This window comes from Prunus mume, linkage group LG8, assembly GCF_029339155.1.
Source record: "Prunus mume cultivar Tortuosa linkage group LG8, ASM2933915v1, whole genome shotgun sequence".
Taxonomy (NCBI): Eukaryota; Viridiplantae; Streptophyta; class Magnoliopsida; order Rosales; family Rosaceae; genus Prunus; species Prunus mume.
The window spans coordinates 8,283,537-8,515,826 of NC_142705.1; the positions used below are offsets into that span (position 1 = coordinate 8,283,537).

At 36.9% G+C, this 232,290-nt stretch overlaps 37 protein-coding genes, 2 long non-coding RNA genes, 1 other non-coding gene and 4 pseudogenes across 53 annotated transcripts; 33 read left to right on the top strand and 11 right to left on the bottom strand.

Moving 5' to 3' along the window:
• The first annotated feature begins 720 nt into the window (after positions 1–720).
• Positions 721–2,427, top strand: LOC103339985 (methyl jasmonate esterase 1-like). Its single transcript, XM_008243346.3, has 3 exons — positions 721–1,160; positions 1,321–1,449; positions 1,911–2,427. The coding sequence occupies exons 1-3, from the start codon at positions 774–776 to the stop codon at positions 2,178–2,180; spliced, it is 786 nt and encodes a 261-aa protein (XP_008241568.1). The 5' UTR covers positions 721–773; the 3' UTR covers positions 2,181–2,427.
• Positions 2,428–3,822: 1,395 nt separating this feature from the next.
• LOC103339983 (methyl jasmonate esterase 1-like) lies at positions 3,823–5,726 on the top strand. Its single transcript, XM_089042210.1, has 3 exons — positions 3,823–4,474; positions 5,065–5,193; positions 5,306–5,726. The coding sequence occupies exons 1-3, from the start codon at positions 3,980–3,982 to the stop codon at positions 5,567–5,569; spliced, it is 888 nt and encodes a 295-aa protein (XP_088898336.1). The 5' UTR covers positions 3,823–3,979; the 3' UTR covers positions 5,570–5,726.
• Positions 5,727–10,342: 4,616 nt separating this feature from the next.
• Positions 10,343–12,362, top strand: LOC103340238 (methyl jasmonate esterase 1-like). The gene is made up of 3 exons (XM_008243634.3): positions 10,343–10,857; positions 10,948–11,076; positions 11,934–12,362. Exons 1-3 carry the CDS (start codon positions 10,366–10,368, stop codon positions 12,204–12,206), a joined length of 894 nt encoding a protein of 297 aa, XP_008241856.3. The 5' UTR covers positions 10,343–10,365; the 3' UTR covers positions 12,207–12,362.
• A 5,461-nt stretch (positions 12,363–17,823) lies between these two features.
• LOC103340237 (uncharacterized) lies at positions 17,824–28,388 on the bottom strand. Its single transcript, XM_016796059.2, is given in 9 exon segments — positions 17,824–18,101; positions 26,863–26,950; positions 27,082–27,095; positions 27,098–27,194; positions 27,344–27,467; positions 27,586–27,701; positions 27,788–27,883; positions 27,972–28,091; positions 28,341–28,388. Coding segments are annotated over 9 exon segments (981 nt in total).
• Positions 28,389–28,396: 8 nt separating this feature from the next.
• Positions 28,397–29,028, top strand: LOC148914648 (uncharacterized; annotated as a pseudogene).
• A 3,407-nt stretch (positions 29,029–32,435) lies between these two features.
• On the top strand, positions 32,436–34,670 carry LOC103339982 (methyl jasmonate esterase 1-like). The gene is made up of 3 exons (XM_089043130.1): positions 32,436–33,010; positions 33,101–33,229; positions 34,190–34,670. The coding sequence occupies exons 1-3, from the start codon at positions 32,555–32,557 to the stop codon at positions 34,436–34,438; spliced, it is 834 nt and encodes a 277-aa protein (XP_088899256.1). The 5' UTR covers positions 32,436–32,554; the 3' UTR covers positions 34,439–34,670.
• Positions 34,671–34,949: 279 nt separating this feature from the next.
• On the top strand, positions 34,950–38,405 carry LOC103340236 (methyl jasmonate esterase 1-like). Its single transcript, XM_089043129.1, has 3 exons — positions 34,950–36,794; positions 37,564–37,692; positions 37,805–38,405. Exons 1-3 carry the CDS (start codon positions 36,300–36,302, stop codon positions 38,066–38,068), a joined length of 888 nt encoding a protein of 295 aa, XP_088899255.1. The 5' UTR covers positions 34,950–36,299; the 3' UTR covers positions 38,069–38,405.
• A 1,283-nt stretch (positions 38,406–39,688) lies between these two features.
• LOC148914649 (uncharacterized) lies at positions 39,689–41,003 on the top strand (annotated as a pseudogene).
• A 12,157-nt stretch (positions 41,004–53,160) lies between these two features.
• LOC103339981 (methyl jasmonate esterase 1-like) lies at positions 53,161–55,324 on the top strand. The gene is made up of 3 exons (XM_008243343.3): positions 53,161–53,726; positions 54,646–54,774; positions 54,890–55,324. Exons 1-3 carry the CDS (start codon positions 53,232–53,234, stop codon positions 55,151–55,153), a joined length of 888 nt encoding a protein of 295 aa, XP_008241565.2. The 5' UTR covers positions 53,161–53,231; the 3' UTR covers positions 55,154–55,324.
• Positions 54,577–58,842, bottom strand: LOC148914650 (uncharacterized). Its single transcript, XR_016122869.1, has 2 exons — positions 58,583–58,842; positions 54,577–55,169 (listed from the first exon to the last, which is right to left on the bottom strand). It is a non-coding gene; the product is annotated as an uncharacterized LOC148914650 (long non-coding RNA).
• Positions 58,843–61,057: 2,215 nt separating this feature from the next.
• On the top strand, positions 61,058–62,434 carry LOC103339979 (methyl jasmonate esterase 1-like). Its single transcript, XM_008243342.3, has 3 exons — positions 61,058–61,564; positions 61,656–61,784; positions 61,973–62,434. The coding sequence occupies exons 1-3, from the start codon at positions 61,073–61,075 to the stop codon at positions 62,243–62,245; spliced, it is 894 nt and encodes a 297-aa protein (XP_008241564.3). The 5' UTR covers positions 61,058–61,072; the 3' UTR covers positions 62,246–62,434.
• Positions 62,435–64,748: 2,314 nt separating this feature from the next.
• Positions 64,749–66,584, top strand: LOC103339978 (methyl jasmonate esterase 1-like). Its single transcript, XM_008243341.3, has 3 exons — positions 64,749–65,783; positions 65,939–66,067; positions 66,203–66,584. Exons 1-3 carry the CDS (start codon positions 65,301–65,303, stop codon positions 66,473–66,475), a joined length of 885 nt encoding a protein of 294 aa, XP_008241563.2. The 5' UTR covers positions 64,749–65,300; the 3' UTR covers positions 66,476–66,584.
• A 731-nt stretch (positions 66,585–67,315) lies between these two features.
• LOC103339977 (methylesterase 10-like) lies at positions 67,316–68,442 on the bottom strand. Of its 2 annotated transcripts, none has more exons than XM_089043457.1 (3): positions 68,092–68,442; positions 67,766–67,903; positions 67,316–67,666 (listed from the first exon to the last, which is right to left on the bottom strand). In XM_089043457.1, exons 1-3 carry the CDS (start codon positions 68,380–68,382, stop codon positions 67,382–67,384), a joined length of 714 nt encoding a protein of 237 aa, XP_088899583.1. In that variant the 5' UTR covers positions 68,383–68,442; the 3' UTR covers positions 67,316–67,381. The 2 variants fall into 2 exon arrangements, with proteins under 2 accessions (XP_088899583.1, XP_008241562.1); XM_008243340.3 differs by having other exon boundaries at positions 68,020–68,442.
• A 2,161-nt stretch (positions 68,443–70,603) lies between these two features.
• LOC103339976 (meiotically up-regulated protein) lies at positions 70,604–73,975 on the bottom strand. Its single transcript, XM_008243339.2, has 7 exons — positions 73,788–73,975; positions 73,655–73,691; positions 72,787–72,872; positions 72,266–72,361; positions 71,877–72,042; positions 71,610–71,775; positions 70,604–70,879 (listed from the first exon to the last, which is right to left on the bottom strand). The coding sequence occupies exons 1-7, from the start codon at positions 73,818–73,820 to the stop codon at positions 70,804–70,806; spliced, it is 660 nt and encodes a 219-aa protein (XP_008241561.1). The 5' UTR covers positions 73,821–73,975; the 3' UTR covers positions 70,604–70,803.
• A 7,925-nt stretch (positions 73,976–81,900) lies between these two features.
• Positions 81,901–83,505, top strand: LOC103339975 (uncharacterized). The gene is made up of 2 exons (XM_089043510.1): positions 81,901–82,010; positions 82,208–83,505. Exon 2 carries the CDS (start codon positions 82,237–82,239, stop codon positions 83,251–83,253), a length of 1,017 nt encoding a protein of 338 aa, XP_088899636.1. The 5' UTR covers positions 81,901–82,010; positions 82,208–82,236; the 3' UTR covers positions 83,254–83,505.
• Positions 83,506–85,295: 1,790 nt separating this feature from the next.
• Positions 85,296–88,397, bottom strand: LOC103339974 (L-ascorbate oxidase homolog). The gene is made up of 9 exons (XM_008243336.2): positions 88,237–88,397; positions 87,934–88,121; positions 87,735–87,844; positions 87,362–87,632; positions 87,026–87,125; positions 86,589–86,934; positions 86,078–86,443; positions 85,886–85,964; positions 85,296–85,770 (listed from the first exon to the last, which is right to left on the bottom strand). The coding sequence occupies exons 2-9, from the start codon at positions 88,078–88,080 to the stop codon at positions 85,576–85,578; spliced, it is 1,614 nt and encodes a 537-aa protein (XP_008241558.1). The 5' UTR covers positions 88,081–88,121; positions 88,237–88,397; the 3' UTR covers positions 85,296–85,575.
• Positions 88,398–91,825: 3,428 nt separating this feature from the next.
• LOC103339973 (protein SKU5 SIMILAR 14) lies at positions 91,826–95,264 on the bottom strand. Its single transcript, XM_008243335.2, has 8 exons — positions 94,931–95,264; positions 94,732–94,841; positions 93,747–94,017; positions 93,460–93,556; positions 92,997–93,342; positions 92,530–92,895; positions 92,367–92,445; positions 91,826–92,258 (listed from the first exon to the last, which is right to left on the bottom strand). The coding sequence occupies exons 1-8, from the start codon at positions 95,075–95,077 to the stop codon at positions 92,055–92,057; spliced, it is 1,620 nt and encodes a 539-aa protein (XP_008241557.1). The 5' UTR covers positions 95,078–95,264; the 3' UTR covers positions 91,826–92,054.
• Positions 95,265–100,083: 4,819 nt separating this feature from the next.
• LOC103339971 (uncharacterized) lies at positions 100,084–101,391 on the top strand. The gene is made up of 2 exons (XM_008243334.3): positions 100,084–100,207; positions 100,311–101,391. The coding sequence occupies exon 2, from the start codon at positions 100,350–100,352 to the stop codon at positions 101,196–101,198; it is 849 nt and encodes a 282-aa protein (XP_008241556.2). The 5' UTR covers positions 100,084–100,207; positions 100,311–100,349; the 3' UTR covers positions 101,199–101,391.
• Positions 101,392–103,926: 2,535 nt separating this feature from the next.
• On the top strand, positions 103,927–104,924 carry LOC148914651 (uncharacterized). The gene is made up of 2 exons (XM_089043563.1): positions 103,927–104,396; positions 104,507–104,924. The coding sequence occupies exons 1-2, from the start codon at positions 103,927–103,929 to the stop codon at positions 104,820–104,822; spliced, it is 786 nt and encodes a 261-aa protein (XP_088899689.1). The 3' UTR covers positions 104,823–104,924.
• A 2,035-nt stretch (positions 104,925–106,959) lies between these two features.
• Positions 106,960–109,254, top strand: RTNLB13 (Reticulan like protein B13). The gene is made up of 3 exons (XM_008243333.2): positions 106,960–107,204; positions 107,311–107,522; positions 108,862–109,254. Exons 1-3 carry the CDS (start codon positions 107,011–107,013, stop codon positions 109,041–109,043), a joined length of 588 nt encoding a protein of 195 aa, XP_008241555.2. The 5' UTR covers positions 106,960–107,010; the 3' UTR covers positions 109,044–109,254.
• Positions 109,255–111,670: 2,416 nt separating this feature from the next.
• LOC148914652 (uncharacterized) lies at positions 111,671–112,570 on the top strand. Its single transcript, XM_089043266.1, has 2 exons — positions 111,671–112,143; positions 112,231–112,570. The coding sequence occupies exons 1-2, from the start codon at positions 111,671–111,673 to the stop codon at positions 112,568–112,570; spliced, it is 813 nt and encodes a 270-aa protein (XP_088899392.1).
• A 2,297-nt stretch (positions 112,571–114,867) lies between these two features.
• On the top strand, positions 114,868–115,455 carry LOC148914653 (RPW8-like protein 1). Its single transcript, XM_089043267.1, has one exon. It carries the CDS (start codon positions 114,868–114,870, stop codon positions 115,453–115,455), a length of 588 nt encoding a protein of 195 aa, XP_088899393.1.
• Positions 115,456–116,314: 859 nt separating this feature from the next.
• On the bottom strand, positions 116,315–117,562 carry LOC103339969 (2-alkenal reductase (NADP(+)-dependent)-like). The gene has a single exon (XM_008243332.3). It carries the CDS (start codon positions 117,536–117,538, stop codon positions 116,459–116,461), a length of 1,080 nt encoding a protein of 359 aa, XP_008241554.3. The 5' UTR covers positions 117,539–117,562; the 3' UTR covers positions 116,315–116,458.
• Positions 117,563–120,760: 3,198 nt separating this feature from the next.
• LOC103339966 (Pentatricopeptide repeat (PPR) superfamily protein) lies at positions 120,761–123,073 on the bottom strand. Its single transcript, XM_008243331.3, has one exon. The coding sequence runs from the start codon at positions 122,888–122,890 to the stop codon at positions 120,815–120,817; it is 2,076 nt and encodes a 691-aa protein (XP_008241553.3). The 5' UTR covers positions 122,891–123,073; the 3' UTR covers positions 120,761–120,814.
• Positions 123,074–123,723: 650 nt separating this feature from the next.
• Positions 123,724–127,218, top strand: LOC103339965 (putative disease resistance protein At5g66900). Its single transcript, XM_008243330.3, has 5 exons — positions 123,724–124,505; positions 124,640–124,983; positions 125,317–125,675; positions 125,815–126,029; positions 126,198–127,218. The coding sequence occupies exons 1-5, from the start codon at positions 123,869–123,871 to the stop codon at positions 127,025–127,027; spliced, it is 2,385 nt and encodes a 794-aa protein (XP_008241552.3). The 5' UTR covers positions 123,724–123,868; the 3' UTR covers positions 127,028–127,218.
• Positions 127,219–127,519: 301 nt separating this feature from the next.
• LOC103339963 (putative disease resistance protein At5g66900) lies at positions 127,520–131,177 on the top strand. Its single transcript, XM_008243329.3, has 5 exons — positions 127,520–128,491; positions 128,651–128,991; positions 129,303–129,655; positions 129,800–130,071; positions 130,168–131,177. The coding sequence occupies exons 1-5, from the start codon at positions 127,822–127,824 to the stop codon at positions 130,998–131,000; spliced, it is 2,469 nt and encodes an 822-aa protein (XP_008241551.2). The 5' UTR covers positions 127,520–127,821; the 3' UTR covers positions 131,001–131,177.
• Positions 131,178–133,951: 2,774 nt separating this feature from the next.
• LOC148914654 (putative disease resistance protein At5g66900) lies at positions 133,952–137,559 on the top strand. Its single transcript, XM_008243328.3, has 5 exons — positions 133,952–134,910; positions 135,127–135,530; positions 135,658–136,019; positions 136,165–136,376; positions 136,491–137,559. Exons 1-5 carry the CDS (start codon positions 134,268–134,270, stop codon positions 137,330–137,332), a joined length of 2,463 nt encoding a protein of 820 aa, XP_008241550.2. The 5' UTR covers positions 133,952–134,267; the 3' UTR covers positions 137,333–137,559.
• A 2,572-nt stretch (positions 137,560–140,131) lies between these two features.
• Positions 140,132–143,800, top strand: LOC103340234 (putative disease resistance protein At5g66900). The gene is made up of 6 exons (XM_089043551.1): positions 140,132–140,268; positions 140,387–141,060; positions 141,210–141,613; positions 142,017–142,378; positions 142,524–142,732; positions 142,873–143,800. The coding sequence occupies exons 2-6, from the start codon at positions 140,439–140,441 to the stop codon at positions 143,712–143,714; spliced, it is 2,439 nt and encodes an 812-aa protein (XP_088899677.1). The 5' UTR covers positions 140,132–140,268; positions 140,387–140,438; the 3' UTR covers positions 143,715–143,800.
• Positions 143,801–147,793: 3,993 nt separating this feature from the next.
• On the top strand, positions 147,794–151,435 carry LOC103339962 (putative disease resistance protein At5g66900). Of its 2 annotated transcripts, XM_089043550.1 has the most exons (6): positions 147,794–147,950; positions 148,068–148,677; positions 148,842–149,245; positions 149,657–150,018; positions 150,163–150,371; positions 150,499–151,435. In XM_089043550.1, the coding sequence occupies exons 2-6, from the start codon at positions 148,245–148,247 to the stop codon at positions 151,338–151,340; spliced, it is 2,250 nt and encodes a 749-aa protein (XP_088899676.1). In that variant the 5' UTR covers positions 147,794–147,950; positions 148,068–148,244; the 3' UTR covers positions 151,341–151,435. The 2 variants fall into 2 exon arrangements, with proteins under 2 accessions (XP_088899676.1, XP_088899675.1); XM_089043549.1 differs by having other exon boundaries at positions 147,925–148,677.
• Positions 151,436–151,625: 190 nt separating this feature from the next.
• Positions 151,626–156,240, top strand: LOC103339961 (putative disease resistance protein At5g66900). 2 transcript variants are annotated; one of them, XM_089043552.1, is made up of 6 exons: positions 151,646–152,381; positions 152,514–152,914; positions 153,257–153,618; positions 153,751–153,950; positions 154,074–154,792; positions 156,102–156,240. In XM_089043552.1, exons 1-6 carry the CDS (start codon positions 151,772–151,774, stop codon positions 156,234–156,236), a joined length of 2,427 nt encoding a protein of 808 aa, XP_088899678.1. In that variant the 5' UTR covers positions 151,646–151,771; the 3' UTR covers positions 156,237–156,240. The 2 variants fall into 2 exon arrangements, with proteins under 2 accessions (XP_008241547.2, XP_088899678.1); XM_008243325.3 differs by lacking the exon at positions 156,102–156,240 and having other exon boundaries at positions 151,626–152,381; positions 154,074–155,052.
• Positions 156,241–156,804: 564 nt separating this feature from the next.
• On the top strand, positions 156,805–160,226 carry LOC103339960 (putative disease resistance protein At5g66900). Its single transcript, XM_008243324.2, has 5 exons — positions 156,805–157,553; positions 157,738–158,138; positions 158,452–158,810; positions 158,915–159,126; positions 159,234–160,226. The coding sequence occupies exons 1-5, from the start codon at positions 156,929–156,931 to the stop codon at positions 160,073–160,075; spliced, it is 2,439 nt and encodes an 812-aa protein (XP_008241546.2). The 5' UTR covers positions 156,805–156,928; the 3' UTR covers positions 160,076–160,226.
• Positions 160,227–161,238: 1,012 nt separating this feature from the next.
• LOC103339958 (putative disease resistance protein At5g66910) lies at positions 161,239–165,614 on the top strand. Its single transcript, XM_016796406.2, has 5 exons — positions 161,239–162,260; positions 162,950–163,353; positions 163,719–164,080; positions 164,223–164,431; positions 164,565–165,614. The coding sequence occupies exons 1-5, from the start codon at positions 161,636–161,638 to the stop codon at positions 165,404–165,406; spliced, it is 2,442 nt and encodes an 813-aa protein (XP_016651892.2). The 5' UTR covers positions 161,239–161,635; the 3' UTR covers positions 165,407–165,614.
• Positions 165,615–166,590: 976 nt separating this feature from the next.
• LOC103340233 (putative disease resistance protein At5g66900) lies at positions 166,591–169,187 on the top strand. 2 transcript variants are annotated; one of them, XM_089043559.1, is made up of 5 exons: positions 166,591–167,367; positions 167,550–167,950; positions 168,246–168,604; positions 168,709–168,918; positions 169,049–169,187. In XM_089043559.1, coding segments are annotated over exons 1-5 (1,617 nt in total). In that variant the 5' UTR covers positions 166,591–166,721; the 3' UTR covers positions 169,050–169,187. The 2 variants fall into 2 exon arrangements, with proteins under 2 accessions (XP_088899685.1, XP_088899684.1); XM_089043558.1 differs by lacking the exon at positions 169,049–169,187 and having other exon boundaries at positions 168,709–169,039.
• On the top strand, positions 169,078–170,499 carry LOC148914655 (Leucine-rich repeat (LRR) family protein). Of its 2 annotated transcripts, none has more exons than XM_089043548.1 (2): positions 169,078–169,930; positions 170,358–170,499. In XM_089043548.1, exon 1 carries the CDS (start codon positions 169,078–169,080, stop codon positions 169,885–169,887), a length of 810 nt encoding a protein of 269 aa, XP_088899674.1. In that variant the 3' UTR covers positions 169,888–169,930; positions 170,358–170,499. The 2 variants fall into 2 exon arrangements, with proteins under 2 accessions (XP_088899674.1, XP_088899673.1); XM_089043547.1 differs by having other exon boundaries at positions 169,078–169,909; positions 170,358–170,494.
• A 2,737-nt stretch (positions 170,500–173,236) lies between these two features.
• Positions 173,237–176,856, top strand: LOC103339957 (putative disease resistance protein At5g66900). The gene is made up of 5 exons (XM_008243323.3): positions 173,237–174,200; positions 174,329–174,732; positions 175,013–175,371; positions 175,519–175,718; positions 175,853–176,856. Exons 1-5 carry the CDS (start codon positions 173,591–173,593, stop codon positions 176,689–176,691), a joined length of 2,412 nt encoding a protein of 803 aa, XP_008241545.2. The 5' UTR covers positions 173,237–173,590; the 3' UTR covers positions 176,692–176,856.
• Positions 176,857–179,316: 2,460 nt separating this feature from the next.
• On the top strand, positions 179,317–182,776 carry LOC103339956 (putative disease resistance protein At5g66900). Its single transcript, XM_016796161.2, has 5 exons — positions 179,317–180,088; positions 180,287–180,687; positions 180,995–181,353; positions 181,445–181,656; positions 181,756–182,776. Exons 1-5 carry the CDS (start codon positions 179,443–179,445, stop codon positions 182,592–182,594), a joined length of 2,457 nt encoding a protein of 818 aa, XP_016651647.2. The 5' UTR covers positions 179,317–179,442; the 3' UTR covers positions 182,595–182,776.
• Positions 182,777–183,899: 1,123 nt separating this feature from the next.
• On the top strand, positions 183,900–189,108 carry LOC103339955 (uncharacterized; annotated as a pseudogene). Its single transcript, XR_016122971.1, has 7 exons — positions 183,900–184,877; positions 185,843–186,457; positions 186,805–187,178; positions 187,670–187,804; positions 187,909–188,051; positions 188,174–188,297; positions 188,598–189,108. The product of XR_016122971.1 is annotated as an uncharacterized LOC103339955 (transcript).
• Positions 189,109–189,154: 46 nt separating this feature from the next.
• Positions 189,155–190,697, top strand: LOC148914656 (putative disease resistance protein At5g66900; annotated as a pseudogene).
• A 5,837-nt stretch (positions 190,698–196,534) lies between these two features.
• Positions 196,535–197,162, bottom strand: LOC148914657 (uncharacterized). Its single transcript, XR_016122973.1, has 3 exons — positions 197,052–197,162; positions 196,877–196,971; positions 196,535–196,646 (listed from the first exon to the last, which is right to left on the bottom strand). It is a non-coding gene; the product is annotated as an uncharacterized LOC148914657 (long non-coding RNA).
• A 1,792-nt stretch (positions 197,163–198,954) lies between these two features.
• SNRK2.3 (sucrose nonfermenting 1(SNF1)-related protein kinase 2.3) lies at positions 198,955–203,840 on the bottom strand. 2 transcript variants are annotated; one of them, XM_008243320.3, is made up of 9 exons: positions 203,184–203,840; positions 202,637–202,711; positions 202,456–202,557; positions 202,311–202,364; positions 202,117–202,209; positions 201,701–201,793; positions 200,639–200,743; positions 200,456–200,554; positions 198,955–199,524 (listed from the first exon to the last, which is right to left on the bottom strand). In XM_008243320.3, the coding sequence occupies exons 1-9, from the start codon at positions 203,358–203,360 to the stop codon at positions 199,234–199,236; spliced, it is 1,089 nt and encodes a 362-aa protein (XP_008241542.1). In that variant the 5' UTR covers positions 203,361–203,840; the 3' UTR covers positions 198,955–199,233. The 2 variants fall into 2 exon arrangements, with proteins under 2 accessions (XP_008241542.1, XP_088899687.1); XM_089043561.1 differs by lacking the exon at positions 198,955–199,524 and adding an exon at positions 199,560–199,798 and having other exon boundaries at positions 203,184–203,839.
• A 3,875-nt stretch (positions 203,841–207,715) lies between these two features.
• On the top strand, positions 207,716–207,788 carry TRNAK-UUU (transfer RNA lysine (anticodon UUU)). The gene has a single exon. It is a non-coding gene; the product is annotated as a tRNA-Lys (tRNA).
• Positions 207,789–213,606: 5,818 nt separating this feature from the next.
• Positions 213,607–215,877, top strand: LOC103339953 (Homeodomain-like superfamily protein). Its single transcript, XM_008243319.2, has 5 exons — positions 213,607–213,883; positions 213,988–214,214; positions 214,336–214,735; positions 215,139–215,215; positions 215,311–215,877. The coding sequence occupies exons 1-5, from the start codon at positions 213,685–213,687 to the stop codon at positions 215,584–215,586; spliced, it is 1,179 nt and encodes a 392-aa protein (XP_008241541.2). The 5' UTR covers positions 213,607–213,684; the 3' UTR covers positions 215,587–215,877.
• A 2,364-nt stretch (positions 215,878–218,241) lies between these two features.
• Positions 218,242–222,941, top strand: LOC103339952 (plasma membrane, autoregulation-binding site, misato segment II, myosin-like, tubulin/FtsZ protein). 4 transcript variants are annotated; one of them, XM_089043555.1, is made up of 10 exons: positions 218,242–218,405; positions 218,505–218,606; positions 218,703–218,748; positions 218,835–218,910; positions 219,013–219,379; positions 219,866–220,115; positions 220,474–220,716; positions 220,797–220,916; positions 221,701–222,156; positions 222,435–222,941. In XM_089043555.1, the coding sequence occupies exons 1-9, from the start codon at positions 218,334–218,336 to the stop codon at positions 222,147–222,149; spliced, it is 1,725 nt and encodes a 574-aa protein (XP_088899681.1). In that variant the 5' UTR covers positions 218,242–218,333; the 3' UTR covers positions 222,150–222,156; positions 222,435–222,941. The 4 variants fall into 4 exon arrangements, with proteins under 4 accessions (XP_088899681.1, XP_088899680.1, XP_088899682.1 ...); XM_089043554.1 differs by having other exon boundaries at positions 218,246–218,405; positions 221,698–222,156; XM_089043556.1 differs by having other exon boundaries at positions 218,259–218,405; positions 218,505–218,592; positions 221,698–222,156.
• Positions 222,942–225,642: 2,701 nt separating this feature from the next.
• Positions 225,643–229,240, bottom strand: ASL1 (ASYMMETRIC LEAVES 2-like 1). Of its 4 annotated transcripts, none has more exons than XM_089043562.1 (4): positions 229,101–229,240; positions 228,885–228,975; positions 226,945–227,962; positions 225,643–225,949 (listed from the first exon to the last, which is right to left on the bottom strand). In XM_089043562.1, exon 3 carries the CDS (start codon positions 227,943–227,945, stop codon positions 227,007–227,009), a length of 939 nt encoding a protein of 312 aa, XP_088899688.1. In that variant the 5' UTR covers positions 227,946–227,962; positions 228,885–228,975; positions 229,101–229,240; the 3' UTR covers positions 225,643–225,949; positions 226,945–227,006. The 4 variants fall into 4 exon arrangements, with proteins under 4 accessions (XP_088899688.1, XP_008241537.2, XP_008241538.2 ...); XM_008243315.3 differs by having other exon boundaries at positions 225,794–225,952; XM_008243316.3 differs by having other exon boundaries at positions 225,794–225,949; positions 228,871–228,975.
• Between the last annotated feature and the right edge of the window lie 3,050 nt (positions 229,241–232,290).

The window sequence follows — 232,290 nt, forward strand, 5'->3', positions numbered from 1 at the left end:
GTACTTAAATACTATTACCAATCAAATACGTAATATGAAGTTGATTGGATAGTCAAATAAGTAACAAAATATTGTAAATTAAAGTTGATTGGAAAGATAATGGGCCCCCACATACTGTTAAGAGTCAATTTTCATAATGTCACGAATATTGTTATATCGGTGACAATAGCCTTTAGTAACGACTTTATATATAATAAAGTTCATAATTATAATTACATGGTGACTATTGCTTTTACTCATCAAAGAAAGTGACTAAAGATGTCAACAGTCACCAATAAAATGGTAACCATTGTTGACTTTTTTTGTAGTGTCAGTTCATGATGCAAAGGACTCAAATGATATGGATGAACCTAAGCATATTCCTTTCTTGCATAAACCAAATACAAGAAAAGCCTAACTGCAATTTAAAGACTGAAAAGTCAAAGTATTCTTTGTTGCTGCTATCTTGTCCATTTCCTCTGTTATGGAAACTTCAACACACATGCCTGACTCAAAGAATATTATACACAAAAAGAGTGACACATCACCGCATTTTGTATGGATAGCGTTTATCTTGAGCAAGCTCATTCATAAATTAATCTCTAAACTTTTGTGAAAGATAAAATCAATCAAAATCAAAGAATTTGTCCTTTTGTTTTCAGAGAAGATTCAAAATGGACTTGGAGAATTATGACTTTGCCACTCAGGGAGGAATAACTACTGCATATATATAGGCCAAGAAAAGAGGTCAAAAATTAACCTTAGAATTTTTAGTCTCTCTTTGCTCACTAAGAATGTGTTCTCGATCTCCAAACCCAGAAGCCCAAAAGAAGCATTTTGTGCTGGTTCATGGAGCTGGCCATGGAGCATGGTGTTGGTACAAATTGTCAGCTCTGCTGACCTCTGCAGGTCACCAGGTTACAGCTCTAGACCTAGCAGCATCTGGAGACAACCCAAAACAGATAAATCAAGTCCATTGCTTCGCGGACTATGTTGAGCCGTTGATTGAATTCATGGAGTCTCTTCCATCAGATGAGAGGGTTTTCTTGGTGGGCCATAGCATGGGCGGAGCCAGCATATCTATTGCCATGGAGCGGTTCCCTGAGAAAATTTCTGCGGCTGTATTTGCCACCGCTTTGATGCCTGGCCCCACTATCAGTTACTTGACCATATTTAAAGAGGTATAGTTATGTATAAAACAATATTCTATCGTAATTTAATCTAAATTATCATGAGGGAGATTCGAACTCAGATACAAAATTGGAACCAACTTTGTTGATTATTTTTTCTATATACGTATCCTTGAAAATATATGGATTTACTAATTATAATATGTAACAGGCTAGTAGTAGATCGGAATTTATGGACTCTCAATATAGATTTGATAAAGGAATCAACAACCCTCCAACATCGGCAATTTCTGGTCCCCAACGTCTGACTTCAGTGGCGTACCAGCTGTCGCCACCAGAGGTAAATCTTGAGGAAAAAATGCGAGAAATTGTTTGAGATATATCTATACTATTATATAAACTTGGAATATGTCAATTATTCACATTTTAAGTAATTAAAATAAATATAAATCTAAATTTTGAAATGAGTTATTTACTGCAATGGTTCCTAAATTTATATCCGAATTTCATTTTGGTATTCCAACTCAGTTTTTAATTTTTGTCGTCCTCCCTCTATCCCATGTGTTCCAATTTTATCATTTAGTCAAATTTCATAAATTTTTTCGTCTATTAGAGAATCAAAATGAAACTCATGTATAAATTTAGAAATCATTAAGGATGCTACAGTAATTATGCCCATTTTTTGCATGTGGAGGAGTCTAGTCTATATACATCTAGGTTCAATTTTCCAATTGGTTAAGCTTCTACGTTTCCTCTTTTTTCTTTCATTTGTTTATTTATTTTTGATTTGGATGTCAACAGGACTTAGCACTGGCGTTGTCATCGCTGAGATATTTCCCTCTCTTTGACGAGGAAATAAAACTCACCAAGGAGAAATATGGGTTGGTTCGTAGAGTATATATCGTGTGCGACCAAGACCTTGCCATAGGGGAGGATGTGCAACGGTGGATGATCAAGGAAAATCCTCCACATGAAGTCAAAGTGATCAATGGTTCTGATCATATGCCCATGTTCTCCAAACCGCAGGAATTCTTCTCCGCCCTCCAAGAGATTTCTGAAAAATATTCCTAAACATCGTAAGCACCCACCTGATAAACTATAGCTAGGAGCTTGTCATCATTGTATAGATCGATGCAGTCCAACCAAAGTCGTCTCCTACAACATATGTTTTCTGCGAAGCTTTTAGTGTACGCAGTGACAGATCTATTAAGGCATAACACCTCCTCTCGTCGGAAAAATCATTGTAGGTGCTTTAAATTGTCTCTTTGCTCAACTGGTATACAGATTACTTTATTTTTATTTTAAACATTTAAGTAAATGTCTTTGTCTTTGTCCTTTTACTTTATATTACTTCATTTACTTAAGTTTACAATGTAAATAAAGAAGTACCCCACATTTGGATTCAAATAAAAATACTAGAAAATCAGATTCCCACCAAATCAAACTATGAAAAATCAGTTTTAATGCAAAATACGATTTATGCTAAAAATGATGGCTCATTAAGTCAATATATACTTCATACTAAAATCCCATAAAATCAAGTTTTCTTATTTGATGTGAAGTTCATTTTAGGGAACAGTGAAGTTCATTTTAGGGAAATATGTACATGTATGTATCAAATGCCTTGTCAAAATTTATGCATGACTGTATAATCCAACTTTCCGGCAGCCATGTGGGTCGCCTAACTCCTCTTGTCTCTCTGTATCAGCCACTGATAGGTTGGAAAGAATACGCGACAACCATTTATAATGAAGTCAAATTGTACCTAGTTACACACAAAAAATATAGCTAACATATTTTAAATTTAAAAAACAAAACTTTGGCCTTTGGAATCGTTAACCAGCTAGCAGTCTGGAATATATGCCTGCAGGGTACTTGGAAGTCAACTTTATAATTCTATTCCAGTAAAATAAAAAAAACCTTCCAAATCCAATGAGAAGTATGGATCAGTTCGTAGAGTATTCGTCGGGTGCGATCAAGACCGTACATTAAACAAGGATTTGAGACAATGGATGATCAATCAAAATCCGCCAGATGAAGTCAAAGTGATCCATGGTTGTGATCACATGGTAATGTTCTCTAAATCGCTGGAGCTGTTCTACTACCTGCAGAAGGTTGCTGAATGCTGAGAGTTGTTAAATATTCATAAAATTAAAAACAATAAAATTAAAAAAATTAAAAATAAAGTGAGCACCTGGCAACTAGCTAGGAGCTTTATCATCATTGTACAATGATTTATGATGCAACCACATATGAATAATAATATATAACCTCTTTCTCTGATTCCTTAACTTATTTGTAATTTGGAATTTCCAAACCAATCTTTTTATACATCTTCATCTCTAATTCTAAATGTTTGGTATTAGCTTGTCACATCTTCAATCTGATCGATCCATGAATCCCTAACCTCGAAAAATATATTGGAAATTAGCTTAACATCAAACAAATATATATTATTAAATGTAACCGAAAGCCACATAATATCAAAATGAAAATATGTTCAACAACAGAATTAATATTATATATGAGCACAAGGTCATCTAAATCTTTAGATTTGAAATCAAACTAATATTTCGTAAAAAAATGAAAATAAAATTTTTAAATAATTGAAACTAGTTTGTCAGCAGCCTCACCGCATTTTGTATAGATAGCGTTTATCTTGGGCAATATCATAATGAATTTTTGCTTTTGTTTTTAAAGAAGATTGCTAGCAACATAGACTTGGAGATTATGACTTTGCCTCTGAGGGAGGATTAATTAATTAATTATTTGTACAATAATTCACTGACTTTTCAGATTGCCAACATCATCAGAATTTTTTTTATCCAGATTAAGCAGATTCATGATATATAAAAGTAACACTAGACCAAATGCATTATAGTACAGGCCAAGAAAAGAGAGCGAGGTTTGTACGAAACATGGAGAATATGAGAGTGAAGCATTTGGTGTCTTTCCTTTTATTTCTTAGCTTCACCAGAATCTGCACCCCATATCCAAACCCAGATGCAACCCAGAAGCATTTTGTGCTGGTTCATGGAGCTGGTCATGGGGCATGGTGCTGGTACAAGGTCTCAACTCTACTCACCTCAATTGGTCATAATGTTACAGCCCTAGACCTAGCAGCATCTGGGGTCAACCCAAAGCAAGTTCAACAACTTCATTCTCTCTCGGATTACGTTGAGCCATTGATGAGATTCATGAAGTCTCTCCCGCCAAAGGAGAGGGTCATCCTTGTGGGCCACAGCATGGGTGGGGCCGCCCTATCCATTGCCATGGAGAAATTCCCTAAGAAGATTTATATTGCAGTATTTGCCACCGCTGTAATGCCTGGTCCTGCTCTCGACTACTTAAATTTGTCATCTCAGGTAATGAGTTCGACAGACTCACAGATCACAACATCGCATACTTTGTCCAAAATATGTTAATTTAAAATGTTTTTTAATGTTAGATTTTAAGTGTCCTCTGTAAATTATTTTACCCACCAAAAAAAATTATCGGAGCCTCACCACTTGTCGGTGGTAAATTTTGACAATACATTTTGCTAGTACCGTTCAAAAAAGATTACTAGTCTATTAATCCTTAAATAAACATATCGTTACTTTTTATATCTTTAAAAACAATATATATATATATATATATATATATATATGAACGATAGTTAAGGGGATTTTGTTATGTGTAATGTATAAATGCTAGGTTTGATTTTCTAAAGGGAATTTGGTTTTAAATTTCGAGTTCTCATTGTACAATTAATTAAACCCATCAGATTAGGGATGACTAGCTAGTAACCAACAATAACACGAAATGACATGACATGATGATACAAACACAATATATATAACCCTTTAATATTAAAGTCCAAATGTATCGACCAATCTTCTGACTTTGATATAAAAGAATTTCTGTATATATATATGATGAATATTAATAACTACGCGTTTAAAAATTTATACAGATTTTGAACAGTCTGGATCTGATGGACAGTCAGTTTAGATATGATCGGGGACCCAACAATCCTCCTACCGCCGCACTTCTTGGGCCAAAGTTAATGTCATCGTCAATGTACCAACTCTCACCACCAGAGGTATGTCTTTACAAAGAAAGAACAGTAAAAATTGATTTTATGCACGTGTCCTTTTAGCTAATATTGTTCATCTTTCTCTTTTCTTTCTTGGTTGGTGATGATCAACGAACAGGATTTAACACTAGCATTGTCCTTGGTGAGATTCACTCCTCTCTTTAGTGATGATATAAAACTCACTAATGAGAAATATGGATCGGTTCGTCGAGTATTCATCGGGTGCGACCAAGACCATATAATAACTGAGAAATGGCGGATGTTGATGATCAATAAGAATCCGCCGAATGAAGTCAAATTGATCAATGGTTCTGATCACATGGTGATGTTCTCTAGACCGCTTGAGCTGTTCTCCTACCTCAAGCAGGTTGCTGAGAGTTAGACTTTCATAAAAAATGCAACCATATATGAATAAACTTTTGGAAAATAAAATGTAATCTATATGTCAAATTTAATTCCGTAGATCATAAGACTCAACGGATCTCTAAGTGTGATGTTTTAAATAAAAAAATTTGATGTCATTAATAGCGGATCACCTACTTTTTGATGTAGATTAATTTGTTACTTATTCAATCTGAGTCCATAATCACTTCCACATCCATACTTGTATCGAGCCACAAGAGTATAGTAGGACTTCTGGTATATACAAGAGCATGTAATGCCCCAAACAACTCCAACGTTGTTTTGTCTTCCATTATTTATTTATTTTGGTGAATTAGCTTAGTCTGGACTGATGGGAGTGGTCTATGTCATATGTTAAAACTTTATTTTGTCCTTCTTGTTATGCTCTATTTTATTTTCAGTTTTTCATTTTCATTTCTGATTTTGGAAGTTTATATTTTGTGAGAGTTGGGTTATGTTTAGTTTATATTTAGTGAATTTGCATATTGGTTTTGCTTGGTTCAGAACTTTTGAATCTGTTCGGGTTTCTACGAGTTAGGTGGAATACAGTGAAAATAAATATTTCAACAAAGAAAATAAATAGAAAAATAAAGAGTTCATAAAGCACAATATTAAGGTACCCAACTCATACATTAAAAAAAATAAGGAAAATAAAAAATTCACAAAGCTTAAAACAAGAGAGGAAGAGGAGGAAGAAAAAGGTTAAAACTTTAGGAGTTTTTAGTGCAAATGTTTTAAACTAACCTAGAAGATTTAAGGGAGACGAGTAGAAGAGAAATCAAGAAAATTTATGGTTAATTTGTAGACTAAAAGAACCTAATATATTATTTTATTTTAGGATAAATATCCTTAAACTAATCTAAAATATTATAATATTATATATCATATATAATATACAAATAGAACAAGTAAAAATAGAGTGGGGACCTACGACCACACTGGTCTCATGCTGGCTCCGCCCCTCTCTGCCACCAAAGGAGAAGAGCTCACAGCTTGAGTGGGGTTGTCCTATCTATTTTCCTGGAGAAGTTTCCTCAGAAAATTGCTGTTAAATTTGAATTGGTTTTCTAAAATGTACAGGTTAATAAAAGATAATGGGACCGAAATGCTCCAACGTCCTTTCTTTTTGGGCCCAAGGCCTTGGCAATAAAGTCATACAAGCTCTCACAACCAGCGGTGATGAGTCTCAATCCAGCATAGGGTTTGCTTTGCTACTGCTTTTTTTAATTTTTTATTTTATTTTTTATTTATAACTTTTTGTTTGATGATGTTTTAATGGACATGATTTAACACTAGGGTCCTCGTTGGCAAGATTTTCTCCTATCTATAATTTAACTTTTTATATCATGTCTTTTTAACATGACATAGTACTCCATGTAAATCTTGTATTTCATTTTTTAACGAGAAAAAGTAATAAGTTATATGATTGTGAAATTCCTCAATTTTGAGAAATTATTATATGGTATTGTAATATTGTTATGTGGTGCAATTAATTTAAATGTTATAATATAAATGGAGTGTAACACCATGTGATCATGTGACGGTGTAAAAATCAATCCTTAATTTCTTGTGTTTGACCAGAAATTTTTTTGGATAAAGGACGAACATCTATGGTTTATCAAATTAATGAAATCTTTCTTCAGAAAAGAAAAAAATGTTCGTGTTGGAGAAAAATATTAGTGCAATTAGAACGCTCTAATCACGAGAAATAAATAAATATAATTATATAAAAGATATGACACATAATTATATAGAATTGAAAATTAAAAAAAGCCGACTAGAAAAAGAAAGGGAGATGGCATGCATTACCTTAACTACCAGCATCCTGCCCCGATTTTCGGTGGGTTAATTAGCTATTACTTTTCCTCTGCTCTTTTCCTTTTTTGCTTTTAAATATAAAATAAAAGTGTTGTCATGGGTCAAATTTCACCCTCTCTTTCGTGATGAAATAAAAAGAGTGCTGCTAAACGAACCCTAATATTAACTAAGTACACCCTATTATCAAATTATTTATAGAATTACTAATTTACTCTAATATAAAATGACCAAAAAGATATATTGAATTGTGAGACGCCGTCGATGACTCCTCCACCGAACATAGCAACGCCTCCTTCATAATATCGTTTCCTCCACCGCCACACTAACACCGTCGTCATACCATCCACTTCTCCACCGTTACAGTAACGCCACCGTTGTACCATTATACTGGCGCTGTGGTCATCTAGTATTGGTAAATCTCATTTTGATTTTGTTATCAAATGGGTTATACTGTCACGATTTGTTCTTCACGGGCTAAAATGTTTAGCAACCTTCCTCTATAAATTGGTTTTAATTTGTTCTTCAAAGGGAGAAGTTTATGGGTTGTTTAATATTGATTATCTGAAGAGATCCATGAGCATGTAGGTATGTTGTAGTCTTGCTGCAAACATCGGAAATGCCTTCATAGCTTTTTTGGTTTAGATTCAAATAATATGTTAAGGGCCCATGAAAATCCAGTCATATAACTTGTGAAACCAAATAATAAGTTGAATGTTTGTGTCTGTAGTTTAATTCAATACATTTATAAATATGAAAAGAGGGCACGAATTCATGTAAAAAGAGAAACTTGGTTTGGGATTGGTATTAGAGTGTTGTGTGGTAGTGTATTAGGGTGTAATATGGGTATTTTTGATAGTTAAATAGGGTGTACTTAGTTAATTTTATATTTTAATTAAAATATTATGGTGTACTTAGATCATAGGGTATACTCAATTAATTTTAGGGTTCGTTTAGCAGCACTCAATAAAAATCCGCTAGGATTTGCAAAGACACATGATCAATCAAAATCCGCCAGATGAAGTGAAAGTGATCAATGGTTGTGATCACCTGGTAATGTTCTCCAAATCGCTGGAGCTGTTTTACTACCTCTAGATACAAGGTTGCTAACTGCTGAGAGTTGTTAAATATTCGTAAAATAAAATAAAAATGAGCACTTGGCAACCATGGTCTAAAATATCGATGATACCGGAAGTCCAAAAATATGAAAATTTTGATGGAAATATCGGGATATTATCGATATCGATAAAAATTGAATAAAAACCACAAAATTGTAAGAAAAACTTGGCAATTTTCATTGAAACTTTGGAGAATGTTTATTTAGTCAATTATTTATTAGTTTATCCAAAAATAGAAAAAAGGAAATGCATTACATGATGGATTTAATTGATTTAAGTTGATTATACAGTGAGCTGGCAAAAACTGTGAGTGTAGAAAATATGTAGTAATTAATAAATAAAAAAAGATTAAACACACCATAATCATTTATATATAATGATTTACTACAATATTTTACACTTTATACATTGCATGATAAGATACATGAGTGACTTAGTATCACATAGAGTTTCTATGAGGTTCAAATTTTTCACTATCTTCATCATCTCTATGTGTATAGTATTCATCAAATGATAAATCCCCAAAATAGTTTTGCATGTAATTGTTAACATGCAACCCATATAAATATAAATATTTTAGCATATTATCACTAAAACATAAGTGATATATGGCAGTTAAGGTGTTGGAGGAGTAAAATGAGAGAAGTTCAAATCCCCCTTTGTGTTGTTTTTTCCTCCCTTTTTTCCCTTTTTTTTTTCTTCTTTTTCCCTTTTTTTTCCTTTACCTCGATATTTTCAATATTTCAGCGATATTACACGGATATTTTGACAAAATATTGCTGAAGTGTGAGCGAAATTATCGACATCGATATTTTCCGATATTATTGTCGATATTTATACGATATGTACATGGATATGTTCCAAAATATCCATGATTCGAAAAAACCGCATATTATCGATATTTTAGACTATGCTCGCAACCACATATGAGTAAATTCCTTTTCTTTCTTTTTTTTTAGGGAATAAATTTATCAATTTACATAGCTTGATTGAGTTTGATTGCACTGAGCTATGATAAGGTTGATCTCAATTGATGTAATCATTTTAAGTGAAGACTTTAGACTAACCTTAATTCTTTAAACTTGTTTGAATATTACATATAAAATTACAAATTTGTCAACAACAAAAAAAAACCAAAAAATAATTAACTAAGTACAACCGAACATCCACCAAATCTAATATTCAATTAAGTTAAAAGCTCATAAAAGTCATTGACTTCCGTAGAATTTATTAGATGATGGAGTTTTGTGGATTTGAGAGGACTTTTGAGTGTAAACCAAAGTCATGATTACTCTGGCGCTGGCCTCTCCTCCGTATTTGGAAGGATTTCATACAAAGGTTTAAAATATATTATTTATGGTTATGAATAAAGAAAATATAGCGGCTAGCCTCTCAATGACATTTTGAAAGGCCATGGCCGCAACTACTAGAAAGAAATAATTTTCCAAGATATGTATGTTGTGTACGAAACAAATTCTGTACAAAAAGTCCAGGCAATGAGCACGTTGAATAATTTTTTTATTATTATTATGCAGATTGGAAATTTATAGAGAAAGGTACGAAAAGATTTTGCAGATTTGGCATAATGTTTACTCCTTGACCAAAAATGTCCAGGCAAAGACCTTGCTTGCAATAACGTGGAAGTTTATTAATTAGTTTATTAGTCGTTTTCAAATGCGGAATTGCTTGCATAATGTCTACTCCTTGACCAAAAATGTAGATAGAAATAAAGACTTCGCTTGCAACGTGCAAGGAGATGTTAGCTGATTAGTCTATACCCCAATTCTTCAAATGCCGAATTGGGTGAAGGATATTTCCTATAAATACAAACCCAGGGAAGGAGATGTTAATGAGATTGAAAATGGAGCACATGAAAAACAAGTCTTTTCTCTTTTGTCTCTTACTTATTTGCTTGGCAAAAATTTGTACCTCATCGCCATCTAATTACCCGCAAAACCAAACCCAAACTAGCCCAAGTGGGAAGAAGCATTTTGTGTTGATTCATGGAGCTGGTGTTGGAGCATGGTCTTGGTATAAGGTGGCAACTTTACTCAATGATTCAGGCCACAATGTCACAGCCCTAGACTTGGGAGCATCTGGGATCAACCCAATTCAGATACAACAACTTCGTTCGATCTCGCAATATGTCGAGCCATTGACGAAGCTCATGGTCTCTCTTCCACCAAAGGAGAGGATCATCCTCGTAGGTCACAGCATGGGTGGGGCAGTCATATCTACTTTCATGGAGAGATTTCCTGAGAAAATTGCTGCTGCAGTATACGTCACGGCTTTCATGTCTGGTCCTACTCTCAATTACTCGACTATATTGACAGAGGTAATGAGTTCACAAGCACACACCAAAGTTGCAGCACCAAAATCCATTGTGTATATTTATTAACAAATTATATTTTCGAAAAATGTACAGGTTAATAAAAGATTGGACTATTTGGACACTCAATATAGATACGATAATGGGACCAACAACCCTCCAACCTCCTTTCTTATTGGGCCTAAGGCCTTGGCGTTGAAGTTTTGCCAGCTCTCCCCAGCACAGGTGAGTTGTCTAAAAAATAATTCAAAAATTATACTTTTTTTTTAATATTAGCGATAGTCCAACCTACAAGGAGAATATGGTTTATTAAACACAATACTAAGGTATTATGGGGATTCGAACCTGAGATCACGTTGCTGCTATTTTTTATTATTTAATTTTGTTGAGAAATTCTATAATTGCATTCATAATTCAGCCAAAAAAGGCACTAGTCACAAAATTCCAATATAAAAACTAGGCACAAAATGGCCATTGCAATAACAGAGCGGTCTAACATCAAAATTAAGATAATCTAGTGCACATCCGCTAACTATTACGCAAGATCGAAGAAACTCTGGCATAGGCATCCCAACTAAGATTGCAAATTTAGAATAATCAAAAAGAGATAAAGCTTGAAAAAACTAATCCATAACAATACAAATAAAACTCTCACAAAAGAGGAGAGGTGAAAACTATATAGAGAATCCAAAGAGTCTCTGTAATTTATTCAAAACATAAAGAAATCGCAAAAAGGATGGTGATGGAGATCGAATGCTGAGACGCAGTAGCCTGTGATGGTTGGATGAAAATCATAACAAAATGATCACAAATAGGGAAAATCATTTGTCTTTGAAAATGGGGGAAGAGGTGAAGGGTGGAAGAGGAAAGGAGGAGGGGGGAGGATGGAGAGGGGAGGATGAATATTGGCTTCCTCCTCCCTCAAAGTGAAAACGACTCTAGGAGTGTTTTTTGGGGAAAATGGGCCTAAGCAGGCCAGGGGCAGGTTTCTTTCCACGTTGCTGCTGCTTTAATTTCTTTTTCCCTTTATTTTTTTCTCTTGTTGTTTTTGACATTTTGTTTGGTGACATATTAATGGACAGGATAAAACGCTTGTGTCCTCCTTGATAAGATTTTCTCCTCTCTTCAATTATGATGTAATAAAGCTCACCAAGGAGAAATATGGATCGGTTCGTAGAGTATTCATTGTGTCTGGGCAAGACCAGGCAATAGTGTTGGATGTGCAGAATTACATTATCAGGAACAATCCACCAGATGAAGTGAAAGTGATTAGCGATTCTGATCACGTGGTCATGATCTCTAGACCATTGAATCTCTTCTACCACCTCCAAAACATTGCTGAGAAATATTCTTAGAAATTATTTAGGACATGTTACTACTATTATGTGTCAATAGACACCGTCATTAAAAATTGTATTACAAATAAACATTTGCCATCACTTTTTTCTAGCGTCAACTTTGACGGTGAGCAACTTGATGTCAAATTTATCATGAATTTACATAGTTTGGTTGAAGTTGCAAATTGCAATAAAAAAAGAAGGATGGAAGGTCCACCATGGATTTAACTTCTCGATTGAAGATCCTTTTAACTGTAGTTGCGTCATGTCTTGTTAACGTGACATAAAGTACTACATGTAAATCTTGTTTCCAATCTTTCACATATGCTTATTGATGGTTGGTGATTATAATTTGGTTTTTATGCGTATGAGAGGTGACTTGGTGAAATTGGGAATTATTTGAGGAATTACGTGTAACATTCTGTCCTAAAATGTCGTTTCATTTAATTTATGTTTTCTAAAATTATAATTTTGCCTATGGACATAGGGGGATTTAGAGCACTTTTTGTTTGGAAATAGTTTTGGGAACTCCCACGCAAATTATTCCCTCATCTTCCCAAAGAATTCTCTCCCAACTAATCACAGTATTCCAAACCCGTCAGATCTTTTCATACGTCTTAAACTTTATTCTTATGGACCAGAAATTTTTCAAAGGGTGGGGCTAAAGTTATTAGCTTTAAAATTTAGTGATTTTTTTTTATACTTACAATTTCTATAGTCTTTCTAGAAATAAAAGTAAACATTAAATCATATAAACCAAGCTAGTTCATAGCTCCATGACTAATTTTCAATAAGTTTTAACATAAACCAAATAGGGTTTAACACCATAGTGGATTGAACATCTAAGATTTTTTTACCTAGATTGATCTTAGGTTCTTTCATGCATTCATATTATATATGAAAAGTTATTTTATGTAAAAATATTGACTAAGTATGAAAATTCGAAATAATCATTTTCTTAAGATAATTTTGTCTTTATTCCTTACACATCAAATAAGAAAACTTGATTTTATGGGATTTTAGTATGGAGTATATATTGACTTAATGAGCCATTATTTTTAGCCTAAATCATATTTTGCACTAAAACCGATTTTTCATATTTTGATTTAGTGAATTTGATTTTCTAGTATTTTTATTTGAATCCAATGGGGGGTACTTATTTACATTGTAAACTTAAGTAAATAGAGTAATATAAAATAAATAAAAGTAAAATGACAAAGACATTTACTTAAATGTTGAAAATGGAAATAAGATAATTTTCTAATACTGAAAATAAGTTAAATATATATATATATATAAGTTTTATATTTTTCTTCTTAAACTTTATTGCTTCATGGCTCCAATCGAAATATTTGCTTCTTCAATGTTGTTCATCTGGTTGTCTACTAGAACATATCCGAAAAATAGCCCAATCAAAGAAATAGAAACACCTAAAAATGTGATTGCCCATGAGTCTTTACTTATTGATATAGATAGAAATGTGAACTGTAAAGTTAAGATGGGTACTGGTGATTTAGTACAATCAATAGGCAAAGGTACTTTCGCTATATATGTGCCAGGTGTTACTAGGTACATTAAAGAAGTTATGATTGTACCTGGTTTGGATGAGAATCTGTTGAGTGTAGGACAGATGATAGAACATGGGCATTGGTTGGCGTTTGGCAATAATGAGGTTGACATTTATGAAGATAAGCAGATGAAAGAGCTGATTGCAAGAGTTCAAATGAAAGGGAGCAGATGTTTTCCCTTAGACCTCAAATATGTCAATCCCCCCATGGCAAATAGAGCAACTTTGGAAGAATCATTCTGGTTGTGGCACAGAAGATATGGACACCTAAACTACACTAGCTTAATGCTACTACAAGAGAAGTACATGGTGTAGGGCTTACCTAAACTACAAGAATCTGAGAAAGTTTGTGCTGGTTGTGCTATAGGCAAAAGTCACAGGAGCTCATTTGATAAAGAAAAGACATGGAGAGCTACTCAACCACTTGAATTGATTCACTCAGATATTTGTGGTCCAATGCAGGCTACTACTCTTAGAGGGAACATATATTTTCTCACCTTTATTGATGATCACACGAGAATGTGTTGGGTGTTTTTCTTACAGCACAAGTCTCAAGCATTCAACATTTTCAAAAAGTTCAAAAGCATGGATGAGTTGCAGAGTGGTTATCAAATTAAAAAGCTAAGAAGTGATAGGGGTGGAGAATATACCTCACTGGAATTTTCAAAGTTCTGTGAAAATTTGGGTTTAGAAAGACAATTGACTGTAGCTTACTCTCTACAACAGAATGGTGTTGCAGAGAGGAAGAATTGTACAGTGGTAGAGATGGCAAGAACCATGATGCATGAGAAGAAGATTCCTTTGAAGTTTTGGGCAGAAGTTGTGAACACAGCTATGTATCTACAAAATTGAAGCCCAACAAGTGCTTTGGACAACACAACACCATTCGAGAAGTTGAGTGGGAGAAAACCAAGTGTCAAACACTTGAGAATATTTGGCTCATTGTGCTACATTCATATTCCTTCTCAGAAAAGACACAAGCTAGAGGAAACTGGAATGAAGAGAGTATTTCTTGGATATGGGATTTGCGAAAAAGGGTATGGAGTTTTTAACTTAGAAACTAAAAAGATTGAACTCTCAAGGAGTGTTATCTTTGATGAGAAAGCAATGTGGAATTGGGAGTTGAATGAAGCAGTACATGTAACTATTCCATAGAATGATGAAGAAAGTCTGAGAATATCAAAAATTGGCTCATGTTCTAATGAATCACTTCAGTCTGTTCAATCTCCACAGAGATCACAAGTGGTTAATGACTTGCAAACCACTATGGAGTCAGCTACACATGATTCATCAGTTTCAATCTCTGAAACTTTTGATCATACTCCACAAAAATGGAAGAACTTAAGTGAGGTCTATGCTTAATGCAAAATGAGCATTATTGAACCTAAAAGTTACAATGAAGCAGCCAAAGATGCAGCTTGGAACAAGGCTATGATTGAAGAGATATCAATGATAGAGAAGAATTCCACTTGGGAATTGGTTGACATACCAAGCAGCAAACCAATTATGGGAGTGAAGTGGATATTCAAAACTAAGCTCAATCTTGATGGCTCCATTCAAAAACACAAAGCAAGGCTTGTTGCCAAGGGTTACACACCAAAAACTAGGGATTGGTTTCAATGAAACCTTTGCTCCAGTAGCAAGGTTAGACACTATTAGAACTCTCATTACACTAGTTGCACAGAAAGGCTGAAAACTGTTGCAATTGGATGTGAAATCAGCCTTCTTAAATGGTGTCCTTGAAGAGGAAGTCTATGTGGATCAACCTGAAGCTTTTGTGATTAAAGGAGTTGAGGATAAGGTTTATAGATTAAGAAAAGCTCTCTATGGACTAAATCAGGCTCCAAGGCCCTGGTATAGTGAAATCGACACTTACTTATATCAGTGTGGCTTTCAGAGAAGTCCAAGTGAAGCAACTCTCTATGTGAGAACCAAGGAAGGTGTGGGAACATTAATTGTGTCAATTTATGTAGATGACATAGTGTATATTGGAAGTAGTGATGAAATGGTAAAAGAATTCAAGGCTGAGATGATGTGCAAGTATGAAATGTCTGACTTGGGTTTACTCCACCATTTTCTTGGTATGGGAGTAACACAAACTGAAGGGAGCACCTTCATTCATCAAAAGAAGTATGCTCTCACTCTCTTGGATAAGTTTGGACTCAAAGACTGCAAGTTAGTGAGCACTCCGTTAGTTGCCACTGATAAATTACAAAGAGAGGATGGAAGTGGAGCAGCAGATGAAAGTTTGTACAAAAAAATTGTAGGAAGCTTGCTATATCTAATTGCAACTAGACCAGATATCATGTTTTCAGCTAGTCTGCTTGCAAGATTCATGCACAATCCTTCTAAGATGCACTATGGGGCAGCCAAAAGAGTTCTACGGTACATACAAGGCACAATTGATTATGGAATTGAGTATGTGACTAGAAAATCTGCACTCTTAATAGGATATTGTGACAGTGACTGGAGTGGATCTGAGGAAGATATGAAAAGCACTTCTGGATATGCAGTTTCATTTGGAAGTGGTGCATTTTTGTGGGCATCAGTCAAATAACATAGTGTGGCCCTTTCAACAGCAGAAGCATAGTATGTGAGTGCAGCAAAAGCTGCATCACAAGCCATTTGGCTCCGGTTTGTTCTTGAAGATTTTGGGGAAGAACAGACTACTGCAACAACTGTGTTTTGTGACAACACTTCAGCCATAGCAATGGCTAAAAATCCAGTATTTCATCAAAGGAGCAAGCACATTAAAAGGAAGTTCCATTTTATTAGAGATGCAATCCAAGAAGGAGTGATTGAACTGCTCTACTGCAAAGGAGAAGAGCAAATTGCTGACATTTTCACCAAGGCACTTCCCAAAGACAGGTTCAGCTATTTGAGGAGTATGCTTGGAGTGAAATTAGCTAGCACTTTAGAAGGGAGTGTTAAAATGTAAACTGCCTAGCTAATTTCTGATTAGTTAGTAATCACTTAGTCAGTTTATATTTAGTCTATTTAAGTCGTTTGTCAGCTAAGCATCTTGAGCTCATATGCCAAGTGTAAGGCTTAGGATAGTCTCTCCTTTTCCAGTGGTTCTAAAGCTTTGTAATGCCATGTGTCATATTCACATTGGCTGAACCTTCACAACCGTTAGATTGAAATTGCTGATGTAAGAACACATTTTGGTTATGAATGAATATCCTCTGCTGCAACGGTTTTGCAGAGGTGTAGTTGTCATTACCATCTTTCTTCTTGCTCAAGCTCTCTCGCTCAATTTTTGGTTCTTGAGCTCCCTTGACAATCCAAATCTCAACACTTTATAGGAATCTCCAATTAATCTGTTTACTAAATTTTGCATATGCACATAAATATTTCGTTAGAAAAATGTGGTTCAAAATAAGCTCACATAGGAATATTAACATTCGGTGAACAAATTTGGGGACCGTTTAGTAGTACTGGATAAAATATATTCAACAATTGATATTTCGAATTGCATAAGATAATAGTTTCTCCCTTTTGATAAAATATATTCTTAATAATTTTTTAAAACACTGGACAAGCACCATGTACTTGCCAGTAGGGTTTCTCCCTTTTGATAAAATATTATCAAGGAAAATCCTCCGCATGAAGAGAAAGTGAAAATGGTTCTGAATATGCTCATGTTCTCCAAAACGATGGAGCTCTTCTCCCACCTCCACAAGGTTATTGAGAAATACGCTCATGATGGTGCTGTTGAAATGCAAATTGACTAGCTAATTTCTTGTTAGTTAGTAATTTACTTAGTCTGTTTACTCTTAGCTTCATTAAGCATTATGTTAGTTAAGTGACTTGAGTCCTTTATCAAATCTATATTGAGAGTCCATAAATTCCGATCTACTACTAACCTGTTACATATTATAATTCGTAAATCCATATATTTTCAAGGATACGTATATAGAAAAAATAATCAACAAAGTTTCTCCCTATTTTGTATCCGAGTTCGAATCTCCCTCTCCGTAATAGAATATCTCCCCACTTTGCACCGAGTTCGAATCTCCCTCCCAATAATTTAGATTAAATTACAATAGAATAACGTTTTATACATAACTATACCTCTTCAAATATGGTCAAGTAACTGATAGTAGGGCCAGGCATCAACGCGGTGGCAAATACAGCCGCATAAATTTTCCCAGGGAACCGCTCCATGGCAACAGATATGCCGGCCCCGCCCATGCTATGGCCCACCAAGATAACCCTCTCATCTGGTGGAAGAGACTCTATGAATTCAATCAATGGTTCAACATAGTCCGCGAAGCAATGGACTTGATTTATCTGTTTTGGGTTGTCTCCAGATGCTGCTAGGTCTGCAGCTGTAACATTGTAACCTGCAGAGGTCAGCAGAGCTGACAACTTGTACCAACACCATGCTCCATGGCCAGCTCCATGAACCAGAACAAAATGCTTCTTTTGGGCTTCTGGGTTTGGAGATCAAGAACACATTCTTAGTGAGCAAAGAGAATAAAAGGAAATGCACAAAATGCTTAACGTAGTGAAGGTTATATATCATTTTTAATCTATCACATCATCATAAGTACTTTTAAGACTTGGTTTAGTGAGATAAAAGCCATCGATATCTACAAAATGCCGTGAGCAGCTGTGTCGTTGGTTTGTCATGTTGGAGTGGAACTCTATGTCCCTGTTTTGTTTTAAACGTTTATAGCCGCATAACATCCTTTCTTTTCCTGAAGCCGGCCTTGAGGTATTCTCTTCTATAAAGAATATTATAGGAATTTGGTTTCTTTTCTTTCAACTCCATACTGTTGAATTATGTTGAGCTTGAATGGATGGAATTAACTGATTTTATTTGATAGAACTTTATCCAAATTATATATATTGCATCACAATCTGTACAATGATGAGAATTAGCTCTTAGCTGCTTATCAGGTGCACCTGTTAAGATGTGGAGTTTGGATTATCAAGGGAGCTCAAGATCTGGAGAGTGAGAGAGGTAGCTAGGAGAAAACAGAATTTGTAAATGTTCTCTGGTGCAATCTACAAAACCGTTGCAGAGATCACACCTTTTGTATTCATTCTCATTCTCTCATTACATCAGCCAATTAGTACCATTCTATTACAAGGGCCAATGTGAATGTGACACATGGCAGTACAAGGCCTAAGAGCCGTTGGATACTAGCTGACTGCTTTACACTTTACACTTGGCATATGAGCTCAAGTCACTTAACTAACATAATGCTTAATGAAGCTAAGAGTAAACAGACTAAGTAAAATAACGCTCTGTATGAGGTTATGATCCACATATTCTAATTAATTCATTGTAAAAGAGATGTTTGTCCCATAAGTGACAACATCAGCCTCTGAAGAGGCATTGGTACCCCGAAGCAATGAGATGCTTATAAATTATGCATGCGCATGCACTTGAGAATTGTGGGATCATGAATTGATGATACATTTGGTTTATTAGTAGCTACTACAATCATCAAGGGCTATGATTATATTAAATCGCCTTATGAATGTTGACAAGTTAAGTAATTGGCCAAAATGGAAATAGGCAATTCCATTTATCACTAAATATGAAGTGTGGGATATTGAACCTATAGCTCAAACACCGAATTACAAATGTTAAGTATGAAGGTTACGAATTGGTGTTTGTGAAGTGAAATAAGATCACTAATATGACATAAGATTTCATGGTAGAGACATGGCTTTAGACTCCCATCTCATCGTAGATGCATCCACATTTCTATAAGTGCAGTTGTTATTTTAACGCGAAACTTAGGCCCAGTTTGGGATTGCTGTCACTTTTAAAAAAAGTTGCTTCTGCTGTGCTTTGAAAATAATTAGCTGTAAAGTAAAGCAGCTCCGTGTTTGGTAAACAATATTTTTAAAGTGCTGTTAGTACAAAAAGCAGTGTCAAAACTGTTTGGTAAGTTTTAATATAAAATTGTTGTAACTGTGAATAATGACTAAAATAGACATTATAGCATGTGTTAAATGCATATTTATTAAAACTATATGGTACATGGAAATCCTCAAAGCTCATGAAATATTTGAGATATATCGGATGAAGCAACCTCTTGAAGGATATAAAGTACAACAATATTCTTAATTAAGAGTTTGTTGAGGCCCAAAAAATCCACGGATCGGGCCCAAGCAACTATCAGCCCAATACAATATTTCCACGAGGGAAAAGGAAAAAAGGATCTATCGCATGCGAGTTATAATCCACATGCCACGCTAAACAAACAAATTATCATGCTATGATTCGCGATAAAATATGATTAACTCATGCTAAGATTAAAACAATTCTTCCCAAGGGCGATAAATTAAAATATGCCAAGCAACATGCCATGCCATTATCTCGCATCCAACCACGCTACAAGCCTAGGTGGGCCCAAGCCACTCAAAAAACCCGGGGCTTGCTTGAGTGGGTTGTGGCATGGATGGTGATAAATCAACATGAGGCCCATTGATGGACCAAGAAATGGAAAGTCTCGGGTTGCTTGGGAGTCTCGAGACTCAAGCCCATTTCTTAGGCCCAAACATGTGGGTAAGCACAAGAGAGAGAAAATAGCTCAAAAGCCCAAGCAAAATAACCTAGCCAAGAGATAACCCAACCAAAAAAATAATAAGCCCAAATCAAGAAGCCCAACAAAGCCCATTTGCTTAGAAAGCCATCTTGGCCCTTAGAAAAAACCAAAATAGCCCACCAGAGCTTCATTTTTTGAAAACAGAGAACACGTGAAGGAGTAGATGGCAGGCTCCTTAAGCAGAGCTGCTGGAAACTAGTCCCAAGCCAAAGACATCCAAAGAACCGATGAATACCATCCCGCATGCTGTCAGAAGCATCCCTTGGACCAGCATACATTTGCATCTCTTTTCCTTCATCAGATTCAGCCAAGGAAGAGGAAAGAAAAGAAGAAAAACAGCAAACCAAGATTGGAAGCCCTCATTGCACAGCCGCGGGAAAGGGGGATGTTGAGCCCCCAAATCCCCTGAATTCATGAAGATAGACAGAAGCAATCTTTGCCAAGAAAGGGAAGTCAGAGAAGGGGAGGAGAAAGGGAGAAAAGCTCAGCCAAAGTAAGTAGAAGCCATTAGGGTTTCTTGAAAAATGGTGATTTCCGGCAGCTATAAATTGAGCCTTCCCCTACCCAACAAACTCAACCCACAACCTGCAGAGAGCAAGCTTTACTCTCTACCTTGCAAAACTCAGATTCGTGCACTGTTCACCTCCTTCTCCGATTTGTTTTTCTTTTTTCTGGCAGTTGCTGGAAGAACCCTGCCTTTCCTTTTCCTTTTTTTCTCTAGTCAAAATCCCTCACAAAACACCTCATCCCTTACTTAGACCCTTTCATTTCTCACAAACCAAACCTAATTTCTCTCTTAGTGCTAAACCCATGTTGGTTTTGCTCTCCATGCCTCATGCCACTCATGCTGGGCTGAAAGACCATCTGTAAGCATGCCAGAACTACCTGCAAGTCATCATTATTCTCGTTGGTGAAGATTATCCAAAATATCTCCTAAGGTTTTGCTGCCCTTTCGAGGTATTTTGGGGCTTGATTTTCGAACCTAAACAAAAAGGGGCAATCTCCTCAGTCTGCCTTTTGCAACAAGCCCAGCCCATCTGCTGCTGGAAGGAAAAAGCCCCTACAGAGTTAACACTAAGAGTTTGAGTATTTTGAATTCAAATTTGATATTGTTGTAACATATTCTAACTATTAAATTAGTTGTTGATGCTCCTAAATATTTCAATCATTTAAAAAGTGAAAAGCATGTCGAATAGTGTGATAGACAATGTATGAGGACAATGTTACTTGTATTGCTCAAATAAGAGAAGGGGAGATATTAATCATGGGGAGATATCAATCCAAGGGAGCATCCCAATTCTACTATATACATGACATATGCGCGTTGTACTCTTTTTCCCTTCGACTAGGTTTTTGTCCCACTGGGTTTTTCATAGCAAGGTTTTAACGAGGCAACATAAACGCATCCAACACCATATTAATGATCCAAAAGAAAGTTTCACTCTTTTTCCCTTCGCTTCAGCTTTGTCCCATTGTGTTTTCCAAGCAAGGTTTTTAATGAGGGAACTATGTCATTGTATGGTGGACATCCAAGGGGGAGTGTTGTAAATGCATGAGTTGGTGGATGACCACCATACCTCTTAGTATTCAACCGTTGGATTTTATGTAACCTATGCACTAAGTATTTGTAATTAGTGCTTGTAACTTATAGGTATATTGTAAATGATGGTATTCAATCTCCTATCTTGTAAGCCTATAAATAGGTGGTTCTACGGAAGAATAAACATGGTGAAACTTTATCTTTAGCATATCACTTCTCTCTACATTTTCTCCCTTTAGTTTTATAACATCTATACTATTTTATAAACTTGGAAAATGTCAATTATTCACATTTTAAGTAATTAAAATAAATCTAAATCTAAATTTTAAAATGAGTTATTTACTCCAATGGTTCCTAAATTTTTATCCGAATTTCATTTTGGTATTCCAACTCGGTTTTGAGTTTCTGTCGTCCTCCCTCTATCCCACGCTTTCCAATAATTTAGTCATTTAGTCAAATTTCATAAATTTTTTCTTCTATTCGAGAATCAAAGTGAAACCCAAGTATAAATTTAGAAATCATTGACAGTTAAAAACAACCCTATTAAAATTAAGGGTGCTATAGTAATTATGCCTATTTTATGCATGTGGAGGAGTCTAGTCTACATCCATCTAGGTTCAATTTTCCAATTGGCTAAGCTTCTACGTAACGTTTCCTCTTTTTTCTTTCATTTGTTTATTTATTTTTGATTTGGATGTCAACAGGACTTAGCACTGGCGTTGTCGTCGCTGAGATTTTTCCCTCTCTTTGATGAGGAAATAAAACTCACCAAGGAGAAATATGGGTCGGTTCCTAGAGTATATATCGTGTGCGACCAAGACCTTACCATTGGGGAGGATGTGCAACGGTGGACGATCAAGGAAAATCCTCCACATGAAGTCAAAATGATAAACGGCTCTGATCATATGCTCATGTTCTCCAAACCGTAGGAATTCTTCTCCACCCTCCAAGAGATTTCTGATCAATATTCCTAAACATTGTTAGCATCTGATAAATTATAGCTAGGAGCTTGTCATCATTGTAGATGATGCAGTTATGCTAGCTAGTCTTTCTGACCCACTAAAATTGTGAAAAATAAGATCGCCAATTAGTTGGTGTAATAAATTTCAATATATATACATTCTCCAATAAGTATTTAAGTTAAGGATTAGTTACATATTTCTAATTTCGGTCGGATTGTATCTAAGAGACTACCAGCACATTTAATGAATGCAATCCAATGACCAAAATTAGAAGTATGCTGAAATTGTTACTTAGGTGACGAGGGATAAATTTAAATGTTATTCAAACAGACATAGCAATATTCACACACTTTAAAAACTTGACCAAAGAACACACACACAGAGCATACCAATCTGTACCTGCAAGCCTAGAAGATTACTAGTGACAACCTAGGCACTCAGAAGGACCCGTCAATCTAGGCATTCCCTGCGCTAGCAACAACTATGGTGAAAGTGTGTGAAAGCATCATAATCAAGTAAACAACAAACAGCAGATAATGATGACTAGTCAACCTCCAGAACAGAAACCCAGAAATACATGAACATCATGCGATGACTAGTCAACTATCAAGAACACAAACTCAGAAAATTGTGAACAACAAAAACCAGAAAATTGTTCACCCAGAAACCCACCACTGGGAAAAACTGGGGGTTATCATCCGACCAGACAATCCACTAAGCAAAGAAGATTCTTACAGAGAATACACAAGCAAGCTAAAGAAATCCTAGATCTATTTAGGAAACAAGCTATACCTCCTATGTGCAATCTTCTTCTCCAACTTAGTTAAGCTAGTAGCTAGTCCGTCATGTAAGTGGCAGCTAGTCCATCAGCTCCTTCACTCCATGGCACCGGCGACTCAGCTCCAGATCGAACAAACATAATGAAATATAGATTCTGACATGAAAAGGTCAATTCCTTCAAGAAACCATACTCTTGAAGAAATCAACCAAGAATTTGCTCTGGACTAGGAACGATGACTAGTCATAATGAACCCAGATGACTAGTCATAATGAACCCAGATGTAGACAAAGAAGATGACTAGTCATAACTGAACCCAGATGCAGATTTTAAAAATCATTTTCAAAATCTCACAATGAAAAACCTTAGAGAATGCAGAGTATAAGTTTTACTCTCAAAATTTCTCAATGGGTGAAGTAGATTTCGAAAGTAAAAGCATATTTCAAAAGCTATTTGAAAACCTTATTTGAAAACTCAAACCATACCCAGCTGCAAATGCAGAGAAGAAGAAGAAGACCACTCTCTCTCTCTCTCAAAGATGCAGACCTCATTCTCAGAGAGAAGATGCAGAGCAAAATCAAAACTCTCAAAACCTTTCTCTCTGAAAATGACAGAGAAAAAAAATGCCTCTCAAAAATCAAAACCCATACCTAGTCTCTCACTGGAGCTCCCTCTCTCTCTCTCTCTAGAAATTATATCAGAAATTGTAAATGAGAGAGATCGTGAGTCCAGACCAGCCCCAACCTTTTTGGTAGGTCAGAAGTACACTTGGTAGCCAATGATTGGACTTACAATAAGCAAAATCATGTGCTGGAAATATTGGCCCATATGACTAGTCATCTCGACAAACCTATATGACTAGTCATCTCGACAAGGTAGCAAATGCTGATTTGGCCTATATGACTAGTCATCTCGACAAAGTATATGGATGCAAACGCTGATTTTCCTATTGATGCTCATTATAAATGAATGCACAAATTACCTTGGTTTTGTAGCCTCATAAGCTCTTCAATGTACTTCAACTTTGTAGCAAATACCCAATGCCTAATTTCTAAAGATGAGCTAAGAGGAATTACATGAAAGAGTACATTTGGCAAGGAAAGCCAATTCTAACAATCTTAAAACTAACATATGTAACCAATTCTTAACAAAAAATACTTATTGGAGAATCTCCCATATCATATATATATATATATATATATAGCAGTGTGCTATTAATCTCATGTAATCTTTTCTTTTTGGGGAATAATGCTATTTTTTGTTGTTGAGATTGTATGATATCATAGACGAGCCTTTATTTGAGGGAAAAATTAAAAATGAAATAGTTTGCAGAAATTTCCTCCTAATGATGCACATTTGTAGTTTACCAAACAAATAGAAGTAAAATATTTTGCACAACTCTTTTCCTTGAATCTCTAGCCAACAGCCAACGGGGCTAGCCGAATACTGGTCATCAATGTCTTCTTAATTTTGCTAACTCAACAGCCAATGGGTCTAACCGAATGGAAAAAGACCTTAACTTGCAGAGCATAAGCTATATATCCATCTCCATGCTATGTTGCCAGAAAGACGGAGAGAGACAGAGACATAGAGAGAGGAGGGGGCGGAGTGCATCCGGCTGGGGCTGGGCTTGGCTGTGTCGGGGAGAAGTAGTTGTTCCCCACTGGATCAGAATCTTGACAATGGAGAATCCGGATATGAACTGAGGCTGCCTCCGCCCCTCTCTCTGTCTATGTCTCTCTCCGTCTCTCTATGTGTCTCTCTCTCCCACCCCGACGCGCCTCCATCCCGATATGCCCCAAATTTGGAACTCAATTGAAAAGGTAAATTGAGTTGGATTTTAACTTGAAATCCAAATTTAACAGGTAGGGTACCCAAAGAAATATGTAACTTAACAATGCTGAAGGAGATATTCCTCGACTCCAACCATTTCAATGGTATATTTGTTGCATTGCCTTAATGCATAAACAACCTAAGTATATTTGTGTATGTGAGCCTCCGTGCGTTTGTATGTGATTCGCCTCGCTTATCTTTTTGTCATGCGAGCCTCGCCATTTTGTTGCAGTCCATGCTCTTAATTATATATGCATAAATAATAAGTTTAATTAACACACACACACACACACATATATATAGTCGATTTTTCAGAACTTGCAAACAAGATCGGGAATTTAGACAAGCTGGATATGTTGAAAGGGCCTATTCCTGTGGCTGTTTTCAACATGTCTTCCTTGACTACTTTGGCTCTACGTGGAAACAAGTCTTCCAGACATTATATGCCAGCATCTTCCTAATCTTGATGTTAATGTGCATCCACGGTGCAGATAAGTTTCACCAGCTCAAGGGGATATCATTGGAGAACAGTTCAAGATTGCGGTATTATTTTTTGTTTTTGGTTTTTGTTCAACGTTTTCTTTTTCAGCTTTATACATATGACTCAAATTTTGCTGGAAATAGCTTGTTTTGTCAAGCTGAAAGAGTACTGGTTAAATCCAACAGCGAAGGATTTGACTGAGACTAGAAAACTTTGGAAAAACAGTGGAAAGTCCATGGTAAATACTCTGATCTGCTTGCTAAAGACTACTTCAATTTACCATTCAAGTTTTATGGAGACGTTAATGTGACAAGGATGTTTGAGGATGCTGGGAGTTTCAGTTGGGATGGATTTTTATCATAGCTTGATCATTCAAGTGATAAGACAAAAGGCTAAAAAATTCGCAAGTATAAAGTGTTATAATGGAACGTTGTGGGAAGTTCAAATCTGCTTCGAAAAAGATGGAGTGTTTCGGGACTGTAATGTGACGCCTGAGGATATGTTTTGGGACATAAACGGACAATAAATGAATATCACAAAATTTCACTTCTTGAGATGTCATCTACAATAAAGGCAGAGGTAATAACAAATTGTTCTTTCTGAGTTCTATGCTGTAATCACACATTTATAAATTGCCTATGTGATTGTAGAAATGTTATGGTAGAGATGAGGATGGTGGTGGTAAGACTCCTGATTAGCCCAAGCAGTGAGCACTAAAGTCTGGTGGTGGTGATGAGTAAGTTAATTAAAGTTATAATTAACGATCTTTTTTCTATTCTTTCATTTTTTTCATGATGGTTTTTATGTGTGTATTATGTTGATGTTTGGGCTACAGACCAGTGCCTTTAGTAGTAAACTAGCTCTCATCGTTTAGTCCGTTTGTTCTATATTAAGTCTATTTTAGAGGTATTTACAATGTTAATTGAATTGTAGCCACCGAGTACTTGCTACAATGTTACTATTTGGAAATGCATAGGGGCTTTCCAATGCAGCAACACAAATCTGAGCAACCTCCTCTCTTGATATCTTACCCTGCATATATATAAATACTATAAATCATAACATTTAGATATTATTACTATTATAAGGGAAAGAAAGAGCAATACATGTCATCACAGGCATACACCAAAGAGAGAATAGTGATCTTCTATTTGATTATATACTGTTACATTGTCTCTTGGTAAAAGATGAGATCTGCTCCGGCAGGCTCCTCAGTTAATGCACAAGGCCTCACAATTGTATATGGTATTCCACTTTCCCGTATTAAATCCTCCCCCTGCTCCAAAACTTATCAATGTACAAAATCGAAAGAGCTAAATCTGACCTAGAAAAAGAAAAAGAACAGAAAAGAGCTAAGAAGTGGTATTTTGATACACTGATTATATATAAAAATATCAAACAGCTTGCACTGAATTAGTATGAAACCTTCAACTTGAATGTCAGGATAAAATCCAATTCCTTGTTTAAGCGAACAGCAGGAGGTTGTTTACTTAGATCAAGTCCAGGCCTGTCAGGTCGGGTAACTCCTGTAGAACCTAAGTGTACAAACATACACGGACACAAGCAAAGAGATTCTTTAAAGACTAAAACAGAAAGTGCACCTAGCAGATCAATTATGTTTAGTCATAAGAAGATAATCCAACAATATGAAAAGAATATTGTGAAACCTGGGAGTAATAGGCTATTTTAGATATGCTCGTATGCTTGATAATGGGAGCTTAAATGCCCCTTCCACAAAAGTAGGATTCAGTTTCCCATTAAATTCAAATTTGCTAAATATGAGCTGCCATAATTTTGAATCCCATCAATAAACATAGAAGAAAATGAAGTGAAAGAATAGACTAAAAGAAAGTGGCTACAGAAATGTGCCTGCAATGACACAATATTGCTGGGGTCAAAAGGTGGTGCATTTGATACAGTTCTTGCTCGAAATAGCGGCTTCAAAGAAGAAAATGGCACACATACCTGGAAAAAAATGTGACAGATTACTAATGGAGTTTGAGATATGTAACTACAATTTTAATGTCAATCAAGGAGCTAGTGTGTTACTTACTGTCTGCCACTGGTCCCCAACAGTGTCAAAGCCTGCTCTGTAACCAACAGTATCCCAATCAAGACTTGTGCGAACAATTAGCAAAGATAGATGCAAAGATTGATGAAGTTTGAAAAATCGCTAGGCGGTAGGCTAAAAGAACCAATGTTTTAAAAGGCGAGGCATAGAAGCGATGCATTTTTAGTCCGCTATGCGAGGTATAAGCCTTTCAAACATTAATTTATTTTAATAAAAAAAATTACAAATAATAATACAGATAAATTGTACTACTAATTCTTAATGAACCAGAATATTCTATAAAAAAAATATAAGTACTAAATGTTATTCAAGCATAATAATCAATCTCAAAACATAAAATACTTATTCAACATCAAAAGTAAAACTCAATTCATGCTCCCACTCATTATCACGAAACATAAAATGCTATGATTTTTGGCATTTGTGTGGACTTGAGTGTTATTTTTAGTTTGTTATTGTGTTGTTTGGAAAAAAAAAACATATATATATTTATTTATTAAATGTGGATAGTATCTGGGTAACAAATGAGAAGGTGAAGATGATAAAAGAGAAGTTAAAAACTGCACAAGACCGACAGAAGAGTTATGCAGATAACAGGTCCAAGGATCTTGAGTTTGCAGTTGGGGATTGGGTGTTCATGAAGTTATCTCCTTGGAAGGGTGTGATGAGATTTGGGAAACGTGGGAAGTTAAGCCCTCGTTACATTGGACCCTAAGAGATTACAGAGCGAATTGGACCTGTCACTTATAGACTTGCCTTACCCCCAGAACTATCTCGAGTTCATGATGTATTCCATGTATCCATGCTCCGGAAATACATGCCAGATCCTTCTCATGTATTAGAATATCAACTTGTGGAGTTATAAGAAGATTTGTCGTATGAGGAACAACCAGTACAGATCTTGGATAGGAAAGAACAAAGGTTGCGTTCTAGATCCATCCCGGTAGTGAAAGTTTTGTGGAGAAGCCAAACTGTTGAAGAAGCTACTTGGGAACCCGAAGAGCAGATGTGGGCCAAGTACCCTTATCTCTTCCATTGACAGGTATGTGAATTTCGGGGACGAAATTTTTATAAGGAGGGTAGAATGTAACACCCCGACTCCAATTATTTCCTATTTTAATTAAATTAAGAGAAAATATTAATTTACTCTTGGGTTAAAGGTAATTTTGGTCAATTTCTTATCTGGGAAGATTTTGGGACCACGAGTGGTTTGGTTGCGTAGGTGGTACTGAGACGAAACCATAGACAGGTGGTAGGCTTGAATCGGAGATTTAACGAAGTTTTGGCGATCAAAACAAGTTCGGTGGCGGAACCGTAATTATTTCGAAGGGTTTAGTAAAAATCAGAATTTTCATTTTTACCTCTCTCTCTCTCTCTCCCGCGACGCTCTCTCTCTCTTCCGTTTCTCTCTCCCGACTCTCTTTTCTCTCTCGATTCTCTCAGCCGCAACGGGAAGGGCGCACCGGTCCCATTTGATTCGTCTCGAAGCCCGATCACAACCCACCCCATTTCCCCTTGGAAAACCCGATTCCAAACGGGTTCGATTGACCGGTTTTCTCCGGTTTTCACCGCGACGGCGCAGCGATTCCGGCCAGTTTTTCCGTCGAGTTTGGTATGTTTTCGAACCCTCTCAGTATGCTCTAGCTGATTTTGGGGTAGGTTTGGATCGATTTTGAAGTTTGGAAGTTGATTTTGAAACCTAGGTTTTGGCCGGTTTTCAATGTGAAATTCCGGCCACTTGCCGTCCGAATTGGACTTGGCCGTAGTTGAAAAAGATGCTCCATTCGTCGAGTAATATCTAGGATTGGAAGGGTGGCTCGTGATTTGGAGATTTTCCATCGCCGGAAATTTCTCTACACACCCACGCGCTGCCGGCGCGTGGCGGCGCGTGGGCAAGGCTGGTGAAGTTGCTTTTTATCTTGATGAGATCCTTGGGTTGCCACGAGTGCGTAGGATTTTTCGGATCTCAATTTGGATGTCGTTTGACTATCGAACGGATTTCGCATATTGTGCGTTATCCGGGTTCGATAAGTTCTAACCGTTGGATCGTTTCCAAACTGAAGTATGTCGATCTAGGTACTCTTAGAAACCTATAGGAATTCGCGGATCGTGAATCGGAGCCCTGAATGTTTCGATTCAATAATTTGAAGTTTGGGGAATCGCGATAACCGTACGATTGGAAGCGATTCCCAAACCAGTAACCGGACCTTAGGATATTCCTTTGGACTTAAGCGCACCGGGAACTTGGGGATTTAAATATTTCCTTTTGTGAATTTCCGTTTTGAAGTGCGTTATATTAATCAAGGGTTCGTATCTCAAATAGGTACTTCGGTTGACCATTTGCAGCAGGAGACCCTCTCGGGGCCGGGCAGCTTGGGATTATTTGTGAGTGGACTTTGTTTTAAGCATATGCATGGTTTTATTGATAAAAGACTTGTGCATATATTTTAAATGGTGATTTTGATTTAATAATTATTGGGTTGATGGATTTGAATATTCTTATGCGTATTGGCAATATATTTTGAGTATGGATATGTATTTGAGTATGATGAATATGTTGATATGGATTTTGGGATTGACTATCTATATTGTCTATGTATAGAGTATGAGAGGTTGTTGTGGTGAGATTGTGGAAAGATATGAGTTAGAGGGATGGTTGTGAGATGTATGAGTATGTTAGGTGAGTACCATTCCCTAGTTACTAGGCTTCCCACACATGTCGTTGGCAGTGCCGGTGGGGTGGGAAGGCCATGAGATTGCGAGTCTCACACATGTCGTTGGCAGTGCCGGTGTGTGAGACACTTTCCATACGTGTCGTTGGCAGTGCCGGCGTATGGGAATAGTATGTATATTGCTTAAGTATCATCACACACGTCGTTGGCGGTCTTGGTGGGGTCATGATACCTTTGTCTCGCGCGCGTAGGACTTGATATGAGATTTGTGAGCTACACGTGTCGTTGGCGGTGCCGGCGTGTGAGCTATGGAGTTCCGTCCCCCGATTGGACTACTCATCCACGGACGCCAGTTAGTGTTCGGAAATCCGATACCACTAACAATCCCTGGATTGTTTCCCCAGTACATTAGTATGGAGAGAAGTATATATTATATTATAGTTATAGTTATATATATATATATATTTATATGCGTATGTGGTTACGGGTTGATGAGAGTTGCATATTTTTGGGAAATGAGTTGTGGATTTGAGATGTGGAGATGTATTGGACTTTGGGATAATGTGTTTTGAGTTTTGGTTTCTGAATTGTGAAACTGCATGCTAGAGCATTATTTTTACATGGTGGGGTTATTATGTTGATTTAAAGTGCAAACTTTATTTTTGTCCACTCACATATTTCTGTTTTGCGCCCCCCAGGCAGTAGTTGCTTTGAAGAAGCGTTGCCGAGCAGTTCAGAGCTCAAATTTTCATCGATTGTTAGGGTCAGTGTAAATTCCTTCTACTCAACGCTTGTTGTAAACAAAATCTGTAGATGCTCTGTTATCGCCCATGATAGGTTGCTACTTGAGGCCGGAGGCCATTTTATGTTGGATTGTTGTATGTTAAAAGCATGTTGGCAGTTGGGATATATCTATTATGTAAATTATGCAAGTTGAATATTGTTGGGTATGAGCATTTTACATGATACTCGCCAAAATTTTGATAGGATGTCTTGGATTTTTAGTAGTGGGCCCGCATCGGTGTGAAGTCGGCACTAAGACGGGTCCGCCCGGTTTTAGAAATTTTATGGTCCTGTCATCCAACCCTATATGCCTTTATGAAGCATTATAGTTCATGGAGCTAGCCATGGAGATGGAGCATGGTGTTGGTATAAGTTGTCAACTCATCAAATAACTAAACGATCTCCAATTTGATTGAGTTTTTGCACATATGATCTTTAAATTGTGATTTAAAAAATGAATGGTTTAGATGATGACACGTATATTGTCACTTAATCACACTACACTCAAACCTCTCAAGACACTCAAGGGACCCAAAACCTTACAAAAGGTCAGTTCATGATGCAAAGGACTCAAATGATATGGATGCATATTCCTTTCTTGCATTCTTTGATACAATTGTAGAGACGTCTTGTATAGAACTTTATATACTCTGAAATGTATAAACCAAATGCAAGAAAAGCCTAGCTGCAATTTAAATGCTGAAAAGTCAAAGTATTCTTTGTTGCTGCTATCTTGTCCATTTCCTCTGTTATGGAAACTTCAACAAAGATTATACACAAAAAGAGTGACACATGCATGCATAGCATGGGTGTGGACAATCTGGCAGCCACATCACCGCATTTTGTATGGCTAGCGTTTATCTTGAGCAAGCTCATTCATAAATTAATCTCTAAACTTTTGTGAAAGATAAAATCAATCAAAATCAAAGAATTTGTCCTTTTGTTTTCAGAGAAGATTCAAAATGGACTTGAAGAATTATGACTTTGCCACTCAGGGAGGAATAACTACTGCACACCCACGCGCATACCTCTAGATATATTTTGACAATTATTCACTGACTCCTCAGATTGCCAACAACCTTAGAATTTTCATCTAGATTAAGCATATGCATGATATATATAGGCCAAGAAAAGGGGCCAAAAACCTTAGAATTTTTAGTCTCTCTTTGCTCACTAAGAATGTGTTCTCGATCTCCAAACCCAGAAGCCCAAAAGAAGCATTTTGTGCTGGTTCATGGAGCTGGCCATGGGGCATGGTGTTGGTACAAGTTGTCAGCTCTGCTCATCTCTGCAGGTCACCATGTTACAGCTCTAGACCTAGCAGCATCTGGAGACAACCCAAAACAGATCAATCAAGTCCATTGCTTCGCGGACTATGTTGAGCCGTTGATTGAATTCATGGAGTCTCTCCCACCAGAGGAAAGGGTTATCTTGGTGGGCCATAGCATGGGTGGGACCTCCATATCTATTGCCATGGAGAGGTTCCCTAAGAAAATTTCTGTTGCTGTATTTGCTACCGCTGTGATGCCTGGCCTTACTTTGAGTTACCTGACCATAGTTAAAGAGGTATATTTATGAGTTCCACACATATACCTTTTGTTTAATTTTTTTCCATATACCCTTGAAAATATATTTACTAAAAATAATATGTTACAGGTTGGTAGTAGATTGGAAATAAAGGATTCTGAATATAGATATGATAAAGGACCCAACAACCCTCCTACATCGGCAATTTTTGGTCCCGAACGTATAACTTCAGTGTTGTACCAGCTCTCACCCCCAGAGGTAAATTTTGAGGGAAAACGGCGAGAAATTGTTTGAGATATATCTATACTATTATATAAACTTGGAAAACGTCAAATTATATTCCCATTTTAAGTAAAACAAATCTAAATCTAGAATTTAAAATGGGTTATTTACTGTAATGGTTCTTGAATTTATACGCGACTTTCATTTTGGTATACCAACTCATTTTTTAGTTTATGTCGCCCTCCCTCTATCTCACGCATTCTAATTTCATCATTCAGTCAAATTTCGTAAATTTTTCCATCTATTGGTGAAACTAGGGTATAAATTTAGAAACTATGACAGTTATAAAAAATAAAAAAAAATTAATGGTGTGGACCCAGAAATATTTGTAGGGGTAGGCTAAATTTTTTTTCAATATATTTTCTTCATCATATTTAGAACTTTTTGTTTATTATACAACATTTGAAACAGAAAAATATTGGAATTATTGATAATATTATTGAAAGATTTAGAAGAGATTAAAGGGAAACAAAGAAAGAAAGAAAAAATTTGTCCATGTCGGGCTGATTTATTTCTTTGATTGGTCTAGATTGAGCCGTACACAATATGCCTAATCTCAAAGTGAGCACATGCTAGTCTATTCGTGGATCCGCCCTTAAAAGAAAACCCCTATTAAAATTAAGGGTGCCATAGTAATTATGCCCATTTTATGCATGTGGAGGAGTCTAGTCTACATCCATCTAGGTTCAATTTTCCAATTGGTTAAGCTTCTACGTTTCCTCTTTTTTCTTTCATTTGTTTATTTATTTTTGATTTGGATGTCAACATCTGCCTTTTGTTTGATAAAATAAATTAAATATACATATATCATAATATTTTAACTAAAAACAAATAAATATATATACAATTTCCAATAGACATAGTAAGAGGTCTTCCACATTTGTATTTGTGTCAGGACTTAGCACATAGAAAATGTGGTTTATTAAAATTTCTAAGTTCGTGTTGTCATCGCTGAGATATTTCCCTCTCTTTGACGAGGAAATAAAACTCACCAAGGAGAAATATGGGTTGGTTCGTAGAGTATATATCGTGTGCGACCAAGACCTTGCCATAGGGGAGGATGTGCAACGGTGGATGATCAAGGAAAATCCTCCACATGAAGTCAAAGTGATCAATGGTTCTGATCATATGCCCATGTTCTCCAAACCGCAGGAATTCTTTTCCACCCTCCAAGAGATTTTCTGAAAAATATTCCTAAACATCGTAGGCACCCACCTGATAAACTATAGCTATAGATCGATGCAGTCCAACCAAAGTCGTCTCCTACAACATATGTTTTCTGCGAAGCTTCTAGTGTACGCAGCAATATTGCTGTTGTTGCCACCCTTACCAAAAGAACGGTGAAGTTCAAATGCCTTGTCAAAATTTATACATGACTGTATAAGCCAACTTTCCGGCAGCCATGTGGGTCGCCTAACTCCTCTTGTCTCTCTGTATCAGCCACTGATAGGTTGGAAAGAATACGCAATAACCATTTATAATGAAGTCAAATTGTAGTAGTTACACACAAAAAATCTAGCTAACATATTTTAAATTTTAAAAACATAACTTTGTCCTTTAGAATCGTTAACCAGCTAGCAGTCTGGAATATATGCCTGTAGGGTACTCGGAAGTCAACTTTATAATTCTATTCCAGTAAAATAAAAAAAACCTTCCAAATCCAATGAGAAGTATGGATCAGTTCGTAGAGTATTCGTCGGGTGCGATCAAGACCGTACATTAAACAAGGATTTGCGACAATGGATGATCAATCAAAATCCGCCAGATGAAGTCAAAGTGATCTATGGTTGTCAGTGGCGGATTCAGGATTTGAAATCCAACTAGGCGAAACTCACATTAAAAACTCGATGTTATAAGTGAATCTCATTAATAAACATAAAAATATACACTTAGTATGAGGACATAATGAGTCTTACCCTCAAATGCATCTCTATATATAAATAAAAGTATAGCGAAAAAAAAAAAACTATTCTTTTTCTTAAAAAAAAAATTCCAACAAATACTTTATTTTCTTGGGATTCGAATTGTGATCTGACATAATAAAAGATAACATATTTAATCCAACATCCCAACAAAAAATCAAATAAATTATCATAATAACATCAATGCCTTTAATCAAACATTAACATACCAACAACAAATCAAAACATCTCAACAATACCAATATCAAATCAAACATCTCAACAAAATTCCAAAAATCAAAGAGGAGATAATTAAAGAGGAGAAATTTTAGGTTATGCATACATAACATATGGCTTACTTTTTGGGTGGGCATTGGTTTGTATGTTTCATATGGGTATTTTTTATTTTTGAACATTTTGGGGTAGGCAATAGCCTACCTTGCCTTAGGTATAGGACCGCCCCTGATGGTTGTGATCACATGGTAATGTTCTCTAAATCGCTGGAGCTGTTCTACTACCTGCAGAAGGTTGCTGAATGCTGAGGGTTGTTAAATATTCATAAAATTAAAAACAATAAAAGAAAAAAATTAAAAATAAAGTGAGCACCTGGCAACTAGCTAGGAGCTTTATCATCATTGTACAATGATTTATGATGCAACCACATATGAATAATAATATATAACCTCTTTCTCTGATTCCTTAACTTATTTGTAATTTGGAATTTCCAAACCAATCTTTTTATACATCTTCATCTCTAATTCTAAATGTTTGGTACTATTAGCTTGTCACATCTTCAATCTGATCGATCCATGAATCCCTAACCTCGAAAAATATATTGGAAATTAGCTTAACATCAAACAAATATATATTATTAAATGTAACCAAAAGCCACATAATATCAAAATGAAAATATGTTCAACAATAGAATTAATAGTATATATGAGCACAAGGTCATCTAAATCTTTAGATTTGAATTTTTGCTTTTGTTTTTAAAGAAGATTGCTAGCAGCATAGACTTGGAGATTATGACTTTGCCTCTGGGGGAGGATTAATTAATTAATTATTTGTACAATAATTCACTGACTTTTCAGATTGCCAACATCATCTGAATTTTTTTATATCACCGGTTTGTAACACTAGACCAAATGCATTATAGTACAGGCCAAGAAAAGAGAGCGAGGTTTGTACGAAACATGGTGAATATGAGAGTGAAGCATTTGGTGTCTTTCCTTTTGTTTCTTAGCTTCACCAGAATCTGCACCCCATCTCCAAACCCAGATGCAAACCAGAAGCATTTTGTGCTGGTTCATGGAGCTGGTCATGGGGCATGGTGCTGGTACAAGGTCTCAACTCTACTCACCTCAATTGGTCATAATGTTACAGCTCTAGACCTAGCAGCATCTGGGGTCAACCCAAAGCAAGTTCAACAACTTCATTCTCTCTCGGATTACGTTGAGCCATTGATGAGATTCATGAAGTCTCTCCCGCCAAAGGAGAGGGTCATCCTTGTGGGCCACAGCATGGGTGGGGCCGGCCTATCCATTGCCATGGAGAAATTCCCTAAGAAGATTTATATTGCAGTATTTGCCACCGCTGTAATGCCTGGTCCTGCTCTCGACTACTTAAATTTGTCATCTCAGGTAATGAATTCGACAAACTCACAGATCACAACATCGCATAATTTGTCCAAAATATGTTAATTTAAAATGTTTTTTAATGTTAGATTTTAAGTGTCCTCTGTAAATTATTTTACCCACCAAAAAAAATTATCGGAGCCTCACCACTTGTCGGTGGTAAATTTTGACAATACATTTTGCTAGTACTGTTCAAAAAAGATTACTAGTCTATTAATCCTTAAATAAACATATCGTTACTTTTTATATCTTTAAAAACAATATATATATGAACGATAGTTAAGGGGATTTTGTTATGTGTAATGTATAGTTAAGGGAATTTGGTTTTAAATTACGAGTTCTCATTGTACAATTAATTAAACCCATCAGATTAGGGATGACTAGCTAGTAACCAACAATAACACGAAATGACATGACATGATGATACAAACACAATATATATAATCCTTTAATATTAAAGTCCAAATGTAATCCTCACGGGTTGGCCCAGTGGTAAGGGCGTTTCCCAGACTCTATGTAAACGGGAGATCCTCGGGTTCGATTCCTGCCGTTGGTGAATCAAGCGATGAGGGCCAGGGACGGGGTGAAATTCCCTATAGCCTCTCCGGGTCCCGGAAGTGGTGGATGGCCGTGGCTTGCCACCAGCTGTCCCCCTTTTGAAAAAAAAAAAAAAAAAGTCCAAATGTATCGACCAATCTTCTGACTTTGATATAAAAGAATTTCTGTATATATATATGATGAATATTAATAACTACCCGTTTAAAAAATTATACAGATTTTGAACAGTCGAGATTTGATGGACAATCAGTTTAGATATGATCGGGGACCCAACAATCCTCCTACCGCCGCACTTCTTGGGCCAAAGTTAATGTCATCGTCAATGTACCAACTCTCACCACCAGAGGTATGTCTTTACAAAGAAAGAACAGTAAAAATTAATTTTATGCACGTGTCCTTTTAGCTAATATTGTTCATCTTTCTCTTTTCTTTCATGATTGGTGATGATCAACGAACAGGATTTAACACTAGCATTGTCCTTGGTGAGATTCACTCCTCTCTTTAGTGATGATATAAAACTCACTAATGAGAAATATGGATCGGTTCGTAGAGTGTTCATCGGGTGCGACCAAGACCATATAGTAACTGACAAATGGCGAATGTTGATGATCAATAAGAATCCGCCGAATGAAGTCAAATTGATCAATGGTTCTGATCACATGGTGATGTTCTCTAGACCGCTTGAGCTGTTCTCCTACCTCAAGGAGGTTGCTGAGAGTTAGACTTTCATAAAAAATGCAACCATATATGAATGAACTTCTGGAAAATAAAATGTAATCTGTATGACAAATTTAATTTCGTAGATCATAAGGCTCAACGGATCTCTAAGTGTGATGTTTAAAATAAAAAAATTTGATGTCATTAATAACGGATCACCTACTTTTATGATGTAGATTAACTTGGTACTTATTCGATGTGAGTCCAGTAGGACTTCTGGTATATACAAGGGTAGAGCCACTAAGGGACCAATGTGGCTCCGGCCCACACCACCCCCTAACCCCCAACTCCACAATTTTAATTTATATTAAAAAAAATATTATATATTAATATCTTTTATGATACTTCTAATATTTCTAGGGTTTTCTCTTCAAGTTTACATTTTTTTTCTTCATGTTTTAGATCAATTTTCTAAAAATTTAGTATGCGTATTATTATTTTTTACACAAGGCCTTCAAATCTAAGAGTCATTTTCACCAATTTCTCTAGATTTGTGACTACTTATTCTCTTATCAAGTTTCAATTGGGTTGACTCACTTAATTAAGATTGTTAATCTTTCTCTTATTTTTTATTGTTTTCAAACCTTAAGACCGCTGTTGTTTGAAAGTCAGCTCTACTACTAATTAGGTGAATTGTTGGAGCAAACTTATGACATCCGATATAGTCCATGTTACCCACCGTCCAATACCAAAAATACCATACCGTGATTAAATTATATCTCAAATAGTTCTTAAGCTAGTGATATATCGTCTCCAAATTCAAATTCCCTCTAATAAAATATGAATTTTTTTTTTTAATTCGGTTAGTAAACTTTACATTTATATATTAGGAGTACTATATTAGGTTGTCTCAAAATCGTCTCTTACGTCACAAGAAAGGTTGAATGGATTGGCAATCTTTTGCATTGAAAAGAATATGTTGGAAAAGCTTGATTTTGAAGATGTTATTTGTGTATTTGATAAAGAGAAAGCATTGGATATTTGCACATTGTAATGGGATGGATCTCTTATTGGCTGCCTGTATGGGATGGATCTCTTATTGGCTGCCTGTTTGCTGCAACCATTTCATATGTTGTTTTCAAAGCTGCTTTTGTGATCCAGATTATACACAGACAATGACTTTGCTGTTAAAAGACTTAGACTTTGCTTTATAATTGACCAGGTAGGATTATGCTCTATATGTATGTTGTTACTTATTGTAGTTTCTTTGTCCAATTGTGCTACCATTTGTTACTTTTCTTATGTTGTATGATTCTTTCTGCATACCACAAGGAGGATTTTGCTAAACTCATGTGATGAAGCCTGAAGCCATAAACCAATCTTAAGGGAAAAGGTTTAGTATTTTGAACAAATACTTAGTCTTAATGTATCTTGACATGTTCCCATTATTAGTTGCTGGAATGTTGGTTTGTAAATTTGTAATTTCCTTCATGATATTAAATATCTAATATGAATTTTTTTTTTACGGAGATATGTCCTATTATAACATGCTACCTTTTTTATTCACGCTCTATGCTCTACATAAAATCATTTTATTTGTTGTTTTTTTGCAATTGTATACCAAGGGAAGGGGGCTCATTTAGTTTATCGCCTAGGGCCACCCAAAAGTCAGGGCTGACCCTGCCATGACAGAAGCACAAAACAACATCAGCACAGACCAGTCTGCTCTTCTTGCTCTCAAATCTCATATCACCACTGACCCTCAAAACATCTTGGTCAACTGGTCAACCACCACCTCCGTTTGCAACTGGGTTGGCGTTACTTGTGGCGCTCACCACCTTAGAGTTGCAGTCTTGAACCTTTCTTACATGGGACTCACCAGCACCATTCCTCCGCACCTCGGCAACCTCTCATTTCTTGTTGAGCTGCGCTTGAGAAACAATACCTTTCGTGGCACCTTGCCCCAAGAATTGTCTTATTTACACCGGCTGAAGTTGATTAGCTTCGGATACAACAACTTTATGGGAACCAATCCATCGTGATTTGGCTCCTTCCCCAAACTTGAAACCTTCAACTTGTATGGCAATCAATTTTCAGGTTCCATACCCACTTATATCTTCAACTTATCTTCACTTCAAGTAACCAATCTCAACAATAACCAACTATCAGGTACGTACCTTTTAACATATTACCAATATAAACTTTGTTTTTTTTCGTGCCTTTTTTATATCTTGCCAAATGCACATATTGAACATGTACATGTTACGTATTTGACAGGTAGCATACCGAGAGAAATCGCAAACTTAACCATGTTGAAGGAGATAAACCTTGACTATAACAAATTCGAAGGTGCAGACTGACTTAAGTTCCCAACTTCTGATATTATTTGCTGATGTTTTATGTGCTTTCCATCTAGTAATTTTGCTAGAAATCAAAGCTGACATGCAACTGCAGGGTGTTTTTGTAAAAAATGGTATTTGATATATTTTGTATATTCACAACGTTGAATATATACAAGGATTTATATAGCAGTGCCTAGTACAAGCACCCTACGTTTTGATCCTACAATTTAGTAATTAACCTGGAATCCTAACTTGCAGCCAACGAATATACAAGCGAGGAAAGAATATATTTACAATGATTTCATATCTTAATACTTTTAAGGTTTCGTTATAATAATTTCGAACATTGCACCAAAACATATAAGATAATCCTCCATTTATAGCCAAATAGGTGTGAGATACATTAATTTGTTTTTCCTGTGCATTATGTTGGGCCTGTTTGCTATGAGTATAATACGTATGTGTTGAATTTTCAGAAATTCCAAACGAGATCAGCAGTATAGAGCTGCAGTTCTTGTGGATGCAATTCAATGCCCCAAAAGGTCATGTTACTAATGTTGTCTTCAACATGTCTTCTTTGAAAAATCTGGCTCTATCAGGAAACAGTTTGAATGGTAGTCTTCCAGACAACATATGTCAACATCTTTCTGTTATTTGAGGGTTGTATTTGCCTTACAAGTAGAGGTCTCAGGTTTGAACTCTCTATGATATCTTAGTTGTGTGTATGTTAAAAACACCACACATTCCATGTATAGTTTAGACAATCACTTGTACTAAAAAAAATTTGCTACCTCAACAACTTAAATACCCTTAGGGCACTTACTTAGTACTATAAAATTATACAGAATTGCATGGATGTTGTGAAGTCCGGTTTAAAAAAATATATATATATATATATATTTTGAAATCAAATGTTTTGCTTATAAGTTAAAATTTCGTTTAGATTGATTATATATGTACATGGGTTATAGTTATATATATCTATATATATATAATAATAATAATAATAATCTGACCACATAGTTATTACTTTCATGACAAATTATCAAGAATAGTACTATTGTAAAAGAATACTTACTTGGTTGATTTAAGTGATGCCACGTACCAAGATATTTACATAAGAAAAACTTACCACTCTAGTTTCTTCACAGGTGTAAACTTAGATGACTAAGCTCTTACCTAGATGACTAAGATTTTGGTTAAAGCATGAGCTGTTGGCCTTAGGAGAAGTGGGATAATCTAGGAAATCAAGTATATCACCAAACCTACACTCCACCAATCACAAACCATCAAGTTACCGCCTTTTACTACTATAAATAGGAAACCAATTCTCTTAACTTGTTGTAAACAGCATGCATGGTAATGCATGATAGGAAGCAATAGAATGAGGAAAGAAAAGGAGAAATATTAGAAAGTGTAGAACAAGAAGTTTGTTGAAGGAATACGAGGTGTTTGAACTTACAACTAGGAATTATACAATAGCTTTGGATTTGAGGTAGGGGTTTTTCTTGGGGAGGTTTTGCATACATTGATTTAATTAAATATTGTAAATGCTATATTATGCTTGGTAATATTATTTGATTATTATTGTAAATACTATATTATGATGGGTTATTTCATTTGATTGTTATCCTTGAGATTGGGTGTATATGTATTGTCAATTATCATTATAATTTGAAGAATACTGACATTTTCATATGTTGTCAGTGGTGGTTGGAATTTTTGGGTTGATAAAGAAATTATGGAAAAGAAGATAATTGGAAGAATCTTTTTGTGTAGTTGAGTCTAAACATTATAGGGACCAAGTTCAGGCGAGCCCGTATGCACAGTAGATTAGGAAATCGGCAGTATAATTGTCGATTGAGTGATTTGGGCTTAGAGATCAATGGTGTAGACAAGATGACTAGCAAAAGGGGAATTATGGGATAACTGAGATGGGTGTTAGTTTATATAATGGGGCATTCAGAATTACAATGGTAAAATGCATGGTATGGGACATGCAGATTTGCTTGTCCTATTATATCAATTTTACAAATTTATAAATAAACTCAATCCTAGACATGTATTTATAAAAAAACTCAAGCACTATTTAAACATAGAAACACACCCAAAATCAACCCCAAAGTCAACTTTTTGGGTGTGTTTATAAATGGGTTTTGAGTGTGTATAATGATGGGTTTTGGGTGTGTTTATAAAGTGTTTTGGGTGTTGGGTTTTTTTATAATTTCAACCTCCATTTTGGGTGTTTTAGTGAAACTCCCTATAAATTAACGGGTTGGGTAGAAATGAAGTTCATTCATGCATTGCATAAATTGTACATTATAAATCTCACTAATCACATAAGACATAGGACCCCTACTGAGCGTGTGATGCTCACCCCTTATTGAATCTATTGCAGGCTTTGAATCTGAAGTTTAGTTTTTGCTGAGGAAACAAGAAGAACGGATTATGGATAGTTTTGAGTGCTTTGTTGAAAGTTTGTTACTTTCTTGTTAGTTTGCTTGTTAGTACAATGTAAATTACTTTGACTTAAATAAAAGTTTATGTTCAATTTTCATGTTTCTTGATATTTAAATTTTTAGTTTTAATTTTTCTTCTACCTCACATTCCCAAAAAAAAAAAAATTGGGGTGTGACAGATGTTCTTGAATTTTTCAAAATAAATAAAGGTCGTAATTCCTATCATTCTTAAAAAGAGAAAAATAAATTCCTTGACGTGGTATTAAGACAAACTCAAGGCACTTGCCACTCCTAGGCAGCTTTAGGCGTTTAAAACAATAACAAAAGGGGACGCTAGAGATACACACTCCAACATATGACAATAAAACTAAGACTATACCAAATGCCAAGCAAAGATTGTGAAATTGGTACTTAGGTGACAAATGGTAGATTTAATTACACAACCAAGACAAAACAACTCAGCAATCTTCACACACTTTAAACCTTGACCAAATACACGTATGACTAGTCAACTGCTAGTCATGAACAATCACAATCAAGAGAACACACAGATCATGCCACAATGTACCTGCAACCTTAGAAGATTACTAGTGACAACCTAGGCACTCAGAAGGACCCATCAATCTAGGCATCCCCTGTGCTAGCAACAACTATGTGAAAGTGTGTGAAATCATCAAAATCATGCAAACATCAAACAGCAGATAAAGATGACTAGTCAACCACCAAGAACACAAACCCAGAAAAATTACAGATATGCAAAACAGATTTTGTTCACCCAGAAACCCACCATTGGGAAAAACTGGGAGTCATCAACCGACCAGGCAATCCACTAAGTAGAAAAAGATTCTTACAAAGGAAATACAACCAAGCTCAAGATTCACCTAGGTCTATTTAGGAATATGAGCAATACCTTTGTGCAATCTTCTTCTCCAACTTAGCAAAACTTGAAGCTCAGTTCTTCATGGCAATGGCAGCTCCTTCTCCAAATTCTCATCCCATGGCACAAGCTTGCAAGTTCCAACACGGACCAAAAACAATATTTGGATTCAAAGGAGAATGACCAATTTCTTCAAGAAACCATACTCTTGAAGAAATCAGTCGTGAATCTGACCTAGATATAAATGAGAGATGATTTGAATAGCTAGATGCAGATTCAGAGTTTTCAAAAGCAGTTTTTCAAAAAGAAATCAATTGGAAAAACTCATAGATGAAAAATATATGGTTCTCTCTTGAGGAAGAAGAGAAAGAAAGCAAAACAATCTTTCCCAAAATTCCACGCAAAAGAGACAGCCGCCAAATGACCAAAATCGTGACCTTTACAGAGCCAAAAATTCGTTAGGTCAGAAAACCACAGATGGCAGCAGAGAGAGAGAAAGAGGAATAGGACAAAACAGTTTGTTATCCAGCTGGAAGCAAGGATGACTAGTCATATGAGAAACGGATGACTAGTCATCATTTTATGAAGACTGTTTAATGTAATGATATGCAATGCACAATACCTTTGTTAACTTGCATGAGCTACCATAGAGCAAAGATTATAGAAGAGCACCAATAAAAGTTTTCCCTAATCTAGACTTGAGCTTGATAAATTACATTACACATCCTATTACAAAGTGTCAAGGGAAGCCAAAAGAAAATAGTAAAAACCATACATTAACAATCTCCCCCTTTTTGGCTTTCCTTGACAACACACTCTCTAAGAACACTCAACCCAAAACCGAGACTAATGAGATGATGAAGTGAGAGTTCCTGCAAGAACAACCAATCTTCCCGGCACAAAAACAAGCATATTATCACAGAAATTTTTAAAACAATATGCAATGTGGGGTTGAGAGTGTTCTCCCCCTTGTTGATAAGGAAAGTGCAAAAAGGCAGAGAGAGAGAAACAGCATATAAAAGGGATTAACCACAAAGTGATAGGCATATAGGAACAAGGTTAACAGCACATATTCATATATGGATGACTAGTCAAACAACAGTTGGTTAAAAACAATACAGAACATAGATTTATGACTAGTCAAATACTAGTTGTTCAAAACAGGACAGAACAACTCCCCCTATCACAATGCATAGACTACCCACAATGTGTTAACAAAAACAATCCCCCCTAGCAAAATGCACAGACTACCCATAAGGAGATTACAAAACAACTTCCCCTATCAAAATGCACAACCTATCCGAATTAATCTTCCTAACAAGGACACAGCCAAGAGCAACACCAAGCTAAAACACCAAAGAGCCACCAGAATCCACAGAGTCATCCGAGTCCTCACAGTGGCGGGGATCAGTGAGTATCAGCAGCAGCAGCAGCAGCAGGAGTCGAAGTGGATGGAATGCGGCTCAAAAGATCTGAATATACTCCTCCTTGGCGCCAGCTGATCTCGAGAGAGGCATTCTCGGAGGAAGACGACACATGAATGAGAAAGGTTCTAGAAACTTTCTGGCTAAGGGCAGCAGAGGCCTTGCCATAAGGAGCAATGGGAGGATGCCATTGATCGGAATCATGAAATACCACCCCATTTTGCTCACAAAGGCACTGAATCAGACAAGGGAAGACAAGAGTCCCCTTGTGCTTGGTACCATGACCAATGGTCTTTCCAAGAATGGCATTATAAAGGATATCACCAAGGGGAATTTTATCATGATTCACCATGGAAATCATGAGTTGACAGGCAGCAAGAGTGGGATTAGAATTGTTCCCAGTGGGGAGAACATTATGACGGATAAAGTCCCACAAAAATTTATAAAACGGTGACAGGTAAGACTTGATAGGCAGACCTTTAGAAGTCAAAGGCATGGATTGATCAGTGTATGCCATAGATTTAAAAAGATCAATGGAGTAATCAGCAGAAGCAAGAGCAAATTTCGAATAATCAAAACCAGGGCACGATCGAAAACCTAAGACCCGATTGATAACAGATGGTCTCAGAGTAATGGGGACTGACCTAACAATTATCTGAAATTTTGACTCCTTAGGATCAGCAGGAAAGTTAGAGTAAAATTCTTGAATTACAGAGGCATTAAACTTACCAGAGAGAGAGTTTAGGGCATGAAGGTGGTAGTGCTCCAAAATTTGATTTGCAAACTCCTGAGCAGCCAAAGGAATAGCATCAAACTGGTAAGACCTCTCAGAACAAATTTCCTTTTGGAGACAACTTCTTCAAAGAAGGAGGCAGCCTCAGAAGACACAAATGGAGAGGAATCTCCGACAGGAACAGAGGAAGAGGGACGGGTTCTAGAAGCCCTAGGAATTGAGGGAATGAAATCCACACTTTCAGTGGATTTGGATTTGGAACGACGGTGGTAAGTGAGGATAGGCTTTGAGGAAGACATGGCTAGCAGCGGGAATGAATTTCGAAGAGAGAAAAAATGAAATGGAGAAGAAGACGAAACTGTCGAGAACAGAGAGAGAGAGAATAGGGAAAAGAAAACGAGGAAGAAGAAGAAAAGAATTGACCTAAAAAGGAACAAGACGCAAACGACACGACCCAAAAAAGAAAAAACCGCTCGGAACCAAAAATGAAAAAATAACCGCCAAACGAAAAAGAAAAAGACGATCGGTTAAGAGAGAGCGGATGACTAGTCAACTACAAGCAAGATGACTAGTCAACCCAGGCAGAATTGGCACAGGCAGAACCGGATGACTAGTCAACCACAAATATGATGACTAGTCAACTAATGCAAACCAGAGCGAGTATCAAATGCAAAACACCCAGATGACTAGTCAACCATAAGCAGAGATGACTAGTCAACCAAAACAGCAGTATGACAAACACCAAATAATATCGATCCTGTGAAAGACAAGGTTTTGATTTCTAAAAACACAAGCATGAACTAGCACATATATCGAGTGATCAAAATTGCATTAGCACAATAGCCTAGACCAAGTCTTCAACACATGAAGGAAAGGGAATGAAAAAGAAGAAAAGATTAAAACCATATGCAGTGTACATAGACAATCAACTCTGAGAGATAGGCAATGAGATGCAATTCATGCTCAGAGACAAGGCATATTTAGGAGAGAAGGAGGTTTAGAGTCAAGGGACACAAGAGATGATATCTTATCTCTCTTGGAGAAACAAGTATACAAAGCATTCTTAAGACATGATCATAGTATGGGCTCACAGCAAAAAATCATCACTCTCTAATGGCAAAATATTTGATAATTTATTTTGAGTTACTTGCACATCCCGAACATAAGTGCTTTGAATGGCCCAATTTTACGGCTCTTTGCTCTAGATTCTTCAATCAAAACACCTTATACCGTCCTAGAGCCGTGACTACATTGGTCACACTTCCTTTTTTTTTTTTTTTTTTTTTAAATTTTAAATAGATTGGCTAAGAGAGTGAGACCAGCTAAGAGATAATAACAAGAGCAGTCCAAAATGAAGCAAAGATACGTGGTTCACCAAGAGGACAAGATAGCACGATTTAAGTCTCATCTAATAGCATCTTAAACAAGAAAAGGGATTATGCACAAGTCAGACAAAGCACAAAAACATTCAATCATTCACACCATCAGAAATGAGAGATATGAACAGTGACATATCAACATCAAAACAAAACACAAAAGTTTGGACTTGACTAGTCAACTACAAGCAAGATGACTAGTCAACTGTTTTGAAATGTGCTGAAGACAAAGAACAGACCAGCTAATCAATCAATTGAGCAAAGGCCAATGGACTGCCGAAGTGTAACATGTTTCTGAAAATCCAAGGCCTTGGTGAGTATATCTGCTAGCTGTTTTTCAGAGGGAACAAATTCCAAAGATAAAATGTTGTCTTCCACAAGATCTCTAATAAAATGGTGCCTAATGTCTATATGCTTAGTCCTAGAGTGTTGAACAGGATTTTTTGAAATATCTATGGCACTCATGTTGTCACAATAGATTAGAAAGGATGATTGAGCAAGACCATAGTCTTCCAACATTTGTCTCATCCAAAGGAGTTGAGTACAACAACTCCCAGCTGCAACATACTCTGCTTCAGCAGTGGATAAGGAGACAGAATTCTGTTTTTTGCTATGCCAAGCAACAAGATTGTTGCCTACATAGAAGACCCCGGAAGTGCTTTTCCTATCATCACTACAACCTGCCCAATCGGCATCACTATACCCAACAAGATTGACACAAGTGTCATAGGTATACCATAACCCAAACTCAATAGTCCCACTCACATATTTAATGATTCTCTTAACAGCAAACACGTGAGACTCTTTTGGATCACTTTGAAACCGAGCACACACACCAACACTAAAAGAAATGTCAGGTCTACTAGCAGTCAAGTAGAGAAGACTCCCTATCATGCTTCTATAGAGAGTTTGATCCACACTTTTGCCATGCAAGTCTCTATGAATCTTAGCACTAGTGCTCATTGGAGTTCTTGCAGATTTTGCCCCCTCCAAACCAAATTTTGTCACAAGATTTTTTGCATATTTAGATTGAGATACAAAGATCCCATCATGGCTTTGTTTAATTTGAAGACCTAAGAAATAGTTAAGCTCACCTACAAGACTCATTTCAAATTCACTAGTCATGACATGAATAAAATCTTGAACATGCAAATAAGAGGTAGAACCAACCACAATATCATCAACATACACTTGAGCAATCAAGACATCCTTTTTAAACCGTTTCACAAACAAAGTTTTATCAATGCACTCTAACATACCCATTTCCTAGAAGATGAGAGGATAACCTCTCATACCATGCTCTAGGAGCTTGTTTCAAACCATAGAGAGCCTTTTTTAACCGAAACACATCATTTGGATGATGTGGATCTTCAAAACCCTTTGGTTGCTCAACATAGACCTCTTCATTTAGGACACCATTCAAGAAGGCAGTTTTGACATCCATTTGATAAAGTTTGAATTTCAAATGACAAGCAATGGCAAGAAGCAATCTAACTGATTCTAATCTTGCAACAGGGGCAAAAGTTTCATCAAAGTCAATGCCTTCCATTTGAGTGTATCCTTGAGCAACCAATCTAACCTTGTTTCTTACCACATTACCTTGCTCATCGGTTTTATTTTTGAAAATCCACTTAGTGCCTATGACATTTGTGTTGACTGGTCTAGGAACAAGGTACCAAACATCATTTCTCACAAATTGATTTAATTCTTCCTGCATTGCAAGAAACCATTCACCATGGTGTAGGGCTTCTTTCACATTTCTAGGCTCTTCCTTGGAGACATAACACACATGGCTAATTTCTTGAGCAAGTTGCTTCCTAGTTCTCACTCCCTGATTAAGAGGGCCAATAATGACACTCTCAGTTTGAGTGAGAGGACTAAGATCGGTATGAGAGCTGGCAGCCTGGACAGATGAGATGGAACTAGAAGTTGAAAAGGTTGACAGTCAACCGGGACAGAATTTCCAACGTTGTGAGGTCAACCACAAGATCCAGACTGGAGATTCTTCCTCAAGAGGAGGAGGAGGTAAAAATCATCCTCATCCAATGCCATCTCTGTAGATGCAGCAAAATCATCAATAGTGACATTTATGGATTCAATGATGGTTCTGGACCTACAGTTGTACACTCTATAGGCACGGCTTGAGGTGGAATACCCTAGAAATATTCCCTTATCACACTTAGAATCAAACTTAGCAAGATGCTCCCTATCTCTCAAAATATAGCATGTGCTACCAAAGACCCTAAAATATGACACATTAGGCTTCTTTCCTTTCCAAATCTCATAGGGAGTTTGTTTGGTACCAGACTCACAAATACCCTGTTTGAGATGTAACAAGCTGTATTGACAGCTTCAGCCCAAAAGTGTTTAGCAAGATTTTTGCTATTTAGCATCACCCTTGCCATTTCTACAAGCACCCTATTCTTTCTCTCCACAACACCATTTTGCTGAGGTGTAATAGGTGCAAAGAACTCATGTTTAATTCCCATTTCTTCACAAAATTTCAGAAACTGAGAATTCTCAAATTCAGTGCCATGATCTATTCTAATTCTAACAAGAGGTAGATGACTAGTCATCTTCTCTTTTTGCAAAAGGTGACAAACAGACTTAAACCTTTGGAAGGTTTCAGATTTCTCACGTAAGAATGAGACCCAAGTGAACCTAGAGAAATCATCAACCGTGACAAGAATATATTTCTTTCCACCAAGGGACATGGTTTGGATAGAACCAACAAGATCCATGTGAACAAGTTCTAGACTAACATTAGTTTGAATGTGTTTAACCTTTTTGTGTGACACTCTAACTTGTTTGCCTAATTGACATCCTTCACAAACATGCAGATCAGATTTTTCAAGCTTTGGTAGACCACGTTACTAACTCTCTCTTGGACAATTTATGCAAGTCTCTAAAATTCACATGTCCAAGCCTTTGATGCCACAAAACACTTGTTTCATTTACAACCTTGTTGCAAACTACTTCTTTTGCATTATTGACACCATCAATACAGTAGCAATTGTCCCTAGACCTTGCCACGCTAACAATCTCATTGTCACCTTTTCCAATGATTTTGCAGCCATGCTTGGAGAATCTAACCTCTACTATTCCATCATCACACAGCTGACTCACACTAATGAGATTGGATGAGACCCTCAACAAATCTAACATTCTTAAGCTCGGGCAGACCAGTGGATACAAACAGACTTTTCCAACAACTTGAGACCTATGACCTCCACCAAAAGTCACAGTGCCTCCATCAAAGGGGGTGAGGGATGAGAAAACATTTTTATCCCCAGACATATGTTTGGAACAACCACTATCAAAATACCAAGAGTTGGTGTTTGAAGCAGCAAAGACATTTAGCACAACAAGAGATTTGGTATGACCTCTTGCAATCCAAGAAGACTTAGGCACAATGGGAGAACTCATTTTGAGGGAGACAAGTTTGGCTATCTTAGTAACTTCATTCATCAAATGATCAACTTGATCTTGCAAAGATCTGGGATTCCCTTTAGATTTTGAAGACAATTTTCTGGTCTTATCTTTGATAAACATATGACAGACTGGTCGAATATGACCAGTCAACCCACACCTGTGACAAGTTGGAACAAACTTAGGTTTCTTGACAACCTGCTGAACATCAAGAGGTACAGTGACTGGAGTTTCTGATTTGACAAAATTAGTGGTAAAGCTAGACGAACTAGAACCAAAGTGATTAAATCCAAGGCCACCTTTGTCCCCATGAACTTTTCCCATATTCAACATTTTGTCAATTTTTGAAGCACCAATGGTCATAGATATAATCTTCCTATTTGCTTCATTCAATTCACCTAGGAGCTGTTTGTTTGAGTTCTGGAAACCAATGATACTTTCCATGAGCACATTAACTTGATTCTCAAGGTTACTCCTAATTGACAAAAGAGCATCACTTTCTTTTTCTAGAGACTCAAATTTGTCACTTAACTCCTTTTTGGTTTCTTTTAGGATGAGAATTTCATGTTGAAGATCTTGGTTATTAACCTCAAGTTTGAGGCTCTCTTCTTTCAAACACAAGGTCTCTTTAAACAAACAATCATATTTTCTGTGAAATCATCAAAATCATGCAAACATCAAACAGCATATAAAGATGACTAGTCAACCACCAAGAACACAAACCCAGAAAAATTACAGATATGCAAAACAGATTTTGTTCACCCAGAAACCCACCATTGGGAAAAACTGGGAGTCATCAAGCGACCAGGCAATCCACTAAGTAGAAAAAGATTCTTACAAAGGAAATACAACCAAGCTCAAGATTCACCTAGGTCTATTTAGGAATATGAGCAATACCTCCTTTGTGCAATCTTCTTCTCCAACTTAGCAAAACTTGAAGCTCAGTTCTTCATGGCAATGACAGCTCCTTCTCCAGCTCGTTCATCCCATGGCACAAGCTTGCAAGTTCCAACACGGACCAAAAACAATATTTGGATTCAAAGGAGAATGACCAATTTCTTCAAGAAACCATACTCTTGAAGAAATCATCGTGAATCTGACCTAGATATAAATGAGAGATGATTTGAATAGCTAGATGCAGATTCGGGTTTTCAAAAGCAGTTTTTCAAAAAGAAATCAATTGGAAAACTCATAGATGAAAAATATATGGTTCTCTCTTGAGGAAGAAGATAAAGAAAGCAAAACAATCTTTCCCAAAATTCCACGCAAAAGAGACAGCCGCCAAATGACCAAAATCGTGACCTTTACACCAAAAATTCGTTAGGTGAAAACCACAGATGGGCGTGAGAGAGAGAAAGAGGAATATGACAAACAGTTTGTTATCCAGAAGCTGGAAGCAAGGATGACTAGTCATATGAGCGGATGACTAGTCATCATTTTATGAAGACTGTTTAATGTAATGATATGCAATGCACAATACCTTTGTTAACTTGCATGAGCTACCATAGAGCAAAGATTATAGAAGAGCACCAATAAAAGTTTTCCCTAATCTAGACTTGAGCTTGATAAATTACATTACACATCCTATTACAAAGTGTCAAGGGAAGCCAAAAGAAAATAGTAAAAACCATACATTAACAGATTGGAGCATATGTGATCAGCTGAGCATTTTGAGTATTTCGTTTTATTTGTTTGCTTGAAAAGAATGTGCACCTCATCTCCAACCCTAGATGCCTTTATGAAGCATTTTGTGCTAGTTCATGGAGCTAGCCATGGAGATGGAGCATGGTGTTGGTATAAGTTCAACTCATCAAATAACTAAACAATCTCCAATTTGATTGAGTTTTTGCACATATGATCTTTAAATTGTGATTTAAAAAATTAACGGTTTAGATGATGACACGTGTATTGTGAAGATTACTTAATCACACCACACTCAAACCTCTCAAGACACCCAAGGCACCCAAAACCTTACAAAATGTCAGTTTATGATGCAAAGGACTCAAATGATATGGATGAACCTAAGCCTATTCCTTTCTTGTGTTCTTTGATACAATTGTAGACACGTCTTGTATAGAACTTTATATCCTCTCAAATGTATTAACCAAATGCAAGAAAAGCCTAGCTGCAATTTACATGCCGAAAAGTCAAAGTATTCTTCGTTGCTGCTATCTTGTCCATTTCCTCTGTTACGGAAACTTCAACACACATGCCTGACTAAAAATAGATTATACACAAAAAGAGTGACACATGCAAGCATAGTACGGGTGTGGACAATCTGGCAGCCTCATCACCTCATTTTGTATGGATAGCGTTTATCTTGAGCAAGCTCATTCATAAATTAATCTCTAAACTTTTGTGAAAGATAAAATCAATCAAAATCAAAGAATTTGTCCTTTTGTTTTCAGAGAAGATTCAAAATGGACTTGGAGACTTATGACTCTGCCTCTGAGGGAGGAATAACTACGGCACGCTCACGCGCATATATTTTGACAATTATTCACTGACTTTTCAGATTGCCAACATCGTCTGAATTTTTTTGTCTAGATTAAGCAGATTCATGATATATAAAAGTAACACTAGACCAAATGCATTATAGTACAGGCCAAGAAAAGAGAGCGGGGTTTGTACGAAACATGGAGAATATGAGAGTGAAGCACTTGGTGTCTTTCCTTTTATTTCTTTGCATGACCAGACTCTGCAGCCCATCTGCAAACCCAGATGCAAACCAGAAGCATTTTGTGCTGGTTCATGGAGCTGGTCATGGGGCATGGTGCTGGTACAAGGTCTCAACTCTACTCACCTCAATTGGTCATAATGTTACAGCTCTAGACCTAGCAGCATCTGGGGTCAACCCAAAGCAAGTTCAACAACTTCATTCTCTCTCGGATTACGTTGAGCCATTGATGAGATTCTTGAAGTCTCTCCCGCCAAAGGAGAGGGTCATCCTTGTGGGCCACAGCCTGGGTGGGGCCGCCCTATCCATTGCCATGGAGAAATTCCCTGAGAAGATTTATATTGCAGTATTTGCCACCGCTTTAATGCCTGGTCCTGCTCTCGACTACTTAAATCTGATATCTCAGGTAATGAGTTCGACAGACTCACAGATCACAACATCACATACTTTGTCCAAAATATGTTAATTTAAAATGTTTTTTAATGTTAGATTTTAAGAGTCCTCTGCAAATTATTTTACTCCAAAAAAATATATATATCGGAGCCTCACCATTTGTCAGTGGTAAATTTTGACATCGAAAAAGATTACTAGTCTACTAATCCTTAAATAAACATATCATTACCTTTTATGTTTTTAAAAACAATATATATATATATATATATATATATATGAATGAGAGTTACAACTATAATTTGGGTTCCCATATTGGCGGTATTTAGTTATATTTGAGATATTTAGTCATATACCCATTCTTAGCCCGAAAATTATAAATACACCATACACCATTTAATTTCTATAAACAAAAAAACAAAAAAAAAAAAACTCAAAAAATGACAACTGGCCCTGTTGAATTCAATTTTGATTATTAAATTATTTTAATGCCCTATTGAGTGCTTTGGGCTTTTTTTTATGAGGTTTTGGGATTGAGTTTGTTTTAAGAAATCAATGGCAATTATGTAATTTAAAAGAAGTTAAAAGTTTTTTTGTTATGTTGTAAATGAACTTTGAATGTGTTTCTAAAGTCCATTTCATGTATGTTTTTTAATAATTTGGGCTTCTATATTTGGTATAATAGTGAAGCTCCCTTCTGAAGGGAATTTAGTTATCCATCAAATTAATTAGACCCATCGGATTAGGGATGACTAGCTAATAACATGAAATGACATGACATGATGACACAAACACGATATAATCCTTTAATATTAAAGTCCAAATGTATAGACTAATTGATATATGTATATATATAATCTTCCGACTTTGACATAAAAGAATTTCTGTGTATATATGATAAATATTAATAAATACGTCTTTAAAAAATTATACAGATTTTGAACAGTGCGGATTGGATGGACAGTCAGTTTAGATATGATCGGGGACCCAACAATCCTCCTACGGCCGCACTTATTGGGCCAAAGTTATTGTCGTCGTCATTGTACCAACTCTCACCACCAGAGGTATGTCTTTACGAAAGAAGGAAAAGTAAAATTTGATTTTATGCACTCGGTACTTTTAACTAATATTGTTAATCTTTCTCTTTTCTTTCTTGGTTGGTGATGTACCAACGAACAGGATTTAACACTAGCATTGTCCTTGTTGAGATTCTCTCCTCGCTTTAGTGATGATATAAAACTCACTAAAGAGAAATATGGATCGGTTCGTAGAGTATTCATCGGGTGCGGCCAAGACCATATAATAACTGTGAAATGGCAAATGTTGATGATCAATAAGAATCCGCCGAATGAAGTCAAATGGATCAATGGTTCTGATCACATGGTGATGTTCTCTAGACCGCTTGAGCTGTTCTCCTACCTCAAGGAGGTTGCTGAGAGTTAGACTTTCATAAAAAATGCTGCCATATATGAATAAACTTTTAGAAAATAAAATGTAATCTATATGACAAATTTAATTCCGTAGATCGTATGGCTCAACGGATCTCTAAGTGTGATGTTTTAAATAAAAACAATTTGATGTCATTAATAACAGATCACTTACTTTTAAGATGTATATTAATTTGGTACTTATTCGATTTGAGTCCATAGTCACTTCCACATCCATACTTGTATCGAGCCACATACAACTCCAACAAAAATTCTTATGACTAGTGTCGTAGGACTTTTGGTATATACAGGGGCGGAGCTACTAAGGGACCATCCGGGCAGCCTCTAGAAATTATAAAAAAACCCAACACCCAAAACACTTTATAAACACACCAAAACCCATCATTATCGACAGGACCTCGCCAATTTTTCACAAAATCGAGAGCGAATCCTGCGGAGACCCCAAAGATCACACCCATGCTGGTTTCACTCCTTAAACAGGTAACCTCCTTCTTTAAGAGGAGTAAGGGCATGAGACTTTCTGCCGAAAATTCGAATCTCCCCTGTAATTTGAACATTTCCCAAAATTTCCACCTGCATAAAACGCATTTAATAACCACAACTGGCAGCACGCACAATGTAGTAACATGCAATTCATCTAATTGGCCTCCGGCCTTCAAATATTCCCAAAAAGATCTGCCAACAAAGTCTTTAGATAAAAATTTCCTTAAACATGGCAAGAACAAGCTCAAACACACTTATAATTGCCGAAAGCAAAACTCACCACTAACTTTCCCCAATCCAACAAACGAGGTTTTAACATGCATCAAATATCATCTATAAATTATCACCATTTATTCCAGGGCCTCAGCCCATTATATTACACACTTTATTCAATAGTACACCTACACAACCCTCCCTTAGCCAACCGGGAGTATGAACAAAAATCTAAACATACCTCGATTTCAAACGAGTTTCAGGGCCAACAACAAGGTCCGCATCACACTCAACGAAACACATAATTAGAGTTTAGCCCGTGGCTAGCGCTTCCCTAGTTACTTCGCCTACGTACCCTTACGAGGGATCAAGCCACACGTAGTTCTTTCATATCAACGGTCACATCTCCGATAATATACAATTAATTAAAGCAGAACCAACAAATACATTTCAAATTTATCACCAATCAATTTCCCACTAAACACAATGAACACATTCTCAAACTCTTCCTTTACATCAAATCAACCTGCAACCATACCCTATCCAAGGCGTATGTTGCCGAACAACATCTCCCAAACCGGGGCGTAAACATTTATACATGTACAAGGTCCTCTCAAAGGACAATCTCACGATTTCAATCCCGAATCAAAAACCACATATACACATATATGTATATATATAATAACACACACCTCTCACCATCATCATGTACCAGAGGAAACAATCCAACAGGGGATCGTTTGACTAGTCCACATGGCAGAGCAATCCCTCAATTCACCATGCGTCTAGGGAACGAGCCGTCCAACTGGGGACTAACTCTCAGCCCAGACGTGGACGAAGAATCAAGACACGCCACACAGTCATACACGCATGCACTACCCGGTCAAGGGTCTATAACACCCGTTAAGGTATGCCCGGGTATCAACACATTCACAGATCCATATCCATTTCCATGTATCAGTATCCAAAGGGAGGTACATGTGATGCTGCACATCATGTACTGGGGGAAACAATCCAACGGATTGTTGACTAGCTCACAATTATCCGCCCTCAAACGGCCATGTGGCTAGGAACGAGCCGTCCAAGGGGACTAACTCTTAGCCAAGACGCCGATAAAATCAAAGCTAATGTACGTCTCAAAACCAATCCTACACGCGCAGACTACCACCCCTCAGGGTCCACGGCAACATCTCGTCAAGGATGCCCCGTATTTCAACATATCCAAACCATATCATAATATTCCCGGCATCCCACAATTCCAGGATCCGTAACCAAGAAAGCCCACATGCCCGAAACACGGCACGTGTGTGAATAGTAACCAGGGAAGGTACGTATGATGGTGGAGTTCGTAACCCTTATCACAACATTATAAAATGATATTTTCTTCCTTAATTCAATTGTGCCAAACCTCTATATCTTTCGGATATATCATAATTCTAAATCAGATAAAAACACATTGAAATATTAACACTTCCTTTCCAAAGCATCGTATTAAGAAGACATCCGAAGGGCCTTGGCAAACTCCGACGGGCCTGGGCAAAATAAATCAATCTCCGACGGGCCTGGGCAAAATAAATCAATCTCCGACAAGCAAAATAAATCTCAAACATAAAACCCATAACCGAAGAGGTATTCAAGATAGTGCGTATAGCACTTCAAACTGACAATCTATACTCTTTTCATACCTTTATAAATACATACAAAAAATATATATATATATATATATTAATTTCTAATATTGTAAGCACCTCAACGACAATTCACAAGGTGGCACTTATAGTGCCCTCAAGCATCTTTATAAAATAATAATATATATTTAAATATAATCCACTATTGCATCAACCTCAACCCCAAAATATAACATCCAATAAACCCCCAATTTATCACCATAAATTGATATCCTAATCCCACATAATCAATATCACTCAACAACTCTCAAGACCTGTCACTAGGGTCATTATAATCTTCCTAGGAAGGTAACACTACCCAGGAAGTCTCACGGTCAACCCAGGGTCAAACTACCCAGTCTCGGTTAAACGGGCCTCCGGGTCCACGACCTTCAATTTCCGATCCAACAGTTCCTATAGGTCCTACAAGGTCTAGGACACATGTTCTCCAAGTTTAATTCGGATCGGACGGTCAGATCGCTCACGATCGGACGATCGAACGGCTACTAAAACCCTAACCCTAGGGTTGGCTTATCCGGAGTATCCGGGACTCCGTTTTACGATCCGTTGAATCCTATACGATCCTAATACTGCCTAGATCAACATATTATAATCTCAGGACCATCCAACGGTCCAAACCTAACAAACCCGGAAAATACGCAATATGCGATATCCGTTCGGAACCCTAACGATATCCAAATTGAAATCCGAGCACACCTACGCGCTCGTGACATCGAGAGGATCGCAGTGGGACAAAAATTCCCCTCAGCTACAATGCCCACGCGCCGCCACACGCGCTGGCAGCGCGTGGGTGTCCAAAGCGATATCGCATTGCCGAAAAATCTTAGAATCTCGTGCCAAGACTCCTACCCTAGGTAATACACCTAATTTGGAGTCACTTTTGTTCTTGGACATACCCCAAATTATCAACGGAAGTGGCCGGAAATTCAACTTGAAAACCGGCCGAAACTTAATTCCAAAATTGAACTACAAACTCTCAAAATTTCTGGAATCCTATCCAACAGGCAGCTAGATCATGAAAAATAGTCGAGAATTCATACCTCATTCGTCCGTTTTGGTGGAGAAATGAGAGAGAACGAAGACTTGGAAAATCTGTCAAAATCTATCCGGAAACAGCTCGGATTTCTTCAATTTCCGGCCAGTACCGGCGATTCCAGCGGCTGAAATTGGTCGGGATGAGAAGAAGGAGACAGCCCAGTTCTTTTGGGTCTGATCTCGAGGCCAGCCGTGGCCTGTAACGGCAGTGGTGGCTCCTTGGAGCCACCGGCTGTGTAAAAAAAAAATAGGAGGGGGCGGGCTGCTCACGACCAGCAGAGAGAAAGAGAGAGGGTTTTCAGATTTTATTAAAACCCATTTCGAAATATTTACAATTATGCCACTGAAGGTATTTTGATCGTATCTCTCTCGTCACAACTCCGATTCGAGCGCACTACGTGTCTACGAACTCATCTCGCCGTGCTCTACGCAACGGTACTGTTGAAATTTCCAAATTCCATCCCGATCAAAAAGTCAACTCTAAACCTCACAAAATAATCTAAGGGCAAAATGGTCCTTTTATCTGAATAAATTAATATGCACCAATTTATTTAGGACCGAGTCCTTACAATTACACACACTCAAAACTCAGTTCTTCATGGCAATGGCAGCTCGTTCTCCAGCTCGTTCATCCTATGGCACTAGCTTGCAAGCTTCAACTCAAACATAAACCAAAATTTGGATTCAAATGAGAAAGACCAATTTCCTCAAGAAACCATACTCTTGAAGAAATCAGTCTTGAATCCGACCTATATATAAATGAGAGAGTGTTTCAAGTAGCTAGATGCAGATTCGTATTTTCAAATTTAGTTTTTCAAAAAGAAATCACTTGGGAAAAACTCATAGATGAAATATATTGTTCTCTCTTGAGGAAGAAGAAGAGAAAGATATCAAGCCAATCTTTCCAAAACTTCCATACAAAAGAGACGACCACCAAAAGCGGAATTTCTTAGCCTTTACAGACAAAAATTCCCCTAGGTCAGAATCACACATGGCAACAGAGAGAGAAAGGAGAATAGGACAAAAAAGTTGGTTATCTAGCTGAAAATCCTACAGAGTAAGGATGACTAGTCATACAAGAAACATATGATTAGTCATCATTTTATAAAAACAGTTTAATGCAATGATATGCAATGCACACTTTACCTTTGTCAAATTGATTGAACCTCCATTAGGATAGTTGATAGTTAAGAACACTTAGAGAAGTTATTCTTAATCTAAGCTTGAGCTTGATAAACACAATAAAAATCCTATTACAAAATTGTCAAGGGAAGCCAAAAGAAAAAACTCAAAATGCATACATTAACTAATAACGGATCACCTACTTTTAAGATGTAGATTAATTTGGTACTTATTTGATGTGAGTCCATAGTCACTTTCACATTCATACTTGTATCGAACCACGTACAACTCCAACAAAAATTCTTATGACTAGTCTCTTCAAGTTTACATTTTTTTTTCCCATGTTTTAGATCAATTTTCTCAAAATTTAGTATACATATTATTATTTTTTACACAAGGCCTTCAAATTTAAGAGTCATTTTCACCAATTTCTCTAGATTTTACTTATTCTCTTATTCTCTATATAATATATTATCAAGTTTCACTTAGGTTGACTCATTTAATTAAGATTGTTAATCTTTCTCTTATTCTTTATTGTTTTCAAACCTTGAGACCGCTGTTGTTTGAAAGTCAGCTCTACTACTAATTAGGTGAATTGTTGGAGCAAACTTATGACATCCGATATGGTCCATGTTACCCACCGTCCAATACCAAAAATACCTTACCGTGATTAAATTATATCTCAAATAGTTCTTAAGCTAGTGATATATCGTCTCCAAATTCAAATTCCCTCTAATAAAATATGAATTTTCTTTAATTCGGTTAGTAGACTTTACATTTATATATTAGGAGTACTATATTGGGTTGTCTCAAAATCGTTTCTTACGTGAATCAAATAGTCTCCTACGTGAATCAAATCAGAGTGCACTTAGGGGAGAGGGAGAATTTGGCCCACTTTTTCACTATAGTGCCACCACATGTGCATATTAAAAAATTTACTTCGACTAGTTGACTTTACATTCTCACGCAAACCAACCACTAGAAAGAAAGAATTTTCCAAGATATATATGTTGTGTACGAAACAAATTCTGTACAAAAAGTCCCGGCCATGAGCACGTTGAATAATTTTTATTATTATGCAGATTGGAAATTTATAAGATAAAGGTACCCAAAAGATTTTGCAGATTTGACATATAAGTTAAAGAAACCAATTAATGAATGCCTAGTGTTACAAACCATTGGTGAATACATATGCCACGTCCTCGGCATTTGCATGAGTGGTTCTGTTTACTCCTTGACCAATAATGTAGATAGAAATAAAGACTTCGCTTGCAACGTGGAAGGAGATGTCGGTTTATTAGTCTATACCTCAAATCTTCAAATGCCGAATTGGGTGAAGGATAGTTCCTATAAATGCAAACCCAAGGAAGTAGATGTTAATGGGAAGGAAAATGGAGCACATGAAAAACAAGTCTTTTCTCTTTTGTCTCTTACTTATTTGCTTGACAAAAATTTGTACCTCATCGCCATCTAATTACCCTCAAAACCAAACCCAAACTAGCCCAAGTGGGAAGAAGCATTTTGTGTTGATTCATGGAGCTGGTCTTGGAGCATGGTCTTGGTATAAGGTGGCAACTTTACTCAAAGATTCAGGCCACAATGTCACAGCCCTAGACTTGGGAGCATCTGGGATCAACCCAATTCAAATACAGCAACTTCGTTCGATCTCGCAATATGTCGAGCCATTGACAAAGCTCATGGTGTCTCTTCCACCAGAGGAGAGGATCATCCTCGTTGGTCACAGCATGAATGGGGCAGTCATATCTATTTTCATGGAGAGATTTCCTGAGAAAATTGCTGCTGCAGTATACGTCACGGCTTTCATGTCTGGTCCTACTCTCAATTACTCGACTATATTGACAGAGGTAATGAGTTCACAAGCACACACCAAAAGTTGCAGCACCAAAATCCGTTGTGTATATTTATTAACAAAATATATTTTCGTAAAATGTACAGGTTAATAAAAGATTGGACTATTTGGACACTCAATATAGATACGATAATGGGACCAACAACTCTCCAACCTCCTTTCTTCTTGGGCCTAAGGCCTTGGCATTGAAGTTTTTCCAGCTCTCCCCAGCACAGGTTACTTGTCTCAAAAATAATTCAAAAATACTATTTCTTTTTTAATACAAGCAATATTCTAACTTACAATTACTAAGGTATCATGGGGATTCAAACCTGCGATCACGTTGCTGCTACTTTAATTTATTTCCCCCTTTTTTTTCTCTTGTTGTTTTTGACATTTTGTTTGGTAACATATTAATGGACAGGACAAAACGCTAGGGTCCTCTTTGATAAGATTTTCTCCTCTCTTCAATTATGATGTAATAAAGCTCACCAAGGAGAAATATGGATCGGTTCGTAGAGTATTCATTGTGTCTGGGCAAGACCAGGCAATAGTGTTGGATGTGCAGAATTACATTATCAGGAACAATCCACCAGATGAAGTGAAAGTGATTAGCGATTCTGATCACGTGGTCATGATCTCTAGACCATTGAAGCTCTTCTACCACCTCCAAAACATTGCTGAGAAATATTCTTAGAAATGATTTAGGACATGTTACTACTATTATGTGTCACTGGACACTGTCATTAAAGAAGGTATTACAAATAAACATTTGCCATCACTTTTTTCTAGCGTCAGCTTTGACGCTGAGAAACTTGATGTCAAATTTATCATGAATTTAAATAGTTTGGTTGAAGTTATAAATTGCAATAAATAAATAAAAGAAGCGCTGGAAGGTCCACCATGGATTTAACTTCTTGATTGAATATCCTTTTAGGAAAATCTTTAGGGAGACCAACTTTAGATATGCAAACGTGTACCAACTCTCTAATAAAGCATGAGACCCATTGTATTGATGGGCTCCACTTCTATTAGAGAGTTGAAGTACACAATATCTAAAGTTGGTATCCCTAGCATGACTCATCCTTTTAACTATGGTCGTATCATGTCTTGTTAACGTGACATAAAGCACTACATGTAAATCTTGTTTCTAATTAATTTTCACATATGCTTATTGATGATTGGTGATTATAATTTGGTTTATATGCCGATGAGAGGTGACTAGTGAAATTGGGAATTATTTGAGGAATTACGCGTAACATTCCATCCTAAAATGTCGTTTCATTTAATTTACTTTTTCTAAAATTATAATTTTGCCCATGGAGATATTGGGATTTAGAGCACTTTTTGTGTAGAAATAGTTTTGGGAACTCCCACACAAATTATTCCCGCATCTTCCCAAAGAATTCTCTCCCGACTAATCACAGTATTCCAAACCCGTCAGATATTTTCATATGTCTTAAACTTTATTCTTCATGGCTCCAATCGAAATATTTGCTTCTCCATTGTTGTTCATCTGGTTGTCTACTAGAACATATCCGAAAATTAGCCCAATTGAAGAAATATAAACATCTAAAAACTCAGTTTGAGTACGAACAGCTCAATATCTCTACCCGGGACTCTGTGTTATGCACATATTTGGCTTTGTATGCGAGTTTTCATTACTCTTTTCACCTATGTTCCTTCACACAAGTTGTTCCTAAGGTCAAGTGCTACAACTTATCCCGAAGGTAGGACCATTGGGTTTCTCTAACCATCTGAAATCGTGTTCAAGGTGAGATTAGTCTTCTCTTTCTTTTTGTTTACTGGTTTCACACTAGTGTGAACATATTCACTCTCATGTAGTCGTCTCCTGATCTAATGGCTTCGTTTCTTTCATGAACATTGTTTAGCTATGTCTTGGTCATGATCTTTCAAAATTTTAGCTTCATCCAAGAAGTATAACCATCCCAAAATTCTGTAGGAGTGTAACAAGTTCATCATTGTCTGATGTGTTGATGTATCGGATTCTGTCTTCCATATCGATTTCTCTTGCTCAGATGAGAAAGATTCTTTGATGAAAGTTGTTGAGACTTCTGTTCTCTACAGCATATCCAAAATTTATGATCATCCAACAAGTTTATCCTTCTAGGAAGTGGTACAAACTGAAACAAGCTTCTTGTTTCCAAGTGTTGTTTTGGTGGTTGTTCTTCTTGGGAGGTAAATTGAGGATCTCATACCAATTCAGAGGATTGAGGTAAATATTTAAGATATTTGATTTCCAGAAATCTGTTTTAGAGGTTATACTCTTAAGGTTTTGTGGATTGTTGAGTTTGATACAAAGTTAAGGGGAATTTGTGAACTTTATTGAGGAATACATGAGTTAGGTTTTTTAAATTGATTTTGAGATTGACTTTGGAAGATGAAATTCAGTATTTTTGTGACAGATTTAGTTTTTCGATATTAGAGGACAGTTATGTTGTGAATTAATCCCTTTAAGGATTGATATTGTTTGCCTTTGAGGAATCTAAGTTCTAACTAGGCTTATATTGTCTTCGAGGTAATTCTTGAAGGTGGCCTAAGTGAGTTGGTGATTGTGGAGATATAAACGTGATGTGGACTATGGTCAATCCAAGTAAGCATCGAATCGAGATAGGGGGTCAAATCGATGCTTTTATTATTATTTACTACCAGGGAATTTCATTTCAATGACAAATCAATTGCTTGTTTCTTGTTTGCGATTAAAAAAATTACATTTAAGTTTTTTTTTTTTTTTTTTTTTAAAGAAATGGACAGAAATACTCATGATGCCGGGAAAGAAATTGACGGAATTCGTGACTTGTCCTTGAATTGTTACAATTATGAAACTACAGGGGCACAATTGACTAAATTAAAACTGTAGTGACGAAAAGTGAAAAAGAGGTAAACTACAAGGACCAAAAGTGAATTCTTGACTTAAGACTAGATGTCTCAAGTTAGAACCCCATGACATCTTAGTTGTGTGTGAGAGAGAAATCCTCCTCCCATGTAGTTTAGACTATCTCTTGTGCTAAAAATAAATTAAATATTATAGGGTGTATTGAATATAGACTTTCAAAGACTTTTATGTAATTACAAAATCTAGGTCTTTTTTTTCAAAGGAAGGATGGTGGGAACTCACACACGAGTACTATGGAGACTTAAAGCCATGACCACTTGAGAGCACCCCATTAATACAAAATTTAGGTGTATTCATCAGGGTAGAAGAGTCTAAAGTGTTGAGGTGTTCAATTAGGACTTTCCACAAAAAGCTAATGATATTCAATTAGGACTTTTAGTATTCAAAAAGTTAAATAATTTTGTGTATTTTGGAAGCTATTGAGTGTAGTCAAGAATTTTTCGGCCGCCGCCCTCCGTATTTGAAAGGAGTTCAGATAAAGGCAAGAAATTGTGGCTATAAAGAAGAAAATAGAGTATTTTCTTCCTCCGTTCTCTGATTTGCTGGCCGCCTTGCTTGTTTTGTCGTCCCAAAAAAAAAAAGGGTGCTGGAATGCCAGTTTCTCACGGCGCTAGCTAGTGGTACTGTTTGCTCCTTGACAAAAGTGGAGTTAGAAATTAGAATTTTGCTAGCAACTTCGAAGGAAATATCAAATCTTTTGAACCCTATTGTTGCAGATACAGAGCTCTCTAGTCGTTTTCAAATGCCAAGTTGTCTGAGGAGACCAATTAGCGAATAAGAATAATTTATATACAAGTAAGAGACGAGAGCAAATGCAAACCAAAGGAAGGAGAAGATGTTAATGATAAGGAAAATGGAGCACATCAAAGAAAAAGAGAAAAAGTCTTTTCTATTTTTTCTTTTATTGCTTTTTTTCTTGGCTAGGGTTTGTTCTTCATCGCCATCCCCACCCAACCCGAGTGGGAAGAAGCATTTTGTGTTGATTCATGGAGCTGGTCACGGAGCATGGTCTTGGTATAAGGTGGCAACTTTGTTGAAACATTCAGGCCATAATGTCACAGCCCTAGACTTGGGAGCATCTGGGATCAACCCAATTCAGGTGGAACAACTCCATTCGATGTCGCAATATGTTGAGCCGTTGACGAAGCTCATGGTGTCTTTGCCACCAAAGGAGAGGGTCATTCTTGTGGCTCACAGCATCACTGGGGCTGTTATATCTATTTTCATGGAGAGGTTCCCTGAGAAAATTGTTGCTGGGGTATATGCCACGGCTTTCATGTCTGGTCTTAGTTTGAGTTATTCAACTATATTTGCAGAGGTAATGAATTCACAAGCACACACCTACAATAAATATGGTATGAATAATATTCTTCTCTCTCTCAAGTCGCAGCACCATATATATCCATTGTTGTTCAATTCTTTCTGTGATTCCTGGCGAGTAATTAACGAACGATATGCTCAAAAAATGTACAGATTAACAAAAGATTGGACTATATGGACACTCAATATACATATGACAACGGACCCAAAAATCCTGCAACCTCCTTTCGCTTTGGGCCCAAGGTCATGGCGTCAAACTTTTATCAGCTCTCGCCACCAGAGGTGAGTTTTTTTTTTTTTTTTATATAATAAATATTTGTTTTTGTTTTTTATTATTTTTAAATTGGGTGGCAGTTTTTATTTTATTTTATTTTTTGTTGTTTTTAACTTTTTGTTTCGTGATTTATTAATGGACAGGATTTAACACTAGGTTACTCGTTGGTAAGATTTTCTCCCGTCTTTGATTTTGATCAAATAAAGCTCACCAAGGAGAATTATGGATCGGTTCCTAGAGTATTCATTGTGGCCGAGCAAGACCATGCAATAGTGTTGGATGTGCAAAATTTTATGATCAAGAACAATCCGCCAGATGAAGTCAAAGTGATTAAGGGTTCTGATCACATGGTCATGCTCTCTAGACCAGTGGAGCTCTTCTCCGAACTCCAAGACATTGCTGAGAAATATTCTTGAAAATGATTCAGGGCATACTAGCTAGTAGTAGTCTGTCTCTGTGTGATTAGACTATATATGAAGAAATTTCAAGAAAGTAATACAACCTAATTGGTGTAAGTTGGTACAACTCATATGTTTGTGCAGGTGGGATATACTCACCAACCTAATGACGGCCAAACAGACACTTGCGGGAATCATACAAAACGAAAATAGAAAGGACCTCACTGGGATGCTTCGAATTGACCATATAAGAACTCAGAATGAGACTTGTAACAACCCCAAATGGAATCTTAAAGACTTGCCTATCTTCTTTTTCTCACATAACGTACGTACGCGTTTCAATATGACTCTTCATACCCACGCACGTCAGCAGCATGCAACTTCAGACAAACCAATGAAAAAAAATGAAAGAGATCGCAGAGGTAGACAAGTTCCATTGAATTTGTTTTTCTTGCAACGTATGTGCACTCCTAGCGTTAGGGGGAGGATATGGACCGGGCTAAAGCCCAACTAAACATCCTCGTCCTAAGTAAGAAGATGGGAAACAGAAGAGAGGGGGCAGGCATTAGCATTATTAGACATAGACAACACAACATGGCTAATATAATATGTCCACCACACAGTTCTTTCACGATAAGGTTTTCAATCACTTCATCATTCTTCTTCCGGGTGGTGGCTCCCGCCTCTGCTAGTACCACTTGTATCAAAACAACTAAAGCAGATGCAATCCCCATTTTAACTTTTCTTACCGACTTCCATAACCCTTAAATGGAAAATTTTAAGTTACTTGCCAGCTGGGTGGCGGAACCCACTTATAAGTTATATGCATAGCTTGACACTACTCGCCAAAAAACAAAGTTGTAAAGTAGTCTCTGGCCACAAAGCCAACAGATTTTGGATTTATTGAAAGGTTTAAAACAAGCATTACGATATTTTCTCAGCCACTTCACATAAGCATCCACAAAGTTGCTCGGGCTTTGAGAGCATGACCATATGACCGGCTTCTCTAATCAGTATCACTTGTGCAGTCGGACCATTCTCAATCATCCACCGTTGAAATTCTTCTTTGACAACTTCATCTCCTTCGCACACTACAAAAACCCTAGTTACTGACCCGAACTTCGGTTCTGTTAGCTGGCATTCTTTGGTCATGAAGTCTTCCAAGAACAACCCAGATGGCCTTACCAAAATTTTAGCTAATTCCAGATCCTGCATGCAAATACACATAAATTCAATACTAAAATACAACTTTGTTGTTAATTATATAGTCATTTCATCATTATAAATTAATCAGCATAAGAAACTAGCCTCTGGTTTGCACTGCTGGAACAATTTTTCTGCCATGTATTGTGGACCAAAGACAACTGAGGTTAGTGGATTTCCCTGGTTTTGGCCAAACTTAAGCTCACAATCCAATAATGATTCAACTGGAGTCCCTTTGAAGTACTTTGTTTTCCATCACATGAAAAAAAAAACAAAGAGATTGAAATGAGCATAGCAGATTCACAATAGATAAAATAAGAAGTTGGTAAGAATGTAAGAAGTTTTTTTTTTTTTTTTACTTCTTGTATGAGAACTCCAGGGGAAGAATTGTAATGAGGCATATAGGCTGTGACAAAAACAGCAGCCAAAACCTTCTGAGGGAAGCTTTCCATGGCCAGAGATATAGGAAGGCCGCCATAACTATGGCCAACCAATATGACCCTCTCCTCGTGCGAAATAGAAGCCATGAACTCCATCAATGGCTGGACATAGTCCCAAACGGAAGTGATCTCATGTAGCTGCTTGGAGTTGATCCCAGAAGCACCAAGGTCCAAGGCAGTGACACGGTGACTGGCGTCCCGGAGGAGAGTGACAAGCTTGTACCAGCACCATGCTCCATGGCAAATTCCATGAACCAAAACAAAGTGTTTCGGATTCTCCATTTACCCCTCTCTCTCTCTCTCTCTCTCTCTCTCTGCCTTTCTTGTTCGGCAGCTTATAATAAGTAGGTATATAAGAACACTTCCACCCATTTGTCATGGCAAAAGAGAAGGGGAGACAAGGTCCATTACTGTTCACGCGAATAGTATCTGCCCTAGCAATATTTTGTTGCTTTTTTACCCATTGCTATGGCAACCAAAGGACAATTACTATTCACATATGATTAATTTTATTTATATATATGATATTAATAATATTAAAAAATTGCTAGGTATGTATAAGAAAAATTATTCTGAATTATTTGGTAATTTTTCAGTAATTTTTCAGTTTTTTAAATTTCTTTTCGTTTCTAAAGTTAGCACTAACGTCATAGCCAGCTCGAGCTGTTTTTGCCTTCGGGGCTGCTAGAGCTTGTTAGAGCCCACGCCTCATCTGGACTGTTATGTACTTGTTGGAGCTGCATTTCTTGGCCTTTTGCTAGGGCAGAGCTTGCTCTAAAGCAAGAGGACAATCGAGACAAAGACATGAAGTATGGGCTGGCTTTATTTTTCCAAATTTGCCAATTGCATTGTCAACTTTTTCTGACATAGGGGTGTATCCAATTCTAACTTTTATAGATTTTTTTTAAGTGAATAACTTTCTTAGAGGACTTTTACGTACTTTATAAAGTTAAGTCACAAACTTTCATATACTTTTGTCATAGAGTTTTATAGACTTTTAAATACTTATTTTTATATTTATTTTACAAATAGCATTTATCTTTAATATGTTGAATTAACTAGTGGACATACATGGAACAAAAAATTAGAAAGAAAAAAAAAACAATTGGATACAATTACGTAAAAACAAAGAATAATTCTCCTTAACATTAGAAAATGAAAAAAATGACAATTATAAAATGAAAAAGTACATGTACCATGATTGGCGTTCAGCTAGCCATGATTCAGTTTTTAAAATTATAAAAAAAAAAAAAAAAAGGCTTAGCCATGATTCATTTTTTTTAAGTGAGCTTAGCCATGATTCATTTCAACGAAGGTGAATAAACCATAATACAAGATGGGATACCAAAGTAGACTCCTAACCATGAAGAAAAAAGATCTTTCTGCTTGCTGCTTGATATAATGAGGGAAAAAAGAATCGGAGACGTTTTGTTTCTATCTTCCCAATACTTTCATAAGGTCTGGTGTAAATTAGCAAGACTTTTGGTAGTAAGAATTAGCTTTAAAAGTATTGAAAAGTCATTTATTGAACAAAGCTTTTAAAAGTCATTGACATTTGAGATACCTCAAAACTTTTAAATACTCTTTAAAACTCACAATTGAATACAACTAAACTTTTAAGGAAAATGCTAAGGAGCCAATTTTGAACCAACTTATGTATATCTCTAATAGACGTGTGACCCATTATATTAGTAGCTCTACTCTATTAGATAGTACACAAGTTGGTATGTAAAATTAATCTCCCTAACATGACCCAACTTTTGAAGACTATTTAAAAGTAACAATTAAATATATTAAGACATTTAAACTCATTAAAATTTATTAAAAATTAAAATTGGATACACCCTTTAGAGTTTACGTGCGACCGGTGAAATTCAATTATTAATGGAGACGTGTCCTTTCGTTTCTCTCTGATTTGTCGATTTGTTCTGATTTGTCGAATTCAGTGCAACCAGACGAAATTGAAATTCTGCCACATATGCAGTAGAAGAAAAAAGTGGTTATTAATTCGAGATAATGAATCCCAATTACCTTATCCGTTTTCTCCTTGTCCTCTTCCTCTCCAACTTTCTTCTTTAACGCTCCCACTACTATCAGGCTTTTCATTGTGATTCAACTCCACCCACCTCCTTCTTTGCTTTTTAATTACCTCATTATCAAGCTTTTAACTCCACTTCTGATTCATATTGGCAGCTTTTATTATGAGTCTGCTGGTTCAATATCTTGGTTGGCCTGCTTGGATCTTTCTTTGGTTTTTCCGAATTACAAATTATATGTATTGGCTCGTGTGTATAGGGAGATCTTTTTTTGTTTCTTCTTTTTTTTTTTTTTAAATTTAAAAAAGCCACTATCTCTCAAGATTTAAACACCAAAAATAGATCACGTGCCAATATTATGGTTGAGGACAACTTGTGCACCATCAGTGAAGGAGCAAACCCAACCATAAAATATGTACAAGTCGCAATGGACGTGCCAGAAAGGATAAAGATAAATGGAAACAGAATTGGAAGGGAAGAACATTTACATAAAGAAAGGGCAATCTACCCACTTAGAATTCACTTCTTTACATACAAACAAACCTTGCTTGAAAAAGGTTACCGACTAGACACATTCATGTGCGTTTCAAGTCACCGTGAACATGAGAATCAACTTACTTTCAGAAGCAGATCAGCAAAGCGGCGCGTAAGTAGCTCACGAAACTAATCAGCTAAGCATGGTTGGATGGCCAGTCTGCAGCATCCTTTTGATCATGTCCATTCCAAATGCAGAATCCGAGGAACTGAACAGGGCATCGCAATATTAACTCAGCAGTCTAATCATATGAGATTTGGAGAAATTTTCTAAACAGTCATAACATTGACAACAACAACAACAACAACTACTACTACTACTTGTTAAGAAAACAAGAGCAAGATGTTAGGTGCAGTCAGCCATATTCGTCAGTTTGCAAAGAACAAGGACTCATCTGTCTGTTAATGAGACATTTGCACTCCAACCTAATGTTACAACAGCGTGCTGCTTTTGGTAGATGGAGCAGGTGTAAACTGCTATGACCAAGTCACATTATGATACGTAAGTCGTAATAAAGTAGACCTACATCAGGCTTGAAGATTCAGAACTTACAATTTGGTGACTAATCTATTACTCATTACTAAGTAACCAGTCCACAATTTTGTATTAACCTTTTAAACAAAATACTTTGCCAAATTTTGTATTAATTAATTGTCAGTACTCAGTACCTACAATATAGTAACTTAAAATTCTATTTTCACAGAGTATCTTTTTTGGCAGTAAGGCATTTCATAGTAAAATTACTGCATTTCAATTGATCGCATCAGAGAACTACCAACCCCATTCTGCCTTAACAAATGTCTGCAAAGACAATTACATAAATTAAGGTGAAAAAATATTCTTAGTGTCAAACTGCGATTGTTTTTCCTCACTCAAAGAGAAGATGTAAGCTATGCGTGCCATGTTTGAAAACATATATGAACAAAAGGAGAACCAACCTTGGGATAGTAATCTCATGGGGAAACCAGACTACACCCTCAAGATTCGGTATAGGGGGAACATGATCTTTCTTCTCATTCACAAATTTTATGATTTGGAACAAAACCTCATGAAGAGATGCTTCAAGCACGGCTCTGCGAGCCATTCTCTCTTCCAATGCACTCTCTGCACTCATACATCAAACAAATGTAAAGGTGAGGGTCAGCATGGCTTCCTGAAAGTGAAGCATTAGAAACTATAAATTCAGTTCACAATAGTAACTGTACCTCCTGGATCAACTACAACTTTAGAATTATGAGATTTGCCAGAATGTGCTTTGGGGTGTTGGGCCACATTCAAATTTATATACCACTGTTCCCACTGTAGCCTTTCTGTTTTATGAGTGAACCAACTTGGCTGTTTGTTTTTTACTTCAAAGAAAGACAAGATGATCTGCATCACAAATGATGGCAGTTTATTAGGAGTTCTTGCAGAAAAATACTTTGATACTGATGAAAAGCTTTAATGGAACAATGGGAGGATATAACTGGATAAAGTTTTGGATGAGAAATCAAAGAAGTGATCCAAAAATCTTGGTTGAAGAATTCCGTCTCCTAGCATAAATAAATTCTAACTGCAATAGTATGATTAGTTAAAGCAAATGAGAAGCACAAACCTGACTTTTCTTGTTTGGGTGTTTTTCTACCCAACTAATGAATTGCTCAATCTTCTCATCTATTTTCTTCTCAAGTTCCATATCACCACATTGAACCTATACCCAAAAATAATAATAATAATAAAAAGGGTGCATGTATAATAACCATGCATATCAAGGGCTAAAGATCAGAGTGTAGCCTTTAGCTCAATCCCACATTGAGGATTATTTAGAATGTGGAACCATTACAATCATGAAGATTCATCTCAGAAAAGTAACACACAAGTAAAGAAATCTGATGCCAAAATTACTAGGCAAACATAAAAAACATGATGAAGGAACTTCATTTCCTGTTGAGGTGTCATTAAGATTGCAACAGAATTTGCAGTTGGAAAATTCATTCAAAGTTTATTTATGTTAACTAACATGCACCTGCGAAAATGTTATACTGAATGGAAAAAAACAAACATTCAGACTTGAACTTTGTTAACTGACATGCATGATGCACCAAAGAACCAATATTTGGAGCATAAAAAACTTACATATGTAATTTCAAAAAGTTCCAAATCAACGTCTTTGGGCCGTACAAGACCTAAAGCCCGATGAAACACTATCGTGTGAAGTATGCCTGCACTCAAATTTATACTGCTGTAAGCTCACATGAAAACAAATAAAATCATAGCGCAGTGAGTGCAGGATTATGTGTTCTACATAATTAAAGGCAAACCAGAGATAAATAATACATTTGCTTACAAACCAGCACAAGAGTTCATAGACCAGACCCAAAAAAATTCCCTTTGTTCTGTTGATCATACTACGGTTTACCACGTATCAGGAAATGACCAACAAAAATTTTCACATTTGCAAGCTCAATTCTTCGAAACATTATTTTTCACTTCTCAATCCCCACCTTTGATTATAGTTTGGTGCGGAAGTCAGTAAAGTATGTAAAAAACAAAATTTAGTGTCCTTTAGTGCCATTATAAACACAAATTCTTGCAGTATAGAATTCATTGTTCAAAATCACTGTTGCATTGCATCATAAAATGCTGACTTTTGGCTAACGGCCACTGCAAATCCAAAACAAACTGAAGGAACGCCCACGCTCCCCGTCTTAAACAAAGCTTATTCTACATAAAGACACTTCCTCGTCCCACGAAACAGATATACCTAAACACGTATCTTTGTTGAATTGCTCAAACAAGTTCTACACTCTACAACTTTTAATCTGCAGAGTTAACCATTGGCAAAACTGATTTGCATAACCATACTAATTATACACAACACATGCGCACATATAAAATACACAGATAAAGTAGGAAAGCACGTAAATTGAGTAATTTGAAATCAAATGTACAAAAAAAGAACCTGATACAGAAAAGAAAAGGACAAATTCAATTGGAAACTTACAGCGCAGAACTTCCCGTATCTCAAAGTGCTCAACTTCCTGAAGCACCAGAAAAATTTCAATGTTCAAATATAAATTAATTTCTCAAATTTCACAAATATAGTAAGAGAGAGAGATGGAAAGAGAGAAGCATACCAATTCTTTGAGCTGGCAAACTTCACAGTTCATGGTGCGTTTGGCGATGAAAGTGAATTGGAGTTCAGAGTGATTACGAAACCCTAGCTTTCTGCGAGAAATTACAGTGGGCGTTTCGTGGTGTTGAGGAGAGCGATTGGGACTTTTGATCGGAGTGTGTGTTTGTTTAACTTCAAGTGATCGAAGTCTTCAACTGGAAGTCTAATCCTAATTGGCTTTTAACTTGGCGATGATGAAAGAAAGAAGGTTCTAATTTAAATTTGGGCCTCTTTGGGCCTTTTTCGAAAACATAATGGGCTTCGGCCCATGAGACTGGCCTCATGATAAAGCGGTTTAGCCCAATGTTCTTTCTCATAGATTCCATGTGAACCCACAAATTTATCCAAACTGTTTTCAATTATTTTTCTTAACCCATTTTACCCATTAAGAAAACTTGTAAAACAAAAGTAAATAAATACAAAATATTGACCATTTTTAGAAAATATTGGACCAGAAAAAAGACTAGTGGTAAAACACGTGATTGTTACAATATATTACAAGAGTTCGACTCCCATCTTCTTCCTTTTTCTGGAGGTTGGATCTTTTGACTTGAAGACCTCATACAATGGGCTGAATACCACATGACTAAAAGTGTTATTTGATGTTGATATTTGGATTCATATTGCCTTAACGTTACTACACTAAATATTTTTTTCAATTCTTTTTCTTACCCCATTTTACCCATTAAGAAAACTTGTAAAACAAAAGTAAATAAATACAAAAATTTTACCAATTTTAGAAAATATTCGATCAAAGAAAAGACCAGTGGTAAAACACGTGATTGTTACAATCTATTACAAGAGTTCAACTCTCGTCTTCCTCTTTTTTCTAGACGTTGGATCTTTTGACTTGAAGACCTCACACAATGGGCTAAATACCACATGACTAAAAGTGTTATTTGATGTTGATATTTGGATTCATATTGCCTTAACCTGACTACACTAATTTTTTTTTTCAATGCATGGCTAATGTTGGATTTAAAGGTACGTACAAACCTAGAAAGAAAAAATTCCCATTAGACTAAGAAAAGTCGTGTGATATAAATCATATACAGGTGAAACGCATGTTGAGAGACTAATATTTATTTATTGAAAATATGCCAAACCGGTTGGTTCTTATCTTTGTCGTTGACAAGAGAGAATTTTAAAAAGTAATGTCAGCATCATAATATAAAGTTAGAAAACAATTATAATAAAAAGACAGAAGTAGAGGAAGAAAACCAACCATATATTTGTATGCGTGCTTCAAATTCATGATTGTAATTAGTTGAAAGTGATATATAAATCCCCAATTTTGAATTGTTAACCCAATATTGCCTGCCTCCTTCTTGGTAAGGAGATAAGGAGATACTCATCTTTTTAGCAAACACAATATATCACATTGTTATTAGCAAGCATGAATGTACGTAAGAGTTCCTACTTACATGATAATGAGAGAAATAGTTTCGTTGTTAATCCGTAAAGTCTTCCAAGAGTGAAATATATGATAGAATAAAGAAATTAATTAATTTATTCCAGTGGAAAAGAGAGATGTAGCAATATTGCAGACAACTACTTGCACCTTATAATTAATCAGACAAATAGACTTTGGAATCTTTAAAAATAATTGTATGAAGAAGCTAGGGCGGCTTGCCTAGCTAGATTTTGACAGTCTTGACCTGATCTACAGTGGCTGGCTGGCTGCCGACTTGTTTATTTACCCACACAGAAACGTACGGGGCAGTTGAAGATATTGCAATCTACGGTAACTATATGGTGTTGGGCAGTTGGGGGTATTCTCAAACGACGTACGATCTTGTCCTGATTAGATAATACATTTATTTATTTATTTATGCATTAATTAATAAATATATTATATTGAATAAATATATTTATTTATATGTATAGATAATATCAGTGGTGGTGTCTGCCGGCGTGATTTGGACCTACCTAAAACCTATTACTTTTATTTTGCCACAGGTCTTAGTCTTGCATTAGGTGAGTATAAATTAGTATTGATTGAGAATGATAGTGATTATATTTTATGCTTTTCGCAACGATGTGAAACAAACCGAAAACATATACTAGTGTAATTAATTTAATGACAGGAGTGTCACCCCAGAAGGATAAGAATGTTGATAATATGGATTTCTAAATACAATTATCCGCACCGAAGAACGATAACAGTAAAAGTTTTAAAATAAAAAATACTTGGTTCCTTACATGTTATCGGTCATTTTCTTTACGAACAAATCACAGTCGATATGTGTAGAATTTTTTATTTTTATTTTTGTAATTTTAATAAGTTATTTTTATAAATGTGTATTAGTACCTTATCAATTGTGGTATCCAACAACTTGAGGCTCAAGTTTCAAGGTGGGTGGTGCTAGCTTTCTTTTATCAGTATATCATACCAAATGTTATCTGAGTAGCAACAGAGTTGCATATATGCTACGATTGCTTTATTTTCTCAAAGTGGTTTTGGAATATTATTTGAGAGCTTCGAGATGTATATCTTCTCGCTAGGGTGGGAGCTGTTGGGGTGTATTCATCAATTATAAGTTAATCACGCAATCACAGTTTTAGGGTTTTGTATTTATTTGTGGTGTGATTGGAAATCAGTCCAATTTATGGGATTCAGCCAATCTGGAGTTCCATAAAAAATGAACTGTGGGGTCCATCTGTCAATTTCAGTAGAGAATAATTCAAGCCCTACCCCCATATGGTCCATACCACGCCACTTCTCAGTAACATAACATAACATTTGGCACTAATCATTTTCAAACTAAGAAATCTGCGTCCTAATAATTCAAGACTCTCGTTGAAACTTACATATCATGGTTGAACCTTGTCGGTATTATGCATCGCTATCTATTTTCATTGTTCAACTCTTATATCAATTCGAAAGTAATTGCTATTGAACTTGACAACATGAAAAACCGAATATGTAGGTTTTTAAAAAAATTTGTTTTATTATTCTCGATCATTGAAAGTAATCTTCCTTGGCACAAGGATCTCCTCACAACAACATTATGTGTACACTTTATTCATATTATAATATATATAATTATCATGTCACGTGATGTTACGATTTATAATTTAGAGGGGGGATAAAACAGATGAGAAGAGAGATTACGTACTAGAGAGTTTGCCTGCCTACCTATCTGCTCCGATCACAAACTCCTGTACACAGAAAACCAATCCGAGCCTTGGTAAGAGAAAGAATAAGGATTTGGGACCCTGGTCGAGGACCTGGCGGTATGCAATGAAGTATGCATCTATAGGGATCCAATTATCCTATAGGGCTGTATCTCACTGTCAGTGACAAATTCTCTCCGTTTGTCTACCTCTAAGCTAATTATCACTCATACTGTTATAAGTTCCTCTGCTAACTAGCTATATCCAATGAGCACCAGGCCACATGCATGCAAAAGCTTTGCCAAGCGACATGATCTATGCAACTTCTGCACCAAGGATTTTGTCCATTCTAGCTTTTGTCAGATTTGAAACCCTAGCTACCTACTTTGCTAGCCTCCCTCGGGTTTTGCTGAGCATACATATATGACCTATATATTTCATTTCATTTTGGTTGCATTTCAATGGTGGTGGAGCCCATAGGGGAATGTTAGGATTAAGAACCATCCATTTTTCTCCTTTCAATGAATTTCGTGTCAACCTTTTCTCAGTAGGAGTAGGCCTAAGCTAGAATTCTATGATATGAGTATCCTTGCGAATTGCAAAATGTTGTTTGGATTCAACAGCATGGAAAGAGAGAGATGTGTGAGGATCCCAAGAGAGTTTGCAAAGGGACAACCCTAATGACAAGCTATTCTTTAAGTGACGTTGTGTTAGATTGTGAATAATCCAAAGAGAAATATTTCTGTGTGTTGTACGAATTTGGGCCATCAATGGCCCTAGGGTATACATAGGAAGAGGTTGAATTATAAAGTCGAGTGCAATCCAGTTGCAATGCATCGGGCCCCTCTATATGACCAAAGAATATTTGAAGTTTCTGTTTGTAAGAATAATGTATAAGTTGTTAAAATATGTGATATGATAGTCAAAATGATCAATAATTTATATTTATGTTCATACGATATTCAACATGATCAATAGTTCAGATTTATAGTCAAACTTATATCATCGCTTAAGTTGATAAGAAATGAGGTTTCTCCTAAATAAATTACATGACTAAGAATCCAAGTATTTCGTTGGCAAACATCGATCATTAACTTGGACTTATTTGGGTTGGATTTTACTCTTTTTTTTCTTTCTATGTGTTGCATAACAAACATCAATAACTTATTAAGTACTGTATACCTATATCCTTTATATTATGGTTTTATGAACGCAAAGGAAATGAGAGAGAGAGAGAGAGAGAGAGAGAGAGAGAGAGAGAGAGAATTATTGACCACTTTAATGAAAAGAAAAGTGGAGGAAAGGTGAGGAGCCCTAGAAAAGCTGTATTGCCGCATAAGGAGAGGACACAGTAGTCTATTTAGAATGTGGAATTTTATCACATCCCATATTCCCATCTCCCCATATGCATATTCTCATGTCGTATCCACTCCCTACACTACACTACTCACAAATTCTCATAATTGTCCGGACACTAATACAACATAATTAGGTTCTGTACTATTCTTGAAATATATGAAAGCATGTGATTTCATCTTTGATGAAGAAATTTAAATTCATAACATTACATTGTATCGTATATTTATTATTGACAATTATAATTATTTAGTATAAAGTCGAGTAATTATATTAATCATCGATACTCGTATTTGACCTATCAAATAATATAACTTAAAAGTGAATCATCATAACTTAAATTTAGAATTCTCAATTTCATATTCATCTCTTAAAATGTCAAATTCATCACTTATCATAAAATACATACATATTTGATGATTTCATCATGCTTGTTTGTTGGTTGTCTAAATTTTACATGGATATGGTCCATATAATTTATTATAATTGTAATAATAATGATAATCATATTAATAATTAAACATGGGTTTAGATTTAAGAAAATTAGAGAAAACACAGAGAGAGAGAGAGAGAGAGAGCAATAGAGTGCCCGAGGATCGAGGAAGGACTGCCCCCCCACTCAAGCCACAGCCAGCATTGACGGCGACCTTGATTACCTGCCCCTTCTGCCCGCGCTGCCCACCCATGTGTATCAAAATCCTATAATCTCCTGTCGTTTTCTGCTGCCCGACCCTTCACAGATAAAAGCATGTCGGTCTGGTCTCGTCTCAAGTCTCGCGCTCCGGACGGCACGCGCGGTCAGGTACGTACGTACACAGTACTACAACATCACCATCCATTCACCAATAATTTCCATGATTTGTTTTCTTTTTCTTTTTTACTTCCCAAAAAAAATTTAAAACTCAAAATAAAAAACGAAAGAAAAAGGAGGCAAGGAGGAGCTGTCTATTTTCATGTTGATCAACCCACTACTGGCAAAACCCAGCATGATTCATGGGACCCTTTTTTTCTTTTTTTTGCTTTCCTTTTTCATTCACATTTCCTTTTTATATGTATACATGTATTCATGAATTAAGAACCAAAATAAGCTCCTTTTGATTCAACCCAGCAAGCAAGCCCTAGATCATTTGGGTTTTCAGTGAGTGCCTTGGTCAAAGTTGAAAGCTGAGCAGGTTCTGGCTCTGATGTGCATTTCACTTTACTTTCCTATGCACACCCTCCCCTTTGCTAACTCCATCTTCAATTTATTTGGCACTACAGTCATTAATAGGGACTTATGGGTTTCCCAATATTTGTACATCTTTTTCTTCACCTGAGAGAATGTGAAGTGAAATGCGTTTTATATTTGAAAGTTAGAAAACCTTGTGTTAATTGTAAGGAATTGTACTATTTCTCCTATTGTCAGTTGATTATAGGAGGGAACCTCAATTTTCATTTGCGCTACAGTCTTGAATTAGCTGTAATGTTGTTTTTTCTTTATTGAATTTTTCTCTTTTTTTAAGGCCAAGTTTTAAAGAAACCATATTTGTGGCTCCTCCTTTGTTTTTTTTTGGTAATTAAGTTGTTGACGAAGAACTTTATGTCATACAAATGAAATTATAGTTTAAAATGAACCTAGTATGGGGTTGTATTAGTTTAATCTGTGGTGGGAATGGGCCTACCCTCTAACTAATCCATTTCAATTGCTTTATGGAGTCAATTACAATTGATTTAGTGTAGATTTGTAAATAATTATTTATTTAAGAGTGGGAATTTCCAAGATATCCGTAATTACACATTAGCCTCTCTAATATATTATATCTTAAGCGATAAGATTAGTCTTCATAATCAACAATCTTCAAGTCAAGATGGTGATTGACAAATGGTTCCGATAATTTGAGACATGTAGACCCCCACCCAACCCCATTTTAATTCACATCTTATATTCCTTCCAGATTTTCAAGCAATCTGCAAACATGGATCAAAAAGTAATTTGCATTCAAACCACAAGTTCTTAGAAGGTAGCTCTCGTTCACACAATCATGTAATTTACTGTGGGTCGTTGCCACGCAGAGTTAGAGCATGATTGGTCCAAATAAACTTGATTAGCAGTGATTGAATGGGCAGCTAACCGATAAGGGTTCCATCAACTTTGATTAATTATTTCCAATTTGTCTTATGCAGCATGTAATTAGGTAGCACAGTTTTTAAATTCACGCCCAAGCATACATGACCAAGGTCAAAGCTCTACTTTTTAAGCTTTTGGGACATTTCATACTTATTTTCCTAACCATTTATAATGTGAACCAGTTGATTATCTGATTAAGTATTTGGTCAAGAATTAATCTCTAAAAATTCCATGAGTATGTTTCAAGATCATAGGTGAGCTATTTGTGATAGCGATTCACAGATACGTATTGATGTAAATCTCACAACGAGCTGCACATAAATCCATGATTCAGAACCGTCGACTCACGCATAAACAGTATAAGTTTGTCAAACTAATACCAACAAAACTCATGTGATCGAGTATGAACTGACTGCATTGATGGAAAGGAACAATGATGAATGTTTCAAACGCAGATGATGAAATGTGCTCATGTGGATGCGGTACTTGATATCAGACAACAAACCACACGTTTGAATAATTAGTTTAATTAGGTTTAAAATTACTCAATGTGTACTGTGTTGAACTTGAACACAATGGCATTGGCTAGGCCAGCTCTTTGGTGTGGTGGTGGTGTGCGTGGCCATGGGTGGTGGTGGTGTGGGGAAGGCAAAATTGAAGCCATAAGTTTCGGGCAGTGGCTTTATAGTTGGTGTAGGGCCATTGGCTTTACACGTAGTTCCATGTGATTAGCCCACTCCATGAACTTGTAATGATGGTTCTCGAACAGCATCTTCAGGAAGAAAACACAAAAGACCCCCCCACACAACAAAGATTATTCTTTTAGAAAACTTGATTGCTGTTATCATTATATATTCTCTTCTGCACTCCCCACTTCCATTAATATAATAAAATTTGGTCTCATTTTATAATCCCAATAGCCAAGCAAATCGCTTCTAATTGATACAATCCAAAAGCTCTTGCACTAAGCCCCCTCCCCCACATCCTCGAAAAGATTGAGAAAAAAACACATATTAGCTAGTGTGAATAATTAATTGTTCCTTATAAATTTGGCTGGGAAAGAGCTGCATGGAGAATACACAAGAAGGTGATTTTAAGCTGACTGTTATTGGAATCATTAGGGAAATAATGCAGTCTTGTCAAAATTATATTTTCTCATAGAACAAAAACTCGGTTGATCAGGTTTCCAGTGGAAAAGAGCATTGACTTGCAAATCAGAGGTTTTAAGTTCGAATTCTATAGCATCATATAATTGTGTGTGTGTGTGTGTGAAATCTTCCTCCCCTGTAATTTATAGTTTGTACTAAAAAAAAGACTTTGGTAATCAAAGGAGGTAGGATGGACAGGGAATTTGAGAAAATATCATTTACTTCCCTCCAAAAACCACCCACAACTGAATTCCAAATCCACAAAAATACAGCTTTATTGGAATCATTGTGTTGTTTAATTAGCTATATATACTAAAGTTGTGATATATACTTTCTTCCACATGCATTAGACCTATATATATATTAAAGCTCCCACTACCAATCCCCCTCCATTCTTTAACACCCCAAGAATATTTGGCCAACAAAGTCCCCTACAACTTAAGTCTTAAGTCACAAGGCAAGCCTTTTATTTGAATATCAAAGTTCCAACTCAATATATATCCTCTTACATAAATAGTAGCTAGATCACACATACACTTAAATACACAACAAAAACCACTTTCTCACATCTCTTTTGCTTTCTCTCCACTAACTACTCCTCAAAAAAGATTTCATCTTTATTTGCTTTTTCTCTTTGTTTTTGGATTGTTGTAGATCTACAAAGAAGAGATCAGAAATTTAAGATGATCCAAGAACTGTTTGGCGGTGCAGGCCTTAGTAACATAGCAGGAGGAGGAGAAAGGAAATTAATCTCCATTCATGGTGGTACAACTTCTTCTCCTTCTCTTTCTCCTTCACAATCTCCTTCTTCTTCCACAACTACTACCACCACCGCGACCGCCACGACGACGACGACTACAGGTGAGAACTTGAGATGCCCGAGATGCGATTCTTCCAACACCAAATTCTGCTACTACAACAACTACAACCTTACTCAGCCCCGTCACTTCTGCAAGACCTGCCGCCGCTACTGGACAAAAGGAGGAGCCCTCCGGAATGTCCCAATTGGCGGTGGCTGCAGAAAAAACAAGAGTGCCACCGTGTCAACGACTCCCATAGGCAAGGCCGCCTCGGGGAAGTTGAAAATGGTGGCATCGGAAATTGGAAGGTCAGGATTCAGCGGGGGGTTCGAAAACGATGTCCAAGCAAGCCCAATACTATGGGGCTCCCCTCAGAATTCTCATTTACTAGCCCTACTAAGAGCCAGTCATCAAAATCAAAACCCTAACCCTAACCCTAATCCTATATGCAATTCTGTAAATGTGAAGGAAGAGGGGGCTATGAATATGATTGGATCCCACATGATGACCACTGAGCCAGCAATGAGCACTGCTCGAACTCTGGGGTTGGATCCAGTGTGCCAGGCTCCTTCACTTGGTCTGTGCAGCTCTTTCTGGAGAAACAACAACCAAAATCAACAACCTCCACACCACAACCAACAAAACGGCTTCCCAGTTGGTCATGAGGTGCAAAGCAATATTGGAATTCAAGAACTGTTTCAGAGGCTAAGATCATCGTCGTCGTCATCAGGAGGTTATTATTCTGATCATTTAAATAATGTGGTGATGTCATCTTCTTCTTCTACATCCTCCATTTTGGATTCAACTCCGGCTGTTGGTGGCGGCGAAATGGGCTACTGGAACCCGGCATTTACCACCTGGTCATCAGATCTTCCCACAACCAACGGTGCATATCATTAAGCCTTTTGTTAAGGGGATTTTTAACTTTGTGTTAGCTAGCTAGGTTTTTTTTTTTTTTTTTCTTTTTTTTTTTTTTTTTTTCTTTTTTAAATTTTGGTTATGTTTGTGTGGGTTGTGATATTATGATAGCTTTAGCATCAGTAGCTAATAGCTATCCTTCTCTTTCTTCTCTATCTGCATGTGTGTTTTAAGGTGTAAAGGATATGAGGGTGTACCAATTAAGGACCAAGAAATTAAATTAAACGTTTGTTATTTGTTAGTGTTAATTTCTTGATGTTATCACATTATTATTTGGCATAAAATAAGAGGGGTTATGCTTAGATCCCTTAGAAAAGTGTAATTCAGCAGTTTAATTATCTTAGTCAAGGGTAATGTAACAAATTTTGGGTTCCCCCTATATAGCTAGCTACAATTAATTATATTTCCTAAAGATCTAAATAAATTTATCTATGCAAGAAAATATCTGGAATAGTTGATTGGATCAATTGAGAGAGAGAGAGAGAGAGAGAGAGAGAGAGAGAGAGAATTAAACACATACAGCTTCTTGGTTGACTAAACAAGTTTAGTTAATTGAGAGTCTATTTGGATTATATTAATTGATTAAGTGAAGTGAAGGTGAGGGTGGTAGTGTACAATACTGTTGGGGTGGTGGAAGGCACATGAAGATTCAGGGGTTGTGTTTGGTTACGAGAAAGTGAAGAATGAAGTGTAAAAAAAGCAGCCTTTGGAAAGAGTTTCCCTTTTATGCAGCGATTTGATTCTTATTACAGTCGGCCGTCAGAGGATTCCTTCTATACTTGCAGCCTTTGTAAAATCTGGTGTCTGCTCTCTGCTCTAATTGCCTGCTTCTCTGGAACTTGCTCATACTAAACTTATTTATGCCCTTTGGGTGCTCAAACATCAAAAGGGCACCATCTCTCTCTCTCTCTCTCTCTGGTATGTTCATAATTCTTTTTGTGTGAGCATGCATCTTTTTGAAGCTTAAAGTTTGCATGTATCAGAACTCTTAAGGAAATAGAGGGGGAAAAAGAAAGAAAAGTAAGAAGAGCAAAATTTGGATAATATTCTGGCTAGGCCTATGGGGCATGTTTTTAGTATTTATCCAATATATATAGAACTTCAATTGAGGAAAAATAAACTATAAGAACTCGAGTTTTGACCCATAAGGATATATCATATGGTTAGCTACTTGATGAGTCAAGGCGCTTGACAAGACCATGATTGTATGATTGTATTGTGGCTGCACAATGCACATGCTGTGTGCGCTACCAGACTATGCTGGTTATGCTCCTATGGTCCCTGATTGGGACCCTAATCAGGATGGGCCTGCTTGCTTTCTAGAGTTGTTAAACCTGGACCTTCATTGCCCTCTTATAGAAAGGCATATAACTAAGTCTTTGTAAAGCCAAGTTGGGGTCCAGGTTTATCAAGAACAAGGACAGAGAGAGAGAGAGGGAAAGAGAGAAACTGCAATTTCGTGATAGAAAAAGTTCACGAATATGAGTAACTAAGAGATACCAATTGTCAAAAAAGGTTTGCAGCTCAAGTGGTTAAGAACATTCGAATTTCTCCCCTATTGTCGCTTGTATCCAAAAACGAAAAATGAAAAGAGGGTACCATTTGTCTGCCCAAATTTCAATTTTGTTACCGTAATTTTCTTGGTAGTTTGAATTCTCTGTATTTTGAATTCAAACAACTGTGGAGGGAAATGTGGAGCTCTGCTCACTGGGCACCATTAGGCCGCTCTTAGAGGGGAATCTGCTCTTTTTGCTGATGTTAATTAATTAGATGGTTCTCTTTTCGCTTGATAATTTCCCACTTGATTGCTTATTTCACAATGAAAAATCTTGAAGACATTTCTGACTGAGCAACTAAAAAGGAACATAAGATGAGTTTTTGGGTCAATGCAGCTTGAGCTTGTGGTAGAACTCTAAAATGAGTTTTTGGGTCAAAATCATGTCGGCATGTTCAAAGTCCTAAATGTGTGACAAACTTTCTAATGAGACTAATTGAAGCCAATCTTCTGAGCAGCATTGTTGGACTTATTGTATAGAAATGAACGTGTCCCATGGGAAGCACAACATATGATATTAGACATGAACATGTAAGAGAAATTAATCCTTTTTGGGACTGTGGCAGTAAGAAATCTAACACAATGACACTTTAAAACATCTTATTTCCCTCACCCTTAACTTGTTTCCCCATTCTTTTTTCGACAGTCACACCCTCGTAACTGAAACTTAAGAACTACCCAATTTTAAGAAAGAAAAAAAATGAAAGAACATACAGAGTTACATGATTAAAGAGTAAATAATTTGTCTATCAGTGCTTGGCCTTGCCGCAAAGCAACGCGTTCAGAGGCATATCGGTCTCAGTGAAAAGGCTGTGTTCGTTGTTCCAAACTCTGACATACAATTGCTGTCCCAAATACCTCCTAGACCAGATTGCAGACCTCAAATTCCACATACCCTTGTTGTCCAAAGACACTAATACAGCACTCCATCCAGTTGGATATACCTGTCAATTTTGCACACCATGTAACATTTCAGTAATGATTAACGCAGGATTAAATCTCCGAAACTCTGCATAAATCGGATGATTATATCAGTACAAGTTGCTAAGTTTCAATTACCTGAACTGTGTGTCTTGATACAGCATCTACCAAATTGTAGCGTCTCCTCATATCTGGTGTCCAGTTACCAGAGCCATATCTGAATATTTGAAGTCCAACAAAAAGTATAAGGCAAATTATCAAAACAAGATAAGGTTTGAGCAATATTATGTCGTCGTTGTACACATTATAATGGTACATAGAGAGGCCTACCCAACAACATAGAAACTGTATCCATCAAGATGCCAAGATTGGAGAGTGGGCTCGGTGTTCTGGAAGACAATTTCCACGAAGTCATGAAGGGTGGTTCCTACAACAGAGGCGCCAAATACTGCAGGGCCTGGAGTAGGTGTGTCCTTGATTGTGCCCAAGTTGAAGACACCGGGGATGTTAAGCCAATCGGCGAGTTTTAATGGGGTTTCTGGATCAACATAGGAGATCTTATTTACAGCATATCGAAGCTTGCCACCGATCTTAGCAGCAGTGTTGGCCAAAACTAGTCTCCTGACAATTGGAATAGTTCCATAATGGAATGACCCCTGTGGGTTAGGCCGGGCTGCATTTGCTGTCAGATTCAATCTTCACGCACAAGAAAATAAAAACAGTTAGTTAGATGACTAGCAAATCATTAATCAAATACTGCTAGACAATGTCACATCATTTGGTATGTATGTATGCTTCTGAAAAAGGGCAACCGAAAAGATCCCAAGAAAATTATAGCTACCTGATTGTCCTGGCTTGCTTCATAGACCAGTGAATGTGATAGGTTGGACCAATTGGCAATGGTCCTGAAGCAGGGGTGTTAGAACCAGCATAACGGAGATATCCAGTGGTTGCGAGGATTGGCTTTGTGAATCGGGAAGAGGCAATGATGAAATAGTCCTTGAGTGAACCGTGCAAGGTGACCAAAACAGCTACAGATTGGCCTGGATGAACGTCAAGTGATTCATAGACCTCTTGCAAGGTATGAGCTCCTTCAACTTCAACAAGTGTCATTGTATGGCCCTGAATTCTAAAGTTAATTGAAGTTGCTATGCCAACATTTGAAACCCTGAACTTGTAGGTCTTTCCTGAAAGAATCCAACAAAACTTTGATTACAAAATCTTCAAATCTAATATTTATGGCATACAAACACTTTTGAGGAGGGCTAATATGGTTACCTTTTTCGCCAGTGAAGATGGCGGATTTATGATGCCCATTGATAAGAAGACCATCAGGAAGAGGAAGAGTCTTGCCAGAGTCCAAGGTTTGCTGCAATACCTGAAAACATAAGAGCATCCATCAGTAATCAGATCATTCTTCTTGATATAAACTTCTTCCTATTGTTCCATTTATGAACAACATGTTATGTTAATAGCCTGTAAATCTAGACCACTCCAACAACATAACATGTCATACTGTATAGTTCCTTGCTTCTTACAACATCCAAGCTCAAAAACAAAAAAAATTGAAGTAAAAGAAAATGTGAAATGATCCATGATCTAAGAGTTACATACCTTGTGGCTGTTCTTGTACCAATCACTAACAAGCAGGGTAAATTCTCCAGCGGGAATTGGATATGGGACTGCTATCACAGACCTCTGTGCAATATTGAAACCCCCAAAACCACCAACAGCCCTGTGCAGTTTGGTTGAAGGGAAGTAGTTGAAGGTTCCAATCTGATCTTTGGCTTGAAACTTGTATGTCCAGTTTGTGTTTGGAGGAATTGGGCAATTTGTTCCCAGCACTCCATCTTGCCAGGTGGTCTTTCGCTGTTTGATCCCGTTCCTGATTTTCACACAGAGCAGAAAATTAGTCCCATGAGGAGGAGCAAGCATCACAGAAGTTTTAAAATTTACAACCATAACAACTACCAGCAAAAATTATCACCATGTAATGAGGAAAGGCTCATCCAACTTGTTAATGACATTAACGATTATGTTGTCATTGGTCACGGCTTCTATTGTTGGGCCAGGAAATTGACCATTGATAAGGATACCCTGCATAAATTAACCAGAACTTTTAAATTAATTAAGCACAAGAATACATAACAGAATTGGATGATAAATAAAAGGGTCAAAAGCCAAACCTTTTGAGGGATGCCCAATGGAGAAACAAGTCCATATGTAACTGTCCATGTATAATACAAATATGGGTCTTCTGCATTAATGATGCAGAAAGCACTCAAGCTAACCAATATTCCCACCAAAAAATGCAAGAAAATGGTTGGCCTCATTGTATCAGCTTCTATATATTAATCCTTCAAGTTTCAGATTTCTGCACAAATTAAAGAACATGTCCGCACAAAAACTAATTAGTACCGAATACTGATTGGCGAAAGCAAGACAATCATAGTTGCGAAGTACATAGTTAGAAAGATGAACGTGCATACGTATTGAATTGTTGCCAATCTCCCCAAAGAGCAGAGGAAGATTGAAGTGCAAGTGTGTAGCCGTATGGTTGAGCTGTGCAAGTTAAACAGATGGAGGGGCTTATATAAATGGGCAAGGAAAGGAAGCAGCCATGAAGAGCTTCGGGGGGCAATGCCAGCGTGGATATTCGGATGTGCGCGAAGACCGATGGGAAAAATCGAAGCTCATTTGCGGCGCACTTCATGCTCAAGCAGTCAGGTACCTGCATATGCTACTCATTCACAACTCATGATATTGGCTCACACATTATTGATGATTAATTATTATTTTTTCACACATTTGTATGTACACATAGTGTATAGAGTGCTTATACGCCTATGCTGCTATGCATGTTAGAGCTAATTAAGTGGAGTGGCTTATTAATTAGATTTAGTTTCTTGATGTTGCAAAAACCGACCAATGAATGAATGCTATTTTCTTTGTTTTAATATTTTTTAGTGATGGAAATGTATTGTGTACGTGAGGCTTGGTGTTGGTGGGTGGACTTTGGACGTCGGTGGCCGCGGTGGCGGGAAGGAGAGAAGAGATCAAAGAGGCAGAAAGCAAGCGGGAGCTGCGCAGCTTAGAACGGATCTATATTCATTGCAATTAATATATGATAAAGTTTTTTTTTTTTTGGTATTAATTAATTTTAATCTTCAAATTTCTTGACTGGTCTTTGAGGAGTTGAATTAAATGGGGGTTTTAGATCTCTCGCAACCTCACATGACGAAAACAAGCAGAAAAGCGAAGACAATGGAAGGGCAGAGTGGTCAATTTCCAGCATGTCCTCTGTTTCTTCATCGTGTTTCAAGTCCCTGGCCTCTTCTTTCCCGCCCTGTTGGGCGTTTGAGTATTGACAGTTGAAGGGTGCAAGTTGGGCTTCTTCAGTCTCAACAAGCCAACACACTTTGCTAGCTAGCTACTTGCAACTTTAGACCCTTTTCTTTTCATTTTAATGGGGAGTGATTCACGTTCATGATCTATACTAATGGTGTATCACATCACTAAAGAGTAACTATGAGTACCAACTACAATTTTAACTTTTTAATACTGATACATACACATGATAATTGCTTATTGATGTAAATAAATAAAACATATCGTGAGTTTATACATAAGCAAAATGAGATATTACCATATCAGTTAGGATTTAAAAATTTAGGATATGAGTTTATAATTAGAGAGTATAAGGATGTCGTTATTTTCCTTACATTAAGGACAGTCTATTTATAGGTTCTAAACCAATACTCGAACCTGTTCAACTTTAATGTTCTCTTTCAAGGATTATTCATGCAAAAGATCAGTTAAATTGGAAATTGTTTAGCTATCCAAGTATTCATATTTTTGTTTCACTTTTATCTAGCAAACTACATTTTTTGCGTATTTTAGATGACCAAACAAGTTTTAATATGGATGGTTTTGTGTGTGTAGAAATAAAACTTGAATTGATGACCTAAAACATAGACAATTGCAATTGTTGAAATACGTTGTTGTGTAGCCCTTAGAAGGATGTGTGGATATTTCGTACAAATAAATGCACCTTAACATAACCGTATAACTTAGTGTCCTAAAGTTATTATAACTAGAAGTGAAGTGAACTAACCTAACATGTGTGAGTTCATAGATGCATAGTCAATTTAAGGGAGAAGGGTGCAGAATATAGAGACTACTGGTCCGAGTGAACCTACATCTTACCCTATGAGACATGGTATAGACTAGTGTATTGATCAAAATTATGTTTCAAACGTACAACAATAGAAGTCAATGGAAGAAAATATGTTACATTGATAATTTAGGACATTGAGAAGTCAATTTTTATGACATTATTGGTTGTATTTTAAGTCAATTTTTATGACATACTTGGTAGATTTAGAATGCTACACTAAACAATTAAACATCTATTTTTGACAATTAGACTGTGTTTATAAATTATACTTTTAAATATCCTGCAACCAATTGAACAGATTATTAATGTTAGTATGAACACCCTCCTAGTACATGAAGTGTAAAGTCAATGAAAAGCTTTTTTGATGGGCAAGTCAACTTTTAGAATAGAATTGGCAATCGATCCCAAGAACAGATCTCATGGGGAAAACAAGAACAAGATCCATCTTCTAGCTTTTGTTAAATAATATGATTTGGGGGCATATCCAGGTGTTAACTTACACATGGCACGTACGTGGAATTCAATTCCAACACACGTGACATTCAATTCTCATCATGTGCCAATCATGGGATTTTTAAGCCTCCCTTCAACGTTCATACCAATTGGCATTACTATAAGACGACACAGAGACTTGCAATTTGCGCCAACCAATTACTCGACTGCTCTCTCTCTCTCTCTCTCTCTCTCTCTCTCTCTACTGGTTAACTTAGGGCCATGCAGAAAGAGCACAAGGTTAGTATACAGTTCCCTCCAATGTGACAATTATAGTTTCATATTCTCATAAGTGCACCAAATAATTTGAAGTTCAATTCAATCATTATAAACATAGGTCAAAAGTTCTTGTAGGTTTATTACTTATATTGGGTCGTCTAATTCCGAATTTGAGGAAAACAAGTGTTCTCAAAGCTTTGAGCAGTGGCAGAACAATTCACCTCATTTTTGTTATTTTTTCCTCTTTTTACTAAATTCTACCAAACTTAAGCTTTGGGCTTGATCAAGCCCGAGCTGCATGCACAAGGATTCTAGAAAACTATCTCATTTTGGTTATGTTTTTTTATATTTAAAATAAGCGATAATTGTATTCATAATTTAGGTATCAAGATTATCCGCCACAAAGGCATAGACTACCAAAAAAAGGTTAATACAAATGTGAAAGCACAATAGTCATGCATGATTATTCCAGATACAGAGACATATACCACAAGGTATATCTCCAGTAATAATGATATAAAGCCAAATAATTTTAAAGCCGCAAGAATGAACAAATCAAACATTGACTGCAAGCCTCATTTTGGTTCAGCTGATTGTGTTGCTAAGCTTTGAATATTTGACCAAAAAAAGGCTTTGAATATGCTTTTGAATTCAAGTAAAATGCTTTGGGGAAAACAAAAATCTTCACCATGAAGTTTTCTTTTGTTTAGTGGGTTACTTTCGGCCAATCAATTGGGTTATGCTATGAGCCAACAGTTTAGCCCTCAATAGCTGCATTTCGAAACATCGTCCAGCCCATGTGCAGCCCGGATTCAAGAGCAACTCTTTCGTTTTGTCCCACAGGATCTGCGAAAAGCAAGCCCGTCCTTGGATGACCTACTAGGCTCATGGGACAGGACCCAAGCAATTTTTTTTTTTTTTTTAGTACTCATATTGGGTAATCAATTAGAGTGCAATTGTGTTTATCGCCATCTTTAATCATGACCATCTCATGTGCAATGTGATAATAAGTTAATAACTACAGTTAAACTTTCACAATGGTGATGGGTGATTAGTGGACACCATAATTACTAGTGGAGTAGTAAATGGTGAATCATAATTAAAAATGGTGGGCAAATATAAACTCGTACATTTTTTATCGATCATTTTAAAATGAAACATAAATAATAATAAAATAGCGAAAAACAAAGTTTATACCTTAAAAATATATATAATTAGAGATTATATAACCATAGCATACAATATTTTCCCGCACAAAGGCAAAGGAAAATTCATCTAAATTTAGAATTATACAACTAAATATGAAAAAGAAAACATTAAATAAGAATCTTCTCTTTTACTTTCCTTTCTGAAACATGTCTTCACTTCAGTCAAACTTTCATGACTCAAGAATTAGGCGCCGAAGAATTGAAGGTCATTCTATGGGTGCCGGCCAAGAGCTTTGCCACACAGAAGAGTATTTGAAGGAATGTTATATTCATTAGCAAGGCTACGGACAGGATTCCAAACCCTGAGATAAAACTGTTGACCAAGATACTGCCTTTCCCATATAGCAGACCTCAAGTTCCACATACCTTGGTTGTCTAGGGACACCAATATTGTGGTCCAGGAGTTTGGATACACCTTCAAAAACAAAACAAAAAAGATTACATTTTAGTTAACCAAAATTTGAAGTTAATTTGGAAGGTCCTACAAGTAAGCATATGCTGTAATTTCCAGGCTCTCTTTTACCTGAGCAGTATGTCTGGTAAGAGCATCAACTAGATTGTATGTTCTTCTCTTGGCTGCTGTCCACTGTCCAAAACCATAGCTGCATTTGTTCAAACAATAAAGATTTTAGTCTACCCGTTGATCTCACAAAAGCTTAAAATGCAAGAAAGCACATTTGACATACCCAACAACCCAGAAATCATAGCCATCTAGATGCATAGATTGGAGGGTATTTTCATTGTTTTGGAAAACAATTTCGAGGAAGTCATGGAGTGAGGCTGGCACTACAGGGGTAGCTATGAATGCGGAGCCACTGGAGGGAACGGTTTGGATGGAATCAGAGCTGTAGACACCAGGGATGTTAAAATAATCAGCAAGCTTTAGAGGGGTATCGGGGTTCACGTAGGAGACTCTGTTGAATGCGTAACGCTGCTTTTCATTTATCAAAGGTGCTGAATTGGCTAATATAATTGTCTTTGTTGTGGTGACTTTGCCATAATGGTATGAGCCCTGAGGATTAGGCCTGGCTGCATTTGCTGTCAAATTCCACCTGCAAGAAAAAACCAAGTTCAAATTACCAAACTAAATCATTATAGTCTAAAGTCCAACAAATCTAAGGCTCCTTTTGTTTGAATAATCTTTAAAAAATACCTGAAAGTTCTGGCTTGCTGCACAGACCAATGTATTTGGTAAGTAGGACCTGCGGGAACGGGTCCAGAAACTGGGGTGTGAGAGTTTGTGTAGTGTAGCACTGAAGTAGCTGTAAGAACTAGCTTAGTAAATCGTGTGGATGCAACAATGTAGTAATCCTTTGGAGGTTGATTTAGGGTTACAAGGACAGCCACTGATTGGCCAACATGTACGTCAAGAGAGTCATATGTGTTCTGAATTGTGTGAGATCCTTCAACTTCAACTAACTTCAGCGAATGGCCCTGAATCCTGAAGTTTAATGAGGTTGACAAGCCTACATTTGAGATCCTGAACATATATGTTTTGCCTGAAATCATAACAAGGAAAAAACACAATTGAACATTTTTCATCAGAATGAAGGTTAAAATATTTCCCAGAGAACTAAGAATGGCTCAAGTGATTGAGGATCAAGATTGAGCATTACCTTGATCACCAGTGAAGGTGTTACTTGTCTGCCCATTTATAAGAACGCCAGCAGGAAAAGGAAGAGACTTTCCTGAGTCCAAAGTTTGCTGCAACGCCTGCAAACATCAAAACAGGATAACTTTAAGTAAATTAGACCGCAAAAATGTTTATCAACACTTTCAAAGCAGTAAGATTGGACAGTACCAGCAGAAAAATATTCTTAACAATATCATCTGCGTAACATATTTCAACAATTTAACAAAAACACATGTAGAATGGCGTTTATCATGCTCATATTTGTCTTACCTTATGACTGGTGTTGTACCAATCACCGACAAGTAAAGTGAAATCTCCATCAGGGTTTGGAAAAGGGATTGGGATCCGAGGTCTCTCGTAGATATTGATCGCTCCAAACGCTCCAGCAGCTCTGTGCAATTGCGTTGATGGGAAATATGTGTAGGAACCTATCTGATCCTTGGTCTGAAACTTGTAGGTGTAGTTTGAGTTTGGAGGGATGGCGCAATTAGTTCCCAATACCCCATCTTGCCATGAGTTCTTCCTCTGTTTAATCCCATTCCTGGTTGTGGCCAAGAAAATTTGTTGTTATGCATATGTCACTATGCTGAATGCCACAATCAAATATTCAGACATTGAATACAAGAACAGAAATGAAGATTTGTGAGATATATAACAATATGATTCTTTTCATCATTTCTATAACTTTTTAACCATCCCAGACATGTAAGCCAGTGCAATCCATGCTTCAACTATGCAAATCCTAAATGAAGAGGTACCTAATTGTTTCGTCGGTGGCACAGAAATGTTGGGGAAAAATATATGAAACAAAACTCAGTTAAGACTTTCAAGCTCAAATTTCCCATCAATTAAAATCTAGGAACAATATCCTCCACACGAGTAAGCCTAATGCAGTCTTTTGGCTTAAATTTCTTTCCAATTTTCATCCTAAAATTTCATAGCAGATTAACTTAAATTTAAGGGAAAATATTCCCCTTAGGGCCGCTACCAATCCTTTCTTTCTTTATGTCGGATACCAAACCAGGATTGTGGCTGTTCTGAGTTAAAGCCCTGAACTAGAAAAGCATGGAACTTTTCAATGCCTCAGTAAATAAAAGTTCTTTAATGTAAATAAAAAAGGGAAAACAAAACAAAAAGAAAAAGACCAAGGCATTTGAGCTAACAGACTGGGAAATAGAACCCTGAGCCAAGAACTACCACATCAAAAAAACCAAAAACAGAAAAGCATTAGAAGTAGATGGAAGGCTGAACTCACCATGTTAGGAGAAAAGGTTGGTCCAGCTTGTTAATAAGGTTGAGGATGATGTTGTCATTGGTGACCACATCAAGTCTAGGGCCAGGAAATTGACCATTGATAAGGATTACCTTCAAAACACCAAAAGACCCATTTTTTCAGAAAAATCCAAGATATCCAAAAGAGAACTGACAGTGCAGAAATGGCAAAGACCACCAACCTGTTGAGGAACGCCAAGAGGAGAACGAGTCCCATAAGTCACAGTCCAAGTGTAGAACTTATATGGGTCTTCTGCTTTCACCACAGCAACACTGAAAACAGCCAAAACCCCACAAACCAAGTGGAGCAAGACTGCTTTTTTCTCCATTGTCGTCCCTGCAAAATGCAAATTCTCAAAACCAGGTATTTGGGTTTTGGGTTTAATTTAATCCCTTTTTCTTCTGGTCACATTGGATGATGTGGGTGCAGTAAGTGACAGCCCTTTTATAGCAGCAGCGCGGGAAAAAGTGCTTCACCAAATGTGTCCTACTTCTGCTTTTTTGAAAATAAAATCTGTTTTTAATTTTATCCAGCCATCAATGTTCTCGTATTGGGTGCATAAACGCGTTTTCGCGTGATGATAATTCCCCATTGCTTAGATTCGAAGCCAATTTGAACCCATCATTCCTGAGCTAAAGTGAAACTGCGTGTCACACTTTGTCCATAAACCGCCTCTAATTGCGCCAGTGATGTTGCAATTATATAACTTCTCCTCCTTTCGGTCTGTTTTAGTGTTTTTCTCTTATAATTTTTTTTTACTCTTCCTTTCATTGAACGGTGGGTTCTCTCATAAATATATTGGATAATGAAACTCATCATAGGTAGTTCTATTTGTGATCCCAACACATGCCTACAGTTAATGTGAAAGCACAACGCTTGTTCAACAAATTAAATGCAACCCCACTTGTTTTTGTTTTGTTTGGTTCTGAGGCTTTTGCAGTTTGTTTGTTCGGTTTTTTTCTTCTTACGGAAATTAGCTTATGTAGTTCTGTTAAGAAGAAAACGAAACTAATCGGTGTCACATGCAGATCATATTGTTTCTGCCATTTTTCATTTCCCACAATTCTGCAACTTTGGAAATAGCTGTAGCATGTTAAGGCTGTAACGCAGAAATATATATAATTTCCGGACCAAAATTGCCCTTTTGGGCTATCCACCGGCCACAAGGACAGAGAACCTCTTTGTTTTCTTTTTTGGGAATAATGCGGCAGCTGAATCCCAATGAGTAATCTACATTAAAGATTGTATTTTGTGATCAGTTATTCATGTTAATACGTGGTACTGATTAACTTTTAGTTAATGCTATTTGTCTTCATTTGGTTAGAGAATATTTCAAGTTCGACTCAAATCGATGGTGATGAATTTAATAGCTAGTTAGTTATGACTATCATGTAAATATTCAACTTTTTGTGAAAATAAATCATAAAAATCTACGTTCATGTGATATAAATTAAACACTTAATTACAATAATTCATATAGAATTAACAAATACATTAACAACTAATGTAAGCATTTTGTCTCAGTGGAAGACACAATTTCGGTAGACAAGACAATTTACATATCTGAGGCAGCAGCTAGATACTTGCCCTCCCGATACCATTCAAGGTTTTCATGGGACTCGTCCTCTTCCTTCCTTTGCACTTTCCAATATGATATTATTAGGGTGGGGCCTGTGCATGACATAGTTGAATGCTGAGCCCAATCCAGCTCATATATAACTATGTTTTATAAGGTACAACGTGGTTCAGTTTAAATGGTGAATTGACTGTTGACTAAAGCCATGCATGGACGAATCAAATACAAGATTAGACCCACTGATGCTTAGTTTATGAATCATGGCCTGACCTGCCCAGGTTGCAGCCTAATGATAATGCAGTGTAGGGTAGAACTTATGTGCATGTGCTGCATAGGATTCATATCCCACTTGCTCTCTTCCATCTCTCAAAAGCTTTGTTAGACTCAGAATTTGGCTAGGTCAACTGATCCCCTGTAGGAAAGCAACTTGTTGGGGGGAGGGGGGAAGAGTAGATAGGAGAAATATTCAATGATGGTACATCCAGCCTCATATTTTTAATCACAGTAGAGTTCAAATCTTTCATATACAATTGTTGATGACAGACATATAATTTGTTTCTATCATTTAGCTAGTTTAAGGCAATTTTATTCTCACTCTTTGTTTGTTATCTTGCATTGTTACGTGAGCATTTTAGAATAGTAAAATATTAATGTTAAATTTTTGGATATGAGCCCGAAAATGGCTACTGCCAAATTTTATACACGAGGGCAGAACCATATTTAGGCATGATGTGCCCCCAAATTTGTTCACACACCTTTAATGTTACAATCATGTTATGCTATTAAGAGGGTGTGGTTTTTAAGCTCATGGCCCCAAGAAATTGGAAGTGGTTCTTACCTCTCTTTTGTTCTTTCTATCATTAAATTGGTGTATACTAATTATAAAACATTGTCTTGTTACGTGTGTTTTGGACGTTCAAAGTAATTTTAATTCTGTCACTTTTTATATATACGGTAAATTTATTGATAAGAAAATTATTAAGTAGGAGTATAGAATCTTGACAATGTTATGATAAAATAACAATTACTCATACATCTGGTATGCTACTTTTTTTAATCCAATTCCAGTCACGTAGTATGCTTTGATTATCTGTCCTTCAAATAAACTTTGCGTGAAAAGACTTAGAAATAGTGTGTGGGGGGGCCTCTAATCATGTCACCCATGTGGATATTCAGTAATTGCATGCCCTGGATGTTTGACCTTATACAATCCAAGTCGGTAGAAGGAACCAACTACCACAAGGTCCACACGCAAGAGCCCGGGAACTGTATGATCTCATCGCCATAATCTTGCAAGTGAAAGTCGAGGTGCAACTGTTCATGTTCTTATTTATATGCTTTAAGCTTAGGATGGATGGGGTTGGATTATCATATCGGAGGAATTTGTTTGGTGCGTTATGAGTTAGGGTGGACATCAATCCGAGCAAACCGTGACTAAATTGGTCTGTAATATGTGGTTATTATTTTGTGCTACTAAAGATTATTGTCTAATTTGATATCGTTTTTTGTAAGTTACCACATATGTTAGAGGTTGTTGCTTATGAACCTTTCCATTTATATGCAATTTCCGATCGAAGGGATAAAAGGAGAAGTAACAAATTCAGCATCTTGCGTAAAAAAACCATAAAAGCATGAAGAATTGGTTGAGGCAATAAGTGAGACATCGTACATTTTCATCGTGATGGAATCAAAGTGTTGGAACTGTTGGGAACATCATTGACCCAAAAATAATTATGGAGCATAATCAGTAGCGCTGGTAATAAAAGATAAAATAAATGTACAAGAGGATGGAAGAGGAAGCTAACTCGCTTTTGGGCCTAACAAATCCTGAAAAGCCCGAATCCTATTCTGGCCTAACAAAGGGACAACCCCTGAAGAATTGTACAGTTCTTCTTCCATTCGAATGTTCGAATGTTATTACTATGTGAATGTCATTGTAAACATGGAGGAAAGTAGAGAGGGGTAATAGCAAATACACGGCAGTCCGTATAGTAATAACATCCGAACGTTCACAAAGGAGATATTACAGAAGTATATCCTCTTAAAAAAAGTTACTGAAGTATAAAGATATCTCTCGAACTCTCTCTTCTCTCTCAACCTAGAAAACCTCACAGCCATCGCCTACGATTGTCTCCGGTACTAGAGGTTTCCAATGGGTAATAGGGAGATATAAATTTGGCTTGTTTCTAGGGAGTAATAGGAAGACGTCGAAAATTATATCTCATTTGCGTACCCATATGGAAGAATTCCAAGTAATGGGCTTGGACTTTTTGGTGATACCAAGCAACTCAAAGTCTTCATTATCCAGGAGCTTCCATGGCCCTTGAGAACCTTCATAATGTTCCACACTACAACCCTACATTTAACCCCTACGAACAACCACATGACTTGAGTTCATGTGAGATTGGTAGGTGATTTGGCGTAAGAAAAATGTATTAACATTGCATTGAGTTATTTTGGCATGTGCATGGAATGTTTGGGCCTGTGTTGCAGTGACTTTGCCTTTTGTGACGGTGAAGCATTCTTGATGGTGACCAAGCTTAGTGAGATATTGGATTTAAAGGAAGGGAAAGGAATAGGCTTGGCATGCATGTTATTGCTTGACATGGTATGGATATTATTAGAATTTGTATAAAAGTTCATGTATATATTTATTTTGTTGAGTTAAATCCCAAAATATAATTGGAATTAGCACATGACTAATTTATCCATTTATTTTGTAAGTTATATTGGGCTTTAAATGCCCTTGGGTTTCTCGTGACTTTTTGGGTCTCAACAGATGCCTATGGGGTGTACAGTAAGATTGGATTGAAATGCCCTTCATATTAGAGTACTATGACATAAATTGGGGATTATCCTTGAATTGCATGGAATTCAAACTTTAGTGATAAAATTGATCAAATTGAAAGTACAAGCACGTTAGTGATAAAAATAGTAAGCTATAGGGACCAAAAATGATTTTTTTTTCCTTGATAAAAAAACAAAAAAGTGGAGGATGAAGAAAAGAAGAAAGGGAAGTGATTATTATGTCACCGACGTTTGGGCTGTCAACTACATATACAAAAGCCCATTAGAAATGAGAATTCACTGGGTTGGGCTCAATTAAATCCAATTTGGGCCTAACAAAAAGACAATCCTTTTCCTCTTTTGGTAAAAACAGAGGCCCAGGCTACACGAAATACGTGACTTGGAGTGGAGGCAAGTATGGTTTCCCCATTCTGGTTCTTTTGACAGCAACAACGACAACACGGGTTAACGCTGGAAGTGGAAGTGGAAGTGGAAGTGGAAGTATATCAGTTTCCTGACTGTAATTTCATACGTGGCCATGTTTATTGTTGCTTCATTGTTCGTTTCGGCCAACAACATGTGCCTAGGCTGCTGGCAAGTAAGATCCCATGTTTTTTTAATCCCCCTGTTCTTGTCCTTTTTACTGTATTTAATTGTAATTAATCTGATTAGTTTTAATCATTAATTTAATTAGAACTATTTTACGCGGAGACAGAGAGAGATGAAGTCAACACTGTATGTATGTACGAGGACTTGTTCAATTAAATGAGTCTCAGATCTCTCACATGATCGTCATTATAGATCTATTCTATTAAGACTATATTATAAAGAAGAAGGAAAAAAAAACGTATCTTATAGACTCGTAGTATGAACACTCTCCTATCCTAGTCCACCCCATATGTTAGGTGTGCGCATGATTTTGTCGTAATATTTTTTCCTCTTGATATATGAAACATTGAAGTCAAGAAATCAATGAAAGTAGAAAACCATCAGATGGCTCTTCACGGATGAAACCCCGCAACGGGCTCCTTGGCACCGGCGACCCGCACGAGTAAACCGCCCTGCCTTTCGTTGGTCGACATTGTTTCTGCTGCGGTAATAATCTTTCTATGAACTCTCAGATCTAGTTTTTTGTTGAATTTACAAATAAAAAACTTGGACAATGTCGAACTAACATAAGTTAATTGTGATAAATCAGATTTTGGTGCGTGTTGGGTTGTGTTGTGGAGAATCGAGAATGGCGGATCTTATTGGAGGGGCGGCCGTAGGACTAATATTTTCAGAGCTGTATAAGGCCGTTGAGAATCTGATAGAAAAGACTAAGAAGTTCAGCCCCCACCTTAAAGCAATCACGGCCACCCTAGACTCTTTGAAACCAGTGATCGACCAGATAGAGAAGCAAAACAAGGAACTGAATCTCTCAAACGAGGAGACAGAAAAGTTGAAAAAGATAATCTCCGACGGCATAAAACTGGTCGGCGACTGCTCGAAGAATCCAAAGTGGTACAGAAAGGCAAGCTATACAGATAAGCTCACCGACTTGGACGAGGCTCTCAAAAGGCAGTTGGAAATACTCAAGGCGCAGGGGCTGAGGGATGGGAAGGAGACGCTGATTAGGGTTACGGAAATAAAGAAGCTGATCAACCAACTGCAAGCCTCGTTATTACAAGCTTCGTGGTTGTTATTGCTGCTCTTAATTTTTGTTGTTTTGGTAAGTAAGGTCATGTTTAGTGTTCCTGGAGGAGTGAGAGAGCAGCAACTTGCAACATCATCGGCGTCAGTGCCTGGCGGGGGTATAATATTGTCCCGTCCGGCGCGGTTGCAGTTAGGTTATTTTGTGGTCTGGTTATTTGGAAAACTTCTTGTGTATGCCGTCTATGGGGTCTTCGTTTGTATGGCCATTGGGATCGTCGGAGGTTGCGTCAAAGCTATTCAAGATCAGTATCGACTGGGTTTCTCCGGCCTGAAGCTCCCGGAATGGGATGAGCTTCGGGAATTGCCTATGATGATTGTCGGGCTGTGTATGTTCCTCTATCTTCTTAAGGGTCTTTTGGGGTTGACCAACTGGATTAATCGACAACTGTGATTTCATGAGATTTGAATTGAGTTGAGGAGTTTGTAAAACATTTTGGCATGTTTCCTAAAACCCTATCTTTGGGCTTTTATTTGCCCTCTTTTGGTTATTTTCATTAGACTTTAGTTGTTTTCGCCTGGCCCTGGCCTTTTGGATTTGGGACTCATTATTAATTTAATAGCGCCATTTTTTTAAATTGATGAAAGAGAATCCAACTCCATATTTTCACTCTTTAATTGATTTTTGTTTTAATCTAAATTTCTTCATTGGCTAAATAATAATAAAAACTGGCTATTGAATGCATGATCCTCTTTTAAGTGTATATTAGGAAGCCATTACACAATAAAACTAGGATGATCAAAACTGTCATTCATTAAGAGCTCAATTTCAGTTGCTGCTTTATTTGCAAGTGTTGCTTGGGAAGCGAGTGTATATATAATAATTTCTGAAGTATTCTTGACTCTTGACCTTGGGAAGTGTATAAAATACGTATTTTTGAAGAAGCACTTTCCAAATAGCTTCCAATTGGTGGCTACGAAAAAGTCCATTAGGAATATGAATGCAATGGGTTGGGCTTGATGAAATCCTCTTTGGGTTAACAATCAAACAAGAGGTAAGCCTTTTCCTGTCCTGGAACCGTATGCGCAGTGACCACATATGGAGAAGGCTCGCATGGTTTTGGAGATGGGCAATACCGTTCGAGCATGGGTTGAAGAGGGAATTCGCGATGGATGTTTCGGGTTGCTGCAGAGAGAGAGTGGTTTGTATTTGTTGGAACTGTCTCTGGTTTGTGGCTACTCTCCCGTGTTGCTAGCAGAACAAGTTGAAGAATACTAAAAGTTGAAGCGCAACAACTATGCAAGCCTTCCATATAGGATCATTGGAAACGTGGAAACCGTGCAAGCCTTCTTCATATAGAGTCACTTATTGCGTGTAAGCCTTGGCATATATATATAGGGGTTCAAGAGATTTGTGATCACTCACCGTTGGATGTAAATTCAATGGTTCACTCACTCTTGCACTCCTTTTAAGAAACTTTTTTGAATTATTAGATTAATATCCAACGGTGAGTGACCACAATCTCTTGGACTCATGTGGTCCAAGAGATCGGGACTGTATATATGTATGTATTTATTTAGTATTGGCTCTCAAGTGTATTTATTCAAAGATTTTTTTTTTTGGTAACAAAAAGTTTAGGGGAGGAGAGGCTACCCCATCCCAAAGGCAGGACATACTAATGCTCTTTGAGGACTTACAAAGTGGGTGTTAGTCCCTTTTTAGGTTTTTACAGATTTCCCACAAAGAGGGATTGTGGCATCATGACTCAAACTCAGGCCTTGATAGTGAAGAGAACGATCTTTAGCAACTCAACCAACTCTCGTTGGCATTTATTCAAAGATTTTGATTCTTGAGAGCTGCAACTTCATGGAAAAGGGTAAAGGTGACGTAGATATCCAATCCTAGATTCCATGTTAAATTAATATATCAAAACGAGGCAATTGCTGCCTTAATGTTCAAGTGAACATTAGTATTTTGGACTGACGATACAAGGAAAAATTGTAGGGATGTTTTTTTGGGGTTCATCACGTCTCGAAACCAAGTTAGGATTGGGTTCAACGCAACTGCATCCATTATGATATGCCTTTCTGATCGGTTGAAGGTGGTTAAGAGAAATTTCCTCTTGTTTTGCAAGTCTACACCTGCGATATAGTACTTTCAATTTGGACCCTGTCAATGGTGTTGTTGTCTGCACCTTAAACTGATCACATTTTATTAAGGCTAAATTACATTCTTTATAGTGATATCGGAGGAATCTCAAGCCATCGGCAGGAAGCTTCTTTAGACAAGGGGGGAAAGTAATTGGTATGGAGAGTATCTGTGTATGCAAGGAAACTCCCTTGGAAATTCCTTTCGAAAATTCAATATTTCAGGGATTTTTGTTTTTTAATTTCTTTGACTAATCTTTCATCGCTTATTGACTCTGCTCACAAATATATATACATATTTCCACTGGCCATAAATATAAGCTATATACATTGCATATTCTGCAGCATTTTTTAAGTCTTGCAAGTAGCATAATCCAATATTCATTTCCGCGTCCGATCACAACACTTTCCCAGAATGTCATAACAAAAATAAAGGCAATTGGGGAATTTGGGATAGCATTATCTTTTATTTTATTTTTAAAAGGGGACTAGCAAGTGGCGAACCATGGCAATCCACCATCTCCGGGGGATGGCATTATCTAGTAAATAGTTGTGAAACTTGTGGTGATATCTAGCTTGCTCCTTGTCTCTTGTCTATGAAGATACATACATTGATCAATGCCCACGATCACTTTTAACAATAAGTTTAGGTTCTATAATTTACTAAGCACGTCTCGAACAGTTAGGACCAAAATGATTCCAATGAAAGTTGAAAAACGCTAAATTTTTTGTATTGATCCACTTGCCGTACGACTTCTATAAAGTCAAAATGGAGATGTTTTATGAAGCTCAAGTTGAATAAATCAATGTATATATAAGATATGCCTTTTGTAAAAGCTGTTGAAGTAGTGATTTTGGGGGTTTGCCCCCCTAGACCTAGTTCATCAATAAAAAATAAAATAAAAAATGCTGTTGAAGTACCTAACATGCAAAATTTTCTAATTTGGACCAGGCAATGGCGTTGTTCTCTTGCCTTATATAATTGATTTTCCTGTTAGGCTGAAATCATTACTAATCTCTTTGGAGAATCTAAAATGGCAGGAGTAGAGACTATTCTTGGTGCTGCAATTTCGGAGCTGGTTGGTCTCCTTAAAACAACAATCCAGAAACTTAAAGATTGTCCAGCCTTGCTTAAAAATCTGGATGCTACCCTAGTGTCTTTGTATCCATTGATACAAGAGATGGAGAACCTAAACAGGTACTTGGGTCGCCCAAAGGAGGAAATAGAGAGTCTGAAAACACAAGTCGATGCCGGTATAAAGTGCGTTCTCGTAATCTCCAAGTCGAAGAAGGGCAAGTACATATTGAACATGTCTCATCAACGCCAACTTTCTAAATTGGATGAGTCTCTCAAAGGACTCTATGAGAAACTGGCGGCGCAGACAGCAAGGAATGGGATGGAGACCTTGCTTTGCACAAGGATGATTTTTGGTTTGGTGGTGGTCATTGCTCTTGTTGCTTTGTTGTTGCTTTGGAGCAACGGGCTTATTAGGCTTCACACAAAGTAAGCATTTCATTTAAAGGATACCAAGCTAATTTTTTGATTTAGGTTTTTAATTAATTTCTTGTGCAACGAAACGAATTGAACTGAGTAGAGATGTTTCTTGTTTACAGGGAGTCTCCAGGTTTGAAAATCACAGAGAAGTCACTTGTGAATATGGACAAAGCCAGCACCATTCGAGTGAACCATGCAGAAAGAAACTGGTTGGCATCTGTCTTTGCTGGTGGGTCATGGTTACTCTACAAACTCTTCCGAGGCGGACTTTCTACTTTCCTAAACTTGCTTGGGGCGTTTTTCTGGTTATGTATTTTTTTTGGTCTGGCCATCTTAGCACATTATATATGCATGAGCATAAAGTCGAGTTGGGGGTGGGTTAAGGACTCTATCTCTATGAATATTGGATTGGATTGGATAGCACATCAAATTTGAGGTATATATTGAAGGAGGAAATGAAGGCATATGTGAATGATATTTTATTTTGGGGGGAAATAAGGATAAGTTATAAGGTGTATCCTACAGTTTTGTAGGGATTGGATAATAAGATAAGTTTTCTTCTTAAGTAATTTATCTTCTATCTTCAAATTGGACAAAGTTTCTTCATTTCTTCTTGCAATTTGCCTTCAATTTAGTAAGTTATCCAATTGAATCTAATCCTAAGCATAACGAGCTCATTAAGGCATTGTCCAAGGTTTGATAGTCAGAGATGGGTGTAAAGAATTCCACTTTAGGATACCTAACCATTGTGTTACAATAAGGACTTGAGCGATTAATTGTTCGGATACACCATTTTTGTGATTACACAGTTTTCAGCCAAGTCCATAGTCTGTCAAATTGTTGTGCCCTAACTTTTGTACATGCTGTCTTGGAGGTGGATCTGGCATTTATAAGTGAAATTTTAAAAAGCATAATAAAAAGAGCCATAATATTGATAAGAATAAGCATATGCATATACACATGACGTTAAGATAAAAATTTCTTCATTGGCTAAATAATAAAAAAAATTTGTGGATATTTCTATGGACAGCATGAGAGCCTTTCCTCTTTTATATGATTAATTGGTATTTTTATCCATGTATGCATGATCCTCTTTTAAGTGTTTATTAGGAAGCTATTACACAATAAAACTAGCTATTGAATAACGATGATCAAAACTGTCGGGCTTGTTTGGTACATCGACTGTACTGATTAATTTTTGTCGGATAGTATTAATATGTTTCGGAGAGTACTGATTGTTTATCTATAATATTATTAGGCGTTTAGTGTTGTTCTGGATAAATAGTTTGACTAAGTTATACTGTGTTTGGTGCTGTTCCGGATAATATCAGATGACTATTTAAAAAAAATATTCTTTGATAATTTAATGAAAATTTAAATTCATAGGGAAATGGAGTAATTTAGTGGGAATTTAAAAGTTTTAATTTACCTGTTGCTTCTTGCCATTAATCCCATATATGATATATCCATCCATCATCGTGAATTTGCCTAAATAAGTTTTAGTTAACTAAAATTTAATTTCCAGCATTCACCAAATTAAATCTAACTATCTACTCATCCACTAAACTGAAGCTTGAATTTTGGAAAACTGAATTATAAACCAAACTCATCCAAACTCATCCACTGCCCAGCAACCAAACCCAAGCTTTTTGGTTGCTCTCTGAAATATTGAGTTTCAATTCAATGCAAAACATAGACAAATAAATAATTCCACGATGCAATTACATTCCTAACCTAATTTCCACAAAAATAAAAATTGTAACATAATTTCCACAAAATTTAATAAAAGAGGAAATATATAAAGAAAGAGAAGATGAAGACATGATAAGTGAGAAGAAGCATAATAGAATTTTTCACGTGAACGTGTGTGTTTTTTTGTCCTTAACCATATAATTAAGAGTGTATTATCTAAACGGGGTTGTGTGAGTTGTATTATTTAGTCAGCTAAAGAGAGTATTAAAAGCTCAACCCGTTTAAAATAGTCAAGTAATTAAATAATACAAGTTGACACCAAACAATTGTCATAGACTATTTACTCAAATCTAGAGAGTCTAATACGATGTACCAAACAAGCCCTAAAAGTTTAATTTCAATAGCTCCTTTATTTGCAAGTGTTGCTTGGGAAGTGATATACAATAATTTCTGAAGTATTCTTGACTCTTGAGCTCATCGCATAGCGTTGTTACAAATTGTTAAAAGTGCTTATGAGTTATAAAAATATGTATTTTTGAAGAAGCACTTTCCAAATAGCTTCCAATTGGGGGGCTATAAAAAAGTCCACTAGGAATATGAATGTAATGGGTTGGGCTTGATGAAATCCTCCTTGGGTTAACAATCAAACAAGAGGTAAGCCTTTTCCTCTCCTGGAACCGTATGCGCTGTTGTGTGCTCCAACAGTCCAAGGCTCCACGCAAGAAGTGACCACAAATGGAGAAGGCTTGCATGGTTTCCACGTTTCCAATACTCGGATCCATACGTGTAAGCCCAAAAACCAATCACCCTTTAAGCATATCTCAACTAACCGCTTCAAAATCAATCTTTCAAAATTAGCGTGTCCTGCTCCTCATCTTCATCTTCATCTTCAGCTTGAGCTTTGCTCCAATCATCAACATCTATCACCAACATGTCTGATACTTTGAGTGATATAATCCTGTGGAGGAAGAAGAGGCAGAGTTTGCTGACTCTTTTGACAGCAACAACAACATGGGTTTTACTCCAAGTCTACCAATTCAACTTCCTCACTCTGATTTCATACCTGGCCATGTTTATTGTTGCTTCGTTGTTCCTTTCAGGCAACTTGCTCAGGCTTCTTGGCAAGTAAGTGAGCTAAGCTCCCCTGCTTTCTAAGATCCCCTGTTCTTGTTCTTTTTATAATACTTGTGTTGTGTAACGAGTTTTGCATTTTAATTTGCCTTATTTTCAGAGGGCCTCCAGACTTGTCAAGAGTGGGAATTTCGGAGAAGTCAGCTTCGGAGATGGGCAATACCATTCAAGTATGGGTTGAAGAGGGAATTCGATGGATGTTTTGGGTTGCTGCAGAGAGAGAATGGTTTGTATTTGTTGGAACTGTGTCTGGTTTGTTGCTAGTCTCCCGTGTAGCGACATCCGTCGATCTTCTTACCCTTCTATATATAGGTAATGACTAATAAAAAGGAAACTCCTTGACTTGCCAAACTAATTTCATGTCTGGTCCGATTAGTGTCACAAAATTTGTTCCATTGTATGTTAACAAACACGTCAATTGATTTAATTTGGGTTAAATGCTCTAATTAACGTAATTTTCATGTTATCTGAGTTAGTGTTAAACTTAAGTGTATGTTGTTGTGTTGGTCGCATGGGTTCGAAGTCGTTCACATGTTACTGTTAGGTTATCCATATTAATAATTACTCACATTTCCCTTCACACAATGATGTATAACCTAAAACGTGGATTGCACAAATATATTTAATTCAATATTTCTCTATGGAATTCTGTGGATTGCCTCTTTTAAGTGAATAATTAGCCAATGGTTAATCAACAAATTTGGACTAAGGACGTTCAGTGGTTACACAACTAATTTGGTTTCTTCTTTGTTTCTTTGCTTACTGTTTTACATGTAAACGAAGAAGAAATTGCTTCAGAAGTATATATCTTAGTATACAATAAAGCTTAATACGAAAGGAATTTTTTTGTGTGGTTAATTTATTCTTTTTGGTTTAAACATAATAATTTTATTCTAACAAAGTAAAAGTACATGAATCATAAATATATATATATATATATTCAGGTCCATACATAGTCATATAGCTTCTAACATTCAACAAAACAACCTACTCTTTGGCAATAGTTCTCAAGTAGCTTTTTTAGGGCCGAAAGGTGCTCATTAAACCAATAAAGAGAATCAACAAACCACCTAACAAAAGATAGAGGCCAAGCCCCAACAACAATGTGAGAAAGGAAAAGCGACAGCAAAACTCAATAGAGACTGGAAGATAGGTTTAGGGTGGGAAAAAAAGTTTGCTGGATAGGAAAAAATAGTAAGAAAAATTCATGAATCTGATTACATTTTCAAATTCTCATGCTTCTCTCTTCTTGGTCACCATCAATCTGAAAGACAAAGATCGAAATAGAGTGGTTTGTATTTGTTGGAACTATCTCTGGTTTGTGGCTACTCTCCTGTGTAGTAAGATCCGTTGATCTTCTTTTCCTTCTATTGTAATGACTAATAAAAAGGAAACTCACTTACCTAACTAATTTCATGTGTAGTTTGAATTCACAGTTTGATAAGATAAGTTAAAAGACACAATAATATCAGTTAGTGTCACAAAATTTGTTCCTTTGTATGTTAACAAACATGTTAGTACATGCTTTATTTGTAACAAATAATGAAATCATGATAGACTTTGGATTTTGAATAAACGGTACACAGAAAATGCGAAAATTTGACAACCCTAGCAATACTAGTTTGTATAATTTGGGTGGTTTTGCATGTAGGTATTGTCACGGGCATGACAGTTCCAGCAATGTATGTCAAGTACCAGGACAAGATAAAGAGGGGTGAGGAGAAGTTAAAGGCACAATTGAAAAGGTATTACGACACGGTTGATGAGAAGGTAGTGAAGAAGTTACAGAACAAGGTGACAGTCAGGGAAGAGAAGGAGAAGAAGGTCGAGTAGCTGCCTATAATTTGCATGCCTTGCTTGGAAATTAATTACATGTAAAATTTCTGGAGTATGTATCTTGACCTTGTGAGCAAGCTTAGTTGTAAATTGTGGATCACTCATTGATCAAGCCCATGCCTTGATCTTGTGTATTCTATATATGGTATACCCGTGTAGTTATATTTCACGAAAAATAAATCAAACAAATAATGCTTCCTGTTTCCCATATGCCTCACTCCTCACACTTGTTTACCTTCTCTCATTCATAACCTCTGTGTAAATTGTAATTTCCAAATTTCCCCGTTACCCATTATTTCGATTTCTTGCACTACACTCTAGTTGGGAAGTGAAGGAGAAGGAGGAGGTTCAGTTGCTTGGAAAGTTTCATGCATTAACCATTTTCCTTTTCTCTTGAAGTCTTGACCTTGTCAGCAATTTAGTTGTATACATGTAGTCAAAATTTTTCTAGGTCAAGTCCTGGTTTTGATCTTGTCTGTTAGTATGAAAATTGTATTGTCATTTCCTAGACTCTAGCATAGGTGGGAAATTAGTGTGTGAATATCTTTTATTGGAAGTTTTGACTCAACACATATATATTAAATATAAAATAGAGTTTGAAATGAATTAATGTAGTGAAAGCCATGCAATAAGATTTATTTGATAAGGTAAGATATACTAGTTGATACAAATATCACGTGACTTGCCATGCAAAATAAAGAAATATATACTTTTGAATTTCATTGTTGATGTTTGATTGGCCATATGAAGACACCAGTCAAATTCCAGCCAAATTAATAAAGTTCCAACAAAAAAGGAAGAAACAAAAATATTATAGGAATTTGTCAAGTGTGAAAACCGCATTGATTTGTCTAGTGTCAAATTATATGCACGTAAATTTTCCGCAACATTCTTGTGGAAAGGAGAGGAATCTCAAGCCATCGCCAGGAAGCTTCTTCAGATATTTGGTATGGAGTTTCTCTTTCTGTGTATGCAAGGCAACTACCTCTCGGAAATTCCTTTCGAAAATTCAATATTGGCAATTTGGTGTTCACGTAAAATTTTTGGCGGACTTTTATTTTTTTGGTATTTTTTTACTAAAAAATATTTCAGAGCTATTATTTCCCTTTACACAAATACATATATTTCCCCGAAACATAAGCTATATTTTGCACATTGTGCAGGTAGTTTTGCAAGTATTATTTAGCGAAATTTAGAAAATGTCATAACCAAAATAAAGTCACCGACTGTATCGCAACACTTTCCCAGAACAAAGTATGTAAAGATATGAAGACGACAGGAAGTTTGGTTTCAGCAAAACAACAAATTTCTCAAACAAAACAATCAATTTAAAGTAGGCCTCTCCGCACGCGCTTTCGCATTTCGAAAAGGCTTTTTAAAAAAATATTTACGTTTATTTTAGAATTAAAAAAGATAATGGGTAGTTGTGTTTCACAAAAATAGGATCAATTATCTGATTTTTCTATTAATTTTAATTTTTTTAATAATGAAAATTTATCCTATTATCCTCATTTAATTAATAATTTCAATTTTTAATGTTTGCATTAACTAATGACATTTTCTGGTATTTTGAATGTTTTACCATTCTCTACCTTTTGCTTTATATATATAGATTATCGTTTGTATAAAGTAAAAATAAAAATTAAATTCTTATTGTAGGCAAAATTACGCTTTGATCCGTAAGTTTGAGGGTTTTTCACATGGCTAGACTTTATGTTTAAAAATTATAGTAATGATACTTGTTACCTTTTTTACTAGCTATTAGCCGAAGTTGTTAACTCCCGTCTGTAATCTCCAAGAAAAAAAAAATCTGTAGTGGCTATGACACGAATTGATCACATGTTGCCAAGTCAGAGCCATTTCAGATTTGTCTTTAAATTAGCGGATGGAATGGCAATTTGGGCTTAATTAAGATTGAAAAAGTTGACAAACTGCAAAAATTAATATTAATCAAGGCAACAATATTAGGGTTTGGATGTCCCATAATTGAGCCAAAAAAGCTACTAGTCATAAAGGACCATTATAATGATGGAGCAATTTAATATAAAATTTAAAACAATATGATGTGTTTCTAGTAACGATCACGCTTGATTGAAGAAATTCTGATCATTTTTAACATGTATATATAATTAAGTTTAGATTTTACTAATAATTTACCAAACACGTGTCTCGAAATGATTCCCATGAAAGTTGAAAGATGAAAATATAATTTTAATGTTAATCCATTCGCCCAACAATTTAAAAAGCAAAATGAAGTTATTTTAAATTAAGACACAAGGCCATAGTGTAGCATGACAGTACAGTCATGTGGTATAATTTGTCCACGTTTTATAATATAAGTAGATATTTATTGATACTATTGTCTAAAAGAGTAAATATCAACTCTATTGTCCACCCATATTCTAAGTACAAGTTATACCACGTGACCATATCTAATTCTACTTTATAATTTCTTCTCGAACTGGGTGGGAGGCTGTCCAAGTGGAGAGAAATTGCCTCTTCGTTTCAAAAGTCGCATGCAGAAGTTTCCAATTTGGACCAGAAAAATAGAGGCAATGGTTCGACCTTATAATTAAGTGTTCGAGTTAGACTGAAATAATTACTACCCCTTTGGAGGATCGAAAATGGCAGGAGTAGGAGAGGTTTTTCTAGGTGCTGCAGTTTCGGAGCTGGTCGGTTTCGTTAAAAAGGCGATCAAGAAACATAAAGATTGTCCAGCCTTGCTCAGAAAGCTGGATGCTACCCTAGGGTCTTTACAGCCATTGATACAAGAGATGGAGAAGCTAAACAGGTACTTGGGTCGCCCGAAGGAAGAAATAGAGAGTCTGGAAAGACAAGTTCACGAGGGTATAACGTGCGTTCGCAACATCTACAAGTCGAAGAGGGGCAAGTACATATGGAGCGTGCCTCATCAACACAAACTTTCTGAATTAGATGCGTCTCTCAAAGGACTCTATGAAAAACTGGGGGCGCAGACAGCAAGGAATGGGATGGAAACCTTGCTTTGCACAAGGATGATCTTTGTTTTGTTGCTGGTCATAGCTCTTGGTGCTTTATTGTTGCTTTGGAGCAACGGGCTCATTAGGCTTCGTTCAAAGTAAGGATTGTTTTTGTGTTTTTGTTTTAAAATTAATTTATTGTGCAAGGTAATTGAACTGAGTAGAGAGAAGTTTCTTGTTTACAGGAAGTCTCCAAAGTTGCTAGGTTTGAAAATCACAGAGAAGTTACCCCTTGCCGCTATGAAGATGGACAAAGCGATAACCAGTCCAGTGCGCAATGCAGAGCGAAAATGGTTTGTATCTGCGGTTGCCGGTGGTTTATGGTTCCTCTACAAATTCTGCCAGGAGGGACTTTTATGTTTGCTAAACTTGCTTGGAGCGTTGTTGTGGGCATGTGGTTTTTTCGGCCTAGCACTTTTAGCAATTAATCTGATTCTCCATATATGTCTGAACATAAAGTCGAGTTGGGAGTGGGTGAAGGCACAATCCAAGAGGCATATTAAGGCATTGTCCAAGGATTGGTAGTCGGTTTTGAGTGTATAGAATCCCATGTTAGGATACTTAATCATTGTGTTCAAGTAACAACTTGAGTCGATCCATTCATTGTCAATTGATTTAATTTGGGTTAAATGCTCTAATTAGCGTAATATGTTATTGGAGTTAGCGTTTAACTTAGTGTTGTTGTGTTGGTCGCATGTGTTCTAAGTCGTTCACATGTTACTGTTACGTTATTCATGTTAATAATTACTCGCATTTCCCTTCACATAATGATGTATAACCTTAAACGTGGATTGCACAAATATATTTAATTCAATATTTCTCTCTGGAACTGTGGATTGCAAGTATTTTTTATGACTAATATTATGCTCTTTTAAGTGAATAATTAGCTAATGGTTAATACGTCTGAACCAAAGGTTAATCGACTAATTTGGACTAAGGACGTTCAGTAGTTACATAGCATGCGTTACTAGGAAACTGGTTTTGTACAATATTTTCTTGAGCATTGTTGACCTGCTGGAATAGCTTGAGTCGGTGAATGGTCTTTTTCTTCTTTTTGTTTCTTTGTTTTTCCTTCCATCCACGCGGTGTGTCTATTGTTTTCTTTTTGTTTCTTCTTTGTTTCTACTGTTTTACATGTAAACGAAGAAGAAATTGCTTCAGAAGTATTAGATCATTAAGTCGATACCTTATGATATTATCTTTCTGAGGGCCGCCCTGAGTTTAGGCGATAAATTAATTGAGGCCCCTTTCTAAGTATACAATAAAGATTAATACGAAAGGAATTTTTTTGGGGTTAATTTATTCTTTTTCGTTTAAACATAATAATTTCATTCTAATAAAGCAAAAGTACATGAATCATAAAAAACATAAATCATATATTTAGGTCCATACTTTGTCATATAGCTTCTAACATTCAACAAAAACAACCTATTCTTTGACAATAGTTCTCAAGTAGATTTTTTGGGCCGAAAGGTTCTCATTAAACCAATATAGAGAATTAACAAACCACCTAACAAAAGATAAGAGGCCAAACCCAACAACAATGTGAGCAAGGAAAAGCAAGAGCAAAACTCAATAGAGACTTGCTGGATAGGAAAAAATAGTTAGAAAAATTCATAAATCTAATTACATTTTCAAATTCTCAAGCTTCTCTCTCTCTTCTTGGTCACCATCAATATGAAAGACAGGGATCAAAAGAGAGTGGTTTGTATTTGTTGGAACTATCTCTGGTTTGTGGCTACCCTTCCGTGTAGCAAGATCCATCGATCTTCTTACCCTTCAATATATAGGTAATGACTAATAAAAAGGAAACTCACTTATCTAATTAATTTCATGTTCTGAATTCACAATCTGATAAGATAAGTTAAAAGACACAATATAATATAAGTTAGTGTCACAAAATTTGTTCCTTTGTATGTTAACAAACATTTTAGTACGTGCTTTATTCGTAATAAATAATGAAATCATGATAGACTTGGAATAAATGGTACACAGAGAATGCGAAAATTTGATGTAGGTATTGTCACGGGCATGACAGTTCCAGCAATGTATGTCAAGTACCAGGACAAGATAGAGAGAGGCGAGGAGAAATTAAAGGCACAATTGAAAAGGTATTACGACATGTTTGGTGAGAAGGTAGTGAAGAAGATACAGAACAAGGTGACAGTCGGGGAAGAGAATGAGAAGAAGGTCGAGTAGCTGCTTATAATTTGCATGCCTTGCTTGCAAATTAATTGCATGTAAAATTTCTCGATTAGGTATCTTGACCTTGTGAGCAAGCTTAGTTGTAAATTGTGGACTACTCATTGATCAAGCCCATGCCTTGATCTTGTGATAGTATACCCGTGTAGTTTCACCAAAAATAAATCAAACAAATATTGCTTCCTGTTTCCTCTGTATAAATTGTAATTTCCCAATTCCCCGTTACCCATTATATTCGATTTCTTGCACTACACTCAAGTTGAGGGAAGTGAAGGAGAAGGTTCAGTAGCTAGCTACTTAATTTGATGCGTTGCTTGGAAAGTTTCATGCATTTTACAATTTTCCATTTCTCTTTTGGAGTCTTGACCATGTCAGCAATTTAGTTGTATACGTAGCATGTAGTCAAATTTCTTCTGGGTGAAGTCCTGGCTTTGATCTTGTCTTTTCCGTGCGGTATTAGACCAAGTCCATGCCAGCTTGATCTTGTCTTTCCAATAGTTATATGTGTAAGTAATATATATAGCCTACCAAAAACACTCCTATAAATGACACAAGCATTGCTCCCTCATTTCTCATACTCATTAATGCTGGTTCTTCTTTAAAAAAAAAAGGTACTAACTATGGAAAAAATCCTTATAGAGGCTACTATAGGACGCGCATTAGAGGCGCTACTAGGAGCTGTTTCACAAGCAAGGGAGAGAGCACACATGTATGAGTCTATTCTTGCACAACTAGAATTCACAATTCAAACCATCACTCCAAAAATTAGTGAAATTGATCGTCTTTCTGAAGAAGATTTCCCAGACGATGTCATTTACCGAATACGTCTACAGCTGATTCAAGGCAGGGAACTAGTCGATAAGTGCTCGAATGCGGGTTGCTGCAACTTATGGAAGAGCCAAATGTACTATAAGAAGCTCCAAGAGTTGGATGACTCTCTTCGGAGGCTGATTACTATTGATTTGCAAGTTAAGGTGGCACTGGATGTTATAAGGATTTCAACTGAGATGAAGGAATTGTGTAGGAGATGGGATCAAAAGAATCAAATGGATGTGCATGGGGATGGCAGGGGATGGATTTTTAACATAAGTGGAAGTAAGGTTTTGGGTAAGTTTTCTGGATTGAAGAGGCTTGTGCAGACTGTGCAGTCAGCAGCACCAAAGCGAATCCTTATGAATTTGGTGACATGTGGGGCTATCACAGAATAAATCTATATAGCAGCTTCTGTCCCAAAAACTATGGATTGAATATTGTGTAAAGTTAGTGTTCTGGATGCTTGATGTTGGTGTTAACTGATGCAAATCAAATCCCTTCAATGCAATTGGAGGGAACCAAAAGTCAAGGGGACCTTCGAAATTCCCTTTTTTTTTTTTAATAGCCAACATGCTGTACTTTAACTATTGGAACAACCCTATTAAAAAAGACAATTTGAATGTTATGTACTAGATCCATCTTAACTGAGTAACTAATCTAAACTGAGTAACTTTTCAAGATGACAGTCACACTGTTACGTAGTGTTATCAATTCATTCATATTGTAACACGTGTATTTATTTATTAATAATATATCATTTTCCTATGAAATATGAACCATGCTGTCTATCCATATTTTAACACCACATGACTATTTGACTGTAACTCTCTAGATTTTCTGTGTCTACTGAATTTTAAGTCTATCAACATTTGGTATTTCGGGTTCAGATACATTTACTGGTTAGAATATAGGTATCCAATACCTTATTTTCTTCTATCTTACTCGTTAGCAAATAAAATGAAAACTTGAATCTATGATTTTGACACATATATATGTCACGAAAACTTAACTGGATGTTAAAAGGATTTTGGCTGAGATGAAGGCCCTGTGTAGGAGATGGGATCAACTGAACTTTCATCAATGGGGAAGTAAAGTTCTAAGTAAGGTTTCTGGATTGAAGAGTGCTTGTGCAGACTGTCCAGTCAGCACCAAAGTGAGTTCTCTGATGATTCTGAATTTGGTTACATGTGGTTCTTTGACAGATTAAACAGCAGCTGTTGTCCAAACTCAAAGACATTGGATTGAAAAATAACATAATATTCTATAATTACGAAATTACTATTTAGTTTATTATTATTATTTTATTTGCACTCCAGCACAGGATTGATTGTGTAAACTAGTAGTAAGACAAGGTTCCTTATTCACTTAATATGTATTATTAATATTGCCAGAAGTGTCTTACTCCTTAGCAATACAAACGACCTGCTTACCAACATTGCGGCCATAGAAAATTCCAACAAGAGCAGATGGAGCATTCTCCAGCCCCTGAGCAATATCTTCAACATAGACCAGTTTCCCTTCCTGCAAGTATTTGATACATAACTCGACCAACTCTGGATACACATGCCCGAAATCGTTTTCAACAAACCCTTTCATCTCGATCTGCTTCGTGATCAGGCTAAACATATTGCGTACACCCTCTGGTTTCTCAATATTGTATTGAGAAATCATGCCACAGAGTGCAATCCGGCCATGAACTTTCATGTGCAAGATAACTTCATCAAGCATGTGACCGCCCACATTGTCAAAGTAAATGTCAATGCCTTGCGGGAAGTACCTTCTTAATGCCGAACCCAAATCATGCTCCTCTTTGTAGTTAAATGCTTCATCAAATCCCATCTTGTGCTTTAAGAGATCAACCTTCTCTTTAGTGCTGGCACTTCCAACAACATAGCAACCCATAAGTTTGGCAAATTGACCAACAAGTTGACCAACTCCTCCTGATGCAGAAGAAACATACACACAATCCCCTTCTTTGGGATAGCATATTTTGTGAAATCCAGCATAAGCAGCAATTCCTGGCATGCCCAGAATGCCTGCATAGTATGAGAGGGGTACGTCGGTAAAATTGATCTTGTTTAGGCTATCAGGGGTAGTGATCAAAGTGTACTCTTCCCATCCAATCATGCCCCAAACAAAGTCACCTTCTTTGAAGCTTGGATGTGTGGACTCTATGACTTTGGACACGCCATATCCCACAACGACAGAGCCAGAGGTGAAGGACTGGACAATAGTCCCAGAATGGGAGATATGATCGGACATGCGGTGGCGCATGTAAGGATCACAGGAAAGGTATAGGTTCTTTAGAAGAACAGCAGATGATGTGGAACCATGGGAAAGGGTGCAACTGGTTGTAGAGGATCGCAATCCAAAGTCACTCTCTTTTGGGTACCCAGTTACATAGTGACTCAGGACAATCTGTTTGTTGGGAATGAGCTTCTTCATCATTGTCTTCTTCTCTTCCTCTCCCTTGTTCATCTTTATTGTTTCTAGCTTCCTAATTTCCTCCCAGGATATGAAGGTATGCATGTGGGTGGGTAAAGCAAGTAAAGAGTGCGTTAGGTGTAGCAAGAGGGTGGGTGAAGTGAAAGAATTAATGATAGAGTGTAAGAGCACTTCCACCGCAAGGGTTTAGCCCAGGCAGGCAGGAGGGGCCTAAGGAAGCTCCAGCTCGGGCAAGGCGTGGGACCCATGAGTCCAGTCAAGCCCATGGGGAGATCTGGCCCGTCCGCCTTCGGGCAGCTGGCGTCAGCTCAAGATATTTAATTTTTTTTTATCAGCATTGTTAGAAACCAAAGGCTACAAGCTAGGGGTGCAGACGGTATTGAGCATTATCGATACCGGAAATTGAATCAGTGCAGACGGTATTATGGTGCATCGTACAATCGTATCGGTACCATTTCGGTACCAAAATGATACAACTAAAAAAATGAACTAATTCAATATTCAACACCAAAATAAGTTATGCTTAAGTTACAAATTCAAATATTCAACATATTCAATATCCATCAACATTTTCAACATTCAATATCCATTAACATATTCAATATCCAAATCCTAATCAACATATTCAATATCCATCAACATATTCAATATCCAAATCAACCAAATCAATATTTATCCGTCAACATATTCATCAAATCCAAATGGTTCATGCATTATGGCTTACAAACCAAAAGAGTTAAACTTATGCCTTATGGCTTACAAAAATACAAACACAATCCAAACATAAATGACAAAAGCGTTTGAGAAATTGAAAGGCAAGCGAGAGAATGAAAAAAAAAAATTATATTTCAATAGAGTACTATTCGGTACGGTACGGTATTGACCGGTATCAAAATCTTGATACCGCTACCTTACCATACTCGATTGGTACGGACGAATATCCGGTACCAAATAAAACGGTATGAAATCGTGCACGGTGCGGTTAGGGTACGGTTTCGGTATTTCGGTTTAAGATGCCCACCCCTACTACAAGCCATGTGACTTCTTTTGGAGGCTTTGATATGAAAATCTGCTCAATCCAACGGCTGCTCATTTTTTGGCTAAAAAAATTTGAAAAAAAAAAATCGAACAAATTTGAAAAAAATATCAAAAAATTCTGGAAATTTTTTCTATAAATACCTACCAATATTATTCACTTTTCACACTAAATCTTCATACAAATTCTTCTCCTTCCAATAGTTTTCACTTTCCACACCAAAATTCCTACTACTAAATTTCATTTGTGTAAAAATACAAATAGGCTCTTGCATCGAAGCTGGAGGGTCGTGGACAAATGTTCGAAGCGGTCAAAATCTTGGCGACTAGGTAAAAAAAATAATTGCCGTTTTATTCAATTTAATGTCATTTTTGTTGTTGATATTTTCTTGGATTTCCAATTTCATTTTTTAAATAGTTTATTCAAGGCAAAACAAAAAAAAGGAAAACCATTATACGTGGTTCCTCAAGTGAACAATGCCAATAGTCAGTTCCTGTGGTGCGTTTCGTGTCCGAAATAATGACACTATTACGTCATCTGAAGGAAAATATTTCCCCACGTAGTGATCCGGTGGAACCATCTCCGCCAATGATTGAGTCGTTCTTGTACTCGATTGTGTCGGACTATGGGGACCGGAAGTATTTCAATTGTATAATAAATAGTGACACGTGGCAACCAAAAATCTTATCAAAATTAATTGCTTAAGTATTAAAAAAATAGAAAACAAATTAAAGTGAATAATAATTGCATTTATCTTTGTCCATAGAGATGGAAACAAAATTGTAGAGGCTGCTATTATTTACGTGAATAATGACAATCATTGTATAGTCTTTGTCCACATGGATGGAAGTGCTCTAAGAAAGCATGGTATGTCCTTTTTGAGAACTTCTATGTAAAGTCAAGTCATGAGCATTTTCCTTCTGTGTTGTTTTTTGTTTTTGTTGAAAAACTAATGCTTATTTGTTCTACAAAGTTCTAGAAAAGTCAAGAGCTCACAATAAAGAAGTTGCATGGCGGCAAGCAAAATGAATATGGTAGAATATTCTAGAAAAAGTGACAAGTGAATGGAGAGCATGACTACAAACATGTTGTTGGGAGAAAGTGCCCAAGTCGGTGGACCGACGCTAAGTCGCAAACAATCATGTATATAAAATATTCCAACCTACAATGAAATATGGAGAAAACCAATAAACTCCCAACCTATGTGGGAGCTACAAGCTACCCGACCCAAACTAAGTCCTGCATGTGGGGGAGTCAACTAATAGAACTCCCAATCTATGTGGGAGCAAACAAGCTGCCCAAATCTAAGCTAACCACCACAACTCCCGATCCAGAAGGGAACTACATGTGAGCTACCCAGCCTATGGAAGAAGATTGAAGACGAGCTCAAGCTAGGGCCAAATAGCCCAAACTAATCTAAGTCAAATGTGGTGGCCAATAAGCCAATAAGCTATGAAGAAGACCAATTAGCCTAACCTTATGTACATTAAGCTATGTACTATTTTCCTCCAATGTAATAAAATCACTTTATTTCAACTATAGTCCTATCGTCCTAAACCCCTTTATCACATCACATAAATCAACAATGGTATCAGAGCATCACAAACACTCGTCACACACCTCCTAAAATTCCAACAATTTTTCATTTGTTCCGTGAATACGAATTGTTCTAGAGTCCTTAAGAAAACTGTATTTTTTCATACGTATTCAGTTCTTTCCTCAAAGTATTAGACCAGGCAAGAGGGCTAAGTACTTTTGCATTACAAGATTGGTAGTATTGTAGTTTCAATAAATAACCATGTGAGTGGCCACAAATAACTTTAAATAAAGGGTAGTATAATGTACCGAGTCTCATAAACTGTAAAGATATGCTTTGAATTTCATTGGTGATGTTTGATTGGCCATATGAGGACGCTTGATGTTGAAAGATGTAGCTGCAAACAGTTCGCAAGTCTGAATGGGTGTTGGTTCCATTCTTCTCATACGATCAAACAATGAAGCCTAATTGATGTTAATACGGCGATTTACCATTGTGGTCTCAAGCAGTTCCCGGCTATTTCCAAGACCTCGTATCGTAGCACACGGATATAGTTCTTTTATTTGAAAAAAATTGGGCCTGGCCCAGGCTAAGAAAAGAAAGGCCAATAATGTAACGAATCCCAAAAGAAAAGAAAAGATATCCAATACAAAAATGTCGATTAGGACCCAATCAGCACCCGAGGAAAATTCCAGATCGCATTCTGTGGTAGGACTCAAAACAATGGTGATTCAAATCACCAATAGTCACGACATGAGCAGTTCCCATCCTCAAAACAATGGAACCGATTTGAATCCCGCACTATTATTTTTCTGTTAGCAATCTTAGAAATAAATTTAATCGCAGTATGACAATCTACACATGTTCTTAAATTCTTAAAAACCTTGATTGGTGTTCCTGGAGGAGTAGAAATGATGCCAAACGCAACTGCAAGCTTCTCACTGTGGTAGGAGAGGTTCTGCTCTTTCTGCTCCTCCTCAACATCATGCAGCACAAAATTTGTGTCAGGGACATACCCTTCTTCCTTCATCCTCTTTGAAAGCTCATGCAAAAAGAAATGTATTTCATCATATCTCAGGTGGGACTTGTCTCCTACTAAGAAAACATGCACCTCCCTCTTGATCTCAATCCAACTCAAACCTGGTTTCTTTATTACCCCTCTTTCATCCATTGTTTTTCTGACCTTTGTTACTTCATCCCACATGCCACCAGTAGCATAAATGTTGGCTAGAGTAATATAAGTAGCAGGATTCTCAGGTTCTATCTCAAACAATGCTTCTGCAGCTCGCTTTGCCAGCTTGAGGTTTCCATGAATTCGACAACCACCAATTAAGGAAGCCCACAAGAACTTATCCGGCTTCATTGGCATTTCATTGATAAAATTCTCAGCCTCTTCAAATCGGCCAGCTCGAGCCAATAAATCAACTACACAGGCATAGTGATCCGCAGTATGTGCTAAACCATGTTTTGCCTTAATTGAATGGAAATATTCAAGTCCTTTTTCAACTAAGCCAGCATGAGTACAAGCGGAAAGAACACCTACAAAAGTAATGTGATCAGGCTTAGTACCTGATTTAAGTAACAATTCAAACAACTGAAGAGCCTCATAAGGTTGACCATTCTGAGCATATCCGACGATCAGGGAAGTCCATGAAACCACATCTGGATGGGGCATCCCTTTAAACACCTTATTTGCATTCACTGTGTTTCCACACTTTGAATACATATGAACAAGGGCACTTGATGCAAACGACAAGGGGTCAAATCCTATCCGTGTCATGTACCCATGAACCTGCTTGCCCAGGTTCTCAGCGGCATGATGAGCGCAGGCATTCAAAACCCCTGCAAAGGTGAACTCATTCGGCCTAATGCCCGACTTCGTCAAGTCCGAGAACAAAGCAAATCCCTCTTCCCTCTTCCCATCCTCAAAATATCTATCAATCATGGCTGTCCACGAAACAACATCTCGATTCACCATCTTATCAAAAATGCGCTTAGCTTCGTCTATACTCCCACATTTTCCATACATATCTGACAAGGCACTCCAAACCACCTCATCCGAGTCCAACCCAGTTCGCATTATATAACCATGAATCTCCTTCCCCAATCTTAAACTCTGGATGGCTGCTGAAGCAGCTAGAGCACTAGACACTGTGAACTTATTAGACTTTGAATTATCGTGCCTTTGCATCGTCCTATACAACTGCAAAGCCTCTTTAGGCCTTTCATGGCGAACATACCCTGATATCATTGCGGTCCAAGAAAAATTATCTTTCTCAGGCATTTCATCAAACAGTTTCCTAGCTTCACCAAGCTGCCCTACTTTGGCATACCCAAAAATCATAGTATTCCAAGAACACAAATCTCTCTCAGACATTTCATCAAAAACCTTCTGGGCATCCACAAGACTCCCACATTTCGCATACAAGTCAATTAAACGATTACAAATGAACAGCCCGGGCATGAACCCAGACACTTTTGTGTGGGCATGGATCAATTTGCCCTGCACAAGAGCTCGTTGTTGAAGACAAAGCTGCAACAGGGTCGAGTATATAGAAGCAGAGGGCCTATCTATTCGGTTGAGCAACTGAACCGCTTCTGCCAAGCGCTTTTGCTCGCAAAGAATGTCTATGGCTTCTTTGAATTTTCCGTCCTTGCACAAGCGGCTTATGAGGCCGTCTTTGGTGTTGGACTTGAAGAAAGTTTTCTCAATTAGAGGTTTGTTTAGTTGGGTTCGGGAAGATGATGAATGGGTTCTGTTAAAGCAAATCAGAGAAAAGGACCTGGAAATTTTGAGAGTCAAGGATTTCATGGTGGCCGTGGTGGAAAGCAAAGTTTGATTCTTTGAAGATACAAGACGACTTCAATTTTTTCGCGCCAAGGGAAAAGCTTTTATGGGCCAAAGTTAATAACATGGTCCAACTTTCGCTAATTGGGTCTCAGAAATTTTTGGGGCAGAGTTGATGAAATGGGCTAAAGTCTTCTTTTGGTTGCAGTAGGTAGGTAAGAAAGAAACCGAACATGAATATATTGGGTTGAGGTAACATCACTGTCTTCAAAAAACAAAAACAAAGCATGTGTTTCTTCATTCTTCCTCTTCCGTGTGTTTTGATTGAAGACTTGGAAGTGAGTCGTCTGTCTGAAGGACAAGGAATGGAGACTGGGTTTAAGGCAGGAAGGTTCTTTGCCGAAAGAGAGAAGAAACCGCGCATTAGTTCATAGCTACTGTTTTTGGTCAATGGAGTTTAAAAACATAGATGCAGGATGGTGGTGGTGGTGGTGGTGGTGGTGGTGGTTCCATCCAATTTCTAGGTGTCATCTCATCAGGTCAAGGGATTCAACGTGCATGTTACTATATTAATATTAAGACATAAATTATATTATACCATGCTGATTAGTTCGGATATTTTGTTTAATATTTGACTAATCAATGCGCTGTAGTTGTTAAAACTTTTGTCCCCAGCTTTCAATGGGATATCAATATTTTTTAGAAGCAGTAGGGTAGGATGCCGCGGAAGTTTTCTTCAAAGCTAAGCATCATGTGCTTGGTCAGTCAACGGGTGGGGTGAGGGGAGGGGGCTAACTCTGAAATTCTGAGCTTCCACTTGTCGGAAGAATCAATTCTCCCTTATCTTGGGTATTTAATTTATCACCAATTACAAATCAAGAGAACATTGAGTTTTTCATACCACTCTGTTCTCTTGTCTTCAACTTCAGATTGAAATTATACGATTTCAAGTTAGTTTTTGGGTTTTGGTGGCGTGGTGGGTTTTGTTGTAAAGAGTCGAGAATGGATCTTTTTGCTGGGGGTGCTGTAGGAACATTGTTTACTGTGCTGTATGAAGTTGTTAAGGATGTGAAGGACAAGACCATGATGTTTAAATCCCTCCTTGGAGATCTCAAATCCACGCTAGATTCTTTGAAACCGCTGATCGAAGACATAGAAAAGTACAACAATTTGATGGATCGTCCAAAGGAGGAACTAGAAAATTTCAAAGAAAAAATGAAGAATGGTGCTGTGCTTGTTCCCAAGTGCTCCACCGTTGGCCGGTGGAATACCTACAAAAAGTATAAATATACCAAAAAGCTTCTTGATTTGGACCAATGTCTGAATAGACTGTTAACCATACTGAACGTTGGGGGAGTAAGGGATGGGAAGGAGACCTTGTATAGGGTAATGAACATTGAAGAGAAAATTGATAAATTGCAAATAAAAGAAGAGGTTGTGTTGCCAAAAAAATTGGACATTAAAGCTTGGTGTGCAGTACCTGAACTTCCACCTGTTACAGTCGGATTGGACGAGCCTTTGAGGGATTTGAAGAAGAAGCTTCTTGAGGACGATGTGTCAAAGCTTGTGCTGACTGCTCAAGGAGGATCCGGGAAAACCACATTGGCAACAAAGTTCTGTCATGATAAGGAAGTCAAAGGTATGATTGCATTTTCTGTTTTATTTGTTCCCTCTATTGGTAAACAGTAACTATTAATACTTGTATTGTATGTTTCTTTGTTTGCACAATGGTACAGATTTATATGACAGATTTCTTATATTGTCTTTTGATAGATAAATTCAACAACAATATCTTCTTTGTCATTGTTTCAAAAAAGCCCAACTTAGACTTTGTTGAAGAAGTAAATCAAAGCATGAATTCAGAGGATGCAAGACAAAATCCTCTGTTGTTGGTCCTGGATGATGTTTGGTTAGGATCCGTATCTCTTCTTCAGAAATTTGATGGACTGAAAAGGCCAAATGACAAGATTTTGGTGACATCAAGATATGAGTTTCCAGGATTTGGTACTCCATATTTTCTAGAATCATTGAATGATAAAGATTCAATGACTCTTTTTCATCATTCAGCATCTCTGGGAAACAGGAGCTCTAGTATTCCAGAAGATCTTCTGAGAAAGGTCATTTCTTACCCTGCAATCTACACCATATATGCTTATTTATGCCTCAAATATTAAAGGGGGAACAAAGTGGGGAAATAATTTTTCATCTTTTGTGCGAAGTACCCATACACACAAATGAATATCCATTTTACCATATCAACCTCCAAATGATCAGTTATGCCTATTTTGCTTGTGAACTAAAACTAAAATAAGAATGAAGAAAAGTAGAAACTAGATAGTCATTTAACCATTTTCTCATCTTCATGAAACCAATGAGTTGTTTTAAGAAACTTGAACATTCGGTCTGCAAGTCAGATAGTAATTCACTTCATTGGAACAATTGAACTGCAGATAGTAGAGCGCTGTAATGGATTTCCACTGGCCATTACAGTGACCGGAAACTCACTTCGAGGACGAGCTACAGAGTTCTGGCGTAAAAGACTGAGAGACTGGTCTAAAAGTTCTATTCTTGATATTGAGACTGAGTTGCTGCTTCGCCTTCAAAGTAGCATAGATGCCTTGGATGAAGAAGATGCTATCATCAAAGAATGTTTCATGGACCTTGGTTCATTTCCTGAAGACCAAAGAATCCCTGCTTCTGCTGTCATTGATATGTGGGCAGAGTTATATGAGCTAGATGAAGACTTTCTGTCCATTACAAACCTCCTCGAGCTCACCACTAGAAGTCTGGCAAATCTTGTGATCACCAGGTATGCAGGGTTCTATATCTCATATGTATAGTATTCTTATTCAAATTTCCATATTCACGAACAATTGCTAACCTTAATTTATAATTGCAATCTGTATGCTGAAGAAATATCTTTTAAGCGACTAATCTTTTATTACCAGGAAGGAGAATATGGAGATGGTGGATGACTACTACATTGAACACTTCGTTACCCAGCATGATATCCTTAGACAGCTGGCTGTCTATAACGCGAAACAAGACCCAATAGAACAGAGAAAAAAACTAATTGTAGACATAAGTGAAGACAATGAACCCAAGTGGTTGACAGAACAGAAGTCTCAACCCATCAAGGCTCGCCTCTTATCTATCTCCTCTGGTTGTTCCATCTCTCTCGCTCTCTTTATTTTTAGAAAATTCAGATGTATGAAATCATGCACACATGCACATGTACCCGAACTCATGACAAGCACACACACTAGGATATGAGGAGAACTTTCATTTCATTTCCCTCCACAGCTCATATCTTGTAGCATATTGTTTGCAGATGGAGTGTTTTCAACAAAATGGCAGAGCATTCAACTACCAGAGGTTGAGGTCCTAGTTTTGAATATTCAGACAAAGAACTATGCCTTGCCTCAATTTGTGGAGAAAATTGACAAATTGAAGGTTCTAATAGTCACAAATTACGGTTCATATCCTGCTGAATTGAGTAATTTTGAGCTACTGGGTTCATCATCAAATCTGAAGAGAATCAGATTAGAGCGCATTTCGATTCCTTCCATAACCAAGAACCCCATACAATTTCTGAGTCTAAAGAAAATTTCTTTATTCATGTGTAACATCGGTCAAGCTTTGAGCAATTGTTCAGTCAAAATTTCAGATGCATTCCCAAATTTAGAGGAAATGAATATTGACTATTGCCATGATTTGGTGGAATTGCCAACCGAGGTCTGTGATCTTATTCATTTAAAGAAGCTCAGCATCACCAACTGCCATAATCTATACGCCTTGCCTGAACGGATTGGGAAGCTGGCCAATTTACAAGTGTTGAGGCTAAGGTCCTGTACAGACTTGGTAAAACTTCCAGGCTCGATGAAGGACCTAAAAAAGTTAAACTTTCTTGACATATCTGATTGCTTCAGCATTAGGGAGTTGCCTGAAGACATTGGTGAAATAAGCAATTTAAGAAATATCAACATGAGACAGTGCTCAAGATTGCAAGAGTTGCCTCTATCAGTTTTTGATCTCGAGCAGTTAGAGGAAGTCATATGTGACGAAGAGACAGGAAGTCTGTGGGAGCCCTTCTTGAACTGTCTCAGAAGCACACGCATAATGGTGGCCAAAGAAAACATCAACCTGAATTGGCTCCACTAGCTTCAATTTTGAGACCTGTCTTTTTCTTACTGAATGTTGGAGCAACTTCTTAATTTTCCTCTCGTGGTTGGAATTTTCTTGTTTGTTTTCTTGATGTTCTTTCAGAACAAGATGAAAATGTGTCTACTGCAAATTGTATTTGAAAGGTCTTCTGTTTTGTGAAATGAAATGAGTGTCTGAGAATTTGTATTTACCAGTTTTTGCTTGTGAATTATTGCATCTTTCGTTTGGTTGCTTCACACAGTTTGTCTTTATCGTTTTTCTTTAGACTTGTCACATTCATTAATGAGAAACAATCTGCAGAAATACAATTTTTTGGGTTGGCCAATACCTGCAGTGTGGTGGGAGAAAAAGTTTCCTGGAAGTGGGGGTGCCAAAGTAAGCATTCTGCGTCAGTATTCCCGGCCAATTAACTCCTGACAGCTGTCAACTACTTTTGACACATCGTATGGAGGGTTATTTTTCAGACCATTCAGACCATGGAATTTTCCTAGAAACGTTGGTGCAATTTCCCGGTTAAGTTGTAATTAAGTCTCCTAATAGAGTCAATCATCTTTGAAATCCTCTTTTATCTTATCTTGCAAGATTGCCAACAAAGAACGAGAAAAATTTGTATTGCCAGCTTTCGAGTCTCTTGTTTACTGTGTTTCTTGGCTTCCAAATTTAAGAGTGTCTCACTTTTCCTTATTTCCCAATCTACCAAGATGCTGTTTTGTGCTCCTGTCTTAAAGTTGAGATGAAACTCAAACAAGTTTTCTGATTTTGGTGTTGAGTTTTGTTGCTAAGGATCAAGAATGGGAGGAGCAGGGGAGCTTATTGGAGGGGCTGTTCTAGGAACACTATTTAGTGAGCTGTATGAACGCCTTGAGAAGCTGATCATCAAGAATTTCAAATATAAAAAGATCCTCAACTACTTCAAGTCAAGTTTAGACTCTTTAAAGCCAGTGATCGACCAGATAGAAGAATACAACAGGGAATTGGATCACCCAGAGCAGGAACTGAAAGACCTAAAAGAAGTGATGGAGAAGGGCATAGAGCTCGTCGGCAAGTGCTTTGAGGTTCGTAAGTGGCAGTTCTACGAAAAGAACAAATATGCCAACAAACTTGTTGAGTTGGACAAATCTCTCCAAGCACTTCTACGGAGGCTGCATGTGCAGAGCATAAGGGATGTGAAGGAGAACTCGGTTTCGGCGAGGAGCATGAAGAAGGATCTCAGCCGAATTGAACCAATGCTCAGCCGAATTGAATCAAGTTTGGTGTTACAAAATCAAGCTAAGACTGAAGCTTGGTGTGCAGCGCCTGAACTTCCGCTGCTTGTAGTTGGGTTGGATTTTCCTTTGAAGGAATTGAAGAGGAAGCTTCTTAATCTTAAAGATGGGGTGTCAATGCTTGTTCTGACTGCACCTGGAGGATGTGGCAAGACCACTTTGGCAACAACATTTTGTCAAGATCAGGAAGTCAAAGGTATCTTTAATTCCTTTTCAATTGTGAACTTTGATCAAGAGTTGGTTTTATAGAAACATTTCTTGCTCTTTCTTCGCATATATACTAGGGCTGCAATTGTGAAGGTTTCATCTTTGTAAATGGCAGCATTCTTATATTATATATGTTTTCTTTGGATAGATATATTCAGGGACAATATCTTCTTTGTCACTGTTTCGAAAAACCCCAACTTGGAATATATTGTAAAGTGGCTGCACCATTTTCTGAAGGAACAAGGACAAAATCCTTTACTGTTGGTCCTGGATGATGTTTGGTCTGGATCAGAATCCCTTCTGGAGAAGTTTGATGAATTTAAAATGCCAAATTACAAGCTTTTGGTGACATCGAGGTCTGAATTTCGGAGATTTGGCTCTTCATATCGTTTGCAGTCATTGGATTATGACAATGCAATGAAACTTTTTCATCATTATGCATCTTTGGGAGATAAGAGCTCTCATATTCCAGAAGATCTTTCAAGACAGGTACTTTTTAGTTGCAATGCACTATATATATGCTTATTCATGCCTTACAAGAGGAGGAAAATAAATTATGTTCGCTTTTTACACAAAGCATCCATACAGACGAGTGAGCACATCCATTTCACCATATCAGGTTGAGTAATCATGCATTTAAGCATACTTGTGATGTACAACTAAAATTAAAATAAAGAAGCTTAGATAGTTTTTAACCATTTTCTCATCTTCAAGAAACCATTGAGATGATTTTCAGAGACTTGAATTTGGGTATGCGAATCAAAAGGTAATTGATTTGATTCTTGAAAATTGAACTGCAGATAGTAGAGCATTGTAAGGGATTTCCACTTGCCATTAAAGTGCATGGGGGATCACTTTGCGGACAGCCTCTAGAGATCTGGACGCAGAGATTAATTGAATGGTCTAGAGGTTCTACTGTTCATGATTCAGGTGATGAGCTGCTTCTTTGTCTCCAAAGCAGCTTCGAAGCATTGGATAAAGAAATTAAGAAATGTTTCTTAGACCTGGGTTTGTTTCCCGAAGACCAAAGAATCGCTGCTGCTGCCCTCATTGATATATGGACAGAGTATTATGATCTAGATGAAGATGCAGAGTGCATTGCAAACCTCTACAGGCTCTCCGACCGAAGTCTCGCTAATCTTGTAGTCATAAGGTGTTCATGCTTCTGTCTTTCTCTTGTATGATATTTTCGCCCTATAATTTTCTATTCATGTACTAGTTGCTGCTGATAACTTGTTATTGCAATATGTTTTCTGAAGAAATCTCTTGTAAGTAACTTAGTTTTGATCATCACCAGGAAGGAAAAGGTGGAGAAGGTGGAGAAGGTGGAGAAGGAGGAGAAGAAGGAGAAGGTGGAGAAGAAGGAGGGGAATCAGTACTACAGTGAACACTTTGTTACCCAACATGATATTCTTAGAGAGCTGGCTATCTACTACTCGAAACAAGAACCAGTAGAACAGAGAACAAGGCTGATTTTCGACATACGTGGTAACAACAAACTTCCCAGTTGGTGGAGAGAACAGAAGCATCAAGTGATGAAGGCCCGCCTATTATCTATCTCAACAACTGGTTGTCCCATCTGTCTCTCTAGCAACTACACATATACATGCTTCCATATTAGTTTCACCTCACACTCACATCAATTAGCATGTTGTTACTTTGCAGACAGACTGTTTCCAAAAGAACTGCACAACATGCAAGTACCAGACGTTGAGGTTCTAGTCTTGAATTTCCAGACAAACAACTATGCCTTACCCGAATCTGTGGAGAACATGGATAAATTGAAGGCTTTAATAGTCACGAATTCTGGTTTCTTACCTGCTGAGTTAAGCAACTTTCAACTTCTGAGTTCGTTATCGAATTTAAAGAGAATCAGATTAGAACGCATCTCAATTCTTTCCATAACCAAGAACCCCATAGAATTGAAGAGTCTGCAGAAGATATCCTTGTTCATGTGTAATATCGGTCAAGCTTTCAGCAACTGCTCCATCCCAATCTCATCAGCATTCCCGAATCTAGAGGAAATCAACATTGACTATTGCGATGATCTGGTGGAATTGCCTGCCGACCTCTGTGATCTTATTCAACTAAAGAAGCTCAGCGTCACTAACTGTCATAAGCTATCTGCCTTGCCTGAAGAGATTGGGAAACTGGTCAACTTAGAAGTATTGAGGCTAAGGTGCTGCACAGACTTGGTAAAACTTCCAGGCTCCATTGAGTACCTCACTAGGTTACACTTTCTTGACATATATAAATGTTTCAGCATTAAGGAATTGCCTGAAAAGATTGGTGAATTGAGTGGTTTAGAAACAATCAACATGGGACAATGCTCAAGATTGCAAGAGTTGCCTGTATCAGTTTTGAATCTTGGGAAGTTACAAGAAGTGATATGCGATGAAGAGACAGAAATATTATGGGGGGAAATGTTCAAATCCCGTCTCACAAGGATATCGGTGGTAAAAGAAGACTTCAACCTGCATTGGCTCCACAAATTTTGAGAGCTGACTGTCCTTAATAAACGTATGTTGGGGCAATGCCTGTGTGATTTGTGTATCAATTTTTCATTTTCCTAGTTTTCTTTTCTTTTGTGGTGTTTATTTTTCATTTGCCTTTGTATGAGATATTTTTGCATGGTAAAAACAGTTTGAATGAGAGGATTTGGAATTACCAATTTAGTAGAGATTTAATTTCTTATGAGGAAGGACAGAGGAGGGCAGGGGCTACCCTTCCTTGTGCGAAAGAAGTATACAGTAAAGAAGACAATAGTCTACCATTCTTCTTGGAAAAATTTAAAAGCTGTAAACTCCAATTTAGTCGCAATGCTAAAATATTAGCTTTACTCAAGTAATTGAATCCACCTAATATGTGCTTCAAATTGCTAAGTTTGTTTCGTTTATGGTTTTGGCTTCATGGACAGGAGAAAGAAAGGAAAAAAAATTAATAATTGATTCGTTTGTTTCAACCAAGGTCTTAAATATCGATAGTTTCGAAAATATCGGTGGTTCAAAAACACGGAAATATCGATGGAAATATCGAGAAAATATCGATATCGATAAAAATTGGATAAAAACCACGGAAATTGTGATAAATACATGAAAATTTTTAATGAAACTTTAGAAGAAGTTTATTTAGTCAATCATCTATTATTTTGACACAAAAAATTGGAAGGAAATGCATTGCATAGTGGGTTTGAGTGATTTCAGTTTATTATATTGCGAGTTGACAAACTCTGTGACTTAGAAAATATGGAGTAATTAATGAAGAGAATTAAACACCCCATAGTAATTTATTTATCATTTTTTAGTACAATATTTTATACTTTATAAATTGCATGGTAAGATACATGTGTAACCTTATTTCACATTATTCATTGGACATGGTACACGTTCTTATATTTATTATTTATCAAAAATTGAAAAATAATTAAACCAACTTGACTTTTCATGAAAATTAGGCACTTTACTATACTTAAAAAATAATAGTGAAGATTGAAAATTAACTAAGAACATAAATAAATTTATCAAAGAAAGAATTAAGTATTAAACAAAGAAAATAAATATTATAGAGATTTAAGTAATTAAGCAACAATTTGAAGGGGAATTTAGTAATGTAAGCACTTATAATGAATAATAAAATAATCAATAATATTAAATGGATTAAATAGAAAAGAAATAAATTATATTAAGTAATTAAGTAACTGATCAACAATATAAAACAATAAGTAATTATGTTAATTTCTATTTTGAGAAACAGCTTGCATATATTATAAATACATATTCCATAGCTTGTTATCACAAAATGATGATTGGCGTGGTGGTTAAGTGGCTCCAAAAATTTGGAGTTGGTTGGGGTTTGAACCCCACTTAAATTGTTTAATTTTTGAAAGTTCAAGTCGGGATATTATATATACTAGATTCCGTAGTTTATAATCATGAAGTCATCAGCAGTGTGGTGGTTAAGTGGCTGCAAACATTCGAGTTGGGAGAGGTTCGAACCCCATCATGCGCGGAGCTTAAATGAAAGGGGCTGCCCAAATGTTTGTTAAAAAAATATTACCTACACTATATATGTTCCAACCCACTTAAATTAAACCTATACAAACCTTTTTTTTTTCTTTTCCTTCTCTCCTCTCTCTTTTTTTTCGATCCTTTCCTTCTCCCTTCTCTCCCTCTTCTTTTTTTTTCTTCTTTCTTTTCCTTCTCTCATCTCCCCTCTTTTTTTCTTTTTTCTTTTTTCGTTCTTTTCCTTCTCTCTTATCTCCTCTCTCTCTTTTTGTCTTTCTTTTCTAATTAAATTAAAATTATTTTTTTTTTGTCTCGCACAAACCCCAAGCCTTGCCAATAATTTTTTTTTGTCTTGCACAAAGATAGTTGTTTCAAAAATTACGGAACATGATTGATAGGGTTGTGGAGCTCAATGAGGAAAGCCAGAAACGGGTGTCATAATGGACCTCTATAAAAAGAAACAAAAGGAGAAAAGAGGTCACAAATTTATAAATATTGAAATAAAATAAAACCCTAGCTCCGTCAATTTTCTTCCTTCTCATTTCTCTCGATATAAATATTTTTTTTTATGTTTATTATTAAATTCACTCGTGCCGTTGAGTTTAGTATATAAGTTTTGCCCAGTCGGTTCACCACAATACCCCACCACTCTTCATATTAAGTTTTAGAAAAACACAAACTCCTCTACACTATATTGCCACATTACTCTTCTCTTTCAATCCTATTATACTCTCATCTTCTCTTCACATACCCTAAATATGGTATGCAAATAGTGGCTTGTGGATCGTCAATAACCCTGCGAGAAAAATCATTAAAACCCAGTAACTTTAACAGCAGAATTACTCAAATATCTTCATTAAAACCCTAAATCCATAATAATAAAATAATACTGCTGCACATTTGACAACAATGTTTTTATCTCTTTTAAGTAACGTGAGGTTGATGTGAACTTAGAGTTGTGAGGAGTAAGATAGAGGGGTGTGGGGTGTGAGGTGTGAGGTTGATGAATTTTTTGTTATTATTTTTTTATGTTGAGTGTGTATTTAAAGGTAGTTGATGAAAATAGTGAGGTGTTCTTAGAAATTATGATAATTTGAATTAAAAGTTGGGATGAACAAAGAGAAGTGTGAGGTTTAAATATAAAAACTCTAAAATTATTGTGTTATCATTTCACAATTAGATTTGGAAAGTGTGTAAATACAAATTTTTGGAAATGAAAATTGACCTAAACCATTATAAATATATAAAAAAAAGGTTTGAGTTTAGGCATAAAGTAACCGCACCACTTCATGATTGATGATTGGTTAGTTTGAGCGTGGCCTATTGTGTAAATTTCTGCATCTGGTTATATGTGTGTTTGATTACTTTACCGTTTGTCTTTATGTCTTTGTCGTCTTTCTTTAAACTTATCCTCACAAAAGTACAATTTCTGGTTGACCACTACCTGCAATTTCTGGGAGGTTAGTTTTCTCCCCATGAATGTTTCCTAGAAACGTTGATGCAATTGCCCGTTTAACTCAACCAGTCAATAGAAATTTCCACCGAGCTTCGCAGATCAGTAACATCATTTCTGAAATTCTTCTTTATCTTATCGTGCATATAAGCCAATAAAGAAAGAGAAAGCTGAGCTTTGTATTTCCTGCTTTTGAGTCTCTGGTTTACTCTGTTTCTTTGGTTCTGAACTTATTGGCTTCCAAGTTTAGAGGTAACTTGAACAAGTTGTCTGATTTTGGTGTTGGGTTTTGTTGCTAAGGATCAAGAATGGGAGGACCAGATTTTGGAGGGGCTGGTATAGGAGCACTGTTTAATGTGTTGTATGATGGCCTCAAGGAGCTGATCGGCAAGAATGTCATATATAAAAGCCTCTTCAAAGCCATCATATCAAGGTTAGACAGTTTACACCCATTGATCAAAGAAATAGAAAAATACAACAAGGATTTGGATCTCCCAGATAAGGAACTAGAAAATCTGAAAGTAGGGATGGAGAAGGGCATAGAGCTGGTCCACAAGTGCTCAAAGATTCGTGCGTGGAACATCTATAAAAAGTACAAATATGCCAACAAACTTCTTGATTGGAACGAATCTCTTCTAGGGCTTTTAGATATGCTGAATGTGCAGGGCATAAGGGATGTGAAGGGGAGCTCGGTTTCGGTGAGGAACATAGAGAAGGTGGTCAGCCGAATTGAATCAAGTTTGGTGTTACAATATCAAGATGAGACTGAAGTTTGGGGTGCAGCACCTGAACTTCCGGCGCTTGTAGTTGGGTTGGATTTTCCTTTGAAGGAGTTGAAGAGGAAGCTTCTTAATCTTAAAGATGGGGTGTCAATGCTTGTTCTGACCGCTCCTGGAGGATGTGGCAAGACCACTTTGGCAACAGCATTTTGTCGAGATCAGGAAGTCAAAGGTATATTTTATTCCTTTTCAGTTGTGAGCTTTGATCAAGAGCTGGCCTTATATACACATATTTGCTAGGAACATGTTTTCTTGAGAAAATTGCCACACACATTTCTTACTCTTTGGATATACTAGGACTGCAATTATATATGTTTAATCTTTGTACAACCGTAGACAGATTTGAAAGAGACCTTAATGACAGCATTCCTATATTTTCTTTGGATAGATACATTCCGGGACAATATCTTCTTTGTCACTGTTTCAAGCAACCCCAACTTGGAACGTATTGTTCAAGAACTTCATCGATGCAGGGGTTCCAAAGTACCTACTCTCGGAAATGAAGTAAATGCAGTTAAGTGGCTGCACCATTTTCTCAAGGAACAAGGACAAAATCCTTTACTGTTGGTCCTGGATGATGTTTGGTCTGGATCAGAATCCCTTCTGGAGAAGTTTGATCAATTTAAAATGCCAAATTACAAGCTTTTGGTGACATCAAGGTCTGAGTTTCGGGGATTTGGCTCTCCATATTCTTTACAGTCATTGGATTATCACAATGCAATGAAACTTTTTCATCATTCAGCATCCTTGGGAGATAAGAGCTCTCTTATTCCACAAGATCTTTCAAGACAGGTACTTTTTACTTGCAATGCACATTTTTAGCTATTTACAAATTTTCCCATCTTCATAAAATCATTGAGATGATTTTCAGAGACCTGAATTTTGGTATGTGACTTCATTTTCAAAAATTGAACTGCAGATGGTAGAGCGTTGTAAGGGATTTCCACTAGCCATTAAAGTGCTTGGGAGATCACTTTGCGGGCAGCCTATAGAGATCTGGAAAAAGAGAGTAATTGAATGGTCTAGAGGTTCTACTGTTCATGATTCAGAGGCTGAATTGCTTCTTTGTCTCCAAAGCAGCTTAGAAGCATTGGATAAAGAAATGGCTATCATAAAGGAATGTTTCTTAGACCTGGGTTCATTTCCTGAAGACCAAAGAATCCCTGCTGCTGCCCTCATTGATATATGGGGAGAGTTATATGATCTAGATGAAGACACAGAGTGCATTGCAAACCTCTACGAGCTCACCAAGCGAAGTCTCGCTAATCTTGTAGTCACAAGGTGTGCCTGCTTCTATTTTTCTCTTATATGATATCTTCACTCTATTTTTCCTACTCAGCACTTGTTGCTGCTGCTAATATCTTGTTATTGCAATATGTTATCTGAAGAAATCTCTTTTAAGTAACTTAGTTTTGATCATCACTAGGAAGGAAAATATGGAGGGGGATGAGTACTACAATGAACACTTTGTTACCCAACATGATATTCTTAGAGAGCTAGCTATCTACTACTCAAAACTAGAACCAGCCGAACAGAGAACAAGACTGATTATAGACATACGAGGAAACAAACCTCCCAAGTGGTGGAGAGAACAGAAGCATCAATTGATGAAAGCTCGCCTGTTATCTATCTCAACAGGTTGTCCCATCTCTCTCTTTCGCAATTACGCATACATGCAGACATTAACTTTTTAGTAGTTTCGTATTAATTTCATCCCACACTCACATCAATTAGCATGTTGGTACTTTGCAGACGGTGTATTTTCAGGAAAATGGCACAACATGCAAGTACCAGAAGTTGAGGTTCTAGTCTTGAATTTCCAGACAGAGAACCATGCCTTACCTGAATCTGTGGAGAACATGGATAAATTGAAGGCTTTAATAGTCACAAATTATGGTTTCTTACCAGCTGAGTTAAGTAACTTTCAACTTCTGAGCTCGTTATCAAATTTGAAGAGAATCAGATTAGAACGCATCTCAATTCTTTCCATAACCAAGAACCCCATAGAATTGAAGAGTCTGCAGAAGATATCCTTGTTCATGTGCAATATCGGTCAAGCTTTCAGCAACTGCTCCATCCCAATCTCATCAGCATTCCCGAATATAGAGGAAATGAACATTGACTATTGCCATGATTTGGTGGAATTGCCTGCCGAGCTCTGTGGTCTTAGTCAACTAAAGAAGCTCAGTGTCACCAATTGTCATAAGCTATCTGCCTTGCCTGAAGAGATTGGAAAGTTGACCAAGTTAGAAGTGTTGAGGCTAAAATCCTGTACAGACCTAGTAAAACTTCCAGGCTCGATGAAGAACCTCAAAAAGTTAGACTTTCTTGACATATCTGATTGCTTCAGCATTAGGGAGTTGCCTGAAGACATTGGTGACATAAGCAATTTAAGAAAGATCAACATGAGACAGTGCTTAAGGTTGGAAGAGCTACCTCTATCTGTTTTGGATCTTGAGCAGTTAAAGGAAGTGATCTGTGATGAAGAGACAAAATATTTATGGGAATCTTTCTCATCTCACCTAAACAACGTAAGCATAAATGTGGCCAAAGAAAATATCAATCTTAATTGGCTTCACCACACCAAAATCTGAAACATGTAGTTTCTCAATGATTGTCTGTAACCTGTGTGATTTGTTTTTCATTGTTTTCCTATTTTCCCTGTATTTTTATTTTTTCAATGTTTTCCTTCTGTTTTTGTAAATAGAATGAGATAAGAATATTGCAGATAAAATCAATGTAATAAACCAACTGTGCAATACTTTGACACTTTACTTTTTTCATCCTAATTTCAGATGCATTGCCAAATTTGGGGATTGAATATTGAGCACTGCGATGAATTGGTCTCAAACTATGTTCTTCATCAAATAGAGTTTGATTTGTCACGTTCAAAATTATCCCTAAAATAATCTTCTTCTAGATATATACTTGATCAACTTAGAATTGAACTTTTCTTGTTCAAGCACGTTATAGTTGAAACAAGAAAGAACATAATCAAATAACTTTTCTTGCTCTAAAAATGATATAATTTCTTGTGTGAACCAATGAAGTTATGTAACCCAAACCTTTGAATTTGAAAACTCACAAAGAGAAATTGTACTTGTAATACAAAAGAAATTTATTAAACCACGTTGATGTTTTCGTGCTTCTTCTAAGAAAACAAAAGGAAACTATATTGTGTCCTGCCCGCACATAGTTCTTAGCTCAATTCAATTTCGAATGAAATTCTTCGGTTTAATATATGATACACGTAAACAAGATAATCCACACACGACAAAGTCTGAATGTTGCATTCAGATGAGTCGATTTTTGAACATCTAGCTAAATAAAGAGGACTATTATTAGATTAAAGAAAACAAAAGGAAACTATATTGTGTCATGCTGACACGTAATTCTTAGCTCAATCACAATTCACAATAATAAAGTTAATGCAATTTCGCATGAAATTCTTCGTTCGACGTATGATACACGCAAACAAGATAATCCACACACAACAAAGTCTGAATGTTGTATTCATATGAGTCGGTCTTTGAACGTGTAGCTAAATAAAGAAGACTATTATTAGATTAAAGAAAACAAAATTAGGAAACTATATTGTGCCTTCCCAACACGTAATTCTTAGTGCAATCACTATAATAAAGTTGGAGCAATTTCGCATGAAATTCTTTGTTCAACATGTGATACACGCAAACAAGATAATCCACTCACGACAAAGTTTGAAGGTTGCATTCATATTAGTTGTTCTTTGAACGTCTAGCTCAATATTATTAGATTAAGGGAAACAATAGGACACTATATCGTGTCCTCTCCGCACGTAATTCTTAGCTCAATCACAATAGTAAAGTTTGAGCAATTTCGCATGAAATTCTTCGGTTGGATGTATTATACTAGTAAACAAGATATTCCACCCACCACAAAGTCCGAATGTTGCATTCTTATGAATTGGTCTTTAAATGTCTAGCTAAACAAAGATTACTATCATTAGATTAAAAACTAGTTATGTAAGAGTGCTCGTTGCGTCTAGCTATTTAAGAAATAAAAGAAATTTTCTGAATGATCCTTTTGCTTTTTCTTTATCATTTTTTGGAAAGACAAAGGTTTGTTGTCATGAGTTATACCAAAACGAGGAATAACTTACCCTTTTTTTTTTGTTTTTAAAGAAATAGCATCTTTTTTTTATAAAGATTTCTTGAATAAAAAATAAGTAAAGAGCATATGGCTATGCGCTTCATCAACCGAAGGGTCGTAGCATCCACGTATTTTGATATTATTGAAATAATAAAAAATAATAAAAAGTCTTTTTGGCAACTTTCGTTGACGGCTCCCGGTATTTGCTTGGTTAGATAGCGTCACAGTGTCACTAACGTAATTGGCCCCGTCAAGGGTGGGTCAAGGGTCGTTCAACAGAGAATTCCAAACAAATAACTTTTATTTTGTTCTCCGGAAACAATTTTACCTCAGGAAAATGCAGTAAACCAACTGTGCAACACTTTGACACTTTCCTTAAGAAATTTTCCAAACTTGTGTATTTTCAAGGGAAATTTAACATCTGAGCACTAGGGTTGAATGATTTCAGATATCAACGTTCTACAGAAGATATATCTCTGCCACTCAAGCTTTCAGCAATTGTTCAATGATTTCATCCTAATTTCCGACGCATTGTCAAATTTAGAGAAATTGAATATTGAACACTGCGATGAATTGGTCTCAAACTATTTTCTATGTTCATCAAATAAAGTTTGATTTGTCATGTTCAAAATTATCCTCGAATTGGTCTCAAGTAAATTTGGAGCAATTTCGCATGAAATTCTTCGGTTGGACGTATGATGCACGTAAACAAGATGATCCACCCACGACAAAATCTGAATGTTGCATTCATATGAGTCAGTAGTCTTTGAACGTTTAAATAAATAAAAATAACTATTATTAGATTAAAGACTAGTTATGTTAGAGTGCTCATTACGCCTAGCTATTTAAGAAATAATAGAAATTTCCTGAATTATCATCATTTATTCGAAAGACAAAAGTATGTCAGAGTGCTCATTGTGCCAAGCTAATCAACCTTTTGCTTTTTCCTTATCATTTCTTGGAAAGACAAAAGTATGTTCTTCACTTATAAGAAAAGTCAAGTTGTTGGTTAGTTACTTCATCATTTACTCCACCGCGTGTACCTTTGTTCTTCTAAAGGATTTTATACGTTTTACTGGTGAGGTGACGCAGAGTTTTACCAAAACGAGGAATAACTTACTCTTTTTTTTGTTTTTAAAGAAATAGCATCTTTTTATAACGATTTCTTGAATGAAAAAAAAATAGCATTTGGTATTTGCAACTTTCCTTGACGGGTCGTGGTATTTGCTGGGCTAGTTCATTTGACAATCGGCATCAACTCGGTACTTTATTAATACGCTGAACTGAAACGAAGAAATTGCAAACAACATAACTTATTTTGTTCTCCAGGAACAGTTTTATCTCGAGAAACAGTTTTTCATATTTCTGTTATTTCTTGCACCATTGGCGTCACTAACAACAAGTAAGATAAGATTGAGTTTTGCATTGTTGGGTTTTTGCGCTAATGTTAATTTATTTATTTCTTTGATCCCAAGTTACGTCAACTTATTGCTTTTTTTTTTCTTTTCTTCTCATCTTAGGCTTTGGATTGAAACCTAATAGAAGTTTAGCTTTGGATATTGCTTTATACGTATGGCATTGGCAGTAGGCGGGGGTGCTCTAAGAGCAGCATTTCAAATGCTGCTTGATGCGGTTATAGCAGTAAAGGCGGAGACTACCATGTTTAAGCCTCTCCTTGGAAATATCAAATCCACACTAGACGCTTTACAGCCAATGATAAAAGACATAGAAAAATATAACCCAAAGGAGGGGCTAGAAAATTATGCAATGCAAATGGAGGAAGGGGTAAATCTTGTTCGCAAGTCCAGCAAGGTTGGTGTGTGGAGCTGCCGCAGGAAATATAGATACACCAAAAAACTTAATGAATTGGATAGACGTCTTCAAAGACTAGTGGATATGTTGAAAGTGCAGGGCATAAGGGATGTCAGGGAGACCTTGGTTTCATTAAGGAATATAGAGACGGTGCTGCATCGTATCGAAGGGAACTTAGTGATGCAAAATCAGTCTGAAAAAATCAATGGTTGGTCTGCTGTGCCTGAACCTCCACCGGTTACAGTCGGGTTGGATGTGCCAGTGAAGGAATTGAAGATAAAGCTTCTTAAGGATGATGTGTCCATGCTTGTGCTGACTGCTGCTGGTGGATGGGGGAAAACCACATTGGCAAAAAAATTTTGTCAAGATCAGGAAGTAAAAGGTATCTCACTCTACTTTTTTTTTACACTTCATTTTTAGTCTAGTAATAGTGATATGAAAGGATGAAAGTATCATTGCTTATATTTACACAATTGGAGACATATTTAAATGAGCTTCTAGCGACACCTTTCTTATATCTTATTTTGATAGATAAATTCAAGGACAATATCTTCTTTGTCACTCTTTCCAAGAAGCCCAACTTGGACCTTATTGTACATGAACTATATCAACGGAAGGGTTCCCAGGTGCCTGCTTTCCAAAACGAAGTAATTGCGGTTAACTGGTTGCAACAATTTCTGAAGGAAACAGTACAAAGTCCTTTACTGTTTGTCCTGGATGATGTTTGGTCAGGATCAGAGTCCCTTCTTGAGAAGTTTGATCAATTCAAATTGTCAAATTACAAAGTTTTGGTCACGTCAAGATTTGCATTTCCAAGATTTGGTTCTCCATATCATTTGGAATCATTGAATGATGCAGATGCAATGGCTCTTTTTCGTCATTCAGCATCCTTGGATGATAAGACCTCTTATGCTCGGGAAGACCTTTCGAGAAAGGTGATTTCTTTATCCGCAAAGCACAACATATGTGCTTATTTATGTGTCACGAAGGTCAAGAGATTATATGTTTGCTTTTCATATAATTACATATAGGGGTTTTTTTTTCTCTACAGGACGCTCGTCTTTTATATACAAATTCATCTTTTGTTAAAAGGATGGACGTCCGGCTCTGAGAATTCATATATATGTGTGTGTGTATTTGTAAAACAACCATGTATATATACATGAGTGAATAGTGATCACTTCCATTTATCATATCTACCTGCAAAAGATTATACGTTCATTTTAAGTAGACAATTACTTAAACCATTTTGTCATCTTCATGAAAACAATTTAGACACTACTGTTTTGGGCCTGCACTCAAGTATTGATTGACTTCATTTGGAAAAATTGACTGCAGATAGTAGAGCTCTGTAAGGGATTTCCACTTGCCATTACGGAGGTTGGAAGATCACTTCGCGGCCAGCCTATAGAGATCTGGCGAAAAAAAGTAATGGAATGGTCTAAAGGTTCTTCTATACTTGCATCTAACAGTGATTTGCTTGCTTGCCTCCAAAGCAGCTTAGATGCCTTGGACAAAGAAAAGCCTATCCTCAAGGAATGTTTCCTAGACTTTTGCTCATTTCCTAAAGATCAAAGGATCTCTGCTGCCACCCTCATAGATATGTGGGCTGAGTTATATGGGCTAGACGAACCTAGTCTGTCCATTGCAAACCTCTATGAACTAACCACCCAGAGTTTAGCTAATCTTGTAGACAAAAGGTGTGTAGGATTCCATGTTCCTCTTGTCTGCTACTATCACTCCACTTTTTCCCTTATATTCACGACTCACTGCTGCTTATAATTTTCTGTTCCAATATTTATGTTGAAGAAATCTCTTATGAGAAAATTATTATTGAACATCCAGGAATGAGAGGGAGGCGGATGGCTATTACACTGAACACTTTGTTACTCAGCATGATATGCTTAGAGAGTTGGCTATCCATCAGGCGAGCCAGGAACCAATAGGACAGAGAAAAAGACTAATTATAGACATACGTGGAGACAATCTTCCTAACTGTCTGACAGAGGCAAAGCATCAGCTCATGCAGGCTCGACTATTATCTATCTCAACTGGTTGTCCCATCCTTCTCTCTCTATAGTAAAAATGCATACGCACACATGTTCACATATTCGCACACACGTACACTCGTATGTGCGCCAGTAGTACTTCCGCACATTTCCCACACTCACACCTTATAGCATGTTTTTTGCAGATGGAGCGTTCTCCAAAAAATGGCCAAACATGCAACTACCAAAAGTAGACGTTCTAGTTCTAAATTTTGAAACAAAAAGCTACGCCTTACCCGAATTTCTGAAGAAAATGGATAATTTAAAGGTACTAATAGTCACAAATTACGGTTTCTTACCTTCTGAGTTAAATAATTTTGAACTGCTTGGCTCGTCATCAAATCTGAAAAGAATTAGATTGGAACGCATTTCAATTCCTTCCATAAGCAAGAACCTCAAACAGTTGAGAAGTGTACAGAAGATATCTTTATTCATGTGTAGCATTGGTCAAGCTTTTGGTAAAGGTTCCATCCAAATTCTAGATGCACTGCCAAATCTAGCCGAAATGCACATAGATTATTGCCATGATCTGGTGGAATTGCCCGTGGAGCTTTGTGATCTTATTCGCCTTAAGAAGCTTAGCATCACCAACTGTCATAACTTATCCGCCTTGCCTGAAAAGATTGGAAAGCTAGTCAATTTGGAAGTGTTGAGGCTCAGGTCATGTACAGACTTGTTAGAGTTGCCAGGCTCGATTAGGAACCTTAAAAAGTTAAACTTTCTCGACATATCCTATTGCTTTAGCATTAGGGAGTTGCCTGAACACATTGGTGAGATGTGCAGTTTAAAAAAGCTCAACATGAGACAATGCTCAAGATTGCAAGATCTGCCTGCATCAGTTTTGGACCTTGAGCAGTTGAAGAATGTAACATGTGATGAGGAGACGGAAATTTTATGGGAACCCTTCTTACCCCTTCTCAAAAACATACACATAAAGGTGCTCAAAGAAGATATCAACCTAAATTGGCTCCACAAGCATCCATCTTGAGTATATTTGCTATTTGTACTCACTCCATATGTAGTATATATATTACTCCTTGAGAGAAGAATAAACCCTAATTACTTTTAAGTTTAGACTCCTGCTTACTCTTTAAAACCATTTATCGCGAGAACAGTAGAATATACTAGTGTTGATTGTCCTATTGTTGAATTGGATAACTCTCTTCAAAAATTTCTAGGTATACTGAAAGGAGTGCACGGAGAGTAATCAGCCTGAGAAGACTTCCTTTGCCTTCAAAATAAAATGCAGAATAGACCTGATAAGTTATTGTTCAAATACGCTTATTTGAAACCATTTTGCTCTCTGGTTTGGTTTTTCTTTACTTTACTTTGGCTAGGGTCGCTTTTGTGTTGAAATAGGAAATAGCTTCAAACTTTTACCATTCAATCAATTAAGAAGCTGTAACATAGCAGCTCATGGAAATCTCTCTGCCTCCTTCGTTCTTGTTACAAATACAAAGAATGAACTGTGGCATCATTGCAATTTATTTGGCATTTTAATAGTTAACATGGACCTCATGAGAAATAAAAATAAAAATTTATAAATAAACCCAATCCTAGACATGTATTTATAAAAAAACCCAAACACTATTTAAACATAGAAACACACTCAAAATCAACCCCAAAGTCAACAATTGTATATTTTTTAGGTGTGTTTATAAATAGGTTTTGAGCGTGTGTAATGATGGGTTTTGGGTGTGTTTATAAAGTGTTTTGGGTGTTAGGTTTTTTTATAATTTCAGCTTCCATTTTGGGTGTTTTAGTGAAACTCCCAATAAAAATAAAAATGTAGCCGGACCTAAGATAATATACAGCCTTGTATTTTTTTTGACCTGTAGGACCAATTTAAGCACTTGTAATACAATTCGGACCTATTTTCTTCATTTTCTTTTTAGGCTATGTTGTTTTCTTCCATTCTTCTTTCAACTTGTCTTAAATTCAGCGAGTTATCCAATTGAATCTAATCCTAGTCCTAGATGCCAAACGAGACATAAGGGTTGAATAGTTCTTTCACATCAATTTCTCTCCACACTCACACACCATATAGCATAGAGTTTGCAGTTGGATCGTCCTCAACAAAGTGGCACAACAAGCATCTACCAAAAGCTGAGGTTCTAGTTCTGAATTTTCGGACAGAGAACTACGTATTACCCAAGTTGGTGAAGACATGTTCATGCTGAAGGTTCTAAATAGTCACAAATTATGGTTTCTTACAAGCTGACTTAAGTAATTTGAAGCTAATGAGTTCTTTACCTAATCTAAAGAGAATAATATTAGAGCGGATTTCAGTTCCTTCCATAAGAAACAACTCCATGTAATTGAAGTTGTAATTCAATTGCCCAAGGTTTGACCGTTAATTCATGTATTACCAAGTTGAAGGTTCTAAAAAAATTAATCTTTCTTGACATATATAAATGTTTGAGCATTGAGGAATTGCATCAAGACAATATTGTATCTTGCTCCATATTTCAAGTCATTGTTGGGGAAAGCAGAAGCAAAGTAGCTAAATTGATTAAGAGATTATAAACAAGGATTACAATCAGAGCTATGATTAGAGTTGTTGTACAAACGGCTTTTTCTATCAAACTTCTTACTTGAAAGGATCAACTACATAAAACCAATTCAACTTTGGGGGTTATTTCACGTTGGTACCCAAGTTTTGAAGACCCTGCAAACTCATACCCACACTCACAGAAATCCTACATCCAAGCCCCTCCGTTAACAAGACCGTTCAGAATTCTGTTAACTGCTGATGTGGAAAAAATGAATCCCACTTTTTAAGTTGATGTTGCAAAAATGACCTCCACGTGTACTGAAAATTTAATAAAAAAATAGTTTATTTTCAAATCAAAATATATAAAATAATAAAATCATGGACAAACTACATAAACCCCCAACCTATAGGTCATTTACAAGTTCATACCCGATTTTGGGGACATTTACAGTACATACTCAACGTCATGGAAACCCAACAAATTGACCCCTCTGTTAGCCAAACCGTTGGTGAATCTGTTAAATGCTGACGTGGCACCATTAAGGGTCGTTTTAAATTAATACTCAACCTTTTAAATTTTTCACGGGCATACCCGAACTCATGGAAAACTTTATTTGCTATAAATATTGAGGCGATTTGCTCTCGCCTAGCTCCAACGCGCACCTATGCATGCCTTTGAAAACACTTATCTCAATAATAAAGTCAAAGCTTCGTTCGACGTATGATACACGCAAACAAGATAATCCACCCACGACAAAGTCTGACTGTTGCATTCATATGAGTCGGTCTTTGAACATCTAGCTAATAAAGAAGACTATTATTAGAATAAAGAAAACAAAATTAGGAAACTATATTGTGTCCTCCCGACACGTAATTCTTAGCTAAATCACAATAATAAAGTTGGAGCAATTCACATGAAATTCATTGTTCGACATATGATACACGCAAACAAAATAATCCACCAACGACAAAATTTAAAGGTTTCATTCATATAAGTTGGTCTTTGATGTCTAGCTGAATATTATTAGATTAAGGGAAACAGTAGGACACTATATCGTGTCCTCTCCGCACATAGTTCTTAGCTCAATCACAATAGTAAAGTTGAAGCAATTTCACATGAAATTCTTCAGTTGGATGCATTATACTGGTAAACAAGCTATTCCACCCACCACAAAATCCGAATGTTACATTCCTATGAATTGGTCTTTGAATGTAAACAAAGATAACTATCATTACATTAGCTATCCTTTTGCCTTTTCTTTAACAAAGATAACTATCATTAGATTAAAAACTAGTTATGTAAGAATGCTCGTTGCGCTCTAGCTATTTAAGTTTCACCAAAATAAAAGAAATTTCAAACAAGGCCCTGTATTAATCTAATTATCCTTTTGCTATTGTATCCTCCCTGCACATAATTATTAGCTCAATTACAATAGCAAAAGTTGGAGCAGTTTCGCATGAAATTCTTTGGTTGGACGTATGATACAGGGGCGGAACTACACTATGGAACTGCAGCCTAGTGATGTTTTGAGGAAATCTAATAGACTGGCTGTGAAATTGGTTTTTAAATTGAAGACCAGCCAATCAAGTTAGGACCTTGCATCACCGCTAAAATTCACAAATTTTCAAATTCAAAGTGTGCTAGTTTATTTACGTTAAATCAATTGGTCAGTTTATTCAAAGTACCAAGCTATGATTATATTTGGCCACACCAACTCCCAATCTTCAGATTTTTTAATGCCCACCCCTAGTTCATAGTGTGCCACATTTATCCCAATTAAGTTTCTCCTTAATATTAATTATTTAGAAAACCTAAGAGGAAAATTTAGATTTGGACAATAGAAAAAAAAAAAAAAAAAGTTCATCATTTTTGGTATCTATTCAATACCTCCACATGAGTATCCATAAAATAAAAAATAAAAAAATAAAAAAAATCCAAATTTTTATGAACTTTGGTTGCAGGAGAACAATAAAAATACACTTTTAAATAAGTACACTTGGAATTCTAGTGTTGAATATAATTTCATTTTGATAATATTTGTTTTGCGATTGCATTTTTAATATGTATTTGTTTTATATTAAAGTTTATTGAAAATTCGAGTGGCTTATAAGATTTAAAGTATACTTTTATTTTTAAAAAACTATAAAAATTATAAGTAAAATAAAAACGATGATTAAATTTTAAGAAATAATAGAAATTTCCTGAATTATTAGTTCTTCTTGTTGCTTTTTCTTTATCATTTCTTCGAAAGACAAAACCATGTTCTCCACCGCGTGTAGTTTGCTTTATAAGAAAAGTTAAAGTTGTCGGTTACTTTATCATTTACTCCACCGCGTGACGCGGAGTTATCAAAAAAAGAAATATCATCTTTTTATAAAGATTTATTGAATTAAAAAAGAAAGCGCATTTGATGACGGCTGTTAGGTTTGAAAGGTCTTTGCGAGTTTCGTAGACGGCCCGTATTATTTGCTGGGCTAATTGAATCCGATCGTGATTGGCTGGGTCAAGGGGTTGGTCCAATGTCGGTCAAGACTCGTCCAATTTATTTATACCTTATTAACATTGGCACTGCAATGCAACCAAGAACTGCAAACAACATAACTTATTTATTTTCTGCTCCGGATACAGTTTTTCGGATTTCTTTCTTGCGCCATCGGCATCAGTAACAACAAGTACGACAAGATTGGGTTCTTGCGCCAATGTTAAGTTATTGATTTCTTTGATCCCAAGTTACGTCAACTTTTGCTTTTTTTCTTCTGCTTCTTATCTTAGGCTTTGGATTGATAACAAATAGGAGTTGTCTGATTTTTGCATTGGATATTGCTTTATTCTTATGGCATTGGCAGTAGGCGTTGGTGCTCTAAGAGCAGCATTTCAAATGCTGCTTGATGCGGTTATAGCAGTGAAGGCGGAAACTACCGTGTTTAAGCCTCACCTTGGAAAGATCAAATCCACACTAGACTCCTTACAGCCAATGATCGAAGAGATAGAAAAATATAACTCACAGGAGGGGCTAGAAAATTATGCAATGCAAATGGGGGAAGGGGGTAAATCTTGTTCGCAAGTGCAGCAAGGTTGGTGTGTGGAGGTGCTGCAGGAAATACAGATACACAACAAAACTTGATGAATTGGATAGATGTCTTCAAAGACTAGTGGATGTGTTGAAAGTGCAGGGCATAAGGGATGTCAGGGAGACCTTGGTTTCGTTAAGGAACATAGAGACGGCCCTGCATCGTATCGAAGGGAACTTCGTGATGCAAAATCAGTCTGAAAAAATCAATGGTTGGCCTGCTGTGCCTGAACCTCCACCGGTTACAGTCGGGTTGGATGTGCCAGTGAAGGAATTGAAGATAAAGCTTCTTCAGGATGATGTGTCCATGCTTGTGCTGACTGCCGCTGGTGGATGTGGGAAAACCACATTGGCAAAAAAGTTTTGTCAAGATCAGGAAGTAAAAGGTATCTCAACCTCCTTTTTTATATTACTTTTTTTTTTTGTCTAGTAGTGATATGGAAGGATGAAAATATCAGCCGTGTAGATAGCATATTGCTCATATTTACAAGTGGAGACATATTTAAATGAGCTTCTAGTGACACCTTTCTTATATCTTATTTGGATATAGATAAATTCAAGGACAATATCTTCTTTGTCACTCTTTCCAAGAAGCCCAACTTGAACCTTATTGTACATGAACTATATCAACGGAAGGGTTCCCAGGTGCCTGCTTTCCAAAACGAAGTAATTGCGGTTAACCGGTTGCAACAATTTCTGAAGGAAACAGGACAAAGTCCTTTACTGTTTGTCCTGGATGATGTTTGGTCAGGATCAGAGTCCATTCTTGAGAAGTTTGATCAATTCAAAATGTCAAATTACAAAGTTTTGGTCACGTCAAGATTTTCATTTCGAAGATTTGGTTCTCCATATCATTTGGAATCATTGAATGATGCAGATGCAATGGCTCTTTTTCGTCATTCAGCATCCTTGGATGATAAGACCTCTTATGCTCGGGAAGACCTTTCAAGAAAGGTGATTTCTTTATCCGCAAAGCACAACATATATGCTTATTTATGTGTCACAGACGAAGGTCAAGAGATTATATGTTTGCTTTTCTTATAATTACATATAGGGGTTTTTTTTCTCTACAGGACGCTTGTCTTTTAGATACAAAATTCATCTTTTGTTAAAAGGATGGACGTCCGGCTCTGAGAATTCCTATATATATATGTGTGTGTGTGTGTATTTGTAAAACAACCATATATACATGAGTAAATAGTGAACACTTCCATTTACCATATCAACCCGCAAAAGATTATACGTTCATTTTAAGTAGAAAATTACTTAAACCATTTTGTCATCTTCATGAAACCAATTTAGAAACACTTGTTTTGGGCCTGCAACTCAATAGTGATTGACTTCATTTGGGAAAATTGACTGCAGATAGTAGAGCTCTGTAAGGGATTTCCACTTGCCATTACGGAGGTTGGAAGATCACTTCGCGGCCAGCCTATAGAGATTTGGCAAAAAAAAGTAATGGAATGGTCTAAAGGTTCTTCTATCCTTGCATCTAACAATGATTTGCTTGCTTGCCTCCAAAGCAGCTTAGATGCCTTGGATACAGAAAAACCTATCCTCAAGGAATGTTTCCTTGACCTGTGCTCATTTCCTAGAGACCAAAGAATCTCTGCTGTCAACCTCGTAGATATGTGGGCAGAGTTATATGGCCTAGATGAACCCAGTCTGTCCATCGCGAAGCTCTACGAACTAACCACGCAGAGTTTAGCTAATCTTGCAGTCACAAGGTATGTAGGCTTCCATGTTCCTCTTGTCTGCTAGTATCACTCCACTTTTTCCTTTATACACACGACTCGCTGCTGCTCATAATTTTCTGTTCCAATATTTATATTGAAGAACTCTCTTATGAGAAATTATTATTGAACATCCAGGAATGAGAGAGAGCCGGATGGCTATTACACTGAACACTTTGTTACACAACATGATATGCTTAGGGAGTTGGCTATTCATCAAGCGAGTCAAGACCCAATAGAACAGAGAAAAAGACTAATTATAAAGACATGTGGAGACAATCTTCCTATGTGGTTGGCAGAGCAAAAGCATCAGCCCCTCCAGGCTCGACTATTATCAATCTCAACTGGTTGTCCCATCTTTCTCTCTTAGTAAATACGCACACACGTACACACAGACGCACACACATACTACGCACTACGACTTGAATAGTACTTTGGCCCATTTCCGACACTTACATATTATATTGTTTGCAGATGCAGTCTTCTCAAAAAAATGGCCAAATATGCAACTACCAAAAGCAGAGGTTCTAGTTCTAAATTTTGAAACAAGCAGCTACGCCTTACCCGAATTTCTGAAGAAAATGGATAATTTAAAGGTTCTAATAGTCACAAATTACGGTTTCTTACCTTCTGAGTTAAATAATTTTCAATTACTTGGTTCGTCATCAAATCTGAAGAGAATTAGGTTCGAACGCATTTCAATTCCTTCCCTAAGCAAGAACCTCAAACAGTTGAAAAGTGTACAGAAGATATCTTTATTCATGTGTAGCATCGGTCAAGCTTTTGGTAAAGGTTCCATCCAAATTCTAGATGCATTGCCAAATCTAGCCGAAATGCACATAGATTATTGCCATGATCTGGTGGAATTGCCCGAGGAGCTTTGTGATCTTATTTGCCTTAAGAAGCTTAGCATCACCAACTGTCATAAGTTATCTGCCTTGCCTGAAAAGATTGGAAAGCTAGTCAGTTTGGAAGTGTTGAGGCTCAGGTCATGTACAGACTTGTTAGAGTTGCCAGGCTCAATTAGGAACCTTAAAAAGTTAAACTTTCTCGACATATCCTATTGCTTTAGCATTAAGGAGTTGCCTGAACACATTGGTGAGATGTGCAGTTTAAAAAAGCTCAACATGAGACAATGCTCAAGATTGCAAGATCTGCCTGCATCAGTTTTGGACCTTGAGCAGTTGAAGAATGTGACATGTGATGAGGAGACAGAACTTTTATGGGAACCCTTCTTACCCCTTCTCAAAAACGTACACATAAAGGTGGTCAAAGAAGATATCAACCTAAATTGGCTCCACAAGCTTCCATCTTGAGATTTTTTTTATTTATTTTGTAAATAGTAGAGGTATTTCTTTGTGAAAAGAAACAGTGTATTAACTAAATGTTCAATTGCGGGCTTTGTTACAAACGTGTATGCTCTTAGTGTGGAATTGTACTAAAGTTTCCTAAAAAGAACACTTACAATTTCCTAGCAAATTACTAAATGTCGTCCTACAGAGGGTTTCAATCGGGATTTCCCACAGAACATTATATGGGAGGAAGCCTTGACCCAGAGAGTCTTGCAAACAACATATTCGTTTGCCATTGACAAGTGAGAAAAGCATATGGACTCCTTTTGCATTGCTTGCTTCCAAGCCTGGTCCTAAGAGTCTCTCACTTGTTCCTTATTTGTAATCTGCCTATTGTCTTACAAGTTCAGATTGAAACAAATACAAACTTTCAGATCTGAGTTGTTGTTGTAATTATGGATCCGGTTACTTTAGTTGTAGGGTCTGCTCTAGGAGCAGCATTTGAAATTCTGTTTTCTGCCGTTCTAAAAGCGAAGAGCACAGCCAATATGTTTCAAACACACCTCGGAAATCTCAATGCCACGCTAGACTCGTTAAAACCAGTGATTAAACAGCTAGAATCTGCCAATCGTTTGGTTCCCCTGGAGAAGAGCCTAGAAAATTTTACAACAAAAATGGAGGAGGGCAAGCAGCTGGTTGATGAGTGCTGTGAGGTGTGGAGGATCAACCTCATCAAACAGAGTGAATACAAAGACAAAATTCTGGCGTTGGATGGCTCTTTACAAAGACTCTTAAGTATACTGACATTGCAGTTAGTAAGCCATCAAACTATGGTGCTCAACCGAATTGATGGAAATGTTGTGGCACAAAATCAAAATCAATTTGGAGTTCGGTGTGCAGTACCTCCGCGTCCACTGGTTACTGTTGGCTTGAAGAAGCCTTTGGATGATCTGAAGATGAAGCTTCTTAAGGATGGACCGGTGTCAATATTTGTGCTCACGGCTCCTGGAGGGTGCGGGAAAACCACTTTGGCAACAGTGTTTTGTCATGAGCCGGAAGTCAAAGGTACCCTGAAATTTAACATCATTTTATTTTCATTAGTGAGATTAAAGAAATAAATTATAGAAATCATTTCCTTGTTTGTACAAGCATAGATAAATTTGGTGACAGTTTTCTTAATTATGTGTACTTGGCTAGATAAGTTCAAGGAAAACATCTTCTTTGCCACTGTTTCAAATAAGCTCAGCTACCTTATTGTTCAAGAACTATGGGAACATACAGGAGTGCAGGCACCTGCTTTACCAAATGAAGAAATTGCATTTAAATGGCTGCAAAAGTTTGTGACGGAAAGAGGACAAAATCCTTTACTATTGGTCTTGGATGATGTTCAATCTGGATCAGAATCCCTTCTTGACAAGTTTAATGAATTCCAAATGCCAAGTTACAAGGTTTTGGTGACATCAAGATGTCAATTTCCAAAATTTGGTCGTCCAAATTCTCTAGAAACATTGAAAGATGAAGATGCAATGGATCTTTTTCGTCGTTCAGCATTCCTACCAAATACGAGCTCTAACATACCAGATGATATTCAGAATCAGGTGAGTTGTTAGTCTGAATTTCAAACATATATGCTTAATTATGCATCACAAAAGGGGAAAAGGAATTATGTCTACTTTTTTTGCACAAAAGTGAACACATCGGTTTTACCATATCTGCAAATAGGCATGCATGTAGAGTGCTTACTTTATATTGTTACTAAATCTAAAATAAGAATGAAGAAAAGTTGAAATTTCTCTTCTTCATGAAACCATTGATATGATTTAGAAGAAAGAGTTAAAATTTCTCTACTTCATGAAACTATTGATATGATTTAGAGAAAGTTGAAATTTCGGTCTGCAATCAAATGGTAATTGAGTTCATTTGGGACACGTGTACTGCAGATCGTAAAGTTGTGTAAGAGATTTCCACTTGCCATTACAGCGATCGGGAACTCACTTTGCAATCAACCAATAGAGATCTGGAGAAAAAGACTACTGGAATTGTCCAAAGGTTCTTCTATTCTTGAGGCAGACCGAAAGTTGCTTGTTTACCTCAAAAGTTGCTTGGATGACTTGGATAAAGGAATGACTACCGTCAAGGATTGTTTCATAGACCTTGGTGTATTTCCTCAAGACCAAATAATCCCTGTTACTGCCCTCCTTGATATGTGGGCAGAGTCATATGAGGGAGCTGAAGATTTTATGTCCATTGCAAACCTCTACGAGCTCACCACTCGCAATCTGGCCAGTCTTGTAGTCACAAGGTATGCAAGCTTCTGTGCCTTTTCTCTTGTATGATATAATCAAGACTAGATGGTACTAGTAACTAATTTTCTATTGCAAATATGCATTTTTCAAAGTTTATTCTAAGAAACTAAAATTTTGATCATGACCAGGAATGAGGATGCGGATGGCTACTATAGTGAACATTTTGCTATCCAACATGGTATGCTTAGATCGCTATCAATCCATGAGAGTCGTCAAGACCCGATCGGACAGAGACTGATTATAGACATACATGGAGACGAGCTTCCAACATGGTGGAAAGAGAATAAGCATAAAACGAAGAAGGCTCGATTAGTATCTATTTCAACTGGTTGGCATATCTCCCTTTCTTTACAAAATACATCAACTCACACACACACAAACACAGGGGCTAGTTTAGTACTTTCACATTAAGTTCTCCCATCACTCACATCATATAGCGTATGGTTTGCAGATGGATTGCACTCACCAAAATGGCACAACATGCATCTACCAAAGGCTGAGGTTCTAGTTCTTAATTTTCAGACAGAGAACTATGGTCTGCCCAAATTCGTGAAGAAAATGTCCAAGTTGAAGGTTCTAATAGTCACAAATTATGGTGTCTTCCAAGCTGACTTGAGTAATTTCAAGCTTTTGGGTTCTTTGGCTAATCTGAAGAGAATAAGATTAGAGCGCATTTCAATTCCTTCCATAAGCAAGAACTCCATGCAGTTGAAGAGTCTGCACAAGATATCTTTATTCATGTGCAGCATCGGTCAAGCTTTTAGCAACTCTTCCATCCAAATCTTAGAGGCATTTCCAAATCTAGTGGAAATGAACATAGACTATTGCAATGATCTGGTGGAATTGCCTGCCAAGCTCTGTGATCTTATCCGCCTAAAGAAGCTTAGTATTACCAATTGTCATAAGCTATCTGCCTTGCCTGAAGAGATTAGAAAGCTGGTCAATTTGGAGGTATTAAGGCTAAGGTCCTCCACAGAGTTGGAAAGGCTTCCAGGCTCGATTAAGAACCTAAAAAAGTTAAGCTTTCTTGACATATATAATTGTTTGAGCATTAAGAACTTGCCTGAAGAGATTGGTGAAATGAGTGGTTTAAGAAAGATCAACATGGGACAATGCTCAAGACTGCAAGAGTTGCCTCAATCAGTTCTGAATCTTAAGGAGTTACGGGAAGTGATATGTGATGAAGAGACAGAAAACTTATGGGGGGAGCCTTTCAAATCCAGTCTCATAGACATAAACATAACAGTGGCAAAAGAACAACACAACCTTAATTGGCTCTACTACAAGCCTTAACAAATGTTGGTGCAATGTCTGTGTGATTTGTGTTTCAATATTTCTTTTTCCTACCTTTCTTCTCTTTTAAGTTTTTTGGTTTTCATTTTGCATTGTAAAAACAAAGTGAATGAGAGGATTTGGATTTACCACCATCAGTTTGTCTTAGTTTTTGTCTCCACGGGTCCTATCTTCTCAGTCTGGACGAGCCATTGGAGGCACTTTGAGTCAGGCAAAAACCTGCTCTGATACCAACTGACGCAGTGAAATATAGGGGAATAGGGAGATCGAACGATAACCCTAAAGTACCAACATTGGAATCCACCAAAAAATTGAGTAAAACTAAAGGTATTTGATTGATAATAAGATAGATAATTTAGGATGCTCCAATGCATTCCTTTTAAGAGAAACCCTAGGACTTGCTTGGAAAACTAATGAGAAACACACTTGCTAGGAAAGCTAATTAGAAAACTAAAAGGAAAATAATAAAAGTTTCCCAAAATATCCAAAAAACTTTAAACGCGGAAAAGTCAAAGTAAATGATAGAATTTGTCTAAAATAGCTTATATGTCACAGCAAAACTATGAGTTGCACTTGTCATGCCTTTTTCTTTGAAACGATAGGTCATGGGCCCAATTTTGAGCTCGGGGCTCATACTTGCACAAATTGTGCTTTGCTGCCGCGACGATGTGCTCGCTTGTCCAACTGTTCCTCGATCAACTTGGCCATGTGTTCTACATCAGAAGAGAATTAGATTGGAATGCATTTCAATTCCTTCCATAAGCAAGAACCGCAAACAGTTGAGTGTACAGAAGATATCTTTATTCATGTGTAGCATCAGTCAAGCTTTTGGTAAAGGTTCCATCCAAATTCTAGACGCATTGCCAAATCTAGCCGAAATGCTCATAGATTATTGCCATGATCTGGTGCAATTGCCTGCCGAGCTTTGTGATCTCATTCGCCTTAAGAAGCTTAGCATCACCAACTGTCATAACCTATCCGCCTTGCCTGAAAAGATCGGAAAGTTACTCAGTTTGGAAGTGTTGAGGCTTAGGTCTTGTACAGACTTGTTAGAGTTGCCAAGCTCGATTAGGAACCTTAAAAAGTTAAACTTTCTCGACATATATCCTATTGCTTTAGCATAAGCAGTTGCCTGAACACATTGGTGAGACATACAGTTTTAAAAAGCTCAACATGAGACCATGAGCAGTTGAAGGATGTGATATGTGATTCAGAGACTGAAATTTTATGGGAACCCTTCTTACCCCATCTCAAAAACATACACATAAAGGTGGTCAAAGAAGATATCAACCTAAATTGGCTCCACAAGCTTCCATCTTGAGATTTTTATTTCCTCAATAAATATTTTAGCTGCCTCTGCTGATTTGTGTTTAAATTTTGCATTTTCCCTGAATTTAATTTCCTCTCTTTATGGTTTATGTTTTTCTTTTTTTGGGTAAATAGTTGAGCTATTGCTTTGTAAAAAGAAACAGTGTATAACTGAGTGTTCAATTGTGGGCTTTGTTACAAACATGTCTGCTCTTATGTGGTCGTCAATGGCCCCACAACCTTTCAGTGTGGAATTGTTACGAAAGTTTCCTAAAAAGAACACTTATAATTTCCTAGCAAATTACTAAATGTGGTCCTACTGAGGTTTCCATCGGGACTTCCTAAAGAACATTATATGGGAGGAAATTAACCAAATGTGGTCCTACTGACTTTACTAAAACTTTGACTAACTTGACTTTGTCGTCAATGGCCCCACTTTCAGCGTGGAAGCTCATTTTACTTGTTACGAAAGTTTCCTAAAAAGAACACATAATTTCCTAGAAAGTACGACCGAGCTTTCCTTATTGACCCAGAGATTCTCTCACCGATATATTCATATTGTTTTTCTTGGGTCCCAAATCTCTGTCAAGAGTCTACCACTTTCTCCACAATTCGTAATCTGCAAAGACATAGACTGATTTCTTGTCTCAGATTAGACTCAAACAAATACAAAGCTTGAGAGTTGGGTGTTGTTTGAGTGTATTTATGGCATTTGCTGCGGTAGGAGGAGCTGGTCTAGGAGCAGTATTTGGAGCGCTGCTTGATGGCGTTATAGCAGTGACGTCGAAGGCTACAATGTTTGAAACCCACCTCAGAGATCTCAAATGCACCCTAGACTTGTTTCAACAAGTAGATGAAGATGTAAGGCAACATCCCAACATATTGTTTCGCCCAATGCAGGGCCTAGAAAGTTTTGAAATAGAAATGAAGAAGGGTGTTCAGCTCGTTGAAAAGTGCTCCAAGGTTCGTCCATGGAATAAGCCTAGGTACACCAGAAAACTTATTGCATTGGATGCATCTCTTAGAAGACTGTTAAGTGTACTGACAGCGCACATAGCAAGTGACCAGAGGGGTCGGGTTATCAATGTGGCGACAGTGGTGAACCATATCGATGCGAATATTGCGGCACAAAACCAAAATGTAAATCAAATTAGAGGTTGGTCTGCAATACCTGAGCCTCCACCCTTTACAGTTGGATTGGATGTGCATGTGGAGGAGTTGAAGTTGGAGCTTCTTAAGGACGAGGCATCAATGCTTGTGGTGACTGGTCTTGGAGGATGCGGGAAAACCACACTGGCACAAAAGGTTTGCGAAGATCAGAAAGTCAAAGGTATGGTATATATGTATATCAATTCCTATTTTTTATTATATACAAATTGGTGAAGTTTTGATTCCTAAATTGAAAAGTTCTGTAGTTATAATCTAGAATGAATCGGTTGAAGAAAGAATTTGAGAATTGTGGACAGATTTAAATGGCAACATGGTGACTGCTTTCTTTTGTTCTACTTGGGCAGAGAAATTCAGGAGCAATATCTTCTTCGTCATTGTTTCAAAGAACACCAACTGCCTTGTTGTACAAGAACTGTGTCAAAAAACGGGATCCCTGGTACCAGCTCTCCAAGAGGAAGCAATTGCCTTTAACTGGCTGCAAGAATTTCTGAAGAAAACAGGACAGGATCCTCTACTTTTGGTCCTAGATGATGTATGGCTAGGATCAGAATCCCTTCTTGATAAGTTTGGTGAATTCAAAAGGCCAAATTACAACATTTTGGTGACATCAAGATTTCAATTTCCAAGATTTGGCCCTGCATATCCATTAGGAACATTGGAACAAGGAGATGCAATGACTCTTTTTCGTCATGCAGCATCCCGACCAGATAGGAGCTCTGATATACCGGAGGATCTAGCAAAACAGGTGATTTCTTGTTTGCATTTCAAAACATAATTTATGTTCATTTTGCCTCACAAAACAAGGAAACAAATCACCTTCATTTTCTACAAGAACTGTCCATACACGAAAATGAACAACACCAATAGCTGCAGATGCATATACTTTTATGCCTACTTTACTTATGAACTAACTCTAAACTAAGAATAAAGAAAAGTATATAGCCGGTTAACCATTTTCTTATCTTCATTAAACAATTGATATGATTTGGAGATGAAGTCAAATTTTCGATGTGCAACTCAAATAGTAATTGACTTCATTTGGGACAATTTAACTGCAGATAGTTCAGCTCTGTAAGGGATTTCCACTTGCCATTACAACGATCGGAAGATCAGTTTGCGAACAGCCAACAGAGATCTGGAAGAAAAGAGTAGCGGAATTGTCTAGAGGTTCTTCTATTCTTGATTCTGAGGATTATTTGTTTGCTTGCCTCAAAAGTAGCTTAGATGCCTTGGATGAACGGTTGGCTGTCATCAAGGAATGCTTCATTGATCTTGCTTCATTTCCTGAAGACAGATGTATCCCTGCTGTTGCTCTCATTGATATGTGGGCAGAGTTATATGGGCTAGATGAGGACTTTAGGTCCATTGCACACATCCACGAGCTAACCAATCGTAATTTGGCCAATCTAGTTACAAGGTATGCAAGCTTCTATTCATCTCGTCTTTGGTCTCTCTTCTCCACTTGACCCTTTCTTTTTTATATTTATGACTAGCTAAGAAAATAATTATGATCTTAAACAGGAATGGGAAGATGGAGATGGATGGCTATTACAGTGAACACTTTGTTACCCAGCATGACATGCTTAGAAATCTTGCTATCCATCAGACTGGTCAAGATGAAATTGGACAGGAGAAAAGGCTGATTATAGAAATTTGTGGTGACAATCTCCCTAATGGGTGGACAGAACAGAAGAATAAACCCAAGGAGACCCGCTTATTGTCTATCTCAACTGGTTGTCCCATCTCTCCTTCTTTACCAAAAACATAAACTAAGGCTTGAATATAGTACTTTTGCATTAATGTTTCCCCAAAACTTACATCATATAGCTTTGGTTTGCAGATGGATTGTCCTCGGCAAAATGGCACGACATGCATCTACCAAAAGCTGAGGTTCTAGTTCTGAATTTTCAGACAGAGAACTATGTTCTGCCCAAGTTTGTGAAGAAAATGTCCAAGTTGAAGGTTCTAATAGTCACAAATTGTGGTGTCTTACAATCTGATTTGAGTAATTTCAAGCTTTTGGGTTCTTTGCCTAATCTGAAGAGAATAAGATTGGAGCGCATTTCAATTCCTTCCATAAGCAAGAACTCCATGCAGTTGAAGAGTCTGCACAAGATATCTTTATTCATGTGCAGCATCGGTCAAGCTTTTAGCAACTCTTCCATCCAAATCTTAGAGGCATTTCCAAATCTAGTGGAAATGAACATAGACTATTGCAATGATCTGGTGGAATTACCTGCCAAGCTCTGTGATCTTATCCGCCTAAAGAAGCTCAGTATTACCAATTGTCATAAGCTATCTGCCTTGCCTGAAGAGATTGGAAAGCTGGTCAATTTGGAGGTATTAAGGCTAAGGTCCTCCACAGAGTTGGAAAGGCTTCCAGGCTCGATTAAGAACCTAAAAAAGTTAAGCTTTCTTGACATATATAATTGTTTGAGCATTAAGAACTTGCCTGAAGAGATTGGTGAAATGAGTGGTTTAAGAAAGATCAACATGGGACAATGCTCAAGACTGCAAGGGTTGCCTCTATCAGTTTTGAATCTTGGGGAGTTACGGGAAGTGATATGTGATGAAGAGACAGAAAACTTGTGGGGGGAGCCTTTCAAATCCAGTCTCATAAACATAAACATAACAGTGGCAAAAGAACAACACAACCTTAATTGGCTCTACAACAAGCCTTGAGAGCTGACTGTCCTTAACAAATGTTGGTGCAATGTCTCTGTGATTTGTGTTTCAATATTTCTTTTTCCTACTTTTCTTCTCTTTTACGTTTTTTGGTTTTCATTTTGCATTGTAAAAACGAAGTGAATGAGAGAATTTGGATTTACCACCATCAGTTTGTCTTAATTTTCTTCTCTACCTTTTTCCTTCGTACCATATACTAATGTACCTTCTATGACAAAAGACAGAGACAGTGCTCAAGGTTGCAGCAGGAAGTGATCTGTGATGGAGGGACAAAATATTTATGCGAATATTTCTCATCTTGCCTCAAAAACATAAACATATCCCCATTTCCGCCCAAAAAAAAAACACATATCCCCATTCATATCCAACCTTTGCGTCTTCCAGGAGCAGATCCTTTCTTCTGTCTAGAATAGCCCGTCCATACCTACTCCTACGTTTTGTTTCCCTTATTATTTCTTTTGAAGTTTACTAGCGCATGACTAGTTTTTTATATTATAAATTTGTATGAAAAATGAGTAGCTAAATTTACTTATAATCAGTCCATACCCACCCCTATGTTTTGTTTTTTCGTATTATTTCTTTGGCCAAATTATATTTTGATCCTTGCATTTTGAGTAATTTTCCATTAATACTTGCAATTGCGGAACCAACAATTTTTCAGAGAGAGGCAATATTTAAAAGGTTAAAAGATCAACAAAAAAACCAAATACCCTTAGAATTTAAGCAATACTAATGTCATTCATAATTCATGGAAACAAAAAATCACAAACAAACAAAATAGCAAAGCCTCTTTGAGGCATTTAGTAGAACATATGGTGGGCGCCATCAGAGGGGTAATCCCGGCCTCTCCAATGGATTTTCGGTGAGAGAAATGCAGCTACATCTCATTATTCTTTTGTGGCTCCGCCGCATTATTTCTTTGGTCAAATTACACTTTAGTAAAACAGTTTCAATTTTTGACCATTTTAGTATGTAGTTTGCTTATTTTTACTTCTTCACATACAAGTTGCCACATCAGATTTACATCTTCAATTTTAACAGAATTAACAATTGGGATCAAAAGTGAAACTACGGTATAAAAGTGAAAAATTACTCGAACTACAGGGACAAAAGTGTAACGTGACCTATTTCTTTAAACTCTATCCTCGCAATTGCCAAAAGGGAAAAAAAAGTTCAACGAAATTAGGGCTTGTTTTCTCCACCGCGTGCACGGTCCCCTCGATGTTTCCGATACACGGTGAATTGCAGAAACAAAAATCTGGTGTTCGTAGCAGTTTCTTGTGTTGTGATCATATGGTTGCAGTTTCTCGAATTAGTACAATAGAGCTCCAACTTGGAATCTTCTCTCTCTCATCATATAAGTTCAGCGAGTACATCTCCATAGCATTCTGTGCCACTGAACTAGATTATACTCTCTTTCATCTCAGAAAGCATTTATCGGATTTCTGTCCTGTTTCATCATAGCAAGGAGATCATTGAGTCTTCGTATTGTTTGGGTTTTTTATTTGAAACAAATAGAATTTGTCTGATTTTGGTGTTGGGTATTATTTTATACTCATGGCAGTGGATTTAGTCGGAGGGGGTAGTTTTAGAGTAGCATTTCAAATGCTATTTGATGCTGTTATAGCAGTGAAGAAGGAGACTACCATGTTTAAATCTATGCTTGGAGATATCAAATCCACACTGGACTCTTTACAGCCAGTGATCAAAGAGAGAGAAAAATATGACTCAAAGGAGGGGCTAGAAAATTTTGCAATGCAAATGGAGGAGGGGGTAAAGCTTGTTTACAAATGCAGCAAGGTTAGTGTGTGGAGCTTGTGCAGAAAATACAGATACACCAGAAAGCTTGATGAATTGGATAAATGTCTTCAAAGACTAGTGGAGGTGTTGAAAGTGCAGGGCATAAGGGATGTCAAGGAGACCTTGGTTTCTTTGAGGAATATAGAGACGGTGCTGCATCGAATTGAAGGGAACTTGGTGATGCAAAACCAACCTGAAAAAATCAATGGTTGGTCTTCAGTGCCTGAACCTCCACCGGTTACAGTTGGGTTGGATGTGCCATTGAAAGAATTGAAGATAAAGCTTCTTAAGGATGATGTGTCAATGCTTGTGCTGACTGCTGCTGGTGGATGTGGAAAAACCACATTGGCAAAAAAGTTTTGTCAAGATCAGGAAGTTAAAGGTATATCAACCTTCTTTTTTTCAGTTCTAATTGGTAAATCAGTTTTACTTCCTAGTTGAAAAGTGCTACACTAGTAGTCTAATGGTAGTGGTATTGTGATATGAAACTTAACATGATTTTATTTGTTTTAGTGGCATGTGGAAGATACCAATTTTCTTGAATTTCCCTTTTGTTGGTGGTTAACATAAGCATACCCAAATCTGATCCATCTGAACAAATTAACAAATTTACATAGCTTCATTTCAAGCCACTAATCTTGTAATGAGCCGTTGCCTGAATCGTATGTCTTATTGGATTGACAATTTATGTCAAACTTATATCAATATGCATGGCTAAGGGACAGAGGTTTTAGGGAGACTCAAGTCTCTCTGTTCTATATTTATGATATCTTATTCAACCTTTAAATCTAGTTGTTTTCTACAGTTATAGCCTTACAGGAATATATTCACCGTATCTCACTGATAGGAATTATTACTTCAGAAGAGTAACCAAGGATTTTATAACTTAATGACTGGGATATGTCTTCTTAAGAATATTGCCTCACTTAGTTCTTACTATGTGCATATGTTAGGCTTCCAATTATATTGTTTTGTATGACCACCATTTGTGTATATTGTTTTCCTTTGCACAATTGGAGACATATTTCAATGAACTTTTAGTGACACGTCTCTTAAATCGTATTTGGATAGATAAATTCAAGAACAATATCTTCTTCGTCACTCTTTCAAAAAAGCCCAACTTGGACCTTATTGTACATGAGCTATATCAACGCAAGGGTTCCCAGGTGCCTGCTTTCGAAAATGAAGTAATTGCAGTTTACTGGTTGCAACTATTTCTGAAGGAAACATCACAAAATCCTGTACTGTTTGTCCTGGATGATGTTTGGTCAGGATCAGAGTCCCTACTTGAGAAGTTTGATGAATTCAAAATGACAAATTACAAAGTTTTGGTCACATCAAGATTTGCATTTCCAAGATTTGGTTCTCCATATCATTTGGAATCCTTGAATGATGAAGATGCAGTGGCTCTTTTTCATCATTCAGCATCTTTGGAGGATAAGAGCTCTTATGCTCGGGAAGATCTTTCGAGAAAGGTGATTTCTTTTATTATTTTTCTTTATAAATAATTACATGTAGGTTTTTTCTCTCTACAGGACGTCTGTCTTTTAAATACAAAATTCGTCCTTTGTTAAAAGGAGGGACATCCTGCACTGAGAACTCCTATATGTATATATATATATATATATATATATGTATTTGTTAAACATCCATACACATGAGTGAATAGTGAATGGTTCCATTTACCATATCAACCTGCAAATGATTATACATTCATGTTACGTAGACAGTTAAACATTTTGTCATCTGCATGAAACCATTGAGATGAGATTTAGACGCTATTGTTTTGGACCTGCAACTCAAATAGTGATTGGCTTCATTTGGGGAAATTGAACTGCAGATAGTAGAGCTATGTAAGGGATTTCCACTTGCGATTACAGTGGTTGGAAGATCACTTCGAGGCCAACCTATAGAGATCTGGCGAAAAAGAGTAATGGAATGGTCTAAAGGTTCTTCTATCCTTGCATCAAACAATGATTTGCTTGCTTGCCTCAAAAGCAGCATAGATGCCTTGGATAAAGAAAAGCCTACCCTCAAGGAATGTTTCCTTGACCTTTGCTCATTTCCTAAAGATCAAAGGATCTCTGCTGCCACCCTCATAGATATGTGGGCAGAGTTATATGGCCTAGACGAACCTAGTCTGTCCATTGCAAACCTCTACGAACTAACCACCCAGAGTTTAGCTAATCTTATAGCCACAAGGTATGTAGGCTTTCATGTTCCTCTTGTCTGCTACTCTCACTCCATTTTTTTCCTTTATATTCATGACTCGCTGCTGCTCATAATTTTCTGTTCCAATTTTTATGTTGAAGAAATCTCTTATGAATTATTATTGAACATCCAGGAATGAGCGGGAGGCTGATGGCTATTACACTGAACACTTTGTTACTCAGCATGATATGCTTAGAGAGTTGGCTATCCATCAGGCGAGCCAGGACCCAATAGGACAGAGAAAAAGACTGATTATAGACATACGTGGAGATAATCTTCCTAACTGGCTGACAGAGGCAAAGCATCAGCCCATGCAGGCTCGACTATTATCTATCTCAACTGGTTGTCCCATCTTTCTCTCTTTAGTAAATACGCACACATGTACATACAGACGCACACACATACTACGCGCTACAACTTGAATAGTACTTTGGCACATTTCCCACACTCACATCTTATAGATTTTTGTTTGCAGATGGAGCCTTCTCAAAAAAATGGCCAAACATGCAACTACCAAAAGCAGAGGTTCTAGTTCTAAATTTTGAAACAAACAGCTACGACTTACCCAAATTTGTGAAGAAAATGGATAAATTAAAGGTTCTGATAGTCACAAATTTCAGTTTCTTACCTGCTGAATTAAATAATTTTCAACTACTTGGTTCATCATCAAATCTGAAGAGAATTAGATTGGAACGCATTTCAATTCCTTCAATAAACAAGAACATCAAAGAGTTGGAAAGTGTACAGAAGATATCTTTGTTCATGTGTAGCATCGGTCAAGCTTTTGGTAAAGGTTCCATCAACATTTTTGATGCATTGCCAAATCTAGGCGAAATGGACATAGATTGTTGCCATGAGCTGGTGGAGTTACCTGTCGAGGTTTGTGATCTCATTCACCTTAAGAAGCTTAGCATCACCAACTGTCATAACCTATCCGCCTTGCCTGAAAAGATCGGAAAGTTACTCAGTTTGGAAGTGTTGAGGCTTAGGTCTTGTACAGACTTGTTAGAGTTGCCAAGCTCGATTAGGAACCTCAAAAAGTTAAACTTTCTTGACATATCCTATTGCTTTAGCATTAAGCAGTTGCCTGAACACATTGGTGAGATTTGCAGTTTAAAAAAGCTCAACATGAGACAATGCTCAAGATTGCAAGATCTCCCTGCATCAGTTTTGGACCTTGGGCAGTTGAAGAATGTGACATGTGATGAGGAGACTGAAATTTTATGGGAACCCTTCTTACCCCTTCTCAAAAACATACACATAAAGGTGGTCAAAGAAGATATCAACCTAAATTGGCTCCACAAGCATCCATCTTGAGATTCTTCTTGATATTTCCATATTTTTCTAGCACAAATGTGCAATACAAGTCTCAATTTCGGTCCTGTATGATGTGGTTATATGGGATGAAACATAAAAGTAATGTGGTCGCTATCTTGATATTTGTCCCTTTCCTCAACAAATGTTTGAGCTACCTCTTGTAATTTGTGTTTCATTTTTTCTCTTAATTTAATTTCCTTCTTTTTTATGCTTTTTTATGTTTTTCTTTTCCTTGTAATTTAATTTCCTTCAAGCTATTGTCCTTTCCTCTTTATTTTGCTTTTTGATCTGCTTTTTTTTTCCATTTTTTTTTTCTCTTGTTCAACTTCATTCCCTCTAAAGTTACTAACCCAACAATATCACATCAACATTTAAGCACTTCATTTCCTAGTGATTATTTAATCACTACTTATGTGTGCAAATCGGTTTCCTTTTGGCCATTCGAAATTGTTGTTGCTTGCTTGACATGACATGACTTGAGCATATTTCGTGGAGCTTCAGTGCTGCTTTTTAATTTGTAAAAAGGTCATGTAATTTCCATATATGATGATTATGATCCCCCTCTTTTCAACTCGAAAATGAAAGGGAAGGAAAAGACATTCGTATTTTGCATCACGTTTGATCCCACAATACTCGAGCCCTCACCAGAAATTGAGCTATTGCTTTGTAAAAAGAAACCGTGTATTAACGAACTGTCGAATTCTGGGCTTTGGCTTTCCTTCTTTTGTGGGTTTCCATATTAATACTTCATTTTCTAGATTTCGTCCTCAATGGTCCAGTACCTTTCAATGTGGAAGCTTATTTTACTTGTTAAAAAAGTTTTCTTTTTTATTTAATGAATACAAGCAATGAACTAAATTACAATGAGGTATTTCACACACGCTAGTCATGGTTCAAGCCTCGAGATTACTGATATGCAAGTCCAAACCATTTTCCACTAGTATACAAGTCATCGAAATTCTTTTTCACTGGGCTAAACGCGTTAGCATTACGAAAGTATCCTAAAACCAATATTTCTATATTTTCCTAGAAAGCACTAGTGCAAAACGTGACTTTGGTCGTTGTTGGCAGCTTCTATCGAGCTTCCCGATTGACCCGAAGAGTCTTTCGCCCTCACATATTCATATCGTCTTCTATGTGAAGAAGAATATTACAATGTACTTTATATATTCTTTGCTTATCTTTTCTTTGTTCGACCACCAATAAAGGTAAGACAAAACTTGTTTTCCTGGGTTCAAATGACTTGTGAAATCTAAATTTATATGTTAACAGTCTCTGACAAGGTTTCAGAGTTGGGTCTTGTTTGGGTGTAGTTATGGCATTGGAGGCAGTGGGAGGAGCTGCTCTAGGAGCAGTATTTGGGACGCTGCTTGATGGTGTTATAGCGGTGTCGTCGAAGACTATAATGTTTAAAACCCACCTCAGAGATCTCAAATTCACCATGGACTCTTTTCAGCAAGTGGATGAAGATGTAAGACAACATCCCAACATATTGTTTCGCCCCATCCCAGGCCTAGAAAGGTTTAGGATCCAAATGAAGAAGGGCGTTCAGCTCGTTGACAAGTGCTCCAAGGTTCGTCCATGGAAGTTAAACGCCTTCAAAAAGCCTATTTACACTAGCAAACTTGTTGCATTGAATGCATCTCTCAATACACTGTTAAGTGTACTGACAGTGCACATAATAAGTGATACGAGGGCTCGGGTAATCAATGTGGCTACAACATTGAACCAAATCGATGCGAATATTGTGGCACAATATCAAAATCAAAATCAAAACCAAATTAGAGGTTGGTGTGCAATACCTGAGCCTCCACCCTTTACTGTTGGATTGGATGTGCATGTGGAGGAGTTGAAGATGGAGCTTCTTAAAGACGAGGCATCAATGCTTGTGGTGACTGGTCTTGGAGGATGCGGGAAAACCACACTGGCACAAAAGATTTGCAAAGATCAGAAAGTCAAAGGTATATATGGTACAGAAGTATATCAATTTCTCTTTATTTTTATACTAATTGGTGAATTATTCATAAATTGAAACATTCTATACCATCTAGAATTTAGAATGTGTTGAAGAAAGAATTTGTACAATTGTAGACAGATTTAAACGACCCCTTGGCGACTGCTTTCTTTTGTTCTTCTTGGACAGAAAAATTCAAAGGCAATCTCTTTTTCGTCACTGTTTCAAAGAAGTCCAACTGCCTTGTTGTACAAGAACTATGTCAAAAAACCGGATCCCTGGTACCTTCTTTCCAAGAAGAAGCAATTGCATTTAACTGGCTGCAAGAATTTCTGAACGCAACAGGACAAGATCCTTTACTTTTGGTCCTGGACGATGTGTCGCCAGGATCAGACTCCCTTCTTGATAAGCTTGATGAATTCAAAAGGCCAAATCACAACATTTTGGTGACATCAAGAGTTCACTTTCCAAGATTTGGTCCTGCGTATCTTTTAGGAACATTGGAACCAGGAGATGCAATGACACTTTTTCGTCATTCAGCATCCCGGTCTGATAGGAGCTCTTATATACCGGACAATCTAGCGGAACAGGTAATTTCTTATTTGCATTTCAAAACATAATTTGTGTTTATTGTGCCTATCAAAAAAAGGAGATAAATAACCTTCATTTTCTATGTGAATCGTCCATACACGCAAGTAAACACATTACGATATCTGAAAATGCATATACCTCTATGCCTACTTTACTTATAAACTAAATTGAAAATAAGAATAAGGAGAAGCAGATAGCCGGTTAACCAAACAATTGATATGATTTGGAAGAAGTTCAATTTTCGATGTGCAACTCAAATAGTAATTGACTTCATTTGGGACAATTTAACTGCAGATAGTACAGCACTGTAAGGGATTTCCACTTGCCATTACAACTATCGGAAGATCAGTTTGCGAACAGCCTACAGAGATCTGGGAGAAAAGAGTAGCGGAATTGTCTAAAGGCTCTTCTATTCTTGATTCTGAGGATTATTTGCTTGCTTGCCTCAAAAGTAGCTTAGATGCCTTGGATGAACGAATGCCTATCATCAAGGAATGCTTCATTGACCTTGCTTTATTTCCTGAAGACCGAAGTATCCCTGCTGTTGCTCTCATTGATCTGTGGGCAGAGTTATATGGACTAGATAAGGATTCATGGTCCATTGCGAACATCCACGAGCTTACCAATCGTAATTTGGCGAATCTAGTCACAAGGTATATGCAAGCTTATATTCATCTCGTCTTTGATATCTTTTCTCACCTTACCTTTTCTTTTAATATTTATGACTAGCTAAGCAAATAGTTATGATCTTAACCAGGAATGGGAAGACGGAGATCGATGGCTATTACAGTGAACACTTTGTTACCCAGCATGATATGCTTAGAAATCTAGCTATCCATCAGATTGGTCAAGATGAAATAGGAAAGGAAAAAAGGCTGATTATAGATATTTGTGGTGACAATCTCCCTAAGTGGTGGACAGAACAGAAGATTAAACCCAAGATGTCGCTTATTATCTATCTCAACTGGTTGTCCCATCTCTCCTTCTTTACCAAATGCATATGACAAACACACACACATGTAAACACTAAGGCTTGAATGTAGGACTTTCGCATTAATTTCTTCCCACACTCACATCATATAGCATACGGTTTGCAGATGGATTGTCCTCGGAAAAGTGGCACGACATGCATCTACCAAAGGCTGAGGTTCTAGTTCTTAATTTTCAGACAGAGAACTATGGTCTGCCCAAATTCGTAAAGAAAATGTCCAAGTTGAAGGTTCTAATAGTCACAAATTATGGTGTCTTCCAAGCTGACTTGAGTAATTTCAAGCTTTTGGGTTCTTTGCCTAATCTGAAGAGAATAAGATTAGAGCGCATTTCAATTCCTTCCATAAGCAAGAACTCCATGCAGTTGATGAGTCTGCACAAGATATCTTTATTCATGTGCAGCATCGGTCAAGCTTTTAGCAACTCTTCCATCCAAATCTTAGAGGCATTTCCAAATCTAGTGGAATTGAACATTGACTACTGCAATGATTTGGTGGAATTGCCTGTCAAGATCTGTGATCTTATCCGCCTAAAGAAGCTTAGTATTACCAATTGCCATAAGCTATCTCGCTTGCCTGAAGAGATTGGAAAGCTAGAGGGTTTAGAGGTATTGAGGCTGAGGTCCTGCACAGACTTGGTAAAACTTCCTGGCTCCATTAAGGACCTCACTAAGTTACACTTACTTGACATATATAAATGTTTCAGCATCAAGGAGTTGCCTGAAGACATTGGTGAAATGAGCGGTTTAGAAAAAATCAACATGGGACAATGCTCAAGATTGCAAGAGTTGCCTGTATCAGTTTTGAATCTTGTGGAGTTACGGGAAGTGATATGTGATGATTACACAGAAAACTTATGGGGGGAACCTTTCAAATCCAATCTCACAAAGATAAAGATATCGGTGGTAAAAGAAGACTTCAACCTGAATTGGCTCCACAATCTTTGAGAGCTGAATGTCCTTAATAAACGTATGTTGGGGCAATGGCTCTGTGAGTATGTTGTGTTTCAATTCTTTTTTACCTCGTCATTTTGTTCTCTTTCTCGTTATTTTTGCATAGTAAAAACAGTGTAGAGGGTTTGGATTTACAAACCATACACTAAAGATTTAAATGTGTGATTTCTTATGAGGGAAGACAAAGTGGGGCAGGGGCTACTCTGGTGCAAAATTATTCAGGAAAGAAGACAAGAATCTACCTTTCTTTCTTGGAAACAACTCTAAGCTCCAAATTAGTCAAAATACTAACATATTACTTGGAGCCGAAGGCAAAACTTCACTGAGTGTATAACTTAGACATGTGGGTTGAAATTGCAGTCCCATCGAACAAGTCTAATGGGAAAGCATTGGAAAAAACCCAGTAATAAAAATATCAATATTTGAGGCTTGCTCTATCAAGTCAACTGTTTTTTTCTTTTCAGGTATTACAGTGGAAGAAGACCTGTTTAGCTGCTGCCTTGCCAATCATTAGAGTCAATTGTATTAAACGCGGAAATCTCGACAGCATCTGTAGTGTACAATTTTGGGTTGAAACTGATCTTATTACGATTTTGGGTTGAAATTCATTATTCGGCCCAGGTGGTGTGGGGGTTTGTCAACTTTGATCTTACGTTTTGGAGGCCCTAAACGAACATCTTAAATGGGCCCTTCTCCTTTATATGTATATTTATATGATTTTTTTCTTTTCGATAAGCTAAAAAAATATTATATGAACTCAAATTCACAATTGTAACATAAATGAACAATCAATATGTAATTTACACAACAAATTTATAAAATGCATCAAAACATCACTTAAATATAAAGTAAATATAACTTGTCTTGCATTTTTCAATTCAAAAGTACTAATTAACTTTACATAATCAAATTTTTCTACCATATCTTTTTCAATTTCCTTATTGATTCAACTAGGTTAATTAATTTAAGCTATAAGTTTAAAAAATAATTAGGTCTTTATTGAGTATTCTTTTTTTAGTTTTGAATTGAGTCATTGGCCAAGTTTTTCTTTTCTTTTTCTTTTTTCTTTTTTACAATAAGTGGACTTTTATTGAGTTTCCTATTTTTAATTTTTAATTGAATGATTAGAGAAGTTTTTTTTATATATATTTACAATAATTGGTTTGGACCCACATAATATTTATATAATATAATTTTTCTAAATAATATAGGTCTGTATATATATGGTATTATACAAAATTGGGGGCCCTAGACGGCTGCCTTGCCTGCTTGTTCCTGGGCCTCCTTGCATTCCAGGTATAAATAACCTTTATGCAAAAAGAAGGAAGACAAATAAAAAGAGTGACAATAAGAAGAAAACAGATATGTTGGGCTTTTCTAAGCGTAAATGTCAACTCTACTTAGGCTTGTCCCCTCTCCCTCTGTTTTCTTTTTTTTTTTTGGGTGAACAAGGGAGGGGTAAGAACCCCCAACAACCAAAGAAACTAAACAACACAAATCATACGAGGTTTAGACAACCCCAGCAGGTTATCCACTAACACAGAGCCAAGCCAATTAGGAGCCTCATCAAGCAGATACAAACCCAGATCCAAGTTATGACTCCAACTAGCCAATCTGTCTGCAACAGTGTTCTTCTCCCTATAAATATGATAAATCTCATAACTCTTAAACTTGTTTAGGATTCCCACGCGAACATAAATAACAAACACAAACAACAGCAAGAAAAACGGAAATTTACATAACCAATGCAATGGTTCCTAGACCCGAAGATGTTTTATTTATACTAGTTCAAATAAAGTTGTCAATTACCACTATTTATTCAATCAAATTGTGGTAAAGTTGTCACTTATGATTGTAGATATTGTGGTAAGTACATTTATATACTTGGTAAACTTTGGCCCAGCCCTGGTTCAGTTCACATCAATGCTAGTCAGCTGCCGTTCAAAGTATAAATAACCTTCTTTATGCCCAAAGAAGGAAGACAAATAAAATGAGTGACGACAACGAGAAGAAAACGGATGTGTTGGGCTTTCCTAAGCCTAAAGTCAACTTTGCTTAGGCTTGTCATCTCTCCCTCTTTGGGCCTTTACGCCACCCCAATGTCAAACATAAATATGAAGATAAAAAACAGCAAGAAAACGAAAATTTACATAACCAATGCAATGGTTAAAGTGTTTATCCTAGACCCGAAGATGTTTTATACTATCGCTTGTATTATAAAAAATAAAAATAAAATAAAATAAAAAATCAAACTTATATTTCTAGTTCAAATTAAGAGGTCTTGTATGATCCTAGCCTGCGAGGACTTGCTTTATTTGAACCCAATTTGGTCTCTGGTTTTGGTTTTTTCACTTTAGTTGCTGATCCAGTGACACATGTGTATGGCTGGGGTCGCCTTTGTGTTCAAACTTTTACCATTTAATCAATTAAGAAGCTGTAACAGTTAACATGGACCTCGTGGGAAATAAAAATGTAGCTTGTACTTGAGATAATATACAGCCTCGTGGGAAAGCAGTTGTAATACGAAGTCGGACGACCTATTTTCTTCATTTTCTAACCACACCCAATATACTAATGGGTTCTCATCTTTATTATTATTCTTCTTCTCTCTTCTTCTCTGCAACTAAAAACTGAGATAATGTGAGCGAGAGAGAGAGAGAGAGAGAGAGAGAGAGGCACAAGTTAACAATGGTGCTTGCTTGATATCACCGTGGAGCACGACCACACCTCGAAGACCCCAAAACGGACGCCTACACCATTCACGTGGTAGGATCTGGAATTAGATCTGGATTTACACTATTCGTAGATAAATCTTTTCACTTCGATTTTTTTATTTCACTAACTTTAAGTGGGGCTGGTTGGAATTTGAAAATTCAATTTTGGATGGATTTTTATTTATCCAAGTGGGATTATAAAATCCGCTATGTTTGAACAAATTTGGTTTTAAAGTGTTGTTTCTTTAACGTGTTGTGTGTTTTTTTCCAAGTGGGATTATAAAATCCACTATGTGAGTTTTTTTTAGTAGTGGTGGTAGGTAATTAAAGGAGAGAGAAATTTCAGGTTATGCATACACATGGGTTGCTTTTTGGTTTGTCATGTGGGTATTTTTTCTTTTTGAAAAGTTTGGCGTAGGCAGAGCCTACCTTGCCCTTAGGCTTAGGAACTACCCTGTATATATATATATAATGTTATGGCTTGCTCTGTGAAGTCATGTCGTCGGAGTCAATAACCAACAGCAGCCTCCTAACAGTCAAGGCAATTTGATGCTTTCACAGTTCGACAAACTTACACATAATTGCTTGTATCAATATCTATAACGCGTTCCTACTGAGGAAGTTTCGATCGGGATTTCCAAAGAAAAAACAACATTAAATGGGATGATCTTGACCCAGAGAGTCTTGCAAATAACATATTCTTTGGCCATTGAAGCTGAAGATATATTCTTGCTTATTCACTTGAATGATAAGTAATAGAAGCAAGTTGACTCCTTTTGCATTGCTTGGTTCTGGGTCTCTTGATGCAAATGTTTTCTTCTCGGCTTCCAAGCTTCTCTTTTTATCTTTGGTCAATTTTCCAAGCTTATCTTAAGAGTCTCTCACTTGTTCCTCATTTGTAATCTGCCTTACATAGTGTTGGTTTTGTCTTACAAGTTCAGATTGAAACAAATACAAACTTTCAGAACTGAGTTGTTGTAATTATGGATCCGGTTACTTTAGTTGTAGGGTCTGCTCTAGGAGCAGCATTTGAAATTCTGTTTTCTGCCGTTCTAAAAGCGAAGAGCACAGCCAATATGTTTCAAACACACCTCGGAAATCTCAATGCCACGCTAGACTCGTTAAAACCAGTGATTAAACAGCTAGAATCTGCCAATCGTTTGGTTCCCCTGGAGAAGAGCCTAGAAAATTTTACAACAAAAATGGAGGAAGGCAAGAAGCTGGTTGATGAGTGCTGTGAGGTGTGGAGGATCGACCTCATCAAACAGCACAAATACACCGGGAAAATTGAGGCATTGGATGACTCTCTCCATAGACTCTTAAGTATACTGTCAGTGCAGTTAGGAAGCCATTCAGCGATGATGCTTCACCGAATTGGTGGAAACGTTGTGGCACAAAATAAAAATCAAATCGGGGTTCGGTGTGCAGTACCTCCACTTCCATCGGTTATTGTTGGCTTGGATGCGCCTTTGGATGATCAGGAGATGAAGCTCCTTGGGGATGGCACCGAGTCAATACTTGTGCTTACTGCTGCTGGGGGATGCGGGAAAACCACTTTGGCAACAATGTTTTGTCATGATCCGAGAGTCAAAGGTACCTGAAATAATTTAACATCATTTGCATTTGTGAAAAATAAATTATAGGAATCAGTTCCTTGTTGTACAAGCACAGATAAATTTATATGACCTCTTGGTGACAGCTTTCTTATGTGTACTTGCTAGCTAAGTTCAAGGAAAATATCTTCTTTGCCACTGTTTCGAATAAGGTCAGCTACCTTATCGTACAAGAACTATGTGAACATGCGGGATTGGAGGTACCTGCTTTACAAGATGAAGTAAATCCGTTTAAATGGCTGCAAAAGTTTATGACGGAAAGAGGACAAAATCCTTTACTATTGGTCTTGGATGATGTTCAGTCTGAATCAGAATCCCTTCTTGACAAGTTTAATGAATTCAAAATGCCAAGTTGCAAGGTTTTGGTGACATCCAGATATCATTTTCCAAAATTTGGTCGTACATATCCTTTAGACACATTGGAAGATAAAGCTGCAATGGATCTTTTTCGTCGTTCAGCCTTCCTACCAAACACGAGCAGCTCTGACATACCAGATGATCTTCAGGAAGAGGTGATTTGTTAGTTTGAATTTCAAACATTTAAGCTTACTTGTGGATCACAAAAGAGGAAAAGGAATTATGTTCACTCTTTTGCACATATCTGCAAACAGACATGCATGTAGAGTGCCTACTTTACTTTTGAACTGAATCTAAAATAAGAATAAAGAAAATAGATAGTTATTTGACCCTTTTCTCTTCTTCATGAAACCATTGTTATGATTTAGAGAAAGTTTAACTTTGAGTCTGCAACTTAAATAGTAATTGACTTCGTTTGGGACAAGTGAACTGCAGATCGTACGGTTGTGTAAGAGATTTCCACTTTCCCTTAAAGCGATTGGAGACTCACTTCGCAATCAACCTATACAGATCTGGGAAAGAAAAGTACGGGAATTGTCTAAAGGTTCTATTCTTGGAGCAGACAAAGAGTTGCTTGCTTACCTCAAAAGTTGCTTAGATGACTTAGACGAAGGAATGGCTACCGTCAAGAATTGTTTCATAGACCTTGGTTTATTTCCTGAAGACCGAATAATCCCCGTTACTGCCCTCCTGGATATGTGGGCAGAGTATGAGGGAACTGAAGATTTTCTGTCCATTGCAAACCTCTACGAGCTCACCAATCGCAATCTTGCCCGCCTTGTAGTAGTCACAGGGTATGCAAGCTTCTATGCCTTTTCTCTTGTACCATATTCCACTCTACCTATCTTTTATATTCCTGACTAGCTTCCACTAGTAACTAATTTTTGCAATACGCATTTCTCCAAATTTCTTCTAAGAAACTAAATTTTGATCATAACCAGCAACGAGGACGTGGATGGCTATTATGGCGAGCACTTTGTTATCCAACATGATATGCTTAGATTGCTATCGATCCATGAGAGTTGTGAAGACCCGAAACAACAGAGACTGATTATAGGCACACGTGGAGACGAGCTTCCAACATGGTGGAAAGAGATGAAGCATAACACGAAGAATGCTCGCTTAGTATCTATCTCAACTGGTTGGCATATCTCTCTTTGTTTACAAAATAGATAGACATGCATACACAAACACACACACACACACAAAGGCTTGTTTAATACTTTCACATCAATTTCTACCCCACACTCACATCATATAGCATGTGGTTTACAGATGGATTGTCCTCAGCAAAATGGGACAACATGGATCTACCAAAAGCTGAGGTCTTAGTTTTGAATTTTCAGACAGAGAACTATGTTTTACCCAAGTGCGTGAAGCAAATGTCCAAGTTGAAGGTTATAATAGTCACAAATTATGGTGTCTTACAAGCTGACTTGAGTAATTTCAAGCTTTTGGGTTCTTTGCCTAATCTGAAGAGAATAAGATTAGAGCGCGTTTCAATTCCTTCCATAAGCAAGAAATCCATGCAGTTGAAGGGTCTGCAGAAGATATCTTTATTCATGTGCAGCATCGGTCAAGCTTTTAGCAACTCTTCCATCCAAATCTTAGAGGCATTTCCCAATCTAGTGGAATTGAACATTGACTATTGCAATGATTTGGTGGAATTGCCTGCCAAGCTCTGTGATCTTATCCACCTAAAAAAGCTCAGTATTACCAATTGCGTTCAGCTATCTGCCTTGCCTGACGAGATTGGAAAGCTGGACGATTTAGAGGTCTTGAGGCTAAGGTCCTGCACAGATTTGGAACGGCTTCCAGATTCGATTAAGAACCTCTCTAAGTTGAACCTTCTTGACATGTATTATTGTTTCAACATTAAGGAGTTGCCTGAACAGATTGGTGAAATGAGTGGTTTAAGAAAGATCAAGATGGTGCAATGCTTAAGATTGCTGCGGTTGCCTGCATCAGTTTTGAATCTTGAGCAGTTACGGGAAGTGATATGTGACAAAGATACGGAAATTTTGTGGGGGGAACCTTTCAAATCCAATCTCACAAACATAAACATAAGGGTGGTGAAAGAAGACTTCAAACGGAATTGGCTCCACGATCTTTGAGAGCTGACTGTCCTTAATAAATGTATGATGGGGTTGAGTTGTGTTTCAATTCCCTTCTTTTTCCTAATTTTCTTCTCTATTGCGTTGTTTGTTTTCCTTTTGCTTTTGTATGAGACATTGCATGATAAAAACAGTGTGAATGAGAAGATTTGGATTTACAGACCATATACTAAAGATTTACTAGAGTACATGTGCGATTTCTTCATGAGGAAAGACAGAGGAGGGCAGGGGCTACATATTTAGTCACAAGCTAACATATTAGATAAATAATATCTTAGGCATGTGGTTTCAAATTGCAGTCTAATACGAAATCATAGAAGAAGAAAAAAAAGTTACAAAAAATATCGAAATTTCAGGTTCGTAAACCAGTCAAGAACAGATAGCCATTTTTAAATGAAGTACACGCAGAGATGATATCATATGGAACGCGGTTTAGAAGTCTCTGTCGTTGTAGAGTCAATAGCTTTTGGAGTTATACGAAGCCCAGCAAAACGCTATTTTGAATTAACCGTTTAAGACATAACTGTAAGCTTTAATTTTGATGGTGAAAGATTCCTATCAATTTATTCAAGTTTTCCTTAATTTTTTCTTTTTATCAACCAAAGCTGCCAGTTGATCCACCACCACCAATCTATATAATATATATAAACTCAACTAGTTAGTAGTTGTTACGCGGTCTATCTTGCCAATGAAGGAGACATTGCTTTTGGAAAGCAAAGCGCCGAAAAGGTCGTTGAATTCGAAGGTTATAATAGAGGACAGTTGGAAAATCTGAGGCTGCAAGTGCAACAGCAAGAGCAACCAAGTGCTCTGAAGGAGACGTTCCCTTTGGCAAGAGAAAGTGCGAAAGCGCTTGCTGAAATGAAAGGGTCTATTAGAAGGCTGCTGGCTACACTAGAGCTGCAGCTGGAATCCGAAATGGACGTGGAGACTGTTGGGTTTTAGAAGAACAATGAAGTGATTTTATTTGTTCAACAATAGATGAGTACCAAGGCTTTATAGAGGACTAGGCTTATTGGCCTTCTACAACTAGAAAATGTTTACTACGCTTATTGGCCTCCTCCCTATTTTCTGGCTTATTGGCCTCTTCTCTCTTAGTTCACTTATACAAGAGGGCTCAACACCTATATGTAGGGTTCACTAGTTTACAATATAATAGTATTATTACCTTATTACAAGATTTTTATTATGACTTTTCTAGAATGCCTACAACAATCATGTCTCAAAGCTTGACTTTGTTAAAGTTGGTGGACATTTCTCGAGGTTTCTACTTTTTTCTAGATTTTTCTAAATTCTTCCAGACAAGTGTGCATTAAATTTAGCAGAAACCTTTGGTTCAATAAAGAATATAGAGTATGCGCTCAAGCGAGTTGAAAAAGGCAATGCGGTACAAGTTAACACTCCTTTTACTATTATTACTCTTCATAACATTAAAAGAGTTCACAAGTTCGAATATAACAACCCTTTTTTTGGGTGTAATTATACAGCAGTGGCATCGATAGTTGGAGGAGCTGCTCTAGCAGCAGCATTTGGGGAGCTGTTTGATGCTGTTATAGGAGTGAAGGACAAGACTGCCATGTTTAGACTCCTGCTTGGAGATCTTGATTCCACGACATACTCTTTAAAACCACTAATCGCGAAAACAGTAGAATATACCAATGTGGATTGCCCCTATATATATAGAGGAACTGGAAAATTTTAAAATGCGAATGGAGGAGAGTGAGAAGCTTGTTCGTAAGTGCTCCAAGGTCAGTCTGTGGAGCAGTTACAAAAAGTATGAATACATCGACGAACTTGTTGCATTGGATAAATCTCTTCAAAGACTTGAAGGTATACTGAAAGCAGTGCAAGGAAACAATCAGCCTGAGGGGACTTGCTTTATTTGCCATTTTGGTCTCTGGTTTTGGTTTTTTAACTTTAGTTGCTGATCTAGCGCCACATGTGTATGGCTGGGGTCGCTTTTGTGTTTTTAGGCTGTCGTTTTCTTCCATAATTCCTCTTCCACTGGCCCCTATGAGCATGTGCCAATTAGTTTTTTTATATAATAAAAGAGTGTGGAACGCGGTTTTCTAAGTCAATATTGTATCTTGGTCCATGTATCAAGTCATTGTTGGGGTCAGAGTAAGAAAAGCACAGGTGTTCAGAAAAGCACAGGTGGGCTAAATTGATTAAGAGCTTATTTACTTGCCCTATTTAATAAGACCCAGTTTTATGGATATCTAAAAGGCCTCAGACACTGACTTCACCATGTAATTTAAACTATCGCTTGTGCGGTTGTATCGAAAAAATATAAAAAACCTCCAACACACATCTGTCCCCACCTTCTAGAAAATATAGGATTACAAATTACCTTTTTACAGCGGAAGGAACAACTGTTTAACTGCGAATTCAAACTTGTAGGAGCCAAAGGAAGTAATTACTGTTTTACAAAAACAGAAGAGAAGCACTCAATACAAAAGAGAATAAATTTATCTTTTTATTTTTTAACTAAATAAATGTCGCTGGAGTCCTGGACTAAATAGTTGTGGGCAAAGACAACGCGTCGCGCAGTACCTTCCCCAGTTGTACTAAATAGTTGACCCAGAGTCTTTCTATATTCATATCTGAAGAAGAATATTTCAATGTACTAAATATATTCTTGCTCATCTTCTCTTTGTTTTTTTGGGTTCGAATTCACTTTACTTGTGACATCTAAATTTATGTTAAGGTCTCCCACAAAATTTCAGAGTTGGCTGTTGTTTGGGTGTAGTTATGGCATTGGTCTTAGTAGGAGGAGCTGCTCTGGGAGCAGTATTTGGGACGCTGCTTGATGGCGTTATAGCTGTGACTTCGAGGGCTATAATGTTTAAATCCCACCTCAGAGATCTCAAATTCACCCTGGACTCTTTTCAGCAAGTGGACGAAGATGTAAGACAACATCCCAACATAGTGTTTCGCACAATGCAGGGCCTAGAAAGGTTTATAATACAAATGGAGAATGGCGCTCAGCTGGTTGACAAATGCTCAAAGGTTCGTCCATGGAAGTTGAACGCTTTCAAAAAGCCTATGTACACCAGCAAACTTGTTGCATTGAATGCATCTCTCAAAACACTGTTAAGTGTACTGACAGTGCACATAATAAGTGATCTGAGGGCTCGGGTGATCAATGTGGAGACAACGTTGAACCAAATCGATGCGAATATTGTGGCACAATATCAAAATCAAAATCAAAACCAAATTAGAGGTTGGTGTGCAATACCAGAGCCTCCACCCTTTACTGTTGGGTTGGATGTGAAGGTGACGGAGTTGAAGATGGAGCTTCTTAAAGACGAGGCATCAATGCTTGTGGTGACTGGTCTTGGAGGATGCTGGAAAACCACACTGGCACAAAAGATTTGCAAAGATCAGAAAGTCAAAGGTATGGTATACAAGTATATCAATTTCTATAGCCTTATTTTTATACTAATTGGTGAAGTTTTTTTTTCAATCATAAATTGAAAAGTTCTGTACCACTTATAATCTAGAATTTAGAATGTGTTGAAGAAAGAATTTGTACAATTGTGGACAGATTTAAATGACCTCTTGGTGACTACTTTCTTGTGTTCTAATTGGACAGAGAAATTCAAAGGCAATATCTTTTTCGTCACTGTTTCAAAGAAGTCCAACTGCCTTGTTGTACAAGAACTATGTCGAAAAACCGAATCCCTGGTACCTGCTTTCCAAGAAGAAGCAATTGCATTTAACTGGCTGCAAGAATTTCTGAATACAACAGGACAAGATCCTCTACTTTTGGTCCTGGATGATGTATATCCAGATTCAGACTCCCTTCTTGATAAGCTTGATGAATTCAAAAGGCCAAATCACAACATTTTGGTGACATCAAGAGTTAAATTTCCAAGATTTGGTCCTGCATATCTTTTAGGAACATTGGAACAAGGAGATGCAATGACTCTTTTTCGTCATTCAGCATCCCGGACTGATGGGAGCTCTTATATACCGGACAATCTAGCGGAACAGGTAATTTCTTATTTGCATTTCAGAACATAATTTGTGTTTATTGTGCCTCACAAAACAAGGAGACAAATAACCTTCATTTTCTATGTGAAGGGTCCATATACGCAAGTGAACACATTTTGATATCTGAAAATGCACATAACTTTATGCCTACTTTACTTATAAACAAAATCGAAAATAAGAATAAGGAGAAGCAGATAGCCGGTTAACCATTTTCTTATCTTCATTAAACAATTGATATGATTTGGAGAGGAGGTTAAATTTTCGATGTGCAAGTAATTTACTTCATTTAGGGACAATTTAACTGCAGATAGTTCAGCTCTGTAAGGGATTTCCACTTGCCATTACAACAATCGGAAGATCAGTTTGCGAACAGCCTACAGAGATTTGGGAGAAAAGAGTAGCGAAATTGTCTAAAGGTTCTTCTATTCTTGATTCTGAGGATTATTTGCTTGCTTGCCTCAAAAGTAGCTTAGATGCCTTGGATGAAAGAATGCATATCATTAAGGAATGCTTCATTGACCTTGCTTCATTTCCTGAAGACCGAAGTATCCCTGCTGTTGCTCTCATTGATATGTGGGCAGAGTTATATGGGCTAGATGAGGACTTTTGGTCCATTGCGAACATCCACGAGCTAACCAATCGTAATCTGGCCAATCTAGTTACAAGGTATGCAAGCTTCAATTCATTTCCTCTTTGATATCTCTTCTCACTTTACCTTTTCTTTGATTGTAAGCAACATATTTATGATCATAACCAGGAATGGAAAGATGGAGTTGGATAGCTATTACAATGAACACTTTGTTACGCAGCATGATATGCTTAGAAATCTGGCTATCCAACAGACTGGTCAGGACAGAATAGGACAGAGAAAAAGGCTGATTATAGACATTTGTGGTGACAATCTCCCTAACTGGTGGACAGAACAAAAAAATAAGCCCAAGAAGACCCGCTTATTATCTATCTCAACTGGTTGTCCCGTCTCTCCTTCTTTACCAAATACATATATCACAAACACACACACACATGTAAACACTAAGGCTTGAATATAGTATTTCTTCATGTTTGCAGATGGATCGTCCTCAGCAAAGTGGCACAACATGCATCTACCAAAAGCTGAGTTTCTAGTTCTGAATTTTCAGACAGAGAACTATGTTCTGCCCAAATTTGTGAAGAAAATGTCCAAGTTGAAGGTTCTGATAGTCACAAATTATGGTGTCTTACAAGCTGACTTGAGTAATTTCAAGCTTTTGGGTTCTTTGCCTAATCTGAAGAGAATAAGATTAGAGCGCATTTCAATTCCTTCCATAAGCAAGAACTCCATGCAGTTGAAGAGTCTGCAGAAGATATCTTTATTCATGTGCAGCATCGGTCAAGCTTTTAGCAACTCTTCCATTCAAATCTTAGAGGCATTTCCAAATCTAGTGGAATTGAACATCGACTATTGCAATGATTTGGTGGAATTGCCTGCCAAGCTCTGTGATCTTATCCACCTAAAGAAGCTCAGTATTACCAATTGTCATAAGCTATCCGCCTTGCCTAAAGAGATTGGAAAGCTGGATAATTTAGAGGTTTTGAGGCTAAGGTCCTGCGTAAACTTGGAAGGGCTTCCAGGCTCGATTAAGAACCTCACAAGGTTAGACTTTCTTGACATAAGTAATTGTTTCAGCATGAAGGAGTTGCCTGAAGACATTGGGGAAATGAGTGGTTTAAGAAAGATCAACATGGGACAATGCTCAAGATTGAAGGAGTTGCCTCTATCAGTTTTGCATCTTGGGAAGTTACGGGAAGTGATATGCGATGATGAAACAAAAATATTATGGGGAGAACCTTTTAAACAGAGTCTCACAAACCTACACATAACAGTGGTGAAAGAAGACTTCAACCTGAATTGGCTCCACAATCTATGAGAGGTCACTGTCCTTAATGAATCTAAGTTGGGGGCAATGTCTCTGTCAGTGAGTTGCGTTTCAATTCCTTTATTTTTCCTAATGTTCTTCTCTATTGCTTTGCTTGTTTTTCATTTTGCTTCTGTATGAGATATTGCATAATTAAAACAGTGTGAATGAGAGGATTTGGATTTACAAACAAACCATATACTAAAGATTTATTAATGTACATGTGCGATTTCTTATGAGGAAAGGCAGAGGAGGGCAGGGGCTAACATATTACTTGGAGCCGAAGGCAAAGCTTTACTGAATTAATGGTGAAAGATAAATAATATCTTAGGCATGTGGTTTCAAATTGCAATCCCATCAAAGAAGTCTAATAGGAAAGCATGGAAAAAAAATATCAACTTCAGGTTCGAAAACCAGTCAAGAACAGATAGCCAATTATGGAAAAAAAGTAGTTGGTTTAAACTTTAAACAATCAGAGATAATATTACGCACCATATCCATATCATATGGAACGCGGTTTAGAAGTCTCTGTCCGATCCAACCATAAAAGCCAACTTGGAAAAGACCCATATTAATTCCAAGTCAATAAATATAATGTTATGGCTTGCTCTATCAAGTCATGTTGTTGTAGAGTCAATTGTCTCAATTTATTCAACTGTTCCAAGAATTAACAACTTCATTCATTGTTTAATTTGACTGTCATTAAGTTAGTAATTAAGTTGATGCTCGTAACGTTACTCTTCTACAAATTGATGGGAGCTCCTATAATGAGGAGTTTAGATTTAGAGTGAGGAGCTTATTTGAGAAATTCAATCTCACCATTGAACATTTAAAATGTTGAAGTTCGTTGATTTTTTCTTATTTATTGATGGTGGAATTGAACCCCTCAATTAAACTCCTTATTATAGTCTTTTCGCAAATGAATAATCAAGGTGGTGTTTGGTTTTGGCCCAACCCTGGTTCAGTTCACACCAATGCAAGCCAGCTGCCGTCCAAAGTATAAATACCTATCTTTATGCTGCTGGGTTACGTTTTTTGTTTTTAGGCCTCCTGAAGATGGTCCTTCTTAAAAGCCCATTGGGTCCCAAATAGAGCAGAGAGGCCCAAAATAAAAACTAAAAGGCGCGAAGGACAAAACAACAAATGTCTAAATCGAGAAACAAATCCAATCAGACAAATGATGGAGAGGCCGCTTTACTTGACTCTACATTCAAACCTGTACATTAACTTATGTGATTTTAGATCAACTCCTGTACGTGGAGAGGAGAAATTATTACATGACATTCATATATGGATGATTGCTCTGAGTTTTGCCGTGTGTATTCACTTCATTCTCAGCAAAAATGAAGCTTTGAATATGTTTAAGACTTAAGAAGCTGACCTCAACAAGAAAATAAATATTATGATTAGATAAAGGAGAAGGAGTATGAATCTGTTGACTTTTCTGAAATTTTAACATTGCTTGATGTTTGTGGCATGTTGGGCGGTTGAAGTGGCCAAAAATTTGGTCTTTGCTGGTGGGTTTTTGGTGTTTTGAGTTAAGCTCTTCGGACTTTCATAGTTGAGCTACAGCTCCAACCATGGGAGGTCTCGTCTCTCCCACCGCTCATCATCTATTGCGTCTCCTGCTCTCCTCCTCTCTGAGCAAGCGAAGGGAACCCAATTCGGCACCATATTGAAGAAGGTTCGTTAAAGTTCATTTTAAAATCAAGTACATGTTTTCAAATTTTGGGCGTTGGGTGCTTCTACTAATTATGGCACTAGAATTTATCGGTGGAACACTGTTTACGCTGCTCTATGATGGCGTTAAGCAAGCCATGAGCAAGAGCGGCACCTTTAAATCCCTTCTCGGAGATCTCAAATCCACCCTAGACTCTTTGGTGGCTAGAGACATCCAACAAATTGGAGAGCATAACGTCGAATTGGGTCTCCCAAATGAGGAAATCGAAGGTCTCAAAATGCTAATGGAGGAAGGTGTAAAGCTCGTTGAGAAGCTATCGAACTTTCACATGTGGAACTACTGCTGCTTAAATGATTACAGTGAGCAGATTGTTGAATTGGATAGGGCTCTGAAAAGATTGTTGCAGAAATTGAAGATGCAAGAAGCAAGGGATGTGAAGGAGGTGTTGGTTTTGGCAAGGCAAAACCGAGACAAGCTCGATGAAGTGAATAGAAGACTGTTGGATATACAGAAATTGCTGCAGGAGAGAGCTGGGGATGTCACGGAGAGCTCGGTTTCAGGAGGCAATGCGGAGACGGTGCGGGAGCAAAGTCAAGGGAATGGTGAGCAACAAGGTGAATTTCTTGGAACAAGATTTATGTACTGTCCAATTGCTATTGTTTTTTCTTTCTTACATTGTCAACTTTTTATTTTCCATTTTCTAGAGTACATGTATACAGAGGTTTTATTGTAGCAAGAAGCATCATTGAATACTTCTGAAATTTAGATTAGAAGAATGGTAACTATGCACCAATATCTGATGTAGAAATTTAACTTTTTTCCTTTTTGAAAAAGAAAACAAAGATGAACACCAATGGCTAGCAAGAGCTTAATACCCCTTTGATCAGTAGACGTAGCTTGTTTATATTGTCTTTTCTGATTCAAGGATAGCATGTTATTCTTTCTGTTTGTTTGATCACCAAACAAAGCAAGATAAAATTGAGTTTTCTGTTGCTTGGCTTTGAGTCGCTTGATTGTTGTCTTCTTGGGTTCCAAATGACCTTAGGTTGCATTTAAATGTATGGAGTTCAAATGAGGGATTTGATTCAACTACTTGGATTAAATTTCTGGTATCAAATGTTTAAAGGAATATACGGAAAGAGTTTTGATATTTTCTTTAAATGAATTGAGTGTTTACTGATTCTTTTTTTTCAGTTCTGTTCCTCTCTATCATCAGTTACTAGAGGCGAAGAGAACGGACTGGTAAACTCTATATTTAAATTATTTTCCATATTTCCTTCCTTGCTCAAATAATCAGATTTATATGTAGATCTTATTAACATAAAAAGTTAATATTTCTAGTCCAACTAAGCAATTGACATTAAAAATTCAAATTTAAACCCTCATTTTATATCCATATTGGATTCTAAATTTAATAAAAAGTTGAGTACTTTTGTATTGCTTGGTTTTGCTTGATTCTGTTCTTGGGTTCCTAATGAAATTAATTTATTGGATTTAGGTGGTGTCTCTCACTTTTTTTTTCTTCACATGTTGAGACAATTATGAGTTATCTGATTTTGGTGGTGTTGTAATTATGCAGTGACGTCGTTCGATGGAGGGACTTCTCTACAAGCAGTTTTTGTTGTGTTGTTTGATGTGGTTATAGAAGTGAAGGACAAGACTACGGTGTTTAAACCCCTCCTTGGAGATCTCAAATCCACACTAGACTCCTTAAAACCATTGATCGAAGAGATTGCAAAACATAACAAAGTATTAGATCGCCCAAAGGAGGAACTAGAAAATTTTAGAAATCAAATGGAAATGGGTGTAGAGCTCATCCGCAAGTGCTCCAAGGTTCGTTTGTGGTCCAGCTGCAAACAGTATAAATACAGGGACAAACTTTTGGGATTGGATGAATCTCTTCAAAAGCTGTTAAATATACTAAAAGTGCAGGTAGCAAGAGATGTGAAGGAGACGTTGGTTTCAGTAAAAAATATAGAGGCAGTGATCCAGAAAATTGAAGGAAGTGGTCTGGTGCAAGATCAAATTCAAACTAAAGGTTGGGGTGCATTACCTGAACCTTTATCGCCTAGAGTTGGATTGGATTTAGTGAACGTGCAGGGAACAAGGGATGTGAAAGAGACATTGGTTTCAGCTAGGAATACAAAGGCGGTTGTTGATAAAATTGAAGGGAGTGGCGCGGTACAAAATCAAAGTGAGTGCGCAGTACTTGAACTTCCATTTCTTACAGTTGGATTTTGAATATAGGAATTGAAGATGAAACTTTTTTTTTTGGTCAATTAAGATGAAACTTTTTAGGTTATGTTTTGTTTGAAGGAATGGAATGTACTCATTCCTATAAAATGACCATTCCAATTTTTCTGTTCACAAATAAGAATGGGAATAAATTTTTTTGCTCAAGCTTGGTTTCAAATTGTAAACCAAACAATGGATTGGATTCAATCATTACTTGATTCCATTCCATTACCATTCCTATTCTCATTCTAATTATATTCTATTTCTTTCATATATGATTTGTGCATATTCTTTGACATTCTTTAGGGGCAGCCGAAAATCATAGCAGGAATATAGATTCAAATGCTAGCAGGAGCAGAGGGAGTGAATTTTCGGAGGCAGTAACCCGACGAATGGACAAGTCACAGAGTGATGGGAAAATTTTGGAGACATCCAACTTAAGAATTTTCAGTTTTTCAGAGTTGAAGGCTGCTACTAGGAATTTCAGCCGAGACACAATGGTTGGTGAGGGAGAATATGGGCAGGTTTTCAAAGAAGAAGCACCTTTATGGTAGTGGAATTTCAGAAGAAGAACCGGTGGTTGGATAGATGAGCTTGCACCTTCTAAGGTTGGCATAGGATCACCTGTTGCTATCAAGAAATTGAACCCAGGAAGTGCAAAAGGTTTTCAAGATTGGCAGGTACTATTTTAAACTCTAATAACATTATTGAGCATTTTCCGTTATCAGCATTTACATGTGAAGACAACATCTATAATAACAAGATGATGTCATGAGTTGGCAAGTCTATTGCCTCCGCTTTATTACCGTTATCATTTTTTCATGAAAGAATGGTTCATTCATGAAAGATTTGAGCCATGCATTGATTAGTTAGCATTTAGGAGATCATGTGTCAATCAGCACAAGGCTGTGTTGGGACTTCAAATTCATTTTCATCTTAAAACACCATTTTGTGTTGAGACCATTCAGCACTAGTATTAAAATGGTAATATGACATATAAAAGTAATTCGTTGGAGGTTACATCATTCTTATTCTTATTTAATGCCATTCTGATTTCTATCCTAGTTATACAATTTGGTGCATGGGTTATGCTTAACCACTCTTCCTAAATATTTTCAGTGTTATGCTTTCTTTTGAAGCTAACGAGTTTCTTGTATATTTGGCAATGTAGTCAGTGGTGAACTTCTTAGGGAAGCTTTCTCATCCCAGCCTTGTCAAGCTATTAGGATACTGTTGGGAGAAAATGATCTACTCCTTGTTTATGAGTTCATGCCAAGAGGAAGCTTGGAGAATTACATTTTCAGAAGTACGAAATCAATGATGAAAACAGGGAACTGAAAGTAACATATTTTTTCTTGTTCACCATCACAAATTTATTTTGTTGACTCCAGAATTTTCATTTTCGAGTAGGGAGATCTAGCACTGAACCACTATCTTGGGACAGCAGACTCAAAATAGCTATTGGAGCAGCTCGAGGCTTAGCTTTCTTACACACTTCAGAAGTACAAATCATATACAGAGATTTCAAAACCTCAAACATATTGCTTGATGAGGTTTGTTCCTTTTTAACCCAACCTTTCTATCTCTCATTGTGCATTAAGTGAGTCTACTTGTGCATGACATTGATTATTCCTCTCTTTGGTTTTTACCCCTCTTCTGTATTTATCTTCTGCAGAATTATAACGCAAGAATCTCAGATTTTGGCATGGCAGAATTGGGGCCAATTTTTGTAGAGTCGCATGTGTCAACTAGGATTGTGGGCACATATGCTTATGCTGCTCCAGAGTATTTTGGAACAGGTAATGATGGAGGCTATTTAGAAATTTTATGCATTGTGGCTTTGTCCTGACAAATTCACTAATTTAGATTCTTCGTAACCCCCTTGCTCATTACTAACACCAGGCCTTGAGCCTTGAGAGTTTGGCTTCAACTACCAGAATATTTACCTTATATGTTTCTACTGGGGGAAATCAATGAATGAGACATCTTTTGTACACAGATCTTTCTAACTGGCATTTTGAAATAAACTAATATAAAAAGTGCATCTTTATCTTGAATCAGCTGCTATTTCTCACATGTGCACTATAATTAATTAACAGGTCATGTTACCACGAAGAGTAACGTGTATTGCTTCGGTGTTGTGCTGCTTGAAATTCTGACTGGGTTCCAGGCACTTGATAGGCGTCGCCCCATTGAACAGCAGAATCTGGTCGAATGGGCTAAACCACTTTTGTCTCATGAAACAAAGTTGAAAACCATCATGGATCCAGGGATTGAGGGACAATGTTCCTTAAAGGCAGCGTTACAGACAGGACAGATTATTCTAAAATGCCTAAAACTAGATCCTAAAAGCCGACCTTCCATGAAAGAAGTTGTGGAAGCATTGGAACATGTTCAGGAAATTAAGGAATAACCCTAGCAATCCCTCCAAAGTCCCAAGACTGGATCTACAGATATTATGTATGTACAGATATTGAACAGTCGTCTTCTTTTTAGTTCTTTTTTCCATGTTGAATTTTTATATTTTGGGCGGCAACTGTTGGAATTCGTAACAAATTATGTTCTTGTAGTCACCATTTGTGCTGAATTGGAGGATCGTTTCTTAAACCACACTATCATCTTTTTCCCTCTTTTTTTTTTTCCTTTTTTCCTAACAATGGTTCAAGTTCAAGAAAGTTATACATTTGGCATTGAACCATTGTGCCAAGTGGCATCACAGAGCATCACGAACAATCATAGGCTATCTCAATCGGAATTTGTACGAAAGAATTTGTGGAGGCTTTGGAACAGGTTCAATCAGCCCAGTAAAAACACTAGCTAGTAGCTATTTCCAGGATTTTATATCAATTACGCATCTCAGATTTTATTTACACGTGACAAAACAAAAAAACCATATAGGTCACTAATATAGGCACGGGACCCAGTTTGTGTGTTTTAGTGACCAAATTGTAAGGGCCCTTTAGTCATCAGATTTGCGGTCACTAATAGCTTCAGTCTCACGGTATTTGCAAATGCTAGGACTGCAATTATAGACAGATTATAGTGGCCTCCCAGTAACAGCCTTTTTTATGTTGTATTTGGACAGATATATTCAAGAACAATATCTTCTTTGTCCTTGTTTCCAAAAAGCCCAACTTGGAGCATATTGTACAACAACTATATCTACACAAGGAATCCCAGGTACCTAATGGCCTCCATCTTGAAGAAATTGCGGTTCTCAGGCTGCAAAATGTTTTGAAGGAACCAGGACAAAATCCTGTACTGTTGGTCCTAGATGATGTTCGGTCAGAATCCTTTCTTGACAAGCTTGATCCATTCAAAATGTCAAATTACAAGATTTTGGTGACATCAATATCTGAGTTTCCAGGATTTGGTTATACATATTGTTTAAAACCGTTGAATGATGAAGATGCAATGACCCTATATCATCGTTCTGCTTCACTCGGAGATAAGAGCTCTTATGTTCCATAATACCTTGCCAGACAGGTGATTTATTAAGGAATAATGCTACTCTTACCACATTTGTATACCACATTATTATACCATCTTATGTGGCAGATGAGGTGGACAACCACAACAATTAAAATTATGTAATATTTTCTTTTCTTTTATGATTTATTCCAATATTTGTTTTTCTAATTGTCTTAATTAAAATACACTTCATTGATTTAATTGATGTGGCATATAATATGAACATGCCACATCATGTGGTATAGAAATGTGGGATAAAAATGTGGTAAGTGTAGCATTACTCTTTATTAAATGCAATGCATGGCATATCCGCATTCATATATTGACTCTCAATTCAAAAGTAATTGACTTCCATTGGGACAATTGAACTGCAGATAGTAGAACGCTGTAAGGGATTTCCACTTACCATTACAGCCACCGGAAGATCACTTTGCGGACAATCCATAGAGACTTGGACTAGAAGACCAAGGGTTTGGTGTGAAGATTTTTCTCTTCTTGATCCCGAAACCGATTTCCTTGGTTGCTTCCAAAGCAACTTAGATGCGTTGGGTAAAAAACAACCCATCATCAGGGAATGTTTCATAGACCTTGATTCATTTCCTGAAAATCAAAGTATCCCTGTGGGTATATGGACAGAGTTATATGAGCTAGATGAAGACACTCTATCCATTGCGAACCTCCACGAACTCACCAGCCAGAGTTTGGCTAATTATATAGTCACAATGTAGTAATGACCTCCATTTTTCAAAAAACAAAAAAAATGTCGTAAAGCCGGGCGGCTATACTATTTTTTATAAATAAAAAAAACACTATTTTTTATAAATAAAAAAAACCAGCGTACTGGTTACACGTGTGAAAACAAGTCCTGCCGCATGGCTATACCATTTTTCTTAAAAAAACTATAGTACAGCCAGTCGGCTATACTATGTTTTGAAAAAATTATAAAAACAACCACAGTATAGCCTCGGTGCTCTGCTATTTTGAAAATTACAAGACCATATAGCCGTTCGGCTATACTTGGGTATTTTTCCTAAAATAAAAATACCCGTAGTATAGCCGAGCGGTATGGTGGTACTAATATTTTTTGGAAAATACCCAAGTATAGCCGTTTGGCTGTATAGCCGGCCGGCGATACTGTTTATTATAAAAAGAAAGGGAACCATGTGTCAAAAACAGTTTAGGCCTATACTATTTTTCTAAAAAAAGAAATATCGTAGAGTATAGCCGAACGGCTTTACTATTAAAATATATATTTGAAAATCATATAGCCGCCCGGCTATACGATTCATAGGAAAGATGCACCTACGGTCAGGTGGCAAAACATAGTATAGCCGACCGGCCTATACTAAGTTTTAATGAAAATAAAAACATTGCCCTAGTAAAGCCGCACGGCTATACTATTTTTTATAATTTACTGGTCACCGATTAGGTACCCATGTCAAAAAATTAAATAAAAAGTTTTTATTTTCCAGAAACCTCCAACAAAAAGATACCCTATCTATCTATTTTTAGGCTATTGATTTGGGCCTGCTGAAGATTGTCAAAAGGCCGAAATGGATCGCAAATAGAACAGAGGCCCACAAGAAAAACTAAACGGCGCGAAAGAGAACACAGCAATATCCAAAGAGAAACGAAGACTTCCCAAATCCAATCCAAACAATCACAAATGATAGACAGTTTCCTTCACTGCTAATATCTTTATAACAAAGTGCTAAGATCATTTTGTCTTTTAGAATGGTAGGTTGAACAATCATCTTCTTTTTGCCTTTTTTATTTTATAATCATAATCAGCTTACGTAACACCCTTACACATACCTGGAATATTCAAACATATTTGGTTTGGTGTGCAATAATATTCAAACTCACTAGCTCTGCTCTCGGTAGCTTTTGGTGAGTTTCGTAGAAGAAACCTCTCCTCTCGTGGCGTGCATTTGCCGGGTTGGCAAATTGAGTGGCCTCCTACTTGGAATTTCGAGTAAGCTTTCCCAGTTCATGCTTATAAAAGTAGATGATTTCTGAGGCTAACGTCACAAACAACACAAACTTTCAATTTTCTCAGTGAAGACGAGTGTTTCTTTTGCAGTGAAGAAACAATTATGAAAGAGAAGGAAAAAAAAAAAACCTGTCAATAACCAACCCAACACAAAAAGTAAAAGACTACAACCAAGAAAACAAACGTAAAAACAAAAATAAACCAAAATTGGAACCATGAATACGCCAAGGAGGAGCACAATAAACACTATGAACCGTGAGAATTAACTTACCTGCGCAGCCTAGTAATAAATCCTGCAAAAGTAATGTCAAAAAGTATATAGGAGACGGATCAGTGATCTACTACCACTAGCACCGATATTGTCCTCTACTTAATCTCTTACAAAGCACCAACTGATTAAGTGGTTATACTACTAAATATTGGAATTCATAACAAATGTGTTATTGTAGTCGCGATTTTTGCTGAATTGGAGGATTGCTTCTTAAACCAGAGTGTCATCTTTTTCCCTCTTCATATATTTTTTTTCTTATTTTCCTACCTAGCAATGTTGGAGTTCAAGAAACTTTTCAGTTGGCATGGTGCTGACTTGAACCATTGTGTCAAGTGGCATCCACAGCATCACTAACGATCATAAGCCATCTCAAACTTATTAATGTAATCATATTCAAACTTAGTGGGTGAAAACTTAATGCGTACGGATTGCAAACTTATTGGCTGAAAAACTATAGCTTTACCTTTTTTAATGTGATTAGGTAGGCTATTTTCCTTGAACATTATCTTAGCTCTCCTTTTGGTTGCTTTTGGTAAGTTTCCTTCCTAGAACCTGGTGCATTAATTTGCCGGGTTGGTAAATTGAGTGGCATCCAACTGTGACAAGTAAGTTAATGCTTATAAAAATAGATGAATTCTGAGGCTAACCTCACAAATTTCTTCGCGTTTCTCAGTGAAGAAGAGTGTTTTGTTTGGCAGAATTGTATCGGTAGGTTTTTGAGTCTCTTGATTTGTTTGTTTTCTTGATCAGTCACTGTTTTTAAGTTCTTTTTACTGATGTTTTGGTGTTGTGTTAGGGTTTTGTTACAGGTGATCAAAGATCATCATCAAGAATGATTAATCCAACGGTGGAGTTTTTTGGAGGGATCGGCCTTGGAGCACTGGTAGGACCGGGGGGTAATTTACTCTGGGGAACGGTGGGGAAGGGTTTCAACTTTGAAACCTGGCGCACAAACCTCGACTCCATGATAAATTCTTTACTGCCATTGATCAAAGAGATGGAAGACCATAATAAGACGTTGTTTATCGGAGATGACGAAATAGAAGATCTCAAGCAAAAACTTACAGAGGGTGAAGATCTCGTTGAGGAGTTAAGAAGGTCAGTTCGTGGAGCTTGATGACGCCTCTTCACACGAACCGGCTTGCTGAACTGGACAAGTCTATTAGAAGACTGTTAGAGATACTGAAGGTGCAGGGAATAAGGGATATCAAGGGGATTTCCCTGTTGGCTAAGGATCACACCAAACAACTTAAGGCCTGCAAAACAGATGTGGAGGGAACCTTGGTTTTGGCGAAGGATCACACTGAACAACTTAAGGCGTGCAAAAGGGATGTCGAGGAGACTTTGGTTTTGGCAAGGGATCATTCTGATCAACTTACCGACTGCAAAAGCCATGTCGAGGATACTTTGGGTTTGGCAAGGAAGATAGACGCCAAGCTCGACAAATTTGAACGGATTGGTCTGGTACAAGGTGACGAAGGTACATAACTTTTTAGTTTTTTGTATTTAAATGCAAGCGATAGTCTAAATTATAAGAAGAGGAGGTTTTTCATGGGAATTTGAACCTAAAAGCCTGCAAGTCAAGGTTGTTAGATTCCATTTTTTTTTTTTTCGCATAGAGAGAACGAAACATGTTATTGGATAGAGAGTGGCTCACTTTTCCTTTTGTGTCGTTCTGTGATTTTGGTGGTGACTGCGACAGTGGCAAGTTTGGTGGAACGGAACGCTCTAAGAAAAGCAGTTAAAGAGTTGACCCCTGCTGTTGACAAAACGTTGACGAACCCTCGCTCCTTTTCTTATGAATATTGGGAAAGGATTCGTCCCTATCTACGCTCCCTCCGGCATTGGTTCGACGGAGAGCAGCGGGCAGCGGAAGAAAAAGGATGGGATCGTATCTCATTTGAGGAACTAAAAAAGTTAACAATACAAATAGAGCACGGTGTGAAGCTAGCTCGCAAGTGCTCCGATGTCGATGTTAGTGAATGGAGCCCCGGCAAAAAGAGTAGATACGCCGCCACAATTCTTGATTTGGAGAAATCTCTTGAAGCACTTGTGCTCCGTTTTAAAATTCTACCAAATGTTCCTGTCCAAACGGACCATCCACATCCGCAAGGCACGTGATGTAACCTACTCTTCATTTTGTATCAAAAAAATCTTTCATTATGGGTGATAAGGTATTTTCCTGGACAACTACTTCATACGTACATTTATATCTCTACTCTACATACCATATAGTAAGACATAATGTATATGCACAATTTCTGATTTTTCTTCTTTTACTTAAAAGGAACGAAGACAGGACCAAAGACGAAGAGAAGAATAATCCAAATTTGTATAAAAATTGTCATGTACCATACTGCCATACATAGTAAGTATAAATACCCTTCTTATGCTGGGGAAAAAACATACACTAAACAAGAAACTGGACCAATGAGGTCCACCCTGTTAAGATGAAGAGAAACTGAAGAACATAGTAAAGAAACTGTAGAAGCAGAGAGAATTTCATAGAAGGAATTGTAGGTTTCTGTATTTCGTTAAGCCTAACTGAGCACAATATTACAGTCTATCAGCCTAACTTCATCTTAGCCTAACTTCAGTCTTAGCTGGCTACTCACTTTGCTAACAACTCTAACCACATTCTAACAGCTTACTCATTGATCTGTTAACACTTAGCAATATCATCATCATTGATACTCTTACACACCCTACTTACCACTTATTCAGATTTAGACCCTTTCACTATAATTTATTTACATGTAATAAATTACTTAATATACAACGTACATACCATTCGTAATAGGTACGTACCTAAGGTTGTAGTAGCTAGTAGGTATGTTATTCATAAAAACAGCCTAGAAATTGTGTATACATGTACAATGATTTCCTGATTGCCCGTTGGAAAATTATGGTGATGTGTGCCCAAAAAAATTTACTAAATAATTTATGAATTTTATTTATAATTTGATATATATAAATTCTCTTATGTGAATATCCAGACGTTATTATCGTGTGGATGCCATATATTTTCTACTACCCCTCCTGCTTTCCTCCTTTACAATGGCATCCGCATGATAATAATGAGTGAACATCCGAATGAGAGAATAACTGTGTTTGTTCACTCCAAACAATTTCTATCACTACACAAAAAAGTGGCAATAGTTACCATTTTGTCGCCAATAGTGACTGTTGCCACTTTTTTTTGTAGTGTATATATGCACTTGGCAAGCAATAAGTAGTTAGAAAAAGCCTTAGAATCCAACAATTTTTCTTAATTATTTTGCCAACTCTTACACATGAGGTGAGATACAAGATATAGTGGAATCTATGTAAAATCCATGCATATAAGAAATTGAGGAAAGTGCTGGGAAAAGACTAGCCCATTAATTAGAACATATCCTAACAACTATGAAATAAAGATTAGTTAAATAAAACTAAAATTATATACGCATACTTATTATAATTAGCTTCACATGATTAAGTCTTTGAAATCCAAATTTACTATGCAATCATATTCAAACTTAGTAGCTGATAAACGTATCACACTCAACAGCTTAACAACTGCAAAAGCGATGTCAAGGTGACCCTGGATTTGGCAAGGAAACACACTGACCAACTTGACGATTGCAAAAGTGATGTTAAGGAAATGTCGGCTTGGACAAGTAAAACAACTGACCAGCTTGTTGAAGTGGCAAGCGATGGGAAGGAGACCTTGGGTTTGGCAAGGAAGTTAGACACCGCGATCAATCGACTTGAACTGCTTGGTCTGGTGCAAGTTGACAAAGATAACTAATTTCTTGACTAAGTATTTAAGTTAAAGATTGGTTCCATACTTTTAATAATTAATTCTGGTTTTGGTGTTGAATCTTGTAAATGCGACAGTGGCGTCCTCCATGGAACGTGCTGCCCTGGAACCAGCAGTTGAATCGCTGAGCGGTGCTGTTTATAAAACGATGCAGAACCGCACCTCATCACTTGCTCAGAACTTTTGGGAAAGGATTTATTATCTATCTAAAACCACTCTCGGGGAATGGTTTGCAAAGAATCGGGCAGTTGAAGAAAAGGTATGGGATGGGATCGCATTTGAGGAACTAAAAGGGTTCATAATACAAATAGAGCAGGGTGTAGACAGAGCCGTCCCTGAGATTTTGAGGCCCTGTGCAAAACTTAAATTTGGGCCTCATATAATCTAATATGAAAATACTATAAATAAAAATTTGTCATAACTTAATGTCATAAACAATTTTTTTATAACTAAATTAAAGTCACCATCAATAAACATGTAATGACAATCCGAAATCAAATTCATAAAAATTTAAATGTTTCCATTTGATAAAGTTAAATATTAGTATGTTTGGTACAAAAATAATAAGCTCATTGTGCCCCTAAAGTCTCTTGCTGCCTCCAATAAGCAATCTGTGTTTAATAGGAAAAAAAAATGGCAATCACAAATTAATGAGTAGTTGCACACAAATGTCATTAACAAAGAAAAATTCCAAAACCCTATAACCTAGAAGAAAACCCCAGCAAGAAATAGATAAATATTTCTAAAAACTATATTCCCATATAACTAATCATCAACATGATAATAATTTAATAACATAAGTCATGTAATATATAGAATAGATTGAAATTTAGATACATACTTGAATTTGAATTGAGATTTGAAACTGACTATTTGATTTTGAGTGATCTTTATGAATTTAGGAATTAGGGTTTTCTTTTGTTGGTGTTGAAATTCCTAAAATTGAAAAAAAAAAAATTGTCAAAGGATTGAAAAAAGAACCAAAGAGAGATTGATGAATGATGATGATTACTTACTAGATAATCAGAAGAAACTATGAAGTTTTTTTTGTTTTGTTTTGAATGAAGAGAGTACTTTTATTGGTAGAGAAAGCTTTTTTTTATTTTAAAGAAAAAAAAAGGGAGGAGTAGAAAGTGTTTAGGGGATGCATATATTGCTTCTGTGGTTAGCTAAGCTTCGATGTTCCCCAAAAATAGTATATATAAAAAATTGAAAATAGATGGACTTCGATGAGAATCAAACTCTAGCGGTTTTGTTAAGTGAATAAGCATTAGAGCCAACTCCACTAGACGCACTCATGTAAATGTCTAGCACGATATAATATATATACAATTCTTATAATATTAATATATATATATAATATAAATATTTTTTTTTCTGGGGCCCTATGCAGTGGCGCCATTTGCACCACCCCAGGGCTGCCCTTGGGTGTAGAGCTGGCTAGGAAGTGGTGCAATGTTCGTGTATGGACCAGCGACAAAAAGGATAAATACGCTACCAAGATTCTTGATTTGGACAAATCTCTTCAAGCACTTGCTGACCGTTTAAAAATTCCATTAGATGTTTCCATCCAAACCAACCATTTAGCGAGGCATATGTGATTGAAAGCAATTGAAGCAACGGTTATTCGATGTTGACTATTACTGTCACACTTTTTTCCTTTAGGATCGTGGAGTGGTTACTTGCGATGGCCAAACTACTCCCTAAAGGAAAAAAAAAGAAAAGAAAAAAGGTATCGATTCGAAACCACGGCAGTAATTGAAGCGAGGGTTATTCGCTGCTGAGCATTACTGTCACACTTTTTTTTCCCTTAGGAATTGTGGAGTGATTGGTTACTTGCGAGGGCCAAAATTTGTCTCGAGAAAAAAAGTCTCGGTTTAAAACCACGACAGAATTGAAGTCGAGGTTATTTTAATAAATATATCTAGTCCAATCCAGCCCACCAAATATAATCCTTAAGAAATGTGCAGTGGTTACTTGTGAAGGCCAAACTCCATCCGAAGGCAGACGATTAAGATTTGATGTAAGATAGTATATTGATTTATCTTTGATCATTCTAGAGTATTGTATTGGTGTCACTTTTTGTACCCTTCAGGAATTGTGGAGTGGTTAATTGCGAGAGCCGAACTCCATCTTAAAGGCAAATAAGTTTACTTTCAATTGGCTCTGCTTTATGTCTCTTTTTATCAAACAGTTATTTGGATAACAAATCGTTTTATTATTGCAATGCAATATTTTAAATTACTCCAATTTCCAGGAAGAAGATTCGAACACACACGCTACCCTCACCATCTAGCCAAATTCACATAACCATTGCTAGAACCGTAATTAAATTTGCTCCAAATTTATCAAATAAATACACAAAAACATACAAAGAATTTTATGGATCTATAATTAATCAGCTTCAGTTATAAATATCTGCCAGGTTTTGAAGAGGATTTGTATAAATGGGACTTGCTTACAGGCTTCAATAATTGTTCTTTTTCATTCTTGTGTATACCCAACTTGTCTTACTGACGCAAAATTATAATTACGAAATCTCCCATGCTTGACACATGGCCTCATGGAATTGGACAACTCCAGCAAGTAATAGATTACGTACAATTTTTCCTTTCAGTTTTGTTTGGAATCCTGTAGAGTAGTATAGTTCAAGTAATTCTTATCTCCATCCATCACCTACCTACACCCCTTCCCTCACTCCACTTCCATCTCCCCATGTCTCCATGTCTCCAACAAAATCATTTGCCAAGAGAATGTCCCTCTACCTCCTTTTTTTTTTTTTTTCCTTCTTTTGCATAAAGAATAAAGGCAGGACCAAAGAGCACAATTATTAAAGTCACGTGCCATACAAAGTATAAATACCCTTCGTATGCCAGAAAACAAAAACATATATCATTAGAGAAACAGGGACAGATGAGGTTCAACAAAACGGGAGGGTGTGGATTATCATGCGTCCACCACCACCACTTACAACCCTTAGATAGCATTAAAAATCAAATTCCCTCACAGTAAAATAAAACAATATACAACTATGTGTTATAAATATATGACAACTCCAAGGAGCATATGATGATAGCATAATGCCTTCCCCTTATCTCATTATCTATGCTAATCTATCACATACTCTATTGCACATTCTCTTTTCTAGTTTTTCACCAACAGTAAAAATTCTCTCACCTGACTACATCACATACTGAACTAAATTGCGTACACTATTTCCCCACTGCTATCGACATCAAGTTCGGACTCTGAATCCAAGTCATCCATATCATCGTCCATATCTAGGCCGTCCGTCATGTAAGAGCTAAGACCAAGGGTTCCAGCTGCTGGTATAGTGGCCTCCGCAATAATTTGCATGATTGCATCTAGGCTTTGCATTGGTTGATCAGGCTCTTCAAAATGGCTGCCGATTGTCATCTCGTCCATCAAATCTGCTGGGAGATTCTTCAAGAACCACGAGTGGTTCTTTATCTCAGGAATGGTAATCCTCTGTTACATGTGCAATCATAAACATGGGCGGAGTCAACAACAAAGAAAGGAAAAGAAAGAAGCTAGATTCTCAAGTTCTCTACAAATGGAATTCCCCAAAAGCAACAACTTTCAAGATAATTCTCTCTACGTATTTAAGTTTCTAATTCTCTGCTGTATTACTAAGATGTAACAAGTCCATTTATTCCTCCAGTTCTGGCACTATGTGCTCAACAATGGGAAACTGGAGAACTGCTGAAAGCTGCCACGAACAACACACGGCCTCAGATATACCCTTGCACAAAAGCAGGAAGTAATAAAAAATTCAAGGAGTTATACAAGCATGCCTTTGGTAGGCTATCCATGGAGTATGAAAAGTAGTCAGATTACCTTTCCTTTCGGAATAAAATGTCAAGGGAAAGTAATTTAATTTGGTCTTCACTCCCACAATCACACTTCAAACGTCTTATGCATTATTATATTGTAAGATTCTAAGAGCAAAGAGCCTTAATCGTCTCTTCTAAGGTGGTTATGGCCACTTTCCTCTTTCTGTGAATCTTATTTCAAATCATTTTACTGTCCTTGACCATAAAAAGTATTTCAAACTCCTATAATAAAGTTCATGAAATTTGAACAACTTCAATTTCCCTGGTGGGCTTATCAAACAGGCACTAAAAGTAAAGAAAGGGTTATTCCCCAATAACTCAATAACTCCAAATATTTGCACGCAAATGCAGAGAAGAAACTTATTCAAAAGGGATAAAGGTACATAGTGATATAACAGAAACAGAGGTCGGAAGAAAAAATAATTAAAAAAACAGCATCATAAACTGAGAAAATTTGGAAAACCATAAACACCCAAGTTATAATTTACTTATTTTTTGGGAAAAAATTAGACACCCAAGTTTAATAGAAGGAACGCAGAACAAACTAGGAGAGAGAATAAACTAACCGCAGCAGGATCTGGGACAAAAATTCTCGATATCAGTTCTAGACATTCGCGAGATATTTGAACAGAATCTGGAATGGAATACTGGACGCTGAGTATTCTCTGCATGAGATGATAAATAACACATCTCAAATCAAGCAATTTACATTAAGAAACTTTATTTCATACTAAGGCTAAATGACATACTTGTATAGTCTTCCGGAAATCCTTTGGTTCATCAGGATCCTCAAAAGGATAGGATCCCACCAGCATCACATATAAGGTTACCCCACATGACCATACATCTGCAATCTGATGTTGTAACACAAGATCAACATAGAAACTTCTTGATTCAATAACAAGGATTCACATTATTTGAAACTCATAAACTTAAAACTTCATAGATATGAAAAGGAAGGACAAAAAATGGTTTAAAGAGTAAGATATGCAAGACAAAGTGTTTGTATGTCCTGTTTAAGCTCTGAATTCACACATGAGAAGTAAAACCAATACACATAAAATTAGCTGATGCATACAGGCAGGCCTAAAATGAAATCAATAACTATTAGATGCTTTATCCCAATAGCATAAAAGCACAACATGAAAATTAAGGAACAATTATCTAACATGAAGAGATGATGAATGCCAACTCATGTCTATTTATTTTCATAAAAAAGGAGGGCACTTTAACATCCACATCTGAATAATTAATGGGCATTATCCGGTGCAATGGTAAAAGTCTGGCTGTCAAGTAAAGTGCAATCAAGCATTTTGACTCTTGAGAACTGCCACTTCATGGGAAAGGAATACGGTTAGGAACTTAGGATTATATCTAGATATCCCGTGCCAGGATCCCATGTTAATACAACCAAAAACTAGGTAATTGCTCTTTTGTTTTCTTTTACTGTTGTACACCCATTTATTTGAAGTTGAAAATTGTATGAGCCAGCAAAAATAAATCATGTTTTAAATGAACCAGTCACAGGGCTAAATGTTTATTTTAAGTGGAAAGTAAAGCTTGAATGGTGAGAGAGGACATATTGGACAGAGAAACATGGGCATTTATTCAAATTACAGTCCAACAAAGTTAAAACATATTTAAATGGGAAATCAAGGGACTCAGTGTATGGTCTACTCCAGAACAGAATGCTATCTATTTATTAAACAAGACTTCTTGGTTCAAACAATCAGGGAAATACAAATTCAGTAAAGTAAACACAAGACATCATAACCTGATAAATGATTAATAAAATTAACGAATTCTTATACCTTTCCGTCATATTCTTGCCTCAGTAATACTTCTGGAGCAATGTATGCAGGAGTTCCAACAGTAGATTTTGGTTGTGAATGAAGCACTGAAGACTGACAAAATACCCACAATCAAATACATGAAAATGAATACCAACTAGGCTAACTATACTAGAAACCACGTCATTGATTACCTTGAGAGCTCAAACCCCTCTGAAATTAATGTCTAAATAAAGTCTCTAACAAAATGACCAGGGGTCTTGGATCAAACTAACCTAAGATCAATTCAAAATACAAGGCAACTGATACGCAAGAATCTTGTGACTTCTAGATGAGAAGTTCATTTCAAGTTAGCGTTGGGTCCCCTTTATTTCAATTAACGATATGAACACAAAGCATATGTCGAATAAGCAAGAAAACAAAAAAACAACTAGTACCTTTGAGTAGCCAAAATCACATATTTTCAAGCGAGGAGCTGGACTGCCATCCAACAAAGTGTTTTCCAACTTCAAGTCTCGGTGACATACTTGCTTCAAAAGGGAAAGTAATAATTTAAATAAATTGTCTAGTCAGCATCCAACAGAAAAATAGATAAAGTCTTACAATCATCTGAAATGAAAGATTTAAATACCATTGCATGGCAATAACTGACTCCAGATATAAGTTGTTGAAAAAAGAAGCGAGCCTGGACCAACAAAGAAACCACACATCTTCAACATATAAAGTAAAAAAGTAAAAGAAAGACATTGAGAAATTATAGATATTGAAATGAGGACCTCATCCTCACTGAAGCGCCCAGCATTGCATATTCGTTCAAACATCTCTCCTCCAGAAGCATATTCCATCACAATGGCCAGATGGGTAGGTGTAAGAATGACCTATACGAAGCAGTCAATTAGCTTAACATCACTAGAAAGACGAAATCAAAATCGGATCATCAAAAAGCAGCTAACTAACCTCTTTAAATCTAATGATGTTGGGGTGCCTCAGCGACCTATGATTAATTATTTCTCTTTGAACATTTTCATCAATCTGCAAAACACAGCACCACGATGAGAAACAAATACTCCAAAATCTCCACATTACATCAACACCAACAGCAATTGTTTCCACTTGCAAGTGATGCATTGCATACACATTAAGCATATCTAAATAACTAACCATATAAGAACTTTTCAATATCTACTTTCACCCAAGCTTTAACTTACGTTAATCAAAATGTTGTTTACTTTCTCGGACATAAAATTAGCTTCGATAACATTCTAACATTTAATCATCACGCCTTTATTAATAGGAAATAAGCGCGCGTACCAAAAATTAGTTCCAAAATCGATCAGATACCAAAATTAGAAACTAAAAAGATAAGCATAATAACATCCACGACTGAAAAAGGCTAACCCAAATCTGGCAAAAAAAACTAAACAAAAGGCTCCCAAAATTTCCATAAATGGATGTTACAAAAATCAATTAAAACGCCGATAGAAAATGAAATTCCAAAACTGACCTTGTTACCGCGCTCGATATACTTTACTGCAACGAGTTCCCTGGTCTGCCTGTCTCTCATCAACCTGGCTACCCCGAAGTTTCCGGACCCGATATCTCGGACGAAATCGTACCGGTCGCTGTCGTGCATGATCGGCATGTCCATGGCCGGCCCGACAGTCATCGCCGCCCGATCCATTTTGATAAAAGTACGACTTTGCCCCTACCAAAGCTGGTTACATTAGAGAGCGAAGAATCAGAAAGAGTATACGACGTCGTCTGAAGTAAGCTTCTGGTTAATCGCAATCAATATAGAGAGAGAGCAAGACTCGGCGAGCAGATCGGTGAACACGGTCCGATTAGATCCGCTGCGAGTCGGAAGACTCTGTTGCGAACTCGGTTGAGGCGTTGTGAAGCGATTTTTTTCCGATCGGCGATGGATTGATATCTGAGAAACAGTGAAGGGGGATGACTTGGGAGAGAGGGAAATGATGTTACCAATGGAGATATCTAACTTGGATGAGACAAGAGAAGCGGCGTCGTTTTTGTGTGTTTCAGTGGTAGGCTTAGAGAAAGACGACGCCGTTTGGTGGAGGTTGCTTTCGTTGCTTTCTTAGCAGTATGGGTTCCCTCCCTTTCCTGGCGGCTGGTTGGTTGGTTTGCTTGTCTGGTTTTGTCGATTATGATTGGCTCCGCCTTGTCCTTTTAAATGACTGAAAGGCCCTTAATTCGGATAATTCTGCCAAGAGGAGAGGTCCACTGTGACGCGCCACAGGCTACGATAATTTGGGGAAAGGATCCAACGGTGGGTGTTAATAATTCTAGAGTGAAACGTTAATCAAGTGAAGGGTGAGTAATCGTGTAAAAGCACGCTGAGCATATTGAAACAGCAGAAGGATATTCAGTGGAATCTATTAGCCCCCAGTTTGGCAAGGCAGGCTCTGATGACGTCGTCAAGAATACCAACTCACAAAACGATCAAACATAACCAAGATAAGCGGTGGTTCTCCTTAAGTAACCCTCTCCTCAATAAGGTCATACGTTAATCTTTTCTAGGGTGTTCCGCCTTTCTAACTTCAATTCTGGAAAACTGACCACTCGTTTGCAAGTCAATGTTATTTTTCATTGAGCTAGACCTCATTAGCTCTGATTTGATGTAGTCTCTTTTTCTTTTTTGAAATTAGTTAGAAAATTGAACTAATTCGGCTCAATCGGTTCAGTCCTCAATTTGAAAAGTCAAAACCATGATATATGTCCTCATCATACTTATTTATAACGTTTCATCAAATTTAAGCAGATGCACTTATAATTTATTTTCACGCACATGATTATATATGTAACTAAATAGTGAAAATTTATTAAAACATAGTTTACTATGTAAACTTGGTGGTATAAACAAAAATTAGAATCCTCAAGTCAACGAGGGTGGTTCTCTTGCAAAACAAATGTTTTGTCGCTAGACTATAAATTTGAACCTCACATTTAAGCAATTTTCAAGCAAACAATTCATATTGTGATCGTTGGTCTATACTTAGAGTGTAGCAATGTAAGCATTTGTCAAGCAATACAAGTATAGGAAGAGAATACATTACTCAAAACACATGGAACCTGCCTCTTAAAAAATTGTAGGATGAGTCGAGAAGTTACTGTGAGGTTTTTAATTACAAATTGTGCTTTCTGGAATGATTCGAGATTGAAGGTACCTTTATTCTGATTCAGGTTCTTATCTTTCACTTTCAATAGCCTTTGTCTGTTCCTCCTCCCCTTTGGACGGTTGGCCAAGATATAGCATAAAAGTTGAATAAACCCATAAGCAAAGGGATAATGGTTTGTGGCCAATTGTGCATTGAGTGGGACATTGATTTCAGGTCTTTTAATAACTTTTTTCCTAAAGGTATTGATCTGATGAAAAGGATACATATGATAGATGCATGTACATTAAAAAGTACGTCTATGCCAAATTGGCTATTTCCTACCCTTAATTATATCAGTTATGAAAAAATATAATTTTCCTTTTTCGTAAAGCCAAATACAAAAATATTTATATTATAAATAAATTATAAACAAATTGGAAAGTCTTTAAGGTACAATGAAATTTAAGAAAACAAAATAATAGTAAGTAAAAGCAAAATAAATAATAAGTAAGAAGGTGAATTTGATACGGTGAAGCACGTCAAAGACGCTGTTCTAAAGCCTTTGTAGCCTCCCTACGTGCAGTACTAACGGTTTATAGGACTCAAGATATGACCCCTTGTACACAAACTCAAGATCCGCTATGAGCACGTTCATCGATGGATATAGATATCCAAGTCACATAACCATTGCCCAAAACTAATAATATAAGTAGAGAAAATATAAAAGGTAGAAGATGAGTGAATCTGATTGTGGTATGTGTTGTGTTTTTTACAATGTGAAGGAGAAGTGGCCTTTTATAGGCAACCAATAACATGTAACATTCACCAACTAGAAAATTAAGACATCCAATATAGAAATAAAACATTAATATTAAATATTTATAACCCCACAATAAATAAAATAAAACAGCCAAAATAATTAAATAAATCAAAACGGTTAAATTTTTAAAACCTTTTTAAAATTCCAACAAGGATTTCTTCTTATATTTTTCCAATGAAGATTATGCCCTAAATAGTGATGGACAAAGATAAAAATCAAGAGAGTATGTAACATTAAAGGATTGGAATTTTTTTTTAATTTTTTAAAGCAAGTTTAATCTTACATGACATATATTTCAGTTGCACCAAGACTTTTTGAGATATAAATTTCACTCACATGGTACGTTTGCCCCTAAACACCCGAGTTTGTGATTTGATCAATGATTCAGGGCACTAGGATCATGAACTTGTTAATGCTAATTTCTGGAAACATGAAGCAAATGCAGTGCTTAGCATACCAATGAGATATGTATTACGGAATGAGGACAGGTTGGTATGGCATTATGAGAAAACAGGTTGTGATCACATGGTATGATTTAAAGTTGTGCATATCTTGTTCATCCTTATGATTTAGTAGAAGTCAAATGTCTCGAGTGTGGGAAATGTTAAGATATGTAACAGAAAATGATAAATTTTATATATTTCAATGAGGTGTAAAGCACTAAATTTAAATAGACAAGATATATTAGAAAATGAAACAACATATATAGTAATAGTATGATGGAGGTTGATGAAGGTTGGCGGAGCTGATTGAGGCTTGATGGAGTTGACTGCACTATGGAGTGAAATTAGGCATGATTAGTTTTTCTGGTTAAATCTTGCCATTGAACAAAAAGTGTCACATACATACCATAGTCTAAAACTTTGTGGTTTAACTGATAAAATATATCATGTCTCCATAAATTATTCATTTAGAATTATAATAAATAGAAGAATACTCTTTTCACATGTGGTGTGGGACAGGAGGAGATGACAACTTTGAAAATATAAGGATTGCTTCAAGTGAAGACAAAGTGAAGGATACGATTCTCTTTCTATAACTGAGAAGTATTATAATTTCAAAGATGCTTCCCTTTTTTTAAATTCAAAGAAATATGAAGCGTGCAGAAGGCTTGTGGAAGATGATGAACTTAAATGCTTGCTAGCTAGGGATTATCATTTGGCTCTAAGTTCATAGGTTGAAGTGGGTAGTTTGAGGTTCAATGGGTTAAACTCCGATCCGGTCCTTTTTTTAGGTTTAGCTCGCTCTTGATTTGGGTAGGATTTGAGTTTAAGATTTAAAACTATCGGCTCACTCAGGGTCTGCCCTATCAAAACTTGCTCGGTCCAACTCGTCTAAGCTCGATCTGACTTGAAAATTCAAAAAAAACTCATGTGGCCCAGCCCGAACTCAACAATTCAGGGCGAGCCTGCCCAATGATGAACCCTATTACTAGCTTTGATGTTTCCCCTTTCTCAGTTGACTTATGGTGTCCTTGTGTGCATTTACCACATTATGGTTTGCTTTTACTGTTCTTCTGTGATATGGGTTTTAGCATGTGATGATAATTTACAGTTTACTGTTTTTCTATGATTTGCTAACAATATTTTGTGGCTCGGATCAAGGGAGTCATTCTATAATGAGAGTTTTATATATGGCCCTTAGGTCCTATCTTTTAACTATTGAATCAGGCTAACCAATTTGATCTAACGACTAATCAATTTGATCCAACAATTAAAAGATAAGACATCATCGCTTTCGCACCAAAATAAAAATAATAAAAATAATAAAAATAAAAATAAAAATAAAAGAAAAGAAAAGATTGGACCTCACCTAATGACCATATATAAAGCCCTCATAGTAGAATTCTCGCAGATGAAAGGCAACATGAACTATTCAATCAGTCTAGATATGTTGCTTCTCCTTTTCAGAAACCAAATTCACGTGTTGATTCTTTGAGGACTGAGCTTGACTTGAGACCAGTCAGATTATGAATAGGCCTGCCTACAAGAAATCTAGGCCCAACAAATATTTGTTAACTCACAAGTCACTTCACTTCTAATGTAGAAGAGAACCATTGCTTCATATAAATTTGCTAGAACTTGCTTAACTAGCAAGCAAGCCGTCTTAGCTCAGCCGGTAGAGCGCGTGGCTTTTAACCACGTGGTCGTGGGTTCGATTCCCACAGACGGCGATATGCAGATTTTGCATTTTCCTTTTTGCCTTTGTGCCGAAAACAAGTACGACGAGAGTACGACTATGTAACAGTTGAATAGTGGAAAACAAACGGTAGTGGGAAACACGTAGATCAACCATTAAAAAGCCTTTTGAGATGGGACGGGACAGGTGTAAGTACCTCTTCTCCTATGCGGCGTACCGCTTCCTTGATAGGTGTCATTCTTCCCAATACCCCTTTTCTTAAGGTGGAGAAAAATTCCCTTTTACCTTACACGTAACAATTAACAATTCCAAACCCCTGCCTAAATTTATACACCTTTTCCTTATTCCTGCATTGAAGTCTTGTGTTTAAATCCTTTTATACGGGATTATATTCTTAATTAACGTCTCTTCTTTGTACTTCTCCAATCACCGCTATTATTTATTTATTCTCTTTTTTATTTAATTAATTCGATTATATAAACGGAGTCTAGCTTAAGTCTAATGAAAATAACATTAATTTGCACAAACTAAAAGTCAAGTTCAAATTCTTACGACATCTTAATTGTGTGTATGTGAGAAACGTCACTATTTACACCATAAAACCCAATTATTGTCACTCTTTGCACCGCTCACCCAATAGTGATGTCTCTAACCTTCATTATTGGCTCCATTTCGATAAGCGTGACATATAAAGTTCAAACATAGTTCCAAATCGAACAAGCATGTATACTTAAATGGACCAGCACTTGCTCAATATACATTCGCATACAGCTAGCTAGCAGCAATACAAAAACCAGAAAATGAACGTGGGCCGCACAAAATATATTGTTCCAAAACGTCATTATCAAAGTAATTAAATTACTCCAAACCAAGATAATCAAGCAAAAGCAGAAGCTGCCCCATTGCCTCAAAGCCTCAAAAGACTTTATCCATCTATATTTGGACAGACAGAATAATTAGCATAATTAAGCTAGGGGACCTACTTGCTATTAGGGCAAATATTCTTTTCCAGTTGCAGGGCATGAACAAGAAAGAATTAATGGACGTAACTCATTTGGATAGGTAAACCATTTCTGATACTAGCTCTAGACCCATATTTTCAATTCAACTAATTATAAAAGAAGAATAATGGAATTGTTTGTGTTTTCTTTAACTGGGTACCTCATGAAATAATTTGACGAATAATTAAAATAAATACGTATTTATTATTATCCGATCCAAAATTCTCCAACCAAATCTAAACATAGATACTGTTTTAAATGTAGACAAAACTAGAATTGCATTTCTTCAACAGAACCATATTCCTTCAACGTACAACATTTACGTGGATTCTAAAGAGAATTCATGCAAATCACTGGTATATATTCGTATTCTCTTCAAAATATTACAAGTGTAGGGCCTCTATAATGACATGAATATAAGAAACCAACGTAGGACAACTTGTGATCAAACGAATTGGGTCTCGCAAAAGAAATTAGTTCATCCAAACCCCGTCAACTCCTTAAATGAAAAATAAAATTACGGCGCACTTTTATAAAAATTCATAATTCTGCTCTTGACTAAACTCCAAATCGACTTTTTTAATTATAATTTGAAGTAAGTACTTTTAACAAGCTTTGTTTATTTATAACAAGGATCCAAGGAAAAGCAAGTCAAGGATTCTTAAGAACGATGGAATTATATAAATAAATTATATAGAATTAAAACACAATGGATGGCTGCAAATAGTTGTCATATTGAATGAGAGAGCATCTTTTGGCAATTTGTCCTGAGAGAAAATAAACAAAAACCCATCATCATCCATCCCCAAAAGAATCCTTATCCCTAACAAAGCTAAATTACAAGAAACACCCTATTTTTAGCTGCCATGGACACGTGTCGGTTGCATGGTGAGGAATCTTACGACAGGCACAAAATCGATCGAAAATGAACCATGAAATTCCGGACAAAACCCACGATTATGTCATTCTTCTATTAATGGACGAGACCGCACCGCAGGGGGACCTCACCGCTCCGGATTTAAGGATCGTGCACCACGTGTCGGTATCTGGTTAACGGTGACACAGCTCCTGCTCTGTCGTGTGTGCTTAGCGTCGCCCTGGGACCCGTAACGAATGAACCATAAACGGTCTAGGAAAAGTTGCTTTACTTAAAGGGAATAAAAATCTTTCACATGGCAAACGTTTTGTACTTTTTTTTTTTTGCCTTTTTTGCTATTTTATTTATTTATTTATTTTTATGTTGAACCTAATGCTATCAATTGGCCCATTTAATTGGGTTCTAATTACCCTATTAGGGATAATTATTTCCACGTCATATTAAAGCAAGCATAGTTGGCATGCACTTTTTTTTTGCATCAACTAATATAATTAGTCATTAATTAAAATATTTATTATGAAATTATGTGATTAGCTAATATGATCATAAAGAGCCACAATTTTCTAGATGCCCTTGGAGGTGTTGTTGGTTGGGGGGTGCATAATTGACACACCAACAAACAAGTATTAATAAGTGCACGGTAAAATTCTCATCAAAAGAAAATTACTTTTTTTTTAAAATCTTTATGGAGGAGGGTCACTAGCCAACCACCCATGCTACCGGCAAGGGCATAGTTGGTAATCGATAATGTTATTTTCAGTATAAGAAGTCTACGGACGCGGTGATCCGTCCTAAAATGTCAAATACGATTAGACAGCTAACTCTAATAAATTGCTCCAATCCTATGTCAATTTTATCCGGTTCATGATAAATATAGTTTAAGATCTAATTATTTCACACTACATAAATTTATTTACCTTTTTTTTAGTCTAACATAAATTTCTTTACTTACATGGCATTAGTCATTTTTAATGCTACCACGCGCAGCTTGTTATCATAGTTCGTTATCGCAATTTGTTATTATAGTTATGTCAATAGACACATGTCAAGTAGTAAGAATACACCTTAAATTAAAATGGTGAGTACAAAATATTTCCGTCGGTATTAGAGTTTCTTTTCTCTACAAATCATTACAATCACTTAAAGATTTTTAATTGAAACACACAAAAGTTCTCATTTCAATAACTCTCACCATACATCGACATTCCCTAACAATTAGTTTGTTGACTAGCTCGAGGTCGTTCCCTAACAATTAGATACTACAAAGTCTAGTTTTGTTGGTGCATCTGCCAAAAATCATGATGTTACTATTTTCCGAACTAACTATTCAATTCATCTCTCTATTATTCTTGCAACTAACTATATTTTTGTTAATTCAGTTATTTATCATAATGATACCGTTGTCATTCTCATAGTTTTTTAAAATAAAAATAAAAATAAAAAAGGGTTCAATAATCTTCAATTTTAAAACACAAAAGAGAAAAATTATTGTTTGGATAGTTGTTGTCGTATGCAAGGATTAAAATATCGGCCGTGCAGATAATATCGGGCCTCCAATTTACGGATATTTCGGGAGATATATCATTATCGTTTTAGGTTTCGGGAAAAAATCAACAAAAATGACAGATATAGGCATTGAAACACATAATTTTTGTGTAAAACTTTCATAGATGTTATGTACATTATCAATGAATGTATTGAACAAATAAAACTCAAAATTTACTAATAATAAGATATACATATGATGAAATATAAGTGGTATGTAATGCGCATTAATGAAAAGTTTGAAAATAAAATGTTAATTAGAATGAATAAACCATGCATAAATCCATAGTTTGTTTAAACATTGTATTACAATTTAGATAAGTGTTCATCCACATAAATGAAGAGCTTCAATGAGGTTCAAACAATGAGGAACAACCATCTAGATTCATACAATAAGGAACAACCATCTATATTCATACAATAATCATACAAAGTCATGTAACCCGAGCAGTTTGTAAGTCATGTTTGAACATAGTGCACATAGGTCTCTCTTGAGCTCCCTATTATCCTCCCATATATGAGATAGTTAGGATTAACTCCCATATAAGGGATAGTTAGGATTAACCAACTAGTAGGTCCATAATTTTTTTTATCATCTTGAGCTTCATAACTAGTTCCACTATAATTAGACATGACATAAACATAGACATAGACATCATAAGATTCATTTGAGTTAGTACTAGGTCTAGTTCCTATGCTCATAGATCCAAAACTGAACGCCATGTCATCTTCAGATGGATTGGAGATATGTGGGAAGTGGACTATGCATAGATTCTTCATATTAATAAATTATAGGGTTTTGAGCAAGGATTAGCTATTTTTGGGTTTCAATTTGCTTTAATTGCCTTCAAAACTTCTGAATTTTTTTTGGGTTCTGTTATGGGTATCGAAAAATATCGGGGATATCGTCAAAATATCGGGAATATCGCACTTATCGGGGATATATCGTCGATACAGAGGAAGATATGGCCTTACCCCCCCAGTATCGGTGTCGACAGTTGAAAATACCGATATATCGGCAGATATATTGGTGTATCGTCCGATATTTCAATCATTAGTCGTACGATAACATCCTTTAACAATTATCTATTGAGTGACTTGAGGCCATTGGACGAGAATGAGTTTATCGCTTGGGAACTATAAATTCTAACTTTACTTGCAGATTTGGCTGCATCGTAATGGTCGAGTATTTTTTTATCACAATTTTTTTTTTGGGAATGGCTCTAATGGGCTTCCATTCATTGGCAGTTGCCGACTATTGGTGGATATAGATTCAAAGTTGTTATAGATACGATTCGTGTTGTTGTGCAACTATCTTGGCGTATACAAAATATTGGGTAAGATACATGCCCTCTTTCTTGCCTTACATGTGAGACTTTATTTACTGTAATCTTGTATATCTTTCTAACATAATAATAAACAAAGGTTCAATAATCTTCCATTTTTAAACGCAAAAGAGAAAAGTTCTCGTTTGGATAGTGTTTACGTCAACATCTTTTAACAGTTATTTATTGAGTGGCTTGAGGCCATTGGACGAGAATGGGTTTATCATTGGGCAACTATAAATTCTAACTTTACTTGCAAATTTGGCAATATCGTAATGGTCGAGTATCTACTATAGCTTTTTTCTTTTCAGGAATGCCCTAATGGACTTTCATTTATAGGCAATTGCTGACTACTGGTGGATATAGATTTAAAGTTTTTATAGATACTATTACATGTTGTTGTGCAACTATCTTAGCGGATACGGAAGATTGTGTAAGATAAATGCCCTATTTCTCGCCTTAGATGTGAGAATTTATTTACCATAATCCTATCCATCTTTCTACCCAAAAAAATAAATAAATAAATCCCCTATTCTATTTCTTTCCTCCAAGATATTTACATAGCGTGATTGGAGGCATTGATTTATTTCTCTTACAATGGAATGTTGTTGAGGCCAAGTATTTGTTTAATTTTTGTTTTTCATGTTAAAGTGTTAAAAACAAGTTTGTTTTTAATATAGTTGTATTAAAGAGTGAAAACAAGTTATAATTTAAAAAAGAAAAGCAAGTTTAAGTGGGAAAATTAGAGGATCCAAAAAATAAAAGTTTACCCTTGATGACCAAAGTGCCCTCAATCTTCTCGCATTAATACGGCAAGGTCAACGATTCCTTTTAACCCACCTAATAAAGAATCTTGAACAGGGCACCCCACAAAATACCAACCGAAAGTAAAAATATAAAATAAAAATAACAATCAATTATCACATTTTCGCGGCGTGAGTACGGATTCCAAAGATTCCACCGTCAAAACTCGGACCCGAGTCAATGAACTGAGTTTCCGAGTTGACCCAGAGACGCGACGACCCGTGTGCGAAGCACTGAATCTTTGTGTGTCCTGAATCTGAAATTCCCTTACAGATATAAATGGGCCTCTCTGTTCCTTATCAGGTTTTATCTAGGCAAATGCTAGAGACCGAGACACGGAGAGAGAAAGAGAGAGAGAAACAACAGAGTGAGTGAAAAATGGAGCTGAGCTTGGACACCAGTCTGGTGTTTATCCCAAAAACAATCTCTGACTTTCTCGCGCAGCTCTCAACCATGGAAGATAGCTCTCAGAGGTCGTCAGAGCTTGATGCTTATGTGAAAAGGCTCGAAGATGAAATGAGAAAGATTGAAGTTTTCAAGCGCGAGCTTCCTCTTTGCATGCTGCTCTTAAAGGATGGTGGGTTCTCTGATTATCATATTTTTTCCTTCAAGATTATTAATATTTTTTAGGTGGGGTTTTTTTTTTTAAGGATTGATTTGTTTGATTGGATGGGTATGCAGCAATTGAGAGGTTGAAGGAGAGAGTAATGCAGTGTAAGAAAATGGAAGATCGGCCTGTGATAGAAGAATTCATACCATTGAAGGGTAATCTGGATGAGAATGGAGGGGGAGTTTTGGGAAAGGAAAACAGTGACAAGAAGAACTGGATGAGCTCTGCTCAGCTTTGGAGCACAAGCCTCAATATTTTTGAGTACAGCAAACACGACTCTGAATCAGGACTCAGAATGGTTAAATTTTAAATTTCCTTTTTTTTTTTTCCTGAAAATAATCTTATTAAAGGCTGGAACTTTATTGGGATTTTGCAGAATTTTCATCATATTCTTGATTTTTTGTGTGTGCATATCACAGAGGAACGAAGAAGATGATCGGTCGGTGCCTGAGAACTCAATTGAGCCAAGTAATAACAGAGCCATGGGAAGGACATTTGTGCCATTCAAGGAACAATATGAGTCTGGTTTTACAGGAACTTGTCTTAAGGATGACAAGGAGGTCTCACAGGTCCCAAGCCTTTCTCTTATGACCCCATTGATGTCTGAAGCACTGGATGCTTCTACCAATACAAACATTAAGAGCAACAACAACTGCAGAGGTGGTTCAGGTTCTGGTTTGGCAGGCCAACTCAAATTACAGAACAAACCTCAACAGCAATCACAGCAGCAACAACCCTTTAGGAAGCAAAGGCGATGCTGGTCACCTGAGCTTCACCGCCGCTTTGTTGAATCTCTTCAACAGCTTGGAGGAACACAAGGTTGGAGCTTGAGACTAGAAAATAATATAATTCAGCTGATTGATATTGCTTTCTTGAAAAATAGGATGGGAAAAATATGTAGGGGGAAGAAGTTGAACTTGGACTGGAAATTGGATTTGGAAAATCTGCTTGGTCTTTGGTCCTTTACTCCTTTCCAATTCAGAATTTTTCTTAAGAAATTGAATTTAGTGGGTGGAATCTTGCACTTCCACTTGTGAAGTTGTAAGACTTATCGTTGGTTTTCAGGACTTTCAACAGCATGACAATTCTAGAAAATACTTTATCTTTATGCTTCTATGCCAAACTACTTGAATTTAGTCCTTTTTCAAATTATTTGAATCAAATTCTCCTTTATTTTTTATTTTATACGCTTGTTCCTAATCTGTGTGTTCTTTTTTTGTAGTGGCCACTCCTAAGCAGATAAGAGAGCTTATGCAGGTGGATGGTCTCACCAATGATGAAGTGAAAAGCCATTTGCAGGTTGGTTACTTAATTTTGTTTCTCTCATCTACAATTATAATTTTCCCTTCCTGTCTGAGTGGTTGCTCATGTGTTTGTCTGATTTGTCTGTGCAGAAATACAGGCTTCATGTCCGAAAGCTACCGGCTTCTTCTGCTGCCAAAGGCAATGGCATATGGATGCCCCTAGATCACAGTGCAGACCATTCTAAGGCAAACAACTCACAGTCTGGTTCTCCACAAGGTCCTCTCCTTCCAGGTGAGTTTGCCAAAGGTCGATCTACAACTGGAGGGGAGTCAGATAACAGCAGAGAAGCAGAAGAAGATGAGAAATCAGATGGCCAGAGTTGGAAAGGTGGGCTTCTTCACAACAACCAAGGAGGAGATGTATAGACATACAATCATCCCCCATGAATTTTGCAGATACAAATATACATGGGGAATCATAGTCTCTGAATTATGAGTAATAGTAATAAGGTACCTTTAGCAAAAACAGAAGGGATATGCAGCTCAAGTTTTTTTTTTAAAAATCTTTTGAGGCACTGCTTTAGAAAGAGGAGATGTGAATTTGCCATTGTTAGAGCAAGTTTCTTCGTCTGGTTCTTTTATACAGTAGGAAGTAAGATGAAAATGTACCCAACATAATATTCACTTTATTTTATTTGTATGGTTTAACTTCTTTTATATTAGTTATGCCCTAATATCTCAACTTGAGAGGTTCAAATTGAAATCTCTATCCATCAGATTTCTGCTACATATTGTTTGCCTTCAGAAGTTCTCGAACCTTATTGGCATCGTGTCCGAACCCGAAAGTTTATCAAATCCTTTTGATCTTTTTCTAGTACATTGGATGATGAGATTGAACCCATGACTTATCCTAATCCTTTTCGTACTTCTCCCTTGTCACCTAGGCTAAGCCTCAGCGGTTTCAAAATCCTTAACTGTCATTGTGGAAATTTAACATGAAAATCTAACTCCATCCTGAGAATACAAGTGTATCTGTAACCGATTGTCTTCTTTCCATGCCAAAATTAGAGGGTTTGCCTTGCTGCTTGTCATCAAGCAAAGATCAAATTTTTGTTCAACTGAATCCTAAACATCTGATCATCAGCTTGCAAAATAAAGGGGAAAGGCCAGCAATTTTACCCCAAACTTGGTCCTTGGACTTGTTCATTTGTTCATAAACCTTTGCACTTGCATTGTCCTTGAATTCTTAGTAGCATGCCATCTTATTCTCTCTCTCTTCACTCTCTAGTGTGAACATCACTTCTCAACTACCAACTTTTGTTTTCTGTAGCAAAAACAATTGCATGCTTTTTACTATTACAAATCTTTGTGGTAGTTTGCTTTAATATATATATAAACCTATGTTGTATAAAATCTCTCTCCATATAAAATGTCATGGCATCTGCAAGCCTCAATTCTGTCATGTCCATGGTGGTGGCGGTTGATAGGTACATGGCATACTGAAAATTCAGAGTCACTGTCAAATGAAACTGGGACCTAATCAACATTTTTTATGATATCCGTTTCTACATTGAATAAGCACACCAGTTTTCTTGGTAAATAGAATAATCTCACCTTACAGCGAGGCTCATGCAAAGACAATTATGGATCCACGACAAAGCAGTCACCCTCAAGATAAAGCAACATGAATCTCAAACAGTTGATATGGTGAGCCCCAAGAATCTTTTGGGTAGAAAACTCAATGATTCAAAAGATGGCCCTTTACTTGTGCCCTGTTATGTTCATTAACCACCAAACATTTTCATTTTTTATTCGCTTCAATGTCAACCATTTGATATTTCTCTGCTTGTATTGTCGGATTGTTTGAACATATCTTATTTTCTTTAGATTGTTCGTGAGCACAATCAGTGGTGGTGATGAAAACGTGTGCCAATCACCTGAAATAAAAATTGATCCCTGAAGAAATGAGTCGATCACCCAATAAGATTTTGGTTTTTTCCCCCAGTGTTTATAATACTCTTTTATGTCATCCATTCTACGAATCCACTACTTTGACAAGTTGTCAACAAATTTGTGGAGATAAATTCTAATATACAATTGGTGTAGAAAAAACGTTCTATGATATTCACCTGTGTACGTGTTGGTCATCTATTGTATGTAATTAACAAACAAAAAATATACAAAATGATATTTGAGGAGGAGGAAGCGAATCTAGGACCTTGGATGAAGGGTTTGTTAGTCAAAAACTATTCTCAAGAAGCACTAGGACAATCAAACTCTTTTGTAGTAAGTACTTCTATTTATAAGTGTTTTTGTGTTTTTAATAAATAAAAAAAGTTTCTACCAAAGGCTACATGTATAGTTTTTAGAGTACTTCCATCCATTTGCCATGGCAAAGGGCAAGGGGAGTCAAAGGCTATTACTATTCATATATGAATAGTAGCAGCCCTTGCAAAAAGCTTGTGGTGTTTCTACCCATTGCCATGACAACCACTATTCACATGAGATATGATGAGAAGAGTTTGTATAGAGTTTTGATATGTGAAGGGAAAAATATGACTAAGTATTTATTTAAAAAAAATTCTGAAATTTTTAGTATTTTTGTAGATTTTTAAATTTTTGGGTTCTTGACGTCATTACTAACGTTAGCAAACCCAGCTAAAGGACTGGTTTTGCTTGGAGCCACCAAAAAGGCCTTTTTCTTCTTGGGCCCTTCTTGCCCCACTGCTCATCACTCCTCCATTTTCTTGTGCCATGTTAGGGAATTCACAGGTTGTGGTGTGGGCTGGAACTAAGACAGATCTTGCTGAGGGCTAGCCTGGGTTCGTGGGCCCCATCTCCTACCAAGGCTAGCCCTTGCCGCTGGAAACAAGATTTTGGCCCAAACCATCACCCCCCAAGCCCTCCCCTTAGGCGCATCGGTGGAATCGCTCTTAAAGACAACTCAGACCAACATGCAGGTGTGTGCACCAGGCCAGGCTGGTACACTTCTTCCTATTCTGGGTAGATGGACTTGTATTTGTTTTATAGGCCCAACTAAATTGCTTATCCTTTTGTCAAACCTCTAAAACGCACTGTCCTGCGTCTCAGTCTTCCTTGTCTCTCAAAACCCCTTTGGCTCCAAGTTCATTCCCTCCCTCCGATCCCTTGGCAGCTCTGCTGGTTCCCAAACCATGAGAGAACTCGTCACCCTCCAAGTTGGAAGCTTTGCAAACTTTGTGGGCTCACATTTCTGGAACTTCCAGGTACATACACAAAGACAAGCTTTACTCACACGCCCATTAACTCACTCTGCCATTCAACTTCCTTCGTTGATTAACATATTCATTCATATATTCTTGAAGGATGAGCTAAATGGGTTGGCGGAAGACCCTTATGCTGACCCAGTATTCAAGAATCAGTCTTTGAACATGGACGTGCTCTACCGCTCTGGTGAGACGCACCAGGTGTGCAGATTTTTTTGTTTTTATTTGTTTTACTTTGATTCAAATGTTTTGCTTCACCTTCTTCTACTTAGAGACTTGCACACATGACATCAACAGGGTACTTTGACTTACACTCCCCGCCTGGTTTCTGTTGATCTTCAAGGTATTTGAAAACTGCAATTGGGTTTGTGTATTTAGTGGCCTTGAAATGTATGGAAGTTGCAAACTTTCAATTTTTGACTTTTGCAGGGTCCCTTGGGTCTATGAGCTCACGTGGTACATTGTATGATGAGGGTTCATCTGCATCATCAAATATTTTGACATGGTAAAACATTTTTTAAAAGGTTTTAAAAAATTATGCATTTTGTTTGCGTTCTTCTTTATATGTTGTGTTAGATGATTTTACTGTCTCTAAACCAATGTGCAGGGGTGGTAATGTTTCTACTCATGCTGCTGAGCCTCATAAAAAGAATTTGTTCTTGCAAAGTTTGTACGGGGAAGAGCAGGAAAATTCTTTGACTTTTGAAAATGGTGTCACTGGTGGAGAGAATCCTCGAACAGAAATTCATGACAGGGATAAAGTGGAGAGTTTAGAAAATGGTGTCCAATACTGGACTGACTTCTCAAAAGTTGAGTATCATCCCCAAAGTTTATATGAATTAAGTGGATTGTGGGTGGATCCTCAGAAATTTGACAATTACGGGATTGGAAGGGAATCCTTATGTGGGGGTTTACAGGGAGAAGAAATTAGTCAGCGGCTTCGCTTTTTCGTAGAAGAGTGTGACCATATTCAGGTATTTTACTTGTATAAATTGTTGTCCTATACTTTGACTTATTTACATCTTTTTCCTGGCTTAATTGAAAGGGGATGTTGGGTGGGACGTTTGATCTAAACAAGCTGTCAATTAGTGCTAGTCGAGTTGATCATGTACTCTAGAAATACTGTCTACTGAATTTTGATCATGTACTTTATTTTAACCTTGAGAAAGTTAGTGTCTGAGACTGTCCAATGTGGTGTATAAACAGGGTCTTTGTAGTTATGGATCAGTGTGTCTTACTCTATTGATGAATTTGTTATAAAACGACATGTGTACTACATGAACAATGTTTACATGGATTGTGAGCATCTTGAAGCTTTTGGGGACTGAAAGATTCATTGGCTAATATTAACTTCGACAAAAGTAGTATCTAGTATTTTCAGTTAATGAGTTTTTGGTGCTCCCTGCTTTGTATCAACCTCTCAATGCTGGGATCTTCAATATGAATTTGTATTTTGACAGGGTTTTCAATTCATTGTTGATGACTCGGGGGGTTTTTCTCCTCTAGCTGTGGATGTTCTGGAGAGTATTGCAGATGAATATACGAATGTTCCAGTGTTGCTCTATGCTGTGCGTGGTCCTGGTTCTTCGGTGGATCCCAGAAGTCAGAAGCAGAGAGTCAGTAGGAAGCTTCACGATGCTGTTTCATTTTCAAGGCTATCATCGTTATGTAAACTGATCGTTCCTGTGGGGTTACCCTCATTGAGTAGAAGTAAGAAATATTGCTCTTATTGAATGTATTATTCGCATGATTGATTCTCTAGCCTCTTCAGAGTCAGTTTACATACTGTTGCTGCAGCATTGTGATTCTGCAGCCTTTTTTTCTCTCTCTTAGTTATCTGATTTAATCCTATTAATCAGGATAAAATGAGTACCAATTCTGTGCTTAAGCTGTTCAATTTCCCCCTGAATGAATATTGGCATACTTAATATAGAGGTTTTAAAGCTTTGTTTGAACCAATAGTTTGTTCTTCAGTTTCTATGATCAGTGTTGATACTCTCTTAGTTTCTCTGTTCTAAAGAAGTTACACTTTCTTGTGGACTAATCTTCTGTCCACTTGATTTGAAAGGCAAAGCTTCAACATTTCTCTGCATCAATGATGAAAAGCCGTATCACTGCAGTGCAGCTTATGCTGCTGCCCTACATTCTCTTAGTCTCCCTTTTCGAATGGAACCACTTGGGCCCACTGCAGACTCATCTTATGCTTCTGGTGCTGCGACTGTTAATGAGGTTGTGCAAATCCTATCAGGGCAAACTAGGCAGAATATGGTTGCCATTCTGGATGCTGCAATGCCAGTCCCTTCTTTAACTGGTAATTACTTCAGTCGGTTTTCACATTAAGCCCTCTGTTATTAGCAATCATTTTGGTTAATTATTTGGCATTATAAACAGGGAATCAGTTGGAGCAAACTTTGCTACGTCATTTGCAGCCATTGACACCAGAGATAGCAAAGGATATTGAGGACTTACAATCAGTAGAATCCATCTCAGTCCACGGGGCCCTAGGACCAGGTACTGTTTTGGAGTGAACATCAGTTCTTTTTATTATTATTTTCATTAGACTCCTGAGAATGTTAAACATGCTCACTTAAGATAGTTCATATTTTGTGCTTCTGGAATTTCTTTAAGCGATCATATTTTCTGAGTATGCAATTTACTAGTTACACTCTGCCTTAGTGGCTAGAGCAATGTGAATTTGGGTGCGTGGCTTTTTTTATAAAAATTTAAAACAAAAAAAAAAAAAACCTAGAAGCATAAGGATACATCCCTTTTTTTTCTTTGGGTCACAACATTTTATACACTAGTAAGAACATCTGCTGCCATATCTTAACTGGAACTTCGGAGACTTAAAAGCATATATCAGAGGTTACAAGATAAGCATAGCCGATGCATTGCACCACAAAAAATTGTTCTATTGCCTGAATCTGTATTATTTAGCAAGAACATCTCCAAAAATGTCACTCTTGTGATAATACTGCACTGGTTTTCTTTTTTTATTTCTTTCATTGCAATCATTGTCATTTTGATTACATTCTGAATCATCTCTGCATTTTATGGATGTAAATTGTATAACTAGTTAACTTGTTATTTAGAGGCAGTATGAATTTATAGATGCTGGTGAAATTACAAGTCATTGGTGAAACTGGAAATTCCACTCTTGTTACAGAATACCTAGAACAAATTAGTCAGGGACTTCATGAAGGTGTGAGTTTGGGAAAAATATTATGAAATGTGCTATTGGGATTATGGAGACTGGATGGGTATTATATTCTAATTGATTGTTTCTGTTCAGCAGGTGGTCAGCGGGCATCAGTTTCTGAAGTAAAAGATATGGTTCATGCTGCTTATGAGCATGCAACGACAAGGCCAATGTTCTGCCATCTGTCCGTGGCTCAATGTCCACTTCCAATACCTTTGCCATTTCCTTCAATATTTGGGAACCGTGTTGGCCAACATGGTGAGCTTTTGAGCACCCCAATTATTGATTCTTCATCAAGGGGATCACTTGATGTCCATTCCATCCCTATGGCAGCTAGACTACGGTCTAGCAGTGCCGTTTTACCATTCTTGGAGAATAGATTGGGAAGTCTTCGTAGCTTTGGGATTGCCAGAGGAGCTCCTGGGGCTGAGTTAGTTAGAAGTTGGGGATTTGCAAAGGATGAATTAGAAGACATGGCTGAGGTGCTGTCTAAAATGATCACGACATTGGATCCCCGTTCTCAAATGTCCTCTGATTCAGATTAACTTTCTGGTTAGTGTTAAATTTACTCTCTCTTTTTCATTTGCTGATGTAGATGTCTACGACATGAAATCTGTGATTTTTTTTTTCTTGCCTGAATCTGAGGTCTAATCTTAATTTGACTAATATTCGTTTAGTTTCTATCTACCAAAATTAAAAAAAAAACCATATCTATAAGAATTGACCAAGTTAAAAGGATGCATGAACATATGTGGTTCCAACTTATTATGAGGACTGATTAATAATAAGTTTTCTTTTGTATGGGGAAAATAACATGTGGCTTTGAGCAGGTGGAGATGCATGGGAGTGAGGAAAGAGCTTTGACATGGCTGGACCTGGAAGGGAGAGTTAAAGCTGTAAATTTGTGGTGAAAGTCAAAGATATTTGGAACTCGGAATACAAGGCAAAGGATGAGAGACAAAGATCAATGGATTTTTATGGTGCTGCTGGGATTTTGAAGTTAAAGCTTATATTGTCTTGTTTTCTGCTCCCATGTATTTGGGAAGTTTTCTGGGCCCATCTAAAATTTATGTTGTAGTTTTTACGTTTGGTGTTAATAGGCTGGAAATATATAGTGGAAACTGTCCCAAATGATCAGATGGTAGTTTGGCAGCCAATGTTAACATGTCTAATTTATGAGTTGTTGTGAGAGAGAGGCTGGTACCCTGGTGCAGACGAATTAAGTGCGATACTCTAGTTTCTCTAGTTTGCCGGGTGGGTTAGGATTGGACTGGGACTAGGTCCGACACTCTGGATCGATAATCCAAAGTAATTAATACAATTTTATTTCATAAAAAGTTAAGTCTTTATTTTCCTGTGTCTATTAAAAATACGAAATGTCATGCTCTACGGTGTGAACGTGCATTGTTCAATGCAAGGCAAATGATAATAATAGTTTAAAACAAAGGTGAAAATTTATCATTGTCCCCTAAATTTATGACATTCTTCCTATTTTCCTCTTCGACTTTAAATTTACTAAGCTCCTGGGGCAGAAAGCCACGTGTCCTCAAATAAATTTGACCACAATCAGGTGCGACGACTCTGATAAACATATGAATTCATGTAAAACCACATCACATCATGCCAAGCCACGTTTCAATCATTCAACTTTACTTGATTCTAAATATAATCATTGTCCATTTAAAACACAAATGCATGGAATTATAAACTGATCCTTCCTTAGTATACTTTTTCAATTGAATCATTATTTTTTCCTAATTCCTTTTTTATCAGTTAGCCGACTAAATAGAATGAAATGAATTAAACTAAATGAGTGTTAAATCACTGTCCTTTTTAGAGGAAGACAAATTGGTTTTCTAAACGAATCACACATATTTAAGTCATTATAAACAACAAACACATGATCTTTGTAGTTTAGATTCAAACATTGCTGCTTTATCTAATCCTAAGGTGATAAAAATAAGATAATCTGTTTAATAACTAATTGAGGCATGCAAGGGCGGATCGAGAAAAATTTATAGCAGTGGATTGTATTTCTTAATGGGAGATCCATTATATTACCTTTTTTTTTCTTTTTAAAGACAGTTTTACATGGGTTTTTTTTATGAGGGGTCTACATGGTTAATTGGATATAGGCTGTAGGTTTATTTTTTTAATGCAAAGGTAGCAACTATTCTTCAATTAACAATTTAAAAATTTGATGGGAGTACACATAGATGTTGGGAGTGCAGACATATAGATCTATAATTACACAATCACAAGTTACAAGCATTCAACAAAACCAAGAGACAACTAGACTATATAAAAGCAGAGATCAAGTAATGAATATATTAAATTAAAAATGACAAGTCATCAATAAAATCATAGCAAATTGCATAAGAAAAAAAATCCCAAAATTTAACACCGAACTCTAAATCATAAAAGGCTAACAATAACAATTGGAAATTGGAAATTAAACAAAAACTAAGAGAAACTTACTAATATTAAAGAACCCATTGGATATAGGTTGATACAATTTTAAAGAGGAGGAGACCTACTACTTCTAAACTCTCAAGTTCAAATATAAAGTTATAGCTTACATGGGTGGGTAATAGAAAAACATGATGTTTGATGTGTGGGGGTGTCTCTAGAGATGAAATCTTACAGGTTGTGATAGGCTAATTTCAACAAAGAAAGGTGGACTATTTTCAATTAACTTGGGTTTAACATTTAAAATTAACATTAATTTTTTCATATCCAAATTTAGCACTGGGCTAGAGCCCACTTCTAGCCCATGCCTGGATCTGTCCTTGGCGCAGGTATGACTTTGTACTCAGTGTGAAAATATTATACTCGTCGAATGATTGTCTTATACGTATTTGCATAGTGTACCGTGTACGGAATCGTATTATAGAAAAATGTATTAAAGTAATGTCAAATTGGCACATGGATGAAGTTGAATATCCATCCTTTTGTGAAAAACGATGGAAATCTTATAAATCTGGCAGAGCTATAGGCAGCTGCTGCCTGTGAGAGCCTGTGAGGCTGTCCTGTCCAAAATGCATGGCATGCACTTCCATGCAGCAAATTATTTTAAGGTCAAGGTCTTCGTCTTTTAATGTGATTATTAAAAGACAGACAATTGAGCTCTACAGTCTGAATAATAAAGAAACAAGGTCAATAAAGCGGTGAAAGCATTGTGATCCATTCCATCAACACAGCTTGCTTCTTCAAGGAGGTGACTACAGGGGGCCAACGCAGAGCTAATATTTTCATTTCTTTTTCTTTTTTCCAATTTTGTACTGTCTTGTTATTTTTAAATAAGATGTGAGTGATGGACGTGTTAATTCTTCAAAAGGTAGCACCAATCCCGATATCATACATCTCTTTGGTTGACCCCATCACCCTAACTTTTTCCCTTTTTCCTTCATCCTTCATTCATACAGAGAGAGAGAGAGAGAGAGAGAGAGAGAGACTATACGGCTGTATGACTAGAAGAAAAATATAGGTATAACTCCCATTTAGGTTAAAATAGTGCTTTCAAAATTCCTCATTTTATTATAGTTTAAGATTTTCAAATAAAGTTAGATTTAGATGCTAAACAAACTTTATATCACGTTCACATGTGCACGTGTAACACCAATCTTAGTCATGCTATAATTATCAACACACGATCAACCAAATAAATAGTGTTATAGTGATGGAGTCAAGCCAATAATTCGTAATCGTGAAGTTATCACCAAAAATAATAGTAATAATACTCTAGGGAGTACAGTATAGTGCACTATACGCACATGTACAAGTGCAACATTTTCTCCCTCATGTTCTTATTGTATAATAATATGATTCTTTTTTTATTTCATAAACGGCACATGAGATATGAACTTGTGACACATTTCGACAATGAAAATAAAAACATTATTAGACTTAAATCTCTGGTAAGGATAATGACTACAATAAAAATACTAACAATAAGACAAGTAATAACAATGACATCTTGTTATTGTTAGCACCACCATTACTATCATAATAATAATAATAATAAGGGATATGCTAATATTAGAAGAGATGGAAAAAGGCCTTAGATAATTCCAGAAGTTCAAATTTACATGTTTGCAAAAAAAGAAGCGTGGATTATATCACGACTAATCCAGAAGATCAAGATCAATACTGTACTCGAAGATCAATGCAGATCCTACACTTGGAAATATCTCTTCAATCAAACTTCTCTTTAAAACTCAAAAATGATTTAGATTTTGGACCTCAGATTTGAACCTCTCCAAATCTCATTTCCTACACTCTTTTTATATATATATATATATATATCTCTCTCTCTAGATCTCCAGTTGTATGCGGAAGATATGAACTGCTGCAACCAAAAACAAAAAAAAAACAAAAGGAAAATATAGATTAGGAGACGTATGAAAAGTGCAATAGAATCGTAATGTTCTACATAACATGAGAAAGAAGAAAAAAACAAGTAGTAAAATCAAAGTCTACCACAAACACAACAAAAGTTTCATAGATGCCAAATTTGAAACTTTTTTAGGTAGGTAAAGGGAGAAGGGTAGTGTGGTCATTTCACAATGGGGGAAGAACAATCTGAAGCCGATAGTGAAGATCATAAAAGGTGTTGTCAGCGAAATTTGCCTTGAAAAACACTTCCTGTTTCTGGCGACCTTTTTTTTTTTGTCCAATGCGTAGTATGAATTATGAGTCAAAAGAAGAGGACATGTTTTTCCTTTCACAAATTGGACCATCAAACACCATGCAATCAATGCGCACCAAATTAGCTCAAACAAGCATCAACATCACTGCGAGGATATATTTATTAATTTTTCTGACAAAACCATAATGGCCAAAAAAATAAAAATAAAAATATATTCATCAAGAGGGGAAAGGGATGTCACACAGTGGTCAAGTGAAACCTAAGGCTGCTACCTCAGATGTTATTGATGATGAGGAGGGAGACATCCCTCGCTGGGAAAAGACAATAATTCTCTTAACCAACCCCTCTACTCAGCCTACTCTTATGCAATAAAGAGTAATTTTGGCTTTCCATGATATTTGCCCCTTTCATGAAAAAACCACCCAATGTGCACCTCCTCAAAGCATCACAACATCCATAAATGCAAAACCCCCCATTTAGCAAACATCAAAACAATTTATGTGGTGGTTAACATTACTTATGTCTACATTCCCGAAGTCTTATATTCGAATTCTCACTTTTTAGATATCGTTTATATCAAAATAAAGCCTCATGTGCAAGACCATAAACCCAACTAAATAAAGAAATAACAAGAAATTAAACTGCATGGATTTCAAAATAGAGAATAATTGAGCGAAGGAAGGAGAGGATACCTAGGATGAAAATTAGTTGAATGAAAAAGCGGGGAAGGCAGGAGGAGCTGAAAAAATTGCCATCAACAGGAGGGACCCACACTCCTACCGCCCTCCTCGCCTGGATCGGACTTTTGCTGCAGCTGCGTCTGCTGTGATTGCTGGTTCTGATGCTGCCCTTGAGGCTGTTGGGTTTGGAGCAAGAGCTGAGCCTGAAGCTGAAGCTGATGATGATGATGTGATTGTTGCGGCTGAATCTGATGATGATAAGAATTGCTATCAAACCCCAGAGCCAAAGAAGGTGAAACAGCATTGCACACTGCTCCAGCCATCTGAGTGAACCCGCTCACGGTCACTGAGCCGGGGGACAAGTCAAACCCACTGTTGAATCTCACATGCTCTTGACCTTGCTGCATTGACTGTTTACTTTGATCAAAACTCCTGAACATCTCCTGCTGCTCTCTCGCCGCCACAGCGGCCGCCAACTGCTGAGCCTCAAACATCTGCTGTTGTTGTTGTTGCTGCTGCGGCTCTCGAATCATCAACTGCCCGGAAGTAGGGCCGGTCGAAATGCCCATCATCGGAGACATGGTGTACGGCGAAACAGCCGAAGAAGAAGCGTTTGCTTGCAGCTGTTGGGGCATGTAAGTTGGTGGTGGCTGAAGAATGGAGAGCATGGCTTGAGGACCCATGTAAGTGGCGAGTTCCTTCTTGGCGTTGTAGAGGTCAGCCTGGACTTGCTTGAGCCGTTGCTGGAGGATGGAGATGAGGCCCACACATCCGTAGACCGGGTCACGGAGGCGTGCCTCCGCTTCGTAGGCCAGCGAGTTCACGGCGTCTTCCCGCTGCGTAGCGTTGAGCTCGTTGAGGATCTTGGCGACATTGCTGGCTCCGAATACCTTGTGGACGTTGGCGAACTTCTGGGGCTGGTCCGGTGGGAAATAGGGCGCGAACACGCACTCCTGCGTGCATTTTCGCCTGAGAAACTTACAGGCTGCGCACGGTGAGTTTGACGACGACATTATTTTAATTCAATCAACTGCAACGGGAACAACCATAACAAAAATAAAATAAATTAATAAAAATCGATCCACAAGTCAATATTTGATTATTTGATAATCTGATACAATGCAAGAAAGACAAATAGTCTTTACACCAAGGACAAAAACTAGAGAGAGAGAGAGAGAGAGAGAGAGAGGAGAGATTTATTTATAATCTTTTTGTATAATAAAGGCATTGAAGTGTGGGAAAATCAGAGAGGGAGATGCATAGGGGATTCAGGGAAGCTTCATGGATTTACTGGTTTTAGAAAAAAGAGCTGGTTTTGGAACGTATTAAAAGAAAACCGACATGATACCTTATAATCGAACAGTATCTTCGAACCAAAGCAAGCAATAATATAAAGAAATGATTTTCAGAAGGAAAAAAAATTAACCGAAGAAGAAAAAACAAAACGAAACGAATCGTTTCAAGGACCTGATGATCGATTTTTGCAAATTGCAGATACTGTCAAAAAAAGCTTAAACAACAATGGCTTCCTTTACACTGCGTTCCGAGAGAGAGAGAGAGAGAGAGAGCGACAGTGGAACAGAAAACAATGAAACGAGAACTAATTTGCTGTCAATTTACCAGAAATGTAAAACAATACAACAACGGCGTGAAGAAGAAGCTCTCTGCGAGAGACTACTATGTTTGTTTGTTATGTGTTTGTGTTTATGCCTGACTCTCTCTCTCTCTCTCTTTTAACTTCACGCTCAAGAAAATGCAATAAAATCTCAGATCCGCGTAAGCAAAAACAATCTTTCAAAGAATCAGCAAAAATCCACAACAGGTCCTCGCAATTCACCGTGTGAACAAAAAGAAACGGCGAGATCTTTCGAAAGACTCAAAAACTGGAGGAAATGAAGATGGCGATTGAAGAAAATGAAGGAGGATGATCAACCTCACCTGGGGCCTTTTACCTTCAATTTTACTTGAATCGCAGCTTGCTCGGTTCACAGTCGACGGCTCTGCCCTCTCTCTCTCTCCAAGCCTCCAAAGTCCATGTAACACCTGCAAGGACACGAAACCAAAAAGAAACTGCAACTTTCAGAAAACGGAGACGAAACGTCGGCGTTTCGCGAGAGCGAAGAAATGGTGGCGATGAAGAAAAAGAAGAAGAATACGAAGACGAAGACCTGTGAGAGAGAGCTCGGTGGTTTCGGGTTCGAGAGCGAGAGAGCGCTCGATCCGATCTTCGAGTTCTTCCAGGATCCCAACAGAAGCAGAGAGAACGGAAAATTTTATTATTTCGAAGCCAAGAAAATAAAATAAAAATATATAATAAAAATGAAAACAAAGAAATGATGAGGGAAGAAAAGGGGGTGAGAGAGAGAGGAGAGAGAGAGAAGGAGGGCGTTAGTACCATATGGCGTCGACGTCAAATATTTTTATATGCGGTTTGCGTTGGGAACCGTTGAGATTTGGAGGGAGACGTAGTGACCGTCGGATCAAGTTTTGGTTTTTATTATATTTGTTATACCATTACTGACCTCCATAAGGATGGACATCTTATTCTGAGCAACCATTAAGTGCCTTCTGAGTTTCCTCTTTGTCCCTGTACTGTCTGCTTCTAATTCCGATAATGCCCCTGTTTGGACGCTTTGATTGCCTTGGATGTGAATGCAAGCTACCTAATTACCCAAATACCCCTCTCTTTTATTATTATTATTATTATTTTGTCATTTTCCGGTTGCTTCATTTACACTTGGATAATGTAAACTTTCAGTAAAAATAAAAAATGCATGTTTAAAAAGGAAAAAGAAAAAGCAATAGTATATTATCAATGAACAAATAAAAGTAACTATGTGCAGAACATTAACTTGGAAGAATTCAGGCATGATTGGATTACATATTATTATGAGAACAGAATCTTAGTGAATCATAATTAGGAGGGACAGGCTAATTAATTTTGTGCCATAAATGACATAATCAATTATGTAATCATTCTTTCTCAAATACGTTTGGTTTTGAATAATTACCATGTTCTCACTAATCCCAATTAATTAAATTGCACATTGCATGGTTGCTAAACTAACTTGCAACCTATACTTGTAATTAATCAGTAAATTAGTTTGTTTTTTCTTTTTCTTTTTTTGAATTTGAGAAAGTAGTTTAAATTTGAACTAAGAAAAATAACTAGCATCCTCTTTCTCTTTCTCGATTTGCTATGTTGTCATCTCTATCTTTTTTATTTTTAGGTATGCAAAATTTGAATTTCAAATACCCATATCTTCTTTATAAATCAATCAGTATTTCATAATTAGTAAATGAAATGCAAATGAGCATCATCATGCTTGATAGTAATAAAATTATCAATCAAATCTAATATTCCATAATTTGAATAAATTGGAAAAATGAGCTAAAGGTAATTTCGCACAGGGCCTTGCTGGTTCGTGGCACAATTATCCATTTCCCAGTAGCAGCACGTCCGGATACCATGCGCGTTAACCTACAGTCTGTTTTTACCAAATTACCACTCTTCACTGTCTCCTCCCTCCACCCTTTAAGTCCACTGCACCTTCGTGCAATTGACAGTTGTCTCTTTCAAGGCCCTCGAGAGACTGGCGCTGGAGGGCAAAATAGTAAAACCGAACCTACCCCCCGCCCCAGCACATCGTTTCTCGATTCGCTCATTAATACTTCTTCAACCTTCCTTGCATCAGCAAGCGCGCACGAGTTACGAGACAGAGACAAATGGGATGTGAGTTAACCTGTTATTGCCGGTCACCCTCAGCCCTCCCTCCGTACGGTCGCTTTGCTGCTGCACAGTCGTTTTGATTGACCGGTTTGGCCTTTTTCATTCATTTCGACGTGACCAAACCTTAAGCTTCCCCCAAAGGACTGATGGGTGGGTGGTGCGTCCTCCTCAGCCGTCAGGGGCCTGTCACCGCTACCGGCTAATCACGTCGCTCCTTTGACCGCCCAAGTGGTCAACTAATTCATTTTTTATAATTTTAATATTAATTAGGAGGCTAATTCTTTTGGTTAATTTCGAGGCATAATAAAGGTGAAACTTCAAGTGTATGCGAGTCCATGCAAGTCAGCATGTGACCGACCCGAGTACTATTACCTGGTGTCCTTATTTGCGCCAAAACATGGCGCCACGTGTGCGTGGGTTTTGATACGGTGGTGGTGTCGTGGCAGTGGTTGGTCTTGAAGTAGCTGTTTGTGATTCTAGGCTTTCGCCACTCAAGGTGTAGATAATCTACATTTAATGAGGGCGAGGGGAAGGACTATTTTGTATTTAATTATTCTTCAGAATCATAGGTGGATCAACATGTGACAATTTAAGATGAGTTTACCTAACACACATCCCATTGACACTTTACAAAGATTCTTATAAGAAATATAGTTATTGGTATTTTTTTAGTACAAGCGGTAATCTAAATTATAAATGAGAGGATTTTTTCACACACACAACTAAAATGCCATGAGAATTCAAGCATAAGACCTCTTGTGGGCAGGTTAAGACCCATTCCACTCAACGAGACCTCATTAACGTTGTTTTTAGTATTTTAGATGAGTGTCAATAACATACTTTTTTCCAACTTTTAAAAAAAAAAAAAACAATTCTTTCTATATAAAAAGACTTTGTAATTTGGTATAGGGTCAGAAATGTAAATTTGGTTGTGTGTGAAAAGAATCAATCACCAATCAAATAATTACGAACCAAAACATCTTTAGATGTTTTTCCTAAATTGATTCAAAATTATCAAGTGCGCTTTTATTTTTTATTTCCGAAAAGGGATTTTGGAGGTTTAAGTTTCAGTTTGATGGGATGGAAATTTAAAGGGTAAGCCATATCAGAGAATTAAACAATAACCAACCATAATTTTCTAATATTTATTTAAAAATAATAATGTTATAATATAATACTTGACATACTTAATCATGTTAAAAAAGAATGCATTTATTTTAGACATTTTGCGAGTCCACACAAGCAAAATATGTGAGATTTATTTTTGTACAATGTATGTGACCAATTTATGCTTAAAAATTGGTGGTTTTATTGATCAAAATTATTAATGAGTGCTCATCAACATGCTAACTCATAACCAAGATACATCAACAAATCGTGCCCCCATTGAATTAAATTTAACAGAGAATGGAATATACCCAGGTGAAAATGCCTTCTCTCGCTGGTCTTTATAGTCTTTCCTCTAACAAGAAGACTAGAGAGAGAGAGAGAGAGAGAGAGAGAGAGAGAGCGAGCTAATGTGCATGTGGCGTCGTGAGATGGTGAGGTGAAGAAATGAAGGTGGGGGCCACCGAGGAGGAGACAAAAGGGAGGGAAGAGGGAAGGGTGGTGGTGGTGCGACCAGTACC

Bases quoted from the DNA above. Each gene is read 5' to 3' on its own strand.
- LOC148914655 (XM_089043548.1), top strand. From the start codon at position 169,078: ATGCATCTACCAAAGGCTGAGGTTCTAGTTCTTAATTTTCAGACAGAG.
- LOC103339975 (XM_089043510.1), top strand. From the start codon at position 82,237: ATGATCCAAGAACTGTTTGGCGGTGCAGGCCTTAGTAACATAGCAGGA.
- LOC148914653 (XM_089043267.1), top strand. From the start codon at position 114,868: ATGGAAAAAATCCTTATAGAGGCTACTATAGGACGCGCATTAGAGGCG.
- LOC103339957 (XM_008243323.3), top strand. From the start codon at position 173,591: ATGGATCCGGTTACTTTAGTTGTAGGGTCTGCTCTAGGAGCAGCATTT. The intron at 174,201-174,328 runs GTACCTGAAATA...TGTACTTGCTAG, and splicing joins TCATGATCCGAGAGTCAAAG to CTAAGTTCAAGGAAAATATC. The intron at 175,719-175,852 runs GTTGGCATATCT...TGTGGTTTACAG, and splicing joins CTTAGTATCTATCTCAACTG to ATGGATTGTCCTCAGCAAAA.
- LOC103339965 (XM_008243330.3), top strand. From the start codon at position 123,869: ATGGATCTTTTTGCTGGGGGTGCTGTAGGAACATTGTTTACTGTGCTG. The intron at 124,506-124,639 runs GTATGATTGCAT...GTCTTTTGATAG, and splicing joins TCATGATAAGGAAGTCAAAG to ATAAATTCAACAACAATATC. The intron at 124,984-125,316 runs GTCATTTCTTAC...ATTGAACTGCAG, and splicing joins CAGAAGATCTTCTGAGAAAG to ATAGTAGAGCGCTGTAATGG.
- LOC148914652 (XM_089043266.1), top strand. From the start codon at position 111,671: ATGGCAGGAGTAGGAGAGGTTTTTCTAGGTGCTGCAGTTTCGGAGCTG. The intron at 112,144-112,230 runs GTAAGGATTGTT...TCTTGTTTACAG, and splicing joins CTCATTAGGCTTCGTTCAAA to GAAGTCTCCAAAGTTGCTAG.
- LOC103339983 (XM_089042210.1), top strand. From the start codon at position 3,980: ATGCATTATAGTACAGGCCAAGAAAAGAGAGCGAGGTTTGTACGAAAC. The intron at 4,475-5,064 runs GTAATGAGTTCG...AAATTTATACAG, and splicing joins ACTTAAATTTGTCATCTCAG to ATTTTGAACAGTCTGGATCT. The intron at 5,194-5,305 runs GTATGTCTTTAC...ATCAACGAACAG, and splicing joins ACCAACTCTCACCACCAGAG to GATTTAACACTAGCATTGTC.
- LOC103339971 (XM_008243334.3), top strand. From the start codon at position 100,350: ATGGCGGATCTTATTGGAGGGGCGGCCGTAGGACTAATATTTTCAGAG.
- LOC103339961 (XM_089043552.1), top strand. From the start codon at position 151,772: ATGGATCCGGTTACTTTAGTTGTAGGGTCTGCTCTAGGAGCAGCATTT. The intron at 153,619-153,750 runs GTATGCAAGCTT...GATCATGACCAG, and splicing joins GCCAGTCTTGTAGTCACAAG to GAATGAGGATGCGGATGGCT. The intron at 154,793-156,101 runs GTGATATGTGAT...TGAGACCATGAG, and splicing joins ATCTTAAGGAGTTACGGGAA to CAGTTGAAGGATGTGATATG.
- LOC103339978 (XM_008243341.3), top strand. From the start codon at position 65,301: ATGTTAATGATAAGGAAAATGGAGCACATCAAAGAAAAAGAGAAAAAG. The intron at 65,784-65,938 runs GTAATGAATTCA...AAAAATGTACAG, and splicing joins ATTCAACTATATTTGCAGAG to ATTAACAAAAGATTGGACTA. The intron at 66,068-66,202 runs GTGAGTTTTTTT...ATTAATGGACAG, and splicing joins ATCAGCTCTCGCCACCAGAG to GATTTAACACTAGGTTACTC.
- LOC103339979 (XM_008243342.3), top strand. From the start codon at position 61,073: ATGTTAATGGGAAGGAAAATGGAGCACATGAAAAACAAGTCTTTTCTC. The intron at 61,565-61,655 runs GTAATGAGTTCA...TAAAATGTACAG, and splicing joins ACTCGACTATATTGACAGAG to GTTAATAAAAGATTGGACTA. The intron at 61,785-61,972 runs GTTACTTGTCTC...ATTAATGGACAG, and splicing joins TCCAGCTCTCCCCAGCACAG to GACAAAACGCTAGGGTCCTC.
- LOC103339952 (XM_089043554.1), top strand. From the start codon at position 218,334: ATGAGAGAACTCGTCACCCTCCAAGTTGGAAGCTTTGCAAACTTTGTG. The intron at 218,406-218,504 runs GTACATACACAA...ATATTCTTGAAG, and splicing joins CACATTTCTGGAACTTCCAG to GATGAGCTAAATGGGTTGGC. The intron at 220,917-221,697 runs GTACTGTTTTGG...GTTTCTGTTCAG, and splicing joins CCACGGGGCCCTAGGACCAG to CAGGTGGTCAGCGGGCATCA.
- LOC103339958 (XM_016796406.2), top strand. From the start codon at position 161,636: ATGGCAGTGGATTTAGTCGGAGGGGGTAGTTTTAGAGTAGCATTTCAA. The intron at 162,261-162,949 runs GTATATCAACCT...GTATTTGGATAG, and splicing joins TCAAGATCAGGAAGTTAAAG to ATAAATTCAAGAACAATATC. The intron at 164,081-164,222 runs GTATGTAGGCTT...TTGAACATCCAG, and splicing joins GCTAATCTTATAGCCACAAG to GAATGAGCGGGAGGCTGATG.
- LOC103339973 (XM_008243335.2), bottom strand. From the start codon at position 95,077: ATGGAGAAAAAAGCAGTCTTGCTCCACTTGGTTTGTGGGGTTTTGGCT. The intron at 94,842-94,930 runs GTTGGTGGTCTT...GGTGTTTTGAAG, and splicing joins CTCTTGGCGTTCCTCAACAG to GTAATCCTTATCAATGGTCA. The intron at 92,446-92,529 runs GTATGTCAAATG...GAACAAATGCAG, and splicing joins TATGATTTCTGGGTTGTTGG to CTATGGTTTTGGACAGTGGA.
- LOC103339976 (XM_008243339.2), bottom strand. From the start codon at position 73,820: ATGAACTGTGAAGTTTGCCAGCTCAAAGAATTG. The intron at 73,692-73,787 runs GTATGCTTCTCT...CTGGTGCTTCAG, and splicing joins TTTGCCAGCTCAAAGAATTG to GAAGTTGAGCACTTTGAGAT. The intron at 71,776-71,876 runs GTACAGTTACTA...GTATGAGTGCAG, and splicing joins AGTTGTAGTTGATCCAGGAG to AGAGTGCATTGGAAGAGAGA.
- LOC103339963 (XM_008243329.3), top strand. From the start codon at position 127,822: ATGGGAGGAGCAGGGGAGCTTATTGGAGGGGCTGTTCTAGGAACACTA. The intron at 128,992-129,302 runs GTACTTTTTAGT...ATTGAACTGCAG, and splicing joins CAGAAGATCTTTCAAGACAG to ATAGTAGAGCATTGTAAGGG. The intron at 130,072-130,167 runs GTTGTCCCATCT...GTTACTTTGCAG, and splicing joins ATTATCTATCTCAACAACTG to ACAGACTGTTTCCAAAAGAA.
- LOC103339982 (XM_089043130.1), top strand. From the start codon at position 32,555: ATGATATATATAGGCCAAGAAAAGGGGCCAAAAACCTTAGAATTTTTA. The intron at 33,011-33,100 runs GTATATTTATGA...AATATGTTACAG, and splicing joins ACCTGACCATAGTTAAAGAG to GTTGGTAGTAGATTGGAAAT. The intron at 33,230-34,189 runs GTAAATTTTGAG...AAAATTTCTAAG, and splicing joins ACCAGCTCTCACCCCCAGAG to TTCGTGTTGTCATCGCTGAG.
- LOC103339977 (XM_008243340.3), bottom strand. From the start codon at position 68,382: ATGGAGAATCCGAAACACTTTGTTTTGGTTCATGGAATTTGCCATGGA. The intron at 67,904-68,019 runs GTAAAAAAAAAA...TGGAAAACAAAG, and splicing joins CTGGAGTTCTCATACAAGAA to TACTTCAAAGGGACTCCAGT. The intron at 67,667-67,765 runs GCTAGTTTCTTA...ATTTGCATGCAG, and splicing joins TCCAGCAGTGCAAACCAGAG to GATCTGGAATTAGCTAAAAT.
- LOC103339953 (XM_008243319.2), top strand. From the start codon at position 213,685: ATGGAGCTGAGCTTGGACACCAGTCTGGTGTTTATCCCAAAAACAATC. The intron at 214,215-214,335 runs GTTAAATTTTAA...TGCATATCACAG, and splicing joins CTGAATCAGGACTCAGAATG to AGGAACGAAGAAGATGATCG. The intron at 215,216-215,310 runs GTTGGTTACTTA...TTGTCTGTGCAG, and splicing joins AAGTGAAAAGCCATTTGCAG to AAATACAGGCTTCATGTCCG.
- LOC103340236 (XM_089043129.1), top strand. From the start codon at position 36,300: ATGCATTATAGTACAGGCCAAGAAAAGAGAGCGAGGTTTGTACGAAAC. The intron at 36,795-37,563 runs GTAATGAATTCG...AAAATTATACAG, and splicing joins ACTTAAATTTGTCATCTCAG to ATTTTGAACAGTCGAGATTT. The intron at 37,693-37,804 runs GTATGTCTTTAC...ATCAACGAACAG, and splicing joins ACCAACTCTCACCACCAGAG to GATTTAACACTAGCATTGTC.
- LOC103340238 (XM_008243634.3), top strand. From the start codon at position 10,366: ATGTTAATGAGATTGAAAATGGAGCACATGAAAAACAAGTCTTTTCTC. The intron at 10,858-10,947 runs GTAATGAGTTCA...AAAAATGTACAG, and splicing joins ACTCGACTATATTGACAGAG to GTTAATAAAAGATTGGACTA. The intron at 11,077-11,933 runs GTGAGTTGTCTA...ATTAATGGACAG, and splicing joins GCCAGCTCTCCCCAGCACAG to GATAAAACGCTTGTGTCCTC.
- LOC148914651 (XM_089043563.1), top strand. From the start codon at position 103,927: ATGGCAGGAGTAGAGACTATTCTTGGTGCTGCAATTTCGGAGCTGGTT. The intron at 104,397-104,506 runs GTAAGCATTTCA...TCTTGTTTACAG, and splicing joins CTTATTAGGCTTCACACAAA to GGAGTCTCCAGGTTTGAAAA.
- SNRK2.3 (XM_008243320.3), bottom strand. From the start codon at position 203,360: ATGGATCGGGCGGCGATGACTGTCGGGCCGGCCATGGACATGCCGATC. The intron at 200,744-201,700 runs GTATAAGAATTC...TTACAACATCAG, and splicing joins GGCAAGAATATGACGGAAAG to ATTGCAGATGTATGGTCATG. The intron at 200,555-200,638 runs GTATGTCATTTA...CATCTCATGCAG, and splicing joins ATTTCCGGAAGACTATACAA to AGAATACTCAGCGTCCAGTA.
- LOC148914654 (XM_008243328.3), top strand. From the start codon at position 134,268: ATGGGAGGACCAGATTTTGGAGGGGCTGGTATAGGAGCACTGTTTAAT. The intron at 134,911-135,126 runs GTATATTTTATT...TTCTTTGGATAG, and splicing joins TCGAGATCAGGAAGTCAAAG to ATACATTCCGGGACAATATC. The intron at 136,377-136,490 runs GTTGTCCCATCT...GGTACTTTGCAG, and splicing joins CCTGTTATCTATCTCAACAG to ACGGTGTATTTTCAGGAAAA.
- LOC103339969 (XM_008243332.3), bottom strand. From the start codon at position 117,538: ATGAACAAGGGAGAGGAAGAGAAGAAGACAATGATGAAGAAGCTCATT.
- LOC103340233 (XM_089043558.1), top strand. From the start codon at position 166,722: ATGGCATTGGAGGCAGTGGGAGGAGCTGCTCTAGGAGCAGTATTTGGG. The intron at 167,368-167,549 runs GTATATATGGTA...CTTCTTGGACAG, and splicing joins CAAAGATCAGAAAGTCAAAG to AAAAATTCAAAGGCAATCTC. The intron at 168,605-168,708 runs GTATATGCAAGC...GATCTTAACCAG, and splicing joins TTGGCGAATCTAGTCACAAG to GAATGGGAAGACGGAGATCG.
- LOC103339966 (XM_008243331.3), bottom strand. From the start codon at position 122,890: ATGAAATCCTTGACTCTCAAAATTTCCAGGTCCTTTTCTCTGATTTGC.
- ASL1 (XM_089043562.1), bottom strand. From the start codon at position 227,945: ATGTCGTCGTCAAACTCACCGTGCGCAGCCTGTAAGTTTCTCAGGCGA.
- LOC103339985 (XM_008243346.3), top strand. From the start codon at position 774: ATGTGTTCTCGATCTCCAAACCCAGAAGCCCAAAAGAAGCATTTTGTG. The intron at 1,161-1,320 runs GTATAGTTATGT...AATATGTAACAG, and splicing joins ACTTGACCATATTTAAAGAG to GCTAGTAGTAGATCGGAATT. The intron at 1,450-1,910 runs GTAAATCTTGAG...GGATGTCAACAG, and splicing joins ACCAGCTGTCGCCACCAGAG to GACTTAGCACTGGCGTTGTC.
- LOC103340234 (XM_089043551.1), top strand. From the start codon at position 140,439: ATGGCATTGGCAGTAGGCGGGGGTGCTCTAAGAGCAGCATTTCAAATG. The intron at 141,061-141,209 runs GTATCTCACTCT...TTATTTTGATAG, and splicing joins TCAAGATCAGGAAGTAAAAG to ATAAATTCAAGGACAATATC. The intron at 142,733-142,872 runs GTTGTCCCATCC...TGTTTTTTGCAG, and splicing joins ACTATTATCTATCTCAACTG to ATGGAGCGTTCTCCAAAAAA.
- LOC103339974 (XM_008243336.2), bottom strand. From the start codon at position 88,080: ATGAGGCCAACCATTTTCTTGCATTTTTTGGTGGGAATATTGGTTAGC. The intron at 87,845-87,933 runs GTTTGGCTTTTG...TAATTTATGCAG, and splicing joins CATTGGGCATCCCTCAAAAG to GGTATCCTTATCAATGGTCA. The intron at 85,965-86,077 runs GTAGGCCTCTCT...TCAAATATTCAG, and splicing joins TACAGTTTCTATGTTGTTGG to ATATGGCTCTGGTAACTGGA.
- RTNLB13 (XM_008243333.2), top strand. From the start codon at position 107,011: ATGTCTGATACTTTGAGTGATATAATCCTGTGGAGGAAGAAGAGGCAG. The intron at 107,205-107,310 runs GTAAGTGAGCTA...CCTTATTTTCAG, and splicing joins TTGCTCAGGCTTCTTGGCAA to AGGGCCTCCAGACTTGTCAA. The intron at 107,523-108,861 runs GTAATGACTAAT...TTTTGCATGTAG, and splicing joins TCTTACCCTTCTATATATAG to GTATTGTCACGGGCATGACA.
- LOC103339956 (XM_016796161.2), top strand. From the start codon at position 179,443: ATGGCATTGGTCTTAGTAGGAGGAGCTGCTCTGGGAGCAGTATTTGGG. The intron at 180,089-180,286 runs GTATGGTATACA...CTAATTGGACAG, and splicing joins CAAAGATCAGAAAGTCAAAG to AGAAATTCAAAGGCAATATC. The intron at 181,354-181,444 runs GTATGCAAGCTT...GATCATAACCAG, and splicing joins CTGGCCAATCTAGTTACAAG to GAATGGAAAGATGGAGTTGG.
- LOC103339981 (XM_008243343.3), top strand. From the start codon at position 53,232: ATGCATTATAGTACAGGCCAAGAAAAGAGAGCGGGGTTTGTACGAAAC. The intron at 53,727-54,645 runs GTAATGAGTTCG...AAAATTATACAG, and splicing joins ACTTAAATCTGATATCTCAG to ATTTTGAACAGTGCGGATTG. The intron at 54,775-54,889 runs GTATGTCTTTAC...ACCAACGAACAG, and splicing joins ACCAACTCTCACCACCAGAG to GATTTAACACTAGCATTGTC.
- LOC103339962 (XM_089043550.1), top strand. From the start codon at position 148,245: ATGCAATGCAAATGGGGGAAGGGGGTAAATCTTGTTCGCAAGTGCAGC. The intron at 150,019-150,162 runs GTATGTAGGCTT...TTGAACATCCAG, and splicing joins GCTAATCTTGCAGTCACAAG to GAATGAGAGAGAGCCGGATG. The intron at 150,372-150,498 runs GTTGTCCCATCT...TATTGTTTGCAG, and splicing joins ACTATTATCAATCTCAACTG to ATGCAGTCTTCTCAAAAAAA.
- LOC103339960 (XM_008243324.2), top strand. From the start codon at position 156,929: ATGGCATTTGCTGCGGTAGGAGGAGCTGGTCTAGGAGCAGTATTTGGA. The intron at 157,554-157,737 runs GTATGGTATATA...CTACTTGGGCAG, and splicing joins CGAAGATCAGAAAGTCAAAG to AGAAATTCAGGAGCAATATC. The intron at 159,127-159,233 runs GTTGTCCCATCT...TTTGGTTTGCAG, and splicing joins CTTATTGTCTATCTCAACTG to ATGGATTGTCCTCGGCAAAA.